The 239,435-nt window shown below is 33.0% G+C and overlaps 24 protein-coding genes and 1 long non-coding RNA gene across 40 annotated transcripts; 10 read left to right on the top strand and 15 right to left on the bottom strand.

The window, feature by feature from the left end:
* Nucleotides 1–5,344: 5,344 nt before the first annotated feature.
* LOC123674846 (sphingosine-1-phosphate lyase) lies at nt 5,345–11,492 on the bottom strand. The gene is made up of 8 exons (XM_045609954.1): nt 11,198–11,492; nt 10,820–11,035; nt 9,433–9,641; nt 8,202–8,438; nt 7,850–8,109; nt 7,061–7,396; nt 6,196–6,316; nt 5,345–5,730 (listed from the first exon to the last, which is right to left on the bottom strand). The coding sequence occupies exons 1-8, from the start codon at nt 11,343–11,345 to the stop codon at nt 5,614–5,616; spliced, it is 1,644 nt and encodes a 547-aa protein (XP_045465910.1). The 5' UTR covers nt 11,346–11,492; the 3' UTR covers nt 5,345–5,613.
* LOC123674858 lies at nt 9,648–10,735 on the top strand. Its single transcript, XR_006746712.1, has 4 exons — nt 9,648–9,978; nt 10,229–10,299; nt 10,367–10,479; nt 10,543–10,735. It is a non-coding gene; the product is annotated as an uncharacterized LOC123674858 (long non-coding RNA).
* A 583-nt stretch (nt 11,493–12,075) lies between the features above and the next one.
* On the bottom strand, nt 12,076–13,249 carry LOC123674854 (pyrroline-5-carboxylate reductase-like). Its single transcript, XM_045609967.1, has one exon. The coding sequence runs from the start codon at nt 13,076–13,078 to the stop codon at nt 12,143–12,145; it is 936 nt and encodes a 311-aa protein (XP_045465923.1). The 5' UTR covers nt 13,079–13,249; the 3' UTR covers nt 12,076–12,142.
* A 371-nt stretch (nt 13,250–13,620) lies between these two features.
* On the bottom strand, nt 13,621–45,399 carry LOC123674845 (moesin/ezrin/radixin homolog 1). 2 transcript variants are annotated; one of them, XM_045609952.1, is made up of 9 exons: nt 45,229–45,399; nt 44,303–44,338; nt 28,669–28,848; nt 17,376–17,650; nt 17,065–17,295; nt 16,341–16,742; nt 15,655–15,848; nt 15,357–15,601; nt 13,621–15,209 (listed from the first exon to the last, which is right to left on the bottom strand). In XM_045609952.1, the coding sequence occupies exons 2-9, from the start codon at nt 44,312–44,314 to the stop codon at nt 15,045–15,047; spliced, it is 1,704 nt and encodes a 567-aa protein (XP_045465908.1). In that variant the 5' UTR covers nt 44,315–44,338; nt 45,229–45,399; the 3' UTR covers nt 13,621–15,044. The 2 variants fall into 2 exon arrangements, with proteins under 2 accessions (XP_045465908.1, XP_045465907.1); XM_045609951.1 differs by lacking the exons at nt 44,303–44,338; nt 45,229–45,399 and adding an exon at nt 41,342–41,587.
* Nucleotides 45,400–45,824: 425 nt separating this feature from the next.
* On the top strand, nt 45,825–46,996 carry LOC123674855 (NF-kappa-B-repressing factor-like). The gene has a single exon (XM_045609968.1). It carries the CDS (start codon nt 45,971–45,973, stop codon nt 46,886–46,888), a length of 918 nt encoding a protein of 305 aa, XP_045465924.1. The 5' UTR covers nt 45,825–45,970; the 3' UTR covers nt 46,889–46,996.
* A 583-nt stretch (nt 46,997–47,579) lies between these two features.
* LOC123674849 (zinc finger protein 2-like) lies at nt 47,580–50,397 on the bottom strand. The gene is made up of 6 exons (XM_045609957.1): nt 50,105–50,397; nt 49,299–49,589; nt 48,953–49,202; nt 48,585–48,774; nt 48,015–48,300; nt 47,580–47,901 (listed from the first exon to the last, which is right to left on the bottom strand). Exons 1-6 carry the CDS (start codon nt 50,276–50,278, stop codon nt 47,677–47,679), a joined length of 1,416 nt encoding a protein of 471 aa, XP_045465913.1. The 5' UTR covers nt 50,279–50,397; the 3' UTR covers nt 47,580–47,676.
* A 1,877-nt stretch (nt 50,398–52,274) lies between these two features.
* LOC123675220 (circadian clock-controlled protein daywake-like) lies at nt 52,275–55,043 on the top strand. Its single transcript, XM_045610542.1, has 6 exons — nt 52,275–52,428; nt 53,848–53,943; nt 54,014–54,152; nt 54,241–54,374; nt 54,576–54,725; nt 54,851–55,043. The coding sequence occupies exons 1-6, from the start codon at nt 52,371–52,373 to the stop codon at nt 55,024–55,026; spliced, it is 753 nt and encodes a 250-aa protein (XP_045466498.1). The 5' UTR covers nt 52,275–52,370; the 3' UTR covers nt 55,027–55,043.
* A 307-nt stretch (nt 55,044–55,350) lies between these two features.
* LOC123676134 (leukocyte elastase inhibitor-like) lies at nt 55,351–85,895 on the bottom strand. Of its 5 annotated transcripts, none has more exons than XM_045611858.1 (7): nt 85,743–85,894; nt 84,891–85,006; nt 64,934–65,424; nt 59,424–59,718; nt 58,839–58,986; nt 55,903–56,064; nt 55,351–55,555 (listed from the first exon to the last, which is right to left on the bottom strand). In XM_045611858.1, the coding sequence occupies exons 2-6, from the start codon at nt 84,993–84,995 to the stop codon at nt 55,931–55,933; spliced, it is 1,173 nt and encodes a 390-aa protein (XP_045467814.1). In that variant the 5' UTR covers nt 84,996–85,006; nt 85,743–85,894; the 3' UTR covers nt 55,351–55,555; nt 55,903–55,930. The 5 variants fall into 5 exon arrangements, with proteins under 5 accessions (XP_045467814.1, XP_045467812.1, XP_045467813.1 ...); XM_045611856.1 differs by having other exon boundaries at nt 55,899–56,064; XM_045611857.1 differs by lacking the exon at nt 85,743–85,894 and adding an exon at nt 85,633–85,729 and having other exon boundaries at nt 55,899–56,064.
* LOC123676132 (protein yellow) lies at nt 73,661–79,548 on the top strand. 2 transcript variants are annotated; one of them, XM_045611852.1, is made up of 4 exons: nt 73,661–73,811; nt 74,801–75,047; nt 76,333–76,833; nt 78,872–79,548. In XM_045611852.1, the coding sequence occupies exons 1-4, from the start codon at nt 73,809–73,811 to the stop codon at nt 79,402–79,404; spliced, it is 1,284 nt and encodes a 427-aa protein (XP_045467808.1). In that variant the 5' UTR covers nt 73,661–73,808; the 3' UTR covers nt 79,405–79,548. The 2 variants fall into 2 exon arrangements, with proteins under 2 accessions (XP_045467808.1, XP_045467807.1); XM_045611851.1 differs by lacking the exon at nt 73,661–73,811 and adding an exon at nt 73,962–74,009.
* A 912-nt stretch (nt 85,896–86,807) lies between the features above and the next one.
* LOC123676128 lies at nt 86,808–103,683 on the bottom strand. Of its 5 annotated transcripts, XM_045611846.1 has the most exons (17): nt 103,526–103,683; nt 100,907–101,042; nt 100,609–100,674; nt 100,148–100,336; nt 99,384–99,609; nt 98,669–98,884; nt 98,499–98,617; nt 97,448–97,636; nt 96,078–97,367; nt 95,568–95,770; nt 93,229–93,433; nt 93,047–93,171; nt 92,135–92,333; nt 91,354–91,580; nt 90,681–90,730; nt 90,454–90,622; nt 86,808–90,397 (listed from the first exon to the last, which is right to left on the bottom strand). In XM_045611846.1, exons 2-17 carry the CDS (start codon nt 101,027–101,029, stop codon nt 87,286–87,288), a joined length of 6,708 nt encoding a protein of 2,235 aa, XP_045467802.1. In that variant the 5' UTR covers nt 101,030–101,042; nt 103,526–103,683; the 3' UTR covers nt 86,808–87,285. The 5 variants fall into 5 exon arrangements, with proteins under 5 accessions (XP_045467802.1, XP_045467803.1, XP_045467801.1 ...); XM_045611847.1 differs by having other exon boundaries at nt 95,568–95,662; nt 98,499–98,884; XM_045611845.1 differs by having other exon boundaries at nt 90,681–90,721; nt 98,499–98,884.
* Nucleotides 103,684–104,069: 386 nt separating this feature from the next.
* On the top strand, nt 104,070–105,016 carry LOC123676135 (60S ribosomal protein L7a-like). The gene has a single exon (XM_045611861.1). The coding sequence runs from the start codon at nt 104,147–104,149 to the stop codon at nt 104,960–104,962; it is 816 nt and encodes a 271-aa protein (XP_045467817.1). The 5' UTR covers nt 104,070–104,146; the 3' UTR covers nt 104,963–105,016.
* Nucleotides 105,017–105,173: 157 nt separating this feature from the next.
* Nucleotides 105,174–109,957, bottom strand: LOC123676133 (antichymotrypsin-2-like). 3 transcript variants are annotated; one of them, XM_045611855.1, is made up of 6 exons: nt 109,825–109,957; nt 107,985–108,104; nt 106,051–106,630; nt 105,765–105,970; nt 105,469–105,610; nt 105,174–105,380 (listed from the first exon to the last, which is right to left on the bottom strand). In XM_045611855.1, exons 2-6 carry the CDS (start codon nt 108,096–108,098, stop codon nt 105,250–105,252), a joined length of 1,173 nt encoding a protein of 390 aa, XP_045467811.1. In that variant the 5' UTR covers nt 108,099–108,104; nt 109,825–109,957; the 3' UTR covers nt 105,174–105,249. The 3 variants fall into 3 exon arrangements, with proteins under 3 accessions (XP_045467811.1, XP_045467809.1, XP_045467810.1); XM_045611853.1 differs by lacking the exon at nt 109,825–109,957 and adding an exon at nt 109,656–109,782; XM_045611854.1 differs by lacking the exon at nt 109,825–109,957 and adding an exon at nt 109,290–109,554.
* Nucleotides 109,958–111,839: 1,882 nt separating this feature from the next.
* Nucleotides 111,840–115,324, bottom strand: LOC123676130 (GPI mannosyltransferase 3). The gene is made up of 8 exons (XM_045611850.1): nt 115,037–115,324; nt 114,770–114,980; nt 114,514–114,664; nt 113,502–113,783; nt 113,350–113,451; nt 112,870–113,055; nt 112,525–112,728; nt 111,840–112,096 (listed from the first exon to the last, which is right to left on the bottom strand). Exons 1-8 carry the CDS (start codon nt 115,292–115,294, stop codon nt 112,006–112,008), a joined length of 1,485 nt encoding a protein of 494 aa, XP_045467806.1. The 5' UTR covers nt 115,295–115,324; the 3' UTR covers nt 111,840–112,005.
* Nucleotides 115,325–115,354: 30 nt separating this feature from the next.
* LOC123676129 (integrator complex subunit 10) lies at nt 115,355–121,388 on the bottom strand. Its single transcript, XM_045611849.1, has 13 exons — nt 120,940–121,388; nt 120,813–120,883; nt 120,620–120,753; nt 120,404–120,519; nt 118,331–118,549; nt 117,769–117,875; nt 117,373–117,566; nt 117,073–117,246; nt 116,739–116,920; nt 116,515–116,685; nt 116,306–116,455; nt 116,134–116,228; nt 115,355–115,690 (listed from the first exon to the last, which is right to left on the bottom strand). Exons 1-13 carry the CDS (start codon nt 121,075–121,077, stop codon nt 115,531–115,533), a joined length of 1,911 nt encoding a protein of 636 aa, XP_045467805.1. The 5' UTR covers nt 121,078–121,388; the 3' UTR covers nt 115,355–115,530.
* Nucleotides 121,389–123,272: 1,884 nt separating this feature from the next.
* LOC123675667 (O-acyltransferase like protein-like) lies at nt 123,273–130,187 on the top strand. 2 transcript variants are annotated; one of them, XM_045611116.1, is made up of 14 exons: nt 123,273–123,636; nt 124,770–124,952; nt 125,373–125,575; nt 125,698–125,891; nt 125,958–126,037; nt 126,932–127,125; nt 127,176–127,336; nt 127,650–127,818; nt 128,379–128,572; nt 128,684–128,810; nt 129,206–129,395; nt 129,513–129,655; nt 129,710–129,809; nt 129,934–130,187. In XM_045611116.1, the coding sequence occupies exons 1-14, from the start codon at nt 123,525–123,527 to the stop codon at nt 130,068–130,070; spliced, it is 2,187 nt and encodes a 728-aa protein (XP_045467072.1). In that variant the 5' UTR covers nt 123,273–123,524; the 3' UTR covers nt 130,071–130,187. The 2 variants fall into 2 exon arrangements, with proteins under 2 accessions (XP_045467072.1, XP_045467071.1); XM_045611115.1 differs by having other exon boundaries at nt 123,274–123,636; nt 124,767–124,952.
* Nucleotides 130,188–130,252: 65 nt separating this feature from the next.
* On the bottom strand, nt 130,253–133,363 carry LOC123675668 (RNA polymerase II-associated factor 1 homolog). Its single transcript, XM_045611117.1, has 8 exons — nt 133,123–133,363; nt 132,968–133,060; nt 132,783–132,913; nt 132,274–132,715; nt 131,820–131,995; nt 131,565–131,765; nt 131,398–131,502; nt 130,253–130,842 (listed from the first exon to the last, which is right to left on the bottom strand). Exons 1-8 carry the CDS (start codon nt 133,200–133,202, stop codon nt 130,391–130,393), a joined length of 1,680 nt encoding a protein of 559 aa, XP_045467073.1. The 5' UTR covers nt 133,203–133,363; the 3' UTR covers nt 130,253–130,390.
* Nucleotides 133,364–137,473: 4,110 nt separating this feature from the next.
* Nucleotides 137,474–148,189, bottom strand: LOC123677169 (A disintegrin and metalloproteinase with thrombospondin motifs 12-like). The gene is made up of 17 exons (XM_045613718.1): nt 148,108–148,189; nt 147,567–147,940; nt 146,820–147,009; nt 146,078–146,217; nt 145,544–145,758; nt 144,853–145,002; nt 144,541–144,687; nt 143,794–144,034; nt 142,130–142,339; nt 141,954–142,050; nt 141,775–141,899; nt 140,528–140,645; nt 140,317–140,443; nt 139,977–140,097; nt 139,438–139,697; nt 138,442–138,784; nt 137,474–138,325 (listed from the first exon to the last, which is right to left on the bottom strand). The coding sequence occupies exons 1-17, from the start codon at nt 148,187–148,189 to the stop codon at nt 137,612–137,614; spliced, it is 3,654 nt and encodes a 1,217-aa protein (XP_045469674.1). The 3' UTR covers nt 137,474–137,611.
* A 5,580-nt stretch (nt 148,190–153,769) lies between these two features.
* Nucleotides 153,770–162,900, top strand: LOC123676295 (A disintegrin and metalloproteinase with thrombospondin motifs 12). Of its 2 annotated transcripts, none has more exons than XM_045612110.1 (13): nt 153,770–154,180; nt 155,771–156,075; nt 156,402–156,601; nt 156,744–156,963; nt 157,038–157,402; nt 158,391–158,534; nt 158,952–159,192; nt 160,241–160,556; nt 160,631–160,758; nt 160,933–161,183; nt 161,241–161,355; nt 161,766–162,110; nt 162,528–162,900. In XM_045612110.1, exons 1-13 carry the CDS (start codon nt 154,096–154,098, stop codon nt 162,657–162,659), a joined length of 2,847 nt encoding a protein of 948 aa, XP_045468066.1. In that variant the 5' UTR covers nt 153,770–154,095; the 3' UTR covers nt 162,660–162,900. The 2 variants fall into 2 exon arrangements, with proteins under 2 accessions (XP_045468066.1, XP_045468067.1); XM_045612111.1 differs by having other exon boundaries at nt 158,955–159,192.
* On the bottom strand, nt 162,682–171,931 carry LOC123676294 (DENN domain-containing protein Crag). Its single transcript, XM_045612109.1, has 16 exons — nt 171,450–171,931; nt 171,003–171,330; nt 170,604–170,946; nt 170,114–170,480; nt 169,699–169,820; nt 169,302–169,475; nt 168,867–169,245; nt 168,650–168,812; nt 168,275–168,568; nt 168,007–168,167; nt 167,425–167,767; nt 166,749–167,039; nt 165,674–165,987; nt 165,116–165,616; nt 163,857–163,989; nt 162,682–163,717 (listed from the first exon to the last, which is right to left on the bottom strand). Exons 1-16 carry the CDS (start codon nt 171,745–171,747, stop codon nt 163,378–163,380), a joined length of 4,551 nt encoding a protein of 1,516 aa, XP_045468065.1. The 5' UTR covers nt 171,748–171,931; the 3' UTR covers nt 162,682–163,377.
* Nucleotides 171,932–172,357: 426 nt separating this feature from the next.
* Nucleotides 172,358–182,084, top strand: LOC123676298 (anoctamin-6-like). Its single transcript, XM_045612112.1, has 15 exons — nt 172,358–172,689; nt 172,852–173,033; nt 173,555–173,744; nt 174,206–174,411; nt 175,297–175,454; nt 175,999–176,089; nt 176,515–176,641; nt 176,716–176,868; nt 176,922–177,065; nt 177,636–177,800; nt 177,956–178,091; nt 179,178–179,383; nt 179,573–179,672; nt 181,580–181,749; nt 181,805–182,084. Exons 1-15 carry the CDS (start codon nt 172,459–172,461, stop codon nt 181,958–181,960), a joined length of 2,415 nt encoding a protein of 804 aa, XP_045468068.1. The 5' UTR covers nt 172,358–172,458; the 3' UTR covers nt 181,961–182,084.
* LOC123676301 (tRNA (adenine(58)-N(1))-methyltransferase catalytic subunit TRMT61A) lies at nt 179,826–180,913 on the bottom strand. Its single transcript, XM_045612116.1, has one exon. It carries the CDS (start codon nt 180,823–180,825, stop codon nt 179,857–179,859), a length of 969 nt encoding a protein of 322 aa, XP_045468072.1. The 5' UTR covers nt 180,826–180,913; the 3' UTR covers nt 179,826–179,856.
* Nucleotides 181,521–184,139, bottom strand: LOC123676300 (NADPH:adrenodoxin oxidoreductase, mitochondrial). The gene is made up of 4 exons (XM_045612114.1): nt 183,861–184,139; nt 183,633–183,789; nt 183,363–183,578; nt 181,521–182,996 (listed from the first exon to the last, which is right to left on the bottom strand). Exons 1-4 carry the CDS (start codon nt 183,995–183,997, stop codon nt 182,160–182,162), a joined length of 1,347 nt encoding a protein of 448 aa, XP_045468070.1. The 5' UTR covers nt 183,998–184,139; the 3' UTR covers nt 181,521–182,159.
* A 22-nt stretch (nt 184,140–184,161) lies between these two features.
* LOC123676299 lies at nt 184,162–186,221 on the top strand. The gene is made up of 4 exons (XM_045612113.1): nt 184,162–184,522; nt 184,579–185,503; nt 185,588–185,837; nt 185,888–186,221. The coding sequence occupies exons 1-4, from the start codon at nt 184,437–184,439 to the stop codon at nt 186,133–186,135; spliced, it is 1,509 nt and encodes a 502-aa protein (XP_045468069.1). The 5' UTR covers nt 184,162–184,436; the 3' UTR covers nt 186,136–186,221.
* Nucleotides 186,222–189,243: 3,022 nt separating this feature from the next.
* Nucleotides 189,244–194,465, top strand: LOC123677170 (ankyrin-2-like). The gene is made up of 4 exons (XM_045613720.1): nt 189,244–189,322; nt 191,150–191,263; nt 191,418–191,732; nt 193,264–194,465. The coding sequence occupies exons 1-4, from the start codon at nt 189,244–189,246 to the stop codon at nt 194,463–194,465; spliced, it is 1,710 nt and encodes a 569-aa protein (XP_045469676.1).
* Nucleotides 194,466–196,078: 1,613 nt separating this feature from the next.
* LOC123676302 (putative carbonic anhydrase 3) lies at nt 196,079–229,953 on the bottom strand. Of its 2 annotated transcripts, XM_045612118.1 has the most exons (8): nt 229,693–229,953; nt 229,389–229,440; nt 199,463–199,504; nt 198,601–198,750; nt 198,345–198,465; nt 197,745–197,850; nt 196,830–197,057; nt 196,079–196,452 (listed from the first exon to the last, which is right to left on the bottom strand). In XM_045612118.1, exons 1-8 carry the CDS (start codon nt 229,693–229,695, stop codon nt 196,249–196,251), a joined length of 906 nt encoding a protein of 301 aa, XP_045468074.1. In that variant the 5' UTR covers nt 229,696–229,953; the 3' UTR covers nt 196,079–196,248. The 2 variants fall into 2 exon arrangements, with proteins under 2 accessions (XP_045468074.1, XP_045468073.1); XM_045612117.1 differs by lacking the exon at nt 229,389–229,440 and having other exon boundaries at nt 229,641–229,952.
* Nucleotides 229,954–239,435: the final 9,482 nt, after the last annotated feature.

Here is a 239,435-nt window from a genome sequence, read left to right on the forward strand (position 1 = left end):
CTACTTTCTCCCATCTTTCGGGTAGCGTAAGTAGTAAGTACGAATACCGCGTTGAAAAAAACTGGTCATTTTTTGAAGCAATCCATGAATCGATCCAATTTTTCACTTCTTCATAAAAACGGAAGTGCTGGTCATCCAGACTGTGTGCCATTGATCAAAACAAGTGATAGTCCGAGGGAGCAACGTCTGGAGAATACGCTGGGTAGGGTAGGAAAAAGGAATTAAAATCTTGAATTCATCATGAACTGACCTAACGGTTCGATATGTCTTTTAACTCTAAATTCAGACGTTTGGGCTCTCTACCCCAATAAAAATACCAATACCACAACTTTGCTCCGCCGTTTTTCTCTGAAATTCGAGGCTTTATTGAAAAAACGGTTCATACATTTATGATTCAAAGTATTGTCCATCTCTGGCCACTACTTTTTCCCATCTTTCGAGAAGCGCACGAAACCTGCGTTGAAAAAACTGATCATCTTTTGAAGCGATCCTCGAATCGATCCAATTTTTCACTTCACCCAGAAGCATAGGTCACCCAGGCCGTGTGCCATTTATCGAAACAAGTGATAGTCCGAGGGATCAAAGTCTGTATAATACGGCGGGTGGGGTAGGAATTCCCATTTCAACGTTTCCAAGTATGTCTTGACCACTTTCGCAACATGGAGTCGAGCTTTGTCATGCTGTAAAATCACTCTATCATGTCTCTCGTTGTATTTGGCAGTTTGTCTTTCAATGCTCTGCTCAAACGCATTAATTGCGTTTGATAACGATCGCCTGTGATTGTTTCAGTCGGTTTTCACAACTCATAACACACTACGCCGAGATGGTCCCATCAAATACTGAGCATGACCTTGGAACCGCAAATATTCGGTTTGGCCATCGCAGGGGCGGATCCAGGCGATGTCTGAGGGGGGGGCCATAGAAAGTCACGGCTGATATCGATTAGCAAAATAGCGGAATTTTTTGTTGGTGCCTATCAAGACACGTGTTTTTTTAAAGAAAGATGTATTTTAGTAAATCATATCATATTCAGTTTCCAAAATATTTGTAGTACAAAAACAAGTTCGAACAATTTCATGAATATATGTAGATGTATTTCATGAGAAAACTCGGGCACAAGAAAGTATGAGGTATAGAAAAAAATCATTATTTTTGCATAAAAATCAAGATTTAATTACCACAGTTAGAATGATCCGTTTCCTTTCGAATATGCGCCGTTTTGTTCTATAACTTGTTGCTTTTTTGAAGGTTTGTGTATGCCTCCCTCATAGAAGCCCTAGTCGATATTGGCGAAAAATTGAGACAGTCGAATTTCACAAGCCTCTGTTAAAACGAATTTTTCACCAGCAAAATTGTTCGCCATGGACAGCAAGATATGATAATCCCTTGGTGCCAGGTCCGGATTATAAGGTGGATGCATAAGAACTTCTGGCGAGTCACTATTGATGTGTGCGGCCTTACGTTGTCCCTAAGGAACACAATTCCTCTCCTGGTGGTTGCTTCTGGGCAATTGGTTCCTTCAGAAGGTCTAAATGTTGACAGTACAGATCCGAGTCAATATTTGTGCCTTAGGGGAGCAGCTTATGTAGATAATTCCCTGCCAATCCCACCAAATACACAGCAAAACCTTCCTGACCGTTTCCGACAGCTCACCGCTTTTTTACTAGGACCGTTTTCACTTGACGTTGTCGTAAGTCATTCACATTTCATCACCAGCCACCAACCGTTTCCACAATGGGGTTATTTTATTGCGTTTCAGCAGCGATTCGCAAATGGAAATTCGGTCCAAGAGGTTTTTTGCAGTAACTCGTGTGGTACCCATACATCTAGCTTCTTCTTGAGACCAGCCTTTTGCAAATGGTTCAAAAAGGTTTTTTACGCAATCTTCAACTCTTGAGCAATGGAAACAGGACCCGAAAATGTCCTTGATTTTGTCGATATTTTAGACAATTGGTCTCCAGCATCAAGCATCTTTGACATAAAAATTACCCGAACGGAATCGACGAAAACAAAATTGCGCGTAATTGGCTATTACAGTATCAAGAACATAAACACTATTGAAATTTTCAGCCGCTTGGCTCGCATTTTCGCCTTTATCGAAGAAAAACTCAAATATAACGTTTTTTTCTTTGTTATTTTGTCCATCTTCAACGCGCGCTGAGTAAACTTATCACAAAACTGTCGCAAAAGATTATGTAGTACAAAATCTCATCTTTCTAACGCCATGTTGTGGAACCCGATCGGACTTATTAAAAGTGTAATACAGATAACTAAAGCTATCTATTGGAAAAAAAAAATTTAAAACTTAATGAGTGCATATTTTTCGGGAATTCAGGATACACTTTTATAGTTATAAGGTCCGCGAGGGGGGGGGCCATGGCCCCCATGGCCCCCCCCCTGGATCCGCCCCTGGGCCATCGACGTAAAAGCATGGACGGGATATCCCCAAGATTTTCCGCGCTTGTGATTATCGTATTGTACCCATTTTTCGTTTCCAGTCACAATGCGATACAGAAATCCCTTCCGTCTTCTCCTTGCAAGCAGCTGTTCACAAGCAAACAAAAGCCGTTCAATATATCTCGGCTTCAACTCGTACAGCACCCAATTTCCTTGTTTCTGAATCATCCCATGACTTTCAGGTGTTTTGAAATGGCTTGTTGCATCACTCTCAATGATCTTGCCAATTCTTGTTGCGTTCGACTCGAGTTTTGATCAAGTAATGCCTTCAATTCTGCATCTTCGAAAACCTTCTCTCTTCCACCGTCATGTTGGTCTTCGACGTCAAAATCATCGTTTTTGAATCGTTGAAACCACTCTGGGCACATTCTTTCACTAATAGCGGCCTCACCATAGGTATTCGAGAGCATTCGATGAGCCTCAGCCGCAGATTTCTTCATATTAAAGCAAAAAATCAAAACCTCCCGCAAATGACGAAAATTTGGCTAATAAGCTGAAATGTTCAATAGAGAATAACTTCATGATACAGACACAAATCAACTAAAATTTCGATGGCGTTATGTTTACAAATACCTAAGCTTATTGTATGACATCTACGATCTATTTATTTCGACTACCACTTACCGCTACAACTATCTATTGCAAAATGGCGGAAGCAAGTTGTAGGAACACCTAATAGCTAGATGTACAGAAAATCGAGGGATGCTCAATCTGACTGTAGATTATTTGATTATTACTGAAAAGATGATGATGATGATTACTGATCAAATCCATCTAATCATTAACAATCAGTTTTTCGATTGAATAAGCAATAATAGTGGTCGTTCGAAACGAAAATAAAGTGTTCGAAATTTTTCCTACGTGAAATTTATTTTCAGGTAACAAAACATTGAGCAATATACCTCTAGATGAATTTTATTGAAAAACTAACAAAACGTGGAAACCATTGCCTTATGTATGAGATCCTGAACAAAACCCGTATATATTCCAAAATAACGATGCGGTACAACAAGAACTAGCTTCTAGTTATACGACTTACAACTTTCCAATTCAGCTCATAAATTGATATACGGATAAGGTCTCGTTTCGCTTCATCGAAGGTGGAGCAAGGATACAGGATACGGCAAGGACAATTTGGCAATTCTAGACTTGTCCTCCAGATGATTTACAGAATGTGGGGGGAAACGTTTGACGCACTCTCGAAAACAGAGGCGTGGGATTTCAACCTTGTATTTGTATGGAATCTAGCCCACAGAAGATTTATAGGCAACGTTTACGTAAGTATATATTGAAAAACAGGGGGATATTTAAATTTTCCCTAAGTTGTTGAACTTGGTTTGAAATGAACATGTAACTGTATTTTAAGTAATTCATTTTAATTGCAACGAAAACTGAAGTCCATTCCTATAAATGAGAAAGAACTGACGTTCTTTAAATTTATTATGTAATTTTTTTTTTCACGAAATTTAACATTAATCTTTTAGCCGTTATGATGAAATGTAATCACTCAGTTAACCAGCAAATTGACATGCCAATTGAGGTAATAGAAAATTACGATAAACTTTCAACACAATGTCATTTACCTATCTCTTTTCTTTTCCACCGGAAACGTACGAGCATATAAAAATAAATGAACATGTAGCTCAAAAGTATTGTTTTTTTATTCTGCATTCAAAATTGGAGATTTATAAAGGGCTTTCCAATAAGTGGTGTTATTTTTAATATGCCGCCATCTAGGAAGTTGACATCTTTGATATTTGCTTAGTAAAACTACGCTATCACTAAAAATGGAACGATTCATGCTTCAACGAAGCATTGAAATTGTTCAAATTTACTAAAAAAAATTTTGCAGTAACAGTTCGCAAAACTGACTTTTAGGTCATCATGAAGCCTTCTCGGCAGGCAAATGTTGAAATTGTTTAATAACCAACCACTGAAAACCTTCATAGCACCGTTGCTTGTAGTTATGTGTTCCCATTTATATTTGTTCGTTGCCATTCAATTAAAAAAAAACAGAATTTTTTTATGAAGTAATTTAATATGTTCATATTAAACAATGCAGTATTCGTAAAAGAAAGGTGTTTATTTCCATACAAATTCATGAGAAACATAAGGAAAACATTTGAGATGTTTGACAACTAAGTGATGCGAAGAATCAAAACCGTGTGCGTCGCTCAAACAACCTAGAATATTGCCGCTGTAGCTCGTAGTGTTAACAAACACCCAGGTTTTTCAATCTTGAGAAATAGGCCTACACCGTATTTTGCATAAAAATTTAGGTCTTAAGTTTATTTTCAACAAGACGGCGCTACGTTCCACACAAGCAACGAAACAATCGCAGTTTTGAAAGAAAACTTCCCTGACCGTGTTATTTCTTGAAGAGGTGATCACTGTTAGACACCGTGATCATGTGATTTAACACGTTTAGACTTTTTCTTTGGGGCTACGTGAAAAATGAAGTCTATATATGCCAATGCTCCACAATCGATTCAAGACCTTAAAGATGGGATTCGAGAAGTTATCGAGGACATACAGCTGTAAATGTGCGAATTAGTCATGTAAAATTTCATGATCTGGATATTGTGCTGCAACCGTAGCCATGGCGGCCATTTGGCTGATATCGTTTTTTCATATCAAAATGAAACCTTCTCTTACAGAAATTTTCTTTATGAATGAAATCGATCTTTTTACTGAAATATACGAAATTTCAAAAAAAAATGTTGTAACTTTTTGCATCTCGGCTTTTTTAGACCTTCCCTGGAAGTAACCGAAAAAATTCAAAACCAAATAGAACATTCTCCGAATTATATTCAATGATTCAGAGGGTCATCTATCCGAGAATTTATTTTTTCTCACAAGGTTTTATTGAGAGTTAAAGAAAAAAGTCCTTAGTATAACCAATTTTATTCCAAAACATTCGTTCTATACATCATATAAAATTCAATTCACTCTGAAACCCTGAATAAGTACATATTGTAACATGGTACATTCTTAAAAATATTATTTCTTCAACAATCTATAAAAATCAACAATTGCTGTACACAATTCAAAATATAATTTATAATTAAAATTTGTATCTGTTAGAAGTTTAGTACAGAGAAAATCCTGTTTTCTCTTAGTGGAATGTCATTTTGATCAAAATCAATCACTTAATTATCATTTTTCCTCTTCATTTTCGCAAGGATGATAGTACATTGCATCTATATAATAATTAATGAAGTCTCCTACGAGAGACCTATCAGGAACCACCTGTGCAGCTCCATAGAGTGCCAACTGAAAAAAAAATCGTTAAAGAATAGTTATTTATAATACAAGTGCAGAAGGCATTGGTATTCTTCCACGAGTTCAAAATTCAAAAACGAGCCACGAAGTGGCGAGTTTTGGAATGAACGAGTGGTAGAATGAGCCTTCTGTACGAGTATTATACATTATTTTCTCTAATTCATTGTATTTTCATTGAAATTAATGAAATATTTCCATAAATATAATTTAGTGATTTTTGCATTGAAAAATGTTGGTTGGCACAACTGATTTCTTTAAGGCAAATTGATGAATTGACAGATAAAGCCGTGGCGGAAAGTTCGGAGTACCAACATAGAATAATAAAATATAACCATGAAAACTGTGCGTTTCTGATATATTCTCGCACGATTTTGTTCTACAAGATGTGGAAGAATGAACGGAATAAGCACAGAATTAGAGAAATATATTTTTGAAACTAAAACAGAATGTTTTTACCCCGCCTTCAACTGGTTTCTCAGGTCTCTTCATCAATTCTCGTACTATATTTTCAACATCATTAACGAATTTATCAGCAACTCCTGGTTGTGTGTGCAAATGGGTTACTGCAAGATGCACGCTAAGAAAACAATTAAAAATTAGAACGTCTTTGAGCCAAATGTCTGTAATTTCAGAATTTTTAGTCGAAATTGATCTTAAGTGGAAGATTAGAGGTCAAAATCAATATAAGATCCCTGCATATGTCGAGTTCATAGAGTAATAAACATAGAAAGAGAAAGTACACGCAACTTTTACATATCCCCAACATGGTTAGATTATGTTGTCGGATTGTGGTATATTTTCAAAACCACAATTTTACCATATCGTTATGAATGTATATTATATTGAAAGAAATATATTTGAGTGATTCCTGATTAAATATGCAAATTTGAATATTCGGAAACCAATATTTTTCCTAATTGTCGAATTTTTAATAAGTAATTATTATTTTCTGTATCTATCTGCTGAAATCCAAGGTTTGGCAACGTTTGATCTCCTTGTGTCATCGGCTGTTTCACGTCGTTTTGAACGTTTGAAGTTTGTTTTATAAATTTCTAATATATTTAGGTATTTATTTCAATATATTTTGAGTTAATATGAAACGTTGATTCACTATGGGACATAAGAAGTACGTTCTTTGTGGAGAAACTCGCAAATTGAGTGAAATATCGTATCACTGATATGTTTTCATTTCCGCGCGCTTCATGTCAAATTTGGTAATTCATATGAGGGACAAAATTTGCTTTCTGAAAATGACATATGCTCCCTCTATCTATGTTGATTACTCTGAGGTCGAGTTCAATATTCTTAAAGATCAACTCACCCAGAAGGAAATTGTAAGGCATTCAAATTCCAACCAAGTTTGCCCATATCTGTTGCCAGCCTATAAATTTCAAAGACTTTGGATCCAAAAGCGACAACACTAGTTACAGGTTCTCCAAAAATAAATAAGCCATCGATTTTCCTCAGTTTTTCTTCGATGTACTTGGCGGTTCTCAAAATGTCGCCTGTAGCCTTCAAGTATCCATCTGTACCGAAATGTAGAAGGGTAGCCCAGCAGGTTGTGATGTTAGCTCCTGCTCTTGAGCCATTAACTGCAGGTGATCCATATACACCACCTGGCCAATCAGTAGTTACGGTATATTGGAAGTGTCTGAAGCTGAAATTGAAACCCTTAAAAATGTCTGATGTAATTAATATTGAACATAATTATGTTCAAAGCTACCAAATTCTCAAACATCTGCAGACAAGGTTAGGTTAGGTTAGGTCTGCAGACAAGGTTATGGCATCCGTATTTTTGGGACGTGCATGATATATTGTTCATTGATAATCTTGGTCAAACCATCAATAGTGAAAGTAATTGGATTAATTGAGTGTAGGAATTAAGAAAAAACATCCACAAATGCAAAAGCAAAAAAAAAGTCTTTCACAAAAACACTGCTCTTTGCGCTTCCTACTGCTTGACCATATTCTCCAGATGTGACCCCGAATGATTTTTGGCTTTTTGCAGACTTCAAATGTGAAGATGACTATGTTGACGAATTTTTTTTTAGATAAAGAAATGTGTTTTTACTGGTTAAGCCCGGAACTTATTGACTGAAGTGTTACTCACTCTTTGTTTCTGTACAAGACCACAGAAGATCCTTTTGGAGTAAAGGCATATTTATGAGTATCAGCAGATATACTAGACACGCCAGGCAGCTTGAAATCATATAGGGGGATACTATATCCGGCCTTCTCCATAAACACAGTTAGAAATCCTCCCAGGCACGAATCAACATGCACAGGTATATTGTATTTCAAACCTAATTTTGAAATACCTTCGATGTCGTCCATAGTTCCATAAGGGAAGTTTGGTACAGAACCAGCTAGCTGAAAATAAATTTATTCCCATGAATAATTCCAGAAATGTTGAAAAGTGACAGTTATCTATATCAATTGAAATTGTGTACTATGCAACTTACCATAACAGTATTTTTCGTTATAGCTCTTTCCATCGCTTTCAGATCTACTTTGTAAGTCTTTGGATCAACAGGTACATATTTGATTCTTATACAGAAATATTGTGCAGCTTTATCGAAGGCAGAATGAATGGTTCTGGGTACTACCATTTCTGGCTTTTTGATACCTTTAGTTTTTCGCATGTAATCTCTCCATGTTTTACAAGCCATAAGTATAGATTCAGTACCGCCGGTAGTGACCTAAAGTAGTGTATTTACAATTGAGAATTTGATACTTCATGTTATGATGATAATTTGTCTAGTTTTCATATTGCCGAATCATTTGTGATGGATAAAACTTTTTAAATATCCTAGATTATTTACATTGGGACTGGTTATTGAAGGAGCTCATTGTACTTCTTAAATACGTTTTCAAGCTCTTGAGGGTAGAATAAGATTTTTCCGGCGTGGCCGTCGATACTTTGTAACGTTCAAAATATGTTGCGTAATATACATTGATATGATGATATGTTAGGAAATAACTGCACATTATATTTAGAGAATACCGATATTGCACTAGGTTTTGAATGGAAATTCTCGAAAATTTTTTCTTTCACATCTTGAATTCACATTCAAGGGTTATTTCGTGTCCTGTTTCTAAATCCAATTCATATAATTTTGTTGATTTTTTTTAAATGAGTCGAAGAATCATTATTTCAATCGATCAAACAAACACGTGAATGATGAAAACACAGATTGATATTTCGAGAAATATGTTATTTGGTTGAAATTTTGAAATCAGATGTTTCTATTGCTTCAAATCCTTTTTTATGATCGAGCAATGCCAGCATTGCTTCTAGGCAACTTTGTCGGCTTTAGGAAGTATTTTTGTAGGACGTGCTCAACCATAATACTTCATAGAAAGGAATAATAATATTTCTTTATATCATGAACTACTGAGTTACAACCTGGTTGCAATAAATTCTTCCTATATTGAAGTTGCCGATCGAAGCAATAAATGATGCTGGGTTATAAATAATAAACGAAAATCCATTATAGACATAATGTTCTTGCCATTAACAAACTTCCTTTGAATTATCGTTATTTTTTGAATGGGGAACCCCCTCCAGCTGTGCTGTTGGTACAAAGTATTTTAAAGCCCTTATGATAGTTAAATACGTCAACGGCAGAGGGCGTACTGCTTATCTACGTTCTTATAGTCTTGAAAAAAATTAAATCCTAAGGACGCACTTACCGTACCACAAGTTTCAGTATCTCCATGAAATAATTCAGCAGCCATCCTTATAACTTCAGTTTCTATTTTACAAATTCCAGGGAATACATCACAGTGCAATGGATTAGTGAAAAATGTTTTTTCATAAACTTTAGTTAGTAATTTTTGCCATTCGGGATCAAAATAATAGACAGATCCAGATACTAGCCCATCTTTCCAGTTATAATCACCTGAATTAAAAAGCCTCAAGTAAAATTTAAAAGAAAAATATATTCAGCAGATAGGAGTATTTGATTTACTTCTTTTGAGTGCCATAATATTATAGAAAACACAATAGGCGCTAAAGATAAAATCACGCATTCCTGCATCGAATTAATTTCCATTGTCTTAAAGCTTAATTTCAACATTCTTCAACATAAAGATTCTCAGAAATAAGACCTTGGCATCACACACAATATCGATCTAACTGGTTTAATTTAGATGGATTATCTGCAGTTGGCACCTTAGAACAATGAAAGTGCATTGATACATTTTTTTAATGTTTTCAGGTTGACACATAATGATTAGGTTAGTTCCTCCTTATAGTTAATTTAATATGTGAGGGACCTTGCATACATCATTTTGCACTTTATATTTTTTTTAGAGTTAGAGGTTTATATTTTCAGACTAAACTTTTTAGTGAGCGTACAAATTATTCTACAAAAAAAATTCAATAATAAGTCTTAGAGTTTATTTATAAAAATCGAGCAAGATATTTATCTACTAAGCAAACGTAAAATCTTCCTATATTGAAAATAATATATGATATTAATTGCAGGACATTATATTGCACAATTCCCAAGTCCTACTAGATAAGGATTCTATTCAATTAATACAATTCAATAAAAGGTAGGTAATTTACACACCGTGATAAGACTTCTGATAAGGAATTTTGTTATTGGCAATTTTTTTTCAGATTCTTCTTGACATTGCCTTTAATGCATATTATCAATTTCGAAGCAACAAAAATTGGCGATCTACAATGACATAATTTTCTTAAAAAAAATTCAAGGTTGTACAAGATATAAGGTATAAGATATCTCTAGGTATAAAGTTGCATTATATATTTTAATTCATCTATGCTCCTTCCAGACTTGAGTAGTACAAGTTAGAAGAATTATTTGAGATCAGTTAGTTATGTTAAATTAAATAGGTAAAACATAAAAATCCTAGAAGGCCAGTACAACATCATGAATGATTTTCAATAAGATGAATTCATGTTGGAACAGTTCATATTTATCTAATCCTGAACAGCAATGAATGAAATAAAGATATGCCAACTATGTTTGAATAATGTATCAATTAGTTACCTATACGTTAAAATTACTAATAACAAAACATGTAACGGTGTATCAAAAAAAGAACTCACCCATCTTCAAATTGCCTTCAAGTAAATCCATTATGTCCTCATTTTTTAATCCTTTGTCTGGTAGACTCCGTAAATAAGATAAATTTTTCGTTCTTTCACGATGTTCATTGCGGAAACCTTCCCAAACCTCTTTCTTCTTGCCATCTATTTCTTTTCGTACACTTGGAATTAGTTGAATAATATCAAAAAAGGTCCGTTTTCCTCTTTCCAGTAGGCCTAAAAAAATCAATAGACTATTTGAATTATTTTGTACCTATATATTTAAATAAAATAATAAAACAATAGTCATTTTCACATATCACTTTGTTTCATTATTTCATCTCTAATGGATTTCCATCAAGTAAGGTCCGTTAAATATGCAAAATATTTCTTACTCACTATCATCATCAAATATAAATCCGTATAGCCAGGAAAGTAATAACACCGAACTCGTTGTAATTGTTACAATTTGCCATGGTTCTTTTCCTACGAATATTTGATTAATTCCTAGTTTAGCTTGATTTAGAGGAACTTTAACAAAATCCATATTTGATCTTCGGGTTATGCTTCCATAAATTGTTATCACAGTTTTTTATTCCATTAGATAAAATTTTATCTTGGACTCACTTTATTTTGATTACAATCAGCTGATCATACCCGGCTCACGTCGTTATGCCAACTGGCGCACCAGTTGACAGTAGCTCAACCTTAATAATTTCACTTTTACGCTCAAGTTGTACGAACTATTTTTATATTGTTTTGGATAATTATAAAATACAAGTAATTGTAATCGTTTGGCACTATCAGAAATAATTAAAGGAGCCATAATTTAATTATTGCGACAGTTATTTCTATCCATTTGAAATTTCTGTCTATAAAAATTGAAGAGAATCAACACATTTTGAAACCTATTCAAAGTCTGCTTAAAATCTATCAGGATTATGAAAAGCTGATTCCTTTCAACAATGATCTATGGAATTCCACCAGCTACGTTGTGCGCATCCACCAAATTTGTGAAAATGAAATCAATTTTTGATATATCCTAGAAAAAGTATAAGGAATACTTTTTATTTATTAAACTTTTTCAATTACGGTTTTAGACAATATGAAATAATCATCTCTCTTCCTTCGTTTAATGTAAAGATCAATACGTTATTTAATACGTGTGAAATTCTCCAAATTATCAATTGAATTTATTTGGATGAATCATTTGACAATAATTGATGCTTAATTAGATCAGTTGCCGAATAAACACAAACAAATATATCTCTCAAGAATAATTGTATAGATTATGCTATTTTATTGTCCAAAATATCACATAAATGATTAAACAATAAATTTTCATTAAACACTATCCTTATCAATTTCTCTCAACTCTTTTGCTCTGTTTGTTGCTGCTTCAACAGCGTTCATTACGGAACCCCTAACTCCACCCCTTTCTAATGCATGTATGCCTGCAATTGTAGTACCTCCAGCTGAGCAAACTTCATCTTTGAGAGTTCCCATGTGTTTGTCTGTACTTAATACCATTTTACCGGCTCCCAAAACAGTTTGAGCAGCAATTTTTGTTGCCATTTCTCTGTGCAAACCCATTCTCACTCCTCCATCAGAAAGAGCTTCTATAAACAAATAAACATAGGCTGGTCCACTTGCACACACAGCTGCAATAGGATCAATGAAGCGTTCTTCTACTTCAAAACACATGCCTGTAGATTCTAGCATAACTCTTACAATATCAACATCATTTTTTGTCACATTATGTCCCATACAGTATGCTGTACAGCCTTCCCCAATTAAAACTGGCGTATTTGGCATCACTCTAATGATTCTACAGCTTTCAAAAGGTTTCAGAAATACTTCTAAATCATTCACAGTATAACCTGCAAGTATCGAAATGAATAATTTATTTTTTACATCGTCTGCTCTCTTATCAACTTTAGTTATATCATCCAAAGCAGGCTGTAAAAAATGTGGTTTAACACATAAGAAGATTACATCTGCTTCTGAGGCTACATCAGAATTACGAGTTGATATATTAGCACCTTTCTGTTTCCAAATATTCAAGTTTGCTTTATAAGGGCTTGAAACGTAAACTTGAGAGAAATCTACAATATTTTGTTTGACCATACTAAAGCATATAGCTTTGGCCATGTTTCCATCCCCAATAAAACCTATTTTTTCTTTCAGCTTTGGTGTTGTAACTTTGGTTGAGTAAAGAGAAGCATATTTCATAACAGATCTGAAATGATTGCTGAAATTTTTTAAATAAGATGGATTCATTTTTAGCAGGAACGTCTCTATCTGTGTTACAAATATTCACTCATTTTTTATAGTTATTTTTTTATTGATCTGGCCATTCTTCAATATCAACTATTCATTAATAGTTAAAAATTCAAATGAGAAAGAATGTTTAATTACATCATTATTGAAAAACATAGACAATAATATTCACAGTACAAAATGTCAATTTTCAAATCATTTCATAGATACCAACACAAATTATACGACGTTCTATTGGTTGGTAGTTTTGAAATATTGAAACTACCAACCAATAGAACGTCCTATAATTCTCTGTAATTGGAACTACTATCCAATTAGAACTTCATTATTAAAAAGAGAAAGAAAAGTCTTCGGTCACCTGATCGTGGAGTTGTTAAAGAATTTTGAATTTCAGCCAATGATAGAATATCATGGATTGGTTCAATACATAACTAATCAATACTAAGTTGTGATTCAAGTCAGTGAAAAAAAACTTTATATGTTTTATTATTTATAGTTATATTTAATTTGAATTCACTTAAAATTCATAATAAAAACGCACATTCTTCCAAATATATTTATTAATATTTATAATAATATAATAACTACTGGAGTATGAATATTTAATTTCAAGTACTTAACAAATTTTTCATAAATGCGATTATAAGAAAAAAAAAGATTCAATGGTAAATTCCATATTAACAAAACTGCGGGAACTCAAACCAAAAACTTTTGATAAAAACCTATTCCAAGAAGAAAAATACTGTTTAAAGAATAATTAAGTGAAAGTGTGAGATACAATAAATATCAAATATTATCGTAAGGTTTGAAACATTTGTAAGCCTAAACCAAGTTATTTTTATGATTATATCAAAGTAACAATACTACTGTGTAAATATCATCCAAACCTATCTAGAAAGGCATTATGGTAAATAGAATCATTTATACATATACAACTGGAGGATTTAAAAGTGTTGATCAATTATTACTTTCATAGAAGTAAAAAAATAAAGTTAAATGATTTTTCAAGAGACACAAGAAATGTTTTGTATAAAATCCTATTTACAAGTAGGAAGCACCAGGCTTGACAAGCAAGTTATTTTGTGAATCCTCTTCGGTCGAAAATAATTTCGAATCGTGACTGGAGTTGCATTTTCGTACTCAATTTGTTAATTCGTGTGACAATGTCCAAGTATTAGGCCATATTTAGTTATTCGTAATTTTATTATAAATTTTTTGTATAACTTCATGAAATAGGAAGAAAAATTGACTCTATTGTAGAGATATGGAGATTCTAGCTTTGGAAGAAATTCCAAAATGATTTTTGAATATTTCATGATGGTGTGAACAAAATGGCACTCGAATAAATTCATCATACCTTTTTTCCCTTAAATATGTCTAATGGAATGCAATACTCAACACAAAGATTTGGATTCTGTCTGCACTAAAATTATTCACATACTCAACTATGGTTCACTTTGATCCATTGAAAAAAAATTAGTTTCAGTTGTTGGAAATATCCAACAAAAAAAAAAAAAATTGAACTTGAAGAAATTAATTAATGTTTAATAAAGATAAAACTTGTTTTGGATCAATTTAAGGAAAATCATATCATAGAACAACTGAAAGGAAAAATGTATGGCTCAAAGTGAATCTATTTTATAATAATTCAAAACAATTCCTTCCAAATCAGCTTAATAATATTTTCAGTAAACTTTCAGTATATCACAATTACCAACGAAATTTAAAAATTTAAGTTTCAACTAAATGAAGAACATGAAGAAATTCTTCCAGTTATAAGGCCACTTGAATGAGCAAAATATCGTTTAGTCTCTGTAAAACACTAATTATGTAAAAAAGGATAAAATATACAAAAATGTTGTTACATCGAACTAGAGTTTTGATTTTTCCAAGAAGTAGGTCATAAGAAGATCTATTATTTTAAATTAAAACGGATATGAGTGTTTCTAAATGCAAATTATGCATTTTACATGTTTTCAAATTGATCAACACGGCGTTTAGTGTTTCCTTTACGGATTTCTCTAAGAGTCTTGTATTTATCTCTGCCTTGGCGCACATTCTCTCTGTGAATTTTATCCATTGCAGTTTCTTTAGTTTCGTCACGAGATTGTGCTAAATCTTTCTTCAGAGCCTGAAAAACAAATTGGATCATTATTTACTTCTTGATCCGTTCCATATAAAGATTAGGCAAGCATTTTGAGAGGACTATTTTTTTTTCAATATATCACACCTTGTAATCAATCTGAATCTCAACAAATTACATGTTTCTCCACTTTACCTGTAATTGATCTTGAAGACGTTCATTCCTTTCAGCTAAAGTACGTCTGTCCTCCACAGGATCTACAATGTTCTCATCAGTAGCCAAGTCTCTGCTAACATCTCCATTCACCAACTCATCATCTTCATCATGGTGGTTTTCTTCAAGATGTCCTTTGGTAGCATTGGCTAGCTGTTGTGCTTTTAGTTCTTCTTCTTTACGTCTTGCAGCTTCCACTTCCTCTTGAAGGCGCTTCGTCTCAGTGTCTAGGGTTGAATTAGTCAATTATACAGCCATATAAAAGTAAAATATAATTTACCTTTGAGTTCTACCTCTTCCTGGATACGCATAACTTCTTTCTGTTTAGCTTGTATCTCCTCTTCCAATTTTTGACGTTCAGCAGCTTCCATGTTTTTGCTTTCTTCAAGTCTCTCCATCATTGCTTGAAGCTCATTCTGCCTCTTCTCTAGTTCTTCCTTGGCAGCCTGCAGTTCTTTGAGCTGTTGTTCTAGCCTAAATAAAAGAATAATCTCAAATTATAGAAATATAAGTGCTCCAAGTTTCATTATGGAGATTATATCTAGTGGTTGGATTTTGTTTTGAAATGATCCAGAATTTTATAAGGAAATAGCAATAGTTCATAGGAAAAATAAACATTATCCACAATTTCCAATGAATCTCGACTAGTATAATCCTAAAATGTTGTGGAAAAGACAAATTTTCTAGTGGAAGAATTCCACAGAACCTTGATATTTATTATTGATATTTTTCGATCTAACACACGAGAACAAAGTTTTTCAAATTATGAAATCCATAAGCTTGAATACGATCAGACTTGATGGCTTAAAAATTGTGATTCTTATTCTCTATTCTAGATTGAAAATTCCCAAAGACATGGAATATATCAAAGAGTTTTCCTCTTCCTGAGAAACATAATTCCACAAATTTTTATTTCTTATTACTAATTGATGACATGTTTATGATCATAAACATGTTTCAACTTACTTTCTAATCATTTCTTGAGCCTCTAATAAGTTAGCTTGACTCCTTTCCATTTCTTCTTGCATGCTCCTAATTCTGTCTTCGTATTCTTGTTGTTTTTTCTCTGCCCTTTCTCTAGCAGCGATTTCCAACTGCAATTTTTCTCTTTGTTGTTGTTTAGCAAGCTTTTCTTCACGCGCCTGCGCTTTCATTTGTTGGACATCAATGGTGTCTGGTTTTCTTCTTCGCATGTAAAGTTCATGGTTGCCCATGCAAAGCGAAAGAATTCTTTTGTTGATCCTTACGCGGGGAGCGAAGAACACAAAGTCTGGAGCTTTTTTGTCAATTGGTTTAATGATGAACTTACGATCATTGAATGAAATATTTCTGATTTCAGACCATGGAAAACCTATTTTTGGAGTCAACCTATAAAATGAGATAAGAATTGATCAAATAGTTTGTTAGAGCATTATCCATTAATCTACTGAATAATTAATTTCATTATGTGAATTAAATTTATGACGTCACTCTTTAAGAAATAAAACTGGATCACAAAAATACTCCTTGGATTGTTATTATTTCATTAGAACAAATAATAGATAAAGTGGGATTTTGAGATTATTTCTGTTTAAAGTATTATTTTCTTTCAGGATTATGAATTCTGAAGATTACAAATTCACAAATTGCAATTTAGGAAATTAGTTATGATTTTCTACAAATGGTTGGATAATTGATCAATAATACTCACTGATCATCTTTTTCGTAGATGTTCAAGCCTAATGCATCTACACCAAGGTATAATTCAGTACCCTTCTTGTTTCTGATTTCGAAATAGTTAACTCCGTACATTTCCAAGTCCTGGGCGATTTTGAGGTATTCCATCATGGCGTCTTCTCTTAGCATACCTTGATGTTCTTTCCACCATGTCATTATGCTCTGTTCCCATTCATCTTTAGACATTTTATGTTGATCCATTACTCTGAGATAATACAAGTATAAATATTTCAGTTTAGGTTCTTCGTTGAAAGAAAAACTTTATAATTTCAAAATATGAGTTACCTTTGCGGTAAAAGTCTATCATTGGAGAGGAATCCTGCGTTATGTAAATTTTTGTTATAGTCTCCATGCCTAGCTTGGACAGCGTAAGAAGCAAGCAAAACTGACGTTTCTGGTGGACAGTAGATTTCATCGGACAGTATGGCGTTTTTAACTTGCAGATAAAATAGCCTCAAAGTGATATCCTGTATTAGTTCTTCGGCTACGTCCTCTGGATAGAATTTGGCTCTGAATTTGAACTGAAGAGGATTTTCCTTTTTGACATCTTGGCTCATAACCTTGAATGATAAAATTGAATTAAAATATGAATTTTTACAAAAACTCACAGTATCACATAGTTAAAATATATTATCATCATATGCCTAATTATTTCTGTATGAGTTTCACATAAGTATATTTTTTCTGGTTAATAGTGAATAAATGCCGATTTTCTTATGGTTTTATGCCATTCCCGGCTCAAAATTAGAAATTTACATGTCGTGATGAAATTGATGGAGCGATCTGTTCGGGGAACGACCGCTCGAAAGTTGAGAAACACTGTCCTTCTATTAGAATTTTGGAGTAAGAATTTGAGATGTATATCCAGGATTATTGAAATATTATCACACGGTGTGCTTATTTTAAATGTCTATCATTCCATTATGAAATAGAAAGCTGTATAATATTAAAAGAGAAAATTATTAGGATGAAAGAGTAGAGTTTTTGGAAATCAAAGATATTTCCCAAAAAAAAAATTTAATAAGACGAAATGTCTGCATTGAAGTGGAAGTAATAGATTCAATAACAACCATTTTTTGGAGATGAAAAAAAATCGTCATTGATGATGTTATTTCATCAAACTTGAAAGTACACTATCTAAATGACTCGAGGATCCTTTCTATAGAGAAAAAAAACCTTAATTGTTCAATTACATATTGTAATTTTGCATAATATTAATAAGTGCTTGTTAAATCCAAGGACACTTGTGTGAAAACCTTGCTAGTGAGTTCTGGTAGCATCGTTCGTTATAAATAAATTGATAGATAATTGTAAAACTATGAAAATTTACTCGGATTGAATTAGTAGTCCATTGAAAAAGTTTATATATAACTCCATTTACACGAGACTAAAGGAGGTCATGAGAAAATATATCACTACAATAAAATGTGAAATTGAATAATAATTAATATAAGACGTGAAATAACTCATTTTATAATATTTAAGTATTATAAATCAACAAGGGGGTCATGACAAAGAAATATACGAAGGTTTAAATCCTTATTTTCACAAATAAGCTCATTTAGGTCCCAGCCTTCGGGTAATTGTTTTTTACAGTTCCCTTTTACTTTCATGGAGGTAAATGCTTACATACTTTGCATCAAAATATAGTACATCATTTAATATCAACATATGGATTGCCCCTTTAATTTCGATATAAAAAAATCTAGAATATAATACGCTAAGAAGCTGTTCACATGGATTATATTATCAGATTGAAATATAGTAGTTTGAATCTTTCAATTTACAGAAAAAATAACCAACAAATGGTTTTACTGAATAAGAACAATGTTGACTAAGTGAAATCTTTACACGGATCTCGAGACTTATGATGAAATGTGTCCCCAAAGATTCTGCATAAGGCAGTGATGTGGAAAATTTCCAATCGTTCTTAATTGTAAGTGAATGTAACTTTCATTAGGAACATCAGTTATTGCAGAAGCGAAAAGGAACCCATTCAATTCACGCAGCATCCTCTGGTACTTTAACGACAAGAGATATCCTCTGAATATACTTTCCTTTGCAAGTCTGTATCACCGGATTTATAACAATCATACTAACAGTTTCCCGAATAGATAATTTTTAGTTGGATAGGTGATTATTTTGGATTATGAGTGTAGGTAGAACGAAAGTGTTGTTTCAATTACTTGCTTATCTTATCTGGTGAAAACTGAAACTGTTGGTGATGAAAATAGGAAAATATTTTCGTAGGCAACATGATTTATGACTACATTCTGACTATCATAAATCCTATTGCTAATGCTTCGGCTAAAGACATCAACACCAATCCTGACATATCAACCCTCAAAAAACTATGCCTTTTTCGTATTTTGATGTCTACGTCTTGGCTGAATTTCTCGCATATGTCTGCCATTATTACTATGCCTTTTTGGCTCTTGTTTCTGGACAAATTATAGAGCTACAAATCTTAATGTTATTTCTGATGTCATGTTTATGTTTAGTTTATAAATGTATGATAGATTAATATCACATTTTCTGTATTAATACATTATGCAAGCAACAAATCATGATATTCCCAAAAGCATTCATATTTGTTATAAAATCTATCCTTCTTAATTTGAGTGATGTCATGTCAAAAAGATTGAAATGGGGTTTAACATTTCAAGGGTGATTACATTTTCAATAGTGTAATATGGGGTTAATAGGGAGTTCGAGATATTGGATTGGTGATAGTTGAATAAACGAAGAAAATAAGATGGTGTTAAACATTAATGCATACCATTTCCTTCAATAGTTAATTAACATTTACTCAACATCTATATTAAATCGGTTATTGAATCAAGGCATTGAAATACATATTTGTATTAAGTAAAACCAGAACACTATTATGCCAAAAAGACATAGATACTTCAAATAAAAAACTTCGCTCTTGTACATAATAACAAATTGGCATTAGGTTAGGTTGATAAATAACAAAAACATTTGAAATGTTTACATCTTGAAAAATGAGGCCAATTTTTTCAGTCCGAGGTCATCTTAGCTTTGATATACATATTTCCAACAACTATTTTTTCAAGTCTAGTAAATATATTCAATTTTCTTCATTAAAGAGAAGTGACTCAGATTTAGATCAAGACCATTTCGATTAATTTTTCTCATTCAAACTTCAGGTTTTTAATTACTCAAAATCAAAACTTCATATTGAAGAAATACTCAAATAAACATAACTGTGAGGGAATAGTTATTTATAATACAAGTGCAGAAGGCATTGATATTCTTCCACGAGTTCAAAATTCAAAAACGAGCCACGAATTGGCGAGTTTTGGAATGAACGAGTGGTAGAATGAGCCTTCTGTACGAGTATTATACATTATTTTCTCTAATTCATTGCATTTCCATTGAAATTAATGAAATATTTCCATAAATATATTTTAGTGATTTTTGCATTGAAAAATGTTGGTTGGCAGAACTGATTTCTTTAAGGCAAATTGATGAATTGACAGATAAAGCCGTGGCGGAAAGTTCGGAGTACCAACATAGAATAATAAAATATAACCATGAAAACTGTGCGTTTCTGATATATTCTCGCACGATTTTGTTCTACAAGATGTGGAAAAATGAACGGAATAACCACAGAATTAGAGAAAATTATTTATATGTTGGTTCTCCGAACTTTCCGCTACGGCTTTATCTGTCAATTCATCAATTTGCCTTAAAAAAATAAGTTCTGCCAACCAACATTTTTCAATGCAAAAATCACTAAATGATATTTATGGAAATATTTCATTAATTTCAATGGAAATGCAATGAATTAGAGAAAAGTTGTGGAACAGTTGTCAATATGCTATGAATTTTCTGCTGAACGCATTCTTTCGGTTTCCGATGAAAATAATGTGTTCAGATGAAGCTTCTATCCTCGAGAAAACCAACAATTTCATTTCAAGAGAATCTCTTCATCTGTGTTATACAAAAAAATTAAATGAATCACTCATCTTGACTCTTGTGATTCGAGTGTAAATAACTCAATAAATCTCAAGAACTTACCACATCCTCGTCGCTACTATCGGATTCATCCAGTGAAGATGAATAGCGTTTCTTCACCTCCTTATAACATTTAATGGTTTTCCTCAAAAATGAATCTGGCTGCATGAATTTCAAAGTTTTTTTTTTATTGACACAAAAAACGAGTTATCCAACAGGATAAGCGTAATAATTAAAGCCAAGATAAAATACAGAAGCGGGAAGTGCAAAATTTTACTTGCAGATAACAACATAATGAGATGGGAAAAAGTGATTATTAGCAAGTAGACAAAAGTGATGCGAATATTTGTTTTCAATAATAATTACCATCTATTACCTCTCAGGCATGGACAATTCGTTATGTAAGGTGCTGTTACTTCGATCCACACGAGACAGCTTCTACGTCTTCCATGATTCGAAAAACTTTGAAAATTAAAGGAAAACCGTCAAAAGCTTATACTCCATGAACGAATAATTTGAGAATCAATTTTGTTGGAGTTGGAGACAATAGAATTCTTGTTCATCAGCCTTTTAAAGGTTAACTAGAGTGTTTTGGTTCTCTGCGAAAATCGTTTGATCGATCCTTTCAATTTTTGGAAGAAACCTTCACATGGGAGTTTAGAGTGAATTTAAAGTGATTTCTTTCATAGAAAAAATTATAGTTTTTGTCTTATATTACTTTGAGAATTGAACGGTTCTTCAGTTGTATTTCAATCATTTCAAAAATGAATCTAGATACACACAAAAACGAAAAAATCGCAATTTTGCAAGAAGTTTCCTGAACATGGTATTTTTCGAAGAATTGGTCTCAATTAGCCACCGAGATCTTGTGATTTAACACCTTTAGAATTTTTTGGAGCCATGTGAAAGATGAGGTCCATGAACCTTGGAGGTCGTGTTAGTATGGCTCATTTGCTGTTGTTTGAGCCATATTTATTGATAACCAAAACTCAACAGTTTACGAGACATTTGAGTTCTTGTGATTTTTAAAACATTTTCCACCTTACTTTGTTTTCCGAAAATTTGTTCTTCGTTGACCAAATTTGATTATAGATTTCGATTATTTTCGTGGCCAGCGAGAAATCCGGACCTAGCACCGTTGAAATAGACGAAGCAGCAAGAAAATTGAAAGTAAATTTCAGGAGGAAAGTAACAACTGAAGAAATAAGAAAGAAATGATGGAGGTCATTTCAAACATAATTTATGAATTCACTTTCTTCTTAAATTTTGAGTTTAATTGCAATAAAAAATATTCAATTGATTACTTTATGAAATGAGGAAGGAATTTCGCAAGTTTTTAAAATACTTTTGTAATACAAAAATAATTTTGAAATTAGTAAGTTGCAGGCAATTTTATATTAAAAATTTACTATTTTTTTTCTTCATATACCAACTTTCAAAGCAAACTAATTCTCCTTCAACATCTAATACACCATATTTTTGCTCTTCCCATACATATCACATACTTTTCTGATGAAAATATTCCAAAATTCGAATCAATTTTGTTCAACGTAGAAAAAATTGACAAAAATGAAGGTGAGAAATTTTGTCTAAAATTTGCAGTGTTTTTGGATATCTTATTATATCTATACACTTAAATATATCTGATTAAAATGTGGAGAATAGTTTCAGAGATATTGCACCTTTAGGAACTTCCGTCAAGAATACTTTTCCAGTCACTTATAAACACTTTGCCAGTCTGCTGCATCTATCTTGTTCATTTGTGAAGAAAGTAGTTCTGACGAATTAGCATAGTGACCTTGATATGATGCCATATTTTTCATTCAATTCTCAAACGTATGGTAGCGGATGGACCATCTGCTGTTCATTCTTGTTAAAAAAGCTTCTGATGTAATAATGAGGTCAGCATTATAGTGAATCACGAAGTCGAAATGCACGATGAGATAAAGTTTTTATTGTATTAAAAATAGATAAGTAAGATAGGATAATGTCAACAAGACTAATACTACCCACGCCAGTGATTATACTACTTTTGGAATAATCTTCATATCGAATAAAACGTGATATTTCACTTTTTCAAAAAAAGAAATAATTTTTGTTTCAATTCAAGGGTGATATCATATAAAAACTATCCATCTTCAGAGAAAAAAATTGCAATTTTCATAAAATAAATTCAGATTCGGTTATAAAAAAGGAATTCAACAACTTTTTTTGAAGAAAAGTATGTATCTTTTAATATCCTGAACTTCATGATGAAATACCGGCTTATTCTTGATAATGAATTCAACTTGAGAAAAACCGCAAATATAGAATATTTTTTTATTAATTAGTTAGTTAAGGTTTTTTTTAAATCAACAGAATATCATTCAATTGAATTTTGTGACTCAAATGAATCGATTTAAAAATACAGCACACTAGCTAAAATTCAAACAATGATTTCTGACAGATTAGTGTCGTCATTTTATAACCGTTCCAATATTTACTAAAAATTATTACTAAAACGCGATCCAGGTACCTATCTCACGAACGTATAATAATTTAACTCCGAAATGTAACACCTAAAGTTGAAGCCTTTATTGAAACAATAAATATTTGTCGATCGTCTACAGTAACTTGATAGAAAATGGGTAAGACGCCTATAAGACTAGAATGAAGTTGTCTGAACGTAATGATTTGAAGACTGTCTTCATGTAGATTCATGAATTTTGGCGAAAATATAGATTTTTTGCTGTATAAACCAAGATGCTTATATTTTAAAATTGAAGAATTTTGAAGACTAAAGAAGAGCAAACACTATCCACGAAAACAATAAGTTTTTGGTGAATATTTTTTATCGTTTAAGTATTCGGTGGAATGTCCTTTTTGAAATGTTCAATTAAATGCCATCTGAAAGCGTTATAATAAACAACGTCAATTTTTGTACTTTCATTTATAATTGGAAAATTTGAAAAAATAATTTTTGTAAATTTTCGTGAATAGTTCTCGATTATCTCCAAAATGGTACATTCCATGATAAAAATTCAAGGGACATTGTAGTGAAGCTCTGTTGATTTCAGAAACAAAATATTTTTTTCGAAAAAAAGACAGTGTTATAGATTTTCAATAGAAAAAGGACCATCGTACCTCTAGATAATTTTGGCAGGATGCTTTTACCTAATTCGAAACATTACATTATATAAGCTCCAATACCTAAAAAATCAAAACAAAGAATGTAATTATACAAGAGTTTTAAGTTAAGAATCTGATTTTTTTTCAAACTTTAACACCCTGTATCTCGAAAACAATGCATGTTAGGATAATTTTTTATATGAACTTTTTTTCATGAAAAGAGTTGTTCTATCTGTCGCTAAAATTATGAATTTTTGATCTTTTTCGATAACATCATCATAATTACGAAATCACCTTCGAAGGGCCATAGCCAGAGGTAAGCGCTCGAACCTTCAGAAAAATATTTCAAAAATGTTTTCAACAGTTGATTTTAATGATATTCTACGAGGAAATAATGAACCAAAGTGTAAAATTTGCAGTGTTTCCATTTTCGCACGATTCCAAAGGTTTATATAATCGGAAACATGAACCAAACTTATACGTTAACAATAGAACCCACAAAATGCTAGAAACAAATGAAAACGACGACCTGTGGTGGTGGCAGCATAGCATCTTCTCGTTTTATTTGCTAAGTCGGCCATGGACAGGTAGTACCCGTCGTGTCAAGGTCGGCTGGATTCGAACCCGCTTTGATTTCAGTTTCATACGGTTACTATGAGAAATTATGATTCATCCAATGGTTGGAAAGAAAAACGAAATTATGAATGGAACGGGATGTACAGATCTTCGAATGCACGTGATCTCTTGTCGACATCATGGATATTTTTGGAACATTCCTAATAGAACGAAGAAAAAGGGATGGTTGATAAAAAACACCGCGAATATTACTCTATGGTTTATTATATAGTCTTTCAACGCTAAATATTTCGACACGTGAAAAGAAAGAAATATTAAAAAAAAAATTCAAAAAAACGTACGACTTTGTCGTGAGAAATGTGATTATAAGAGAAAATATCACCACGTGACTGCTCAGTTCAAAATGATATTATAGACCACCGATTTTAATGGAGTTCTCACATAATTTCTTCAAACTATAATCTTCATTGTAAAATGACAATATTTTCTAATTTGCGAATGGAAAATATATTTGGTAACTTATCGTTTTTCGAAAAAGAATTGATGAAATGTTAAATGTAAAAAGCAATGATATATTTTTAGAATATTCGTGAACAAAAGACCTAAAATAAAAACATTACCAAAGAGATAAAACTATAATTCTATGAAAAAAATAATCGTACATTGCTGCCCTCAATTTATATGCTTCGTAATGAGAAAGAAGATACAGTACATGTACAATTTCATACGCTGTACAAAGTTTGGTCATCACAAGAGCGCCAGAGAAGAAATGATAGTTTGATATATACGCGGAAATCCGCGTGGTGGTAATCCCTCGTAAGAATCACAGTAGTTAGTTTTTTTTCATTGATTGTTCGAATTTTTTTCTTTAAAAATGTATGTATCGTTTTCAATAAACGATACGATTCTTAAAAAATCAGATCTCAAATTTTAAGTTTTCTAGGTATAAATGAATCATTCAATTCATGATGTATTGAACTTGATTGATTCATATGTATAAACACGAGAAAAGATTTTATTGTATATTTTACGAGGCTGTACATATTTCTAATTGTGCAACAAATTATTGAGACAATGCAGTTCGTAGTTAAATGGCATGATTTAATTTCTGAATATTTATTTTCCAGTTGCAAATTTACGATTTCTGACAAATCTTGCTCATGGTATGATAATTTCTGCTGTTTTTGGAATATTTTACGACTCGCAGTGAGTCATCGCAGCTTTTTCAGAGTTTATTAATAGATTACGTCATCTGAAATGTTGCTTATCAACGAGGTAACCACACAAAATTAAATCTTCGCAAATGCGTGTTCCTATTCATTCTCAAGGCTCATTTGCTTGTTAAATATGTATATCAACACATTTTTAAGATGTCACTATTGTCACAAGAATACCTGGAATAATTCGATAACTCTTGTAAATTTTGGGCTAAGAGAATTATTCCAATTTTGACGGAATCGACTGCACACAGCGCATAATCTTAGAGTATTTTTGACTCTACAGGCTGGTCCTAAAGTAGTGAAACACGATACCACCCTGTTTTTTCAAATGAGAATGCCCAATTTTTATATCATGCTCATATTTCCTATGAATTTCTGATTTCGTAATACCCACTTGTTATCATTTATCTGTGGTACTTTTTGAGGTAGGTCACTTTTTCGAAAAAGTTCAAATGTGAAAAAATAATACGCAGTGTTGCCAATATAGCCATTTTAAATAATATCATTCCTATTGGGAAACCGCTTTCAATTTCATTGTAGTATGACGTCTGATATTGGAGATATTGATACTTTGAATTTTGGTTCCTTAATTCCAAGGATTGGGTTCTCGAATTAGGATAATCAATGCGGTATAACAATGGATTTTTATACCAAATTAGTGCCAATAACTTTCATAATGTCTGAGCAGAGCTGTTTTCCCAACTAGAACAACGATAGAATATTTCCTTGTCTTGACTATAATGTGAATCATCCTTGACTTGAACAGAAAATGTTAGACAAATGATAAATAATGAGGAAATAATAATTAATAGTTAACGTCATCAAATGGATCTCTTCCGAAAAAATCATTGAATGAGTTTTATTTGAACTAATTCGCATTGTACGTCACCGAAAGTTCTGTTCAGTATTCTTCAAGACAATATTTTGCCGAGTGGGCGGGGTCTGCGGGACATGTCTGTTCGTTCATTCACGCTCAGTTGTTTTCCGTCACCAACTACACGGTCATACAACTTACATAGGAAATAGAAATAAATTTGGAAAAATTAATTTGGTAGTGAGAGAGGAAAAATTTCGAAGAAAATTAGTAAAAATTGAAACAAGATGCTAAAAACTTTTCTCCGATTTGTTTATGGTCCAAATATTCAATGGTAAAGAAGACTTTGATGGTTAAGAAGAATATAAATACCTCCAGTAATTAGTAAATCGGTAAAATATAGCAAGGATCGAAAGTTATTAGAGTTGAAGATAAAAAGTTAGTTCTTTTGGTTAATGTAGATAAAAAAAGATAAGAAGCGCGTTTTCATAATTGCGAAAGATGATAAGAGAATAGATGTCTTCACACCAACGGGATTGTCCACAATGAAAGTTTTTTCTGACCTATAGACGAGGTCACTGCAATATACAACCTATTGGAAAAAACACATTTGGCAAAATCCCGTGTATCAGCAACTCTTCTGGCAAAATCTGGAGATAGTATGACTGTGCTGAAACATCATGGTGCTGGTTTGAAGAGTATCCTACGTCTGTTGCTGAAGGATATATAGAGGACAGTATATTTTCAAAAAAAAAGGAGGTCTGGGTTTAAAAAAAAAATTGAAACCAGACAATGAAATATGAATACATGTTTGCTGCCGGAAATCTAACATTTCATCTAATATAATGCACTCAATAATGGCATTGATAATAATTAAACAATAAACTCAAAATAACAAACTGGTATTTTCAAAAATTCAAAAGTTGATCACGCAACATCGAGATCCCGGCCAGAACAGTATTTTCTTAATCAACCGATAACGCTGCTTTTTTTTTTAATTTTCTACCTTTCTACAGCTTGCTCTTAGACTATCACTGCCTGAATCCAACTGAAACACTTCTTGTATGAGCATATTAAAGGATTCTTTCTCCCCGTTTAGGGCCGTCGATCAGTTTGGTGACGAATACAATACGTGCATGATTATATAAATCATGCCTTAAAAGTAACGAAATGCAACGTAGTTAGATGCCTTTGTACACTTTGGTGTTCAAAGGCGTGACATTGGTCTTGTTATTAACAATTCAATGGTGGACACAAAGAAGAAAAGGATCTCGAGCAACTAGCTTTACGAGACAATTTTGTTATTACTCGTTTTCAAAAAGAAGTAAGAGTAGCCTCCTTGAAGCAATTCCAGATACAAGAGTTCATTAGAACTCTGGAACTGGAAGGCGAGCTGTAGATCACATCTTTATTGTTTAGATGACTTATTTCAGCAAAACCTATGGACCAAGAGCTGTGGCCACCCTGTTCAACGAATTTTAATCCCATAGAAAATGTGTTTTATATTATTAGAAAGATACTTTTTTACTAAAATCGGTTCGAAAGAGAAAAGTAGAAATCTCACTTTGTCGATGTCTATATATCTAATGGGAAAAACATATATCGTATTACAAAATTTCTTGAGAGCAGAAAATTATTCTTTCTGGGTGTGACACTGCTAATGTCACATAATTCATCTGCTTGAAAACTATTCCCTAGGAATATACCAAAGCTTAGATTAACTCAGACTGAGGTAGTTGGCCTCATCCCAAGTGAATATTTCATTGTGTGCAAAACGACCCATTAATGAAGGGAATGGTGTAGGAACTCTGGCCTATCCTAGCCTACGCCCGCAAAACGATTGTCTAGCGACTGCCTACTCGATTCTAGCACCTCTTACCTTCTTGTATAATTTGATCCACGTCAAGTCACCTTTCGAGTCGGTGTACTGCAGTCCGAAAAACCAAACCTCCCTAAGACCGATTGTCTTTACAACCTGGTCGAAGAGTTGCTTGCCAGACGTCGTCTGTTGAATCGCGAACTCCAGTTCAGCGTCCATCGTGGTGACACGAACGTTCATCTGTAAATTGAGAAAAATCATTTAGTGCATATTCCAATGGGCACGTGTACGTTAATATAATGTTGTGAAATGTTACCAACCGTTTATCATCAGTAAAAATGTCGCAACAATTGTTTTTATATTCAAGTATTTCACATAACAAAAAATAGACACGTAGTTATATTTCTGGTACAGTATAAATATTTCAAATATAATGTTTGGCGAGATGTTATCGACCCAAGTTAATTTTTAGAGGGGATTGCGTTGTTTCATCCTAATATCTCTGATAGAATCGTCAGTATTCTGGTATTTGGGTTGATATTGAATGGTTCATAGAAATTTCAGCCTTTTCGAATATGCGGTGCACGTTTTGCATGCATGAATTAGAACTTCTCGAGGAGTAATAGTGTTACAAGGCCGAAAATAACTCACTGAGGAAGGCTGATTTTTTTTAGAAAAGAAGGATGAGGAAGCATAGTTGGCAGATTATTCTACCGTGAAACCATTGTCTTGGAAATACTGCTGTGTGAAAAAAAATACCCTGGAGTTCATATTCCAGGAGATACTTACGACTTACGAGATTAATATGTAAATAAGCTTGGTAATAAAGCCTTCCAACCGAGTCAAAACCAAAAAGAACAAGCCAAATTAGATCAATAAATTTTGATGGAAAATGCATATTTTGTATTTAATTATCCCTAATGAAAATGTGAAGGTTTTCTGTTCTATATTTTGAACAACGATAAAAAATTGAACAGTAACTTCTTGTCAAAATGTAGGAGATAAAAATTGCTACTGGGGACAAATAACTGAAGCTATATTAGTATACCAGGAAGTCGACAGATGTTACCTCTACCTACTAAACCCGAATAGTGGACTACATTTCGAGTGCAATCAAGAGAACAGCCATTCTGTTGAAATATAGGCAAGAAAAAGCCTTTGTGTGAAATCGCCAACGTCTTTCAAATATATAACACGAGCACAATTCCGTGAAATCGCTTCAGAATTAACTTCCAATAGATTAACGTGAACCGTTAACAAGAATGGATCATTACCTCTATCTTATAGGTGCAGATAATAGGCGAATATCTTCGCACATCCTCCGCTTTCCTGATCGCCATATCCTTGACTGTTGCACCTTATGTAACACAGGTTGCGTGTAGCAATTTGAAATCTGAGGGACCCTACCTACATCGAATTTGATTTCCAAGTCACCCGTGCATCTATTTGAATTTTCTACCTATGCATTTTAATTGACTGCAAAACGCTTTCACACATAAAAACCACATTTACATGGGCGTACAACTTTGCTTCCGTCGTTTTTTTTTCCGAAATTCCAGGCTTTATTGTAAAAAACTGGTTATACATTTATGATTCAAAGTATTGTCCATCGCTGGCCACTACATTCTCCCATCTTTCGGGCAGTGTACGAATCCCGCGTTGAAAAAACTGGTCATCTTTTGAAGCGATCCACGAATCTATCCAATTTTTTACTTCTTCATAAGACCGGAATTGATGTTCAGCCAGGCCGTGTGCCATTGATCGAAACAAGTGATAGTCCGAGGAAGTAACGCCTGGAAAACACGGCGGGTGGGGTAGGATTTCCTATATCAACGATTCCAACATTTGCGCAACATGGGGTCGAGCATTGTCAAGATGTAAAATCACTTCATCATGCCTCTCGTTGTATTACGGCCGTTTGTCTTTCAATGCTCGGCCCAAACGCATTAATTGCGTTCGATAACGATCGCCTGTGATTGTTTCAGTCGGTTTTAAACATTCATAATAAACTACACTGAGCTGGTCCTACCAAATTCTGAGCATGACCTTGGAACCGTGAATATTCGGTTTGGCTATCGAAGTGGAAGCATGGCCGGGAGATCCTCATGATTTTCTGCGCTTAGGATTATCGTAATGAACCCCATTTTCCGTCTCCAGTCACAATGCGATGCAGAAATCCCTATCATTTTTGTCTTGCAAGCAGCTGTTCACAAGCAAACAAACGCTGTTCAACATCTCTCGGCTTCAACTCGTACGGCACCCAATTTCCTCGTTTCTGAATCATTCCTATGAATTTTAGGCGTTTTGAAATGACTTGTTGTGTCATTTCCAATGATCCTGCCAATTCTTGTTGCGTTTGATACGAGTCTTGATCAAGTAAAGCCTCCAAATCCCCGAAAACCTTCTCTGTCCCACCGCCATGCTGGTATTTGACGTCAAAATCGCCGTTCTTGAAGCGTTGAAACCACTCTCGGCATATTCTTTCACTAATAGCGGTCTCACCATATGTATTTGAGAGCATTCGATGAGCCTCAGTCTCAGATTTCTTCATATCGAAGCAGCAACCTCCCGCAAATGACGAGAATTTGGCTCTTTAGCCGACATGTTTAATCAAGAATAACTTTATGATGCAGACACAAATCGACTAATATTTCGATGGCGTTATGTTTACAAATACCTAAGCTTATTGTATGACATCTACGATCTATTTATTTCGACTACCACTTACAGGTACAGCCATCTATTGCAAAACGGCGAAAGCAAAGCTGTACACCTAATATCTGAATTTTCTACCGATGCATTTCAATTGACTGCAAAACGCTTTCGCACATAAAAACGACAAAATTATTCATTTACTTAGTTTGTGTCGCAAACGTAACAACGCGTGGATAATTATAATAAGATTGTTTTGTGGCGAATTTGCGTTTTGTTGTAATGGAAATTGTGCGGTAATAGATATCGCTCTGTATGCAGGTGCAATCCGATAGAGTTTCTATTGATTATAAACCAATTTCATTCTCAGTCATTTGTGGGTAATTTCCAACCGCTATCGTCAAGAAGTTTATAATGATTACGGACCTTGAATTTCAGATAATTTGAGAAAAATTGCGATATTAAAATCGAGGCAAATTTTATACAGTGCTTGATTATTTTTTCATATGCCACATACTACTTCAACGCATTAAAAATCTATTAATGAATATCATTACCGAAATGTTTCAATACATTCCTTATTTTATATACATATCACCAGAAATGAATCACTGAATCAAACGCCAGAAAAGCAGGTTTGTGGAAGTTCTTTTTGTCGCCAAGTTGGCACAGCTGCCCTTTAGACTCAGGTGTATATATTTACATGACTTCATATGTCAGGTGTGTTTTATGATAATGGATGCAAATGTTGAAGAATCTGCTTTAAATGATGGCGCTGGTGAATTGATTCGAAAACTTCCGCTCGAAAAATCCGTATCACTTCCTGAACAACTTTGATTTCATGTCTGTTGGTCTGTGTGTCCGCACAACCTTGTAACAGCCTGAACTTTTACAATTCTTATTCGATTTCAACGAAATTTGAATCTACCATTGGCAACATACGGCTGGACAGTTTTATGTGGACCACCCAGTATATCGGGTGTCCCAAGGTGAGTGGCCTATTAGATTATTATGGAAACTATTGATGGTAAAGATTTCAAATTTTGTGGTTAGATATTTGGCCATGTAAGGTACATTTTTAAAATAATTTCACATTTCCAGTGTTGCCGGATGTACGACAATTTGGCAACAACTTTGTTATTTTAAATGGGACATCAGGTATTTCTATTTTTTTTATGATACTCCATAAAATATTAAATCTATTCACTTTTACTTTTCCATCCCTATCTTTAACGGTTTTTGAGTTATTAATTATTTTTCGAAATTTTAGATCAAATTGGCGTATTACGAAAATGACTCTAGTTCGCTGAATATTTGAGATTTGAGTCAGAAATTTTGCAAGTCGTTAGATATTGATCTGATCTGTGTCACTGTTTTTGAATTATGGTTGTCAATAATACAGGACGGACCAAAAAAAATCATCATTTGCCAAGTTACAAAATTGTAAAAAAGTCTTTTTTTTCAAATTAGACACCTAGTATATTTTTCAATTTTTGGAATCAGTACAATACACTCTACAATTTTTCTATTCACGTCCCTATACCTATCTCAACTGGATTACGAGTTATATGCGTTATATGTGTATATCTTTCTTGAGCCATTATTTATAGAAAAACCTCGGAACAAAACACCTGTTAGGCAATAATTGTTTATTTTGACATTTATGGATTGAACTGATTCATTGATATATCGATCTATGAACGACATAGAGAAAATAACAAAACAAAAGAAATTAACGCTTATTGAATCAATGTGAAATCTAATAAACGCATATAACTCGGAATCCAGTTGAGATAGGTATAGGGACGTAAATAGAAAAATTGTAGAGTGTGTTGTACTGATTCCAAAAATTGAAAAATATACTAGGTGTCTAATTTGAAAAAATAGACTTTATTACAATTTTGTAACTTGGCAAATGATGATTTTTTTTGGTCCGTCCTGTATTATTGACAACCATAATTTGAAAGCAGTGACACAGATCAGATCAATATCTAACGACTTGTAAAATTTCTGACTCAAATCTCAAATATTGAGCGAACTAGAGTCATTTTCGTAATACGCCAATTTGATCTAAAATTTCGAAAAATAATTACTAACTCAAAAACCGTTGAAGATAGGGATGGAAAAGTAAAAGTGAATAAATTTAATATTTTATGGAGTATCATAAAAAAAATAGAAATACCGGATGTCCCTTTTAAAATAACAAAGTTGTTGCCAAATTGTCGTACATCCGGCAACACTGGAAATGTGAAATTATTTCAAAAATGTACCTTACTTGGCCAAATATCTATCCACAAAATTTGAAATCTTTACCATCAATAGTTTCCATAATAATCTAATAGGCCACTCACCTTGGGACACCCGATATACCCCCTTTCATTGAAACTTTTAACTATCATCCACAAAAACGCACTCAAAGTTTCGAAAATAGTAATTTTTTAAACGTCTGTGGACTAATTACAAGGAAATAACATCATCATGAGGACCTCAGACAACTTTTCAATTCCGGAAAAAGTACCTCCTCGAGCGGGACTCGAACCCACAACCTCCGAATCACTAGTCCAGTGCTCTCCCTCTCAGCTACCGAGGAAGTTGAAAATTCCAACCGCATACGAGGAAATCGTTCTGCATGCCATGATGTCATTCACTTCAAAGGTTCCAAATATCTACAATTATAATTCACAAAACAAACGGCCGAATATCAACCAGGAGGCCATTTGTTACCCGCTTAGTCTCCCTCCAGTAACTATGAAATTTAATTCAACAGAGATCGGTGCCAGAAATAAAAGTAACCTATAAATGCGAGATCGGTGCCGCCATTACCGTGAGTAATGAATCTCATTATAGGTACAGTTCGATCGAAAATCGTCGGGATAAATGAGACGTGGCGGCCTGGATGGAATGGAATATCGTTTCTAAGCGATCGTTGGTCATTGAGGTGCTTCCAAAGGTTTCAATCAGAACCGTTTGGTTCACGTCGATCACTGATGTGCTTTCAGGAATAATTTTTTTTCACAACCTCGCATTGGGTTACTAAGCTGGTCAGTGACTTTATTGCGATCTGCGGCTGATCAACAAACGTACTGCTATTTTTACGTACATAATGAATTTATATTCGATCCATCCATTAACTGTAATAAATCTGCTGTCAGGAAGGAACACTGTTTATTATTGTTCGACATTTCCCATGTCAGCTGTCTTCGGGAGGTTATGTCATTTAATAATGGAAAGATACAAGCTTCAAAAAAGTTAATTAATTGTTTTTATCGAACCAGTGCTCATCTGAAAATACTGGGAGAAAACATTTTTCAGTTAATCGCCTCACTATTCGCTGTATTGTATAAGCGAATTTGAAAGTGAATTGTCTTTTCAAAATTGTCTATAATACGACGAAAAGTGAGGCGATCAACTGAATAATATCGTCCATGAATTATTCTTAAATTTCTCTCAGTATTCACAAATGAGAACTGAACTTGATAAAACAACTCAACAATTAATAATTCTTATTTCCATGATTAAACGACATAACCTATTGACATAAGAAATGTCAATCAATAATACACAGTGTTGCCAAAATCATGATGGCATTTTAAATCGTATCATTAACATTGCAAACACAGAAAACTCATAGCCTCACACGAAAACACAAGCGTTTGTCAATGCACCAAAGTACCTATGCTGTTTTCGATAAAGTTGTAAATCTTAATAAACATTTTCTGAACCACTATGCACATTTCAATTTTCACTAAAAAAAAAATAGGATAGATTCATCGTTTCATAATTGTATTCATGTTAGAAATCAACAATCGCATCACACATGAAATAAGTGGCAAAATGAAGCACTGTAAACAAACTATTTTATGAATATTGTGGGCTTTTTTCATAATCAGGGAATACTCAAGAATATTGAAAGAAATACTTCAAAGAATACAATATATTCTATCAATTTAAAATTTTGCGTAGTTATAGATATGAATTAACACTATCAAGCTTCGTGGGTTGATTGCTTTATCAGAACCATAGCAAATTCAACTCAGAATATTGATCAGAAAAACCCATAGAGTAATAAACATCAATAGAGGGAGTATACGTTATTTTTACATGTCCCCAACATGGTTAGATTACATTGTCGGATAGTGATATATTTTCAAATCCACAATTTCACTATATCGTTATGAATGTATATTACATTGAACGAAATATATTTATTTGAGTGATTCCCGATTAAATATACAAATTTGAATATTTGGAATCCGATATTTTTCCTAATTGTCGAATTCATGATAAGCAGAATATTTATTATTTTCTGTATCTACCTGCTGAAATCCAAGGTTTGGCAATCATCGGTTGTTTCACGTCGTTTTGCGCGCTTGAAGTTTGTTTTCTGAATTTCTGATATATTTAGGTATTTAATTCAATATATTTTGAGTTAATATGAAACGTTGATTTACTATGGGACATAAAAAGTGCGTTCTAAGTGGAGAAACTCGCGAATTGAGTGAAATAGCGTATCACTGTTATGTTTTCATTTCCGCGAGCTTCATGTCAAATTTGATAGTTCATGTTGGGGACAAACTCTGATTACTGAAAATGACATATGCTCCCTGTATCTATGTTTATTACTCTGAGATTCAGATAAACTTGGAGCAATATTGAAACCTCGCGTATTTCATAGAGCACCATTATTTTCTCGCCAAACCCCGTATATACATCGACCAATCGAAGAAAACCATGCGTTAATGGAACCGAAACCGAGCCTAAATCATCAATCGAATTAACTTTCAATAGATCAACGAAATTCAATAACGGATGTCGGTAATAACCATCCGTGGCGTCTGCGAACAATTTAAAATGTGTTATTCAATTCGTCACGTCGAGCCTTGGAACAACAGCAGATTGTTCGTTATAAATTAAAACATGATCTAGTAAATTTCATTCAGACCAATCCGGATCATTGGACAACCTATGACAGATTGAGGCTAGATGAAATCCAATCCAGACAATATTTGAATTAAGATGTGTAAAAACATGGTGAATGCACTAGTCAATTTTTGAATGAAATTACATTTGACCAAATTGAAAATATTAGTTTTAGTTCGTGGCGGCGCCGCAATATCTTACTTGTCATTTCGATCTTTTTTCCTTTGATTTTGATAGCATTCATTAATTGAAACCCGATCCTGGCCAATAAGAAGCGATGTGTAACCGAGTATGATCGTTTAAAGTCGTGAAACAAAACACAAAACGTTCACTACATAGACAAACTAATCTTAGTTTATCTATGGTTCACTAGAATGAATTCAAATATTATGTATTTGAAATAGAGAATTCATTGGAGTTGAGGTGTTCTTACAATTTCAAGAATTGCTTACACAGGTCATAAATATAATGCAAGATACATGGGTGCAAAATTTCATAAAACTCATAAATAATAAATAACAAGAATCTCTCATAATTTGTGAATAGCGCTACCTACAGTTGACTTAACGAAACTTAACTTATATTTTCAAAATTGGCAAAACAAAATCTAATCAGTCCATACACCTGGTTTTTAGACATCTTAATTTAAATATTTTATTTCGCGCAAATCTAAAAGGGGTTTTCCATAGAGTAATAGACATAGATAGAGGGAGTATACGCAATTTCTACATGCCCCCAACATGGTTATATTACGTTGTCGGATTGTAATATATTTTCAAATCCACAATTTTACTATATCGTTATGAATGTATATTATAATGAATGAAATATATTTATTTGAGTGATTTCCGATTAAATATTCAAGTTTCAATATTTGGAATCCCCTATTTTCCTAATTGTCGAATTTATAATAAGCAGAATATTTATTATTTTCTGTATCTACCTGCTGAAATCCAAGGTTTGGCAACTTTTGCTCTCCTAGTGTCATCGGTTGTTTCACGTCGTTTGGCGAGCTTGAAGTTTGTTTTTTGAATTTCTGATATATTTAGGTATTTATTTCAGTATATTTTGAGTTAATATGAAACGTTGATTCACTATGGGACATAAGAAGTGCGTTTTTTGTGGAGAAACTCGCGAATTGAGTGAAATATCGTATTACTGATATATTTTCATTTCCCCGCACTTCACCTCAAATTTGATATGTTGGGGACAAAATTTGCTTACTGAAAATGGCATATACTCCCTCCTTCTATGTTTATTACTCTGAGGGGTTTTCCAATAGGAATTACACAATTTAAAATGCTTGTAATGGCAACACTGTGTAATATTTTTAGACATTTCTTATGTCATTTTATCATGAAAAGATGCACGCTTCAACAATGTTTGGAAATAGTTGAATTGTTTCATAAAATTCAGTGCCCATTTGTGATACACGAAATACTGGGCCGTACTTACTACCAATTTCAAATTTGTCTACAATATGACGAATATTGACTCGATTTACTGAATAACGTTCTTCCAAAATGCCTCTCAGTACCCATTCACAAATGAGCACTAATTTTGATGAAACAATTTAAAAAATTCTTAATAAACGTTGTTGAAGTTTGTATTTTTATATGATTAAATCACATAACCTAGTTAACACAAATGACATAAGAAATGTAAAAAAATAATACAGAGTTGCCAATATAATCATTTGGAATTGTAACTGATGTAAGTCTTTAGTACTTTGCGTTACGATATTCTGCTTGAATTTTATGGTTCTGACAATGCTTTTAACATGAGACTTGAAAATGTTATATTATACATATGAAAATTTCAACTCGGTCGGATCTGTCATAGAATTTTTTATCAATATACTGTGAGCTTTTACAAGAGTTTTGTTTTCGAATGTAGTTATTACAGAAAATCTCTCTTACATTTAATGATCTATTTTCTATAATAATTAATTCAATCAAACGAGAATACTTCATCACGGCAAATTTTGATTAGATTCTATAAAAAAACAGTCGAAACGAATACCGTTGGAATAGTATGATACTGGCGAACGTAATTATTATGTTTCAAATTGAACTGGAAATACGGAAACAGGTAACCATGTGAATCCTCCTATACATCAAAGGTCAATAAATTAATGAGTATGGCCACGATAATTACGAACTTCAGTTCACCTATACATGAAACATCTTTCAGGTTTTTTTCGCTGCATCAGTTATATTCATATTAAGGCATCCACTAAAAACGAGCAAAAAAGTTGGGATCAACGTTTTTTTGCTTGATGAAAAAACGAATCTTTAGCTCATCGTTTGACTCAACAACAGGCTCCAAATAATAGGTTGCAGTACGTCAAATGTATAAAAATGAAGGAAGCTCTGACGTTAAGTCAAGAGTTTTTAAGAGTTCGTTCATTCTTGCGCTAAGTGCATACTTGGATTAATATCCAAGTTGCAGTTATCTGATGATAACTGCAGTTGGCAGATGACACTGAAATTTTGCTGAAGACTTGACATTGTTTTTCTTTATATGTATGTAGACATGAGAAATATCAATTCGGTCGGATCTGTAGTCACAGAAATATTGCGTATTTCTCTTCACATTTTCTGATTGAATTTTCTATGGTTCTTATGACTACATCGAAACGAAATTTCCCGCCACATGGGATAAAAAAGTAATTATAATGATAATATTGGAATTATAATATAAATACGAAATTACAAATTCCTCTGCTTATTTTCTAAGAAAATCTATTGAATTCATAAGACATAAAACTTTTTTTATCTATTTTAATAGGTTATATAACTTAAAAACTGTTGAAATAACAGAAGTTTTCAGGTGAAAAGCCAATCATGTATTTAAGATTTTGATATTAACTTTTTTCTTGGACACTTCCAAGGTTGTCAAGAGAGAAAAAACAAATAATTACCTTCTTAAACGCAAATTACTAGCCAAGATAGGCGATAATTGTTCAAATATTTGATTGTTTTTGAATAACAATAAAAACGATGGCATAAACTTAAAGGTTTATTTATTATTTTTACGTCACTCCATAATAAATTAGCCTTTTTACTATTTTTGATTGTAGCTTAGTTGAAATTTACTTAACTAATATTTTTGAGAAATTTTAAAACATGACATTTAAAGTACAACTGCCTAAAACAAGGAACAAAAATCTTCACCATGATTAAAAATCGCTTTCATTCATTGCGTTACAACTTTCTAATTGATCTAAATACAAATTGAGCAAAAATACCTCATTCGCCATAATTGATCAAATTGAATCTATCCTATTTTTCAACCAACAATTTTTTCAAAATAAAATACTTTTCCGATGTGAAAGAAAAACAAATAACAAAAGATCTACGAATGACTTTTCGAATCAAGATTGAAATCAATTTCATTAGTAAATTAAATATAAATCACACAAAAATACCAACTGAGTTCGTTTTGATCTTGTAGTACGTCAAAGATATCGATGAAAATATCGAAAATTTAACACAATATTTTATTAACCTCACATTGATAAACCGATATTTCAAAACCTTGATACTCGTAAAACTGCTGGAAGCCAGAGCTTTGCAATTTATTTTTCAGTTAATTGACGTCAAATACATGGTTCATATTTACATATTACAAGTTGAATACACTGATACATTAATTTTTTCACTTACTTGTTAGATCATTTACATTCCGTGAAAATGAATTGATGACGAAGAAGTATAAGATGGAACGGTTTGTTAGATAATTTAACAACTATAAAGTTGAATAAAGTTCAAATTCGGAAATTCAATCATTTTCGATTGAGATATTCTGTGTTATGAAAATATATAAATTATAGTTGAAAAATGCGCGTTTCAGAACTTTTAGTATTCGAAAATATTGAATCGTACCATAAAATGAGTAAATACAATTTTTTTTGTGAAATATTATCACAAAATTCAAAACCATAATTTCGATTAGTCAAGAATACAACAGATCCCTCAAAACTGCCAATAATTTCCGCTCTGAAAACAAAAGAAGAACCACCAACTACTCCAAAAACATAATCTCTACCACTGTCGGAAACAACAGATTTAGGGACACCCTGTATAGGGTGGGCAAATTTCGAAGTTTTAGCACTACAACTTTTACTTCACTTTTTACGTAGAATCCAGTGGCTTGCTCGTTTTTTAGAAGAACTTTCGATTACGAAACTATGAACCAAAGTTACCTATGTTTTTTTTTTAATTGGGAACACTATATTTATGTGTCATTTTTTGAAAGAATAATTCTTAATGATTTGATACAACATCGTATGATTTGGGTTATCACTATTAGGTCTTAAATTTCTCTTTAGTTCCTTTCCAAATTGAATTGTTGAGTTTAATCATATATGCGTTAGTTCATATGCTATTTGAAATATGTAGTAGTACTTGTATGTATTCATTCTGGAGACCTATAAAATGATGTATCCATCTCATCAAACTGTATCGATTGAAACAGTCAGATCCATTTTGAGATACAAAAAGTTATAAAATATCAAGTTTCGAATTTTGTAGAAATTAGTAAAAAGCATAGAAATAATGAGATTGATGGAAAGAGACGGCTCTTTATATAGAAAACTCCATTTTTTTGTCTCATCAACAGTTAAAATCATAGAAATATTGGGACTCTCACATGAAAAGAGGTTTTTTGACCATTTTCTATTTTTTATATTGATGCAAATCATGCGGTGAATATTTTGAAATCAGTAAAAATTAAGCTTGCAAAAAATGGCACAGAAATCTAATTTTCCGATTTAAGAAACACAACTTTGGTTCAAACCGTCTTAATTATAAATTATTTCAAAAAAGACGAGCAAGCCACTGGATTCTAGGTGAAAAAGTGCCTGTAAAATGTCTTAATTTCAGAGCTCTATCAACAGTATTAGCGGAAATATAATTTTTTTTCGATATCGCCATTTTTCTAATTTTCGCTTAAAACTCGAAAACAGAAAAAGGTGGTCGAAAATGAATACTACTTTTATTAGTTTGTCAGAAAAATAGAACGAGGCCTGAAAACAAAGGAAGAACCACCAACTAATCCAAAAACCTAATCCCCACTCCCTATCGGAAACACCAGATTTTGGGACACCCCGTACAGATCTTATCGTTGAAATCTCGCAAAAATTTCGCGAATGACCTACCAGTTTTCCGGACACCATGATGGCCGATCTTCAGCAGTCCGCAACAGGCACAAAAGAACAGGGTGAAATCACCGACTACAATAAAATATACGGCACGAACAATTCGAATCACCGAGAGCCGCAGACTGAACCGCGAAGAAGCCGGCAAATGAACTGACTCGTCGTACAGAGGTGTATCTGGGAGCGACTCCTGCAGATGCCGCGCGCACCTGTTGCAGGCTAGCGAGCGGAGAACCGTTGGACTTCGACTGCGTACACTGCGCGACAAAAAAAAAACAATAAGGATGACGAGTTCCCTCGCAAAGGGGTTAAATTTAGATGCATTATTTTCAGTGATACCTCCAGTACCATACCACTTATTTTTCTCGTTGGTTCAAAGTTCAGAATAATAAACATAGATAGAGGGAGCATATGTCATTTTCAGTGAGCAAATTTTGCCCCCAACATGAACTATCAAATTTGACATTAAGCGCGCGGAAATAAAAATATATCAGTGATACGATATTTCACTCAATTCGCGAGTTTCTCTACAAAGAACGCACTTCTTATGTCCCATAGTGAATCAACGTTTCATATTAACTCAAAATATATTGTAATAAATACCTAAGAATATCAGAAATTCAGAAAACAAACTTCAAGCGCGCCAAACGACGTGAAACAGCCGATGACACTAGGAGAGCCAAAGTTGCCAAACCTTGGATTTCAGCAGGTAGATACAGAAAAAAAAAAATTCTACTTTTTATAAATTCGAAAATTAGGAAATATATCGGATTCCAAATATTAAAATTTGCATATTTAATCGGGAATCACTCAAATAAATATATTTTATTCAATATAATATACATTCATAACGATATAGTAAAATTGTGGATTTGAGAATATATCACAATCCAACTACGTAATCTAACCATGTTGGGGACATGTAAACATTGCGTATGCTCCCTCTATCTATGTTCATTACTCTATGGTACCAAGCTTCAAAAGATGACAATTTCAAGCTTCGTGCAAAGTTTAGGGTTTATAGTGTAGTCAAAACCCCAAAATATCCAGAAAAAAAAATCGAATATTTCGATGAAATTGCCATTTAGATTGATTTCATGCTTGATTCATATAATCATGTTGATCGCGCCACAAGCGCCATATACAGGTGTCCAAATCTGTGGTGCCAAATCGAATTCATTCTTGATTTAATAAATTTTTCAATTAAATTTGAAAGACTGTTTGTAATCAATAGGTGCTCAATTTCGAGAAAAAATCACATTTTCAGTTGCCGCCAGTGGCGTACAAAAAAGGCATCACAGTTTTTTTTCTCCTCTATTTTTTACGCCACTGGTAAAATCACAAAAATTATGCATTTTTTTCATTCCCCATTAAACTTTGAGTGGAAAATATATGAATGAAAAAACTAACCATTTTCAAGATGATTGCGCTTTTCTGAATACGAACATACTAGTAAGGAAAAAATTTTTTTTGGCAGAAATTATTTTACAATCTCAATTACTAGTCCAAATAACAAGCTGCTTTCTAGCAGAAAAACATATAGTATTGGAACCCTTCAATGGGTAATGAGTCTATTTTGAAAAAAAAAAAATCAGTTACATTTGAAAGTGTCATTTTTTTTTGTTGAATATTAAGTTGAACCAGTAATTGGGATTGTAAAATTAATTTCTGCCGAACAAATTTTTCATTACTAGTATATTTCTATTCATGAGAGCGCATTTACAGATCTTGAAAACAGTAAGTTTTTCCGGATTCAAACTAGTATACATTATTTACTCAAAATTGAATCCAGAAAATGCATAATTTTTATTATTTTACTAGTGGCGTAAAAAAGGGGGGGTGAGAAAAGGGACCACGATACCTTTCTTGTACGCCACTGATGGCAACTGAAAATATTTTTTTTTAAATGAAGCACCTATTTTCAGAAACAACCCCCGCCATCTAGAGATAAACTAACCGACAACGATGACATAATAAATAAAATTTCATAGGTATGCAGTTTTGTGGTCTCCACGGGCACAATAGGCCCATGAATAACGACGACTCAAAAACTGCCGCTGTCCTGATTTTCTCACGTCAGTACTTTTTTCTCGGATATGTATGTATACATTTAAGTAAAGGTAAACATTGTTGACAATATCATCCAATGTTAACTGGCTAATTTCAAAATTCAACAAGCTCCTGTTATCTCAAAAATAGCAACAAGCTCGGCCATTAAATAAACTTAATCGGGAGCATTATTTAACAAATCAATAATTTGTGTATTTGTAAAAATAGTAGTTTTCTTGGGTTTCTCGAATTGTGCACCTTTTAAAATTTCTTGCAATCGTATTTTGTAGTTTCTGAATAAAGTATAAGATAGCGTACTCTAGAATTTTCTACCCAAATTCCTTGTAATAATTCTATGAAATTTTGAATACACATATTACTATCTATATGTAGCATTCAAAAGTTCAAAACAAAAATAATAGTTATTTTGTCCACGAATAGATATAAATAAATAAAGAGACTTTGCGTGCTTCAAAACATCAGTATCACGTGAATTTTTAATCACGATATTATTCTTGAAGCTCTGTTAAACCTCATTGTTGAGAAATTAAATATAAAATGAAAAATTATTTCGATTTCCCGATCCTGAAATCGAAAAACTTTCTTGGATCGATGATGTATTGAATTTGAATAATTTTTTCGAATAGCTGACCATCAATCAAATCAATGATAAATCGTAATGCATGCTTAAATCGACTTGAAATGTGGAAAGCGAAAACGAATCATTTAAAAACTAATTATTCAAAATGTTTCAACTATACTTCATTGACCAGTTATTGAAAAATATTTATTCAAATATGTGTGGCATTCAATAATTAATAAGGTGACTTCTGTGAAAGTATTAGTAAATATACATTAAGCAGGTTTTGAATTGGATGATTTAGAAAGTTAACTTAGATTTTTTCCACTTACCGATTTCGGCATTTTGAACCAGTTTTGAGCTTATATCTGAAAAACAAATCTATGTAATAATGTCATATTCCTAAGAGTACCTAGATAAGTACTTAAGATAATTGGAAAAGTCAACATTCGACAATATACTTAATTTCTTTATTGGAAGAAATGTAAATATCTACATATTTAGAAATTTTTAATTCAAAGAATGCTCGATTGAATTGAAATTGAAAACTTTTTTGTTTCAATTCACTCAGAATTTGAAGCACCAAACTCAAATTACATTTAGGGAACAACTGTCAGAACGAATACATTGATTCATAAACTCTAGTTGGAATTACCAGAAAGTATAAACAATTTACTATGAACCTAAAGAAACTATCACCAGTCAATCTCAAGGATTCCATATTCTTGAGGTAAATCGTATTTGACTTACCAATGCCTATTTAATATAATTGAAACCAACCGCACAGCTACTTTATAAAATTTAAAAATAGTTATGTTCTAAGTGCCATCAAAACAATTTAAATTTCAGCGATTCCAACTTCTGTTAAAATAAAAGAAATTGGCGATAATGGAATAGTTAGCATAAATAAATCCGGTTATTTACTCAAGTTTCACGTATGCCCATTACTAGTTGGCAGTAGTCATCACATTAGAGGTTACAGGTGATATAGGTCGTCAAAAGCTAGACTACTTCTGCAATTTAAAAAATTAAAAAGATAACTTGCAAATCTCCTTTGCAATTTTCAATTTCATCCTCTCATTTGTTTTTCCAAGTGTTTCATGTATGAAGCTACAATTTTGCATATAAAGCCAGGTATCAAGTATGTACCTCTAGATGCATTTTCTAATTCGCTGTACCGGTATTGTAACAGTTGATAATGAATATGACGCTCACTGTCATAAACAGCCCACTGAGATTCTAAAGCTATCGTACTTACCTAGAAATAAGGCTGTTTTGACGGTAAATCTTTCAAAAACTGCATCAACAACGCCTAAACTTAAACACTCTTGGGCACACACCCTTTCTTATAACATGAACACGACAAATAAATATGACAAAACGTCAACTGAAGTAAGAAATGACTAAAGAAGTGGAGAAATTTCAATTTGTCATAAGACAGTGTCCTATTAAAGACTCCCATAAAAATTTTAGTTAATTGCTATGTTCACAGGTGGCGCTAGTCAAGATGGACAATGCATAGACATAGAATAATATTATTATAAAAATGGGATTAACAAATCGAATTTTTCTGATAAGAAGTGGGAAAATTCTGTTATTCTGATCATTTTAAGTTTGAAAAAGATCTTTCTTTCAATGGAAAGGGGCTAGCTACATTCACTTCAACAAAAATTTTTGATGGGTATGAATAAGAATTCGACTTTTTGATTCAACTTAGCCTCATATAGTTAAACTCTTTTCCAATTTATAAGTTTATAATATCAATTATAGTTGGTTATAATTAAGATGTCTAAAAATTTTTTTTTCTACAATTGTAGAATTCTATAGTTCAGCGCCTAGTGGTTTCTATTTTTCTATGTTTGTTGACATCTGAAATATGTAAACATTGACAAAATATATGAATACCTCATTTATTTTATATAATTGAGGATCTTTCAAAAGTGAGATATTACTGCAGATAATATCATACCCATAAAGAAATAAGATTATGAATTATAAACATGGCAGCTGGTTGTAGCTACACTGACTTTACGTCTGGAATAAAATTTGTGAAATCTGCTAATGATTCTTCAGCAACAAATATTGATTCTCATGCAGATACGGACCAATGTGATTCCTTAGTTGATGCTGTATTTGGCCAGCCTGGTATTCGAGGACAACTTGTTATTTATTATGGTGGGACTTCTGATAGTCCACTCAATATTCTTCAAAATTCTTTGTCAGTATTGCAAATGAGTATTAATGTTGATATAGATAAGAAAACTAATGATTACAACTTATTTATTGGGAATGAAATAATCTGCTCTGGTAGTTTCAAAAGATTTGAAAATAAACAAGATGCTAAACATGAGTTAGCAAAAGATGCACTGGATTTACTTAAGAAAGACTGCTTTGTCCTAGTGAGAAATAGAGATCATACAGACATTACGGAAGACGATTTGATGAAGAAATTTGAAAGTCCATTGTTATCCGATTCAGATTTCAACAAACCTGGTAGTACAGCACATAATATGATGCTCAAGATGGGTTGGCTTGGGGGTGGTTTGGGTTCTAAGCAACAGGGAAGAGTTGAAAACGTTCAACTTTATGAAAATGTTGATAGGCAAGGACTAGGAAATAAAAATATTTTAAAAGAAGTCACAAAAATATTGAAGGACTTTTCAAAATCTAATAAATTTACTATATTAGCTTTTGATTCATCATTCACAAAATCTGAAAGAGAAGCTATTCATAAGACAGCTAGAAGGTTTAATTTGAAATCCAAAAGTGAAGGCAAAGGAGATGACAGAAGAATAACAGTTAGTAGGAAAATAAACCGTTCGGATATAGTTCGGCAATTATTGAAGGCTGGAGGAGAAAGTAGTAGTTATATCCTTAAAATACCAGAAAATTTTAAACATTTTGAATTGAACAGATAGGTGTTTGAATGTTTATATGTTATTTCACCTTCACAATTGATATTACTAACCTTCATTTACCAGTGTGAATAGTGTAGGAAAGTTGAAAACTAATTTTAAATGCAACATATTATCAATGAAACTATTTATCCACAAGAAATTGGAAATTTTAATTTCAAAATTTGATTCATTTGGAAAATTGAAAAAAATTTCACAATTATTGGTATATTCTTGAAAATATATCTATTTTCTGAATTATGGACAATTGTAATAATAGATCTCCAAGTTTGCAATAAAATATTTTTATTTCAAAATTTTGTTTTTTTAACATGGTAATCACACTTCCACTTATATTCTTTGTTTTATATCCTTGAAAAGTTATAATTCATCAAGAAATCTATAAATTGCAAGATTTTTTGTTGATGACAAAATATGCATAACAAATCAAAATATATCGAGGTAGATCTACCTCAGATAGCGGATTATAAATAAAAAATGATTAGAACTTCAACTATAATTTTTTTAATGTATTACTAGGAAAACAAATTCAACAGTGGTCAATCAAATTTATTTATATTTACTATGGATTTCCATGAAGTAATTGAAAAATGAATTGAATTACTTATGTTATACCCTTAATCTTCCTTTCAAACCACATAATAACATTATCAGTCATAATATTCGTGTTTATGATGTCAAAAATGAAGCAAAAGAGAGACAAAATATTATATTTTGTAAATAAGTTTGCAGTTACATACATTTAAGATGCCAAATTTAATAAATAAAACTCTTGTATTCCATTTTGTTGTTCAACCCATGTGACCAGTTTGCCTATGGTGCCTCTTTAAAGAAGATTTGTCGGTAAAGGTCTTATCGCATTCTTGACACTTGAAAGTTTTACCAGTATGAGTAACGAGATGCCGGCTCAAACCAGACGCATGGCAGAAAATTTTAGGACATAGGGAACAATAATGCAGTTGGATATCACTCTCGTCTGTTACAACGTGGCTACGTAAATGTACTCGAAGTGGTTCCTGCAAAAAAAAAAAAGGAAGTTGAACTAGTTTTTGAACCTTGTGAAATTGTGTTTTGATAGCCCCCTGTTATGAAAATAATGAATATACACGAGAAAATATGTAACACTAACCTTCTGTGTGAAACCCTTGGGACAATGAGGACAGTTATAGGGTTTTTGCCCTGTGTGCGTCATAAGATGCCTGAATAAAATTTCCTTTTGTGCGAAACTCTTTTGACAAACTTCACACTGGAATGGTCTCTCCCCTGTATGAATCCTTTCGTGGCGTGTAAGTGCTGATTTTGTTGGGAACCACTTTTCACATATTCCGCAACTGAATCCCCGTTGTTGCATGTGCACAGATTCATGTCGTCTTAATTGGATTCTCCGGGAAAATGATTTTGGACAATTTGGACACCTTTGTAGGAAAAAACAATATTGTTAAGATTCCCAATTCTAGGAATTAAAACATCTTAATGTTTGATATCCAACTATGAAGAAAGTACTAATAATCAATTATTTACAAAGAATTGTTAAAGGAATTGCCAAAATTCTTTTTAATGCTAACTTGGCACAGTTGTCCTCAATTAGTTTGTAATTTTGGCACTTTATATCAAATGCATAATACATATTTTGTCATTGATTAATTTCTGGTACTTTTTAACTTAGTTCTGTTTAAATAGTAGATAAAGAAGTTCTTACTTAAAGATTTCCAATTCTCCATCATCATTCTTCTTTTCTTCAGGAATAGATGGAGGAATAATTTCAGGAGCATCTTCAGTCATCAATTCCATAATAATTACAGATCCATCTTCAGTGGTTATTTCAACTTGTGTGCTCTTTCCTTCTGAATTATTCACTTTCAGTTGAATTTGTCCGCTTAGTTTTAATTCTTAAATATAAGTGAAGAAACAATTATCAGTAAAGTGTATGTACAGACTAGGTTACAAAAACTTGAGTATAAACATATAATATTGGAAAGGTCATAAATATGAATTTAAGAATGAAAGATAAATAGAAGGATGATAACAAATGAGAAAATATAATAAGAGAATTATTTTTTCTGTTACCTGGTTGTGATGCTAAAGTGGCCTTAACAGCATCAGCAATTGCATCTAGATTATTATCGTCTAATCCTTGTTGATTCTCATTATCAATTATGAAAATATTAGAATTATTTTCTGTATTATCTTCTTCTACACCTTTCTTTTGTTCTGATCCTTCTAATGTACATGCATTCTTGTTGATGAATTCCACTTCTGAAGGCAGAGTTATGTTTTCAGGATCATCATTTTCATCAGGAGGTTGGATATAGGTCACCTAAATAAATAAAAATTATTAAGCTCATAATAATCTTAAAATGATTCAGTTCTTTGACTGTTATATTTTATAAGCTAGTTTTTATTAATAACGTACTTGACCTATTCCCATTAAATCATCTTCTCCTTTTGCATTAGAATTTTCAGAGGTAGATTGAGATTTAGATTGTGGTGTTTCTGGGTCATTTGGCTCTTGAACTGTTTCTTCCATTTCCTGATCTTCATCTTCATATTCAATTTCATTATCATCTTCTTTACTGAAATCTTTAACGAGATGTCTTAGTTTGGAATCTGTACTTTCACACTTTTTCCGAAAATTGAAAAATGTTGAGATCTGAAATTTGCATGGGTGGCATATTTTATTTGGAAGACCATCACCTTCCAAAATCTATAATATTGAAAAAAAAAAAGATGAGATCAATATTATAAACATAGTTTTTCAAATTTAAATGCAATCTTGTGAACCTCAATATTGTAGACATTTCACATTTTATCCAAAACTAAAATAAAACTCACAGCAAGACTTCAAAAGGCATAATATTCAAGGTGTACAGAGAAATGTTGTGTAGAGATTAACTTTTGTTAAATTTCATTTAATACTGAATTTTTATCAAGTAAAGGCCAAATTTATCAAATAAAAAATTATAGAATTGATACATTTCCATTAAAAAAATTACAATCCAAACAATCAAATTGTTTAAATAGTTTTTACATTAAATTCAGTCATTTTACAGCATTCTAAAAGTTAAATCTCAGAAAATTTTTTAGTAAATATCAAAATTTACTAAGAAATCTTTTTTCAAATTCATGAAATGCCTGGAATTGTCACATAAAGTTATAAAACAGGAACCATGAATTTCGCAGGTTCCTTGAATATTTATAGAATAAAAATTATGAACTCGCCTCCAAAGAAACACAAGACAAAATTCTCAGAGTTAGAGGGATTGGATCATCTTTAGCAAAAATTGACACCAATTCATTCTCTTTGTTCATACACAGTCTACATAATTCATTCAAATCTACAATAACTTCTTCCTCTTGGATATCGCTAGCTTTTTTCCTGCTGTATGTTTTCATTTTGAATTCTCAAAACAAGAGATTGAATTAAAGGTAAATCAGTTTCCTACAATTTGCACTATTCTTGATGACAAACGTATTTTGTCGTTCACTACTTTATCTGACGCTAACAGTAATGGCGGTTCATGACTGCCCATAGAATAAAATAGTTAGGTCGGTAAGTCTATGGGTCGATAATCGGTATCAAGGTTCTTTTAACAAAATTCCAATTACAACCTGTATTTGTTTAGTGATATTTATATGTAAAAATTCTAATAGACTATAATTATGCAGGAAATTTATAGTTTAGATTAAAACGATGATAGCGCCCCCAAAAAGAATACATAGAATTATTTAATAAGTCGGTAAAAGATAAAACAGAAAGCTTTTTGTCAGGATCATGGATATCCAATTTTAAACAAAGTCGTATTCTCTTAAATATTATATTTGAAGGACCAAATATGTAAAGGTACGGCTGTTTTCTAATAGAGGTTTCGTTGAATATCCGTTTATGTTTGAAAAACGTATATTATCATGGGTCTATTCTTTCATCTGTCTAACAGTTCTACCTCTTTCTGGAATCATACAAGATTAATAATTTTTTATGTTCATGTTTGGATTTAAAAGGAAAAAATACATAAAGACACATATCTATTTACTCATTTGAAAATCTAGCTTCTTTTGGTTTCACTCTGAGGATATTTGTACCATAATCGAATAAAATATTTAAAATTTCATTATGTATTCCAAATCAAATCAATCAAGAATAGGACTCCCGGAAAAAAATGTCAATCATTTTACTATTGAACGTTTTCAATTTAATTACTTCATGTACCCAGTAGGGTTCAAACAAACTGAATAATATTAGGTGTAGTAGGTAAATAAAAATCTATTACTTTCCCAATAGATGGCTTTAGTTATCTGTATCTCGCGTTGAATAAGTCCGATCGGGTTCCAGATGGCGTTAGACGGATAAGATTTCGTACTACAAAAACTTTTCTGGCAGTTCTGTGATTAGTTGATTCAGTGTAGTTGCCGAAAATGTCGATAAAATCATGGACATTGACCCATTTTTGAAGCGGTTGGCGACTGGTGATGGAAAGTGGATCATTTTCAACAACATTAAGCGAAAACGGTCAGGGAATTATCTACTATGAGCTGAACCTCTATAGCACAACTGTTAACTCGGAATTGTACTGTCAACAATTGGACTGTCTGAAGGAAACAATCGTTCAGAACAGGCCAGCTTTTGCCAATAGGAGAGGAATTGTGTTTCATCAGGACAACGCTAAGCCACACATATCGATAGTGACTCGCCAGAAGCCCAGGGAGCTTGGTTGGGAGGTTCTTATGCATCCAGCAGATGCAGTCCGGACCTGGCACCAAGTGATTACTACCTGTTCCTGTCCAAGGCAAACGATTTTATACTGGTGAGAAATTCGCTTCAACACAGGCTTGTGAAAATCGACGGTGTCAATTTTTTGACAATAGGGACGAGGGCTTATATGAGAACCGCTGCGTTGCAGCAGAGTCAACTTTTCACGATGGTGTGAGAAGGTGTGCAGCAAGAGCCTGCTGGATTGCCTAACTGAAGAGTCTACAAGCGATCTCGGGATGACACACGATTTCAAAAGGCAAAAAACATACAGGGTGATCCATTTGAAATAAAAAAGTTCATAATTATTCAGGAAAAAATCGGATAAAAATACCACCATAATATATTGCTCATATATTATATGACATAAAACCTTGCACATCAAAATTTATAAAAATCATACGTTCCGAGATAATTGAAGCGTTCCATAATTAAAACTCACTCTGTATATCTGTTGCGGTGGTATTACATTTTTTTCAGAAGAGCCAATAAAGTAGGAAATAAATGTTAAATTTGAAGTTTTTCATTCGCTTGATATATTTAGCAGAACCAATTATTTTAACCATTGACCATTGACATGGAATCTTTGCTCATCATATTATCTAATTAAATTATGGTAATTGCTGCAAGAAAAAGTGATTTTATGGTGGTAAAAAACTAGAAGAGTAAGAGATAAATAAATCCAATGATCTCAAACTCAATCCGCATTCATACGCACATAAACGTACTAGCATAACTATGAGGATTATTGTTATTTTGACTGTTAGTGTAGTGACCACTTTAGGAAAACAACTTCGTGAGTGTTTCTTTAAATTTCAATCTTTGTCTTCTTCGAATGTTAATTTTATGTAAATATATCTCTGTATTTTTCAAATTGTTTCTTTGAGAAATATTGAGATTACATATATTTATGAGTACTTAGGTATCTGAGATCAGAGCTGACGACAGATATTTTGGCCCCCCGGCAAAAAAAAAATTTCGCCGCCCTGCTTTGCCTAATTTATCTGAATTTCCTTTGAAGATGCCTCTGTTATTCCTTTCAGGCATATTTTCAGTTAAAGGCACATTTTGTATTTTTTACTAATTGAAAGCGCCTCTTCGATTTTAATAAAATTGGTGCCTAGCTTTTTTTTATTTTACTACATAGGCGTACAACCTCGTTTTTTTCGGAATTCGAGGCTGCATTATGAAAATCTGATTATACATATACGATTCAAAGTATTGTTAATCGCTGGCCACAACTTTCTCCCATTTTTCGGGCAAGCGTACGAATCCCGCGTTGAAAAAACTGGTCATCTTTTGAAGCGATCCACGAATCGATCCAATTTTTTACTTCTTCATAAGACCGTGCTGGTCAGCCAGGTCGTGTGCCATTGATCGAAGCAAGTGATAGTCCGACGAAAAACGTCTGGAAAATACGGCGGGTGGGGTAGGACTTACCATTTCAACGTGTCAAAGTTTGTCTTGACCACTTTCGCAACATGGGGTCGAGCATTATCATGCTGCAAAATCACTTAATCATGTCTCTCGTTGTAAAATCTGTGCTTCTTTCAATTAATTATCAAGAATTATATTGACGTGTAGTCATTGGAATCTACCGATGATTATTATAAACGCTACAGAAAAAAGAATTATGTTGTTTACTGTATGAACTAATTCAACTAATTGGCGAATACCCGTCAGCATCTCTCTTTTTTTACTATAAGAAATAGAATTATGAACTTGTCAGATTTCATATTCCAAACTAATCAAAATTTTTTGCTGTTGCACCTTGAATCGTTAGAATAAGATTCTTGGCTTTCGTAAATCTGACTTTTGCACTAGTTTGGATTATCAGCTGTAAAAACTAGGCCAACTGCTTTATTTACTAATTTAATTATTTCAATTGAATCATTAGTTTAGCATGTTTTACAAGTATTTCGAAATACTTAATATGAATATACTTTTATTAATCGATTTTGTGTGAACTTATCATTTGAAATCCATATTTAGGGCAATTTGAATACTGAATTTTTATTTTGATATTTTTAACAATGTTATTTGCATTTATATAATATTTTTGGTGTTCCTGGGGTGACTAGACGTACATTTCGAACGGCATTGTTCTTTTTTTGCTTACATCTCCCAATACTGAGCTCTGAGACGCAAAATTGTCTCAATTTTTGAATATAATGTTTTATCAGGATTTTATAATAATAGAACGATACATTTTCAGCGAAATTCATGCAAGACTTGAGATGTCCGTTAACGCACGATTTCAAACCATGTTTTATAGAAAAAGGAAATGCAGCTATACCTTTTTTAGCTAAGGGTGAGTTATTAGTAATCAAAAAAATTCAGATTTCCCAATCAACTGCATTATTCCTGGTTTAATCTTTCAGGTGTACCAGAGTATAATATTCCAAAAATGGATCCTGCAGAGATAAAACATGTCCAACTTGTTTCAACACCATTATTATCCTTGAATTTGACTGGTTTGAAAATTTTCGGTTTGGAAAAATTGAAAATTGTTGATATAGAGTACGTAAAAGTACCCATGGAGTATGAACAAACTTTTGTATCAGAAACTATAAGATGCGAGATTCAAAATTTTGTACCTTTCTTTCAGGGTGGATTTGAAGAGGAGAATGTTCAGAACTACTCTGAGTGGTGCAAATATAACTGTAGCTGGAAAATACAGTGTCAATGGACAAATACTCGTTCTTCCAATAAAATCAAAAGGACATTTCTCAGTTTATTTGAGTAAGTAGTATATTTGAAAATTTCTTCCTTAAACCAAAGTTTAGAAGTGTGATTTGTTGTATGAAATAAGAATCTGTAATCGTCAATGGTAATGACGTATTGGTAGGTATTTGATTTCTTTGGAATTTCATTGAATTGAATTCGATGCCAAAGCAAATAACTATTATTTGATTGACTTGCTAACTGGATGACTTTTTACAGAAAATGGCATTTATATAGCTACCAAAATTGATTATATTGTCGAGAGAAATGGAGAGAAGTATTACAATCCTGTATTTGATCCAATGGATTATCATTTAGAAAAAGTTGTATTCGATATAGAGAACTTATTCGGAGGAAATAAGGAACTAGGTAAATTCTCATGTGGAGTATCTAGATGTTATTGTCAATTTCCAAATTTCCATTTGAAATTTGAATTTGAAATTGTAATAAGTAAATTTTTATTCTGGATTCATATTATTCACTTGATATTTCAGGTGCATCAGTGAATGAATTTTTGAATAATAACTGGGATATTCTAATGATCGAGTTTGGACCGGAAATTGCTAAAATTATATCGAAAATCATAACTGATATATTCGATAATCTAGCTGCAGTTGTTCCTGTTAAATATGTATTTTTAGATGATCCTGTATTCAAATTTAGAAAATAAATTATTGAAGAAGTGTATTCATTTACTACATTCTTCATTCCTCAAAATTCTTATCATTTTTGAGTGCTCGTTTCCTGAACAGATCGCTTCGGAATTTCGTCAAGAAGTTTTTAATTTTCGAGTGTTTTATTTTTTTATTGTACTTACTTTCGCGCTACCTCTTAAACAGGTCTCGAGGCACCACTGATAATTGTTGGTAGAAATCAGTGGCGGATCCAGGATTTCTTCCGAATTCACATGAAACATATACAGAAAGAGTTTTTTTCTATTTATCAATATGAACAAAGGGGGAAGTGGTAGATTCTAAAAATTATTGAAAGAAGACATGCTTCGAAATTTTATTTAAAAATAAATGAGATCTGCTAATGATATAATTGGATTAAATTATATTATTTCATTCAAGACGAGAATCGCCCTACAAATAATATTTGTTTGGACCCAACATGTGTTATGTAGAAGAGAAAAGGTCTATCCACTTCCAGTAGTATTCCCTCGTCAATGACTGCAGATAGAGGAATTCCAACAATTGCTGAAAAAAATATGATTATGTTATATCACAATACATAACTTTATAGGTTTACAGTTTATGTGACAGTTTAAGAAAATTAAAACCTTCTTTTAATGGGTTGAAATCGAATAATTCAAAAGAAAAATTTTAAATCTGCTTATTAGTAAATGCAATTTAAACTTTATTGCATATTTTTACAAGTATTTTCTGTGGAAGTGATAATTCCGAGTTCCTTCAGTCCACTGAGAAATTCCAAATACATAATATCAATCCATAAAAAATTAAAGAATAGGAAAGGTTGGCTTATTCGAAACAAAAAGGAATTTTGAGACAATGAAATATTAAACATCAATTTTTTATTTACCTACTGCCGCGCTAATGCAACTCTAGAACACTTCATGAAGATGGAGAAGATATTCGACCAAGAAACAGAATGGCCTCTTCTTTTCTTATGAAATACAGGAATGGTTGTTCAACTTTGAAATCTATGGGTGTCATGGAATGCTCGAAAAGCACGCGGTTCAACGCGACTGAAACAAAAAAATAGTCATGTCTTGAACTAATATGTCCTAAACTAAAGTGTCCTGAACAGAAATGTCCAAAACTAAAATATTATGAAGTAAATTGTCTTGAAGTGAAAAGTCCTAAACTAAATTTATCCTGATAAAGTGTCCTGAACAAAAATGTCCTAAACTTAAATACTTTGAACTAAAGTGTCCTAAAATAGTCCAGAACTAAAGTGTCCTGATATGAATTGTTCTGAATATAGAGTTCTAGACTAAACTAAACTAAAGTATCATGGAGTAAATTGTCGTAAACTATAGTTTAGGAACATTTTATAAAATATTCCATCTTGAACTGTGCTATCTTATAATATCCCATTTTCATGGGCGCCCGCAAAAATTTTTCTCAGGGGGGGCAAAATGAAAATTATTGATAAACGATAAGGCGTCAATGATCATCATTGAAAACCGGAAAATTGTTGAGAATCCATTACTTTCTTTTTTTCCATGCCCTTTGGATTGAGAAAGTAATATTGAGGGCGTTGTGCTGAAAAATGAGACAATCAAAATCTCAGGGGGGGCCATGGCCCTCCCTGCCCCCCCCTGCGGGCGCCCATGCCCATTTTATTCTATAACTTTTCGAACCTAGTATCAAAATAATGAAGGCCAAGTTGAATCATACATGGAGCAGTTATAAAAAAATCGAGAATACCTAATTTGTTGTCTAGTGAGGAGATTTCAGAATCCCTTTCAACTAGAAAAAAAAATGAATGACATATTTCATATTGTTGATCCTCAGCAGTTTAATGATTATTTTCGTTCTGTTTTCAGCCCTCCTCATGTTTGCCCGCAGACAACTAGTCATTATTGTTCGAGTAAATTCGATCCGAATATGGAATTTTCTTTCAGACTTGCAACTATAGAGGAGGTAAGGTCTGTTATTTCAAATCTTAGTTCGAACGCATTGGGCATTGATGGTATATCTGCTAGAATGCTACAATTGTCGGTCGATGTTGTTTTGCCACACATTACGCATATAATTAATGTTTGCATTGAGTCTGGTTATTATCCGAGCGTCTGGAAGTGCTCTATTGTGAATCCTCTACCCAAGATTCCTGATCCTAAAGATTTGTCCGATTTTAGACCTATAAGTATATTACCAGCCATGTCGAAGATTTTCGAGAAAGTACTCTTCATTCAGATTTATGACTATGTTTCCGAGAGTGGAATTCTTACTGCTCACCAGTCGGGTTTCAGAAGGGGTTATAGCACTACCACTCTTCTTTTAAATGTGGCTGATGACATCCTGCGTTCTTTGGATAGTGGGCATGCTTCATTTCTTACCTTGTTAGATTTCGCAAAGGCGTTCGATACCCTAGACCATGAGTTGCTCTGTGCTAAATTGGGTTATTTCGGATTTGATGAATCTTCTTTGAGATTTTTTAAGTCTTATCTATTTGGTAGATATCAGTGCGTTAAATTGCGTGATGCATTTTCGGAGTACTGTCTGATAACTTCGGGTGTTCCTCAGGGTTCCATTCTTGGCCCTCTGTTATTCCTTATATATATAGCTGATATGTATAAAGTTGTTAAGTTTGTTGACATTTATTTTTATTGTGATGACACTCAGGTTCACCTTTCTTTCCTCCCCTCCTCTATTTCTATGGCTGTTGAACGGTTAAATGAAGATCTCTCCAGAATTGAGCAATATTGCAGGATGAACAATCTGAGAATTAACGTGAAAAAATGTTTCTATATACCCTTCTTTCCAAGAACGTTTCATGCTGAGGTTGACGTTAAGATAGGTGTGGAGAGGATTCCATCCTCCTCCTGCTGCAGGAACTTAGGAATTTTTTTCGATTGTCGACTGAGATTCAAGGAGCATGTCTCGATGTTGTTGAGAAATTCTTTTCTGGCACTACGTTATTTGTATCGCCAGAGACAGTTTTTAGATTTCCATTCACGTAAGTATCTCTGCGAAACACTCGTGCTGTCCAAGCTGAGCTATGGATTGCCAGTTTTTTATCCTTGTCTAGACTCTGTCGAGAGATATAGGTTACAAAAAGTGCAGAATTCGTGCTGCCGCTACGTTTTAGGTTTGAGAAAGTATGATAGGGGGATCAGTAATGGAATAAATGGGTTAACGTGGCTCAGGGTCGAAAATATTTTTCGGCTTCATATGAGTATTTTAGTACATCGAATTTTGAGAACGGGTATTCCTCCTTATTTGAAAGCCAGGTTGGTCTACAGACGAGATGTTCACCGTGTTGCTTTAAGACATGGGCAGAGGCTCATGCTGCCTCGATTTGGTTCAGCCATGTTTCAGCGCTCTTTCACCTTTAATGCGGTGAAGTTGCATAATGAAATGCTGATTTCATGTAGGGGTTCTTCTTTGAACTCTTTGAGAAGAGAATTGAAGAATACATTGTTTTTGAGCCAGTTATAGTTTTTGTAAATTATGTTCATTTTTGGAAATATTTCAGTTGAATATTGATAGGGTTCATTTATGTTTTTTTTCCTTTTATTGATTTTTTTGTTTTGTTTTTTCTTTATTTGTATTTTGTCGGGGGTTGAGTGGAGTAGCCTTGGCTAGACTTCGCCCCTGAAAATTGCCAAAAATAAAGACTCTATTATTATTATTATTATTATTATTATTTTCGGGCCCGATAGAATTGATTTGGTGAAAACCCCAACCTTATAAGTTTACTGTTCTCAAATATAAGAGAAAATTGGAAAATGACGTGAAATAAAATTTTCATAACGATTAGGAATATAAACCATCAATATTCATTGAAACTAACCTGCAGTAGCAGCTGCAGCCTCTGTCCCAGTTTCAGTAACATTGATGAAAGCTTTCTGCACCACATCACTTATTACCAAAGATTTTTTATCAGCAAGAAATCCAGTTAAATCTGCTTCATCTCCATCGAAAGCTTTTTGGATACCCAACTGAAAATATGGTATCTTCTTGAAACAATAGTAACAGGGCACAATTGAATGAGAAAAAAAATTCTAAAGTTCTCAACGAAATACGAAAAATTGGTATTTCAAACATGTGAAGCTAATGAAAGTAAAGGAAAAATCGGGGGAAAATGTAAGTCCTTTCCAGTATTTTGATAGTGGCTCATTTTTATCTCGAGGGAGATATCTTTGAAATAAAAAATTACAACTTATTAGGATGAGTAGGTACAGCTTCAAAAATGACCTCAAAATTTTTCCACTTTTATTTAAATTTTGAGTCTATTAACTAAAGAAAGTCTTCGAAAAAATGAAATTTCAGCTGTAGTTTTCCACAATAGATCCTACTACTCCTTATAAGTCATGAATTAGTATCGTTGGCATTATTATTCCTCCTATAAACATTACCTAGGTGTTTTCCTACTCACCTCTTTTAGAGCAGGGACAAGTTTGAATGTATTTTCAATTCTGAATTTTGGTAAATAAAGGTGAACTCTTTCATAAGAATAGTTCTGTGGAAGTAAAACTTCATTCAAGCGGCCTTCTACAGATTTCAAACCTTCCTTCTGATTGGGAAGGATGATGGTGAAAGTAACATCGTGTCCATCATATGGGAGTTCTAGGAACCTGACGTCCAAATCCTTATTTTCCGCATATTTGAATGTTTCTGTTACTTGCATTGTGGCAACTTCGATCTCTTCTTTTTCAGATTTGAAGAATTTTCTGAAAAAAAAAACGAAATAAATCGGATAATGAATTTGGAGGACTAAAACCTGAGCTTTTATGCTTTTCGAAGCAAACACAACAAATATTAGCTATACAACATTGCTTACGCCGTTTTGCAATAGATGGCTGTAGTGGCAAGTGGTAGTCGAAATGAGTAGATGTCATACAATAATCTTTGGTATTTGTATACATTGAAATATTAGACGATTTGTGTCTGCTTCATAAAGTTATTCTCGATTAAAGAGCCAAATTCTCGTCATTTGCCGAAGGCTTTAATTTTCTGTTTTAATATGAAGAAATCTGCGGCTGAGGCTCATCGAATGCTCTCAAATACCTATGGTGAGGCCGATATATTAGTGAAAGAATGTGCCGAGAGTGGCTTCAACGCTTCAAGAACTGTGATTTTGATGTCAAAGACCAGCATGGCGGTGGAAGAGAGAAGGTTTTCGAGAATACAGAATTGTAGGCATTACTTGATTAAGACTTGTGTCAAACTCAACAGGAATTGACAGGATCATTAGGAGTGGCACAACAAGCCATTTAAAAACGCCTAAAAGTCATGGGGATGATTCAGAAACAAGGAAACTGAGTGGCGTACGAGTTGAAGCCGAGAGATATTGAACGGCGTTTGTTTGCTTGTGAACAGCTGCTTCCAAGGCAAAAACGGAATGGATTTCTGCATCGCATTGTGACTTGAGGCGAAAAATGGGTTCATTATGATAATCTCAAGCGTAGAAAATCATGGGGATATCCCGGTCATGCTTCCACGTCGACGACTAAATCAAATGTTCACGATTCCAAGGTCATGCTCAGTATTTGGTGGGACCACCTCGGCGTAGTGTATTATAAGTTGTTAAAACCGACTGAAACAATCACGGGGATCGTTATCGACGCAATTAATGCGTTTTAACCGAGCATTGAAAGACAAACGGATAAAGTGATTTTACAGCTTGGCAATGCTCGACCCCATGTTGCGAAAGTGGTCAAGGCATACTTGGAAACGTTGAAATGGGAAATCCTGCTTCCAGCTGGCTGGCCAGCTCTTCCGGTCTTAGGAAGAAGTGAAAAATTGGATCGACTGGTGGATCGCTTCAAATATGACCAGTTTTTTCAACGCGGGATTCGAACGTTGCCCGAAAGATGGGAGGAAGTAGTGGCCAGCGATAGACAATACTTTAGATATTGAATGTATAAGCAGTTTTTTACAATAAAGCCTCGATTTTCGAAAAAAAAACGGCGAAAGCAAAGTTGAACGCCCATGTAAAAAAACAAATATCAATGGAGATAAAACAGTGTAAGGTTGAACTTCACACAACATATTATTTTGACATGTAGGAGAACCCTTTCTTCATATCTGTGTACATAGATATCCATTGAGACTTGAAGTGAAGATTAGTCTATGGTAAAGATCATAGACCAATTAGTAGGTAAATATGCAGAGAGTTTTATACATAAGGCTCCATCTAAATTGCTTTAATTAACCACAAAAATCGAATAATAGCTGAAAATGTCCAAAATAGATCCGAGTAAAGCACACTGACTAGTAAACATGATTCTATAACCAACCCCTAAGATGTCTAAAAACATGATGTATGCAGTCGTTAATTTTTGAATGGAATGATATTCGACTAAATTGAAAATATTAGTTTTATTTCGTGGCGGCACCGCAATGTCATACTTTTAACTTCAATCTTTTTTCTTTTGATTTTGACAGGATACATCAATTAAAACCCGATCCTAGCCAATCAGAAGCTTAAACTAATATTCTCAAAATTGGCAAAACAAAAGCTAATCAGTCGATACACCAGGTTTTTAGACATCTTACCAACCCCCACAAATATTTTACATCATCTAAATAAAGAAAATCAGCCAGTTACAAGATCATTATGTATTGGTCAATTCCAAGTATCGAATGGAATTTCGTTTTTTATCTTAAATTATAGTGATTGATGTGTCGATTAGCTGCATAATGAGGCTGTACGGTCCAGTTTGAACAAAGAGCGTCATCTAGAATGAGCTGGCGTATGCCATTTGAAAATTCTAATTACAAATGTGCTTTAAATTGCGCAAAAATGTGCGGAACGTCGAGAAACTTACGTAATTTTTGCAGAATGCGATATCTCTGAGCCAAGTTCGGAGCAGTGTAAGTCTCAATTATTTCCTTATTGATATACAAGTACATCGTCGAAGAAGTCAACTATTAGGTTACCCACTCGTAAAAATAGTTGTGATTGCCCGATGATTTCTATTTTCTATTAATTGAAACTATAAATAGATGATTCTTCCGGATGATCAATTTGAGCGATATATGAAACTGCACAGGGTGTCCCCAATTTGATGCTCTCTGAGAGCAACTCGAGAACTCAAAACTTGGAGAAAAAATCTCCAAAGACCCCGATCTCTTTTTTCTAAATGATAAGATATCAGGAATCATATAGTTTCTTGCTTCGTTCTCCAGTAACAGGGTGTTTCTGAAAAATTACTGTTTCAAATATTTCGTTATATCTTGCTTTCTGTTCAAGTTATTAGAAAAATTCTAAAACGCCTCTTTCAGAAAATGTTATGCTTTATATTAATTACTGGTTTAGAGATATAGGGGAGAGTTGGTGTTTTTTAAACGGGACGCCCTATATGTGACTTGATTACAACTATACAATAGACACAAAATGAATTAAATCTCGAAATAAATGAAAAATATTTATTAATATAGATTCGGTCTTTACTTGACTGAAATTCATTATAAATAAAATAAAAACAAAGTATATTTGTGGAAATCACTTTGGTGTTATTTTATTTGAAAGCTATTTACCTATATGCATATAGGGTGTCCCATCAAAAGAATGAAGTCGAAAATTCCAATATCTTTGAAACGGAAGAGATTCTTGAAAAACCGGTTATTTAGTTCTCGAGATGCTTTCAGTGAGCATTGAATTTAGGACACCCTGTACATTGAAAGAAGTAGAAGTTCAACAACCATTTCAAGCTCAAGAGTTGAAGTATTTCTAGTCGATAATAGTCGATCAAGAATTAATATAATCCATTTACACGTATGAATAAAACGTTAATGAGAGACACATCTATGTGGAAAATACTACTTTCTATTTATCTCAGATGAATTTTCGCAGTTGTTAATTTATTTTTTGTTTTTGTTATTCTCCATCAATTAGGGCGACCATATAAATATCAGTGATTTTCGTAATCGTGTGATGTAAGAAGAGAATCAGATCACAAAATGAACTTGATTTGGGATTTAAATTTTGCACATTCGAATTATGTAAATGGGGACATAACTAGAAGAAGACATCGATAAAAATTCGATAACATTCGGATATAATGAAGAATTCATATGATAAGAATCCATATAGCCAAAATAATCCGAAAAATGTATGTTGATGGTTTTCATAAATTCTTGATATCATTATGAAAAGCATTGAGTTACGGCCAAACTGATTCATATTTTATCCAATCATAATTATGCAATTTGTATAGCTTTTAATATAGGTAACGATGTGATCTGAACCTTATTGTTATTGTATCAATTACTCATTGTGACCCCCATACCTACCTACTAATCTGAATTTGTTTGTTGTAGATACTTTTTGATTTGTAGTTATCTTATGTTGTAATAATACCAGTAGTTACGATATCGTGCATAAATTATTCTGAAACAAGCCCTACCATATCTATATTCCAATAACTGATTTTTGTTGTCAGTGGCGTCACATGACATGGTTGAGAAACAGTGTAGCAGAACGAGAGTAATAACAATATAAATTATGATGCTTTGATGAAAACAAAATATTCAATCGAATTTGAACCACCCTGTACATAGTATAAGTTTTGTGGAATTGATGGAGTATAATTTGTGGATATATTTCTTTTCGATTATACAGGGTGTATCATAAAAAATTGGAAATATTTCAACTATAGAATCTTTAGCACAAAATATGAAGATTTTACCCAAATAATGTAGATGAAATGTGTCTCCTCTCCGATAGACAGGGTGTTTTCTTTCAACTCTACTACTATCAATGTAAACCAGGCTTTAGTCCCGAGCATCACCAGTAAAACAGATGTTTTCCTAAAAATTCGACTTTATTCGTTAAAATCGAGTTTCCAGTCTTGAGTAAAGGGTGTTTTTTTTAGAGCTATAGAACTTTAAATTGCAATAAAACAACCTTGGATTATTCGATTGACATGAATTTCATTTACCCGCAAGATAATATTGTGGCATTACATTTTAAATATGATTTCTGGCATATGACCGCCATGGCTGGCTCGGATGTAGTCTAATCAGGACGTCCAATTTTCGATGACTTCTTCCAACATTTGTGGTCGTATATCGGCAATAATACGGCGAATGTTGTCTTCCAAATGGTCAAGGGTTTGTGGCTTATCCGCATAGACCAATGACTTTACATAGCCCCACAGAAAGTAGTCTAGCGGTGTTAAATCACAAGATCTTGGAGGCCAATTTACAGGTTCAAAACGTGAAATTAGGCGGTCACCAAACGTGTCTTTCAATAAATCGATTGTGGCACGAGCTGTGTGACATGTTGCGCCGTCTTGTTGGAACCACAGCTCCTGGACATTATGTTTGTTCAATTCACGAATGAAAAAGTTAGTAATCATGGCTCTATACCGATCACCATTGACTGTAACGTTCTGGCCATCATCGTTTTTGAAGAAGTACGGACCAATGATTCCACCAGCCCATAAAGCGCACCAAACAGTCAGTTTTTCTGGATGTAACGTTGTTTCGACATACACTTGAGGATTAGCTTCACTCCAAATGCGGCAGTTTTGTTTGTTGACGTAGCCATTCAACCAGAAGTGCGCTTCATCGCTAAACAAAATAAAATGGACGTAGTGCGCGATACGTATTCCGCACAGAACCATTATTTTCGAAATTAAATTGCACTATTTGCAAGCGTTGTTCAGGCGTGAGTCTATTCATGATGAATTGCCAAACCAAACTGATACTTGACAGTTGTTAAATCGGTCGCCATCTTGAACAGTAATGCCAACTTAAAGTTATATACCTCGAAAAAAAACACCTGTTATTAGGGTAGAATTATTATTACTGTTATTACTGAATTCTTATACTACAGGGTGTCCAAATAAAAAATGATTGAGGTATTTCAATGACAAAGTTCAGATAGTAGTGACCCTTCTGATCAAAGTTCATAGAAGATAAATGAAAATTACTCACCTTTTTTCTGTGCCATAGGTGTCAAAGGGTGAAGACCAATTACCATTGAAATAAACTGCATTGACTAGTACAAGTCTCGTCATCGCGCTGAGCATATCAGGAGTGATAAGATTTTTGATTTTCTCGTTAGTTTTTCCTTCCACCCATTTGTTTATCGTGACCGAAGCTGCTGCGGTATCGACAAAATCGATGTTTTCCAGACCAGCTCCGAAAATTTCCTCGGCGAGTTTTTGAAATTCTGCGTTGATGGCATAATCTTCTTTGATGTACACCTTGTTTGCAGCTTCCAACTTGTAGAACTCGTTTCCTTTAAGCTTTGGAAGGAGGAGTTTGAAAGCTTCTTTTACCTTCTCAGGCGAATTAGGGAGGTAAAGTCCTTTGGTTAACTCTTGCGCTGTATCCCCTTTTGCGCCCAGTTGGGTCAACGCTAGGACAAGTTGGACAGATAGCGGACTGACAATTATGTTTCCAGGATTGGTTTTGATCAGTTGCTGGAATAAAAATACACAAATAAGATTTTTCAGTTGATTTTTTACAATAAGAATATAACACATCGTGCAAGCATTATTCGTTACTTTTTCATGAAAATCAAGTCAATAACGTGCTAGTAGAACATCAATTTGCAGCTTTTGATAGGATGATCTGCACCTCTCAAAAAAAAATTTTGGCCACCCTGTACACAATAATTGAAACAAAATTCTGTATACATTTCTAAATAAGCTACTTCAACATTCACAATTATCAATTCAAGTTACTTGTTAGATATGAATTCATAATTAATTGAATTGAGCACTTTAATTATAATTATTGTAGTGTTTTTATGTTAGTTCCATTACAATGTAAGCTCCAGCTTCTATACTCAATCCATTTTATCAATAACATACTAATAAATGCACATATTTACCTATATATGTTAAAAATTGCATAGCAAATGCAATTATTATATGGATTCTTCATAATTGGTGATTAAATATACAAATTCGATATATCATAATAATAAATTGACTTCTGCACTAGATTTACATCATAATTAATGGACAAATATTTGATTTGAAGTAAGTAAACGTATACCAAACGGTACTACGTGACTTGATTGAATCTCGGTTGTAATTACCAAGTATATTTCGAGGTAGGATTCTGATTTTTGAGCGCTCATCATCAAACAGATCGCTTTATCCATTCGAAGAGGTTCCTCAAAGATATACCGTAGTTCGACCTTTTACAGCTTGCCGTTTGAATGAGTTTATTGAGGCCATATCACAAAACAATCACGCAACATGGGGTCGAGCATTTTGTCATGATGTAAAATCACTTTTTCATGTCTCTCGTTGAATTGCGGTCATTTGTGATTGTTTCAGTCAGTTTTAACAACTCATAATACACTACTCCGAGCTGGTTCCACCAAATAATGAGCATGACCTTGGAACCGTGAATATTCGGTTTGGTCGTCGACCTGGAAGCATGGCCGGGATATTCCCATGATTTTTTGCGCTTGGGATTATTGAAATGAACTTTTTTCGTCTCCAATCACAATGCGATGCAGAAATACCTTTCGTATTTACCTTGTAAGCAGCTGTTCACAAGCAAACAAATGTCGGTCAACATATCTCGGCTTCAACTCGTACGGCACCCAATTATCTTGTTTCTGAATCATTTCCATGACTTTCAGGAGTTTTGAAATGGCTTGTTGTGTTACTCCCAATGATCCTGCCAATTCTTGTTGCGTTTGACACGAGTCTTGATCAAGAAATGCCTCCAATTCTTCATCTTGGGAAACCTTCTCCCTTCCACCTCCATGCTGGTCTTCGACTTTAAAACTAATAGCGGTCTCATCATAGGTATTTGAGAGCATTCGATGAGCCTCAGCCGCAGATTTCTTCATATTAAAACAGAAAATTAAAACCTCTCGCAAATGACAAAAAATTGGCTCATAAGCTGACATGTTCAATCGAGAACAACTTTATGATACACACACAATTCGACTAATATTTTGATGGCGTTATGTTTACAAATACCTAAGTTTATTGTATGACATCTACGAACTCTACGATCTAATTATTTCGACTACCACTTACCGCTACAGTCATCTATTGCAAAACGGCGGAAGCAAAGTTGTATAGGTACACCTTATATATCTCACTGCAGTACAAACTATTGACAAATACGTTTGAAGGATTAAAAATGTAAACGACGCTTTGGATAGCCAACTGGAATAGCTTTCAACTAAAGACTACGTTCAATAGTCAATTTCGTTAATTTCTTAGTGGAGCGAACCACATATATATGTTTATCTGCAATAGTTTCTTTAAAAGTAGCCAGACTTGCCAATTAGATAACATAAATAACACTTTCGTATCTATGTGTTAGTTGATAAGTTGATATGGCACACCTAAGTGGTATCAATGTAGTTACCTATATGCATATATGTAAATTTGCAATAATAAAACTACCCACGGATTAATTTTACTCAGAGCAATAAATTTAAAAAATTGACTATTGTATAAATAATTCATTCACTCATACAAGTTTTAAAAAAATAGTATGACAGATTTCGAGAAATATGAGGGTGCAAATGAATGTTTCGAAGATATGGAATTTTATGTAGGTATAAGGTAGTTTCACGTCCTTGAGTAAACACATTGGCTTAGTCCAAATTGATCCCAAGCATGTAATTTTAATTTAAACATGGTAGGTACTTTTTGTTCTTTTTTAGTGCTCCTTCCTTCATCAGATCAAATTTTGAGTCGGAAATGGTTGCGTAAGTATGATGAAGTTTGGTATTCGATTATTGTACAGAAAGCACAAGTTTTTGTAAGCTTAATGTTATTATGCTGATGCTGATGATCGGTGAATAATGAGGTAACCACTCTGCAAAATATACAATTTTGTTTTCATTGTGTCCCCAAAAACATTTTTGCGTAAGAGAAAAGTGACATCATGATTAGATTGAAACAGTTTTAGACAGAACTTGACGATTTCACTTTCAATTCAAATCTAGCAAGTTTCATATGCAAAGTTTGGAAACTCTTCTATTAAGTTATTCCTCAACCGGAGGAAGAAGGAATAATTCATGATTTCTTCAACTAGGAAATAAAGATTTGTGAATACAACTTTCATTCATGCCATAAAATATGAGCCGGGCCTCATACATTCCCGAATAGGCTATATTACTGGCTTCGAGGTCAAGCTCTTTGTAAAGTGATACCTTGTTGATTTCAGTTCAAAGAAGCGATCACATTTAATTTTCGAGATATTTCTTCAAGGTACGTCAATATCTGGGTTGAAAACGCCTTCAACGTCAGACTTGAATCAGTCAATATTATATAAATCGGTTTATTCAACCTCGCGTGAACTTGAAAAAAAATAGAATGTATATGCTGAATATCTGAGTGTGGGATTTTTTTAATCGATCACCTGGATTTCTAGTTGTCGTAATACGAGACGAGTTGGTGATGTTCAGCAGTTTCTTTTACATAACTGTTGAGATCATTCGAACTCTGTGTTCGATTAGGAATGACTCCCTCCCTTCTAGCAAGTCTCTCATATACCTGTTTGACATAGAGCCTCGAGCTCCCAAACTTGTCAGAAGAACACAAAGTTAGTATATTTTTTTGCTTATTGCGAATAATATGGGGTACTTTGCAGGATCATTTGGCTGTTTTTAATGTCGTGATGCTGGCCTTGAAAGAACAGGAAAATATATTATACAGGATGTTCCTAAATTGGAGGTACAAACGTAAATGACAGATTCCTCGGACCATTTCAAGGAATCCTATAAACATGGGTCCAAAAATGCTTTGTTTTCAAGATCCAATTTTTTTCTCACTCAAAATTTAACTTAAATTTAGCATAGATATTTCAATTTGAATTTTTCATAATGTGATATTAGGGATTCAAGGCTTGACTTGATTCAAGCTACTTGACTTAAGCTCATGCCTAGTAGCTTGAAATCAACTCAAGTTCCAGTCCAATTTCATAGTTGAGAAAATCAAGGAGATCAAAGATATAAGATATTAGAAAACTGTTTAATTCTTTATTTTTCCCATTTTTAATATTTTGAACTTTTAATATTATAACTGTAGATAGAATTGCAGGTGTATGTCGCTCTCCAATATTTAATTAATTAATTTTGGATATTAAATAAAAATTCAAACAATTTCCTACTGAAATATGATAATGATGTATCCCATGATCAGGTATGTATAATAGGCACTGAGTAAATCCGAAAGTTTGCATATTAATTAATCTCCACTGTGTCCTTCACTGGGTGTAGTGAATGCTATTGATAATGGTTTTCATAAGGAAATGACAATAGTCTTGATTAAAATACAAAGATCGATGTCCATAACGATCTACATTCTTGCATACCTACTTCTATTCCACTGATATTATTCTGAAGTATGACAAGCAAGTTATCAAAGCAGAAAAATTACTTTTGAAATCCTTTTACACTTGATAAGCTACAATGTATCTGAAAGAACCTTATTCCAAGTGTTTCTCATTTTTATGATAATTGATCATTTATTTACCATTTATATTGTTATAGGCTACTTAATGGAAGTGTTATGGATGCAAATGTCCAATTTGATTTCGATACTTTGTTTTTTGCATCTTTGTAATTTTGAATGTATAGGTATAAACATTCCACAAGATAGGTATTCCAATAACTTATGGCTTATAGCAACCCATTGCATATTTATTCCTCCATATATTTTTCTCTTAAAAGATTCCTTTGATATGCTTTACATTGTTTTGTTTTAATCATGTTTTGTCAACGAAATTTTTGATTTTTTTGGTGAAATTGTCTCCAAAAATCATAACGTCTATATAAAAATAGACAAAACATATATCATAATATAAAAAACAATGTTTTTTTCAATGTTTCGGTATGTTGGTCATTATTTTTGAACAAAATATAGGTTCTCTGTATGGATTGAGCAGATCTTTGTTATCCTAAATCGCACTTCATCACTGAATGAAAATGAAGTCATTCAATTCAAGTTCAAACCATTTGAAAGCGATAAGCGTGAAAAAATATTACGAAATTTGCCTTCGATATAATTACTAGGTATGTACGAATTTTGATCCATTAATATTATGATAAAACTCTGTTATAAACCAAGGTTGAAAAGGTTTCCTTCTTTTATGTTATTTATATTTAAACAAAAGCTATGAAAAAAATTGTTTCGATCTTTATCAATTTTCGAAAACCCAATTCTTATTACCGAACGTACTGTATAGAGCTTTGTGGTCTCTGAACTATTGTAGACAACTCACGTATAGTAGGATAGTTCCAGTCTATAACTGTCATTGGTATGAATGAACCTAATAAATCGTATACCGCTTGAAATCAAAGCAGTATTATTTATGAGTTGACTGTTGAAAAAATAATTAAATTGTATTATTCAATTTTTAATTGGTCCAATTGACTACAAATAGATTCGTTTGATTGGATTGATCCTTGAAGCTCTCGATACTATTCTGACTGATGAATTTGGAGAAAAAGTAACCGGAGGTTTTTTTTGGGAGGCACTGTTCAGGTGCGTAGGTTGGTTAATTTTCTAGAGGTATTGGATTACTATGTATATGTTGGGACTGTGGTTGGGCAGTTGAACTGTGAAAAACATGAAAGTGATTTCTAAGATATTATCACAAGATTGGAATACTTGAAATATATGCGAAAAAAACATACGAGTATTATAAAAAGAAAATTTTCGAAACAAAAACATGAAAAGAGGTATATTACCTTGCTTGAAAAAACTGTACATTCCACATAAAAGTTAATGACCTCCTCTATCTCTCATGGGGGTTTCAATTCTTGATGAATATTCAGCGATTTCAGAATAAAAAGGAACATAAATCATTAGGCCTAAGATTATGCTATATTTTTAGGAAGGTATAAATTCTTGAAAACTCCATTCAGAATTATGGAATCAGTGTAGAATCAGAACCATTCAACTTATACTGAACTAGTGTCGAGTGTGTAAAGATCCTAACTCCAAGTCATAAATTTTCTTGAATTTCCAATTGATCATCTTGATAACAAATGAACTCTCCATTGAATTAAGCATCAAATACATTCTAAATGTTGTTTTGGTTAAAAAATGGGAGTTATAGTAAGTAGATGCATCTCGAGAAGGTATACTCTCAAATGAAAAAGGTTCTGTTGAGTTGAAAGTTAATTTTTCTTTAGGGAAATTAACTAGGAGCTGATACCTACTTCTCGTATATCTCTCTTTTCGAATTGACTAATTGTTGTCTCTGTTGATTAACTTTCAATGCATCTCACTCAATTCGATGGTTCGCATTTATCAAATGTTTGCGACCACAGAAAATTAATTAGGTTTTACAATAATATTAGCATGAAATATTTCCAAAAAGTAAAATGAAAATTTCAGGGACTCAAATATTGTATTTTTGTTCAAAGGATTCTAAAGGTTTAGTTATTAATAATTGATAATAGTTAATGGTGGGTTTATCTTCTATTTTGATAATGGTCATAATTCAATCGCTTCTGTGTTCAATTCAAACATAGATTTCAAACTAAAAAAACATGTTGATCGATGTAGTTAGCATAGAAAATAAAAATAATAAGTATATTCACCAAAAACAGAAATTCGTCTACTGATTCCTCGTCATCAGACAATAATTCAAGAGGTTCAAATGCATGGACCAATATTGCACAATTCTTGCACTCATTTACGCAGGTAGGTACCTTAAAATTTAAAAATAAAGATTTCACATCGAAAACAATCCTTCACATGAATTCGAATTGGTCCAAATTATTTCCCTAAAGTGAAAGTGAATGAATTTCAATGAACCAGATGAATATAGTGTTTACAATTTTTTGGGAGAGAGTTCATTTTTTCTACTTTGGTCACAATTACCGAAAATGCAATAGCTTTTATTGGCTTAATGAATTCTCTAATTGAATTTACGACCCGTTAAGTTATTCGATAAGATTTCTTGAATTGGCATGAGAATGCGGGATTTCAGAATTAAAGAATCCATAAATTATCAACTTGATGTTTTGAGTGAGTAACGAAGTGTTGATATTTCAACACCTTCAACAATAACTTGTTTCAGTTTTAAATTTGTTTTAGAGAATTATAACGAGATAAAAACAATAGATCTACTCAATAGATAAGTTTGGAATGAAGACGAATTTGCGAAGAGGTTAATATAATTTGTATTAAACAAAATAATACCAAAGAGCGCAATATTTTGATACAGGTAGATGAATAGGTGACTTATAGGAGTTAGTAAACATGAAGTGTTACACTATAAACTACAAAAAAAAATAAAAAAAAAATGATAAACTACTACCACGAATAGGATATCAAAACAATAAAAAATATATGCCGATTTTGAGCGTAGAGTAGTTTTTAGAGATGAATCTTCATAACTTAATTGAAAGAGAGTCCAAGTTGGCTTTATTTCATAAAGAGAATAACTTCTTCTGCATATTTCTCAATCTTTTGTGTATTTGATTATAAATAAAAATTTAGAAATATTTTACATAATACTAATAATCTTATAAGTGGCCTGATTGGATCGAATTTGACAAATGATATTTTTGATTGAATTGGGATCAAGTATGTGCCAATTTAAAAAAGTACCATCCTAAATATCTGGATCCTCATTCAAAATCAGAAAAAATGCAAAAACAGGTAAACTTTGATTTGTAGGGGGATATTTTATACAGTTGGTTCCAATCAATTTGTATCAACCTTGTGAGCGTAATGATAGCAACCCCTAAAATCTGAAATTGGAAGAGGACACCTTATTTTGAAGGCCTTTCGTTTGCCTTTTCATAAATGCCATATACTTGACATCTTATTGCGAGAAAAATAAAAAAAAGAAGAATACTTAGTTACGATAGCAAGAGTTGCAATGAAACTTGAAAATAATAAAAAATGTTTTACTATAAAAGATTTTCAAAATATTGTCCATTATTTTATAGACAAAATATTAATAATTTTCAAATTCGGCCTTTACGATATGGAACATTTCAACTTGATCTTCTCGGCATGCTGTGCCTATTTTTACTTTCAATTATTCTACTTCTCGGGGCTGTGTTTTCTGCACAACCGACTTTGAATGTCACCAGAGGAAAAAATCTGAAGGTGTCAAGTCTGGCTAGCTTGCTGGCCATTCAATTGAAAAAATCTAGTAGGTGGGTGTCACGTTTTTTCATTGAGAACATGATCATAAAATTCCATTCCTTCGATTCTTCAGCAATTTCAAGAAAAAAAAATTGAAATTGTTTATGTTTTCAAGGAAAGGCGTAGAATCTTTTGTTTACATGAAAGACCCCCTTTAATTTTCGATAAGGATTGATCCTTTGAAAACTTACTCATTTGTAATACTGACCCTATATTGTCACATTATACGAACACATCAAAAAATTAATAATTCTAAACACCAATTTGCGGAATTGTTATTGATCCATTCCTTCCATAATTGGCAATAACTCTCGTCGCCAGAACCAGTTGAACCTGCGTTTACCACATTTTCGGAATATTCAGTAGTATATAAAAAACACCCATCTAACGAAATGCAAATATCTCTAAGAGTTGAAAAAACTCGGAAGACTCTCAAATCTACCAGAATTTCATCCAATTAATTTCACGAAAAAGTGATCGTCAACCGCCTTGGTCAGCAAGGTAAGATTGTAATCCCCCCTCCCCGTGTTTTTTATCCGATTCAATCGAGTGAGGGTATTTCACCATTCTTAAAACCTGATCTAACCCCACATTCTCCAATTCTTTCCGATTTGAAAATCTAGTATAAGCTCAGAATGATGATCGATATATAAAACGGGAAGTTTCACTTTCCATTGGTCACAGTTTGCTTAAGTGAGTGCCGGACCATCATGGTATGAGAAATTAATGGTTTTGTGCATTATTTACGTATCTGCTTCTTTGAGAGGTTCTCCGGTTATCGAGATAAAAAATTCATCTCGCGCCATATATTATAATATTATGTTCGTTAATAAAAAAACGGGTTTCTAATACCATAAAAATATTTGAGCCGGATAGAAATGATCTCTTGTGATTTCGATGTTTGGATTATGGTAAATTTTGAGGTTGTTGCACTAACCTTTTCTTGAGAGTGAGTTGTTTATTGAAAATTTCGAGTTAGGTTCAGTCCGAATCATATATTTCTCAAATACTTTCTTTCAATGTTAGTTTTTAATTTTTATCATTAGTATTCAACATATTTTGGGGTTTTCCAGAAAATTATACCTAAATTCATATAAAATTGTCAGAAAATCCTAAACACGAAAAGAAACACAATCAAAATTGTACGGTGAAAAATATTGTATTCAGAATCATTTCAATATGTTGTGATTTTTGTTGTTATAGTCCTTTTTTTGAAACTATTCTTTGTTTCTCAGCCTTTAAAATTCATGGATTGGATTTTCAAGATCGTTACAAAATGGCAAATGCGCCTTTCTAAAATTTCTTCGGGTAAATTTTCAAAAAGTTTTATTTAATTTCAAAATACTAATCCTTACATCGGGATTAATTTTTGCATTTGAATGAAAAATAACAATTTCAAACTTCATGCGAAATTTCATGTTGATCGCATCCAGACAATTTGCAAGAAGAATATCAGAAAAAGAAAAAAAATGCACCTAGTTGAAAATTCGACCATTATGCACAATTTCATGTTAAACGCATAACCAGAACCAGAACTGCAGGCAGAATAAAAAAAAACAATTTTTCCTCAAAAACATAGATTCATTTTGTGTTTTCATACCTCTTGTAATATCGGAAATACACCAATAACAAGTTTTTCATAACCCACTCTGTTTAACGAACATGAACGATAAATATCACAAGTATATAATTTTTTTTACAGATTTCTATATTACCGAAAGCATCGACCTTTCGGGCGTTATGGTTCCTTCTAGTCATCTACCAGGTCCAGGCCACCTACAGGCTACAAGAGAGGTACGCCTGGAACTACATCGACTATGCCTTCAACGACATCAATCATAAGGTTCAAGCTCAGATAACGCGAAACTACATTCCTGAAAACAATCTCCCTGTCGGAATTGAAGTATGGAATGACAAAATGTTCATTTCTGTACCAAGATGGAAGGAAGGTTAGTTGATTGACTTGTCTGTATCACAGATCTGGATCACGTTATGACGGTTATAAATGTAAACGCTCAATTTCATTGATGTCTATTAAAGGTAGTCGCTTGGCAGTAATAGAACCTGTCTGGGTTGAGATGTACTTTTAGACATCTTCGTTGAGACCATTTAGTATTTTATGTATAGCGGTAAGACGAATGATAACAGAGTCAATATGACACTTCAGCAATCAATTCTTCATTAGAGTCATTTCCCCTGTAGCAACATTCAACCGTTGTTGTCGAAGGAGTAAAATTTTAATGATACTTATCAAGCCATTATTTTGTTTTCACAATATATATTTTCCGAAGAAGAACAGTATGGTATCAATACACAGAACTCGTTTCAATACATTTTTCAAACAACAATAAATGTAGCATCACATAACCTTCAATATCTCTATGCAGACTTAACTCTATGTTTCAAAATGTTGACACGCAAAAATTATCAAGAGTACAGACTGGAAGGACTTCCCATTTAAACCTTTCCGAGTATGTCTTGACCACTTTCGCAACATGGGGTCGAGCATTGTCATGCTGTAAAATCACTTCATCATATATTTCATTGTATTGCGGCCGTTTGTCTCTCAATGTTCAGCTATAACGCATTAATTGCGTTCGATAACGATCGCCTGTGATAGTTTCAATCGGTTTTAACAACTCATAATACACTACGCCGAGCTGGTTCCACCCAATACTGAGAATGACCTTGGAATCGTCAATACTCGGTTTGGCCGTCGAAGTGGAAGCATGGCCGGAATATCCCCATGATGTTCTACGTTTGGGATTATCGTTATGAACCCATTTTTCGTCTCCAGTCACAATGCGATGCAGAAATCTCTTCCGTCTTTGCCTTGCAAGCAGCTGTTCATAAGCAAACAAACGCCAAACGTCTCTCGGCTTCATATCGTTCTGCACCCAATTTCCTTGTTTCTGAATCATTCCCATGACTTTCAGGCGTTTTGAAATGGCTTGTTGCGTCACTCCCAATGATCTTGCCAATTCTTGTTGCATTTGATACGAGTCTTGGTCAGGTAATACCTCCAATTCTGCATCTTCGAAAACCTTCACTCTTCAACCGCAATGCTGGTCTTCGACGTCAAAATCAACGTTCTTGAAGCTTCAAAACCACTCTTCGCACGTTCTTTCACTAATAACGGTCTCGCCATAGGTATTTCAGAGCATTCGATGAGCCTCAGCCGCTAATTTCTCCATATTAAAGCATAAAATTAAAACATCAATTCTTTTATTCTAGGTATACCAGCCACACTCAACTACATCTCCCTCACAGACAACAACTCAAAATCCCCTCCTCTAATCCCCTATCCGGACTGGAAATCCAACGAGCTAGGAAACTGCAATACCGGCATGAACACAGTCTACAGAATCAAGGCTGACGAATGCAACAGGCTCTGGGTTCTCGACACCGGAACCTACGGTATTGGAAACACCACTCAGCAGCTATGCCCTTACAGCATCAACGTCTTCAACCTCAGGACCAACCAGCGGATCAGACGTTTCGAGATCCCAGCTGAGTTGATCAAAGAAGGCACCTTCATCGCAAACACTGTTATTGATGTGGGAAAGAGTTGCGATGATACATTCGCATATTTCAGCGACGAATTGGCCTATGGTATGATTGTGTACTCTTGGGCTGAAAACAGGGCTTGGAGATTCAAGCATGGTTATTTCTTCCCCGATCCTCTTGCCGGTAACTTCACCATTGATGGGTTGACCTTCAACTGGGATGAGGAAGGTGAGTGTAACTTAGATATTGGGAGCTCCATCTGTAGGTTTCTCGTCAAAATATTTTTGACTTATCAATCAGATAAGTTCTGTATTAACTACAAAGATACTGGAAATTTCTGGATTGCTGATACTTTCTTTTTTCACAGCGTAAAACCTCTCTTTCTTTCCTTATAAGACGCTACTAAGATGTTTAAAACACTGATGTGCCCACTTACTCTTGAAAAATCTTAAGATTAAAATGGCGACTTTTGAAGGGACCAACCTTCTTGGATTGTAATGGTATTTTTTCCTTTTCATTTGATTTCCGCATAATTTCTTATTGCGGCGCTCACGTCGTCTTTCTGTCAATGTCGTTTTGAGGTTAAGTCAACAATATACAACTTTTGACAGAACAAAAAAATGTTGAAAAAATGCCTCTGATTGGTTAATTATTTGTATAGCACCACATCAAGGAAGAAAAAGTGACCTATGCCAAGCCGATTCGCCAAACAAAATCTAATCAATGAACACACCAGTATTTTAGACATCTTAGGCGCTACATAATGAAATCTTCAGATATTCAGGGAAACAATGAATTTGAAGTGTTATCGACTCAGAGTAATAAACATAGAGGGAGCATATGCCATTTCCAATAAGTAAATTTTGTCCCCAAACATGAACTACCAAGTTTGACATGAAGCGCACGGAAATGAAGACATATCAGTGATACGATATTTCACTCAATTCGCGAGTATCTCCACAAAGAACGCACTTCTTATGTCCCATAGTGAATCAACGTTTCATATCAACCCAAAATATATTGAGATGAATAACTAAATATATTAGAAATTCAGAAAACAAACTTCTAGCGCGCCAAACGACGTGAAACAACGGATGACACTAGGAGAACAATAGTTGCCAAACCTTGGATTTCAGCAGGTAGATACAGAAAATAATAAATAATCTGCATACTATAAATTCGACAATTAGGAAAAATATCAGATTCCAAATATTCAAATTTGCATATCCAATTGAGAATCACTCAAATATATTTCATTCAATATAATATACATCCATAATGATATAGTAAAATTGTGGATTTGATAATATATCACAATCCGACAACGTAATCTAACCATGTTGGGGACATGTAAAAATTGTGTATACTTCCTCTATCTATGTATATTACTCTATGGTTATCGAAAACGGAAATCAAGTGAATTTCCTTAAAATCTAGACAGGCTGGCTCAGTATCGATTCCAAAACGTCTAACAGTCAATTAGTTGAAAAATGAATAGAGTAGAGTCCTGTGGTTTTTATCATTGATGTCTAGAAAATATTGATTTAAATACATAATTATGTTTTTTTTTTATTTGAGCTTTACTCGCAGCGCACAACCGCCTCATAATAACTAATGAGGATCAATTAAGAGAAAGGTATAAACAACAACTATTGCTTATCAAAGTAAATAAAAATAAACAGAATGTTATAGGAAAACATCATTAATTTAAAACATTCAAACATTCACCTGTTATCTTCAAACCAAGGGGTGCTTATCTGTTTTACCTTACATAATTAATTATTTCTGAATTCAATTGAATATCTCCATAACTCGTTACAATTTCACTAGAGCGTTACTTAGGATTTTTCATTCAATATGAATGACCTACATAAGTGTCATAATGGTAGGTAAACACCTCTTTGCTTATTATTGGGTCCTTTTTCGTCTTCCAAATCTGAGATAGATCTATGGAATTAACTTTATGATCGAAAATTATCCTGTTTCTTGGTATCAACTCAATTGATCGTTTAATCTATCAGCTCTGATCTATCATTCGGTTTGTCGATTTATTATCTCAATTGATCTCCCAACTCTGTGAATCTATCAGCTAGGTAGATCAGCTGATGACTAACTAGTTGATATAAATAACAAAAACCAACGGTCCTAAATGTGACCCTTGTTGAATTCCATAGGGTTCTCTCTATTGAATAATATGTCAGAATCTACATTATTACAAACAAATTATAATCAAAGAATAAAAAATTAATGAACAAAATTCTTTCAGGTGTTTTCGGTATGTCCTTGTCACCCCGTTACGTAACCGGTGAAAAGTACCTCTACTTCAGTCCCTTGGCCAGTAACAGGGAATTTGCAGTATCCACCAACGTCCTCCGTAACAGTTCCAAAGTTGATGACAGCTACAATGACTTCATAGCCTTGGAAAACAGGGCACCAAACTCCCACACCACAGCCAGAGTTATGGACGATTATGGTGTCCAACTATTCAATCTGATCGACCAAAATGCCATAGGTTGTTGGAACTCCCTTCTTCCTTACCATCCCAAGTACCACTGCGTCGTTGACAGAGATGACGTCGGCCTTATATTCCCTTCAGACGTCAAAGTTGACGCACATAGGAACGTTTGGGTGATGTCGGATAGGATGTCGAACTTCCTTCAGGCTCCAGAAGGCCTTAACTATAACGAGGTCAATTTTAGGGTGTACATGGCACCTATGAAGGCTTTGATCCAGGGTACCATCTGTGATGTAGGTTTGGAAGGCAGTCGCAGTTACCACGTCAACGAATTGTTCGAATAAGCAATTCGAATGAAGTGACATTGTATTTATTTTAATCGTTAAGTTTTTTCTCTGAGAGAATTGTTTTGTTTTTGTTTTGAGTGAGATTAATTTCCATGTAAATTGACGCAATAACTTTTGGATCAATAAATTCTTAAATTGTTATTATGATGTGTTATTGTAACCCAAATTCCATCGACTTTGTAATTAAGTATTAGGTAAGTAAGATGTCAAGAAAAACTGGTGTGTCCACTGTTTCTTGAAAAAGATTGAGATTCAACTAGCGAATTTTGTCGTAATCAACTCCTGGAATTCAAAAAGGATTGGCCGAAATTTGATTTTCTATGACACTTTGAATGTCACTCTCTCTAAACTCCATAGTGCCACCTACGGAAAGAATGGGAAGTTTGGACAATCTCGAGTTCGCGTCTCCTGAAATGTCTTGGAACAAAATCTAGCCAATATTTTGAAACACAGTGCAAGACAACCTAACAATTATATAAAACATAAAAGTTATATAGATAATAGGATAATGTACGTAGTAGAAATACGATTTCAACGTTCACTAGCTCCATCTTTTAGTACGGATTTGAAATGTAAACCAGATAACTAACCATTTCGATAACTCAGAATTTATCCATTGAATTCCACGGAAATTTTGTGTGTATATGAAGGTAAAATAGTGGAAGAGTACAACTACTGAATATCTTTGAAATGTGTCGGATACGAATAATATTCCCAAGATAAATTCCATATTTTCGCTGTTATTTCATTATCGATAGACATTAGCGAAATTTTAGGGTCAGACAGTACAATCTTCAAAATTAGTTATTGAAAACACCCCTCATCCCTTTTTAAAATCAAGGGGTTGTGCTCACCCCGTAACGGGGTTGAAATTAAGGGGATGAAAAAAGCAGAAAAGTTGTTCCCCTTCGAATCAAAAATTGACGAGTTAGAGCGATTTTTCACATTTTCATTTTGAAGTCGGAAAATCGAGGTGTTAAGTTTTTGGTGGACCACCCTGTATTTAAATTGCAGTTTACTCATGGAGATTAATTTTATTCTCATTTTCAGAGAAATAAGAGACCTATTTATAACGGGTGTTTTTTTCGAGGTATATAACTTTAAGTTGGCATTACTGTTCAAGATAGCGACCGATTTAACAGCTGTCAAGTGATTTATTCTCAGTTTGGTTTGGCAATTCATAATGAATAGACTCACGCCTGAACAACGTTTGCAAATATTGCAATTTTAATTCGAAGATAATGGTTCTGTGCGGAATACGTATCACTTCTGGTTGAATGGCTTCGTCAACAAACAAAACTGCCGCATTTGGAGTGAAGCTAATCCTCAAGTGTATATCGAAACACCGTTACATCCAGAAAAACTGACTGTTTGGTGCGCTTTATGGGCTGGTGGAATCATTGGTCCGTACTTCTTCAAAAACGATGATGGCCAGAACGTTACAGTCAATGGTGATCGGTTTAGAGCCATGATTACTAACATCTTCATTCCTGAATTGAACAACCATGATGTCCAGGAGCTGTGGTTCCAACAATACGGCGCAACATGTCACACAGCTCGTGCCACAGTCGATTTATTGAAAGACACGTTTGGTGACCGCCTAATTTCACGTTTTGGATCTGTGAATTGGCCTCCAAGATCTTGTGATTTAACACCGCTAGACTACTTTCTGTGGGGCTATGTAAAGTCATTGGTCTATGCTGATAAGCCACAAACCCTTGACCATTTGGAAGACAACATTCGCCGTGTTATTGCCGATATACGGCCACAAATGTTGGAAAAAGTCATCGAAAATTGGACGTCCAGATTGGACTACATCCGAGCCAGCCGTGGCGATTCATGTCAATCGAATAATCCATCGATGTTTTATTGCAATTTAAAGTTCTATAGCTCTGAAAAAAATACCCTTTAGATGGTCTCTTATTAATAAAAAAACTTATTCTATCGATACATCTATTTGACAGTTTGCTAGTTTTTTTTTTGTAGCTTTATTTCGGGTTTATGTTCTATAATAATGAAAACATCAATACATAAAATAAATTGATCTTTATGGGGTCATTAGCAATCAAATTTGCGTACAATAAAGATAATTCTCTAATACGAGGTCAACGGAATTGACTATTAACAAATTGAATATTGATGAATTGATTGATTCACGAATTTTAAACAAATTGGTTCCTGATTTGTACCCTTTTGCAGTTTATGATTTTCAACAATAATAACAATATTTGCAATAAAACAACGATGGATTATTCGATTGACATGAATTTTATTTATCCGCAAGATAATCTTGTTGCATTACATTTTAAATATGATTTTTGGCATATGACCGTCACGGCTGGCTCGGATGTAGTCCAATCTGGACGTCCAATTTTCGATTACTTTTTCCAACATTTGTGGCCGTATATCGGCAATAACACGGCGAATGTTGTCTTCCAAATGGTCAAGGGTTTGTGGCTTATCCGCATAGACCAATGACTTTACATAGCCCCACAGAAAGTAGTCTAGCGGTGTTTAATCACAAGATCTTGGAGGCCAATTCACAGGTCCAAAACGTGAAATTAGGAGGTCACCAAACGTGTCTTTCAATGAATCGATTGTGTCACGAGCTGTGTGACATGTTGCGCCGTCTTGTTGAAACCACAGCTCCTGGACATCATGGTTGTTCAATTCAGGAATGAAAAAGTTAGTAATCATGGCTCTATACCGATCACCATTGACTGTAACGTTCTGGCCATCAGTCAGTTTTTCTGGATGTAACGGTGTTTCGACATACACTTGAGGATTAGCTTCACTCTATTCTATTCATGATGAATTGCCAAACCAAACTGAGAAATAATCACTTGACAGCTGTTGAATCGGTCGCCATCTTGAACAGTAATGCCAACTTAAAGTTATATACCTCGAAAAAAAACACCCTTTACTCTGATCACCCAGATATGTTTTTTTTTTCTAACATCCTTTATTTCATTGGAAAAGTAAAGTATCTTGAAATTGAAAAAAATGTTCGTCTAGTTTAAATAAACAAACTTGTAACAATCCTTAATCCTTGAAGCAGAGACATGCCCAATGATTCAATACCTATATATCCTTTTCAAAAGCAAAGTTAACTTGTTTCGACGTTCCTGTATAAATTATAATTTGTGTTCAGTGTTAACTGGTATCATATCGATCAATAGAATAGAAGGACAATATTTTCATACCGTCAAATAGCCTATTATGCATAGGATATAATGTGATGAAAGTTTCTCGGTCAAAAAGTGGAACGCACTGAATACATTAATTTGCACATTACTCGTATTATAATAATCCATTCAAAGCGAAGTGTGTAAACCAGTTGGAATTTTCAGTTGTAATCGATTCTATTTACTTGCATTGATGCAGTTATTGAACTTGACAATGTGTTAAGAATTATTAATGATCTCACAGTCAGATAATATCTATTGCAATTGACAGAAAATGAGAGTAGTTTCTGCTCTACTGAATCTTGTTTTCTTGTTATTGTCAAAACTGCATAGGTATTCGATCTATATGAAATTTTTCATTTATTTTGGAAGTACCTACCTAGCATGATAATTTCAAGCATAATTTAAATATCAGGTCATTACCCTTAGCACCCCCCATTTCTACGCCCTTGCATCCTGAGTAGAATTCAGTTAGTTTTTGAACGAAATTTAGATCTTATGGAGAAATATTGCTGTTCTTGTTTTCCATTTGAATTTATCTTCGAATAACCTTGTGGAAAAAAATATTCTTCCAAATGAAGCAAGATATATTGTTTTATCTGCTCTATTATTGATATAAAAATAACAACAAAAAAACATATGAAATCAAATTATCGAAATTTTCCAACACGGATATTGTCAAATGAAATCGAATCATTATACAATAAGAACTATTCCTATAATTGAGAAATGTTATTAAATTTAGATGTGGTGACTGATAAACGAATATAAGAAATATGCCAATAGAGATATTGGATTTTACGTAATATTGATATAATAGATGAAAGGCTGCTAATGACATAGGTCTATGATTTTTCTCATATAGTTGCCTTAGGTCACTTCTTCCTCATCAGAAATTAGTTATTATCGGATTAGGTACAGTTCATTAATTATACAAATGCAGTAATTCTTTCGATTCGAAACCGGTTTAGAACCGTATACTGTAAGCGACCATTCAAATCAGAAGCTTTTCTGAAAATTTCAATGTATCAAAATGAACAGTGGCGGCGCGGTAGCGAAGAGATAGAAATCTTACTTTTATGAAGCGATCTTATTGCTCGAGCACTAGATAATAAAAATATTTTTGATCACATAGCGTGTTCAGTTTCTCCTTGGCGGGTTTCAATTTTGTTTTTCAATGGGAAAACTATTTTTTCACGAAAAATTAAATATACTTTATGCCAATCCTTACTTCAAAAATATTGATAATTTAGAATGACAGGTTTTTTTTTCAATATTAGTCAACCATTACAAAGTAATGGTTGGTCCAATTGGAATGTATTTCTGGTCGAATATTATAAATAAATCACTCTCTCGAACGCTAGGTATATCTAAAAAGGAATAGTAATATGCAAAAAAACTTTTCAAATTTTGAGAAGGAAAATTTGCAGAATATTCCTCATTTCAAATTGAACATCCTGTATATCTAATCATAAGATGCACAAACGAAATCTCTAAAAAATGTATCAAAATCTACTCGTTTCCTTGAAACAGCTGCAGTTTCATCAAAAAATGCTTATTCGAGGAAAACTACACAACATAATTTATACCAACACTAGCAGAAGAAAATATCCTGTATTTCAATTTGAAATAAAGACAATTCTGGAATTTTACAAGCTATTTTTCATCGAAAACCATTATCATTTTTGAAGTGAGAGTTGCATGAAAACGAAAAAAATGAAACAAAACATGGGTAAACTCCTCCAGGAAAATCTGAACACCCTGTGTGACCGAAAATAATTTTATTTAGATAGTGTCATTGTATAAAGAATATTTTTTATTCTTTATACTCAAGGAATACGGTTACTTTATAAAAAGATTTCTATTTCTTCCCCACCTAAATATATGGAGTACCACGCCACTGTTGAAGGATCCAGTATAGCCTTGGAAGCGCCACATCAAAATAGAACAGAATAGTTGTCCATTCAGATACTGATCTCGAGCAATACTCTGATATGCTGAATTCTTTCAATTCACGTATTCGCAAGTTTTTCTAAAGAAATGCAAATCAATATTTAATCAATAGTAAAAAGTAGACGACTCGATTCTTCCCTCCGGATATAAAATTCGGTAGCGTATATGGTGGTTTCAGTAAAGACTAAATAAGGCAACAACTTTCGAACGGCACCTTAACCGAAACCGAGAAAAGCACATCAATTAAATCATCAATTAACAAGCGCAAGAAGAGTATACCCTCTGAGAGTATACCTATACAACAAAATAACGGAAATATTGATAATGGATTATTTTTAAACAAACCTGATATAATGCTGACGAAAACTGGATATTTCCTTGTTGGAGTTCTTTTAAAGCATCATCAGCACAAACTGTCACAGCAATCAATACAAGAAATAGAAACTTCATCTTGCTTAAGTCTGAAATTCAATATCCAAATCAGTTGGGTCATGAAAAAAAATTGCTTCTCATATAAAGTTGAAGAAAAATCTTATTTAGGATTGAATCATTCAAATCGAAGAAAAAAAAGTAATTAATCATTTGATTGATATAAAATAATATTTTAAGTTTAGGAATATTTCAAAAATCATATGGAGTTTAAGAATTTCATTTCTTTCTGTTATTATTTTCGTTTTCAATGCAATTTTTGACAAATTGATATTGCATTTTTTTGGAGTGTATAAAAATATATATGAGCTAAGTATATGCTACCAATTTCTAAAACATTGAAAATAATATCCGCTTAAGTCAAACTATAAAAAACGATTAACTCGAAGAAATGCAATCAGTAACAATTCCTCAGCCATTAATAAATTATCAGAACTTTTGTCTTATATTGAAATAATTCACTATGGAACATTTTTAATAAATTACGAATAAAATTATTAGTTATTTATCTTTTCTCTCGGCAATTTTAGTAACCCTCAAAAACAGTGTACTGTTTATCTTTGAGGTTTACTGAAAGTGGTAAAAAGGTACTTAATATTTAAATATTAATTAAAATTGTATTGAATATCATTTATATAAAAAATTCTTGAAGAGATACCAATTAAGCCAGTGATAAAATCTCCAATTATTTCTCTTGTATTTTAAAAAACAACACGACTCATCCACAACCATTTCAATTGAATTTCATTAGGAATGAAGAATACTGACCTTGTCCCTAGAACCTGTTAGCACCAACACCGGACTGACTAGTCGAATTGAAGAAGATCAAGTTCGAAATATTTGAGAAATAATCCCCCACTCAGAAAACAAGTTGTAAAATTTATTTATCATGATTTTTTTCAATAAGAAATGGAAACTTCATGGTAGGTATAACCAACAAATGGACCAATGCCGATGACCTATCACAATTATCTAACTCACTTTTCAATAAGTTCGATTTTATAAAATAAAATTTTAGAAATAATTAATTCAAATTGAAAATACTGCCTAAGGATATTGATATGATATGCACCTTTATATTACTTACTTTCATTGAAAGAGGGTTGAATTTTCCGTAATGGAATTCCGAAATCATACTGAAGCATTTAATATTATAGGTATGCGATTATCACTTCATGTAAATGTGTACATGGTTTTGCATTCAAAATACCGAAAATGTCCAAAGAGAAAATATGCTATATTTTGCTTAAGCCAACTTTCAATCAAGATTTCATTTTTGGGTCGGCAGTTTTGGGTGGTGAATGAGATAAGGTCTATTTTTCTAATGAAAACATATATCACTTTTTTTTTAAATGTTCTAAATATAGGAAAATACTCTTCCAATAAATATAATCCACTATGCTTCCACAGCTCGTCATGTACGGTCTTGATTCTTGAAGCAATTATTCAAGCGAACGAATTTGCGCATGACCAACTCCCACCACTTATTCAAAATATGTAGGGGCCAAACTCGTACTTGTAAAACGCGATCGACTCGGATATTCTCTACTAAAAACACATCAAAAAACATAAGGCAAACGTTTGCTATGTACTTTTTTTCGAATATGAATATTTAGAGATCTGTAGCACAGACTAACTAGTAATCTGTGCTCTGTAGTTTACAGTCGGGTTAGAAAAACGATTGTAATCGGACATGAGACACACTTTAGGCCTATAGACATAATAGTAACACTAACCGACCAAAATTGCTAATTCGGTTTTTCATTAATCTTGTTAGCACAATTTTTTATAGCTAAATAAGTAACTGAAGGTACAATAAATGAAGCAGACTAATTTACATGGAAAACTGAATTTATTCTACAAATGCTATAATTTTTGATGTAAATATCTACATAAAGTACATCATAGGAATAAATAAATTTACATATTCAACAAATTTATAAGAATAGGACTAGAAAATATGGCCAAACAATTTTCATAAATAAAAGTAACATATGTACAACTTAAAAAGTAAGTACCCAAAAGTTTATCAAATAGGTTAATATTGAAACACAAAGAACAAATAAAAAGTTATGATTAGAAATTAGACATGCAGAAAAGTTTTTATTTATAATCCTAGAAATTTAAAATGGAAATGTGGCAAATTGAGTTTAAGCATTTGAATTTTAAATTGATTATAGTAAATTGAATTTTAGATTAAAAAACTTCTAGGATTAAAATTATCAAAGAAAATAGACATGCAGAAACCGAGAAATACGAACGCATACAACTGTTCAAAAAGTAGTATATTTTTGAAAATTTAAATAACTTCCTATACTGTAAGATCATCGTTTTCATCCACATTAACGAATGAACCTAACCTAGATATACGTTTTGGCGCATTATCATCACTTTCATTTTTACTAGAAATGACATTTGAATTAGAAGCATCACTTAAGGGTTCTACTTCCGCTTCAATCCATTTTTTACTGTCTTTTTTACTCACAGTCTTTTTTTTGCTTTCCTCAATCTTCTTCCAAATACTTGCTATTTTACTAGTTACTTGTTTTTTAGTATTGTTTGACCCGTTTAAATTTGTATTGCTGTCTAATCTTTGGTACTGCATTGTCTTCTTTATTGCACCACTTGGTTGCACCTTTTCTGGTTCACTTTTCAAACTATGACTTGATAGAGAGCTTTGAATTTTTCTAGAAAATGAACTTTCACGACTGTCAGCACTGGTAGAACGATTATACATTTTTATATTTGTTGGTTTAGAGCTGCGATCTGAACTCGCTGATTTGAAAATACCGGCTCTAGGAATACTGCTCTGTTTTGATGACATTTTTGGAATAGAACTTTTAACAGATCCAGGAACTGGTATTTTAGTATCAGCACTTTTGCTCTTGGTCTGATTGACAGTTACAGCGTTATCGTCTTTGGTGAAAGTGCCTTGCCGTTCTAATGGTTTTGGGGGACATTTCTTGCTATCACTTGCAGGTCTAGGAATACTAGGCTTAGAATTTTTTTGTAATACTGATGAATTAGGATTGACTTGGGACATGCTACTTGCTGAAACTGGTCTAGCAGTTCCAGTTGCAATCTTTCCTTTAGTTGGAGGTCTAGAAGCAATTTTACTAGGCTTCGATATGATTGGTTTTGGTGTTGCTGATTTGAGAGTGGAAGTCACATTCTTAACTAAATTCGAAGTCACATTCTTTACCGGTCTTATAGACTTAGGAGTGACTTTATTCAAGTTACTTTTAGTATACAAATTTTTTCTTCTACCCCTTATACCTTTAGGCTGTGCAGCATCATCATTCTTGTATTCCTCAATTTTTTTCTGATCAGGTTTGATGATTTTAGGTTTTGGAGGAACTCTATTCACTTCTTCATCAGAAGGGATTGAGCAATTTTCCAAAGAATCACCTACATTTTTCTGAGTTTCATCAGAAGTTATGACAGGTATATTATTTCTGAGACCCCAGCTCTTGTGATAAGTTCTGTAGTTGACAGAGCTTCTAGAATTGGGTTCAGACTCATCATCATTGGATACAAGGCTAATTGTTTCACAGTCAAGTATTTCATCATGAGTAGTACTGGTATCCCTTAGTGTTTTTAACACTTTATTTGCTTCTTTCTCCACCATCAGATACATCTCTGCATCGCTTGGAATTGGGTTTTCACAAGCCGAAAAAATTGATGAAAGTTGAGAGTCATCAAGTGTCTGCGTTTTGAAACGTTCCTTATTTGTTAATCTCTTCTGTAAAATGTTCTTACGGATGGAAATCTTAGATCTCGTGGGACTTTGCTCTTTGAGACTGTCTGATTCACAATCTTTTTGCTGTTCCTTCAAATTCTGGTTGTGGAAATTAGGAATCTGACTCACTTCTAATACTTGAGTTTGAAACCTTGACCTTTCATTCAATCTTCTTTCTTTAGGTGATAATTTGGAAGCTTTTGTGTCAATGAGAAAAGTCTGACCACTATGTTCTGAATCATCGTTTTCCGAAGCTGAGTTCATCACACCATTTTTAGTTTCATTCTTCTCAATATGCCGACTATTTAAATCAATATTTTGTAATACTTCATTTGAATTTTCTTCTTGACTGATGATGCTATCTTTCATTACCATTTCTGCTGCAATGATATATGTTTTGTACCTTTCTTTAGCTAGGGCTCTCTTCTGTTTCGATGTTAGACTTTTACTCAGAGATTTCTGTCGTTTTGGAGTATTGTCACTACTACTTGTTGCACTTGATTGAATTGGAGTTATGCTATTCGCATCGGAAAATTCAGTAACATCGTTTTCAGTTTGTAAATAATTGTCGGTAACATGAGTGAAACAGTCTTCAAAAACCTCCGTCTCTGTACCTATTGAAGTAGATGCAACATCAGCTAAAGAACTACACAAATCAGTGACTTCATTCAAAATAGAAGGAGGGTTGATATTATCCAAATCAGTTACACTAAGCAATTGGCTAGAAATTTCTAAATTCGCAAAACTGGAAGGCATTTTGGAAACATTTCTGGAATAGTTCATATTGACTGGTCCGTTGATGATGAAAGATTTTTTCAATTCTGATATGTCATTAGGGAAGGTTGGGGTACTCCTACTTGTTCCTTCTTGATGGACAGAGTTCATCTGGTGGTCAAGATTCTCAACACTTGAATTATGTGACAGGGAATGATTCAAGGCCCTTTTCACCATAATGTTAGATGGTAAAGATTTTTTTCTGGTCATTTTAGGACTGTTCGGCTTACTGTCCAGAAATCCCACTATGCTATTCGACAAGGAATTCAAATGTGAAGGAGGTTGCACTTGATCAAGTTCTAAAGAGACCAAACTATTGACGCTTGTAGACAAATTGACCTCTTCTTTGAAAGCTTCTGCCATTTTAGTGGCTTCCATGGCGATCAATGTGGATTCGGTCATAGTGGTTGTATTCAGAGATGAATAATCATTCGAAACCATATCTAATTCATCTATTCCGCCTTTTAAATCATTTTTTTTGGAGGATGTATTATTTTCACTATCACTGTTGAATGACACGACATTTGGAGCACTCACAGAAATGCTGGGAAAGGTAGCCTCATTAGGCGAAGAATTTTCATCCCATGTGTTATCATTGTTGCTACTCTTATACAGTGAATCCTTATTTTGAAGATGGGAAGACGCTTGAGATACTAATTCTGCTGTGAAACGATCTAAAGATTCGATCATTGCCTCTGGATCAAGCATTCTGGTATCAACATTAGCCGAATCATTGCAACTCATTTCAAGTCTTTCTTCCTTTTTGCCACTGAATACCATACAGCTTTCCCTAGGAGAGTATAAGAATTCTGGACTAATATCCAAAATTTTACCTAACGACTTATTCGATTCGCTCTTCTTGATATCTGTAGATAAATTATCATCTATTGCTGAATTATTATCTGATTTCCTGAAATGAAAAAATAAATTTAGCATTTCGCTATCGAAAAGTGGCATTAGTTTAACCTCAAAAAGTTTTCTTCTTGATCGCCATCTTTGGCCGTCATAGTTGCTTCAGCCTCTGATGTCCCATTTGAGTTTTCGGGTAAATGTGATGAAGGAACATAATCTGGGTAGTCGGATGAGGAACTTACAGATGTTTCATCAATTTTATCTTCTTCAGAGAGAGAGATTACTGAAATAAAATGATTGCTTGATTCAAGCAGAAGCAAAATATAGTTTCAAATTCTTACCTTCAACTATGTGGTTTTCGAAATGGTCTTGATCCAATGATCTGCAAGAACTTTCAATTGTAAGGTTTCGAGAATATTAAAACAATAGAAAATACTGATATTCACACTACCATGTCAAAAAAGTACAAAGAATTAGTCAGTGAAACAAAATATGTATTATTCTTCCAAATTCATGCCTGGAAGTGAAAATTTGAGTTTTGAAAACAGAGAAACGTTGATCGGAAACATATCAGAGAAATTCCATGATCGTTCAATCATCTTTGTTAAGTTTTCACCAAAAATTCGTAAATGTTCTGCTTAATCCACGAGATTTTCACTTAAATTTGGACTCTGTATTAATAGGCAGGTCATTTGTGTCAACCAAGAGATGAATAAAAATAATTCCCGCTATTTCCTTCACAAGTTTTTTGTCTCTTTCTATATTTGATGAAAATTTAATTCCATTTGTGAAGAATAGAAACATCTCATGAAAGAATGAGGTATAGTTGAAATTGTTGAAATTTTTAGTTTTTCAATTTACGAAAGTTTTAAATTATGAGTATTTTTGGAATTGATCTGAAAATCGTAATTTTTTTGTAATATTTCTCAAATCAAATGGGCCCAACAATGATCATAAAAACAAACAACGTAAATAAAAAGATAGAATCACGTCTGTATTGATTTGTTTACTCACATTTCCTCCTTAGAGCTTGAAACGTCGGATTCAGGAACATTACTGAATATTCTACGTCTCTCAAATAGAATATCGTCATATTTTCCATTCAAATCCATATTAGGCGCTTGAATGGCTTCACTCGTTCTCATATTACTTTCTTGTTCGTAGCGTGCGGGTAAGTTTGCTTCTGTGGTTTCAGGAAACGTAGTGTTATTAATCTCCTTTGAAGATACAGGCTTATCCACCTGTGGATTGAAAATATTTAATCCGAATTATTAATTTGGAAAATTTTCTGATTCAATATATTTTCAGTGTAGTGTATCATGGAAAAGTTTTGAAAAAATTGCATCCAGAATTCTCTTTCGTTTGACAAAAAGGTACTCACCCCCCTAATAAATAACATTCTTGAAAATATTCCAATTATTCTAGTGATTATGTCAATTAATATCAATATTTTCTTATTTATTCTTTAATTTGATTTAATATGATAGAACGACTTTTCGCTTTCACAAATGTCACAAAACAAAACATACGTCAAGCATTATGAATATGAGAAATCAATTTTCCATGATTAGAAATTATAAATATTTAGAAAATTCTAGAAGTAAAATAAATAAATATTAATAAAATATAAAAATAAAGTAGAATAAATAAAAATTGATAAATCATTTTATTTTCAACAAATTTCTTTTTCAGTTCATCATATGCCATACAAATCATGCAATACATTAGTGAATTTCAAGATGATAATTAACTAAAATCAAGTACAAATTTGAAACAGTAGAAGGTTGTGGCTTACCTCATCAACATCTGTACATATTCTGTCATTAGTTGAATCTCCACTTGCACCAACATCAGAAGAATCGATTTTTGAGACCGATTTCACTGGAGCACTCCTAGAAGGTAACTTAGACATTGGAATTCCACTGTTTCTGGGGAGCTTTCTTTGTTGGTACTTAGAAGTGCAAGGTGTTGTTTTCGTGGATGTCACAACAGTCCTATTTTGAAAAACAAAATAAAATTATATTTGATATTGAGAAAAGCACTACATATTCATTTTTTTCACAAAATTCCGCATGAAGATCTTTGCTTCTAAATACGTATTTCATTTTAAATCACAAAAAAAAATTATTTCTCTAATTCTGTGGTTATTCCGTTCATTCTTCCACATCTTGTAGAACAAAATCGTGCGAGAATATATCAGAAACGCACAGTTTTCATGGTTATATTTTATTATTCTATGTTGGTACTCCGAACTTTCCGCCACGGCTTTATCTGTCAATTCATCAATTTGCCTTGAAGAAATCAGTTCTGCCAACCAACATTTTTCAATGCAAAAATCACTAAATTTATATTTATGGAAATATTTCATTAATTTCGATGAAAATGCAATGAATTAGAGAAAATAATGTATAATACTCGTACAGAAGGCTCATTCTACCACTCGTTCATTCCAAAACTCGCCACTTCGTGGCTCGTTTTTGAATTTTGAACTCGTGGAAGAATATCAATGCCTTCTGCACTTGTATTATAAATAACTATTCTAGTATTTAGAACTAGAAAAAAACTTAAGACTTCAGGTGATAATATCAAAGATTCGATAGTTCGGAAACAAACTGGCTGAAACTCATGAAGATGAAGTTTAGAAGGGATTGAGGTGAAAAATATTAACTCCTATTGTCAACTTCCTTTTGGATCAACCTGTGCTTACCTAGTTATTTCTTTTTCGTGAAAATCTACATTGGATTTCTTTTCCCTTCCAACATCTTGCTTCTCATTCAATTCTTCTCTGAATTCGATATTATCTTCGATAGATTCTTCTTGGTGTTGAATATTCTGAAAGGCAATAGTAGTTAATACTTTTTCTGTTCATTAAAACACTGTTCAACTTACAGGAAACTTAGGTTGAATGTCTGATGATGTATCAGGAGTTGTAATACCGAAACTGTCTCCATTTGATTCGTCAATATTTTGTTCATAAGTTTTCAAGGATCTAGGAACCGGTTGAGGCTTTTCCATCAACGAGATTTTTCTTGGTCTCGGTTTGGGATGGCTAGTATTTAATGGTAAAGAAGAATTGTTTTCTTTTATTGTTAAGCTGAAAACGTAAGAATAAGGAAATTTTAGTAACAATTCATTATGAGTTAATGTATAAAGCGATTCAGTTTAACAGAGTATAGTTATTTATAATACAAGTGCAGAAGGCATTGATATTCTCCCACGAGTTCAAAATTCAAGAACGAGCCACGAAGTGGCAAGTTTTGGAATGAACGAGTGGTAGAATGAGCCTTCTGTACGAGTATTATACATTATTTTCTCTAATTCATTGCATTTTCATTGAAATTAATGAAATATTTCCATAAATATATTTTAGTGATTTTTGCATTGAAAAATGTTGGTTGGCAGAACTGATTTCTTTAAGGCAATTTGATGAATTGACAGATAAAGCCGTGGCGGAAAGTTCGGAGTACCAACATAGAATAATAAAATATAACCATGAAAACTGTGCGTTTCTGATATATTCTCGCACGATTTTGTTCTACAAGATGTGGAAGAATGAACGGAATAACGACAGAATTAGAGAAAAAAAATTTCAGGCTATTGCTGTTAACCCAGCTCTATAAACTATCGGTGGCTCTTCTCAACTGTTGATGTTATTGGAATGCTTGTATATTTCGACAGCTTCCCTCTATACATCTTTGGGTAGCAATTTTTTATATTTGAGATAATTTCTGTCTTCCAATACGATGTGTCCATCGATCAAAACATGTTCTGAGAGTGTGGACTGATGTGCTTTCTGATCTTGGCGTTCATAGGATATCTTGCAACGATGAAAAAGTTTACGGTGAGACTACAAAAAGAAGCATTCCAATCCAAGTACAGGAACAAAAACATTGTAGCCTATTGAATCTAAAAGATAAGTCCGCACTCGCTGAACATGCTACTAGAGTTACTACCCAAGAATAAATAGTGAAGTTGTCGAATTATGTGATTCCAATAAGATTAACAGGAGAGAAGAGACACCATTCATTCATGGGTTATCAGCAATAGATCGTACCCGAATTAAATCAGAAGTGGAGGATGATGTACCATCCAATTTGAGAAAAAATACCGTAACTGGACGAGAGCAACCAGATTGGAAAAATCCAATGTTGAGCTGAAATTGCTGAAGATGATTACCATAGTTGTAGTCAAACCGATAAGTGAAAAACGGTTAGGCTACAACTAGAGACCCAGAATTTTCTAATTTGTTGGCTTTAGCTTCTATCTATATAAAGGGTGTTTTTTTTAGAGCTATAGAACTTTAAATTGCAATAAAACAACGATTGATTATTCGATTGACATGAATTTTATTTATCCGCAAGATAATCTTGTGGCATTACATTTTGAATATGATTTCTGGCATATGACCGCCACGGCTGGCTCGGATGTAGTCCAATCTGGACGTCCAATTTTCGATTACTTTTTCCAACATTTGTGGCCTATATCGGCAATAACACGGCGAATGTTGTCTTCTAAATGGTCAAGGGTTTGTCGCTTATCCGCATAGACCAATGACTTTACATAGCCCCACAGAAAGTAGTCTAGCGGTGTTAAATCACAAGATCTTGGAGGCCAATTCACAGGTCCAAAACGTGAAATTAGGCGGTCACCAAACGTGTCTTTCAATAAATCGATAGTAGCACGAGCTGTGTGACATGTTGCGCCGTCTTGTTGGAACCACAGCTCCAGGACATCAATGAATTGTTCAATTCAGGAATGAAAAAGTTAGTAATCATGGCTCTATACCGATCACCATTGACTGTAACGTTCTGGCCATCATCGTTTTTGAAGAAGTACGGACCAATGATTCCACCAGCCCATAAAGCGCTCCAAACAGTCAGTTTTTCTGGATGTAACGGTGTTTCGACATACACTTGAGGATTAGCTTCACTCCAAATGTGGCAGTTTTGTTTGTTGACGTAGCCATTCAACCAGAAGTGCGCTTCATCGCTAAACAAAATAAAATGGACGTAGTGCGCGATACGTATTCCGCACAGAACCATAATTTTCGAAACAAAATTGCACTATTTGAAAGCGTTGTTTAGGCGTGAGTCTATTCATGATGAATTGCCAAACCAAACTGAGAATAAATCACTTGACAGCTGTTAAATCGGTCGCCATCTTGAACAGTAATGCCAACTTAAAGTTATATACCTCGAAAAAAAAACACCCTATACAATTCAGTTTACCTAGAATTAGAGCTTGTGTCATCAATTGGAAAGGGCATGCTGATTGTGCCATTATCAATTTGATTGTCCTTCAATATAACATCTTCCTTGTATGTCTGTAAAGAATTAAATTCAACTTTAGATTTGCTTGTGCTAGGTTGTACCTCGGAGTCAGAAATATCTTCAGTCGAACAATGATCCTTCTCATCCATATTAGCCACAATCTAAAGAAAAAATAAAATAAAGATTCAGCAGCACTGGCCCAAATACTTTATTTTGAAATGAAATGCTCCAAGAAATAAACGTACCATAAAAGTGGTGGAAATACTCAATATTGATTCAACAAAAAGAAATATTATATTTTCTTAAGTTCTTCTCATTTTGCAAACAAAAATGTTAAAGGTACAACAGACGTAAGTAGTTGTTTTGAACTACTCCTTATATATGATCTTCAAAAATTAAATACTTCTTATTATTCAAGTGTTGCATTAATTTCTTGGAGCAATAAGTTAAAAATTGAAAGTTAAATACCTCCTTGTTTTTCTTCTTAAGTTTATGTTTGTCATTATCGATATCCTCCATTGATGAGTTGTCTCTTGTTGCGTAATACTGGAGATTATTGCTTGCCCTGCTGTTTGAAACATTTTCGCTCTCATTTTGATGAACTTCAACTTCCGTATATTTCAGACAAAAATCACTCGAGTCATTTTCAAACTTGTTCAAAGGAGTTCCTTTATCCCCTTTGGTGTGTCTTGACGTTTGTGAAGTATCAGTAGTTTTCTTCAATGTAAGAGATTGTTTTTTAGGTATTTTCCTCCCTGGTGCTTCTATCTGTATATCTCCATTAGTGTCATCGGAATATCTGGGTTTGTTTGGTGTAGAACTAAACGGATGCTTCAGTTCAGAATTCATATAAGGTAGACTAGACGATCCACTACTTTGGGGGATTCGAGATTTCCTTTCATAACTGACATTAACCGAAGATTCATTCATATTTAGACTAGCATAAGAATTACTCGAGGTCTCTTCCATAGGAGATGTAGAGTTCGTAGGTATATCTCTTTGGTTATGTTCATTTTTTATTTTCTTTTTATCCGAAGGTATATCTAAATTATCGAAAGTTTCAGATAAACTTTGGTCTAAGCCTTTGAGGAGAGCTTTTTGTTTTCTAACGCCTAATGTAGGCAATTCTGGAAGATCAAGGGAAAGAGCAGTAGAATCCATATGCTGCACTAAAGAATAACCTGGTTTGGCGGTGAGAAGATTCTTCAGTGCTGCGCTGGAGCCCATAGCGATCATTTTATGTTTGGAGTGATTTAAACTTTTCAGCATTGTTGGTGCTCCAAGTTGCCATAAAAGCTCTTGATCTGTAGCGTTTTTGGCCGACAAATTCCAAAGTGTTCCACAAGCATTGCTGACTATGGTTAAACTAGGCGACTTCAATTGATCCAAGAGTATCTGTAAGCAATTGTGCTCTCTTAAAATTTCCCTGTAGTCATCCCTTACTGCAATTTGGCTTGAAATGTTTCTTAGAATTCCACCAGCGTTCTCGATTATAGCCAAAGATTTTGGTGCCGATTTATACAAGAGCATTTGAATCAAAAACTCTAATGCTCCCTTTACTGCGCAAATTTCGGATTTATTTTCAGTGCAATGTGCAGATAGGTTCCATAATGCAGATAGTATGGATTTCAAGGTATTCTCTTTATTATCAAGCATTGCCGATTTCATCAAAGCTTTCACACTTCCAATTTCTCTCAGAATCTCCTTACTAGATGAATCTGCTCTCCATGACAGATTTCGCAAAACACTGGCAGTTACCTGGAGATAACGATTATCGTTAGTAGCCATTCCTTTTTTTTATATCTGCATACCACAAGTTTGAAGTTTATCTTTCTTACCTGTCTCAACTCATCACATGGGTTCTGTAACTGAACTACTAATGCTTTCATGAAATCTCTATAGGAACATAATAATGCCTTGTTGCCACTATCACCAAAAGTGAGGTTAGTCAGTGCCATACATGCATATCTTCTCATCATAATACAATGTGTATCGTCTGAAGTGCTTCCATGAGTGGAATGTTCAGCCTAAAACAGTGTGATTTCAATAAACTAACACCGTAAAAAATAGGCTATTTGACAGATTTTTCAAATTCCCTCAAATTATTCAGCGATTACTTTGATCAGTTACATTCTTATACCAGCAATTTATTTTAATTCAATGTTGTTTTAAATGCTTTAAAGGAGGCCCTACACTATCAAGCGGCTTGATCAAATGCTTGAGCAAATTGATTGTATCAAGCGTGATTGATAGTGTTGAAGCCCATTTGACGCTTGAAGCAAGCGTTGACGGCGATTGATAGAAAATTTGAATGACTCAAGCGGTTGATCAAGCGGCTTGATAGTGTAGGGCAATTTTCGTCAAGCATTGAGTCAGTAACTCTTTGGAAACCATGGCGTCAACATCCCAAACCGCGTCTCACTTCCAAACCGATCCAGAAAACTCGGAGCGGGAGTTTATTAGTTTGTTGATTGATTTATATCGTGATTGTCCGGAGTTATGGAAAGTAAAAAGTAAAGATTATTTCAATAGAAATAAAAAAAGTGCGGCATTTGAAAAAATCGTGGGACCATAGAGAAAGTTAAAACCGGATTTCAGCGTGAAACAATTGAAACAAAAAATTAACATTCTCAGAACTAACTTCAACCGGGAGTATAAAGCCATCGAGGCTAAAAAAAAGTGTCAGGGACATCTACAGATGACATCCCTGAACCTTCGCTTTGGTATTACAATGAAATGTATTTAGGAGATGTTCATGAGTGAAATCATTTTGTACCACTCCTTAGACCACCTTCTTTTCCTTCGTTTTCTGCTTCACGGCAACCAATGTTGTAATTAGGAATAACAACAGGTTTTTGAAAACTACAGCGTATAAAGACAGGTACTCACTTCAACCAATTTTGCAATTGTATGAATTCCTCCTAGTTGGCATATAGCTTGTCTATGGCCCTCATCAAATGATAGTTTCATCAAATGAGCTATTGTCTGTACAGGGTGTTTATCTCCATCTAAAACCATAGACATATAACAGAGGCTCGATCGAAAATTAATATTCTTACCGTCTGAAAGGTTTTCACATACAAATTCTACGTCATTTAACAAGGCCTCGTTGTAGGCACAAACAGTCTCTAATAATTTCAATATTCGAATCTCCCGTTTCCTCAATTTTTCATCTGGTTGTGATTGAACAAGGTTATGAAGGGCTTTTGTAGCCTTTTTTCTTGTTTCAGAGTCTCTATCAGACTGCACTAATTGGACTAGGAGGGGGATGCAGCCTGAAAAAATGTTTCAATAAAACATTTGATTATTTAAATCATATAGCAACCTTCTTAATTTTTTCAACATCATAACGCTTCTTAAATTCATGTGAAAAGAGTGTGAACAAATTTTCAATAATAAATGTTTTGTAATGAAAATATCAATTATCAGGGAAAAAGTCAATACACAAAAAAATTTTTTATCGAATTTATCTTAAATCAATTTTTCAATTTGAATCACGAAGGAGTTGCAATACATAATGTAGAAGGTGTTGATTTTTCCACCTGTTTAAGTTGTCAAAAAGCAGTTCTAAGTACCCAATTTAATTTTTCAAAAAGTAGATATTCAATAAAAAAAAAATTCCCTCAAGAGACTTAGAACAAAAAATTATATGAAAAAGCCCTCAACTGTCGTTGTAATATCATCACCTAAATTATTTTGCATCAAGAAACGCTCTGTATGGATTGGTTTTTATAAGAACAACAAACAAACACTTCAAATACTGAAAAATTGTACCTGATTCTCTCATTGCTAAACAACTCTCAGGATTTGTACTGAGAGCAAATAGAGTTTCTCCCATATCTGCATGTTCCTGACCCCCTAACATAGCCAGAAGACTGTAAACCATATCTACTTTGGCCTCGAGTTGCTGAGAAGACCGCATTGATTGTTCTGTTGTAATTATTGCTCTTTCTATTGGAGCACCCGAACTAGAAGCGAAACTCATAACACTTGGCATCTCCTAGAAAAAATTAAATATTGACAATGCATACTGAATAAGGAAAATATTATTAGACAAATAATTACCTCAAAAAAATCGAATAGAGTGGACATTTCTTGATTTGAGGAAAAATTTTGAGAATAAAAAAAATTTAATAGTAAATATCTCTCTCATTTGTTTTTTTAGACCCTTCCAAATTCTTATAAAAACGTTATTTCAATTATCAAGATAAGGAGAACAATAATTAAAAATCAATCAAAGGAATACTTGATAACAAGTCTAGTATAATGTAATCAAATCATATGTGAATATCTTATCAATATCATCTCAGTTATCTCTACTATTTTTTATTTATGGATTATTTTTATCTTAACTGTATTCTTGTGATATAAAATAGGAAGAATGAATAATAAAATTCGTCTCAAAATTTGAAAGTTACATACATTTAGTCAAAATGATAACCTGCTAACAAATTCAACAACTATCAGTCTGTGTTCATTACTCTGAGATATAATATATCTCTTGTTGCCCTAAATATTCCCTATATATTGTTACATACCAATTGACGGTGAAGAGGTGGTTGTTTGACTTCAAGTGTGGCTGGTTCTGAATTCCACATTGTTCTTTCCACTGGCCATGTGCCATGATACAATGAAGATGCACCTCTATTTGTGTGACAAACTGGTTCGCTACTCACCGAGTGATGGGCACTGTGTGCTGCAACACTCTCGTCATCGCTTGTTTCGAGCTATTAATATTTCAATTGTAAACTAATTAATTTTTTGATAACTCTCGGAATTAGAGGTATGGTCTGCTGAACTAACACAATATTGAATCAGAAATTGTTGTTTTTAAAATTTAAAAAATTAATTTTTTCAATAATTTTTTGAATGAGATGTTTCAATTTCTAATTGATTTTAAGGGACCCAAAATGTAATATTGTATCAAGATAACAAATGAATTTTATTCTTGCTTTTACTCCAGCTATATTTGAAACATGCTTAAATGATCAATACTCACGTTGATTGAGTTTACTTCGGGTGCGTCCATGGTACGATCCAATTGGTTTAATTTGACATTTTGTTCCTACAAAAAGAACTGTTTATCAATATTGTAAAAATTTATATGAAAGAAAGCTATCATCATTTCAAAAATCAAAATAATTGAAATGGAAACAATAATCTAATTTTACGATATAATGTACCGAGTTCAAGAAGTTAAATTAAATTTTGCTGAAAATTCAACAATTTCTCAATTAAAAAATCAAATAATCGAAATGTTGAATCCTGAAGGACGATATGATAAAAAATTAAGTCACCTGTGGCAAGAAAACATCTCCGAAAAGCAGGGGATCGACAAGTTGTTGTACGTGCTGGGCCTGGCGCCTCAAGCCCCGAACTTGAGCCAACAAGGCCTCATACTGAGATACTGGTAAAGACATCACCCTTCATTAACTGAAAAAAAGTAAAACACTTTAAAAGAATTTGATAAGTCATCTAATGTTCTTATTTTTGAAGAATCTATAATCTAACAAGGAAATTATGTATCAAATTTCACAACACATTTTATGTTTACAAACTGCTTCCTCTTTTTTACATAACTGTTTCTTTCATATGATATTTCACATTCAACTTATAATCAAATAAAATTCATTAATTGTAAAAGTGATTTCATAAAATTCGAGATGAACAAGGACTTGGTTCCAGGAGCTTTCGAACGCTCGTCATTCTTACGCCTATTGCACTCTTGGATGCTACAGAACTGTATGTAGGTATATCTGAGATGAGATTTATTGATCTGATTGTTGCCGGTTAGTTTATCTGGATGAAATTTGTCTTTATCTCTTGAAATTTGGCATGAATATCTGAGTGATCACATAAATAAGAACTTAATTTCAGCCTAGTGTTATTCAACAGAATTTTCGTTTGGATCTGGTGACGCTATCAATATGAAAATTTGCATTAAGCTTGAAATTGTTTGATTCATATCTACTCGAAAATTTTCATTTCGGTCACTAAAATATTGATGAACATTAAATTTCGCACGTAACTTTAAATTATTATTTTACATCAATAATGCAAAATTTTATCGAATCCGCAATTTTAAAACTCTCAAAAATCAAATTACGAATGGACATATTTACAGAACCCGTAATTGAAACAACGAGAGCTCAAAAAACGAAACAGGAATAACTTAAATTAAGACTTTCAACCCCTTCTGACACAAAGAATTTATTTTCATGGAATTTATCTTCACGAATTTGCTATTGAAAAGTTTCAAAATTGCCAAAACCCCAGTACCCAATGAAGATCAAGGTACCCAACACAGAATCATGTGGCGCGCCAAATTCTGAATCTAAATCAAACGAATCAAAACCCTCAAAGCTCAAGAACTATTTTAAATATTTTGGTATACACGATCTATGAATTTAAAAGGCAAAAATCAGGAAATCAAATTTAAAAAAATCCACTTCTTAGAACATTAGCTACATAAAATCAAGAAATATAAAACACTCATTTTTAGAATTGTACTAATTACAATGTATTTCACTACAACGTTTCAGCTTCAATAATTACGAAGTTACGAATTGTTGAATGAACAAGATTATAAATTGTTCATAAATGCAGCTACACGCTGCGTTGGCCGAGTCCGTTGAGGGTTCGAATCCCGAGAGCGAGAGCATTTTTTGAGAGCTCGTTCCCTGAATAAAGCAGTAAGAAATTTCGTCACGATGTCCGCATTTTCAAATTTTGTCCGTCAAATTTGCATTGTTTGTCTTCATTCAGTGAAGTTGAATAATTCTATGCAAGGGGGTAGTTAGCGCTTTTTCCTTGGGGGGGTAATTGAAAAAAATTTCATCAGATACACTTTAATTATTTCTTTATTTATCTGACGTCTTGGCAGTGGCCTAAATTCAATCACAATGAATATAATAATAAATAAATTAAATTCATAATCAGCACAACTGAAGAATAAACCTACGCGTCAAGATTGCAGTTTTTTTTTTAATTCTAGAAGGTAAACTGTGAACTTAGCTTTTTTTCAAGGAATAATTGTTAGCAATAATAACTCAAAACAAATTCTCATAAAGGATTATTAATTTCCCTTTGTTTTATTTCCTGTATCCCCCTAAAATCCCAATTAAATTGTAAAACAAAAAGGAAATACATATATTGTTATCTTGCATATAAAAATTATATAATGTGCTGTTTTTGGCTTCTTCTACAGTGAGGCACTTCATTCGAAGAGTAACACATTCCTTTAAAAAAAATTGACAGCGAAAGATACCCCCAGGCGAACTTTCAAAAAAATGATTTCGATAATAGAATGGTAAATGCATCATTCATTTGAAAGATAATTTTCAGCTCAAAATTCTAAACATACTAAGCCGTAACGTGAAATAAAAACTTGCAAGAAATACATGAGCAGTTATAAATATTAAGCTGAATCAAGGTTAACACATTTTCGATAAAAAAAAAACTGAAGTGTACATGAAAAAGTAAGGAAACCTCCGATTATTTATGTATGTATGTTCCGAGTTACTGCATTTGATTCATACCGCAATATAAATAAATGGAAATACCTACGCATATAGAGCAAAAACTGGGGAGAGAAAAATAAAACTTTGTCATTCCTTTGAAATGTATCTTCAGAGAAAATAGAATAAAAATTTCAGAGTAGCGTAATCAGACAGCTATCGATTTTGTAAATCCGTGGGGTGTGGGGGAAAATGTTCTAGTCATAAAAACATTTAAAGGTTAATAATTAAGGAATATTGTCCTTTCAGTAATCAATAAAACTAATAGAAGACCCTCGATGAAATATTGACCTTTCCAATTTTAATATAATTTTTTAAAGGATTACTTTGACAATTGGCGAACCGCAGTGAGACAATCGAAATTTCAGCCGATGCAGTTTTGGTAAAGCAAACACTCACCATCATTCTTCTCATCGGTCTACTTTTATAAATTCTTCCGACAATGGAAAAAACAATACAGTGTTTTGTTTTTTAGTTACTTAATGAATAACCAGCAAGCACGATAAACATGTCAAAACTCAAAACAAACTTCGACATTTGGAAAAAGACAACCACGCGTAGCCGAATTCGTCCGATTTTCACCGAAGGAAATGAGGAAAAATTACGCATAGATTAAAATTGTTAGAAAGCGGTATTTTCGATAAAAATTTATATTTAATTCGGAAGGACAACAAGCAAATAATAAATCTGAAGAATTTGCAATTGACTTTCACACCATACATCTCTATAAATATAAAACATTATATTCAAGTATAAAAATATAAAATTGAGTATTTTTCATAAATTGCCTTGAAAACGACGAAAAAAGTCAGAAAGTTCATGAAATTTATTTCTTTTTTTTTTCAAGAATTATATTTGAGGTAAATCAAAAACCAACTCAGTAGTGGTTTGATATTCTATGTTGCAATGTAGACAGCTGACAGAAATTTTATTTTTTATTCCTTAAATCCTTAACCTTAATCTTTTCAACTAAACTAGTAAAAAGTAAAAACCGTGTGCTAACACTAAATTGTTCTCAAAATGGTGCAAAAAAAAATTAAAAAGAAGGTTGGCAAGAAAGTAGCGGCAGCCCCCCTTGAGGTGAAGAAAATTGAAGCAAAAAAGGTGACGAATCCGTTATTTGAGAAGAGAACGAGAAATTTCGGCATTGGCCAAGATATCCAACCGAAGAGAGATCTTTCAAGATTTGTTAAATGGCCCAAGTATATCAGGATTCAAAGGCAGATGGCTGTATTGCAGAAAAGGTTGAAAGTCCCTCCTCCAATCAACCAATTTACTCAGACAGTTGACAAACAAACAGCAACTCAATTGTTCAAACTGTGTGAGAAATACAGGCCTGAGACAGAATTGCAAAAGAAAAACAGATTGAAAGCACGTGCAGAGGCTAAAATAGCTAAAGGTACTAAAAAAGAAACATCTATTCCTGCTAAACCAAACACTATCAAAAGTGGAGCAAACACAGTGACCAAGTTGGTTGAACAGAAAAAAGCTCAACTTGTTGTGATTGCTCATGATGTAGACCCTATTGAAGTAGTACTTCATCTTCCTGCTCTCTGCCGTAAGATGGGAGTACCTTATTGTATTGTAAAAGGAAAAGCTAGATTAGGTTTGTTAGTGAGAAGAAAAACTTGTACTTCCATTGCAATTACTCAAGTTGATTCTGGAGATAGAACTAATTTTGCCAAACTTTTGGAAACTATCAAAACCAACTTCAACGATCGTGGAGATGAAATTAGAAAGTTGTGGGGTGGTGGTCTTCTTGGATGTAAATCTGCAGCTCATGTTGCCAAAATTGAGAGGGCGAGAGCAAAGGAATTAGCCCAGAAACAAGGTTAATTTTATTATAAGATATTGACAGTGATTTTATGAAATATAAGTAAGTGTAAAGTTTGTTTTTGTTTTCCTTCTTATTATAGCGGTTACAGATAATAATCAAAAGTCTTTCCATCATATCTTTTATGAAATTGTTTAGCCCTAGGAAATATTTCACCCAAATTATACCTTCAGTTTTTGAATTGCAGAAAATGGGAAAAAATATAAACACTAATTAGATCAATAGTTTATTGATTATTTATTTTCATTTTACACTGATGTCACAGTTATATCATTACAAACTCTACCAATCACAAGGCACTTATTCTACCTCCAAACAGAACGACTTCATTCAGTTTCAAGAAAAACAGGAATGGACGATCAATTTTGATTATATGTCTCACTAATCTTCCATATCCTGCGCTCCTTGCCATTGAAATCACTGAAAAAAAAAATTGGTTTCAAAGGATAGTTTTCAAATGTCTAATGGATTATCTGAATAGATTACTTTGATATTCTTTCAAGCTTACCTGCAGTAGCTGCTGCAGCTTCAGTTCCTTTCTCATTTAAATCCATAAATACTTTCTGGACAACTTTAGAAACTAGTAATCCTTCTTGAAGTGAAATTCCACTCAAATCAGCATTGCTCTTGAATAATTTCTTGACGCCCAACTGAAATGGAAAATGAATAAGATAATTTCGGTCCTAATCGTCCTGCATTGTGAAGTTCTAAGATACTTTTTATTATATATGAATTTCGTTCACTTGATATAATTTGAACCAAGGTTATTATCTCTTGCAATGTAAAATGGCATTAAATACTTACATTTTGTAGGGTATCCACAAGGTTGAATGAAGATTCAACTTTGAACTTGGGTAGGAATACTTTGATGTTTTGTTTGGTGAAATTCTGGAATCTCAGTATGGTATGTAAGTTATTTTCTAAAGAACTAAGGCCACCAATTTCTTTTGGCATAACAATGGACAGAACAGCGGGTGTTCCTCTATATGGAAGCTCAACAAATGTTGCTCCTGTAATAACATTGATACAATTAGGATTATAAAAAGTTGTTCAGGCAATGATTATAAAAATAGTATACAAATAATTTTACCTAATTCTTCATTCTCGGCAAACCTCAAAAATCCTGTCGTCTGCATGGTGTCAACTTGGATGGTTTCATTTATCGATTTATGAAAATCAGCAGGTTTGGTCTCGTCTTCCTTGAATTGATACAGCCATTGTCCTTTGAAATAAAGAGCGTTCACCAGGACGATCCTCGTCAATTCGTCTAACATATCTGGGCTGATCAAATCCTTTATTTTATCGTTGGTTTGATTCTTCACCCATTCGTTTATTTTGGTAGCCGTCTCTGAAGTTTCTCCAAAATGGACATTTTCAACGCCAGAACCAAAATCATTGGTTGCGGTTTCTAGGAATGTTGGCTGTATTCCAAATCCATTCTCTACATATACCTTGTTCACCGAAGTGAGTGTTACAAATCTACCGTTTATCATGTACTTTTGCAACGCTCGGTGCTGGTCCTTGATTTGCTGAGGGTCCGAAGGCAGGTTTAAACCTTTCTGGAGTTCAGTAGCTGTTTCGCCTTTTGTTCCTAAGGAGGTCAGAGCCATGATCGTTTCGATGGACTGCGGACTTACTATGAAGTTCCCTGTGTTTGTCTTTATTAATTCCTGAAACACAAAATTGATTTGAAATTGCAATTATACAATGATGAAAAAAAAATGAGGATAGCATTCACGTGAAGTCAGAAGCGCTCGTCATTCATGCGCCAATTGCACCCTTGAATATAACAGAACAGTATAAAGGTATATGTGGTCTCCAAGGGCGCAATTGGCGTATGAATGAACGAGCTTTTGTTATCATGAAAATACAAGGCATTTTTTTAAATCATCATGAAGTTTCTATGGTTCTGGTTATCCAATTAACATAAAATTTTCCATGAAGCTTAAAATTGTTGTTTTACACAGGGTGGGTCATGGTAGATGGTACCCTAGAATTTTACGGAGAACGGAAGGTACGATTTTATTGAAAATTTGCTTTCTTGGGTAGGAACCACTGTTCTATCGATCTGAAATATTTTCAGTGTTGCGGCTCATATCAAAAAGTACTAACAACTTCGCTATTTCAAATTGAACATCCTATTTTATTACTTTTTTCGGTTTGCCGTAGCTTCTTGATTATTTATGAATTAACTTCCTTGTTCCTATCTCTAACGCTTTTCGAGTTAGATTTACTTTTTTTTGTGCAAAACATAGCATGCAACTAAGATTAAACATTCATCACCTCGGCAGTTGGAATCCTAGAAAGCTGAAATTTCGGGTATTGATATTGGTAATCCATAACCGAAATCGCTAAACAACACTAACTAATGATTTGTTATATAATAATGAATAAAAAGCCTTTGCTTTGGATATTTAGCTTCGATGATAAAACTTTTTCATAATGGAAGGTTACAATTTTGATAAATGATCCTGCTTAACTATCCTTATCCTCGAAGAAATGTAATTCCTATTAAGAAAGGTGTATTGATAACAAATTGAGTTATTCAATTGTTATTAGAATCGACGATAAACAAAAGTGTCGATATAAATCATATAATCATGTTTCTGAATATCGTCAATTGTTGCATCTTCTACCTACATATTTAACATTTTTCAATACTTCATTTACGTATAAAGCTAGATATGTATAGGTATTTATTTTAAGTAAATTTAAATTAATCCCATATTTCACATGAGAAAATATCCTTTCAATTCCACATAGATATCACTCATCATCTAAAGGTTGAAGCGAATTTTATTTCCATGTTTCAAGAGATAACATCATTTGAGCTTGGTCACGCAGAGGATAATGTTTTTTTTTATGTCATAATTAACATTTTATCATCACATACGGAGGCGATAATTTACGAGTTAATTATGCAACAGTAAAAATTACGTTTCATATTCATACCAACTAATTTTTCAATTATGATGTAAATTCATTTGTTTCTTCTAAATTATAGTTCAAGCATAAAAAATCTACCTGATGAAGTCTGGCAGTGAATTCATTATTTCCTTTAGCTATTTCCTTTAGAGCCAAATCTTCCTTTGCATTACTAGCAGCTATGAGAAGCATTATTAACCCAATTATCTTCATCTCGACCTGCAAAAATTAAAATAATGTTTTAAAGGATATGAAAGTCAAATATAATTGTTTAAGATCATTTTGGGAGTTGAGTCTCAGGTCTAACCAGTAAAAACACTTTTTTTTTATTCGACTTAATTTGTCACTCAATTTTTCAATATCTACGTTTTCTGTAAAATATTCGTCTTTGCTTTCGAAATAAACTTCAATCATTAGAGTCAATTGCTTTATTTGGAGATCAATTTTAGCTGTTTTTTGCTATGAAACTTACCAAGCCAATGCTTTGCTTGTACAGTATTTTTTCGGTAAAAAACAGTGTTTTTTCAAATACACGAAACTCGTTTTTATCCATTTTTCAAACAACAAATGTAACGTCACTCAACCTTCAATATCTCGATCTAGACTTGACTACATGTTCCTAAATTTTGCCATGCATCGTATGAAGCTTGATACCAAAGAGAAAAAAGTATGGTAGTTTCGGTGTCATTTGTACTCTAAGCCAGGAGCTTTTGATCGCTCGTTTATACATCCGTCTACTGCGCTCTTGCAAATCATATGATATTGATTTGTAATGACGTTATCGTTGATGGTTAGTTCGTCTAGATGAGGAATTCTGATGAAATATGATACGATCCACATTCTAGTAGATTATATGTTACATATACAAACTGAATTTTAAGCTAGTTCGATCTGAATTTACGGAAATAGTCGGCATTTTTTATCGATATTATTAGCTTGAAATTATTATTATACGAAAAATTTAAAAACAGTTGCCTCTGTTTTATCACTGAAAAATAAGTTTTTTTTTATTCTGCTTGAATTTTCTATTGACACGAACTTTCTAGGGCTTTAGATACGAGAGTTATTGTGTTTACGACCGGCGGACATGAATTCGTCAACAGATCGTTTCAGACAAATCTCAGATCAAAATATAAAAATAATACAGACACCCAGACAAAATATTGGCCGGCTCTGCTCATAAAAAGCTTGCTAAAAACCTAAAATTTTAGGTTGAAACCGAAGTGATAACTTTTTTGCTTTTCAAATATAGATACCGTGAAACTTTTACATAATATATTTTGATGTAAGCCGAATTTATTCTAGAAGAATGGATTTCATAGCGCAACAGGTTGAATAAAAATTACAAGTTTGTGCCTTTTAGATCTCTTTAAAATAATGATAATATAAGTACTGATGAGTTACCCTGTATAAATGCATCACAGCACAGTCTCAAATTATTTACACAAAGTTCTTTTTGTTGAATCTTGAATTTTATTCTACACCAAAGTTGATCATATCACCGATTACAATATAGTATGTCATTTCTTTCGTTTCTTCTCTACAAAAAGTTATGGGAAAATTTCCACCGCACTTTTTATACAAAGAAACAAAAAGAGCGACTCAGTATAAAACCGCAAACAAACAATCGAATCAGATTTTACCACCCTATTTTCATTGAATTCTAATGAATATATGTATGTTCACCAGATAAAGTCAATTTCTTTTATGACGAAAACACTGTGAATTACGATAATCTTATAATATAAAAACCTATCTGGTTTGACTGACCTTCGTCATCTGAAGTAAATAAAATGTAGCCTGCATGAAGCTATTTAAACCAAGTCGTAACAAGTTATGAGGCTGGCAATTACGATTGATTCGACATAATCGATAGCTCTAGAGACATTTGAGTTCGCGGAAATGACATAAAGGTAAAATAATCAGAATTGCGACTCACTTCGTTATGTTTTCTTATTTGTTGGTCACAGATGTCTTCACTTGGTCGAAGTCGGTTTAAAACAAGAACAAATCAGTACAATCGCAGATTAACACTGCGGTCTCCTAAACGCAAGCCTCATTTTATCTGCATGAGCTTATTTTTAATTGGTGAGAAGATAAAATATGTATCGGGATTTTTGATATAAACATACGATTGAACTTATCGGTCTTTGTAGGCAACACTGGGAATCTCCTTCTGTAGTGCTTCCAGGAAAGGTGCGCTATGAACTCGATGATGATTCAACACAGATTTCCCACCAATTTCCATCAATTATCTTGTCAGGTTTAAATTGACAATAATAATGATAATAATTTGCTCTTTTTTGAGATGTTAAGTAGAGAAATACTGTAAAAAATGGTTAGAGGTCAAATGGAGAAACACTCCATACCTATAGGGATTTTTGTGGGTTTTGCTTTATATTATTTTCGATAATAAATCTTATGAATCGTTCGAGGAAAAACATTTCTACCTTTTCTGAAATGTTCACAGTTTACGTTTTGTAGTGTGTAGAATAGAAAAATCAAATAAAAACCGTCCGTCTCTTGTCCAGAGCTTTTTTTTAGAATTATAGGAGAATTTTGGTACAAATATCAACTGCTATATCGCATTGATCCTACATATACTGGTTCAAGAATACTATACTTAAATTTTTAAAAATCTGGAAAACACATTTCAATTTTTCGAAAACTTTAGAATACACATCAACCGTGACATTGGAAACATGTATTGCTACGATTATACTGAATACAATATTTTTTACCACCAAGTCCTAGTAATGAATTATATATACGAATAGCGATAGCTCCGGGTTTAACCTAAGAAGTGTAAGAACCTTTGACACAACACAGGTCATCTACATGACCTGGGTTCAAGTCCACGATGATTCCATCTTTTTTTTTCATTTTGTTGAGTGTTTTTTTAATGATTTCAGATCTTTTACGAGGAAATAACCCTGCTATGAAATTTACAATGAGTTATTTATTACAATTAATAAATCAAAGGCGACTATCCCACTTTCTTTCCAATTACTATAGAAGTTAGAAAAAGCTGTGTGATCACTTTTGCGATTAACGGAATTTTTGGTCTCCGATTTGAAAATCTCCGCTCGAAAAATTCATTTCGGACGATTCAAATCTACTGAATTTGACTCATGTTTTTTAAATTGTTACTTAATTATGTGATATGATCTTATCATACGAGGTGGAAACTTTCTGAGATGAATGATATATGATATCATTATATTTCGTAAAAAAAAATATTTTAGCAATATTATAGCATAATGAATATCTAGCGTCGGAATCTTTGCTTCAATTTTTAATCAGGGAGAAGATCAAAATAATAAAATAGGTTACAAAATTAGTTATTTTACCAAATGCGATTTTCAACATTAATTTGTAGCAATTCCTCAGAAACACTGATATTTTCAAAATACCAGTTCATTACAATAGGAATTTTCATGTTTGTAAATATTCTAGGAATGTATCAATTATAAACGTTTTATTATGATTATTAATTAGTTCACAATTTTTTCAATAGGAGTCCATTCCTTATCAAATGAAATAGTGATAATTCACCGATGGATCATCCTTGATATGTTGAACTTATCAAAGCAAGAATGAATCAGTTATTCACTCTGTTTTGTTTAATTGACTGAATTGCTCTACACACATCTAAGTAAAAAGGAAGGAAAAAACTTATTTTGAATTAAAAGAAAGATATTAAATTTCAGAATGAAATGTATTTTTGAATAATTGCATGAACTAACTGAAATTCTGAAATCACTATTGCTACCATATATAAAGGATCTACCTCTAAGAAAAACCTGATCTTGCTCTTTCACAAATCTAATGAGATGAAATAGGAATTTCTTTGACTACCTTCAATAAGCATAATTCATATTTGATTTTTAAAATAGTTTTCGATAGTGAAAAACATATTTCATTATCAAAAAAATAGATCATAAAAAGTGAGACTTTAATTATTTTTGCATTTTATTCTACAAGCATTGTGTCTTATATAAATAATAATACAACATTAATTATCAGAAAAAGGGTGAACCATGAAAAGGTATCCTTCCATTACATTTCCAACTAATCTAGTTTTTGCTGGTGAAACTTTTATTTTCATCAATGATCACAATCAGAACTGTAGTTCGTGGACTAGAATACGTGTACCAAATTTACTAGAAAGGGGCACATCAGTGTGAAATATATCTACAACAGTTTTGTACCTGAAACATAATATTGCTTGAGTTGAATCCCAAATTATAAATCTAGGTTTTAATAAATAATGGTTGAATTTATAACAAATTGGTAGAGTATGGCTATAATCTTATAGTTGAAGATAAATATAGTTTTTGAAGTTGGACAAATCTTAAAGTTATTAATAAGTTATTGTATTTTTGTTTGATGAATCAGTCTATGAAATATATATATTTCTTGAATCGAGGCAGAATCGATTTTGACCTTCAGTGCCTCATACCTGATCCTTTGAGACCACTCTTAGCTCAAATTACAGACCTTTGGGCAAAATGATAGTTTGTTATTCTCCTCGAAGGAGCGAACAAAAAAAAAGTCACTTTACATATTAGTTGCATACACAACTATTTCAATACTAAGATATTATAGTCAGTATAACGCATTTATGTCAGTACAGTACCTGCTTAAAATATCAGTAATGCTTGGTACTAAACTATTGAATGTAATAATATGACTAGGAAGTGTTCCATTTGGGGGGTAATGTTTTCGGAGCCATTTGTTGGGAGACTTGTAGAACATTGTCACCTCATCTTCTTTAACTTTAACATTTTCAAAGTTTGGATTACATGTTAAAAATCTGGTAGTTACATTGACATGTAAATGGCTGAAAAAAATATAGATAATCAGAAAAATTGTTTTTCAAAAAACAAAAAATATAATTAACTCTGAATTACATAGATTCTTAAAAGTTCAATCAAACAATGGATGTAAGTATCTAAAAAAAAGAATAATTTGATTTGTGTACCTATACATTGGTGTGGAATGACATGGCATCAGGAATAAAAAACTAGTATTTTCAGGATTTTTTTGGGCAATTTCTCTTAAATGTGGCATTATGTCCAATGTTCCTCTTTGATGAATCATTCCCAAATAATATGCTGGGACTATATTACCAATGAATAATATAAGAGCAACAGCCAAAATATGCAAGCTAAAATTTAAAAATGACTTAATATTCTTATCAGCTAATTATACCTCAAAAGTAGATACAATTTTATATAACAGATCCAACTGGCATTATATTATTTTACAAATACTTCACTTTAATTTATACATTCACTCTATCAATTGAGTATTGTTGAAAATTTTTTTAATAATCAATCGTCTTGAGTAGTATTCTAATGTTGTTCTAGACTATTAGCAGAACCAGAATATTGTTTTTATTCATATTTTCAAGATTCAATTGAGAAGTATAGAATATAATATCTCCAGCTATAATTCTTACGTTTTAACTTTTCTACTCCAAACTGCTAGATACCTAGACGTGATAAACAACATGATTGGTAGCAATGGCATCAAAAATCTGAATTCTTTGTGAGGTAAATAACTGAAAGTATAAAATTAGCACTCCATATCATACTAATATTTCGATATTACCTGAAAACACCAATACTGAATACAACTGTCCCCAATAAAATCAATTCATTCTGATGGACTTTTCTGTTTTTCAATACCATTAAAGAAGCAATTATAAAAGGCATAAGATGAACTCCTAGAATAGCTGGTAATCCAAATGACATATACCAATACCAAGGTAGGGTACCATAGGATATTGCCACATTTTTAATTATATTAAATTTAAAAAATTCATAAAAGGTAATTATGAATGATCCATGAGCTAATGAATCTATCAAAGTTGATGCTATCAACAACAATATTCTGAAAAAATCGAATTATTCAGGCATTCAATACAATTTGTTGAATTTTTCACTTAGTATTAATACAGCAGTGTATGTATATTTCGCATCAAATTACTAAATTCAATTGGACTCAACATCTTATATTATCATCATGATCATATATTACAGTCGATTGTCTCTAAAACGGGATTTTTCATTCAATTTAATCAGTCCCAGAGAGCATAACATAATTTAGGCACCATTTATTCGAGATATAGTTCAAAACATGTTAGCATTCTTTTGTGAAAAGACTATCGACCGCAGTCTTTTATATTACATATTATTAGAAAATATATGAAAGGAAAACTGAGGGAGAAAAATCATATCAATTACACATTACGGAATTGATAGTTTCCCCCATATATTGTGGTGTGTTTATTCAATTTTAGATGTTTGACTTTTATGTTACATTTGATTATATATCCTGCTAATTAAATTAATAATTTCCCGAAATTTTTTGTTTACTATTCAAATTTGTATTATTTCAAATCAATCAAATTCAAATGTAATTTCAATAATTATAAAAATTAATTATAACTCAACTATAATAACAAAAATTATAATGTTGAACGATAGTTGTAAATTTAAATAAAATAAAAAAATCAGATGTTGAACTCAAGAGGAGCAATGGAAATGAAAATTACTGATTCATTTATGTACTTAATTTCAGTGTTTCTTAATATTGGAAAAAATAAACCGAATTTCCTTACCCAATTGGTAAATACTTAGTGAGTATCAGAAATGACCAACTATGCTTTGTAATAAGTAAATGATAAAGACATAATGGTAGCCACATAATTGCAGAAGTTGGTCTCACGATACAGATGAATCCTACCAACCAAAGAAAGTTTAATTTTTCTTCTGGAAAAAATTAACTTGTTTTAATCCTTGGCGTATCTTTTCCATAGTATCTGAATTATTATTTATTGCATATTTTTTAGAAAAATATATGTTATGACGACAAACCTTTAACCATTCCTGGCCATGGAAATAAAGACAATGCAATTGTAGAAATAGCTGTTTCAAAAGAGTTGATTAAAGTTCTTGAACCCATATAAAATGAAAACCACGAAGTAGCCAAACAGAAAATTGCCCATTTTCTCCTTCCTGTCCATTCGTAGAAACATATATCGGAATAAGCACTCAAAGAGGCTTGTAATACTCTAGGTAGCAGAACCTTGAAATCATTTATTAGTAGAATGTTATATACAATATAGAGTTAGTTTTGCTTACAAGTAAAGTAGGAATGTCTAACTTTATTATAGCAAGTATTTTGTATAGTATGGTGAAAAATATAGGATAGACATAGCTCCTTATGCCTTTTTCCCATTCCCACGTCAAGTAACCATAACCAAATGTGAATTTATGTGCAACTTCTAGGGACTGCCAATACTCATCTGCCTCGTAAAAGGTTTGGACTAGAAATACTGAAGCTATTCTTAATGCAAAGAATATCAAAGGTACCATAAACCAGTTAGTCTTAAATTCCATATTTATGTAAGAATTGTTATCTCCCCAAATGTTTTTATAACTATATATAAATTGTACAACCAGTTTGTAGACATTTATTTAAAAAATTCAATCCATTTTTATTGACATTTAACAGTAAAAAAATTGTAGGTTAAAAAATTAGGTTAAACGAAACATCTCCTAAATCACAGAAAAACATGCGGTATAAATCTAGATCAAGTTAAGTTTTGAAACAGGTAATATGATCAGTTCTCTCGTTATATCAGTGTTTGCAAAATTTGGGCCCTTTCATGAGTTAAAAATTTAAAGAGTAAATCATCTAGCTTCTCATTACTTCTGGCTATTTGTCTCCTGATGGCTTGTTTTATTTCTTCTTTTGCACCTTTATCAGCACCTCGAGTACCTATTCTTCTTTGTCTGAAAGAGAAATATTCCATTAATAACCAAATATAATTTTTTTTATTGAAAAAAAAAATAGGATAGCACAAAGGAAATTCTGACATAGAGTTGAATTAGCACTCTATGGTCAGATCAGCTGCTGGGGTAGATGTAAAAACAAATAATGGATATGCCATAGACTAAGGTGCTATAGATTTGAAGTAGTTTATTATTCTGAGGCCTATGGGACACAGTAACAAAGCCTTCACTGGTTCTCCTTACTCGTACAAGCTCTAAGCTGTAGGTCTGATAGGTCTCACAGAGATCTGGGAGAGTCAGGATAGAAAACATAAAGCAGTATTTTTAGACATCTTAGATATAGGTTAGCTGCCATTAAGATGTTTAAAAACCTGGTGAATGCACTGATTAGTTTTAGTTTTGCCAATTTTGAGAATATTCAAAATATTTTATCATAAACTCACCCCAAGTGGGGAATAATATCCAACGTAATTTGACCACCTTGAGGCGTCCATAAATATGTCAGTTCCTCCAATAATTCTATGTTTATGATATAATTCTGAAATAAAAAGAATATGAAATTTATTTATTTTCACTGACTTACGAAATTTGAATTGTGAAGAATGCCTAAAATACCTGAAATAAGGGGAAATGAAAGGAACCATGTAGTTTAATTTTTTCCATAATGGGGGGTACAAATTCGTCTTCTTGTGGCCAATCCAGCTGAGTAAGGACCAAAGCACTGCCGATTGCATATTCATTGTAGTTTGTACTTGATAAGTTTTCCTACGAAAATAAAAAATGGATTAAAATAATAATATGGAATCATTTCCTAGATAACTTACTGTTATACATCTGAGTAATAATTTAACACAGTACTGTAGTACTGCGAAGTGAGTTAATGGTAGAAAATGAAGATGTCTTCGCACCCCACCTATTACTAGTGATGTACTGAGATTTCCTTTATTCCTGATGGATAATAAGGGTAGTATGGAAAGAATTTGTTCAAAACAAGCCTGAAATTTAAATACATTAGAATTGATAAATACAATTCCTCTCAACAACTCACACTATAATTCTTTGTGATATACGAGACATGAGCTGTCCTAATATTTTTAGAAACAACTTGACAATTGGATTTTTCAAAAAAAGCTATAAGCTCATCAAATTTCCCTTTATAGACCATGTAGTCAATGATGAATCCGTTTAAGTATGCATCTATTTTTAAGCAATCACAGAATTTTTTGAATTCTGTAAATAAAAGACAGATTAAAATGAAAACTAACAAGGGGTCACATTCAATTCTGAAATTTTATATGGAAATGGTGCAATTCATTTATTTCAATCACAATTGACTTGAAACCTATTTGAATTTTTTTTGAGATAAAAAATGGGTTATTTACCCCTCTTTAGCCTTTCTGTACTGTAAATGAATTCAAAACAATTTACAACCATAAAAAAATTATTTATCATCTGTTTCATTTCAGGCTTTTCCACAGAAATATGAGGATGAGGAGCGGCATCATTTTTCCTCCTTTTGAATTTAGGTTCAACTGGCGGAACAGGTAAGGTAGGATCTGCAATTAAATGACAATAAATGGAATAAAATAATTAATTGAGTAAGTATTTTAACAAGCCAAAAAAAAAGATGTATTCATACCAAAATAAATAGATATTAGTTTAACTTTTTATCAAGTAATCACCTAGAAATGCCTCAACTAAAACGTGAGTTATAGGAAGTTGTCCAGGACTGCATTCAGGAGTAGTACTGAAATTATATTCATCCAAACAATAACAAAAGAATATAAAAATAGTAAAACAACTCTGTTTCTCATCAAAATTGGGTGGCACCTGACGATGATATGCAAGTAATTTCCGCCAAAATCCTTCTTTAGACCTGTAAAAAATTAATATTTCAGAAGACTCAATTCAGTTCAGAATATTCATTTATATTTGATTTTATAATTATTCGAAGATCATATAACGAAAGAATACAAGAAATAATAATGATAATAATCATTTATTTATTATTCCATTGACAGAAGTTGTTCAGAACAAGTGAAAAGTTCCAATCCCCACAAATTTACAGCGGAACCTACCAGTTTGTATTACTGAAGCCAATAGTGGGATCCCATCCTAACTGATTACCGATAAATTCAACAATAGTAAATAGTTTTTGCCATGCTCCCTCAATTTTTAGATCTTCCTAGAAAACAAATACATATTACCAAATTATCGAAAAAAGTGGTATTTATTGCTTCCGAGTCTACTGAAGGTAGTAATGTGATCTCTTGTAAGAATAAGAAACTCTTGGTCTCCAATTCCAGAATTTTCACTTGTAAAATGCCTTTCAGACTTCTGCAATTTTTATACAATTTTATATAAGTTAATGAATTTCTTTTTAATGTTTTGGGAATAAATTTATTTATTTATAAAAAGTGGGCATTGAACATGCGCCAACATGAAATTCTCTGTATTGCATTCTACATGTATTTTGTTGACAAAAATTGGTACCAATTTTGCATTGGGTACTTCTCGAAAAAGTCAGCTGCCATACAGTACCCGTTGACAAAAAAATTTTATGAATGATAAATCTCAGAAAGATGATTCCTGATTCAGCAAATAATCTACTATATTAATATCAAGTCAGAGGATACTTACCTGTTCTTCCAATTGCATAAATCCCATAGAATAAAGGTAAAACTGTATTGCTTTAACCAAAACATTATAATACTGTTTCTCTGTTATATCCAAGTTTAGATCTTGTTCATTGGCCAGTAATGGTAAGAGGTCACATACAAGTATTTTTCTACAAGGATTATTTATTGCAGTATTATAACAATGTCTTTCAGCACTGCAAAGTGTGTCCACTAAGTTTGACTAGAAAATAGGTTGTTAAAAACAGTTTTTTTTTTGAACATATGATACAAATAGTAATATCTTAGAGATTACAATTTTCTTCAAAATTTTTGTTATACACAAATACAAGAAAACTTTCAAAACTACCGAGGGTGTGATCGCTTTTTAAATGAAAAAAATTTGGTCGCCGATTTCAAAATTTCCACTAGCAAAATGCATTTCAGACAATTCTGAACAACTTTGGTTTTTTCCTGTTTGTTAGCTAATCCTTGTCTGCACAACCTTAACTTCTACAATTTCTATCCGTTGTGAAATTTGGTATCGGCATTCAGTTTGGGCCATTATTATTATTATTATTTGAACTGGTGTCGTTATGGTTCGGTAAGCCTTCCGGGAACTGCGACCATGCAGATCTTTTGTTCACTACCCTACTCATTCATAGAAACCCAGGGAGGTCGTCAACGACGTTAATAAAATTGACAACCTCCTTAGGGGCCTTGGCCGTTACCTCTCTAGTATCCAGGACCGGCTTACCCATGTGAATGGTTCTTAGGCCAGCCAGCTCCGGACACTTGCATAACAAGTGTTCGGCCGTTTCTACTTCCGATCCACAGAGCCTGCAAATCTCGTCTGCTGACTTTCCCATAGGGTACAAATGATGTTTGTACCGACAGTGCCCCGTCAGCAGTCCCACCATCACCCGAAGCTCTGCTCGCGACAGCTTCAGGAGCTTTTTGGCGTAGGTAGGTGAAATCTTCACGAATTTCTTTGCCTGAGCAAGTCTAGGAGTGTTAGTCCAGTGTATTGTCCTACTGTTCAACTCCCATAGCTGGTCCGCAGCTTTGTATTGGTCTTTTCCTATCCCACAGAAAGGCTCAGGTCCAGGAGGTCTTAACCTTGATGCACTTTTTGCAAGTTCATCCTCTCTTTCATTTCCTTCAACCCCACAGTGCCCTGGTACCCATAGTAGAGTCACCTTATTTCCTCTGGCCAGTTGCTTTATGGTGTTACGGCACTCCCAAGTCAGCAAAGACCCCTGACAACACGATTCCAGGGATCTCAACGTGGTTTGGCTGTCCGTGGTGATGTAGATATGCGCCCCCTTGAGGTTCATTTTGAGACACTCCTTGGCGCATACATAAACAGCCATTATCTCGGTCTGTAGAATCGCGGGGTCACTTCCCAGGGCTTTAGAGATCCTCAGTCTAGGTCCATATATCCCAATGCCGGTGCCCTTCTCTGTTTTTGATCCATCTGTGAACCATATGGATGACTTTTTTTCCAGACGATTTACGAGACTTATTGCAATAGGACGGTCATTTATAACCGTTTCAAAGGGCGTTTCAAAATCGTAGGTGGTTGGCATAATATCCTTTGGTTTTGCGAGGAGGTTTGAATCTAGTTGATTCAGTATCCTCATATGTCCAACCCAATTTTGCAGAAGGAGCTTTCCATTAGGGGAAATTCTTATTGCTTCGAGCAGGCTACATTTCCTCACATGTAGGTGTAAGGGAGGCAAATCTAGTATGACCTCCAGCGCTGCCGTGGGAGCTGTGCAGTTTGGGCCATAGATGGCCTATACAAAAGTTTCCTATACAGCGTTTTCAGATCATGGATAGGGGTTGAGCATGCACAGTGGAAAATAACTTTGAAGTGCTAGTGGAAGACAAGGAAGAATAGTATCACATTCATTGACAGAGAGAGACAACATTGTTATCAAACAAAAATAATGATTTATAGATAAGAGTATGGTTCAACCTTAAATTTAATACAGACTACTTTCATATCAACTGTTGTATTAAATTGAGTCAATGATAATATATAATGAAAATATATTGAGAAGAAAATTTTTTTGTAAATAATGAGTTGAATTACCGCATAACTAGAAATGGCCACAGGAAATCTTTGAAGTAGGAGAAGTAATAATCGGCAATGTTCCATGGTATCCTCACAATGATTAGCAGTTAATACCAATAAATGATGTTGAACATCTAGAATGAAATATATTAGTATTATGATAAATGACACAAATGATTATTGCTTCATTATTATTTTGAAGTATATACAAAGCCTTAAAATACATTTTTTTACCTGTAGACATATGCTTAAACATTTCACATAGAAACTCGGTCGACCTATTAGTATCATCATCTTCAGCTCTCAGTGCTTTAGTAATTGCTTCTATTTCTTTCCATAATTGTTCTTTTTCTTCAAATTTACCAATCCTGAAGTGTATACAATATAATAATATCGAAACTGTCACAAATAAATAAGTGTTTCTTACAAATCACTAAAACATTTAGCTGCCCCCTTTATGTTAGCTTGTAGTTCCTTTTGAATTCGATAAGCTTGGAACTGAAATAATTCAATTAGAGGCATATGTGTAAAATAAATCAAAATCACAGTGGTACCTGAACTCCAAAATTTGCTGGATACAATGATTTTGCTGTAAGCATCCATGCTCTAGATTCAAATGGGTCAGTCGGAAAGGACTGTTTCACCATAGCAATCACATAGTCTTCATCAGAGATATCTAAATCCATCTCCATTTTCTAATGAATCATATGATTAAAAATCAAAACAGGCTATTTCTGAATAAAACTATTTGATATTGGTAATTGTTGTCCTTAGATAGAATAGATAATAATAGAATTATTAAAGTTGTCTCTGATTGATAATGACATTAAAATGTAGGGTTAGGAGACTCGACCAAGATTCATAGATTCTAATCTTTGAAAACGGATTTATTTTTCATTTAAATGACTCAATCACAGGTTCAATAAATAAAAATACACCATTTTTTTCCAATCCCCACTTTAAAAGGTGAATATTACAATTTGATTTTTTGATAAATTATTTGCAAGCTTAGAATATAGATAGAAGTCTATCTATATTCTAAGATGTTATTATAGGTCTATGAGTTAAACAGAAGAAAAAATTTAGGACTCATACCGATTACGAATATGAATCGACCTTAATATCTACATATCATCAACATTGGACTAATTGAACGTGAAATATTGGGGTCTTGAGAATTTGAGTGATGGGTTGTCATTATAATAATACAAATTGTTTTGAAGGCAAATGTTGTATTTATTTGTAGACAAGGCGGGGTAGGGGTTTGTTATGGTGCGTATAGAATTGTGAAAGTGTTGTCAGCCTCAAGATATCTTTTACATCTCTTTTCTGAAGCCGAAATATATAATTGGTTTTTATTCACCTCAAAATGATGTAATGGATTGTGGAAACCGCAAAGTGTCAACTATTCAATATAGTAATTATAAAGGCTTTCCTTTTTCCTCCGACCGAGCGAACAATCATAGAGTATAATTTGACACTTCGAAGGATGTATTTTGGGTTGCCCGACAGAAAGTAGATGATTCAATTGAAACAGAGATGATTCTTTCTTATTTCATTATAAGAATTAATGATATAATGCAAAAGCATTAAGTAATTAACATGTAATTCTGGTAATTGCGAGAATAAATTATCGAACACATAGTAATATGTCCATATTTTTTCATTAGTTTCACCACTCGTGCGAAGCCGAGTTCAAAGTTGAATGAAAATATATAATCGAAATAGAATATATTTTTAAAAAACTATATAAGCAGTAGCCCCATAATGTTATACATTATGGATTATAGCATGGTTGAACATATTATGATTATCTACCTCGTATCTAATTGGAATAATTGGATGTATATATGTCAATGTTATTTTAATGAGAATAATAATGATGGATGTCGAAAGAATAAGCAGTAATTGATTCATGTGATTGGATTTACCATTCTAATTTATGGTACTTAATGATTTCTTTCTAATAAATGTTTCGGATATTTATCTAAATAAGAAGATATTTTAGTGTAGTTATTATGTCAAATGCTATCTCCATCGATTCAAGAATGATGCAGAAATCAAAGAAATATTGAAAAGTCAGAAATCGGTGAACACGATAACTGTTGAACGGAAAAAACTAGAAATTTTTACGATATAGATTCGGATCTCGAATCTGCGGTCAAGTTAATTATTATTAGTATATAAAAAAATAACAAGCTTCATATGCAATATTTCTTGTTTATAGCGTCATCAGAACCATAGAAAATTCAAGCCGAATATCGTAAAAAAACCAAAATTTCATATTGACTCAACAGATCAGACCAAGTTAACCAGTGGCAGGAACGTTCATTAAAATTTAATTCCTCATTGAAATTTTAATCCTCTATTGAACAGTGCAGGTAGCCAATAGGCTCCTCCTACTAGAGGATTAAAAATAATGGTGGCATTAAATTAATGAACTTTCCTGCAACTCAATGTAAATGGCATATCGCATAGCCTACTGAAATTTATTACGAATGATATAAGAAATTAAAAAAAAAACAATGATGCCATTCCTACCATTCTAAATATTATTATTCCTATTGGAAAACTATTTAATATTATTTAAAATAATCACCGAATGTTCATGTAGAATTTGAGGAGGATCGTTTCCAAGGTCTGTAATGGGGCAATAGGTTCGCACGAACGAGCGCTCAAAAGCTCCTGATGCCAATTTTAGATATCATTATTGAGACTAGAGAGAGATATGACCCATAACAGGGCAAAATAATTCTATTTGTATTAGGTAAATAAGTACTCGTACATTAATAACAATTACTTCATTAGTTTTGACAGAAAGGTACGGATACGAATTTGCCAACTCGATAAGGACAACACGAATAATTATTATTCTCTTGAGCAATACATTTTCAAGGTGAAACGAAAATGGAATTGCGATCACCAAGAAGGAATAAACGCATACAAGTATTGCGTTAGAACAATCGTATACCAAGACCTAAAATCCCGAAACCTAATAACCCTTGCCCATTAGTTCCCAATAAATAAATTAACAGTGTTTATAGCAGTCAATGTCGATTCAGAATAGAAGTCCTGTTGTGAAATAAAATTTGTTAAAATCCGCTTCACGCGGTTTCTCACCTTCAGTTTGATAATCGATATGGTTAGGAAAGTTCATGTTTGGTTTATTTTTTGTTTGTTTGGTTGGTGTTACGGTTTTAATGGTAATGCAAGCGATGAAAGATGCAGTATAGATTTTCGATGGAAGTCGGGTAAGCACGAACCGTTTCTTCTTTAAAACGATTTGGAGGAAAACTTTAAATAATATGTGAATTATGGTTTAACGTCTGTGAGTTAATAAATGAAATTAATTTCATGGCATTCAGACAATTTTTAAATTTCAGAAAAAGTAGTCGCAATGATCACTGACGGTATTTTGTTATTTCTTATTTCAACATTCCTCAACCCATGCGAATTATATAAATATAGTTCGTGAGGCATATTAACACTCGATTCTGGGATAACTTTCAGCTCCCTCGATGGCTTAGTGGTTTGAGCATCGAACTAGTTATTCGGAGGTTGCGAGTTCGAGTCCCGCTAGAGGAGGTACTTTTTTTCCGGAATTGAAAGATTTTCTGAATGCCGTGAAATTAATTTCACTTCGATAATAGTATGTAGAAATCAAAGAAAGATATGGAATAAAAGAAAGCGATTTTCGAATACTGGTATCATTTACTTTACAAGAGAGAACAGGGTGTTTAGTTTATTTTCGGTAATTTATATAATTTAGGAATTATCCAATTATTCTCAACTGTCCATGAAATATTAGTTGCAATAAATTACCGAAATATACAGGGTGGATCCTAGTCTATGGTACCCTGATCTTTTACGGAGAACAGTACGATTTCATTGAAAATTTGGTTTCTTGAGTAGGAACCACTGCTCTATCGATCTAAAATATTTTTAGCGCTGCGGTGTTGCCGCTCTTATCATAAAGTGCATAACTTCGATATTTAGAATAGAACACCCTGTATATCATTACTTTTTTCGGTTTGCCGTAGCCTTTTGATTATTGATGTATTTACAGATTGTATCTGAGAATACATAGAAATAAATATGTACTTCTTTTAAATGTCCATGAAATGTTTTTCAATTGTTGAAGGAAAAAAATTCCATTTTGAAATGAGCCGATTTCAAGAATTCCACACAAAAAATCCAACCATACGCAGTTTGAATTCTTATAAGAACTAGCGTTTATAGTTTCGAAGTTTTCAGACTTTTGATTGTCTCATTAATATTTCGAATTTTTTTTTCTGAGTTGAGATATTCCTTATTCAAGATAAGTCATAGTGATCGCAGAAATATTAGATATCAATATATTATTATCATTTTTTTTTTTCAGAAGTTGTGGATTCAACCGATGTTACCGAGATCGTTCCTGAAAAAAGTGATAATGCCTTATTTGAAATATGGAAAAAATTTTCTTTGTTTTCCTTAGAGAATGTTACAAACATTTCCGAAGAATGTTCATCTGGATTGGAAGAGTTTACTGAAGGAATTAAGAAAAATGAAATGGATTATATCAAGAGTAAGTGAACCTATATATCTATGTAATTTTTCATCGTAAAAATGACATATTTTTTTGAAATGGTGCTTTTCTGTAAAATTATTCATCTATAGATCCTTCAATAGACCTATTTAGTTTCTTCGCAATACGATAATGTAAGTAACCTTCTGATATTTAAAATAATAAGAATGGTACATCCTAGCTACAGGATGGGTAAAATTCATTTTCTAGTGAGGACTTTATAGGAGCTGGAAGAAAACAGATGGCAAATGTTTTCTCTTTCTTATTCAAAATCGTATGTTACTTTCTTTATCAGGATAAGTAATTCAATTCCGTCTTTTTGGAAATTTTTGTTGATTTTTTTTAAATTTAAGTTATTACTAGAAGAAATTTTTGGTAGAAAATTTTAGTTTTTCCCAATCTAATTATATTTTTTTGCAGTGTTCGATGCTACAGGAAAACTACCTTCGGGTATCTTACGTGGAAACGTGAATCAGTTTGGAGATTTCGACGAATGTTTGAGCGTTGATCATGCCAGATATTGTTTGGCAGAATTAGATTTTCAACCTAACTGGATATCGCCATACGAAAAATATAAGAATTTGGTTCACTCTCATTTCGCTATAAGAGAGACATTCGATGATGTAAGCAAATAACATTATTTTATCATTTTACCGTAATTTTTAAGTGCTTATTCTTCTTCATTTCGTGACATTTTATGGTTGTCATCAGTCTATGACGATAATGAAACATTTTATTATTGCAGGTGAAACATAGAGTTCCAGGATTTTCTATGGTAAGATGGGGTTTTTGTATACCTAAGAAATGTTCTGCTTCTGATTTGGAAATTGCATTGAGTGAGAAATATGGAATAATATCCAGGATAAAACCCGAAATGTGCCAGATTAAACAAGCTCCGGAACCTGAAGCAGTAATTAGTTTAGGAGATATTGCGACCAGGTAGGGTTTCGAATTTTTCCAAGGATAAAATTTTATTCTAATATTGGATATCTAAAATTTTTACAGGTGTTTATTTGGTTTTATTATATTTCTTACCGCACTGGCTACAATAAGAGGGTATTATGGACACAACTTGAAAGAAAAGGGTAAGTTGATTTAAAATATACGCAGTGGCGTAACTAGAGTTGGCTCATGGTAGGTTACCCACACTTTGAAAAAGCAAAATCTTCAAATTTTTTAATCTTTTTTTGAATTGTAACTTACAATTTTTTCAAATTTCTTCCAATCAATGGGGGGGGGCGTTATGTCTCCAATAACCCATTTTTGCATGAAAAAGGCTTTAAAATTACCATAGTTTGAATGATCAGATTTAAATAAAAAATGCGCCCTTTTGTTCGATAACTTGTTGCCATTTTGAAGGTAATATCATTATGCCTCTCTCATAGAATCAGGAATAGATGGTAATCACTTGGTGTCAGATACGGACTATGAGTTGGATGCATATAAGAACCTCCCAACCAAGCTCCCGGAGCTATCGATGTGTGTGGCCTGGCGTTGTCCCAAATTGTTAACAGTACAGTTCCGAGTTGACAGCTATACTGTAGGGAAACACTTCATCGTAGATAATTCCCTGCCAATCCCACCCAAACCTTCCTAGTCGTCAATCATAGCTTGGCCACTGTTTCCGCCGGCTCATCATGTTTCGATCCTGGCCGTTTTCGCTTGACGTTGTCACCAGTCACCAACCGCTTCAAAAAATGGGTCGAATTTGTTCACAGATATGATTTTGTTGCGATTTGCAGATGGAAATTCGGTTATGAGGTTTTGACGTGCGCATAAAATGAACTGAGTCAACTAATCACAGAACTATCAGAGAAGTTTTTGTAGTACGAAATGTCATCTTTCTAATGCCATCTAGTGAAACCCGATCGGATTTATACAACGCAAGATGCAGATAACTAAATAAAAATAAATAAAATAAAAATAACTAAGATAAAAATAATGGACTTCTTTTTAGTTCATATTTATTTGAATTCCAGATAAACTACTACAGTTGGTTGATTGCTTCAACCTAATAGACAACTTTAGCAATTTAACCACTGTGAAAGATTCTCAAGATGAAGTTAAATCCATCCATGGAGTCCGAGCCCTTGGTGCTCTTGCCTTGATTATAGCTCATAAAACGATGGCCCTTTTTTACAATCCTTATATAAATAGATCGACGATGTCAGAAGTAAGTGAATCTTTTTCGAATGGGTGTCTTTATTAAGGATAATTTCAAAGAATTTAGGTATGCGATGGTCTGTGATTGGAAGAACAGCTATACTTTATACAGATGGCTTCATGTTGATAAGCGGTTTCCTAAGTGCAAGTATTCTACTTAAAGAATTGGAAAAAGGAAGAACTTTAAAGTTCAAAGACAAATTAATAACGAGAATATTCAGGTAAGAGAAGTCCGAGTTCCAGGTTTTTTGAACGTTTGAACATCTAGATTCTAGCCAACGTTTTTGACCGAATTTAAGATATAATATCAATGGAAAATTATTTGTTCGATATTTTCATCAATTGTAAAAATCAACAAAGCATACTCGAGATGAAGCATTATGAAAACAAATAAATTGCAAACTATGCGTGTGCATAGGAAACAGTTGTGCTAAAATGTCGACGAAAGAATTTCCAAAGAAAAATATCGAACGATCCAACTTAGTTAATGCTGCCACAGAGGTGTATTTTTAATGATACTTCTCCATTTTTCAGAATCTCTCCAAATATGATTGCTATGATATTGTTTTGTACCTACATATTACCTCACTTGGGAATAGGTCCATTATGGCCTATAGTAGTAGGCCATCACTCTCACTTGTGCAAGAATCATATGTGGCGAAATATGCTTTATATCCACAACTTCTTTCCGTTTCAAGATATGGTAAGCAGTAGTTTTTCTAATAAATATAATGAAATATCTATCTATGAATTTTTTAAAATATTGTTTCAAGAGTCGAAATCGTAAACTTGCTTGATTTACTGAGAGAATCTTCAACTTAATTTTACCTTCACTTAATTGTTAGTGATACTTCCTTTTTTCTCTTGAATGACATGTTGACATGATAGCATTTTGGAGATGCGTTTCTCAGCTAATTTCGAAGGAGCTCTCTCAAAGGACTGCGTCAGAATCATCAGTGTTCCCTGCCTTTTACACCTTCCTTCTACATAGCGAAACATGGTGACTCAGCAGTTGAAAAGGCATTAGGCCATACTTCGACTATGAAAAAAAGTACTTACTATCAAATTTGCATTGTTTTGTGATCACTTAAGTTCATGTCTGTCGGTGTGTCCACGAATCCTTGTAACAGGAATTTTGTAAAAGGTTTTGCGCAAGCGTAAACTTGCAATTCCCGGGACTACAATATCTCGCGTCCTACTTGCTTTCAAGTTTGATATGGAATCCACTCTCGACTGTATATCTCATACTATTGATTTTTTCAGTGTCTTACGCATACACATCAGGTTGGAATAGACATGCAACTTTTCCTAATAACACCGTTGGTTATTAACGTCTTATGGTCTTCTAGAAAAATTGGATTGTATTTGATTGGGACATTAACAGTTGCTTCGACGTTATTGAGATTCATTGTCACATGGAATAATAATTTGAGTCATGTAGTGCATTTCGGGATAACGTGAGTATTCGAGAGAATCTTTTTTATGATGTACATAATTAAATACAAATGATTTTCCAATAAGAGTTTTCATACATATTTGTATGTAGCTTTTTCAACTTTAATTTTCAGAATAAGCAGAATGTTTGATACAGCAAACCTGTCTTACATTTTACCTACTCATCGAGCTACCATTTATTTTATGGGGGTGTTTTTGGCATACATAATGAGAAACAAATCAGAGATTCTTATATCAAAGGTAAAGAACATTAATTTAATATAATAATTATTTGTGAAACCAGTTGGGAAAACTATTTTCTAATTTGAATAAGATGGAACTTCTTGAATCTAACAGAATTCAAATTAAAAGTACTAAAATATTTTAAATCGTTTAGCCAATCAAGTTCTCAGCCTAAAAATTAGTTTTTAGTAAAGAAAACGCAGTACAAACTAATTTATGTCTGTCCAAATTGCATTTTCTATTAGTTCGATTTTGATGAAATTTGAACTATTTGAGATAGGACAAAAGAATTTCACCAACCATGTCTGAACGTTATTCAATATTTAGGTTAGCTGTTTGGAAGAATATTAATGAAATGTCTCTCAATGACTCATTGTCGTAAAGACAATGTTATTCGAAATAAATGTTTTCAGGAAAGAATGGGTTTATATTGGACTTTCTTCATGTTCCTGGGATTTGGGACATGGTTAGGACCAATACATATGTCTCATCCCGGATATGTGTACAGCAGATTTGATTCTTCTTTATATGGTGCTATTTCACCAATAACATTTGGTGCAGCCGTATCATGGGCAATATATGCCACTGAAAAAGGACACGGTGGTAAGTAATAACTATTGTATTTCATCCCTTCTAGAATACTTCATTGGAAAAATCATTAGTTTTACTGAAAATTCACTGATACTACTCGATCAATTCAGTATGATTTTTATTTTATAGGATTCCTTGGTGGAATTTTGGCCTGGGATAAATTCAAGTATTTCACTAAAATTTCTTATGCTGTGTACCTTGTACAGTTTCCTCTATTCTTTTACAACATAGGTAAAACTAAACACGCTGATGAATTTTCTATATCTGAAATGGTGAGTGGAAGATAAATGATTTGGGTGTTTTTGCATAAAAAAAACTTTTTTCAGTTTCAAGTGACAGAGACTATAGCAATTATTGTTATTTCAATTCTACTGACCGTTTTCATAGAATTACCATTCCAAAAGTTGAGATTTTGTATTTTTAAAGGTAAGATTGCAAAAAGTGAGCAACAAAATGTTATTTTGGCTTTTTTCAATAATATCAGCTTAGATCTCTCTTTTGAAATCGTTAGCATCCAAATCTTTACATTTTACCATCATAACTTTTTTAGGAAACGATAGAACAATTCATGCCAAAAACAAAGGGACAAATAACAACAATGAAAAAACAGTATCTGAAAAACCAAAGAAACCAACGGAGAAAGTCAGCATTTTTACATTATTGAGAGATTTTCCGAATGCTTTTTAAATCTGGAGAGAAAATTTGAAATTTTATTTTAAGAATGTTTTGTAAAAAGTATTTAATAAAAATATATTTATTGTTGCCTACTAGCCATATTTTTAATAAGTTGGTTTCATATTAAAACTGTTTTTATTAGTCAGAAAAAACCCTCCTTCACTTTTCTATTCATATTAAAAAAATTATGTGAATTCTTATTTCATGATTTATTGAAGACTGCAACATAGAATGGATTAACAAATAAAATAAGATGTTCATTCTAACATGAAATTATTCACAAATATTGAAACTAAAAGTAATGAATGAATTTATGGTGAGCCTCAATGTTTCTACTCACTATCAGATTTTCCACTCTTATCACTATCAGAATCTGAACCTCCTGCAGACCTTGACCTTGAACTTGATCGTGATCCAGATTTCGATCTGCTTCTTGACTTTGACCTGCTTCTTGATTTTGACCTACTTCTTGATTTCGATTTGCTTCTCGATTTTGATCTACTTCTTGATTTTGATTTGCTTCTCGATTTTGATCTGGAAACAGACCTTGATTTTGATGGTGACTTGGATTTAGATCTTGAATGTGATCTAGAAGATCTCGATTCTGATCCAGACTCGGAACCTGAAGCTGACTTTGACCTTGATCTTGAACGAGAAGGAGATTTTGATCGCGATTTTGAACGCGACTTTGCTGGAGAGCCAGAAGGAGATCGAGATTTGGAACGAGATCTCGATCTTCGAGACGACCTTGAGGATGCTCTTGAATTTTGCTCCTCTGCTTCTTCTGAAAAATTTAAAATGAATATTGTTCGGCGAGTATAGTTGAGAAAATTAGTTACTCTAATCGTCTAATCAACATGTATAATATTGTTTCATGAATAATTGTAAAGCTTTAGGCCAATGCGGGAAAATTTAGATTGCCGAAATCAATGAAAATTGAAGTAAGACTAAACTCTATGTTTCAAAATTTTGATATACATCTTTCGCAGCTTGGCACTAATAACATACAAAAATTGGTATGGCACTGGTGGTGCCATCTGTGTGCCAGGTCTTAGTTTTATTGAGTAACGTGGTTACTGGAAATGAATATTGGTCATTATCCAAGACTTTACTCCTTGAAATTTTCATGAAAATATTTGAGAATATTCAAGAGTCATACTGGTTGATAGTTTCTGATAAAACCCTCTGTATCTTATAAATGCATAGAATTAATAAAATTGTCCTGCATTCAAACTGAAATCGTGTACAGTTATTCATAAAACACCCTGTAGATAAAAACTATTGAAACAATTAATTATTTTGCCATCTGTAAGGTAGGTATATGAAATAGCAGACTCACTTCCATTATTTTCTACATTTTCAATAGTTTCATCATTATCTTCCTTAGGTTTATCTTTTTGTATGTTATTTTGAGTTTCTTCAACTTCTTCCTCTTCATCATCACCTTAAAAAAAAATAAGAAATTTGCTTTCTCAAGTTATCAATCAGTTACTAAAATATACATACCATGTGGTTCTAACTGCTTTTCTCTGTATCTCTGCATTCTGAATTCATTAGCATCCATAGGTCTATGTTTAACCACCAACCTTGTATTACTTTGGGGTTGACCAACTTTTTGTCTTCTCTTATTCAATCTTACTCTTGTTTCAAGTTCATTATAATATACACCCTCTTGTCTTATCACCAAAAAGTAATTTTCTTCGTAACCTAGAAACAAAAAATTTGAGGACGGAACTGAAAATGAATTTTTTGATCATTTACCTTTACTAGCTTTACTCTTAACATTCCAGTTGTATTCCCTTGCCATTTTATATTCATATTCCTCATCATCTTGATATTGTATTTGATTGGCAAAATCTTCCCTCCTTTTAGATAGAGTTTCATCTGTAGGCAAGAAATAAGCAACAAACTGCTCACCACTTTCATCCATCACACCTCTGAAATATCATAAATTATGTATATCAATAAAAAATAAACGTATTATTATTCCTGTGGGTCGACAATTCACAAAAAAAACTTGGTAATGAAAGAAATAAAACCTATCTTTGACCAGTGCTGGTAACATTGGGAATAATAAAGAATGAAAAACTTCAACCATTAATTTCTAAGCAATAATGTAGTTGAAAGAGAAATCAATTTATAAAACTAGCCTTCCTTCAACCAATTCAAGAGTAGAAATGGACCTGTATTAGACTGAAAATTGACTCAAATTTACCGTATCATAGCTTGCGACATTTCCTCTATCTGTGCAGGAACCTGTTTACCAATTGGTGCAGGATCTGAATCAAAGATAACTTGAGCACAAGGATACTTCCATAATACAAAATCTGGGAAAACCGGTAAAACTTCAACAGCAGTAACTCCTGGTTTACTATAGTGCTTTTCAACCTTCTCTTTAGAATCATCGAATGTTTTTTCAATAGCTTTAATTTGAGAGTCTCGGTCCATGTATAACGTTTCATTTTTCAGATTCTTCTTAATACTGTATCCTACTTTGGCTTCCACCTTATCCATAGTTTGAGGCTGAAATCTAGTTTGTTCGGTAGAAATATATTCTGTACGACGCAACCAAGACACTGAACGGGCATGATGACGTGATCTTTTAGAATCTTGGGGAGTGAGAATATCTTCCTCCAGTAATTTTTCATCAGCAGGATCTGAAATATTAATCATTTGTTGATAATTTGAAGAACTCCAACCAACCAATTATTCAATAAGACTCACCTAACACTGCTCCTGGTTCAATAGCATATATATCTTTGTTGATAAGATCGATTCCAACTCCCATATCATGTTCCGTTAATACCTCATATCGATAATTTCTTTCCAACGAAGTTGGGTTATACTGTATAAACCTGAGAAAATTATGGTTCAAAAATGAAAAAACCAAAGTATGGAAAATAATTCACCTTGTTGCATCGAAGGGATATGCAAGGAACTTCAAATCAAAAGGAATGTCCGGTAATGTATTACAATATTTCACTTTGCATAACAAATCTGACCTGAAAAATTACATTATTCCATTAAAACTACTCAGGAGGAAACTAAATAACAAAATAAATACCTTTTTTCCACGGGTTTTGTTGACACTGGTGGCGCAGTGGACGAGGGTGGAGTGGATCCTGTTTGGATCGTAGGAGGCATTTTTTGTCTACAGTTATTTTATAAAATGTTCACTTAAAGTATAACCAGTACTATATTCGTAACTTTGTTGATATTAATTTAATAACATTTTCATTTTCTTGCAATGTCAACAGTCAACTTGTAAAACTTGTTTAGTTACCGCAACTAACCTATAATATTTTTGACGAATAATCAGTCTATGATATGACAGATGCATAGACAAATTAATCTACTCCATAGAAATATAATATAATATTATATAATAATATTATTATATAATACTTCTATGATCTACTCTTAGAACATAGAATATTCTATACTCTAAGAATCTACTACTATGTATGTACTAGATCTACAGATGTTTCGCTTGTGAAACCACAGACTAGGTAGTTATCTGTGGTGAAACATCTTTGCCCTATGACATAGAACTAAAAGTATAGAACCACAGATTACAGTTAGTCTGTGATAGAACACTAGTACTAGTACTACGAGTAGACTCAGGGCCGTCGCTAGCCAAATTGCCGCCCTAGGCAAATTCCCAATTTGCCGCCCTAACAGTCAACTCTGCAAAATGCAAAAAAATTATTTTGGCTTATCGGGGTCTTCTACCGAAATATGGAAAAATTGAAGGTGACTGTTTGGGAAATTTTAATAATAATAACATAGAAAAAACAAAAACAAAACCAACAAGTTCAAACTTATACAAAAAATAAAATTCATTTTAGGATTGGTAAGTAACAATAATAATAGGAACACATGAATGACTAGAACAAAAAATGAAAGTATCTGTCCGGAAAAAATATTCAACGAATTATTTAGAAATTAACTTTTCGATCATTGGAAAAAATGATCGAAGTTATACATTATTTCCATTTTTTGAACCAAAGAGAAAAGAAAACGAATTAAATATAACGAATTCGGTAGGTTTTTCTGCCGACATCTCTAAGTTTTCTTCAAATTATGCCGTAAATTGTAAAGAATCAAAACGATGGAGTTCGCTACCAATACCTTTCGTCCTTTCATATTTCATAATAATATTCAATAAGGACCCGCTCTAGCGTTTCTGCCGCCCCGGCAAAAATACAAGTCGACGCCCTTGCAAATTCGTGATAAGATTTTTTTATAAAAAGTTAAAAAGGTTTTATGGACGTAATATGTATTGAGTGTAATTATTTCTTATGAATTCAAATTTAATCAGGAAAGATTATTGATAAACTACTAAAGAAATTAATGAAAATTGTTGGACGAAACAGATAAAAATTCCATTTCTTGAATATATTTGGTTTTTTCCATGAATTGTTCGTAAACCCGTATTAGGTCACAAAAATCTACCCTCGATTTCAGCAGCTGGTATAACGTAAACAAAACCGATCTTCGACAGAGGCAATAAAGTGATAAAACTGTGCAAGAAACCAATTGCTAGTTATGAAAGGAAGCAAGGACGATTTCTCATAAAGGCACGTCACGGTCCGTAATGTTTTTAAGATGTTAAAAATGTGCTAATGGAATCTATTACAAATGTTCGAATGATAACTATTTCAGTTCCGTTAATATCGCTCTTATGCCTACTACCGAAAACAAAATTGCAAGACCCTCCGAATTTCAGAATTCTACCTAGCATTTTAACACCTGACAAAGTACCTTATCAAGTATCTGAAAAAGAATCTTCAGATAGTTATTTGAATTCTTTTTTTTTAAGTATCTTAAGATACCTTTGCAAAAAAGTATCTTATTTTGTATCTAGATACTCTTATAAAGTAAATTTGACGGCTTTGTCAACTTTATTTTAAAATATAGGTAATTGATTTATAAAATTTGAAATAATATTCCAATTTCCAATCAGCACCTTTGATGGTTTAAATTGTTGATTAAATTGTCTGTATATTTTCGTGTTGTTTCTAACCGATTTAAATCTCATTTCTTACTTTGAATTTTTACACATATGATTTCTGTTGATCAAGATTGAAATGCCGCCCCAGAATTTTGCCGCCCTAGGCGGTCGCCTCCCCTGCCTACTAGAGCTGTGTCGATCACGGGTTTTTCGTGATCGGGTTCGATCGTGAGCTGTCGGCCAGATGATCGAGTCAAAAGATTCGATCATTTCGATCATTCGATCACAGATGACTGTTATGCTTTTTTGACTCATTTATCTTGCTTGTTGAATTAAGGTTAACAATAAGCGGTCAGGGATGGTGGTATGAATTGAAAAAATGTTTATCCTAAGTAATAGCATAATTTAATTCTTTATACAATAATAATAATAATAATAGTTTATTGCAATGGTAATAAATAAATAATAACTTCATTTCCAGAAGAATATAGAACATTATAGAAAAAGTCAAAATAATGAAATTATAATAGGGATTTTAAAAAATTAAAAAAATATATATACAAAATTTTCATATCCAGTTATGTTGCAAGAAGAGCACTTGTGTTGGGAGGCCTTTTCACTTTTGGTTGGTTTTTAATTTTGTAATTTTTAGAATTAGAATTGAATTCCAAGACAAAAATGAACCAAATACAGGGTGTTTCCTAAACATGCGGCGAAAATTCAGGGGGTTGTTCCTTGGACTATTCTAAGAATATTTTGTCCTTTGATGATTTTTGAAAAACCTATTCGTTTCGAAGATATAGGGGAAACAAAATTTCAGATAATAACATTTTATTATGAAAAATTACATGAAAATTCAACTCAACCTACAAAAACTGTTGAAAATGACCACCTCTAGCCAGCATACAAGCATCCAATCTTCTCCTCATTGACTGCCGAACCCTTTCAAAAACACCAGGATCATTTCTTATCAAGTTACACCCAGCAATGATCCGATTTCGCAAGTCTTCCACATTTTCTACTGGAGTGGTATAAACTAATGATTTTAGATGGCCCCATAGGAAATAATCTAAGGGGTTTAAATTTAAAAATAAATTGTACCTACTTAGTAAACACAGTGCGGTACGCATTTTTATTTAAACTATTATTAATTTTAAAAATATGAAAAATGTTGTTCGCCCTGTATCTTCGAAACAAAGAGGTTTTTCAAAAATCATCCAAGGACAAAACATGCTTAAAATAGTCCAAGGAACAACCCCCTGAATTTTTGCCGCATGTTTAGGAAACACCCTGTATATCATGAACATACATTATTATGAAGAGAATGGACAGAAACTTGCCAATTTTTTGATTGTAGTGAAGTAGGAATAAAAAATAAAACAGTCACTGGACTATCAAAATATGAAATTTCGAGGGATTTCTTGAAAAAAAGATATTTTTTTTATTAATTATATTAATTAATAATGTTCCGATAAAATCAAATATATCAAATTTCGAATACACGAAAAATATTGAACGCAGACGATCAGTTCGCAGGTAGTAGGTTACGGTCATACGGTGCAAATGATCCATATGAAATTCGATCTCAAAGCTCGCTCTCGAATCTCGATCTCCATCGACCAATCACGACCGACCCGATCATTTCATTCTATCTATTCAGCTCCATATGAAATTCGATCTCAAAGCTCGCTCTCGAATCTCGATCTCCATCGACCAATCACGACCGACCCGATCATTTCATTCTATCTATTCAGCATGAGCTATTCGGACTTTCGGAGAAGCACTGGGTCACTTTGACTGATATGAGTGCCATCTATCAGATAAATACCAAAACTTTCGGTGGGTTTCTGAAACTATAGAAATCTACCATAAATCTCGAAGCATATTCGAATATCATCGAGTCGGTCGGATGATCGAATCATTTTGAGATCCGTGACCCGATCGTTCTTGTATAGGTTACAATCGAATCAAAATGATTCGATCGATCGTGATCGACACAGCCCTACTGCCTACCCCCTAGCGACGGCCCTGAGTAGACTTAAGAACATGTAACTCTTATACTTACTCTATGCTAGAAAGAGAAATTTCGGGAGAGAAATCGGTAGATCCGGCATAGCCTTCTAAATCTAGATTTAGAACAAGACGTTCCGAAACGTTGGCAAAATAATAGTTGATTATTTATTATTTCTGTACAAATTCCTGTGAGAAATTGCTCAATAGTAGTTATAGTTTCAGAGATATGAATGTTTGAAATTATCATTTGGATTTCTGAACTAATAGTCTCGGGTTCGAATCCAGCCGATGGATATCCATTAAATTTTTTTTTTTACATGTTTAGTTTATATCATTCTTTTCTATGACGGGAAAAACGATTGATATTTTATACAGTATCTCTGTTGCGGAGCACAAAATATCACTTATCGAGATTTTTTGCGTTGAAAGAGGAAATAATAAACCATAGTTTAAAATTTGCAGTGTTTTTATTTGTTTTTAATATTGTATGTATTGTGTGTAAAGGAAAACTACAAGCTATATAAAGTGATTAATACGAATTTGACAAAAATAGTGTATCATGAAAACGTCTTAAAGTTATAAATGATCATGGTTGTTGGGGAATATGACCCACTTTCTGTCTTATTTTACTGGTTTCCGTTTTAGCATCTTTACCAGCAAATGTTTTCGTTTGATCAACCATGAGTTCGTCCCCAAATTCATCGCCTAACTGCTCGAAAGCCAAATCTGACGCATTTAGTGTTAACGATGTCTCTTTGAAAGGAACTTCGATTATTTTTGTGTCGACACTATTTCTTCTATCCACATACAAATCTCCAACGTTTACCTTCACCACTTTTCCTTTCGACGCTTCAGATTCATCTTGAAATTCAATTTCTTCACATATTGGTTTTTCAGTTGATAATTCTTTATTATGACTCCTTGGTGTGGTTTTCTCGGTTGGGAATTGTAAAAATTGTAAGGAGCACGTAGTCGTCTTCTCATCTTCTTCGCAAGTATTTGGTAACGAGATATTGTTCACTTCCATACAATATTCATTCTCTATATTTTCATTGTTACTTACACTTGGTTTTTTGATTAACAATGTTTTCAATGCTTCACCTAGTATTTTATCCTTATGATTTGTTTCACTCGCGCTAAAAGAATTATTGTTTGGTATGACTTTTGATAATATTGAAGGAATATCGGTACTGTCTATTATAGTTTCGACATCTTCAGGTATAACTTCACAATTGATAATTTTAACTTCTGTATCTTGTAAAGATTCAATTTCATTCTCATTACTGGCTTCTTTTTTGACCTGAAACGAGGAAGAGAAATTTAATCATCTGAACTGTCCCCTTTAGTGTATTTGTCTCCACTCTGTAATAATTTTCATTTATATATTATATTATTTCTTAAATTTCCTCAATATACGTTTTGCATAGTGGGACATAATTTGTTGTCTTCGATTGGAAAAACATGATTACTGTTCTTGATACTTATTATATTTTTTCCACTCACTTTTCTGAGTTGCTTCCACACATCTCTGAGTTGTCGGTTAGGAAGACCGAATGTTGTTTTTCTGCGACATCTGCAAACTTTAACAGCGTTGCATAGTTCCCTCGTTGCTGGCCTTGGACCGGTACATTCTTTATCATCTACCAAATTTTCTTCTCCTCCAGGATGTGTCGATTCTTTCACGCATTCTACGCGTCTTGTTCTTACCCCAGATTGAAAGGCGCAAGCGTGACATTTTCCCCATTTTCCGATACGCCATCTGAAAAAATAATTGTTGATACGTATACTTTTTACTCTGAAATGAACTATAGTGTATTTAATTTAGCAATGGTATGACGTCACCGATGACGAATCCGAGATGCCAATTGTATTCTTCTCGAAAACAAACACAAGACCAGTCAATTACTATAATTTTGTAATTTATTGTTATTGTGAATATTTATCTTCGTAATGAGAATTGGTTTAGTTTATTTTCAATTCAATTTTCATCTGTTACACTCATGCTTATCATCATTTATGTGAATATTGATTCCATAAGAATTTCAATTAGTCTTAATTTGGGTTATTATTGTAGATGCAAATTTAGCCTTAACTACCAGGTATGGGTTGCATTCATGGTTTTTCAAATAACCTGCAGAAACTATTGAAATTCAGTTTTCAAAATGGCAAATAGCTCCGTTACGGCTGCACAAAGTGACAAGAGCGCCTTATACTACCAATCCATACAAAATATCATATGAAAGAGATATAAAATATGTGCTATCCTACTTATACTTAATCACACGTATGTATAGAATAGAATCCCAAAATTTGTTAAGTAAGCAGTAAAAGGATTGCTCTGGAAGCCTGGCAACGATGTATTCCTTCGATCCTTCGATGGCTCATCGCTAAAAAAATAAACTATATATGTACCTTGTTTTGCAGGGATGCTCGTTGCATTTTCTAGCTTCCGTTTTGAGTTTTTTGATATGTTTGCAAAAACTTGGGCTGACTTTGCCTTGTTTCTCTTCCACGCAACCTATAATCGGCTCTTGAATACCACCCTCGCAATTGGCTGAACATTTTTCATACTCCAACACCTCCCAATGGTACATGCCGATCCTTCGAGTGTCTGTCAACATCCTGGCGTATCGGTATTTGTACCCAACAGTAAAAGGCTTGAAAAAACATACCTAGAATTGGAGATAATCGTCAAATTTGATTGAGAGGAGAGTGTGTTCAACTTTATGATGTGATCATACAGGGTTTCTCAATAAAAAAAAATCCACGAAGAAAATATGGTGTTACAACCGTATCCGTAGCTGATTGGCTGATATTATTTGCCATCTTTAATGGCATACCTTTCTCTTTACAATATTCATTGTGTTCTTTTATTATTCTCTTCTTGTTGGCTTTTTTTATATCAACATAAAACCTCTCATTGAAAAACCCGCCATTTTTGATATTCTTACATAGAGAATTTTGTCAGTAGCAAGTGGTCCTTTAATGATTAACAATTCCTTGTCCGGTTCTGGATGTCTATATAGAGCCTCTGTCTGATCTACGATAATGGTTATATCTGGAGATTCCTTGCTGAAAAAAAAATCGTTATTTTATAAATTTTTAAGGAGCAAACTTTTATTTGGGTCACATGAAACCTAGGGTGAATAAGAAACACTCAGAGACACTTAGAGATCCCTGCCATATACACCTTCATCTAGAAAGCGAAGCATGGTGACTTGAACATCTCTCGAACTAGTCACAAAGAGTCACTACAACGAATTTTATTTTAAGTATGTCTGTAAAACTTACTGATTCCCATTCAGAAGAAAACGATTAGTTTTCAGATCCTTCAGCGCTAACATGTTAGGAGACATGCCCAATTCTTCGAACATGATATTTCTGCTTTCTGCTGGAATGACGGCTACCTCTTGGTAATCTGGCACAAAATGATTTTTTTAATATTCTTATTGCAACAAATTGTAGAATGATCGAAAGAAATTCAATTCATCCTGTTGACTACCTTGGCCTGTGTGATTGTAGAAGTTCTCAACGATTTCGCATTCAGTTCCATCACCATTGCAGATGCCACAAATATCATCTACAGCATCTGAACCAATAACAAAATCGCACCCAACTTTCTACAAAAATCAAATTATGAATTTAAATAATGAACTTCTATCTGTTTGAAGCACAATTTGAAATTTAATATTACTGTAAGGAGTAGAATCTTGGACACTGACAGAAGTCACCACAAAAAACTGGAAGCTTTCGAAATGTGGCTATATAGAAGAATGCTCAGGATACCTTGGATAGCTCACACGACAAATGAAGAAGTGCTAGAGAGAAAGAAAAAGACCTGGAAATCGTTTTTACAGTTAAGAGAAGTAAGCTCGAATACCTGTGGCATATTATGAAAAATAAAGAGAGATAATCCCAACTGCAGAATATAATTCAAGGGAAAGTTATTATTATTATTATTTGAACTGGGGTCGTTTTGGTTCGGTAAGCCTTCCGGGAACTGCGACAGATCTTTTGTTCACTACCCTACTCATTCATAGAAACCCAGGGAGGTCGTCAACGACGTTAATTAAATTGACAACCTGTTTAGTGGCCTTGGCCGTTACCTCTCTGGTATCCAGAACCGGCTTACCCATGTGAATGGTTCTTAGTCCAGCCAACTCCGGACACTTGCATATCAAGTGTTCGGCTGTTTCTGCTTCCGATCCACAGAGCCTGCAAATATCGTCTGCTGACTTTCCCATACGGTACAAATGATGTTTGTACCGACAGTGCCCCGTCAGCAGTCCCACCATCACCCGAAGCTCGGCTCGCGACAGCTTCAGGAGCTTTTTGGAGGGAAAGTAGTAGGTAAGAGGGGACCCGGAAGAAGAAGAATATCATCATATCAATATCAAACGTGGTTTGGGCTCAGTAGAACTGTTTCGAGCAAAATTATGATTGCCAATATTCGAATCGGATAGGTGCTTGAAGAAGAAGATGCTCCTTGTCACAAATTAGTGGAAACCATGGTCAAATTGAACGGATTGCACTTCCAATTGCCTGACCATACAGCTTATTCTCCAGACCTCAAAAGAATGCTTCAGAGAAAGAAATTCGGCTCTAATGAAGAAGTAATTCTCTAGGATTAAGCTTATTTCGAAAGCAATTGAAAAGTTAGCAGATCGTTGAAGTGAAGTGTTATATTTGATATTTCGGTATTTTCAAGCGACTTTGTAAAGAATATGACCATGCTGAATGCGGACTCACAGTACATATTCCAGAAATACAGGTGTATCTCGTCCCTGGCTTGCAAGGTGTACCATCTTTGGCACGTGGAAAAATTTTGCGTACAATAGCTTCATCGTTTATGCAGAAAAGAACGCATGGCTCATCTAAAAACAACCGAAAATTTGGCAGTCAACAGTAGGGAAATCAAATGGTAATACCTGCGTTGAAAAAAGCTCTCCATGGCCCTTCCGTTGATTTGGTGTTGCCTTCGGCACATTGGACATCACGGAACGTTAGCTCATCGGATGGACATGGCTGGAAAAAAAATGAAAAAATATTCACTTAATATCCAGGATTATCCGATCCGAAAAACAAAAGTAGAAATTTTACCTACATCTGTGTTACAAATCCAAAACTTTTGCGACTCCCCAGTACAAAACCGTCCTCCATTCGCAGGTGGTGGATTGTTGCACTGCCTTTCGCTCATCGTAACACCTCCTCCGCAGGTTCTAGAGCAGGTTGTTGGTGTACTCCATTCACTCCAACCTCCGTTTACTGTTTTTGGTCTTTGGCCAGCCTCGATGCATTTGGTTTGAAAACACCACTTTAACGTGAAAAAAAAAACAAGTTGTTAAAAATTGGATTTTAGAGACTTACGCCGACTCTTATCAGAAAAAGCTGGAGAGGAAAATACACGAGAAAGCCAAATGAAAAAGAGAAGGAGTTCACCTATCAATTTACGTTTTCAAAGTGTCCTCAAACCAACGATACATAATCTCCTTTTATAATCAGAGTAGTTAAAACCATAAAATATATGTTGCACCGACTCCAATTATTCTATGTTAGCCTTCAGGTTAGGACACCAGGTAAGACCAGCAAACTCCAAGATGGGTCATGAATAGTTTTTATATATGCTGCAGCACACAGTACGAGAACAATCATAGAAATACTAAGGAATTATGAAAACTAGTCTTCTTGCCCTAGATGTTATCTTTCCTAGATGATGTGACAAGTCGACTGTGATGACCAACCCCAAGTTTTCATACAACTCAATCATAGCTAGCTGGTGTCCGCCCAGAAAATATTGCAGCCTAGGGACTGTCAAGAAGGACGTACTTACTACGATTGAGTTCAAGTAAGTCCAGCGATTGAAACAAGGTATAACTAGATATAAAATCATTATAGAGCAGGGCAGTGAAGATCAGGAATATGACAGAGCCCAAAATAGTCCTCTGGGACACACCACTGTTCACATTGTTCTGGATAAAGAGGAGCTTGACCCCTGACTGAAAACTGTTTGTTCATAAAAAAAGCTCTGATACATTGCAGCAAATCTCTTCAGATTCCAAAGTGCTCAAGCTTTGGAAGGAATCTCTAGGAGGGATAAATCAATATAGATTACATCGAAGGTCTTCGTGCTTTCATAGACTCCAGTGAGTTAGTGAGGACAGAAAGACCAGGCAGAAACTCGTGCAGAGTCTCCGGAAAAAGATCACTTTATGTGACGAAAGGAATGAAAAATCCTAGTTAACAGATTCCTTCAACACTACACAATTTTGATGTGACTATTTCGTCATAAGAACCCTACATGAAATCGAAAAAAAAAGTTCAATTGCATTAATCAAATAATGGAGTTCTAACGCATTCTTTTCCACACCACCTTCGAGGTAGAATGCATGGCGCGTTTTTTTTTACATGGTGTCCCCAGTAGGCCTAGTCCATGGGTGGTCTCAGATTTATCGTCGTCTACTAGGAATATCACTTGTTTTATGAAATTCCTGCGCCAATTTTATTCAGATGACTTCTGTTCAGGGCCTTCCAAATATCAAAGTGTGGAGTGCTAAAAGAATCGATTCAACAGGATTTTTTTATTGCGTGGTATGTCTAAAAATGGGTTTACTAGAGGAAGACTAATTTTGGAAGTAGATATAAACATGAATTGCTTTTTTTGATTATAAGAGTCTACCGTATCAAGTGATTAAGTTTCTGACCGAATCCTAAAACCAGGAATATGTGTATCGTCACAATTATGAAGTAGGTATTGAAGGATAGGCATACCTTATTTTCCCCGCACTTGGTACCATCAACAGCACTCTCGCCAGTACTAACACTCATAGAATTGTTGAGTCTGCAGAACAACTTCTCGCAAAAGGTTTCTTCATCTGAAATCTCCAAACGAGATCCAGGAAAACTCATTTCACATTGGGCTTGACCGTCATATATGACTCCTGGTAAAATATTTGTCTGCTTGTACAGAGAAATATCCGGTTTGTCGAACAAACATTCTGCCAGTTCATTTCTAAAAAGAAATGGACATTGATGAATTCTAGGTTAATTTAAGGACATGTATTGAATGAGATGAAATGGAAGATGGGCAGTAAGATCAAATTAAGTAATGAATTAGAGAACAGAAGTCAGTTTGTTGTGGTTCAAGTTTTCTGTTTTGCCGCATCGGGTGTGCCTCAGGAGTCTCATTTAGGTCCGTTGATTTTTTATTATTATCAATGGAATCAGGAGATGGTTCATTAAATGTAAAATGTTTATCAAATATTTCGAGGAACTTCAACTTTGTTTTCTTCTATACAAAATTTTGTTTTCAACAGCTGATGTTTTCTTTATCGAGGATGAAATTTTTTGAATTGAATTCTTTTTGAGATTGTTTCATTGTTGTCATTCACTGTATAGTTTTCAATATCACTGTTTTGTTATTGAAAAACAATTTTTGATCGTGTAGGTATACTATTTACTAAAGAAGAAGATGAAGAAATGAACATTTTTCATTGATATTAGAAGAAACTCACTAACTCAAATAGGTCCTCAACAAAGGCTCTACTGCAGGGTGACCAGCGTATCGTATGGATATGTACAACAGGCGACATGATGAAAAAGGAACCGTCTTTATCTTTAGCTTTGCATCCCGATTCATCTGGATCATCGTGAGCACATCCCATTCTGACTTGAAGAATAAGAGTTAATTCATTTTCACATTGAATGAGATAATTTTTCCATAAAAAATGAGAAAAGCATTCAGAAGCAATGTTCAAAAAAATATTTTCTTATTTTGAATAATAACAAAATGACGAGAAAAACAAAAAAAAAAGTTGAGATTATACTCACATATGACCTATTTCATGGGTCATGACGAATCCTAGAATAAGACCGTTGTCTTCATTGATAGCGCACGATTTCTCCTCCATACAGGGTGTTCCAATATATGACAATCCCATAACAGAACAATCAGTAGAATTCCCTCCACAAATATCATGCCTTCATGATGACCAAAAATTTAATAGGTAAATATAGATTACAATAAACACACTTTTGATAGAATTTTTCACTATTTCTAAGGATTGATAATGACGTCAGCTGCTTTTCAATCAAGATTTTATGTATTTCGTTGATTTTCATATGTGAATGAAAAATCATTACCGAAATTTACAAGGACCAGATACCAGCAGTCTAATAGAAAAATTGTCAGCGATTAATTTTTCTTAATTTTCCGTATTTTGTAGAATATGACCTCCTGAACAAGAAAGTATATGGGTCCAACTCAATCATATGACTAGTTTCGAGATACAGGATGTGAAAGTTGGAAAATGGCATTTCTATGAAGTAACATTTCTTGATGAATGAAACACTTTTGTGCGTCAGATATTGCTGAATCAAACCCAGTCAAAAAATGTAGCCTAATGAAGCAACAGTGTTGCAAACAATTAAATAGTTCAGTGGAAATTACTTTATTATATTTTTTTGTGATTAATATTAATATGACCCATAAAAATTACTGAAGAAAAGGATGTTGAATTACCTGGTGAGGAGAACAGCCACATCGTGATGATTCGGGTTTTTCAAATCTGGTGGATTTATTTTTCTCTGCCAATTACAAAAACTTTTGAGGGTAGTGTTAGCATCTTTCGTTATAGCCAAATCCACCTCTTCCTGCTCTTTTTCCAAATAAATGATTCTCACTACTTGCAAATCGATGTCGAAACCGATACTTGGATCTCGAAATAATTCAGATGCCTTTAACGATAAACTAAATTGAACATAGGAAGAAGACGCAAATACAAAGGAGCTTTTGCGCGCTTGTTCGTCGACTTGAAATCTATCATAAAGCCATGAATAAGCACCAATTCAAACGTGCTTGGCTTTCAGGAGTATTGGTCCTTGGAAAGTTATCAGATCATTCCTAGACGGACGGATAGAATTGATTTAGACCACAAAATTGTGTGAGGCCAATCATTTGAAATTATTTAATACTCAAAGTTTACAAATACACAGTAAGGGGAAATTATATTTCCTCAAAAACGCGCAAAAAGGGGTTTTAAACCTAGAAACTTACCATGTTTACAATGGTTAAAATATAAGTTTCAATCTCATGCAATCGTTTGTGGTAAGTGATGAATTTCTTGTCACAAACAATTAATAATTCAAGGTATCTGTCAACATCTTCCAGTGCTTTGGATTCTCTTTTGAGTTTTTCTTCAAAAAAGAAAAATATGAAAAAGTTATGTTTTTATTAATATTTTATTGGCAAAATCTTCTTAAAGTTACTTCAAACTCAGTTCAATTTTTGATCTGTGATAGCTCTTTGCTGCGCAATTCTCGACACTATTGGACATGAACCAAGTCACCGCGCTCCTCTACGGAGATCTAAGGTGTATATGGCAGGGACCACCGACTTGCCATACCGAAGATTCGATCAGTGGTTTCGAGATGAAACTTCGTAACCCACTATGAAACTTGGTTGACAACGTCGCGCCAAAGATTGATTGAGTTGTTATGGTGTTATAATCGAAATGAATCAAATTCTTTGAACAATGAAAATTTTAATGTAAATTATTCAATATTTTCGAAAGCAGATTCGACGGGATATTTTTTAACAAAGTGGTATTTCTTCCTTCCTTGCACTACCTATCTATTTCAACATCCGTAATCATACAGAAACAAGATATTTATTCGTCAACTCTGTAATTTTTGAATTAATCTACTCTTTGGGTATATCTATCGATTTATATGAATAAATTGAGTGCTCATATTATAGCTTGTTTGAGGTATAAAAGTTTATGGATATTGATACTTACTTGAACAATATCGTTTTTTGATATTATTTTTCCAAGAACTTTCCCAATCTCTAGATGTCGCACAATTTTTACCTCTGATTTTATCTTTCCCTTCATAAATTACGTGGAGATGATGACCATTTTCATTCGCCTGATGGTTTTTTAATGGTTCAAGAAAGTAGATTTTATCACCGACGTTCATAAAACCAGCCTGAAATCGATTACACTATTTATTTATTTGGGCCCGCGACTCCGTTCGTGTGAAAGACTATCTTAAAAAACCTGAACATAAATTCTTCTTAAATCTCTCTCAGTGTTCACAAATGAGCACTTATTTTGATAAAATAATTTCTTAACGTTGTTGAAGCATGTATCTTTCCATGATTAAATGGCTTAACCTATTGAACTCGAATGACATAAGAAATATCAAAAAAGAATACCATTATAAATGTTATAACATATATCATTTTAAATTGTATCATTTCAATTAACGAACAAATTATGTGGGTAAAGAACATTATGTTTGCGAATTCATCGCAGGGCAATTGACTTGAAACCTAACCTAACCTAACCTATTGAACTCGAATGACATAAGAAATATCAAAAAAGAATACCATTATAAATGTTATAACATATATCATTTTAAATTGTATCATTTCAATTAGCAAACAAATTATGTGGGTAAAGAACATTATGTTTGCGAATTCATCGCAGGGCAATTGACTTGAAACGTGTTGCAAAATTTGTAATTTACCAAGCGAAACATACCAAACCATTGCATGTCGAAAATGCTACTCTTGAATTTGGGATATTCCGAACTACCCCTGTAAAATGGCAAAGTTTTTCAGTATCAATCTTGTTTATATCTCTCTTTCGTATTTTCTGTCTAGGACTTCTTTTTTCTGTGACAGCATCAGGCGAAATAAAATCATGATTAGGCCACAATGTTACATGGTAGCTTTTATCCAAAAATCTTATTCCATAATTAACAGCATCTTCATCATCCAGTGATCTCTTTTTTCTTGAATGGAGAAAATTATGCTTGAAAAAATGTGGAACGTGAAATGATAAAAAATTTCCACTCTTTGTCAATTTGTGGGGTACTAAAAGATTGTAGTTCTTGAGTTTAGATGTGTAATATCCTGAAAAAATGAAGAATCACATTAAAAGAATGAAGATGAATGATAAGAATCAAGCTTTCAAAAGTGTAAGTAGTATAAACGAAGAAAGAAAGAACTGAAAACTTTTCCTTTAGACCAAATACTATAAACCACTATAAATTAATATTTTCTTCATAAGTATTACTTACCGTTCAAGGATACCTCATCGGAATAAAACAAAAAGATGATGAAAACTGCTATATGTATTAAATTTCTGGTATTGAATGACATAACTTATGACTGTTTCATTATTTGATTAGTTTGTGTCATAATATTTTTCTAGAAATCTTTTTCTCGATAATTTTCGTGAATACACAATACGAATTAATGAACTAATCTGAATTTGTTAATTTTGAATGAATTTTTTTTTATTTTGGCATCATGGAGATTCAACCAAATTATCTTATCGAACACCAGAGAATTAGATGAGGTCTTCTCAACTAGATTCGTTCCTTTTTGATATGAAACATCTATCGAGTCTTACTCTTTTTGTGATAGAACTGGTGAACGGTGTTCCTCAAGGTTTCGTTCTTGGACCCATATTTCTTCCGAGTTTACCGAAGGTAGAGGAACTTTTGTGGAAACTTTCTGGATGAATAGTTTTTGGTCTTCGATTTTAAAATTTCCACTCGCAAAATGCATTGAATGCTTCTTGAGCAACTTTGGTTTCGTCTATGTCTTTCTTTGTGTCCGCAAACCCGTGGAACAGCCTTATTTTCTACAATTTTTAACCGATTTCAATGGAATTTGTTGTGTATATCCTGTTTGGGTTTTTGTATGGTTTCATACGAATTTGAATATTTCTGGATATAATTCAGTATTTGAGTCTAACATCCACTTGATTTATTTTTCACACTATTTTAGAAAGATCCACCATATTTCTTCAATTGCTGTTAATTGCCTATACATATAGCACAGGCCAATGGACATTTTGGTGCCCTGTTCCTGTTTGATTTTTGGGCGCATAAGGCGAAATTGCCTTCAGATTTTGTCTATCAAATTTTTTTCAAGAGATATGCTACATTTGCCATTATTTTTTTTTTTTTGTGTATATATCTTCTTAGAACTATTTCTACTGCCAGATAAAAAAACATGGATTGAAGAACATTTATTTATTAACTGAAACACATGAATTTGAGTATTTATTACATTTACATATATTTAATCAACTTATTGACAGCTTTTATAATAACGGTCGCCCTTCTTGTGTATCTCAAAAACTGGTCATAGTAAAGCCATTACTGTTTGCCATCATAATAGTGTACTCCTTGTACTGCTTGGTCCTTTGTGTGAATTTTCTATACAATCATATTTAGGCGCCAGTTTCTAAGAACAAACGTATAAAAAACACAGATATGGCGTCATTCTTGTTTTCACGCCTAACAACAATAGACATTGATGGAAAAAAAATATTGCAATTAGCATTTTCCCCATTCGTCTTAAGTAACTGCAAATCAACCAATCGATAGTGATTGAAAAACAATTATCTCTTAAAGAAGCTATTAGTGTGAATAATAGTTAATAATTATACATCATTCACACTTTTCCTGACAGCATAAATTCATAGAGTCACGAACGCCATTAGGAATGAGCCTATAGGAGTTCCGCTTGACAGAATACAGGCGCCATGTATGGAAATCGAGTTGAATTTATGACTGATTCGTTTAGATTGATACGAAACATTTAGACAGTACACTGTTAATTATGAGGTAGTAATAGCTATTGGAAATATTGGCATTGTATTCACCGCCACAAATACATTGTTGTACTAGATCAGAAGGACATATACAGGGGATATTTCCGTCTATATAATATCAATGTGGTTGAGAATGGATAGTTTCAGCGAACCCAGATCCTCATAATTTATAAAGGACCGCTTTTTTATGTGTTTTGTCCTTTTTTTTTCAATTTCTTGCACAATTTCTGTCGGCGTGGTCTCAGCTGTTATTTCATTTTAGAGAAAGATGCTCTTTCATCCTGGACTTCCAATGGACTCGCCTGTTTTTCAGCGTTATTTTTTCTATGGTTTTTATCTTAAGGATACCATGGAGCTCATATGGCATGCCTAACCATTTTGATGGATATTTTGTAAGATATTCTTCCCTGAATTTTCAACATTATGCCATGTGTTTCCTACTGATGTAGTTAGACTTTGTTTTCCAACAATAATTTGATCTTCGGCTTCAATAACAGGTATATGGACCCGTGCAATAGAGGAGTTTCAGTTGACGTCACAGTACAACTGCTAGGGAGACATTTGACGTTTCACATGATTGGAATATGCTTCTGATTGGTCATGACTACTTACCATAGGTACTTGTCCAATGAGCTATGTGTATACTTTCCAGTAATTGAGCTATTTCTGATGTTTCTTCTGTTGTTTCTTCCGGAGTTATTTCAGTAGTGATACCAACCACTAATAGTAATAAAATTTTCGGTGTACACAAATCTGAAAACACGGAATTTGACAGACCAAAAAAGTCAAGTTTGGACATCGAATTGATATTCCTAAATTGATGAGAGCTGCTGATTGTTTCATTTATCAAGAGGGTGTAATAGTCAGGAAAATTCTCAAAATATGGCTAAGTTTTCACAACTGTCCTATATCCTATATTGGCAAGGAGTTTACGCTTAATTTGTTATTAAATTGGTTTTAAGTGATGCTCCATTTTGTCAATTCTTCCCAATCACAAGTGTGTATAGAATTATCAAACAGAACATATGTATTGAATTTGGTATTGCAAAACATACAGTACATTCAAAAGGAGTAAAATTTGGTGGTAGATCTGCCAGCATCGTTGTCTTCAACTGAACTTGACAATGTTTAAGTAAAAGAAATTGCTTAACTGAAGATATGCTAAAATGAGTCAATTTCAATCCCACATTCATAAAACACGTTGTAATTGGTAATGAGATGATGCTCAACTAGTTAGGCAAAAACTAATCTACAAAGTTTGGAATGGACCTTTCAAACAAAGCAGGAACTCAAAAAACATATCAAAATCGAGTTTTTTTCGATTAATGTGAATTCTTGCTACAAGGTGAGAAAGTAAATGAAGGATATTTTCTACGCAGAGCAAGTACTATACGGAAAAGATGAGTAAACAATTGTTCGATCCGATATACTTTATAGCCTTTATTTAGTTGAGTATACCATGAATATATAGGGTGTAACCGATAAGTGGGAAAGTTTTTCAACGGTGTTGGGGGTTTTTCATGTAGAAAAATCTTTTAGGAGGAAAAAAAAAACATTTGTCTTGAAATTGCTTGAGTTGAAGAAATAGCATTTTATGGGTATGGAAAAGGCTATCTATAAATTTTTGTTGCAACTCCTCTTGCATTTTTTACCAGAATTTCAATTTCAAAATACGTGTTGCAAATAACGATTCATTGCAGAAAATTTTTAACTCCTGTTTTATGTCCGTGATAGCAATAGTTTCTCAATAAAAAATGAAATATGTAAAAACATTGTGCACGAACAGATCTTCTGTGAATGGAAAGAAAAACATCTAGTAGGTGGCTATCACGTATTTGATTTGTTTTATTTTTGGTAGAACATGATCAAAAAATGAAATTCCTTAAACTAAGCAGCAAACTGAAAAAAAAAAAAATTCTCATTTTTGGAAGAGTATAACTCTTCAAGGAGGAGGCATAAGAGCTTTTGTTTACATGAAAGACCTCTTTAATTTTTGAAAAGGATTCAGCCTATTAAAAACTTTCGCACTTTTTTAGTAACACCCTATATGTATAGGAGATATATTAGATAGTTATGAAGATAAGGTTATTCTTCGTATTACTTCACACCTCTCTACATTTTTACTACTTCATGTTTCATTAAATCTTTGAATCTGGCACTCCCATTGATTTTATATTTTCTTCTGTTCTGTCGGTTGGAATATTCTTTTAATAAAAATGGAACAGAATTTTTCAACGGGGTTGCAGGGTCAGCCAACTTCATCCTGTTATTGCAAATCTCAACTCGCACGATAGCTGGATGATAAGAAAACCGGAAACCGCTTCAATACTGTTTTGATTCAATTGTCGACACAATTAATCACAATATTAGAATCGGATCTACTAAATTTAATTAATAGGTAGGAATGCGATGAATTATTCATATATCTTTGAATATATGTCATCAGTGGCGTAGATCCATTGAAAGTCTGGAATTTTTTCTAGAAAGAATTATTCGGTAAAATGAGTGCCCGAAAAATCTTGGAATAAGTTCCTAACTAGGTTGAATTTGGTATGATATAGGTGATTTGACGATGACTATTCTGTAGGAACATACTGACGTTAAGTGAAGACTTTTTGAGCGCTCATTCAAGGGCGCAATTGGCGCATAAATGAATGAGCGCTCAAAACTCCACATCCGTGCTGTCCTCATTTTTTTTACATTGGATACATAATTCAACATTATATTATGATACGAATGAGCAGATGGTAACTTATGAGATTTTTCAATTGTAATTCTACATTGAAATACTATTCAGTTTATTGTGTTTCAAGTGTGAAAATCGAAAATTTCTTACAAGTGAGTCGAACTGAATTATATGTGACAATGGATGAAACATGGCTCCATCATTTCACTCCGGAGTCCAATCGACAGTCAGCTGAGTGGACTGCACACGATGAACCGATTACAAAGCGAGGAAAAACACAACAGTCCGCTGACAAGGTTATGGCATCAGTATTCTGGGATGCGCAAGGTATAATATTCATTGATTACCTCCAAAAGGGCCAGACCATCAACAGCGATTATTATACAGCGATATTGGATCCTTTAAAGGATGAAATCTTTAAAAACCGTCCCCATTTGAAGAAAAAAGGTGCTGTTTCATCAAGACAATGCGCCGTGTCACAAATCAATGAAAACAATGGCAAAATTGCATGAATTGGGCTTCGAATTGCTTCTGCATCCATCGTTTCCGCCAGATCTGGACCCCAGCGACATTTTTCCTATTCTCAGACCTCAAAAGAATGCTCGCTGGAAAAAAATTCAGCGCCAATGAAGAAGTAATCGTCAAAACTGAGGCCTATTTTGAAATGAAAGACAAATCTTACTACAAAAATGTTATCGAAAAGTTGGATGATCGCTATAATCGCTGTATCGCCCTCGAAGGCAACTATGTTGAATAATAAAATCGAATTTTCCCAGAAAAATGTTTTTACTATGGTAGACCGGGGACTTTTCAATCGGCCTGTTATAATCCATATGCTTTTGGCTCATAACAAACATTCACAAACTTTTATTTCGAAACCAAGAAAACTTGAAGGCGATATTTAATAGAAGGCGTAGAAAAAACTTTTTATTTCTTTATCACATAAAAACTACTCGATTGTCACAGGCATTGTTGAGCTAGTTCCCTCTTATTTCAATATTATTATTAATCTAAAGTTTTTTCTGATTGGAGAACAAGAAATAAGAGTTGCCAATCCCTAAGTGAGTATCATCATACATCATAAGTTAATATTAAATAGGATAACGTAGGCTATTTACTGAAATATCTACATTTTCGGTAATATGGATCTCAAAAAACAACATAAACCAGTTCATCAAAAATGATCAATAACTGGATCATATAAACACAAGCCTATACGAGAGGTTTTTTCCACCCTGAAGTCAATTACACAGATGACACTTATGACATGCTCCTTCGAATGTTGAATTTTGGGGTCAATTTCGATGATTTTGCACCCGAAATGATCTCCGCCACTGTCTGTACAAATTTGTGGGATAAAACAACGGATGTCTGACGTATTATCGGCATAATTGTAATCTCCTGATCTCCATTTTAACAAATGTTCCAACCGAACGTATTTAATTTATTCATGTCGAGATGCAATTCGATAAAATCTCTAAATTTCTGCCATTTCTCGGAAATACAACATCGAACAATACACCTCAGATCGTGACTGGCCGTTCCTTATTTTTATTTTATTCGACGTTTGGCGTTCTCCAGTTCACCTCGCATTTTACAAACAATGTTCTTTCGGAGCGAAAAGCTCTCCTCCAGAAGTTCTTCATTATGCAACGGGTCGTAGATCCACGTTGAATGAGTTCAGTGATGGGTGAATCATAGAGGAAATACTTGTGTGATCTAGAGTTCTTCTTCCTGACACAAATTATCGGGAAGATGCAAAACGTGGTGATTTATTGGTTTTATCTTCTGGTGGTGACTTCTGGTAAGCTTTTGGTCGATGCTTCCTTCGAAACTTCAGGTGAGTTTTCCCCTATAGATTAATTTTTACATTTGATGAAAAAAAGGGAACAAGTAAACTAATTTGGAGGCTACATTTGAGTGATAAACACAACAAATATCGACCAATGTTGATGAATTTTATTTTACCATTAAGTTTTACCAGATTGAGAAGAAAACACTGCAGATTTTACACTACGGTTCATTATCACCTCGAAAGATTAACGCAACTCAAGAATCATATGAAATCAAATCAAAATTCTGGAAATTCATAACTTTGGAACTAACAAGAGCACAATTTTGCGAGATAACTAACCTATGCTATCATAGAAACATAGATTTTCAATGTTGAAGTCATATAATAGTCAAGTTATTGTATTTTTCCATTTTATCTCTTTTTTAGCTTTTGAAATTTATTGATCTGATTCTGGGGCTAGAAAACAATTTATGTTTTAAATTTTATGCAAATAGCAATTAATTGTACTTTTTTGTACTGTTCGAGGAAAAAATTCCAGAACACAATACATACCTTACTTCTCAATTTTGAATGAAAAATATCAAGGAATTAAATACAGAAAATGTTTTCCCAGATAATCTTAATTAAAAACATATATTTTGTATTACGATGACACTGAACACAATATTTTTTACCGCAAAATCCTAGGTCTTCCCAAATTCGGCCTACAAATTAAGATATTGTTTTGGATTATTATTTCCGAAGTTCCATCAACCTTAAATTACATTTACGAATCTGATGAAAGAATCTGACTGATGATAACTACCAATCCTTAAATATTGAATTTTCGGAAACAATATACAACAAGATATAATTATTGAACATTCCAATATTCGAATACTTTTCATAATTCTAATTACCTATATAAGTTGAGCTGTGGGTTTATATTCTTGTCGTTTTTCGATATTTTTAGTGAATTATCATTAAAAATTTAGAAACAATGAGCTCTCTTGTGAAATTTCGTATTGGATTCGAGTTCAGGAATAATTAAGTCATATTCGAATAAGAAATGAAACAATTTGCTGTAGATGCTATTGTTATAGTAAACACATTAGGTTTTTCAATAGGTACTTAATTTTATTTGAAATAAACTATTGATTTTTATCAAACAGGATTTTTAAATTCAATCTTGTCGTGTGATTTCTCCCTTTGTAATCGGTCGAAAAAAATTGTTTTGGTCCTCCTAAAATATTCATAGTTTAATTTTTACTTAGAATTAGAAGATCGCCGTTCACAAGTTCCCTTGGAAACTGAAAGAACTATTCCTATGATTCTTGTTCGTTCTTGCTCGAGAACTGCACGATCTATAATGTTTGAAATCAGAAAATCAAATATTGAAAAATTCATATTCTCACATAAATTGACTTCATAGAATCACGAAATTCAAAATGTGTTTTCTCGATTGTACCTACTCCATATAATATTTTTCGTCTTCTCAAAATCCTAACTCCATCAGTATCAGAATCATGAATGTTTTGATATTGATATTACAATAAAATTATAAGCCGCTCTTTTTGATCATTTGTGAGATTATGTGATATAATTGATATAAAAAGAAATAATAATAAACCGTAGTATAAAGTTTGCTTATTTCAGATGAAGAAATAAGCCATGACGTACCTGTAAAAGTGACTGAAGATGGATCTTTCCTCACAACCAATCTAACAAGTGAGAAACATGAGGAGTTGGTACATTACAGGGTCACCCTTGATGATCGCTATCACTTGTTAGAAATGAAAAGAAATTGGAATTTCATAAGTCCATCAATGATTGTAGAAAGAAGGAAATACGATAATTTTGAAAGGAAGGCATTGAACAAATTGCGACCAGAATGTTTTTTTCAGGGTAAAGTAAAAGGAAGACAAGATACATCTGTAGCTTTGGCAGCTTGTAATGGATTGGTAAGAGTAATATTAAACAAATCTTTATTTTTAGGAGAATGAGTTAAAATTACTTTTAGCATTAGTATATCTTCTCGAAATTATCTACAATTTATTGAACTAAATTCCAACATCATTGGTTATGTATTTTGCTCACAATAAACTTAACAACGGAAATTACTATTTATCAAAATTATAAACCTATTTTATATAGTGGAGCATTCGCCATTTTGTAACCACGAACCCAATAGATTTAGATCTCAGTTGTGGTTATTCTCCTACAAAATATTTATCTTTTGGATGTGAATAGTAATGCTATTTATATTAACATTATTATTTATTTCAAGGTAGGATTGATCAGAACCGTCCATGGTATATATTATATCGAACCACTTCATACTTTCGATGAAAATTCAATCGAAAAAGGACATAAACATAAGATCACCAAAAGATCTACCCAACCCAAATATCACAAAAATAAGAGACGAAAAAAAAGAAGAAGGTTACCCAAGAATTGCGGTACCCGAGAGAAAAAGAAAATAACAAGGTATATCCTTCAAGATATCAGGAATACATAGAGTTCATAATCATAATAAAACAAATTCAAAATTATTTTCTCTTTGAAATAGAAAAAAAAAAGAATTAAACATGTTAATTTTTCATCCGATATTGAAAGAACAGTTTTTTAGATTACACTGGGAAACAAATAATAGAACACTGACCAAAGGAAAAATGACAGTCAAGAGATACAAGGAACTTTTCAACAGGAGTAGAATGATTCATAAAAGGATACGAAAATCGATCAGTAAACCTCATTATGTAGAAGTACTCTTAGTAGCAGACACCAGTATGGTTCTTTTTCACGAGGAATGGGATCTAACAACTTACCTCTTAACCATCATGAATATGGTAAATGGTTCTATCCAAAACCACTTCATTACGAATACATTCAAACACTAATAAAACACCAATAACATTTTTAGGTTTCTTCCTTATATATGGACCCTACCATTGGCAACATGATTCACATAGTGGTGGTAAAAATCATCCTCATAGAAGATCCTTTAGCCGAGCCAGATCTAAAAATCGTGCCAAACAGTGATAAGACCCTGAAGAGCTTTTGCCAGTGGCAGAAAAAAATCAACCCTGAAAACGATTCTCACCCCCACCACCATGATGTTGCAGTTCTTGTGACCAGAAAGGACATGTGTTCTTCATCGAACAGTGGGTGCAATACTTTGGGTGTTGCTCAAGTTGGCAGTATATGCAGTAGAGAGGACAACTGCAATGTTAACGAGGATAATGGCATCATATTGGCACACACGATCGCACACGAGATCGGTCATAAGTGAGTTTTTAAATTTAAAAAAATTGTACTTTTAGGCATCTTCAACACCCTAGAATTTTGACATACTAAGGCTAAAATAATTGCAATATCAGCAAAAATGTAATTTGACTAACACTCAGTTGCAGGAACGTTTATTAAAATTTAATGCCGTCATTAAAATTTTAATCCCTCAGTAGGAGGGGCCTATTGGCTACCTGCACCCTCTGATCTGCGCTTGAAGATTGTTTTGTTTCCACATTTGGCGAACATATACAGGGTGGCCATTTGAAAACGAAACAGACGAGATTACAGACGAAATAAGGTTTTTCGATAGAAATGCTCGGACAGGTCGATTTCTGTTTCGAGGGGGACAACTTAAGATGTAGGTTACGGACGCATAGCGCTTCAACCCTTGCTACTACAACCCTCACCCCCAAATTTTGAATAGGGTTGATGGGGTGAGTGATACCTCATTTGAAAGGTATTTTTATACTGATTTCAGCACAGTAATTGTTTTTTCATTTTATGCATTAGTTCTCGAAATATTCTTAACTAAGTATTTGAAAATGAAGTAGTGTTTTCATGGCACTTGTAGTGTTTTGTGAAAAATCGACATTTTGAGCTTCAAAACAACCATGACTGTGGCTTCCTTCCTAACTAACTAACGCATGAATATTTCGAGAACTAATGCATAAAATGAAAAAACAATTACTCTGCTGAAATCAGTATAAAAATACCTTTAAATTGAGGTATCACTCACCCCATCTTCCCTATTCAAAAATTGGGGGTGGGGGTTGTAGCAGCAAGGGTTGAAGCGCTATGCGTCCGTTACCTACATCTTAAGTTGTCCCCCTCGAAACAGAAATCGACCTGTCCGAGCATTTCTATCGAAAAACTTTATTTCGTCTGTAATCTCGTCTGTTTCGTTTTCAAATGGCCACCCTGTATTACTTGTTCATCTAGGAAATGTCTAAACTTACATATTTTCTGTTTATATAATTCTTTTCAGTTTGGGTATGTATCATGATAGTGAAAGAATAGGATGCAGAGCTAGAGAAGATGTACAACACATCATGACACCAAGTTTTCAAGCAGAAATGGTTGGGACAGCTTGGTCATATTGCAGTCGGAGAGATTTGACGAACTTTCTTGAGTGAGTGTTTACTTTTCGATCCATTCTTTGACATTTTAACGAAAAGGAGTTTCCAGTACATTTCAGAAATATAGTAAAGTAGAATGTTTTACTCTTGATAATTCATTCATTTTAAATTATTTGTCAGATGTATTATTTGATACCAGAGCTCCAGATTTTTTTTTAATCCAACATTACACACATCTGTGGCTCTCTTCTTCTTTTCTCTTTTCATAGTAATGAAGATGAAAATATTTCCTATTCTAGTTTATTTATGAACATATTTACATTCGGATTTTATTTATATTGTGTTCTTTTTCATATTTTATTATCTTCCTCTACTCTAAATCTAATGATTTATCGAATATGATGAGCCCTTTCTTCAATTTGAGATTTATAATCGACTAATTGTTGAGTTAAACCACCGTATATTTTTAGTAGAGGTAGAGGTCACTGCCTTCACGACAAACCAGAAGAAGTTGTTGAACTTGGACATCCGGAGCTACCTCCTGGTGCTTTGTATGATGCAAATTACCAGTGTAGACTCCAATTCTCAGTAGAAGCAACTGCGTGTTCTCCAAAAGATGAGATATGTTCTCGTTTGTGGTGTCAGGTGAACAATACTTGTACCACAAAGCTTCTACCAGCTGCTCCAGGAACAAGTTGTGGTAAGCACAAGGTAAATCATATGTAGAATACGTGTTTACTTCAAAACCTTAGGTATACATTAGGTTATATAGAAAGTAGACTTGTTCCTTTTACAACTGTGCCTTGTCAGGAGTGCCACAATGACCCGAAGCTCAGCTTGGGACAAATGCAGAAGTTCATTGGTGTAGGAAGGCAAAAATTGGACAAATCCTCTTGCTTGGGGAAGTCTGGGTGTGCTTATATAGAGGAGTTATTGTCGCCTCTAGTCTTGATTTATATTATTATGGCATTCTTAGGACAGCAGGTAACTCTGGGTGTATGATTCCAAGGCTCTTAGCGTGAACTGGCTGTCTGTTTGTTGTGATAAAAGTTAAGAGGTGTAGTGTAGACCCTTTGAGTTACACTTAGGAAGCACCTCATGAGAATGAGGAAAACAACATCTAGGTTCTGTGGGGATGAGTAGAATATCCGAATCACCTGGTGACGGAATGCCTCGCCATCGCTGGTCAAAGCAAAAAATTCTTCGGACAAGAGACTTGTAGAAGTGAAGGAGTTACCCCTTTGAAGCCATCTCAGACACTGAAGCTCATTAGAACTCTGGAACTAGAGGGCGAGCTGTAGACTACTGCGACAAATGGTGAGAACAGATCTGATGGGGGCAAAATGCATCATTAAGTCGCGATGCAATAAAATCTATTCTTTATCACAAATTCAGACATCTAGAGTTTCCGCAGCTAAAACAGAGGATTCATGGAGTCCTATGCCGGTGCCCCTCTTTGTGTGCCATATGGAGGAGTTATTGTCCAATTGATTAACGAGGTCCACATCACGTTGAGAGCACGAATGTCCACCTCAAATGGTGTTGGACTCCTATGCCGGTGCCCCTCTTTGTGTGCCATATGGAGGAGTTATTGTCCAATTGATTAACGAGGTCCACAGCACTTTGAGGGCATGAATGGCCACCTTAAATGGTGTTTTAAAATAAAATGTAGTTGCCATTTACTTATGAAATGAAATATTTCATTCATTGTTATTGAGTTATCCGGTCGAAAAAAATGTTAAATCTGGACTTCTTCCAGTGGTGCCAAAACCAAAAATGCGTCGATATAATGGATCCTCCAGCACCTGTGGATGGAGGTTGGGGAGAATGGGGAGCTTGGAGCGAGTGTTCTAGAACTTGCGGAGCAGGTGTTTCGATATCCGAAAGAAAATGCGACCACCCTGTTCCTTCTGATGGTGGAGATTTCTGCTTGGGGTTGCGCAGAAGATACAAAATGTGCAATACCGAACCCTGTTCAAAACGTGCTCCCTCCTTCAGATCAACCCAGTGCTCGTTTTTCAATAACCACACATATGAGGGGAAGAAATATGATTGGCTTCCTTATTTTGAAATGAGTAAGTAGGTACACATGAGCTTCTCACACCAAGTGAATGCTTTTCTCCCATTTTTAACATTGTAATTTTTTCAGCTGAACCGTGCAAACTCAACTGCATAGATACGAATAATACAGTTATAATGCCTCTTGGAGATTATGCACAAGATGGTACTCCATGCAAAATAGGCACAAGGGACACTTGTATAAGTGGAGTTTGTCAGGTGAACTTATGACAATATTAATTTTGTTTTAAAAATTGCAATTGATTGAGATATTTTATCTTTGCGGTTCATGACAGAATCAGTTCTCGTAACTTGTATAAGCTCTAATATTCTGAGAGGTCTCATAAGATTAGTTTTAGCACAGATCTGGTTAAATTTCCATTGCTTTTTCAGAAGGTGGGATGTGATTGGGTTGTCGGATCCAATGCAACAGAAGACGAATGTGGAATCTGCGAAGGAGATAATTCTAAATGCAATATTTTCAAAGGAACGTACACTAAACAGCGAGCTTCTTCAGGATATAGAGAAGTAGTGGTTATTCCTGCTGGAGCAACAAACATAAAAATCATGGAGACGAATTATTCCGACAATTTTATAAGTGTGGGTAGTGCCCTACATAAGAGGTTTTACCTCAATGGGAAAAAGTAAGTAAAATGTGTTTCCACAAAAAATAAATAAATAATTTCGCTTTAAATTTCCAGTCACATATCTTTACCTGGAGAATATACAATTGCAGGAAGTGTATCATTATATGAAAAAACACCAGCAGAAAAGATAACTATACCTGGCCCTATTGAAGAAATGATAGTTGTTCTAGTATGTATGAAAAATAAATGTCATCAATCATTTCAAACCATTCGCAAATTTAATATAGCATCCTGATTACTTAAACAGTATTGGCAACGTTATTTCTTGATATTGGAGACAGCCAATGGGAGCAACAAAGATGAAATCACATTGGTTGAATAAAGATAGTGTCCCTTTCCAACATCGCTTTTAGGGAGGGGGTACCAGTAGGCGTGTTCGAAATGATTCGGTCTAGTTTATCTGAATTCTGATTTGTAGAGAGAGAGAGATGTACTCTCCTCTTCTCTCTAATAATTGGACTTTCAATGTTTATGGAAGGTGACGCTCTCGGTTCAACTTTCGGTATTTTTTATCGCATCCAAAGATACCAACTTGCAAGCACTGTACTGCTCTTTATTTTTATATGTTAATGATTACAGGCAGTCTTCGTAGGAAAAGCATACAACCCAGGCATCTACTACCAGTATTCACTTTTCAAACCAGAATTAATTAGGGATGTTCAATATAATTGGTCATACACAGAATGGTCTCAATGTTCTGTAACATGTGGAGGAGGTATTCAAGAAAAAGAACCTATGTGTAAGGAATACATCGCTTCCTCTGATCAATATGTATTAGACGGTATAGCCACACCAGTCGATGAATTCTACTGTGAACCAAATGAAAAGCCAAAAAAATTGACAAGAACATGTAATGATTGGCTGTGTCAGACACACTGGTGGGTTGGACCTTGGCAATCGTGTCCAGTTACTTGCATAGATAAAGTAGGTTATAGTTTTAAGTAAATAACTGATTAATTGTGAAAAACATGTTGAATATTTAATGCTAATCATCATACATAGGTTTCCTTTTGAGCTCTTATTCCATGTGAACAGCGTCCAGCCCGGTGTACACGATAACTCTTGAACAGAATGTATAGACTTAAAATTTTCAGGATAGGTTAAGGATCCGAATTTCTTGATTAAGCTTGCTAAGCAAAATCTGTTCGATCCAGAGTTAAACCAATATGAAATTTTGTGTTCACAATAATTGATTAAATATTCGGTCTAGATAATCTGAATTCTGTGTTGGTATTTTGTAGGAAACAAGAGTGTTAACCAACAAGCCAACTATTTAAAAAATTATATTTGCGTCGTTCTCTGTTCTGTTTGTGAGTAATGAGTCGAATATCAATTTTTCAGAAACAACCAACCCGTAAGAGGAGTGTAATGTGTGTGGATGGGCAAGATGTGGCACTTCCGGATAATTTTTGTGACAGGAAAATAAAACCTTTGGAATATGGACCTTGTGAAACCATTTCAGTTTGTGATTGAAATTGTTAAAATGATAAAATAGTAACTTTTTGATCATTTATTGTATGATTTGATACTTTTATTACAAATATTAATAATCTAAGTAAACTAAATTTGGTTCAATATATATGTTGAATGAAAAATGATTTAGTCAAATACAATATGCTACTCATAAATTATTAGTTTAAAAAACAAATTGCAATTTTGTGAAGCAAAAAAATCTTTGCTCTTTATAAAACTTCTGTCGAAAATCAACACATTTCCAAATCACAGACACCTGGAATAACTTAAAATTCCAATGAAATACAATTCTTCCATGTTTCTACTTTTGAATAAGCATTTATATAGAAATCTATTCCATTAAATGATAAATATTTCGAGTATTTCTTTACATTTTTGCATACAAGATAAAAACCATTCAGAACAAAAGTTCCTCCAATGTTTCAAAGCAGGATACCACAATTAACAAAGCTGCTAAAAAGCTGCTGTTATAACAGTGCAAAAATAACATGAAATACTGTATATGAAGAATTTAATAGTATGTACAGTATTGCTTATAATTTTTTGTGTGAATTATAGTTAGAGGTAGTTAAGTAGCACAGAACGGTTGATAAATATTTCATACACCATACTGTTCATGCAAAAATATTTCTATTTTGCATCTTATTATATTTCTCTCGAACTGGTGATTTAAAAAATTGTATTTCATTGTACACTACACTATTTAAATAACTACAATCTAAGGTAGAGTCAGTGGTTTGAAATACTGCCTACAATACAACGAATTCAAACAAATTGGTTTATCTTGTTTTCTCACACTTTTGCTGAAAGATTTGTTCTCAGGTCTTTCCGTAAGCCTTGTGTAGGAAGAAAAGTATTCTTTATCGAACATATTCAAATCAACTTGACCCCTACCCAGTGCTTTACACGCTAAGAATAATATATCTCTGTACAAGGGATAAGGGATTCTATTATTGCAAACTATTTCCTCCGTAATTTTCTCTCTTTCGGCGACCAGCAGTTTAATGGGTTCGGTTAAATCATTCAGCCTAATGTAACTGATTATGTTCTGCATAAATCTGTGAATTGAAAAATTAATTAAATTCTCATTGGCATAGGTTTATTGTAGTTGGATTTCAAAAGCCAAATCAAATCTTTTTTTTATGATATTAAGAAAAAATATAAATAAATATACTCATCAATATTAATGGAACTTACATTTTTGACATCATCTTAGGGGTTGAAGAAGAAAAATCTCTATGGTCCCAGAACACATACATCGGAGGTTTATCACCATGAATTCTTGGTTGATCCCATAAGCAAGTAACACTCACAGGAATAGATAACTGTTCTAAAAATTAATGAAAAACTTATTGTATATCTTTCTGGAAAACTGATTTTTTTTGTCAGAACAATATCACAGTTGATACGTGCTATGAACTAGATATAAATTTCAAATGGTATTAAGCTATTTGACAAATTTTTGCAATTCTCTAAAATTATCCATTGATTGGACACATGAATATTGGATATGTATTTTCAATTTACATGGATATTCCAAAACAAATTGAAATAAAAAAATTACAATTCAACGAGGCTGCCAAAATTTAATTTTACCCAACATGGCATCAGTTATTTGGATATAATTATGTAAAAAATTGAAAGTGTTTGTTCCTTATTGATTCAACATTTTGATGAAAGTGGTAAACTCAGTATTTAATAGTACTTCCTTACATTCTTACTATAGCAATGAGGTTAGAATTCAATGTTGTTTTGAATGCCCTAAGCTATCAAAGATTTTTCTATAAGGAAAATGAATCTGTTCCAACTCCCTAAGCTCTGGGAGGTCGCAAAGAGGCTTGGAGTGGTAATATAAAAACAAAAAACATATTTTAATGAAGAAAATGTTGATCTTCGGAGTAAAAGTCTATTATTTTTGGTATTGTCAAATAGCCTATTCTTCTAATATGTTTTCATCATCAACCTATGAAACAGGAATCTACTTACTCTGTTTCCTTTTGTTAGCTGCTTTTCAAAACAATAACAAAACATTGTCATTTCAGTTTTAAATCACAAAATTCTGAATAAAATTATTATTTAGATGAAAATATAAGAAATACTTCAAATGGTTTTCAATTAATCTAATTGGAAAATTAAATCACTTCCTATTTTAGATAGTCTAGAATGTCTAGATACTCTATTGAGTCTAGATATTTATAATTTTGTTTTTCGAAGAAAAAAGGTATATATCAATAATAATCTATGCAAGACATGAAAGAGGCCTGATGTAGTTGATAGTAAAGTTTTTTTTGTGGGTAATGGTATCATGAGTAATGGTATCATAAAAAGATACAATACATATAAATCAACATTAGATAGTTTTCCCGCAAAAATTCTTCAAACTTCAAATTTAGCTTTAAAAATCTATACCCATAGTTTTTTAAATTTCAATGAGAGAATTTGTAAAAATGACTTACCTTGAACCACCAGTTCTTGAGAAAGAGGATCGGTGCCAGCTTCAACAGGTTGCATATAACTACCATCTAAAGATTCCGGCTCTTCACAGTTTTCAGATTTCCGTTTTCCAATTTTGGTCTTCAAATATAGATTCGGAAGGAAAGTCTGCAAATTTATCCTTTCAAATGCCCACACCAAGTTCCAATAGATAATAGGGTGGTCAGTTATGAACTTAAATTCTGTCAAACACAGGTCACCTTCTTGAAATATTATATTTTCCAGTTCTTTACGTAAAACAAGAGGATTAAGATACGGCACACTGAATGGATCACAGACAGGTAAATTTGTTCCCATTATTGTTATTGTTAGGAGGGGAACTGTTGGTTTGTCACAATTTTGACAGATAGTGTTGAGGTTCGAGTCTTCGGCGAACCAATGAGCCATAATGTCTTCATCATAAAGTATATTCATGCAATGATGACATTGTGAACAGGACGTAAGGCATATATCTAATTCGCTACCTGAAAATTCATCATTTAATTTGATAGAACGTAGAATTTTGTGTGAAGGTAAATTACCTGGATGTTTTTCGTTAGGACAGGGATACAATGATGAGGGCAGTTTTTCTTCAATATCTTTCATTGGTGAACAATTAACCTTGGTGCTATCAAACTCTGTTGATATCTTTCTAACTCGTTCATTTGCTCCATCTTCATAGGAGAAATAACTACTATCTCCATTTCTATGTTTAACAGGCGTTGAAGTAGCTGACGTAGATATGGCTTCTTTAATTTCATCCAACTTTTTCACCATAGAATTAGCAGCCGATTTAATCGAGCTAAGTCCACCTTGAATCAGTTCGTTGGATTTCTTACTCGCCAGACTTGTGGTACTAGAATTAAATATCAAAAAATACAGTTGATTGTATTATTCCCAGGTTGAAGATCTTGATGAATTGATATAAAAAAACTCTTCATAAATGATATTTGACCATTTATACATCCTAATGACTGCTGGGTAAAATAAGGATTTAGAAGCCTTCTTGAATTTTACTTTTTTACTCCAATTTTTCCAAAAATATTTATATGAATTCAAAATATTCACTTTGGGTATGGTCGGTATATCACCTTGGTTACTACGGTTAGTAAGTTGGTGGTCCGTATATTTCAAACTCCTCAAAAACCGGTGACTATTTCCTCAAACTTCGTTGAGTTATCTTTTACCAGAGCAACCGTACTTTTATTCTGGTTAGGTTCGGTAACAACACCCACTCTGGTTGGCAGTTGTCATTTCAATTTTCAGATTATTGTATTCTCCATGACACTCAAAAACTTTATTATTTTAATTATGAAACAAATACCCTTCAGAGCCATTCAGAACTATTAGTTATTTACAAATTAAAAGAGATCAACCATTTATAACCTCCAAAATTCTGTCAATGAAAAGTTTAATTGACAAGTGTCAAGCGGTATGTAAATACAAAGCAGATTACCTGAAACATTGGAAACTACTAGTAACCGCTCTGAAATTCTCGGCGATATACGGACCATACCCTTCTTATGAACTTAATAAACATCACATAATAATTTGGAGGGATTTGAAAAATTTTTCAAATAACCTATTCATTTCCTGAAGAATTACATAGAAACATACCTGAAACCTATTTTGATGCTCGAACCTAGACTAGCCAGACTAGAAGCAACAGTCGAAGCAGGAACTGTCTCAGATCTTATAAGTTTGTTGTTAGTTGGGCTATTTTCGAAGGTGGCAGATTTCTTTATGGTGGTAGGTTCATATAAATCGCCGTTAGTATTAAACGGTTTAGAGGGTTCTTGAGTATTAGACGACACTGCCTGAGGAATGCAATCAACAGTAAATTGTTCATCTTCATCATCTAGAGCTCCTAAGGGATCGCTCAACTTCAAACAAGATGAAAGGCTGAAACTTTAATCACTTTTATGTAGATAAAAACAACAACAAATCAATAAGTTTTGTTTTTAATGCAGCTGGTAGAACTCATCCAAATAAAGCATTTCAACATAAATCATATTTATTAAATTTGTAAAATTATAAAATTGAAAAAAACTTAACTTGATGACGTAGAACTTTGATTGCACTCAACAATCAAACAATATCATGACGACAAGTTAAATATTTGAATGAATATACAAGATAAAATAATAAAAACTGACATACAATAGGCGATTTTTGGTGAAACTTTTATTTTGATAAGTTGTCCCCTCTGTCAAAAAAAAAACTCACTGAACACACAGTCTGAATTCATTTCATTGAGGATATTCATATTTCTAAAAAAAAAAAATTTTCTTACTTATTGGAGTGGACAATTCTCCTCTCGTTTTCAGTGCCAATTATATTACATTTAGATTCATCCAGATTATTACCCTTAACGCTCTTTATAACCTCATCATTTGTTCCATCTGGCAATAATTCAGGTTCGATGAAGCTTTCATTCGATGAACAACAGTTTGCAATTTCTTTATCTTCATTTGGTGCAGTATCAACATTATCGCTCACCGATTGAAAAGAACCATAAATATTACCCCTGAAAATATTCCTTCCTAGTTTCTCCAACAAGGATTCGGATTGCAAGTTTTCATGAGAGTCTAGGGAAGAATGCGATGGAGTTCTATCGTTAGGTTCTAAACTTGAGACTGAAAAAAAAATCGTGCAAATAGTTCACAAAAATTCAGAAATATACCCCATCTACATCATAATTAGAGAAGTAATAATCTATTTAAAGGTCTACCTAAGGATATTAATTACATAGTTCAAAAGAGTTCTAATTTGTCTAAATGTTCTCAAAAAAGTTTTTCCTGCTGGAACTACTACCAACTAGTGTGCTAGACAAAAACTAATAGAGTTACTTTCGAAATGGTGACAAAAAAGTTACCTCCATCGATTGAAGTTGTGGAATTTCTCAAATTTTTTCTTTTTGCGGCCCATTTAAAATGGGCTGCTCCGATCACCACATTACGTAACTTATTCCAAAGCAACTGACTAGAAGAGGAGTGTGCTGGCCATTCTGCTTCTAATACACATCTGTTGTATAGCCTACAAAAAGAAACTTATTCGAAAAAGAAAGTTTTTATGAATTCAAATAACTCAGATGTTTAAAAAATAAGAAATAGATGTAAACCAATGCATAATAAAACACTCACCCATAAGTTAAAGCATTTGGTTGTAAGCCAAATTTCTTCATCAGTACTAACAATTTAACAGCTAGAAGTGGTCTAGAATGTTCACCACAAAGTTGTATCATAAGTCTGTAGCAAATTTCATCGCATGCTAAACGTAGATGGGTAGCCCTCACTAAAAGCTCATAGGCTTGTTGGAGCACAATTTTTTCTTTAGTTGGATTCAATGCCAACACGCTTGGCAACATCATAAAGTACAGGGTATGACATGCTCCGCATAAACATTTGGCCCAAAGGTCTGGAGAACGGGAACATTTTCTAAGGGGAGAACACAAATATATGTTATAATTTTTTATCCCTCAAAAAATTGAAAAGATTTTTCTGGAAATTGAAACTCACTTTGCCAATTTCTGGGCAGTTTTAATTTCATGATTTGTTCTTCTGGCCATAGGAGATCCGGGTAAAAATGAGTTATTATTCAGAACGGAAGAAAGATGGCTTTTCTTCTTATTTTGCATCAGCGATTCATTCAAAGTAAAATTCTTGTAAACTATTGCTGTAGCTGGAAATGGAAACTATTAATATTTGTTCAAAGACTAACCATATAGTCACTTACTTAAAATTGGTTCTGGAGGTAATATGAAATTGGTTTTATCACTTTTCACTACACCATCATGCTCTATCAATTTTACATCCATTTCTTCGCTCATCAGTTCTATGCATTCATCGAAAAATGATAAACCTTGATCATCATCAACGAAACTTCTTTCTTCTATGAAACGACTGAACATTTGTGTTTTTACAAGTAAACTGAAAAATTTCTGGTTTGACTTATCTCTGCTTCTCAAAAAATCGGACAATTGAAATAGGGCCTTTGTATCAGTTGTACCAATGGTAGGAGCTTTGGTAATCGGAAGAAGATAAGATTTATACCCTTTCAGAATCAACACCATGAATTTTACAAAGGCTTCCATTATCTCGAACTCTATTGCTTGCTGTGAATATATTTTTTCAGAATACTCATTTGAAACTGCGGTCTACACTCACATACCTCTTTTTTCCGCTTTAAAAATTCTGTTTCGATATTTTCATCTGGCGAATGTTCATTACTTTCAGTTTGTAACCTCAAACGATGATATATTGCCTCCAGTGTTGCCTTCAAACACTTGGCAGCTCTTTTTGGTAACAACTTCACAGACAACAACTGTCTCTGATGTTCTGCTACCTATATAAAAAATGAGACTTACTAGTCATCAATTAACAAATTCTGTGAACATATAATTGGCTTTATTAAAAAGGATTTACAAAAAAGGAAGTTGAATATTTCTTTAAAGTTGTAGTATAGAAGATATGGGAGCTAAATATCTCACTATGCAAAATAAAAGGATTGAAAATAAATGTTGTGAATGAAAAATGTTTACAGAAATTCAAGTTTATATTTAACTCACCGTTATTATATTTGTGTCGAGATCTACACAGCTCACATCGGGTGGAGGATCGTGAAAATCGAAAAACCTAGAGTCAACACCAACCAAAAATGGTAAGGGAGCATGTAATACTTCCACCAATCCTAAAAATATTAATAGTTCAATAAAAGTGACTAAACCAAAAAAAAGGGGTACATAATTTTATTTTAATATTTATATTTTGATAACAAACCAATAGATAGCTACAAATAAAGTTAATTATAAATAATTGTCTAGTTATTTATCATGATTGAGATCATTTTAAGTAAAATCTATTTAGTTTAATCCTGAAGTTTCGGGAGTTTTCATAATAGTGGTTTTTTCTCAACTCCTCAATTGAAAGTCTCTCTATATTCAAGTTTTATGTTACACCTAATATTGTTTAGAAATTTCTCACCTAATGGACAGAGAGGTATGTAAGGGCACTGCCATTTGAAAGGAAATAGTAGAGAAGATACAGCCTCTGCTACTGAAGTCAAAGTATCTGGTCTAAGGGAGTGGATCAGTATTTTCTGCTCTGTCAATATCAATAATAACACCTGAAGACAGTTTTCAGGCCCTAAATTAGCCAGCAACTCCCTGAACTTCGCTGCACTTCTTGGCAATGGTAAATCCTCGGGTTGTGTAAAAATAGCTTTATCAAATGGATGCTGCATGGAGAGTTGAAGTAAAGTTCTTGGTTTAGGGAAAGGAACTTCATCGATGAGTTGGACGATGTAAGATTCAATAGGCACTAGTTGAGGTTTATTGCCACATACAACATCCTGAAAATAGTTGATCAATTGCACGAACAATAATTTTAAAAAGGGATCTTAAGAACTTATCTCTTGTCAGGAACTACAAATAAATAATTTTTGATTGAATTCTAAAAAGGATAAAATACTCACATATAAAAAATACAACCAGCTCATAAATGTATCAGAAAACGGCCAGTGAGAGAGCACACAAATGCTTTTATTCACATTAAGTACTTTGTCAGAATCATCTTCGTATTCAAGGATCTCTTTTTGTTCTTTCGTCAACTGATTCTTTGGAAACTCTTCATAAAAAGTTATAGCAGATCCATAGATTTTAAGTTTGGCATCAGAAACCGTCAATACAAAACTACTGTAAACAGGCTTTGGACGGGATGCTTCCTTGGGCCATACCTCCAATGTGGCACCCATTGGCAAACAGAACAAAGGCACAGAATTTGGAAAGAGAAAATCACTTGAATCTTTCATTGGATACCTGAAACAAATCAATTGTACAGAAGATATTCTTATTGCGTATAAGGAAATACTAACCTGGACAGAATTTCTGGTTTATAAGTAATGGACTTTGCTTTGTTCATAGACTTCTTATAGCATAAAAAAACGTCACTACCTACAATACCCTTATTTAAATTCTTATTTATGCAGCAGAAGGCATGTGGTGGAGATTCTCCTTTACTGGCTATGACAACACATATGTCCGTAACAACAAGAGCATTACAGGGCATTGTCAGAAGGCCTCTTCTATATGTTATAAATATTCGAGAAGTTGAATTATTCACATTAGCGACATTACCACCTACACTTTCTTTAACTATTTCGGCATCAGACATAAGATATTCTTTTCCTTCATACATTATCCCTAAAATATGGATATATTAGATTGTTATTCAATTATTAAAATGTTACATATATCACTCTTTGAATATGAGCATCAATATAATGATCAAGTATGAATTTTTGACTGAAATGAATTCCTACCAATATCAACTAAAGGTGGTTTTTCAGTACCACGTTTATAACAAATATAAGATTCATTTGTTCTTAAACTTCCATGATTCAAATCAGCATTTAACCCTGAAGGTGTATGATTGATAATTTCCCAACCCTCAGGTAATTTTTCATTCAAACTAGGGAAAATCACCCCAATTTCAACAATAGGGGTTTGATTATGTCTTGTTTTTGGTTGTCCTTCTGATATAAAATTACTATCCAATAATTCTGGTTCATTAGGTAATCCAGCAACAACAAAATAATCTGCCACCTTTTTTTCCTCCATTTCGGACGGAAAATTGTCGATGCTAGTGCACTAAATGTAAAAATGAGTAATTTATAGGTATTAAAACATTCTTTTGGTGATTTGTTTTTCGTGTTTTTTATTTTCTTTTACACAACCTATCCATTAATTTTTTTTTGTTTGGATGACATATTGACATGTGACGTTTGTTTTCAATACTATTTCCTTTTCTGTTTTGTGTGGTCTTCAACTGCAGATTATAATTATTACATCATTTCCATTGCAATGATTCAATCAAAATTATAAATAGTAACCAATTAATATTGATAAAGTTCATGATCACACAACAAAGTGATATAAATACCAAACAGAATTCTATTTGAAAAAATGTAGACAGGACCGGATTACAAAATTTTATAGGTATCTAAACATTCTTATAATTTTGTCAAGTAGTTACCTTGAAATTTTGAAAATTACATAATAAATAACTTATAACTCAAGATAACTTTATTTGATAATTTGAAAGCCTATTGTTTTGAATCTATACCTACTTTTTAATTTGAAACATTAGTTTATCCAATTTTGAAATAACCAATTTTCAAAATTATGTTTCTCTAAGCAAAAAATTTGAAATTTTACCCTTTCACTTTCTCAATTTTTAGTTTTGGTACTATTGTGGCGTTTATATTTCTATGGAAACCTACTTTCAAAATTTGATCATTCAAAAGTCGAAAAAAGGCAGTCATAAGAAATATGCCCCCAAAAACATTAGAGGAAAAATTGTTCGATTTACGCAAATTCAGAAAAAATGATGACATTGAACCTGTGCCTTACCATTTTCGTGATGCAAAAAAAAGAATACATTACGTTCTAGTAATTCACGATTCAGCTATATACAAAAAAGAGTCTCTAGTAAAAGTTTTGGAATTTCTGAGTTATTTAGAAATGCAAGGGATTGAAATTGAATTTGAAATTGGTTTGATGGTGAGTGTTCTACAATAAAACTATATTCGTATTTTATCTTTTTAGTTTCACGTATTGATTCAAAAAAATTCTTCTGAAAACCAATTGGTTGATATATACATATAGTATTGAAAATTCCTCATCATTTCGTTCATTTTGGTTGATCTAATTGTTGTATTCTAGGACTCGAGCTTAGTATATTTGAAACTACATGCCACTGATGATGTTATCAAACATTTAGCAAATTTATATGATGTTGATATAGAAAATCCAGGACATAACTTTATCCCGGATGATTCTTTCAGATGTCGATTCGGAGTAACTGAGTTAACTAAGGATGATGGAGACGTTTTCAAGAGAGATGGGTAACAATTTTCAGTTTGATCAATTTTCATTCTTTCTATTTTTTTTCTCATCTCGTTTAGACTCTTTCTTCGCTGTAGGAATGTGGTATGAAATGAATTATATGAGTATCGGTACCTAAAAATTGTATTTTTGTATACCTAGAGCAAACCATGAAAGCAGTAGTAAGACACTGTACTAAATGGCTGCAAAGTAATCAAGACGCAGCTATAGTTTTAATGCAGATAGGCAGAAATACATTTTAGGGTACCAAATAGCTATCTGCGTCGCATGTGCCCATTACTCCTAATGCATTTCTGCCTATCTAGATTGAAAGCTATATGGAACTTGACGCTTGACACTGGCTTCTACATTTCTATAATTTTTCTCGGGTCTCGAACATCCCACCTTCATATTAGTATTAGAGTGTACTAAAAATGACTATGCATCTGTGGTTTTCACTTCCTCTAGAGTCTAGGTGTATTCCAGGAGCACACCTAACCTAACCTCCATTTCTATTAAGTCGATTTTTTCTAATTTTAAGGAAACCCACAAGTTGTGAGAAGATTATTTTAGTCAATAAACTTCTTTCGGATCCTCTGCCAATAGATGATATAGAGGTGTATAGCTTGGATAAGATGACTAAACTCGGCTATATAAAAGATGCATTTCCTCTGCATGACGGTCCGTGGCAATGGACGGACGAAAAACAAGAGAACCTGAATGATCGTCAGGTAAACACGTCTTGCTCAATAAAAGAAAATAGAAAGACATTTAATTGCGCCAGGCAACTCAACTACACACGAAAAAGATGGGTGGTCAAGCAGTTGAAAACGCAACTCGTGGTTTTAATCGATTTGTGACAAGAAGAATCGTCAATACACGAATCTTGTTTATATCCATTTTACAAACAACAACAAATGTCACTTAACCTTCAATATCTGGATACAGGCTTAACTCGATATGTTCCGAAATTTTAACACGCTTCTTTTGAATCTTGGTTCAAAGGAGAAAAAAATGTAATGGCAGTGGTGGTACCATCTGTGCACCAAGCCCGTTATTTATTGAAGGACGTGTTATGCACTGTACAAGAGGCCGTACTAACACAAATATCTTATAAAATATAGCTGCCAAATTCATATGATTACCTTGATTTGATAATTTGTCGATTACTTTTTACCTGATTATTTTTCAGCTGTTAACAAAATACTGGGCGAATTACAGCATGCTGTGCAACGAGCAACCCATAAATCTGGTAGAGAAGTACTTTGGGACAGATCGCGCATTCTATTTCGCTTGGTTTGAACACTATAACATTATGTTGATATTTGTTGCTATTGTGGGAATCCTTGTTTTGTGCATTAATGGAATTATTTTATTGGTTAAACCGCCAATAATTATGTGAGTACTTCATAAGTCAGTTGATAACACAGACCGACAGGCATTTGGTATTTTGAATATGCGAAATAGAACGCCGTAACTGAATCTAGGCGTCATCAATTTCCCTCCGCACAGCTCTTGGAGGCCACTCCGGAAACGTACCTGAAAGAAACACTGGTTGTTAAATCTGCGTCAAACTCGCTCCGTCATCAGATTGACCTTTTAAACTCCATCGAACGGTGTTTCTTCATATTCTTCTAATATTTATACTTTTAATATTAACGAGACAAAAGTGAAGGCACTCTTAGTCCTGACCCTGATGACAACACATGTTTTATATACAAAATATGGGGCCCGAAATCTGTGCACCTTTCCACACCATCGTGAAGAGGTGACTCTGCTGCAACGTGGCGACCCCCATAAACCCACCAGGGCCGTAGTAGAGCGTGGCGCAACTCCTATAACGTCACCTCTCGAACAGACAGAATTACTTATACTATAAAACAACAATTTCACTTGCAAAAACTCGATAATATAAACTTAATCGAATCGAATACGAACAAGAAACGATGTTCGTGCCTTTAAAATTAGCCTGGATGTAGCAAGTATGATAAAGTATAATTTTGAGCATTAAATAGAACAGGGCCGGTTAATATTATCTCAAAAATCAGAGCTGTTAGAAAAATCTGGTGGCGTTTTTGGAATCAGCACATTAAAACATTTTTAATCAGTTGTTGAATTTTCCGGCATTTTATTTTATTGTCCTGCTGATAACTTTTTTTTTAATTTTTTTATTTTCAATTGTGGTTCTAGTTCTAAAATATAAATAACAACATATATTCTGAGCAAAATTCAATCAATGATCGAATATCCAAGACATCTTCAGCATATTTTCGTTTATTTCAGTCGAGACCTGTGCAGGTCCCAAGAGTATCTGTGTCCTATGTGTCAACACAAAATGTGCCAATTTATACGCTTATCCACGTATTGCAAGACATCCAAGGCAGAATACATTCTTGGAAACTACAATAATTTGATTTATGCCATTATCATCTCGATTTGGGGTAATTAATTTTACTTTTCATTCTTATTTGAAGCAAATATCGATATACATTCGATTTTTTTTAATAATTGGTCAAAAATTGACTCCATACTATTCAATTTTGAAAACCAGTCGAATTTGCAAATTTTTCTTAACACTTTATACAGGGTGTCCCGAAACTGTGGTGCCGAAAAGTGCCTTGAAAAATAAATAAGACTTTCCTGATATTTATTTTCTCAAATGTCGTTCGTTGCAGAGATGTCAATTCTGATTGACAAATTTTGGAAATTGTGGAAGTTAAGAAATTAAATTTACTTTCAATTTTTCATATTCAACACCCTGTATCTCTGCAACGAACGACATTTGAGAAAATATATATTAGGAAAGTCCTCATTTATTTTTCAATGCGAATCTTCTGTTTCATTTTGGCACTATAGTGTCGGGACACCCTGTATACTTCCATATAGATGTATAGATTTAGGAGGAACATGAGGAACGACAACTATAAAAAATATTGTTCAATTTAGAACTTTCACAAAATAATAACGGAAGAATTGATATTGCAGTTACTGTATTTTTGGAGAGCTGGAGAAGAAAAGAATGCACCTTGAGTGTTAGATGGAATGTTTACCATGCGGACGTTGAATATAAAATAAGGTACATATTGCAAATTTTTCATATATTTTCCTCGGAAATCATAAAATTAGGCAATTTATTACCGAAGCAGTTGGAAGTAGATTTTTAATAAGGTTGGTTCATTATTGAACCCCTCTAAGTATGGTGCTGATAATTTCAACATTGCATTACAATCATATCATGTTCCATCACTCTCTAGAAGACTATAGTGGCTTATTAGGCACTATGGTAGTAAACCCAAATCTGTATTTTTCGAATTGGTACATTTTCCCTAAAGCTTTCTTTGTAACTCCGTGACCGGATTTTATTTATTAATGAAATTGAATTGCTCAATTTAAATTCCAAGTTTCAAGGTATTTTTCTTCCAAAAATCCTCTGAAATCATTATCTAGCATTTGACAAACGTCCAAAAATATTCATGTCATATCTAATTCTTGAATTTTCAGATATGACTATAGAGATAAGAGCACTTATAAGAAAAAATCTAAAATTACAGACTTAGTTGAACCCTATGTCCCACGTGGAGTAAAAATATTACGATACACTTTCACTTACTTCATTGTCTTTTTGATGGTAAGAAACATTTTAGAATGAGTGTGCCAAAAGAGCGAACACCAGGCATAGGTTGAACTTAATTCCTTTTGTAGGTTTTACTGGTGTCTTCCTATGTTTTTCTCCTCATCATTCTGAAGAATTGGCTTATGTCCCTTATGGATACAAAACACGAACCCACGCCTACATTTTGTGCAGCCATAATTTGTTCGATTTTTCAAGTGATCTTCATCAAAATCTTCTCTCTGGTGAGAGATAAAAATTGTTACATTATCATCAATTCATGGTTTTATATTTTCAGTTCTATACAAGGCTGTCTGTGTGGTTGACGAATATTGAAGTTCCTAAAACTCAAAAGCAATTCAACGATAGTGTTATTTATAAAATATATCTTTTCGGATTTATAAATAATTACATTCCGATACTGTACACTGCGTTTTTAAGGGTGAGTGATTCGTTAATAAATAAACATTAATTGGTTCAGATGAAGTGCGTCAGGACAAGATGTATCCATACATTGGAAAGTATATGGTACTCAGAAAAAAATATTTCTTCAATTATAGATATTCCCGCAGTAAAACATCCTATGGATAACGTTGACACAACAAATTAAATTTCCTTTCTCTTTCAGATTCAGACAACGAGCTCTACGTGTCAATTTCGATTTTACGCGTCAAATCGCTGTCAGGGTGTGAATATAACTTGCTGCCAAAAGCGTTCTGTAGTTTTGGTTTACTATTTTCAATACTTGCAGAAAAAATCTTCCACCGAAAATTTTTACAATTTTTTTTTTCGTTGCTATACCGCGCAATTCCCATTAATATGAAATATAAATATTCGTTAGACACAAATATCTTTCATTATTATATTTGGAGACTGAATAACACATATCAAGTCAATATACTTTCGGAGTAGCTATAACAGATATCCTTGATCTGTGGTAGCTATCTTTGAGGGAAACAGAGCAAATATCTTCACACACCTATGTATAAGCACCCGAATTCTATCATTCTAGGGACAACTCAACCCGACACCAGAATACAATAAACTAGAATTAGAAATATTCGATCAAGACTATTGTTTTCCAACTGGTTGCACTCTATTATTGGCTATCCAACTTTGTGTTGTAATGGCTTTGAAGAGTATAGGAGGAAACATATTTGGAGCGATATTTCGAAGTGTAAGAAAATAATGTAACAACTACTTACCGACTTATTGTAAGAAGCTCTAAATGAAAATTCTTTCAAATTTCGAATAGTATAAAACTTCTTGCATCGAGAAAACATAAAAAAGAAACATTAGTTTATAAAATTAAGTTAATTATGTTGATTTTAGATAAAACAATTGCTATTTTTTGCTTCCCAAACGAAAACTGTATCAGAAACGAAGATGTATGTACCGACATGGGAAAAAGAATATTACTTGGAAAAAAATGACGAACTATCATGGGCATGCGAGTTCTCTGAAATGAGTAAGTAAAGGGAATAACACATAAGAACATTAGATACTTAGTTATTAAGCGCTCGATCCATGAAGAGATCGCTCTATCATTTCGTCATAATGTCTGTAATTTTCTTATTTCCAGCCGAAAATGGTCTCAAATGATATGTTTTCTTTCACCGGGTGTCAGAACATAGTTATTATTCTACTTTTGGACCATAAATTAAAGTCCTATGTTTGTATTTATCTATGGTCAGGACCATAGATTAAGGTTCTATGTTTGTTTTAATCTATGGTCAGAACCATAGAATAAGGTTTTACGTTTGTATTTATCTATGGTCAAGACTATACATTAAGGTTCTTTGTTTGTTTTAATCTATGGTCAGGGCCATAGAATGAGGTACCAGTAGAATACGCTATAAGGATAGCCAACGTTTTCATGAACGTTGTCACTTGTCAGATGATCCCCTTGGTAATTGCGAAAAGGAGATCCAACTGGTCTCAGTTGTGACAGTTTGAAAGACACCTACATATAGAGATAACAACGAGATGATCAACTGCGAACTAAATTTTTGTCAGAACTTCTCTCTTCAGTCAAGGATCCCGTTAGTTATAGATGGCGATAAGGGCAAGAAATGAATAGCGGGAAATTCGAATTTTTGTTGAATAGCGGGAAATTCAAATTTTTGTTATTTATAGTAATTTATATATTTTCCAATATTCTGTACTATTCTCAATAAGGTGAAAAAACTATTTTTTGATATTTAAGTTTTTTTAATAAAAACCTGAATAATAACTTATTTCTGCCTACATACCTACTCTAAATTTTTCTCTATATCAAAAAGGGGCGAAAATTGTCTGTGTGATAATTAATTCTTGAAAATATCCGCGTTGACTGCAGTCAAAATATTTAGGACTCTCAACTTTCTTTCGTCAAATCGAAATGTAATATTAACCTGAAGAATTAAGTCAGTGTTGGCGAAATAATTGTTGTTAAGTTAAAAAAAGTAAAGAAAATTAATTAGTTTTTTCATTTGATAATGAATTTCCAGTTAGCACAAGTAGACCGAATCTATTAAATATTTCTTTCACCAATCCATTGAGTGATTTTTCTTAGTTTTGCAGTTCGGATACGTATCTTTTTTCATTGCTGCTTTTCCCCTTGTCGGCGTCATAGCTGTTTTGAACAACTTCATGGAAATCAGATCAGATGCCAAAAAATTAGTGAGAGGTTACCGAAGACCAGCACCTGATATGATTAAAGGAATTGGAGCCTGGAACGATATAGTAAAATTTGCGTCATATTTCAGCATCGTCTGTAATGTAAGTTCTCACTTTAGAATAGAAATCATTTATATAGTTGAAAAAAGGAGTAATAAAAAAATTCATGAGGTTTTGTTTCTACACTCAATGACCTGTCAATTTTCATATGCCTGAACCAGTAGATTCGAATCACTTCAGCCCTTATAACTTCAATAAAATATGACACCTAATTGTTTCATATAATTTCAGGCTTTCCTTGTCGCTTTCAATACGAGTTTCATACAAGGAGTGGTTTATAATTCACTTTACCATAGAGGAACAGAAGGATTTTTAAATTTTACCTTTTCCAGTAAGTTAAATAAAAAATTACAAAAATGATATCTAAGTATTCATGGATCTTATAATGGACACAGACAAAAAGTACTTTTCCACGAAAGTCAAAAATAGGAGTGATTATTTTTAGTACAGAACTTCTTACAAATATAATCACAGTTGTCCATCAGGATATGAATAGTTGGGTAAAAATACTAGTATTAGTTTAATTCACTTTTAATAATAACATTATTACAATAGATAGAATGAGTTGGTGGGAATGTAGCAAAGGTCAAATAGCCAGTATGTCCCGGTAATGAGTTTGGCGATATGGATGTGATAAAATTTGCATATTCTTTCTCTGTTTTCTCATTTTCTTTTTCATTAGAGTTAGGAGTTTTCAGCATATTTAAATTCAGCACATGCATCTTCCTCTTCTGGACTGCAAAGTAAGATTGAAGAACTTCCATTGTTTGAATTTCTTGATATCCTAAGTTCGATAAAACACCACACATTTTTTGTACCTGTTCGATGCAGGGAGAAAATGAACATAATCGTCCCCCTCTTCCCTTAAACATTTTAGGGGTGAAGTTTGCTGCTGACCATGGTTGCGGTAGATCTAAAAATATTGCATCGACTTTTCCATGTAATTCTTCACCAAAGCCAGTTGTACAGACATCTCTAGTTTGAACTGTAACAAAATCACTGAGCCCATGGTCTGCAAATTCTTTTCTCACAATTTCAACTCTAGTTTCATGGAAATCAAAGGTATATAAATGCCCACTTGGTTTTATCTTCCTTATAATAGCATGTGAAAGTGAACCACTTCCAGTACCACTTTCTATCACAATACTAGAGGGTTTTAAGTCTAAAAACAGAAGAATCATACTTATATCGGGAGTGTAAATAATTTGGGTTCGGTGGGGTAGAATTTCTGTCCAAAACTCAGGAGTTGGCTGGAGAACATAAGCCCAACCCTTTTTAAGTTGGATTTTAGTTCCGTATTTTTTTCCAATTAAATCGCCACATGCCAAAGATCCGTATGGAGTCTGAATAACATTTTGAATTGGTGCCCCTTTCTTACTCAAAGTAGTATTTTTAGCCTCTATGCTGTAATATTGATTTATGGTCAAATACAAAATAACAGTGTCGCCTTCTCGTATTTCACTCTGGTAGCCACAAAAACTCATTTTGTAAAATAATTGATAGATTTCTAACACTTCGAAAATATAAACAGATTAGTTTGCTTCTATTCAATTTGTAAGGTTAGAATGATTAGATGTATAGGTTATATTTAAAATCATAGAACAATATAAACTGTGCTTCTTCTTTTTTTGCCAAACTATTTGTTTGTTAAGAAAAATCGTTGTTCGCTTCATAAGAGTGGACAAATGATTCAAATTCTATAAAATACTATTTCAATAAAATTAGGGATATCAATAATTCGTCATTAACATAATAACCTTAAATTTTAAGCCATTTTATTGTGGAAACCCATAGTTTCGCCAGAAAGGCATTGTATTTATATCACCAGCAATAAAGTTTCATCTTTTTTTTTCAAATTTGTTTTATATATAGTAAAAATATTTATTGTTGAAAATTCTTTCCTGGAGGGATTGGATTTGGTAATTCCTTCCATTATTTTCTCCCAAAGCCGTTGCCGGGGGGTACAGACCCCTCCGAATTTTTTTAGAAATACAGGATTCTAATTTCACCGAAAATAGTCTCAACTTTTTCTATTTTATTATTGAAATTTTCTTATCGTAAACTCCGCATTATTTTTCTAGAGTTCAGGTCAAAATTATCGCAATTTGAATGCAAAACTTAATTACACTGAATTTTAGCTGTAAAGGAAAAATCGAAATCTTCGTAAAAAAATGAATAGTAATAATAATAAATTTATTTGATTTATAATGAATAAATATAATTTCCATTTTTCTATAGGATTTGCAGTTTCGGATTTACCCAAAGCTCAACAGAACTCCATCAAAAATATTACAGAATGTGTTTATTATGGTTATAGATACCCTCCTGATCATCCAAAGAAATACAGAAAAACTGACTCTTATTTCTTGGTGCATACATGGAAATTCACATTCGTCATAATTTTTGAGGTATTTGTATTTGATAGAATCTTATCTTTCCCCATTGCTCAAATTTTCATTTCAGAACGTGATTCTCATGATCATAGGTGGAATTTACTATTTTGTAGATGAAATGCCTCGGAGGGTCAAAGAACAATTACATCGAGAAAGACTTTTCACAAAAGAAGTTAAAATGAAATTGCTTGAAGGGAAAACACAAAGTAGAATTCTACAAAAATAATACCCATTATGATGTAAAAAATTTATAGATATAATAATTTTCAATCTGTAGGTTGATGAATCAATTGAAATTCGAAGAGATGTGCTAAAAAAATTTTTTTTCTTGTACCAAAGCTTTGAGAGCACCACCTGCTTTGTTGTTGAGTTCTTTACAATTATAGAGATTAATTCTTGAAGAGAGAGAAAAAGTTTGATAAATTTCAGGATGCTATCTCTAACATTTTTTTGATATCTACAAGTTTCTCTCTTGGTTTTCCAATTTTTTTTCCAGTAGCAATCTCGAATTGATTGATCTTCAACCAATCGTTCCAGGACACCACCTGAATTAGTTGTTTATTCAATATAGAGTTTATATAGTTAAATCCTGGTTTACTTTCTTGAATCAATGTTGAATCATTTTCAATATCTTTCAAAATCGTTTCAGCAACACCAAAACTATTGTTCATTGTATTCAATATAACCCCACTAGGACCTGTTGCTACCCAACCAGTTGCATAAAGACCGTTTCCAATTTTACCAAAATTATTTTTAAGAATACCTAACCTGTTATCAAATTCTAAACTTTCATCAATAGATGTAGATTTATATCCAATACTTATTATTCCCAAACCACAATCAATAGTCTCATGTAAGTCTGTTAGGATAGCTTTTTGATTATTTATATTTTCACCTTCTAAAATATTGGTACCTAGTCTTACTTTACTAACTTTTAGATTATTTCCTATAAATTCTAAAGGCGTTTTGAAAAATATAGGCTTAAATTTTTTTTCACAAATTTCGTTACTACCGTCTGTCAGTGATTTTAGCATCAATTCACTTATTCTTTTCTTAGGTCTTGAAAGACTGTTAATTACTTCTGCAACCCCTTTAAAATCATCGAGTTTCCATTCTGTTCTGCAATTCTCCAATCTAATCATTTCTCGTAACTCTTTGATTGTGAAAGCAGCTTGTAGAGGTCCTCTTCTTCCAATCAGATGGACAGTTTTAATTTTAGACTCAGATAAAGCCTCCAATGAATGTTGTGTGATATCTGTTTTCTGAAAGAAAATCAATATTCACCTCATGATGTGTGAAAATATGCCTCACTGCCCTCAGGAGTAACATAAACCAAGTCAATTTTTCACGTAAAGTAGAAGATTTCTCAAAAAGACACATATTTTATATGAACTTATCCCTTGCCTTTCATAGATGAAGAATGCCTTTTTTTCTTATATGTTGATATGTGTATAATCAATTGATTATTTTGAGTTATCTATGAGTAGAATATAAACTTGTACTAATTTACTACTACCATTCATTATTACATGCAACCAAAGATAACTAGATTTAATGTGCTTAATCTCAAAAAGAGATTCTAACTTGTTAGTACAAATTTATATGATCTCAAGAAATAATCTGAATACCTTAAGTTCATCTACTGGTGTTAGTAATATTCTGGCAACATCAATAGCTACATTTCCTTGACCAAAAATAACTGCCTCACTGGTATTAAGATCAATAGGAATATTTTTATCCCAAGGAACACCATTATACCAGCCTACAATTCTTCGTGCGGATAAAATATTATGGAAGTTTTCTCCGGGTATTCCGAGATTTCGGCTCTTCTCTGCACCATAGGCCTGAAAGTAAAATGATCAATATTATTGCTAACCTGCAATCACCGATTCTCGCACCAAGATGACAATATGGTAGGCCTTTTTCAGGTCTCCGATGCTAATATTTTGACCAAGGGAAACATTTCCCAAAAACCGTACACTAGGATGTTCAGCAATTTTTGTGAATGTATTCTCAACGTTTTTCACTTCAGGGTGATCTGGGGCAACGCCAAATCTACATAAATTATCAGTATTAACAAGAAAACCAAATCCATAATGTGGCTATGGTATTTACATTTCATTCACCTTACTAGACCAAATGGAACAGGTAATCTCTCGTAAATATCAATTTCACATTTCTTGAGTTTCTTTAACAGTAATTGTGCAGCATAAAATCCAGCAGGGCCAGATCCGACTACTGATATTTTGGGAAAAGGATTCATTTGTCTTGTTGGAAAAACAAAAAACAGTTACATTCAAACTGACACATATATGTTAGGTTGGAATAGTTAACTTATTTGTCAAAGTGAATTCTAAAAACTGTACTTATGAATTATGAACTACCTCCTCTAGAGAAAATTCCATATTTCCTACTACGATAAGTTCTTATTGTGAAAAATATTTCATACTTATCAATAACAAAATAACTGATAATTTTCATATTATATGGATCGAATAGCAGTACTAGAATAATTTCCCCTTTTTTAACACATATTAGGTCAAAAAGATCTTGCTGTTGGTATCAATCAGAGGAAGTTACAGGATGAATCGTCTGTGAAAAAATTAAAATGGTTAACAGAACTCAATCATAAATTTTCCCATGAATGCTTAAATTAAACTATGTAGGCATATCAAATAGATTCATAATAATTAGATTTTGAAATGGCACAACCTGAGGAAAATATTGAAACACAAGACGAAGCTAACAATCTTCTACAAAATGGTATTTTAGTGGAAACAGACTCTGGGTAAGTCCTTATCCATCATTTGATATCGAGATAATATTAAGTTTTTTTTGTTTCAGATTATTATGTGTTCCATTGAATGAAGCTTTACTGACAGATTTGAATTTATCAGTTGAAGAACTACATGATGTTGCTTCTCAGTTAATTTTACAAGAAGATAATAAGTTAACTGGAACTAACTATCGAGAAAGAATACACTTAAGGACTTTCAATTTTAATTTCGACAGTGATGGCTTTTCAAGTGAATGTAGTGATATCAGCAGTTGTTCCACTCCTAATACACAGCCAATTTTTACCCTCACTTCAGTAGCAAATGATACAAAATTAGCTTTGAAGCAGAATATTCATAGAACTGAAGAGGACACTGATAATAATTATAAATCAGTAACCGTGATTCCCAGTATTCTATCTCATAAATCAGTTACCAAGGATACCAAAATTTCAAAACTTGAAGCAAATATAGTTCCAGCACACTCTTCATCTGATATAAGTGCAAACTCTAATGTATCTGATTCTGACACAAGTGTAGCTAATTTCCCTAGTCCATCATTGATTGTCCCTTTCAATAAGAACAAAAATATTTCTCTTACCAATAATGAAATTAAAGCTGGATCCCCTCCTAAGAGGAGGGGAGGTTGGCCAAAAGGGAGGAAGAGGAAACCAGAGCTTTTGAATCTACCTCCTAAAGCACCAGCAACTGGATATAATTTATATCTTAATGAACAAAGGAAATTATACAAAGATAGTACACTGGCCTTTCACGAAATAACCAAAATAATTGGTAACAAATGGTCAAGTTTAACTCTTGAAGAAAAAAAACCATATCTTGCAAAAGCTGAAGAAGATAAGAAAAGATATCGTGAAGAGCTTCATAAATATAGGCAGTCAGATGCTTACAGAGCTTATTTGAATAAAAAAAGGAAGAATAGATTACAAAATAACATACTTTCAGAAAGTGATATGGATGCAACTGATGAAGTAGATGTAAGTTATTCTTAAGTTTGAAGCATTATGCAAATTATTTTTGTTAGTAAATTAAATTTTTATCGAAAATAAATACTCTTTTAGGAGGAAGATAATGAGGAACTATATTGCCGTACCTGTGATCAATGGTTTCATAACCTGCATAATAAAAGAGAACATTTGCAAGGAAGACAGCATACTCAATCAGTTGCTGGGGATATGAAAAAGGAACTGGGTACTGCAATTAGTTGTACTTCTCAAAGTGGTGAACAGAGTACTGGACAGAGTAAAAAGATTGAGCAGGAAAGTGGTTCTGTCAATGATTCTATAAGTCAGCTTCTAACTATAGTGTCAAGTAAGTTTTTTAATCTTTTGGAGTTAAAAATCTCAGTTTTTTGTTTTTAGAAAGGGAAATAGAGATCAAATCTCTTAAGTGCCGTCTTGAAGAGTCAAGGCTATCACAAGAAGCAATATGGCAACAGTTGTGTTCCCTCACAGAGCGTGAATCAAAACTCAGAAAAGATCTCCAGGTTTTGGAGAATAAGGAAAAAGATATTAAAAATCAAATTGTGGAATTGTGGAAAGTGCCAAGTTTATTTCTTGTCAATGACGTAACTGCAGCTGTGACTGAAGAATACAGTGAAGAGAATTGAATATTTTTTTATTGTTTAATTTTTTCAACAAAATTGATACAGTATTTATGAATTGTTGGTTTTGTGTAATAAAATATTTATATTGAGACATTCATTTACTGATCAATAAAATTTTTGTTTATTATTTACCTAAATCGGACATTCAATTTGAATAGTTCATAAATTTTCCAATTTGAGTTTAAGAGTTCAAAGAAATATTAAAATAAAAGTATAAAACTATTTTTAAATCTATAAGATCAGTATAAAACTATATATCTATAGATGTGTGTTTTCATCCTTATTGTTCTCAAAAAAATACTGATCAATAAAATTTCTGTTTATTATTTACCTAAATGGGACATTCAATTTGAATAGTTCATAAATTTTCCAATTTGAGTATAAGAGTTCGAAAAAATCTTAAAATAAAAGTATGAAACTATTTTTAAATCTATAAAATCAGTGTAAAACTATTTTTTAAATCTATGGATGTGTGTTTTCATCCTTATTGTTCTCAAAAAAATATTGCCTTTTCTAAGAGGGTAGATGAGTCAGAGAGCTATCATATGAATTATATATTCTCATAAACAGAATGTTTATTAAAACCATTTTTTTTATTACGTATGTTCAAAACTCCTAACTAAATTTTTTTATTGACCAGTTCTCTTGAATTTCAAATTCACAGTGATTAGTCAATCAGTAGATTTCTTCATCTTGTTTACAGACGTTCGACCGGTAATACAGAATACTGCCATCGTGGCGAAATGTAGTAATTGGAAATGGAAATTCAAAAAGATGCCGAATAACTATAAAAAAGGGTAATAAAATCATCTAATGCACCAACGGTATAATGGCAATCATAAATACTCTAAATTTAGATGAAAAATATATGTCTGTTCTTAGTTGTTAGAGATAAACATAAAAACCAAACAATATTTAACTATTAAATTTTCATCTTCAAAGAAATGTTAATTATCGAGGTTGGTAACCTTCCATATGGCAAATTCTTTTTATAATGACATTGTTGTTTCTTGTAACGTAATGAGATTGCTTAGATATTAGGGAGTGTTATGAATTTCAAAGAAAAATGAAAAATATATAATCCCATCATGAGTTCTATTTTTTACCTGATGGGCTACGAAACAAGCAAATTAGATGTTTCTATGCAGTTTCTGGAATAAATCACCTAAGGAAAATATATTCGAAGTAAGTTATTATATGCATCTATTTTAATTATTCATTTCATTTCAAATTAAAAAAAAAATTTGAATTGAAAAAGTTAGGTCAAAATAGTAATTTACGTAACAAGTCCGGAAAAAAGGGTTTTTTTGGACGAATAGGCAAAATTCCAGGACGAGCGTAAGCGAGTCCTGGAAGTCTGTGAGTCCAAAAAAACCATTTTCGGGCGTGTTGCGTACAATATTTTTTCGGCAACCATGTAAAATAACACTATCGCTGCTGCTGTCCATATTTTATTGCGATTGCGATCAAAAAACATGCAAATTTTTGACAACTAATTTCATATGAACTGTCAGCCGTTATCTCGGTTACTATGGATTCTATGATTCTTTTCCGGCCTAGTCCGGGAAGTACGTACTTTCCGGACTAGGCCGGGAAATGCTACTTTCTCAGAGAAAAAGCGTCCGGGAAGTGAGCAAAAAAAAGCAAAATTTTTCAATTTAAAATTTTGTTGTTGTTGCTTACACCTTTTTTATTTCTTCTAATCAACATGGGGGAAAAGTCCCCAATAAGCCCTTCCTCTCGTTACGCCTATGCTCGTGTAGTTGTAAAATCATGACACCATCAGTAGCAGATCCAGGATTTCTTCAAGGGCGGGGGTGTTGATGCGCACAGTACCGAATTCACATGAATGTGTGTTATGAGCAAAATATAAAATTACTGAAAAAACGTATCAGAATTTTTCGAATATTTCAATCAGAAACCAAGCTATAGCGAAATATTCAAAACAGTCATTTTTCAGAAACGCCTTATAATCCGAGAACGAATCAAGATATCTATGATCTGCTTTCTGATATATTATTATTTCGAAAATCTAGATCGGTGCTTGTTGAAGCTACTTTCTCTAAGTCTTATGTACCTAGTTCTCGAGATGCTTTCATAAATGAGTATCGAGTTTGGGATACCCTGTACTCAATTAGTGTATTAAATTGAATTGTCTTTTCTAAAATACCTAAACATAATTTTAAATCGTTAACGATGACGCAAACTGCAATTCGATCATTTATAGGTATACGTAGTTTTGGATAAATTCCATAAATGCTTGGAATCTTTTCCCTATTCAAAATGAATAGGGCGTATTGACCTTTGTACGGCCATTATACGACATATTTACATAAAAATGAAATTTTTCAAGAATTGTCAAGATAATCGTAAACTTAAATCTACGGAATAGAGGTGACATTTTTCAGCGTATGCTCTTATTGCTACTAGTTACTATAAATATTTTGATATGATAGAAATTACCTCAACAACCTGCCAAAGAATATTAGAATAATTCAAATGTTGAAACAAGTCGTATTGTCGCTTATCGATCAAAAGCAAACATGTTTTCTCTATCTGATGATGATTATGACTTATAGTTATTACCAATATTTAATTTTTAATTATCTGTTTCGATTACCATAATTGTTTTGGTGTCTAAATTGTAAGTAAACATAATTCATCTGAAGATGTCAACCAAGTACCTAGTAGATGAAACAATAACTGTGTCGAATGAATTTTGCGAAAATTAAGTTGCTTTTTGAATCGATATAACATAAGTGTCGTATTTTTTATAAATTTATCGATTTGTTAAGTGAATATATCAATCAGAAAATATATAAAAATAGGAGCCCAAAAATTTCCTGAAATTCCTGAAATAGTTCATCGAAAGATAAAGTAGAAGGTGTGGCCTTTGGTCTGCATTTCAACAATGGATCCCCACCCAAAAAAAGTTCGACTGCGCCCATGGAAATAACTTCACCACGTGGTGATTTTGCAAACCACCCCTATACCTGAAGTCACTGGTCAGATTCTTTCTTTTGAACGAAACCATCATACTGGTAACAGTGCTGTGCTGTATTTTACAAGAATTATTTTAAGTTGAATTTTTTCTGTTACACCTACCTAAAAATGAGTTTTGAAATGTGCAGCCTCCTGAGCTATCCCTGTTTGAAAGTGCGAGACTGGTTTTTGATAATATGCAGGATTTGTAAGAAAAAAATTTATTTATTTTTTTTAAATTCGTACATAATTTATTTATTTTTAAATTAATCAAGTGGTGCAAAAATGATCAATAAGAAGTAGTGTGAGACCCGATTTATCAGTAAAAGAGTCTAAACCGAATTTTGAATTATCATTAAGAGGTTGCCATTTTTGAATTTTGAGTTTAAAAGACGCTTTGTTGTACTTTTATTTTAATTGTTCTAATATTTACATTGTTTAGACTGAAATTTTACAATTTTTTCGAGAAAGTTATTTCAGAATTGGTTTTGGCAACTGAAACAAACTCCAATGCTGAAATTTCTTTGTTATTTTGTTTCGATTTCTGATTTTTAATTATAGAGTTGAGTCAAGTTATGCTGTTTCAATAGTTGAGTAAATAAGGGATATTATATATTGGCTGGATCTACAACAATCGTTAACTTTTTAGCTGCCTTCTAGCCAAGGTGAACAAAAAACGGAAAAATCCATTTTCCTCAACAATTAGTACTTCTCATACATGGCAATACGTACAGCTGTTAAAGATAATTATCTATAGTTACAACATAAGTTCTATTCTGGAAGGATATTTGAAGTAATTTTGGGGATCTTTCTACCTACTCTCTTAAAAAGACCTGAAATTTTATACTCATCTTAAGTTTTAATTACTTAAACTAGATTTCAATAGCTTAAGAAATCCTTAGTTTCAAGAACGCATGCGCCTGGATTGTTCCTGCTCATAAAGTAACTTGAAATATCTAGAAATTGTTAGATCACGTGACCAAAATGGCGAATATTGGCACACATTGATTATTATAGTCCTTATATATTGCAAATGTTTCTGATTTGGATTATTCAATTAAACGATCATTTTTTCAGATGAACACATGGATTTTGATTAACATTCGGTTTTTACTAGCTAAGATAGCTCTATTTGATTCATGAGCAATCAAATTGTTGAAAGAAACACATTACAAATTTTGCACATTGATTTATCATTTCGTCATATTCTTGTGAATATCTTCAGTCTTATCAATAAAGCGAATTTAAAAAACACTGCGAATTTAATACTATGATTATTTTACCAACACAAAATTCTTGAAATTTATAAAAGTAAAAAAAATCATTCATATTCAGCGTTGGGACTCGTACCTGGGTTCATTAATCTTGATATCCCAATTAAAATTTCAAAAATTGATATCTCCTAAATTATAAGTTTCATTACATTGCTGTAAAAAATATTATATTGAGTATTCTCATTTCTCGTAGCAATAATTATGTGCTTTTAACTTTATGATTACTAGGTATTATTAAAATTCCGAATAATAAATTTTTAAAATTTTATTCCTTAGATTTTCGGTTTTCAAAATTCAATTTTCAAATTCAACATAGTTTATTGGCATTATAAATATATATAATACAATTATACAAAGTACATTGTTTTTGATTTTACAGTTATTTGATAGCTCCTACATTAATTGCTTATCTATTAGTCAGTTTTTTTTTAGCTTAGTGGCCTTTCGGTAATTTAAATCGATATAATATTCATTATAATGATTTACCTACATGGTATTAGAGAGTATATACAGAAAAACTGAAAATTTATCACTCTCTCTGCGACCTTTGAAACAAAGGTTTGGGAGAAAGACCTCTTGAAATTGTGCGTTGCGTATCAAGTGACTTTAGAAGTGCCCCAAATTTTAATAATTTTTTATACCTAAATGAGAAATAGCTATATTATATTTGAGTCCGTGTAGCTGATTTATTATGATCTATACTTTATTTTTTATTTTATAATTATTTTTATAATTTTAATTTTAATAACCATTTTTTTCAGTCCTGAATGTTCTTACATTGAGGGTTTGTTGCAATGAACCACCCCTTGATGAGGACAACCACTTCGATCTCGAGGAAGTGGTTGTTAAAACAGGATCAGTGGATGAAGATGAAGGTATGTTATGCATTTTCGTAGAGTCCATTCAGGAATTATCGACATCGAAGTAAGCGTTGAAATCTGTATATAGACTACAAATATTTCAGTAATTTTGAAAATCAATTTTTTTTAGATTATTTGTATGTATTCTAATTTTATACTTTTCCTGAAGTTCCAGCATACATGCGATACAGGTCCCTGCTGATACCGCATCCGTTGTGGAGTGTGAGAGTTCTACTGTTCCAATTGTGCAGTGCGGGAAGTAGAAAAAGTTTCGATCGACAATTGTTAGTCAGTCTCATCAAAGAAGCTGGTGCCAATTGTCTGAATGAATTGGGCGAAACTCCTCTGGCTGTTGCGGTAAAAAAACTTCCTTCAGAAATAAATCACACCGTTTTTGAAGCTCTCATCGAGAATGGTGCTGATCCAATGATGCCTCTTGGAACTGAAGGAAGTATAATTGCCAATGTGATACTTCATTTTGGAGGTGAGCATAACACAACTTGCACTAAATTTAACTTGAGAACAACAGTGATTTTACCATATTTCGAGATTCGGCATAGGTAAACAATTGAAGGTTTTTGAAGGTTTCACTAAGGGCTAAATGCACTCGTGTGGTTCGATGCTTACAATATAGATTTCGTTTCTACATCGAGATAACACAATATATGCGAACATAAGTTTTTATACATTACTGTTCATTTCCAATATTCTCTCTCTACTGAGAATCAGTGGTAGATCCATGATTTCACATGTTATACAGAAGGAAGTCTTTTTTCCATTCTTTAACATGCCTTATCGCTCGATAAAAATATTTGTGAATATTTTTTGTATTTAAATGTCTGATAAATGTTCTTTCTGAGATGTTCAATTAAATTTCATTTGAAAACGTCTTACCCTGTAAAGTAAACTGAACAACATTTTGTGAGTTGGTTTACCACATACAGCTCTTCAAAATGTTTCATGTAATTTTAATATTTCCAGGGATAACTGAGATTATTGGGTTTTTCCTTTACATTTTGAAATCTATAATGAAGTTATTTCTACGAAAAAGAACATAATTCAGTCTAATGTATTCAAGTTTTATTTTGAATGGCACACTTTTTTCAAAAGAGTGGCAAACGAAAAAATTTATGTTTTATGTAACTTTTTTAACATACGGTCTTGTTGTTATTTCTTTCAAGATATTTTATCTTATCAGCTGAGATTTTGAATGTTTGATCTTTCTGTTCAACTTTTCTTCATTCTTAAGCCATATTGTAACACGATTCTCGGTGCACACGGACTAAAATCAATCCCAAAATAATATTTAATCTGGTAATACTTAAACCGGCAGTGGCCTACCCAGACATAAAAAAATTATTGGTAATTCGTTTCCGATGTCCTTTGAATTTACAAACACTTTTTGAGATTGAATTTTACCTGTCCAAGGGTCAGCTGTTGTATTCAAATGCAAAAAACTTGTTTTTAGCGGTTTTTCCTCATTAAAAGTTCTTCCTCGATAACTCTTGAAGTATTCATTTTAGGTATAGGGTTTGCTTAAGTAACCCCCACTATTTTTTTGGAAAAAGCTTTTTCTGCCGATATATTAAAAAAAATGTGAGTCCTCATCGCCACCTTTTTTTTCATAAGGATCCCAATAACTCATGAACCGTTGAATTTACACCCAAGGTATGGCATATTGCCGAAATTAACATCAAAAAAGCTATCTAACGATGCAATAATATACTGGGTGCCATTTGAAATAAGGAAGTAGTAGTCTGTTTCCGGTATAACCGGAAGTTGTAGAGATCTGAAAATATTGTAGGGAGAAAGATCATTGTTTCAAACTCCAATATGCAAAATTTTCAGCTCAAAATTATGATTAGTTTTCCATAAAAACGTCTAATAGGCCATCCCGGTGAATCACCCTGTATAGTTTATTAGGAACTGTGTATTTTTTCGTCGAAAACAGATTGATTTTTTTATAGATTTTTAGAGATATTCATTGTAGTTAATCTATTTTTCCTTATTTCCAGATGCAAAGACAATCAGAAAATATTTACCTTACCATAAAAATCTAGAAGTATCAATGAACAATCGTGGGGACCGGGCATTACACATTATGGTTTCTCGCAAGGACGAGAACTTAGCGAGTTATTTGCTGGAACACGGAGCTAATCCAGATTCCACCAATTTGTTCGGTATCACCCCCTTGCACTTGGCTGCCAAGAATGGGGCACATAGAATTCTCAGGGATCTACTATGTTTCGGCGCAGATATAAACAAACAATGTTTTATCTACGGATTTACGGCTTTACACTATGCATGCAATCATTTGGATACTGGTGTTATTGCCGTATTGATGAGATATAAACATTTGGAGCTGAACTTAGTAGATGCGCTTGGACGATCTCCTCTCTACCATTTGATAACCAATCCATGCAACAAACCAGAAATCCTGAAGAAGTTACTCGATGCTGGCGCTGTAGTCAAGTCGGTTAATGAGACATTTCGTCCTTTGCATGTCCTTGCGTACAAGGACAAAAATGCCAATTATGCCTTAGACTACGCGAAGATTCTGATTCAAAGGAAAATGGCGGACGTGAACGCCAAAAATTCTTGGAGTTTTACACCTCTGCAAGCGGCAGCGTATTATGGAAGTGTGAAATTCATCAAGTGTCTTTTGCAAAGCGGCGCTGACAGTAACGACGTCAATCAATATGGTGAAGCTGCAATGGATATAGCGCTCAGAAGGCAGAGAATGCCTCAGCTCGCAGAAATAATGAAGCATATCGTTTTGGAAAATGTTAAAGGCAAATCCATACCTGTCAATATACGGAATAAGATCGAAAACGATATGTATCTAAAGGAGTTAGATACGAAACTGCGAGCTGAGTTGAGACGGTTATCTATGAAGAAGGATGAGCTGAGTTATTTTGATATTCTATGTGCCGATAATCGACTGTTGAAGCAATTGACATTGGAAGAGAAGGCTATTCATTATGTAATGAAGCTCAGCCTAGAGACTTTCCGATATTATGGCATAGATGTAAAACTGAAATTTGGATTAGCTCTGCAAAGGAAACAGGCAGTGGACGCTGCTACCAATTTGATAATGGAGAATTTTGGAGAGAGATTACCTTATTATATTGCGGTTCATATTGCAGAATATTTAACGACAAAAGAAATAATGGATTGGAAGCATTGGTTCGATGGCAACATCATTGAATTCATTTGAGGAGTTATCGCAAGTACAAGTCTTTCATGTTGTTTACATTTTTGCAACCATGTAGATATAAGAAGTTATATTCGAGGCAAACTCTCAATTCGGAATTTTTTTCTGGGTCATAAAGAGGATCAGACGTTCTGCCATTTTTAGCAAATTCTATAGGGGTATTGACATCACCCGCGTTTGGTACCTTTTTTTTTCGCAAAATCTAATATTGTCATAGATATAGGCGAGTTTTGTCTCTCTTTGCGGTTGAGGTATAATGATTTGTTTTTTAATGTAATTACTTTGTAGTTAAAAGCTATAATACAAACTTGTGTAAAACTACAACGAATGATATGATAATCGATGAACTTCAGATAATACAAATGGTGGCCACCAAGGTCTCCGGATTTAGCTTGGATTATCTAGATGGAAGCAAAAATGTATACGATAATTATTTGAAATGTGGAAAATTATTATTTCATCTGGCGTAGCAAGGTTTTTTCTTTTTAAAACAATAATTTAATCGAAATATTCTGTTGAAAGAGTTTTATATCTATACCAAATAACGAAATTTAAGTATCTGAATATTCAGGCTGATCATTTTTTCAATTAACCATAATTCCATCAATGCCTTTTTTCACGAATATTAATAGAGGTTTCAAATGAACTTATGATCTTGAATTATGACTGTAAATAATGTAATATATTTGTGTAAATATATATCTAATATGTATAGGTAGGAAATGAGAAAATTTATAAGTGCCTCAACCTTTAGAGAATTCTTTTGGCTGATTAAAAAGTAAAATAACTTATTTCCGCTTTATATATAAAGCGGAAATAAGTTATTTTACTTTTTAATCATCAAGATGAATTTCCGACAAGTAAAGACTGAGACAATCAAACACTCAATTATTGTGGCTGTGAAAAATGTTCCTAAATCTTTTTTAATTACATTTTGAATTCTAAGGCTGAAAAACTAAACTTGGGAAGTATTTTTATTTATATTTTTCCTAATATTTTTCTGTGAAAATTTAATTTTTTAAATTTCATTTTGAAATCTTTGGCTGAAAAACTAAACTTGGGAATCATATCATTTTTATTTATATTTTTTCTAATATTTTTCTGTGAAAATTTACTTTTTTAAATTTCATTTTGAAATCTAAGGCTGAAAAACTAAACTTGGGAATCATATATTTTTGATTCATATTTTCCCCAATATATTGTGAAAATTTAATTTTTTTAATTACATTTTTTCATTCTTAGGCTGAAAAACTAAATTTGGGAATCATATCATGTTATTTATATTTTTCCCAATATTTTTCTGTGAAAATTTAAAATTTCCAATTTTTAATATAATTAGTTCTTATGTTGATGTGTTACTATTCAATTCGAAATTGATCATCTATGTAGCAATTGTAATATTACATGATATTTAATATATGTGAATTATATATCAATCAAAAGCATTTTTGAAAACAATGGCTGTGATAGGATTTAATTGTACATAATTTATATGACAACTTTTTTATAAAATTATTACTTCTTTTTTAATAAAAATTTTTATACTTTACTCTTTTGATTAATTTCTTTCTTCCTAGATTCAAAGAGTGATGGGCGGTTTCAACTAAAAGTTCCCATTATCTTACAAAATAATTTATTATTTTACACAAAGAATGAGCTATTGAAACTATATTATTACAAATATTTACAAATTGGTATATCACGCATTCAGGTAACTTAACTGTGTATGTATATCATGGCATGACATCGTTTTATTTCGTTGATATGACTAGTTAAAAAAAAACACTTAATATAGTAAACTAACAGTCAATATAGAAATTAATAAGAACATATCACGGTTTATTGCATTCAAGAGAGAACTAGCTCTTGATGATTTATGTATTGGACTGACTTTCAGGTACACTTTTCTTCCATTCAATTTTTGTAAAGGTCTGTAGTTTTTCGTTAGTTCCTTGTGTTCTTCAGTTTTTAATGAATGAAAAATTTTCACCTGAAATTAAAAAAATCAGTGCTTTAATTCAATATGAAATATTATATAATATAATCAAATAAAAGTATATTCTGTTGATATAACGAAATATAAAAATTTCGTTGATTTTTGGGTAACTCCCAATGATGCCATATGGCATCATGAGTCCTGCAAGGATCAGAACACTTTTTAACATGAATTTCTCATATAATTGTGTTTTTGGAGTGCATCTGAACTTCTTTTGGTGATGCAACATTTTTTTTCGAAAATTGATTGTAGTAAATTAAAACTCATAAATTCATATTATCGTTCATTTATGTCACAGGAGAAAATGAATTCTTTGGCCATCTTGTCGATTGAAAATTACGAGGCATAAAAAATTGGAAAATCATGCTCACTTGTGATTCAGAGATGGGGATGGTATTTGTGAAAATGGTCCATACGATCCCTTCAGTGCAATTTGGTGTCGTTAAAGATCCCAAGTATCTATAGAAACCTGCGGTGTCCCTAGGAAGATAATCGTGTATATGGAAATCCTCCAAACGTTCTCCTTTGTCTAGAGTTTCTTTCAGTTTATCTATCAAGGCAATAAACCCTGTGAACTCAACATCATCATCTGGTGAAAGCTGAAATGGAAAAAGTCTAGTGTTTGTTCAAAAAATGTTTGCACTAGATGCCCAATATACAATTTTGCACGACCTGAATAATAAGCTATTCTACTTCTTGGACATCACCTATAGAGTCAGCCTTGTTAGTTCATATTAAGGCCTCAGCAATGCAATGCAATGGTTGCATTTCTGCTACTTGAAGTTGAATAAATTTATTTTTCAATTAAAATCATATTTTCTCGAAAAATCTTTGACACTATCATCTAAAGCTTCTGATGGAAATTGTTTAATTGGCTGTCTAATAAGGATGTTCGATTTTTTTGGATGGCATCCAACATTTCACTTTTTTAAAAATAGTTAATAATTCAACAACAGGTATTTCTGACCCAAAAATATGCTTCTTCATTAGTTTCAATATTTTTGCAATATTTTTATTCAAAAGAACTTAGGAAATGCGAGCATATTTTTAGTTTTCCACGGCTACCCTTATTAGCTACCTTTATTTATCAGTAATAAAATTTAGTTTTAAATGCTATCCATATTTTGTAAATTTGAACTATCGTATTGGCAATTGATTTACTTTCTTGGTAAGTGCATAGTTGGGGTCATGTAAAAAATAGTATGTGTATCTATACATCTCGGAAATCCCCAGTGTTTTGGTAAAAAAACCTCGGAAAAAATCATGGTGTTTAATCAACTACTCACGTCGAAAAGAACGGAAAAAACTGCCACTCCTTTCTCATTTCCCACAGCATTGCTGAGATTTCCGTAAGATTTTCCGTAATGCACCAAATGTAGTTCTAGAGGATACCTGGAAAAATTCATTAAACTGAATCAGTTGTTGCTTGCTATGGTAAAAGTGATTGTGGCAATGAAATTTTAATGATTTAATATCAATTCGTGTTATAAATTGTTGTGATATAAATAAAGTTGAAAACTTTTGGAAGAACGCTGATCTGAAATCAGAAACTTGGAGCATTTCTACATCAGGCAATTCACACTTGAAATCGAAAAGTAAAACCAGAAAAGTTTCTAGATATTTCTTGAGAGAAAACAGAAAGTCCCACCCACCGATGTATAGAGGTGTATGCAGCTATATACAAGGACTGTTTTTTTTTTTGTAGCGGAATGTTTTATAATATCTTGCAAGGGTTATCTTTCAATTCTTGCTGCATGACTTTTGCTTTGACGAAAATGGTTTCAGTATACCGATTCTATGCAGTGATCTCGTTAATTTTAACCTCTTAGACTTTTTATACTCCTCAGTTAATAATAACATTAAATCAAAAAAGTATAAGAGCCTACCTGTAGCCATCTATAACATGTTCTGATTGCCAATGGAAGTGTAAGTGGTCCAGGATATAAACTTCTTGTAATCCACCACCCTCAACAGTTAGAACTTCATCAGTCTTCAATCTCACTTCAGCTGAAAAAATTAATGAAAAATTCAATTACTTGGGGAAATAATTAATGTGCATGTAGATACATGAAGAAAGGTAAGTTAGCAGTTGATCTGGATGGTATCCGATTTAAAGAAAGAAAAAGTATTTTTCCAATTCACCTGAATGACCATTGTTTTTCAACATTGTAGAATAAATTTTATTGTAATTCTTGAATATGAAGGGTGAAAAATTCTTCCTAGCGGACTTCCTTCTGTCAATTGAAATAGGTGACTGTCTTTTGCCTTCCTTACACATCTTCGGCCAAGTATCTGGAAAAAATGAATACATTTTTGTAGAAATAAAACCAATACAAACAGGTTCTGACAACAAATAGGCGAATGCGCCGGAAATGAATTTTTGCTTAAAATTCCTTATCAATTTTCTCTTTTCATGGATAATCTCTAATTATACAGGGTGATCCACCACGATATCCCATTAAACGTTATGGGAAACTAATAATAATTTTGTGCTAAAAATTTGTATTTTGGGGTCTGAGCAATGATTTTTCTCCCCAAAATATTTTCAGATCTCCACAACTTCCGGTTATATCGGAAACAGACTATTACTTTCTCATTTAAAATAGCACACCTAGTATATTATTGCATGATTAGATAGATTATTTGATGGCAATTCCAGCAATATACCATAACTTGGGTAGAAACTCAACGGTTTAATGGTTATAAGAATTCTTTTGAAAAACAAATGGGGTTTTTCATAAAAATCTAATAGGCCTTCGCGATGAATCACCCTGTATATAAAAACACCAATCAGCCCATGACCCAAAATTTCTATACCTTCATAGTATTCGCAAAATCTCTTATGCGATATATTTTGTTATCACAAAATAAGTTTCTGGTGAACCTCAATCTTACTTCATCAAAACAATTTCTTATACAGCAGACAAATTTTTATTTTTAAACTTATTAGTTCACTCAATTGCTAACGTTATCGTTATTCCATTCGAATTATTTTTCAACTCACCTTCATGTCCATAGTGCCAAGTTTCACCAGATGCAACAAAACCTGAAAAAAAGAAGAAATGAAAGAATCTTAATAAAGAAAAATGAAGAGTCATTAATACTAAAATTTATTTATCTAAAAACAATTTATCAAATGTGACTTCATTATTTTTTGTCAGTGGTTTTTCTCTTCTGTCAACAAACCCATACAAGTGCTAAAATTTGTTAATGGATATATTTTATGTGGTGTCAAAAACGTCTAATCAAATAACTGTTGTTTCAATGTGAGTTCAATACACCTTCTCATTCATCATAGTATCATATGAGTTCATATCGTAATTCTTATTTCGGTTGATTTGTATTTATGGAAGGATGTGTTGTTAGACGAGTTGAAAATGTTACTATCAGAATATTCATTAAAGCAAGCAATTTACTTTCTGCCTACGAAAGCTGGCTTTATTCTTTTATTTGGAAAATTAAGATGAAGACAATGTTTATAATGCAATAGAAGATCAATTATTAATTCATCATTTGTATTTATTGGCACTACAATTATCAATTATTTTTGTGTTTTGGTCAATTTTCGTCAATTCATCTTTGCAAACTAGGAATTTGTGGAATAGGCACGGAATAAGTAGGTAATTATAATTTAGCAAGAAATGTTTCACTAATTGAGTGTCATTAGTTTTATTGGCGTGTACATTACACTTAATATATTTTTTCTTCTGATCATGTGTTTGGTCATTGTCTCTTCGAATGATTATGTATAATTTTCTATAGATCCTTCGGATACAAACCTAGATATATGGTGTCTTTGTTGCAGGTAATCATGACCCGAAGGTATATGCATTAACCTCGAAATGATATCCAATTTTGATCTCTTTGTTATTCAGTTTATGCTCAAAATCAAGAATGTTCCTGTGTCCAGTCGTAACAAGAAAATTCCCGAGCAAAAAGGCCTAGGCCAAATCATTAATAAAAATCATGAAGGGAAGTAGTCCAAGGTTACTACCGTGTGGAACCCCGGAATATGTATATAACACATTATGAGTCTATATGGTGATAGAGTCAACACAGAAAATATGTGTATCATTTTACAATTTTGAACTGATCAATTTAAACTTGGACTAGAAATTTCAATAGAAAATATTTTTTTTTCATCCAACTAGTCTACTCACGGGTACACTAAAATATAAATGCATCAAACGGAGTTCAAGGAACATTAGGTTGCACAGTTGAAAAGGTTTTAATATATTGATTTAATTGACTCATAATTTGATCCTAACCTACACTAAGGACATGCTCATTATCTATGGATCTCATATCCGGAATCAGACCGCAGCCCAGAATGTAATTTTTCTCCCAATTAAAATGTTGTATAACATTTAATTATCATAGAAATTTATGGAAAAAAATTCAGTTGTTCATTCAACCGAAATTTATGATTGCACTCTAAAATTGCACCAATTGAACATTGGAAACTTTTGACCTGAGTCGGATATCTTCCTTTAATTCGATTTAGAAAATTTAGATTAATAAATAAGTGTAATTATATTTGGTTATTATAAATGTATCAAATACAGAATCACTTGAAAATTCGATAAATTTTTTTAAATCGACTTTTAAGTATCAGAAGCACAATTTTAGATCAAAAAATTCGAAAATATCATTTTTTGAACTCATACTGAAGTTGTAGTAACTACAGTCGAATTCACAGAATCTTTACAAGTTTAACGAGCGTTTCGACAACGATGCTGTAATATTAAGAAACTAAAAATTACTTACAGTAAATTTTAGTAGAATTATATGTGAGCTTGAAAAATTTCAAGTTAAATCTGAAGTTGCTTCTGAAACCTGGTATTTCTTATGGAATTTCATGTGACTGCAAGAAAATGCTGTTGGGCAGATGCCTTTGTTTCATTCTTCAATAAACTACATGATTTATAAAAAAAAATGAGGAGGACACTTGCGTGAAACCAGGAGTTTTTGAGAAGTCGATAACTCATTGACCAATGGCGCGTTTGAAGATCTCTAACTATATATAGTTTTGTGGTCTCCAAGGGCAACTGGCACAACAAAATTCACGCAAAATTTCATCCCGATCGTATAAGTTGTCAAGGAAATATTGGGTATTTCTTTTCCAATATTCTTATTGAATTTTCTTTGGTTCCGATGATGTGATCAGCTAGAAATTAATTGAGAAGTTTAGTATTGTCTTCAATTGTTTGATTCTGGAAAAAGTACCTCCCCGAGCGGGACTCGAACCCGCAACCTTCGAATCATTTGTCCAGCGCTCCACCAACCGAGCTACCTCATATCGAGGAACCTCTTCTCCCAGAAGGAGGTTCGGATGTTGCGGGTTCGAATTCCTCTCGGGGAGGTAATTTTTCCGGAATAAAACAATTGTCTGTTAGCCATCAAAATATTATGCTCTTACAATTAATTTCAGACATTAACCAACTCTTCTAATTATTCCTGAAGTTTCTATGGTTCCGATTACGCGATCAAAATGAAATTACGTACGAAGCTTGAAATTGTAATTTTATATCGATATGTTGTTTTTGAATTATCAGGAAAACAACATTTCAAATAGTCAAAATTACGGAATTTCACTATGAAAAATTTGAAGTTTTTGAAACTTTCTTTTTGAGAGTTATCGTCTTCACGGACGTCCAGACAATCAAATTTGAAAACGGATTCCTCATCAGTGAGTTGAACCTTATCGTTTGAGACCATCTGCAGCTCCGAATTCGAAAATTACAGACATTGTGAAGCTCGCACGCACAAAAATGATAGACATATCAGAATGTTTCCCTTTTTATTCACTCGGTATAACTAGAAATGGGAAACTCGATCTTCCTGATGGATATAAAATATAATAAAGAGTAGAAAATTAATTAGTGACATTGAAAAGTGGATCATGGGGCTTCGATTCACTCTTCGTAATCAATTTACAATATTTCCAGTTAAAATCACGTGTCTACGAGAACCTGTGGACAATAGCCTGAGTCCAATTATCGAAATCATGTGGGTAGTTGAAAAAAGAACGTGACTGACCTGATTATCAGATGGAAGAATGAACCTCTCTTTTGTTGCTTATGCGACAATGAAATGAATGATAAATGCTTCATTCATGCAATGATCATTATTGAGACTTTTGTCATTATTTTCTCTCAATCTTGTGCTAATTTCGAATTTCTTGATATTCTTCGCTAAATAAAGATTTAAGGTCTGCTGTTTGAGGTAATTTTATTGGAAGGGATATTTTCTTACCGAATAAACCTTCGGAATCAACTAAATACTTGATTTGATCTGTCGGATGTAATTTCTTGCTCATAATTGGTTATACTATTAGGTGTAGTAAGAAGAAATCAATTATTTTTCAAAATGATCGCTGAAGGATCAGATTCCGTACTACAAAATCTTTTCTGACAGTTTTGTGATTAGTTGACTCAGTTTAGTTTGAGTGCGCGTCAAGGATGGACACTAGCACAGAGAAAATATGCTATATTTTACAGTTGTACAGTTGTTCTTCGATAAAGGCGAAAATGCTAGCTAGGCGACAGAAAATGTAAATATGTAGTGTTTATGGTCCTGTTACCGTAACAGCCAATCACGCGCAATTTTGGTTTCGTCGATTCCGTTCCGGTAATTTCGATGACAAAGATATGGAAAGCCAATTGTCCAAAATGTCGATAAAATCATATACATTGTTGAGTTCGACCGTCATGTAAGCACTTGCCAAAGTACTAAAGATTGCACAAAAACCGTTTAAAATTATTGGCAGAAGGCTGGTCTCAAGAAGAAGCTCGATGTACGGGTACCACTCAAGTTAACACTAAAAAACCTCATGGACTGAATTTCCATCTAGGAATCGCTGCTGAAGCACAACAAAATTTACCCATTTTTGAAGCGGTTGGTAACTGGTGATGAAAAGTGGATCACTTACGACAACGTCAAGCGAAAACGGTCGTGGTCGAAACCTTGGCCAAGCTAGGATTGACGGCCAGGAAGGTTTTGCTGTGTGTTTCGCAGGGAATGATCTACTATGAGCTGCTACCCTTCGGCACAACTGTTAACTCAGAACTGTACTGTCAACAATTGCACTATCTGAAGGAAGTAATCGCCTAGAAGCGGCCAGCATATTGTTTTGGTAGCAGAAAATGTAAGAGAAAATCTATTGTTTTCGAAATAATACATAAATATAGTGTACTTATATACGTACTTAAAATATATTCGAAATAACAACTATTATTACCTAGCATATTACTCCCTAGCGACATGAAAATCTAAGTTTGTAATTGTTAGAATATTACTTCATCCGAACAGATTACGAGAGAGACAACCAACCCTACACTTGATAGTGTTATTGCATGTCGTGCGGTGGCGCTACGAGTCTGCGCGTGGCGAGGCCATCGAGGGCCATCGAGAGAGAAAACAAGAATGAACCTTCGATGGTCGAGAGCGAACGTCAGGCATAAGACTTTAGAGTGACAGTCTCTTCTAACCTGGCTTCGGTCAGGTCCTCCCGTTGTGCCTTGTGAATTGTACTTGCTTTTGAGATAGAGTAAGACTTGAGTTAGTTGTCTTGAGAATAAACGATTAATATCAACATCTGTGTATTAGTGAATACTCTGTATTTTATATAACCCAAATATATATAATCCAATAGGTTATAGGCTCAGTGCACGCTTTAAACTGCGCAACAAGGTAAAATTCCGAAAATACGTTGTGTAAACAACGAGAAAAACATTGAGGTAAGTTGAATTTCAACTTAATTATGAGGCTAGAGATATTTTAGTTAGTTCGGTGAATGGAAATGATTTATTTCATATTCATTCCTGAAATAGAGAATTCCTGTTATACAGTATATACTATATTTGGTTAAATGTGTTTACTTATCTATTAGACAAGGAATCAACTTTGATTCTTAACGGTTATTGACAGTTGATGTTTAGAGAAACGAGATATTTTGCAATACACATGTTTTATAGATTTAAATGATAGATTCAGATTAGAGAAACGAGATATTTTGCAATACACATGTTTTATAGATTTAAATGATAGATTCAGATTAGAGAAATGAGATATTTTGCTATACACATCTTTTATAGATTCAGATGATAGAGATTCAGATTAGAGAAATGAGATATTTTGCTATACACATGTTTTATAGATTCAGATGATAGAGATTCAGATTAGAGAAATGAGATATTTTAATATACACATGTTTTATAGATTTAGATTATGCAGATGTAGATTTTGCATACTCATTGTATCAAATTGATTTAGATGTTTGTAAATTTAGAGATTTCACATTCATCATTTGAGAAAGTAATATTATGTGAATTTAGAGTATTTTTCAGAGTCATAATTTGAGAGAGGTACATACATCATTCGAGAGGTTTACATGAGGAAATTTTAGAGTGTTTATTTAAACCTTTCAGAGCCTGAGATTATGTAAACTTTAGGAATTGTGCTAACATACTTTCTGTTTTAGATTAGATAAATTTTATAGAATTTACATACCACACCTAGAGAATTGGATCATGTAGATTTGAAGATTCTACATACATTGCTTGGAGCATGTAAAATTGGATGTTTCACATTCCATAAACATAATCCAGAGATGGAGATATTTTGAGACTATATATATTGATGAAAAATTTGGGGAATTATTTATTTCACTAAACTACAAAAACTGCAGTATGGTAAGATTAGTGATAACTATTATTTCAGGGCTTCTTTCATACAATGCTTGCTGTGCTGTGTTGTTTGTTTGTAAGCTAGGGATATTATAGGATTCAAGTATTCATCCCGTATTTGTAAAATGGCCATACCTAACTCAACAGGTTTTCATTGCAGTGCGTGATACCGCTTTTGTAGTAAGGTTTACAAATATGAGGTGGTGATATTTGAAAACTTGATAATTCCGTTTCGGATTGTATCAGATTGCTGTGCGTCTGAGGCAATTCAGAAGCACGAAACAAAATTTTATATCTTATACCTGGTAGTAGATGTACTAAAAGAGCATATAATGCACAAAAATCTTAAGATACATAATATAAATATTTTGTTTCATAAATCCTGAAATAGATGGCAGCCAAAGGAAATCAAGGAAAACCATTGGTGGATTATCATAGCGATTCCACCATTTCCGTAAGTGCAGAAGATATAGGTTTCATGCATTACGAGGAAAGAGAGAATGGTCAGAACCAATGTAAGTTTTTCATGCAATTAATAATTGCCCATTTCCTTGATTTTAGCTGACTAGAGCAGTATCAACGAGTGATACGTAAGAGATGGATGAGAAATGCTAGAGAAATTTTAGTCATTACACAAAACCCCCTTTTGAGATATTAGAGATTTAGAGATTTGAGAGAGTAGAAATTGTCGACAATAGAGTAGAGTAGAGTAGAGAATATTAGAGATTAGAGTGCGAGAAAACCCAGGTATACAAAAATTTATTCATGTTACAGAAGGTAATTAGAGTTATAAGAAAATTTTTGGTGGAATTTTAGAGGTCAGAGTACGAGAAAACCCAGCTATATTTAAAATTTATTCATGTAACAGAGGTAATTAGTTATGAGAATATTTTTGAGATTAAATTTTAGAGATTTAAGAGTTTGAGAAAACCCAGCTGTATTTAACAAAAATTAATTCATTTTACAGAGGTGATTAGAATTGAGAGAATAATTTTTGGGGTTAAATTCTAGAATATTAGAAAACCCAGGTATTTAAAATTAATCCATGTTACAGAACAGAATTCAAATTTTAAAATCTGGATGGACAGTCTATGATCAGAGCTTTTTGACAGATGATTTGTTGGACGTCATAGAGCAGAGAACGAGTAACCAAACTTTTTCAGAGGCTAACAAATCCAAGAGAAGTAATTGAGTATGAGATATTATCATAAACATAATTGAGGAGAATTACTTAAAAGAAAACTTTCAATATCCTAAGACCCTGTTGAAGTAAGTAGAGGTTTGAGGTTCTCCAGGAAGTGCAAGTCAAATGCGACACTCTCACTTCAGGTAAGAGCTTACTTGTACTCCATTAAAATGGAGAAATACGAATCGGTCGATGATTTCTGTGAAAGATTCGACTCGATAGTATGAGAGTATGAAGCTTTCGAGGTGTGATTAAGCTAACTGCTCAAAAAGATGAGATCTGCACTTTATCAGGCTGTATTACCAGTCATATCCGAGTTACGAGATGCAGATCTGACCAGGAGACAGACCCCAAACCAAGAAGGTAATTTAGACGGGATCAGAGAGATTAGAGGTTGAGAAGAGGTCTGAAATTGAAGAGGAGACTCCAAAATTTCAACGGGTACATAAATTAAAATGCTTCCGGTGTAACAAAGAGAGACACTGGTCAACCGATTCAAATTTGTGCAACAGAGTAAGTAAGTGACTCTGTTTCGGTTGTGGGACAATCAAGTAAGAGGATTGAATTAACAATGGTGGCATGAACGAAACGTTCAATTTAGAGGATCGAGTAGAGGTAGGATGAACAAGCCACGTCTCAACACTAAGAACGAAGCCACGTAGACCAGAGAAGAATGAGAGAGAGTAAGAGATTCAACAAAGAGGGTCGCTCCAAGGCAAGAAGGGTTGGAAGTATAAAGCATAGAGAAACTTAAACAGGTAAACTTGATCCAATCATTAACTTCTTTGCAGATTCTGTAGCAACAGACCATATCGTAAATGATTGTCTGATTTTGAGAAACTTTGAGAGATGTCAAAATATGAGTATAGAGAGCGAATAAAACGAGAAAGCAGTCATTGTAATCGATGGTAAGGGTGAGTTAATCTTATATTTAGATTCTATAGATGAGAATACTAAGAAGTGGCAAAACGTATTTGCAGAGAAAGAGATTTCTGAGAATTTACTTCCCTTACATAAACTCGCAGACTCTGGGTTCAATATTTACTTAGATGTCCAAGTCCTAAAAGTTTACAATAAGATTAATAATGAATTTGTTTTAGAGAACAGGTCCTAAGAGTTTATAATGAGGTTAATAATGAAATTGTTTTAGAGGACAATTCCAAATCCTAAGTGTTTACAATAAGATTAATCATGAGATTGTTTTAAAAAGTCAAGCAACGATAAGCAAAGAAGATGAGATGAGCTTACAATCGCAGACACATTCCAATAACGAGTTATTAGGTTCGGAGGGAGAACCAGAATCTGCGATTGGGAGGGAGAAGTAATATAATCTCATCTTTTCACCTAAAGAGAAAGTTCACAAGTTTCAACTGACAAAACACATGAAACACAATCTGAGCAACAAGAAAAATTGGGATTGCAGTCATATCAGTAGAGAGGTAATTTAGATCGATAACTTGGAATCTATCCAAAACTTAGAACGTGAAGTATGTATCATATCGACAATGGAGAAATTACACTTTAAAGAGACAGAATGAGAGCTGAGAAACAACCAGTTGACACACACTGACACGATGGGACTTATTAAATCACCATCTCATTCAGGTCAGTAAAGATTCATTAATGTCTACATAGAAGACTATTGGAGACTTGCTAAAGCATATCCATTAAAACAGAAGATGAGTTGGCTGAAGCATTAAAGAAATTCTTAATATCAACAAAAAAAAAAACTTGTTGGAGAAAAATGAGAAGGTATATTATATCAGGTCAGATTAAGGTACAGATTTACCGAAAGGAAATTCCCAGAAGTACTGAGTAGAGAAAATATAGAGAACGAGAGAGCAGAGAGGTTTAACTCGACGATCCAAAAGAAGGTTCGTACATACATTTTTGATTCCAGACTACCTAAGAGTATGTGGGAGATTGGTATTGATGCATCTATAGATGTGTACAACAGAACACACAAGTCTATCAGATATCAAACACCGTTGACAAAGTTTGCACCAAATGCAAAATGCCACTTTGATCAAATTGAGAGATTTTGGATGTATTGGAAGTATTTGTAAGTATTATTATGTATTGCGATGTTCGCATACATTAAGATTCCAAAACCCAGCTTGAAATTTGGATAATGTGCCCTGAAAGCTGTCCTAGTGGGCTATACCGCTACAGGATACTTGACGTGGCATTCAAGCTCGAGCTACATGTGAGATTTAACAAGAAACTTGCCTACAAAGATGTTTATAGAAATAAACCACTTGATGACACTAAAGAAAAATTACAGACCCAGGAAAATATAATCGACTGGGATTGGATGAAAAACTCGAAAGAGCCAAAATAAGGGAACTGCCGATCAAAAGGCCAATACCCTGCTACACTTGAAGAAAATCGTAAAGGACGTAAGCTATGCAAGGTTTCTTAATTACTCAGAGAATAATATTTTAGAAATTGGGCTGAACGACCTCGGTCGATTGCCTTTGGATAACTAGTTATCAATAAAGATCAAACTATTAATATTATTATTTTAGGTAAATATGAGAAACCTGATAGAGAAGAAGATATGAGGCTTTGTCTTATTTCTTCATTAAATAGAGAACCAATAAAATTCAAGGAAGCTATAAATTCTAGAGAAGGCCACTTATGGAAGAAAGCTATAAAAAGAAGAAATTGATTCCATGATACAAAATAAGGTTTGGATTTTGGTAGATAAAAGGAATCTTCAAATATCTGGAAAACGGGCAAACATTATAGACTCGAAATGGTATTCGAGAGAAAATTAGAGGCAAATGGTCTTATATGATACAAAGTAAGATTAGTCATACGAGGCTTTAAGGTCAAAAATATCTATGACATTAGACTTCCAGTAATTAGAGCTACATTTGCAATAATTAATAAGTATGATTTACATGCTTGTCAATCAGAAGTAAAAACCTGCCTTTTTAAATGGCACTATAGAGGAGATCTATATGGTGATTCTTGATGAAATAGACATTGACAATGAGATCAAACGATCTTATGTATATAAACTCCGGAAAGCCCTATATGGACTGAAGATAAGTCCAAAGAGATGTAATAAGAGATTCACTGAAGAGATCTAGAAACTTGGTTCAGAGAATGATATACATGGACTTGTTTATATACATGGAGGAGAAATGATATAAATATAAAGAGAAACCGAGAAGAGAGGTATATAAATCAATCAATCAAATTATACCATGAATATATTAGATAGATTATATATGAATGACTGCAATGCTCAAAATACTCCTATGGTAACCAGACAGATTGAAAATAGGATTAAGAGAAATCAATCGGAGAATCTACAAGATGACTCAGATAAACTAAAGATGAAAAGAGTTCCTTATAGAGATGAAAAGAGTTCCTCATAGAGATGAAAAGAGTTCCTTATAGAGATGAAAAGAGTTCCTTATAGAGATGAAAAGAGTTCCTTATAGAGAAGCTATTGGTAGCTTAATGTATCCATCAAATGGTAGACACTACGTTTGCTGTTAACTATTTAACGAGAAAACAAATGAAGCCGACCGAAGCTGATTGGAAAGGTGTAAAGAGAATCGTCAGGTATATGAAAGGTACTGTGAATTTAAGTCTTAAATTCACCGCTCAAACTGAATACTAAGAGGCATTTACCGATGCAACATTTAGAGACCATACCGACTTGTCATCAACTGAAAGGTATGTTATTAGATTGTTTGAAGATGTAATAGCTTGGAGAAGCCATAATCAAACCTATGTCACATTGTCCACTTGTAGAGCCGAATACCTAGCCATGAATAATGCCTATCAAGAATTAATAATTCTTGACAAGGTACTTAGATTTGTGATAGGAAAACTGATGTTTCCTACAACAGTCTGGTGTGACAACAAATCCGCTGGAGACTGCACCAAGAAAGATGGTAGTCACAAACTAAAAGTATTTGATGATCATTTAGAGGTAATAAATGACGACCTACTACATAGAGAGAAATCTGGACTTAGAAGACATATGGCTGAAACACATGGTGATTTCATAAAACAATGTGTTGAAGTAAAGAGAATCACAGTGAGATGGATTCCAACCAAGGAGAATGTGGATGACATAATGATAAAACCTTTACCATCAGACGGTCATAAGAGATTAACTCAAAAACTAATGATTTAATACTAACTCATTGAATTTTTGTTTTCAGAGTATTTCTAGAGACTAGAGTATAAACTAATTGAGTTCTGTTTATAGATTAGACTTGGAGTGGAGAATGCTGGATGTAGTTCGATGAAGGGAGGGAGTGTTAGAATATTACTTCATCCGAACAGATTACGAGAGAGACAACCAACCCTACACTTGATAGTGTTATTGCATGTCGTGCGGTGGCGCTACGAGTCTGCGCGTGGCGAGGCCATCGAGGGCCATCGAGAGAGAAAACAAGAATGAACCTTCGATGGTCGAGAGCGAACGTCAGGCATAAGACTTTAGAGTGACAGTCTCTTCTAACCTGGCTTCGGTCAGGTCCTCCCGTTGTGCCTTGTGAATTGTACTTGCTTTTGAGATAGAGTAAGACTTGAGTTAGTTGTCTTGAGAATAAACGATTAATATCAACATCTGTGTATTAGTGAATACTCTGTATTTTATATAACCCAAATATATATAATCCAATAGTAATAAGCCTAGGGAATAATTGGTATCATTATCGACTCATGGAATAATCAACTATAAATATATATATATTTATTCGCTATTTTAATTTATTCAAACTTGTCTTATATTAAATAGGAGAGTACCAAACGGACTGTGTATCAATACTTTGACTTAGTGTTTAAGTCTTTCAGCCCTATATATTTTTTTCATTGGAAAATGCTATGCTACAACTGTTAGGAATGAATATCCCCACAACCAATCTAATATCAACATTTATTCAACGTCATTATTATTTGTATCATACTCGCAAATCGCAATAATTGAGGAAGTCACAAATTTCATCTGTTAGATTGTAACATTTTTATTAGCAGTGATTTTGATCTCGTGATTCTAAGTGGCCTTTTTCCTTGCAATCTTACATATTCTCAATGCAAATTTGTCGAGATGGACCTTCAGGAATACTGATTTTTTTCTACCGATTAAAACATTGAAACTGCAATATTAGGCTTTTTTCGATAGTATGCTTTGATCAAATAATAATGATATTTTGCCACGCTTTCTATGTTTCCATAGCATGCCATAGAACAGGAAATCTGAATCAAATTTATGTTCAGGAGACAGAAGACGCAAAATTTTGTGAAAAATTACAAATTGAAACAAGTGCAAAAAAGATCTTGTCTTCACGCCATTGCTTTCCTTTTTTTTAGGATTTTATTCTTTTGAATTTTAAAATTATTTTTCCCCGGAATGTCAATATCTAAAAAACAACTCGGAAACAGGATCTGAAATTTCATTTGAATTTTGATTCAATGGAAAAATTTTCAAAAGTGGACTCATAATGAACAAGGTCGGGGAATTATGCTTTTGAATATAAATCTAAGTTACCTACTTATTTCGAATGAATTCACTTATACGGATATCAGCGAATCCTTATTAATTTAGTAATTAAAGTAAATTTTCCTACTAAAGGTAATGTTCAGTAATTATGTTAATCGTCATATTCATAACAGTCAAACACTCTAAATTGGCAGGTTTGGGCTAAAGACTAAACACTAGGATATGTTTTAACCTATTCTAGACATTAACATCAACAAAATTGCAATTATAGCTTTGATACTAGCTATCAACTAGATTCAGAGCAATTATGTGAGTAGTTAATTTCGGATTGAAAATAGAAATTCAAAACAAACATTCATTTTGTTGGCTACATTTCAACATTCTGTGCGAAGAACCTAATTCTCATTGGAAATGCATGGTTTTTTTTAATTATGTATTAGAATTCTAGATTATCACTGTTTTGCATGAACAATTGTTAGTTTCTTAATAATTTTGAATAATTAGTACTTAGATGCCATTATAAACTCTGATAATTCAACTATCGTAATGATATTTGAATACTTTGGTTATCAGAAAATGTTTAGTTTTCGTTTCAATTGCTCAAACGTATGATTAGAGATTGAGGTATATATGATGGAATATATGCAATTAACTGAGGTGGAACTAAAAATGTTTGATCAATTTCAGCCTGTAGAGTGTCATATACAGGGTATTATCAACTTAGTGGTAAAGTTTGTAGAAGGTGCCTACTATGCGGACACGTTTATATTGACAAAAGACTGAGAGCAAAATATAATTTTTATTTGGTAACACCTTGTATGCTGATCTTATGTTATATAATTTTCAATATTCTGTTTCCGTGTTTAGAGGATGCTTCTCATGCTTTCGTTTTTTAAAATTCCAAATTATTATTATTAAGTTCGTTAATGGGAAAAATCCAACAGGTTTCGTAAATATGGCTGTTCAAAATTTTTTTCCTGTTTATTTCGGATAGTATAGCAAGGAGTAAATTATTGAATTTGGAGAAAAATCGGTTTTTTCATGTGAAAACTTAAATAAATGTAGTCCTTTTTTTGCAAGTTTTTTAAATTTTACAACAAACCAGCTGTTCGGGGAGACCCAAAGTCGATGTTTAGTTGTTGTTGAAATGCCTACAATACGTGTAACGCGGAATTTATCACCAGTTAAGTGAATTTGAAAGAAGTCGAATTATTGGTCTACGGGAGGCGGGGTTGTCATTTCGAGAGATCGCTAACCGTATGAATAGAAATCCAACTACTGCTATGAGATGTTGTCAAGCGTGGTTCGATAATGCCCAAAATCAAAGAAGAGTAGGCACCGGACTTCGAAGGGGCTCAAATGATGTTCAAGGTCGACGTCTAAGACTTATGGCCATTAGAGACCGATTTGCGACAACTCGATCTTTGGCTGATGAGTGGTTAGGAGAACAAGGCCATCCTGTAACTGTCCGAACGGTTTAGGGTTTTTTGGATAGCAGCATTATCGACCCCATCTTGTGTACCTCTGATGGTTGAGCATCGCCGGCAACGATTACAGTGGTGCAGAGAACGTCAACATTGGAATGCGAAATGGCATCAGGTTGTCTTTTCTGATGGATCTCGATATTTCTTGGGTGCACATGATAGTCGAAGAAGGGTTAGACGACGTAGGGGAGAAAGACGTGAACCTCAGTTTGATGTTGAGCGTCATGTACACCGGGCAGTAGGCGTTATGGTATAGGGTGCTATTGCACATGCAAGTAGGTCACCTTTAGTCCATGTTCGAGGTAACATGATAGCGCTGCGTTACTTTCAAGAAATCGTGGAGCCATATTTTCTCCCTTACCTTAACCGGCCCGAGAATACAATATTGTAACACCTCATGTTGCCAGAGTTAGTTTAATCTTTTTCGAAGCGCCCATATCTCCCGATCTTTCGCCCAAAGAGCATTTTTGGGAAATCATGAGTAGAAAGCTTGGAAATTTACCCCAGCCCCCACGGACTTTGGTGATATTGAGACATGAAGTAGCTTGGGATAGTATCCCTTAAGAAGAAATATACCATCTTATTGCAACAATGCCGAGACGTGTTGGGAGGCGTATAGATAATCGCGGTGGACAACAACATTATTAACAACTTTATTAAAAAAAATTGCAAACCCTTCGTTTTTTCTCCAAATTTCAATAATTTCTCTATATTCTCTATGTTCTACCAAAAAAAAATTAATATTCAAACAGCACCTTCTGGGTCGTATGGTTTCTTTGTCAATTATGCCCTAAGTATTTGATTCTGCTTGAAAGTTTAAAGGAACAATAAGTCGAATTAAAAAACCTAAACTATAAGACACTAAAACATAAAAGTGAAATCTTATTTTGAAGAGTTGAGCAAGTCTGTTGCTGTATTCGGATTCAATTTCAATAACGAAAGTAATAATGAAGATTACATTACTTCATTTATCATTGGAATTAATGATACAACTGAAGTGGATAACTCAGTTGTCCTTCGGTAAACTAGTCAAAAGTGATCAATGTTTTTATGTCACCTCTTATAGTCGTATATCGTAGGAATTTCGTGTTGAAAAATTAAATTTTCATGCGGGATCGATAGAAATAATAGAAGATACCTTCGGTAAAAGATCGCGACCACGTCAACACTCAATCATCGCAACCATCAAGAATTCAACAACGTTTTTCTCCAGTGGTGACACTAATTCATCAACTAAATTATAGATGCTGGCATTGATGTTGATTTCGATCGCACTACAACAGCTAGAAATCGAGAAATCCATTTCTGGAGGGAAATTTAATGATTGTCTGGGTTGATTTATTTTAATAACAATTCTGTCTCGATGGATTTATTGATTCTAATAACATTGGAGATCTATAATATAGTCTGAGAGACTGTGGACGCTAGACTTCCATCATGGAGTAAAAGCTGAAAGTTTCTGTACCCAATACGGTCAAGTAAGAAAGACCACTAAAAAAATTAGAACATCGTGACTTTGGCAGGTAGTGTAGAAGTGCAAAAAATTGGAATTCAATTGTGATATAAGTTTGAATATACAGTATGGTGCAAATGTATGGAATAAATTCATTTTTTCTCAAAAAACAAATCTTCTTAAAAATATTGCATCATGTCAATTTGTATTTCAGATTTCCCAATTTTCGACATTCATGTGACATATATTATGGTCAGTAATGACATCATCAATTTTCTGCAATGGGAAAAAATGAGAAAATATAGAAGTAAGTCATGTGACACCTCAATTTGGAGGTCTCTCAATGACCTATTCAATGATATATATTTTTGTAGGATTCATCTCTTTCATTACAGTATTATTATGCATCATGGTTATTAAAATTTCAATATCTAGAAATACTGATTATCCAGAAAAGTTAAATGTTTGGGTTGCAATTAAAAACAATCGAATCATAGGACCCTATTTCATTGAAGGAACCCTGGTACTGATTTGTGATTTATGGTTTGAACAAGATGGGACGCCCCCAAATTTTACTAATGATGAGCCTATTTAAATGTTTTCCCAAAAAGGTTGAAAAGAAGGAGAGGATTGATTAAATGGCCCTCAAGGTCCCCAGATTTGACTCCTTCGGACTTTTTCTTTATTTATTTCTATTTGAAAAAAAAAGTACCAAAATTCACCGGATAATTTAGATCAAATAAAAGAGCTCCAAAACTATAGAGCTTACAGAAAAAAATCTGATGGTGTTTTTGGAATAAGCACATTTAAAACATCTAATTTACTTGTTTGTTTTCCGGTACAATTTTTTTTCATTTTGTTGGCTTATGTAAGTGTTCTTCAAGCTATAACAATATAATAATATTTAAACACAATAAGTATTTATTTCTACTGTGAAGGATGATATTCAAGATTTTCATTCAGAAAATTGAAAATGAGATAAAAAAATCAATAAAACCCAGTCGAAAAGTGCAATATTCATCGATCTCCTTTAAAATTCTAGATTTTATTTCAAAGATACACTAATAAACCAAAAAAAAAGACGATTTACCCCGTTTATAATGAATAATTCAAATATATTGATCCTTTCATATTTGCCTTCAAGTTCTAACAAACAAAATTACGATTACGTCGATTATATTTGAACAGTTGCATCTTATCATACGAACGTCCTCGTATGTGCAGTTTATCGATAATTTAAATATAGTGGTATAAATCATACTGAAAACTTCTGTGGACATTTTTGCATATTTGAGTCCATAATCAGTAGGTTGATAAATTCAATATTTAGCAGATACGAGCATTCTCGTTGGGAAGTAAAATATTGACAAATGAAGATTTGAATCCGGTATTTGATAGAGTATCATCATAAAATATGAATTAAAAAAATGCATATTACAAAGAAAAATCTACTAATGAATATTATTCTCCAAGCTTTAAACTTGATATTGCTTCTTTCCTTGTTCAAATCTGATTTTTTGATTCCAATTTCAAGAATATCAATGCAGTATAGCCACTGATTTTATGATAATAATTCTTATATAGTTTTCAAAGGACGCTGAAGAATTCCATCAAAAATTTAAAATTAATATCTGTCCAGCCTACATCCATTGAATTAAGTTGACATAGAATGAGAAAATTTAAATGAATTGGTTCTCTCATTGATTGACCATGGATTTATAATTTTTAGTTCCTCTTTTGAAATTCAAATATCCTAAAAATTTGTGATGAAGCAATTGATTTTGAACTCAAATAACAATGCCGAAGAAGTTTTAAATGAAGAACTAATCGATGTAATTTGACAATTTTCCACAAAATTGTCCTTCTATTGAAACTAACCGTAACTACTGAAATTACTTGTGCATCTTACATATTATTCTGTCAGTTTGTATCTATGAACCTCATATCTACCCAGAAAGATAAATTGATAATAATAGTAATTTCAATCCGGAATTTCAAGTTTCTATGAGGGATTGTTGGTCTGATGATAGAGGTGGAATAAGGGAAACAATATTATACCTTTTCAATGACGATAATATTTCGATGTTTCTGAAAAACTATTGTCTAGTAATTTCTAGTTATCAAAATATTAGGTTTACGAATATCGAACCGAATATTCGATGTTGTTACGAAACTATCTCACAATTCCTACCAATTTTCATAGAATTCGGACTAAAGCACTTTTGATCCAATTTAAACAAATCTACATCACAAATTTCATCAAAATTGGACATATGAGCTATAAAATGGAAAAGCTGAAATTGGTATGGAACCATCTACTGGCCAAACTGAGTGCTATTACCAAATTTCATCAAAATCAGATAAGAATTATAGAAACTAAGTCTGGTACAAGCATGTGAGTATACACAGACAGAGCAAGATAGGAGGAAGAACAATATTTTAATATTCTTTTACAGTTTTCTCTTACGAGTATTAGGGAAATTAAGTTTATTATTCGATCAATAAGTATGTTAAGTTTTCGTTTTGCTTATCGATATAATAAAAAATTCTAATTGTTAGGATATAATAACATCAATACGTAAATATATTTGTCTTAAACGTTGTCATAAGAAAAATTGTTCGATAGGTATAACCTGATCGATATCATATGTGAATATAAACTGAATTAATGATGAAATAAATAAAACAAGAGGTTCACCTAAATTGGAAAATAATCGATCAAAAATTATCCACGAGTTGTCTAATAATCATTTTCAAATCATGTGATATCAGTCAGTGTTGATTATTATCATGGAAATAATGATTAATTAGAAATAGTTAAGAGTTGCTAAAAATTTTTTTCCTTTCTTTATTCCTTTTTTTTATAGAAATATTCCATTGAATATTTGAAGGAAGCTGATCGCGGAATATATCGAAGCAAAAAATACTAAAGCTTTGAAATTTTCTTCAGGCAAAATATATCAACGCGCGAAATAATAATAGAAAAATAGTCAATTCAATAAAATCAAGGATTTAACGGTAAGAATATTGTATTCAGTATCATCGTGGCCATATGTGTTTTTACATTTCATTATGTATTGGTAAGCTTCCGGGAAATTAATTTTCAATTTTTTTTCTTTGATTTCTGCCTTAAAAATTCATGGATTGAGTTTCATGCAAATAGCTCTAACATAAGACTGTAAACGCCGAACGGACGTATTTATATCCATTGATGAAATCGATGTAATTTTGGGATGGATCAAAAAGAAACTCACTTTTGGATCAATTCCGTGGAAAGCTGAAATTGAACGTTGTATTTCTTGGCCATCCATCAACTCAGATAGTTGCGAAAGAAAACAAAATTTCACATGTTATTCTGAAAGTAATCAACATTAATCTACATTTCAATAATTAACAAAATTTTTCTCTCGACAGAGGACAGGTATAAATCCATAAATCAGTTAAGTTCTGCTGCATTATTATATTGACAATCTGTATCATTAGAAGAATCAGGAACAATAAAAATCACCTTTTTTATTCACAATTCACATGAGTCTAGAAATATAAACAAATCAAATCACGTGTAGTACGATAACTAATTGTACTCAAAGGTATATAAATCACGCATAAATCGAACTGATATCTGATACTCCAACTAGAAACATCATCAATTGGAGTTCGCGGTAAAAAAAATTTATTTTATGTGATTATGCCCATAACTTTTTCAATTGCATTGCTCTCAAGCCTGAATCATTAATGCTTTACTCTGATTGTGGTTCATTATTTACAAATATAAACCTCTGCAATCATTCGAGGAAGTACCCCTCCTATGGAAGCAGTACATTTTACTTTTTGGAATGTGTGGAATCCAAATTTCGAATAAAAAAAATTTGTTAGTTTTCCATTCTGAGCTCTTTTCGTAAACTACTAGAGCTATTTGGATGAAATTTCTTACTAGACATACTGGTGCCCCCAATAAAGATTAACGGAGTTTAAAATCTGGATGGAGACTTGTGGGAAAGACCAAGCCTCTTTGATTTGGAGGAGATTGGCCAAATTTGTTTTCCACATCGTTTTCTATATCATTAAATGTTTCTGTCTCTATAAACAGCTAGGAAACGGAAAGAAAGGAAAGTGCCCAATGAGCCAGGGAAAGCTAAAAAATTATCACAAAACTTCAGGCCAATATCTAAGTCTACTATCAGCCAAAGAAAAAATAGTTGAGAGGATTATTGCACAAAGACCAAACGAAACAAAAGCACCAGAGTAATTCGGGTCCGGAATTAGGAACGATATCAAAAAACTTCTCTTAGATTTATTGGATTAGGTTTAGACTCAATTGTAAATGGGTATTCAAAAAAAAAAAAGATCTAATTGCAAATTACGTTTTTTTTTCGTGTTTGTTCATCGATCGGATTGCTCTATCATTTAATTACATTTCGTTTCAAATTTTCAGCTGATATGTGCCATAAGAATAGTTGAATAGTGCAGAAGGCATTGATATTCTTTCACGAGTTCAAAATTCAAAAACGCGTCACTTCGTGCCACGTTTTTCATAAAAATCGTATGATGGGTTGGCAGAACAGTTTTTTGCATCTCAATTATAACAGATAATAGATAAATCTAAGATGTCTAAAAACATGGTGAATGTACTCGTCAATTCTTGAATGGAATGACATTCGACCAAATTGAAAATATTAGTTTTATTTCGTGGCGGCGCCGCAATGTCATACCTTTCATTTCGATCTTTTTTCCTTTGATTTTGACAGTATACATCAATTAAAACTAATATTATCAAAATTTGCAATTTGCAACGAAAGTTAATCTGTCCATACACCAGGTTTTTAGACATCTTAGATAAATCCTTAGCAGGAGAGTTCCGAATACCAACATTTAATAATAAAATATAACCATGAAATCTGTGTGAATTATAGATATTCACGCATGATTCTGTTCTACAAGGTATGACAGAATGAACGGATTTATCACAGAAATAGAGAAAAGAAATACTCGATATTTCCGTGACAACAGATTCGATCTGGATGAGATTTTGCGTATATATTTAGAATAATAATTTCTAGCTTCGAGCATAATTTGCGTGTATAACAATTTCAAAGCCTCTTGTATAATTTCCTGCTAATAGCGTTAGCAGAAACATAAAAATTCAAGAAGAATATCGTTTATTTTTTCGCCAATTAGACCCTTGGAGACCACATAAAAAGAACTTATAACGGGTGTTTTCTTCGAGGTATATAACTTTAAGTTGGCATTACTGTTCAAGATGGCGACCCATTTAACAGCTGTCAAGTGATTTTTTCTCAGTTTGGTTTGGCAATTGATCATGAATAGACTCACGCCTGAAAAACGCTTGCAAATAGTGCAATTTCATTTCGAAAATAATGGTTCTGTGCGGAATACGTATCGCGCACTACTTCCATTAGCGATGAAGCGCACTTCTGGTTGAATGGCTACGTCAACAAACAAAATTGCCGCATTTGGAGTGAAGCTAATCCTCAAGTGTATGTCGAAACACCGTTACATCCAGAAAAACTGACTGTTTGGTGCGCTTTATGGGCTAGTGGAATCATTGGTCCGTGATCGGTATAGAGCCATGATTACTAACTTTTTCATTCATTCATTCATTGAACAACCATGATGTCCAGGAGATGTGGTTCCAACAAGACGGCGCAACATGTCACACAGCTCGTGCCACAATCGATTTATGGAAAGAAACGTTTGGTGACCGCCTTATTTCACGTTTGGACCTGTGAATTGGCCTCCAAAATCTTGTGATTCAACACCGCTAGACTACTTTCTGTGGGGCTATGTAAAGTCATTGGTCTATGCGGATAAGCCACAAACCCTTGAACATTTGGAAGATAACATTTGCCGTGTTATTGCCGATATACGGCCACAAATGTTGGAAAAAGTCATCAAAAATTGGACGTCCAGATTGGACTATATCCGAGCCAGCCGTGGCGGCGGTCATTTGCCAGAAATCATATTTAAAATGTAATGCCACAAGATTATCTTGCGGATAAATAAAATTCATGTCAATCAAATAATTCATCGTTGTTTTATTGCAATTTAAAGTTCTATAGCTCTAAAAAAAACATCCTTTACAAAGTTATGTGTTCTCCAAAGGCGCAATTGGCGAAACAATGAGCAAACGTTCAAAAGCTTTCGATTTCTCGTGAGTGTTCTCGTCATTTTTCTAGTCAACATTTTAATCTAAAGGAACAATGTATATCCATGATAAGACTAGGGCTCATTTCAGTAATTCGAAGGAACTTTAGTGAAAATCGCCAATTGTTACAATTCTGTGCATTCTATATAGATTGCACAGAATTGTAATAATCCCACGTTTTGCCCCCCGAGTCGACCGAAGCCAGTTTTTTATGATAACACTCGTCTTATGTATGATCTGGCCACTATGCAGAAGATAAAATGTTATTTTTGTCTCGGCTATTTCTGTGGACTGTGACCGTAGATTTTTGCACAGTCGTCAGTTCTGCTAACGAACTTCTAAGTTAATACATGTATCAGGTGTCCAAATTTGTAGCCTTGAGAGGGGATCTCAAACTCCCTTTGAGCTAGAAAAAAATGAATGCCACATTTTTGGCTCCGATTTTTTTGGGAATTAATTTCGTGAAAACCGCAACCGATAACTTCAACCGTTTTCAAGTTATAAGAGAGAATTGGAAATTGGCGTAAAATAAAAAGTTCTCATAACTTCTTCATTATTGGTGCTAGAAACATTAAATTAAAACACTCTACAGGCACTTTTTTCAGTAAAATCTAATAGTGTTATCATTCGTTTTTTATTGCAATCAGTTTTTAAGTTATAATAAAAACTTTTGTGTTTTTTCAAATGTAAACCATAAAAATTTCTATAAGAAATCAAATCAATTTTTTCCCTTCGAAAATATAATGATGGCATCTTCGGAACTACAGTAGTTTTAGAAGAACCGATGACATATTTTTTATATTTTTCTCCGGAAAATGAAACCAGAAACTGTCGATATTCCTTTTCATTTTCGAAATATACAAAAATTGGAATTTTCCATTTTCCTCAAACTATCATAATTTTCACATTCATGTGCTTAATGAAGAAGTGATTTTTCTACCGAAAAGGTATTGAAAAATTAGAGGATCTTAAAAATACATGTATCACTCCACTCTTGAAGGTAATTATATTATTGAGTGAAGTTTTCGAAATTTTTTATTTCCAATCGTGATATGTATTGGAGAATAAACATCTGAATCCATTTCTCATTGCTGTCAGTTTGTCATATGGTTCAAATTATGATTTTTTTCGTCCTTAACCGAAATAATATATGGATAACATTTCTGACTAGGTGAAGAAATTGGTGAATGAGTTTCACAAACTCCTCCAGATCTATAACCAACAATAAACAACACGTTATATCATTGAAATATTCCTCCACTTGCTCTAAATATTCAAATTATATATACAGGAAAAGTAATTCTCCTCAAATCCCACACGTTTGTTTTCTTCCTGAAGATACCGATAAAGGTATTACGTATAATAACTGCTAAACTCTGATCTATTCCCTTCGGGAACAATGGACCATGATAATTTATACGATGCAAGTAAAAGTTGTATAAGAAGAAATGAAGCAATGTAGATCATGAAGAGAGTAAAATTTAATTACTGTTTCGAACGTTGAGAGTGAAAACTGAACAGTTTCTACTATTATGTTATGTAAATCAAACTACCGTTAATGCTCTGCTATGAAACTCTTGAATGACCAGAAAAATTTTCACATTTTTTGTAAATTTTAACGCTTTACGGATGGTTTTATAATTAAGGTACAGTGTGGTTCTAATTCGATGATTAATGATTGCATATCCCAAAGTAAAACAGTCAGTTGAAAATGAATAGCATGAAAGAATTTGTAAACCCCATATCGATATTTATTTTCTCTAATTCTGTGGTTATTCCGTTCATTCTTCCACATCTTGTAGAACAAAATCGTGCGAGAATATATCAGAAACGCACAGTTTTCATGGTTATATTTTATTATTCTATGTTGGCACTCCGAACTTTCCGCCACGGCTTTATCTGTCAATTCATCAATTTGCCTTAAAGAAATCAGTTCTGCCAACCAACATTTTTCAATGCAAAAATCACTAAATTATATTTATGGAAATATTTCATTAATTTCAATGAAAATGCAATGAATTAGAGAAAATAATGTATAATACTCGTACAGAAGGCTCATTCTACCACTCGTTCATTCAAAAACTTGCCACTTCGTGGCTCGTTCTTGAATTTTGAACTCGTGGAAGAATATCAATGCCTTCTGCACTTTATTATAAATAACTATTCGCTTGTGGGACACCTGTACAATTTCTTTCATTGTTCAATGACAAAATAACAATTGGTAAGCGCCAACGCAACGTGCCTCTTACCGTCACTGTGTATAAAATTTTCATTGTATACAACTTTTTGAAAACTTTTGTAATAATCTATTCTTTCATAGCATCTCAAAACTGGTCATAACAAAGCCAATACTGTTTGACAATATAATAGTGCCCTCGAACTAACAATAATGAAAAAAATTGGAAAATTCCACGGACGACTTTTTTGATTATAGGGTGAATTATAAATGAAACGAATTTCGTTTTCAACAATGTTTGACTCAACCAGTATCTAATAATAAGTTTTATTGAAAACTAGTCTGAAATTATTACCCTATGGGTAAGCAATATTTGTCGTGGAAAAGTGTTCATTCAAGATGTTTTCCTACGAAAAATGTTGCTTTATTTAAAGAAATGTCATTTTCCAACTTCGACCCTGTGTATTTCGAAAACTCTCGAAGACTTTCTTGTTCAGGAGGTCATATTCTACAACGGTTACAATTTTTCCATTAGGCTGCTGCCTGGTCCTTTCTTTATCTGGAGCCCCTTTTAACAATTGTTGTCGTTGGAGCAGAGTCTGAATAACACTTATCAACCCATTGCTTGTGTTTATCAATAAATGAAACTCGTTTTTATACAACAACAAATGTAGCGTCACTAAACATTCAATATCTCGTTCCAGTCTCAACTCTATGTTCCGAAATTTCAACTGTACCGTGAAAATTTAGGATTTTGTAAACATATCCAATGCAGTTTTTTATGAAAAGGATTCTATTTTACGAAGATAATCAATTTTTTACAGTGCAAACATTCTGGATGTCTTTCTCTCAATTAAATCCGTTTATAATTTCAACCTCGTTTTATTTAACTGACTGAGACTTAACTTAATGAGACTTGAAAAGCCTAATTTAATACTGCAGCAATAAAATTAATGTTACTTTGGATTGAATATTATAAGGACAGTTTGTCGTTGGATACGGCTCTGTTATATAATTACTATTAGTATATTTGAAAGTCGCTAAGGACTGAAAGCTCCATATGAATAACAAAATTTTGAGTTTGTACAGATCAATGGATTTTGAAGGCAAAAATTGCAGAAATAGAAATTTCCCAGAAACTTGACAATACATTATCATGAATTTAAAAACATTCATTGCTAATGATGTTATTCATACAAACACAGTCCTAGATCATGTAGTTTCGAAGTTGGGAATTTTTGAAAGTTTTATTATTTCGAAGCGAATGACCCACTATATTTTATTAATAGTATTTTGAATTGATATCTATTAGAACTTTTTCTTATGGGGATATGTTATGGGTAAAAGTAGAAGTAAAAAACTATAGAATAAAATTTACAGTGATTGCTACAGTATAGGTACATTCAATTTCATTTTCCTTTAACAATGCCACATTTTTAGAACTTCGAAAATTTAGTGGATAATATAAAACAATTTTTTGTTCAATATTTTCATTCATTGTGATGAGACGAACTCAGGAAATGGATCAATGTAAACTAACTGAATGACATATGATCTAATTATGCGAGAGCAAAGAGAACAGTTGTGCCAAAGTAACGAAAAAAAATATTTTGAAAATCTCTCAAGTGGGGCCTCAAACGGCCATTTTGAATGATTAATTTTTGAGATTAAAATATAAAGATTGTATTCTTATGATTTGTTTTCTTTGATTCTAATCATTTTATATAATCAGTAGAATTGAAATAAATTCATCGAATTTTAATTTTTTTTCAAAATCCCTTTTTAAATTTTGCTCAGCAAAATTATTTCACAAATATTTGCATTTCAGGTAATAAACTAATAAGTACTATAATACTACTAGACCATTTTTATCATGTTATTCAAAGAAGAAATATTTCTCAATTTGAGTCATATTTTAAAAAACGAAAACAAAATATAAAACAAACTTTGACTGGCAAAAGAGTATTCTGAAGTATTGAAAAAACTTCGAATTACAACATGAAGAAAGTAAAAACTTTGACCCTTTCATATCAATGGAATGAGCCAATATTTGTAATAGCTTTCTACTCAACGAGTTGTATGTAATATTGGTCTATGCATTTCAAGAATCATGTGTATCTCCACAATTAACACCGAGATTAACACTTATTTTTTTCTTCCAATAATTATGGTCCAGATAACATACAGTCATTCTTCAGGTATTAATTTAGTCGTGACAAATTAGAGCTATATCAAACCCAATTTTGAATCAGTTAATAACCATAATGAGTACAAGAACTTCAATTAACACTTGAATTTTGATGATTTTATATAACTAGATAGATATACATTCGAATTTCCTTTCACACTGTCTACACTATCAGGTCACGATTTAAACTCATCTTATTCAAGAAATATTTTCACGAAAAGTGCGTTTGAGATCTTTGTATCTTGTTGGTCCAAAGGTAGGTAATCAATATCAAGTACATAAGTTCTATAAGTGTATGAAGTGATATGAAGAACATGATAAGATTCTTTTAGCATGACTATTGAAGCCAAACAATTGTTTGTTCTTCAACAAAATTTTCACGTTGAGGTGACTAATGGGAATAGAGATCTTTTGCTCTCGTGGTAAGTGGATGGTGTTCTGAATGAAGTAGTTTAGAACGAACATACCACGTTGAATTTGTTATTACTCGAAGAATTTGCTCTTATGGTAATGAGAATGGTCTTAACAATTGAAGGTCGGATAAAATGAAGGCTGTTTGATACAGAGGATTTGGCCGTTACATCATAGATATCATTAAAGGAAAGGGAGAATTATTATGTCTTTTTAATTGAATTGATTGAGTAGGTATCTTATATTATGAATGGTATAAAATTTTACATTGCTATGGATATACCAACACTTCTCATAATAAAATAATAATATTCTCATAAAAATAATAATATTTTTCGTCTAAAAATATCTGGTAACTCGGGTTTTGGTTGAATTTGTATAATTGTAGAATTAGATTTTCGAAAATATTTCAACAGTACATAGGTCAAAATACTCAATTTTGTTTATCGTTCCTGAACAATATATTGGCAGTTTCTCCATTTTACATAATAGCATACATTATTTACATGCAAATGATTTTTTTAATTCAATAGGTACTTAGTCATCTATTGTATTCAATAAACTTCGTTACATTGTTAATCTGATTTTCAATTTTTCGAGGCATGAATTTTTTTCAATTTTAATTCTTTGGAAATTATTGTTTGCATTTTTTAGTCAATATAATAACCCAAATCTTTGACAAAATTCATGGAAATAAATTTATAATTTTTTCCTAGTAAATTAATTAATGAAAGTTAGTCGAATTAGAATTATTATTTAAAATTTAGAATGTGTGAAATTAAAATAGGAAAATCTGTTCATCTGTTCGCCACATATCAGTTTTTTTTTCGAAAATATGGGAACTACTTATTTTCATGATCTTTGCTACAGAAATCGGTTATTTTAACGCACTTTCCTGCAGGCTAGAAAAGTTATCCATCAATTTTAAAGGCTAAAAATTAAGGAGTAAATATAAACAATCACATTTGGACCAATTGTTTGTAATTTTAGAATTTTGAGCAGTTATTAGTATCAAACGATTGGGTTCAACTCACTGATGAACAATTTTAGGTTTGAATAAATTCTGCCAAGATATAAGAAAAACACGAATGAAGGAATTTTCGTAGACGTAGTACATATTCTTTCAAAAAAGGCAATCAAAATATCATAAATTTGAATGCAGAATATTGTTCTTCCATGATTCAGAGTCGATTTATAGATAAGGATTTTCTGTTGTGGTTCCTGTTGTAGAAATAAATAAATAAATATATTCCTCCTTCATATTAATAAATGCCTAATGTTTTTTTGTAGTTTTGTTGTTTTTTGTTGTTGATGTAACTACCTAATTCATTCGATTTGAATTTTTTTCCATGAATGCAGGAATTTTGTTATATAAATGGAAATAAGAAACCGTAGTTGAGAATATGTACTCATTTAGAATTCTGGAATATTGAGAATAAGAATTTCATTTGGGATTGGAAAAACTTTCCATCGGACGATTGCCAGAGGCTTTCTTAAAAAAATAAAAGCTATTTGCGAAATTTAGTACGTAGGTTTCCGTTACAATGCAACGATCCTTTCAATATATACATCCGGTTCAAGTATAATGAAGAATAACATCGAATTTATGCATCTCAAACATTTATTTTCTCGTAAATATCATAATAGAAATGAAATCTGTAAGAAGTGATGGTATGATTATACCGAATACAAGCTTCGCATCGTAAAGTCCTGCTACATCTAATAGTTTATCGAATCTTCATGAATCATTGCTACAGATCGGGTGAATAAGCACCAAAACTAATAATTATTTATTCATTATAGCTTATTAAGTGGATATTCAAGATAATTTACATTTTCCTGAGTATCTAGACAGAAAGAATTGTTTCAAATTTTCCCGAAATCGGTAGCAGATACAACAAACCTACAAGAAACCAAAAAGTTTAGTGCTAGCATAGTATAAGAAATGTTTCCCGCACGCATATGCAGTTGATTTTACCGCACGCGAATATTGAAGAATAAATTAAATTCTCTATGTTCGGTGTATAGAGACAGGTCAGAATTTAATTCATTCTTTAATATTTGCGGGAAAATCGACTGAAATTTCTTTACCGCAGGCATATGCGTGCGAAAAAGCAATAGCAGGAGTTTTTCCAGCACTGTTTGGGAAAGTGACTCTTTGATTACATCATATTATCACAAAAGGATTAAAAACAGGACCGTATTTCAAAAAAGTTACATAACACATGAATTGTATTCCTTTGAAAAAAGTTGCCATTCAAAGTAAAAATTGAATTCATTAGACTGAACTATGTATTTTTTCATGCCAATAACAATATTTCTCTAAAACGTGTAAAAACATAGGTTTCGAAGTCTAAAGGAAAAAAACTCAATAATCAATTACATTAATCGCTTTGAAGGGCATATGAAGTAAATAAACCTACAAAATTTGAACAAAATCAAACTGCTGATTCCCAAGTTATGGAGATCAGAAATTTAGGCCAATTTGCATAAATCACTCTGTATCTCCGAAACTGACAGTGTTAGGATACAAAACAAGTCACTTTTCTGAAAGGCCTGAATGACCTGCATCCGCCACTAGGCAGAATATCAAAATTCATTAAAAAAATTGTGGAAAGCTTCGGTTATTATTCATTATTTTCTCATCTCACGGAATATCTCAGTTCGTTTAGAAAAAATTCAGTGTAATAAACATAGATAGAGGGAGTATAAGCAATTTTTACATGTCCCCATCATGGTTAGATTACGTTGTCGGATTGTGATATATTTTCAAATCCACAATTTATGTATATCATTATGAATGTATATTATATTGAATGAAATATATTTATTTGATTGATTCCCGATTAAATATGCAAATTTGAATAGTTGGAATCCGATATTTTTGCTAATTGTCGAATTCATAATAAGCAGAATATTTATTATTTTCTGTATCTACCTACTGAAATCTAAGGTTTGGCAACTTTTGCTCTCCTAGTAGTCCTAGTGTCAACGGTACTTTCACGTCGTTTGGCGCGCTCGATAATAACCAGCGTCAAAAATTTTAAAAAATAAAAAATCCTAAAAATTGTCGCCAAACGACAATTGGGGAAAATATCAGATTCCAAATATTCAAATTAGCATATTTAATCGGAATCACTGGAATAAATATTTTTCAATCAATATAATATACATTCATAACGATATAGTAAAATTGTGGATTTGAAAATATATTACAATCCGACAACTTGATCTAACCATGTTGGGGACATGTGAAAAGTATACCTACTCCCCCTATCTATGTTCATTAGTCTACGCTGCTTCACAATTTTTTTTCAAAGGAGCGGAGATCTATCGAGAGATGAGAAAATAAATAACAATAACAGAAAATAAATTACAATAAAAAAAGTAAATAACAATAACAGGAGCTTTCCATAATTTTCCTATGAAAGAGTGTTGACATTCCGTGAGAAAAAATAAATAATAACCGGCGTCTTAAATGAAAAAAAAAAAGCTTTTTCCAATTTAAATAACAATAACAGGAGCTTTCCACAATTTGAATAACAATAACAGGAGCTTTTCACAATTTAAATAATAATAACAGCAGCTCTCCACAATTTTTCTTTGAAAGAGTGTTACCATTCCGTTAGAAATACTAAGTAATAACCGGCGTCTTAAATTGAAAAAAAAAACATCTAAATTCCTAAAAATTAATCAAAGATCTATTCACCAAAGAACAAGAATGCTAGAAGGAGCCTGTAGCAGGGTGTCTGTTTGGAAAACTTGGTGAATCACGAAGTCAAGATCAGTGCTCTGCATTTTTTTTCTGAAGATATTCTGTGAGATGAGAAAATAATGAATAACAACCGGAGCTTTCTACAATAGTTTTTTGAATGAGTATTGACATTCCGTGAGAATTACTAAATAATAACCGGCGTCTTCAAAAAAAAAATCAAAATTCCCAAAAATTAATTCCACTCACCAAAGAACAAGAATGCGAGAAGAACTCTGTAGCAGGGTGTCTGTTTGGAAAACATGGTGAATCACGAAGTCAAGAGGTAACAGGAGAGCGGCCGTTCGGAGGAGAGAGTACCCGAAACTACCGACCCAACATTATAGACAGACGGACGGCCTGTGTTTTGTATGTAGCGAAATGTTCTCGCGGATATTTAGTGAACACCCACAATGTGACAATACAATGTGTCACTATTCACTATTGCAGGTTCGCGCGGTGGCCAGCGCAAGGCAGAATGTCGGTCTGATATAAGCTCCCGACCTGATCTCGAAATAGAATGAAGACCCTTCCGTTGACCGGCCGTGCCAAAGCGGATGACGTCTCTTTAAATATCGACGGATCAATTTGTTCTGTGTTTGGAGTTATCATTTATGTTATGATGGATTTTATCCCCTAGCCTAGACACTAGGCACCACTGACTTTGTGTTGTCGGTGATGCGATTTGTAACGTGCATCGTTTTGATTTGTTATTTAGGTGGATGATTATTGCATTTGATCGATGTTGAGGTTATGTTCTTTTTGAGGAATTACCGGGAATTGGTCTCATTTAGATTTTCTAGGAAATTAAGAAGGTAGTTTCCTAAACTTATGGAGGAACATTTACTATTTATCAATGTGCTTTATTATTTACCTTCTTAACGTAAAATATCTCGATACGTTTTAAAAAAAATTAGGAAAAGATTGACGTGAAGTCGAAGCTTTTTGGCGCCTATTCATTTAATTCGCCAATTGGAAACCACCCAGCTACAGGGTGTAAATTAATAGCTGCGAAAAAATTTAGAGGGCGATTCCTTGTCAACAAATAGGGTGGGTCTTTTATATTAACTTTTATTCTTTGAGCCCCCCCTTGCTTAATTACAATCGCCTAAAGATGGTGCCCGAAAAGTAGTTTTTAATTTGTGAAAAGTTCATAATTGTTTTTTTTGTTACATTTTTTTTATTTGTACCAGTTCTCAATAAAATAGTATATTCTAAAACAAATTGCAGAATGGGCTCCTATTGAATGCGAAATTCGAACGCATGAGTTTTGGAATTGCTTTCTGCAACGAGTATAAGACGATATTTTCTCTATTTCAGTCTAGTTTTGTGGAATATTCAATGAAAAATTCAGATTATATATCCTAGTGACTTTTGTATTTTATCTTGGCAGTTGGTGTGATTGACAGATTACGGAATTCGAATGTGAATCGTACGTTTCGAATTTCGAAATATTCGCAATTACGCATTAAATTCGTGAATTATGTTTGACGAAATCGATTCAACACCAACAGAATTAAGAGAAATTGCGAATTATGTTGAAAGTCATTTCATTAAATCCAAATTATATTATATTGACAATTTTTGACGTTTGTTGAAATTTGATAGGATTGGAGGTCAGTATAGACAACTACAAAACGAAAAATATAACTGAAAACGATGCTGTAATCAGTTCATTACAGCACTGTTTTCAGAACTGTAATGAAGTCATTACGAGACTGAAATAGAGAAATATCTTTTTGATATCCGCCTATTAGATGAATTGAAAATCGAAAATAATTCCAGCCTTCGCAACTCAGGCGTTTTATCTGTTGATAATTTTTTATTCTCAAAAACCGTGAATTTTAGCAAAAAATTACATGAGACCTTATTTGTCAAGAATGGATCAGTCTATCCCAAATTAAATTTTCTTATTGTAAAATATGAATAAAGAAAAATATATCAAGAAATAAGATTGGGAGGTGGCTTTTTCTACCCCTTGGAATCATAGTCGATCAACACCAACAATTTTTTTAATGCCTTCTTGCCCGCATAAAATGTCAGCTTGAATTCATTTTCGTGAATTTCTTGGGTTTTAAGTAACAAATTAGAAAATACTTTTCGGGTGCACTCTTTAGGGGACTGTAACTAAGCAGGGGGGCTCAAAAAAATTTTTTAATGAAAGACCCACCCAATTTTTGGACAAGAAATCACCACCTAAATTTTGGGGCGCCATCTTTAGGGGGCTGTAACTAAGCAAAGGGGGGCTCAAAAAAAAGTGTTTTTATGGAAGACCCACCCACCCCATTTTTTGACAACGAATCACCACCTAAATTTTTCTCCTAATTATTCATATATGTACACCCTGTATACTATATGTATGTATATGCCTAAGGAAACCAACAGAAAAATAGATGAGGAAGTTTCTTGAAGTGATTTCGTTTTATACTTTCACGGAATTTTCAGCACACCGGAAGATGTTTGCAATATTTATATTTATAGTTATGTTCCTTGTGAACTTGGATGAGTAATAAATTACTCAACTATGGCTATGTTTTCTTCAAGGACGCAATTGGCGCATAAATTAGTAAGAGCTCAAAGCTCCCGAATTCTAATCTGTGCTTCCCTCATTGTTTTTTTTTTTTGATCGGTTGTTTTGTCACTGAAATATAAGGTTCCTTTTTGATATTCTGCTTGACTTTCTATGACTCTGATGCTGTCATGCACGAAGCGCGAAATTTTACAAGTTTAGAATTGTACGCATTCGAAAATTCTGTGGATATTGAATATTTTTCTCTGTAACGGTTTCAGAGTATCAATATTGGAAATTTTGACCCAGAATTTCAGAAGGTCTTGTGTTCACCACATGAAACCCATAAAAGGACAAAAATGTTAAGGTATATTAGTGCTGTTGTTAAAATTTCACTGGGTACCTCTACTCTACAGTATATGATTCTGTAAAGAACAAAAATATTCACAGATGTTGGATTTGGAAATATTGAGGATCCTAAATAACTATATTCTATGTTTCATTGTTCGATATGAGCATGTGTCAACCCTTGTCTGATTTATGCCTCTAGCCTTATATTCTATGCAAAAATGTCCAACGAATATTTATTATGCTTTCCATTTCATACCCAACATAGACAGAAAAACATCTGTTGCTTTTACAGTTTCATCTGTCAGGCCTCACAGGTTGATTATTTCAAGAACACAACTTTGAAGTATACCATAGGGTTGTAATAATTAATTTTCAGGAATATGACCTCAAAATCGATTCTGTCCGTCCCTGTTCACGATAAATTTCGAACGGCCTAGAATCATCATATAATTTGCAGGGTAGGATTGGATCTTGAATGCCACGGTTAAGTTCGTTATTTGGCAAAATCTGTACGAAATTGCAATTAGCCCATGACTCCTGACCTCATTTTCTATAATTTGGTTCCTATAATGCTCAATCATAAAATATTTTCTTAAGAAAATCTATCAATAATGTTTTAAGAATATAATTCAGGCCACGAAGATATTTCACAATTGGTAAGATGTAGAATTCGTTGAAATCTATGCATTGTTGAGAGATACGAAAATACAATGCGAAGATATGACAAAGATTATTAGAAAATAGCATAAGACTTGATGTACTCATGTTGTTCAAGATTCTAGAGAACATATTAGTCCAGATGGTCTCATCGAAGTAGTTATCTAAATTTAAATTAAAATCCAAGCTTCTTTTGCGCATTAATAGTATTAATAATAGTAGTTATTAATAGTTATTAATTAATAGTAGTTTTACTCCCTCCTCACTGAATGTCTAGTTGATGTCTGGGAGTCCTTACAATCTTATCAGGTTTTGAATTGGATAAATCTTTGCTTGTTAATTAACAGATATCAAGTTCCAAGAGTTGATCGGGATTCGACCCAATCAAAGAAAAAATTCCTTGTCTCTAATCACTAGATATAGTTTGGATTTGATAAACATATAATAATAGATGTGTATATGGATGAAGAAGTTTTTCAAGAAAATTGTGTATGATAAAAACTTCAATCGTGGTAATAAGAATTGATAAGCTGATGTTAATTATGATTCTGTCGGTATCTAATAGTTTTTTACAATTCAAATATGAATATTTAAATCTTATCTTGTCTACAATTAGTTTTATATTTATGAGAGTCTATTTCACTCCTTACATTTTTAGTGAGAAAGTTCCCATAGTGATGCTCACAGCGATAAAACATACAAGCTGGCAAAATCAACATGTTGGTTTCAGCGATAAAATTTTGGCATTTCTCAAATTCAAGATAACTTAGGAAATAAATATTTATCCAACTGTAGATCGCATCATGAACGTATTTGTCGATTTTTCATTCATTCGAAAAATGTGCCACCAAGAAGAATATACTTTCGGAAATACTTCCTCGAATGAAACTGACAAAACTTTTACCTACGTCTGTGTGTAACTCCAAAAAACTTGCAGAATATAAGAAGATTACTCTTTTGATGTGAGGAAAAAAACAGAGAATATTATAAAGACTTCAGTATGAGACCTTTATAGAACACCACTAGACAGATGATTCAAGATTCAATTTAATATTTCCAAAAAGTGTATAATCTTCTGGAGAACTTTCATATTTCCGTTATTTGAATATAGATTCTACTGAATTATCAGATGTGACATTTGAAATTATTTCAATTTTTCTGTAGAGATTCCATATTGAATCTAATCTATAATGAAATATTACCTATATTGAAGATTCTGTCAGGATAGAATTTCGAAGTATTGTTTTATAAACAAAAATAATTTATCAATCGAAACAAGCGATATCAAAAATGGAAATTTGAGTATACCAACCAACCTTCTAGCTTTGAGAACATATCTTGTAGTTGTGAACATACAAAATTCCAAATTGTGTAACAATTAGGAGCATCTGTTACAAAGTCACCTTCCAATAATATATTGCCAAAATAATCGATGTATACCATTGAGAATTATATTATTTTGTTATGGGTTTCGAAGAATCTAACCACTGTTTTCCATAATTTAGGAATAAAGTGGGAGGTTGATATTGTTCGAATCTATAACAATATGTAGATAAATTTTGTTTAATCGATATTTTTGACAGCGTGGTTCTACAATGTCATTGAAGAATATTATCTACCTGTTTCATGTGGTTCTATCTCAAGATAACTAACAACACTATGGTTTTATCGTTTCCAATTTTAAGGTAAAATATCTGACATGTCATAAATATCAATGTGAAAAATTTTGGATGAATATCCAGCAGCGGGATTCGAACACTGGCACATTCATTCGGAAATAATCCGGCTAGAATATAGATAAATTATTTTTTCTTGAATTTGTTTCCAAGATAGGATGATCAATATAATATTGCAACCATTTCTGAGTAAGATGATAAGCTCCTCCCTGAAATTTTGCAGTCTACATTCTGGGATAATTTTTTTGGGGTAATTTACTCTCGATATTCTATTATAACTTTTTATAGTTATGACTATGCGATCAATATAAAATTTTACTGGAGGCCTTGAATTGTTATTTTACATCTAATTGCCAATATTCATTTCCATTGATCCCTCAGTTTCGAAATTAATAGGAATACAAAATTGAATTTTTTCTATCCAGAAGATTTCAAGTTCCTAGCTCTTTCCGTTCGGTAGTTATCGTGTTTACGGCCGGACAGAACTGCATTCAAAGACTGATTCATCAGTGAGTAGAACCTTATAGTTTCAGACCCTTCCCGGCTGAAAATTATAGAAATTGTGATAATTGATAGGTAAGATATTTATTCATTTTTTGAAATCAGGTTTGAATGAAACGAGAGATCTTATTTTTGCTTTTGAAAGTAAAGCTGTTCAACTGAATTTTCATATGAATAACTAAGTTTTTCAAAGATCTATATTAATATTCAGCGGAAAGGAGATGAGTTCTTGAACATTAAAGCACGTATTTTTGTTTTAAACTGACCAAAATGATGTTGCTAACGAATCTTTCAACATGAGATTATTACGAAAGCTGAGGAATATATGTTTAACAGCTTTTAAAGATTTAGTTATGTGGCTGAAGAAAGAATGTTTTCAGCACGATTCAGACAAGATAAATCTTGGAAAAGATCTTCCCTGATATTTCAAGTGCATTATCAGTTTACCCAGGATTCTATCTTACTTCATCTAATAGTATCTTATCGGAAGAAAGGTGTATTAGAATGATTGGCAGAGAATGTAGGTGCAGAGAGAGAAATTGTAACTATTCCTCATTATAATTGAATTCCACCTATCTGAGTGAAACTAAGACACCTTCACTTCTTAGAAATTTCGGTCGTATAATTCAATAATTTTCTAATCGAAACAACTTATTTTTTTTGAAAAACCGCAAACGCTCCGTGTAATTCAATTTGGAAAATATACGGGGTGAGTCTTTGAGGCGAATTAGGTTCTAATGTTCCAAATTACATAGGTATACAGGAGGTTCAGAACATTCCACACAATTGATTAAAAAAGTTGACTGGAATTTGGAAAAAAATTTTATTGAATCTTATAAAATTATAATTATTCTATGGTGTATTTTTCTCCATGTAAATTTTAACAAATTCAATTACTGCAACTCTAGAGGTAGTCCGGTCATATTTTCTATGCTTATAATTTTATTAAATCAGACATTTGGGTCGATGCTTCCACGAGCCTTGAAAAGAATCATACACGATTCGAAACGTTGGCAATATATGACTTAATAAAAAATTGACAACTTTTTAATCAGTTTATAGACATGGACGCTACTAATCAACAATTCTATACAAGGTTTATGTGGGTTGTTTTAAAATATCTGTACGATCGATCTAGGCATTTTAGTAGGTGCATTTTGAATTACGAACTTTTTTGAATTGTGTCGTGACTGGATATATTTATCAAATTCATCATTGTAGCGAAAAAAATTCTTGTGCATTATTATTTGAATTTAATCTGAAATTGAAATTGTTAGGGTATCTATGGTTTTTATTTCCTCATATCTAATACAATTTATCATAATATAAATGGATATTGAAAAAAAAACCATTATTTCAACCTTTGTCAGCTCTGCAATCAAATCATTTTACCTATTCGGCTATTGCATGAAATGTAATTATGATGTACATATACAGAAGGATTCATAAAAAAAATGTATGAGTTTGAAGGCTGAATTTTTGCATTGAAAAATATTGTACTATTCTGATTGATAATTTTGTGTAGTCGATTCTTGGAGAAATAATTCAATTTCTTCATTAATTTATTGCCCTTTGATTGATTTTATTGATGGGTAAAAAGAAAACTGTGAAATATTCAAGGTGTTATACAATTTTTTTCTTGGCCAATTTCCAAGGTTCTTTTGGAAATGATAAATCTATGGAATTCCAGAGATATGCTTGATTTAGAAATAATAAACCCTTAAAACGAATAAAAGAAAAAAATTCGACTTAACGAAGCAAATACATTAAAAAAGATAAATGGTTTTCCAATTAGGAGACTCATTAAAAAAAAAAACTTAAGCACTTTTGAGTCTTTTTCTATTCTCAATGGTATATGGAATGAAATAAACATCCATTGATTTCTCTGAATGTTCATTTCATTCCATATGCCATTGAGAATAGAAAAAAAAACCAAAAGTGCTTTAGGTTTGCGAACTGTGACTGAAAAATTTTGACCATTTTTGTAGTGAATTTAATCAATTTTCATTTTGAGTAATGGCGTAGTTATTATTTGTCAAATGACAACAGATAACAGCTTCAAAAGAAACAGCTGTTCACATAGAGAGTTATTCAAAAAGAAACCTATTACTGGAAAACCCTGTATTTATTCGGACGTTACATTGCACACCCTGTATAGTGCATTCATTTACTAATTCACTGAATTTCTTGGAAAAACTCTTCCAATAGTTGAAAGTCGATAAAATTCGATGTTCATTGACTTTTAGTGGTCTCATCAAGGTATATTTTTACGAGTAAATTTCCATTATTCATGACTCGATGTGAATTACTTTATATTATCCATAAATAAATGGATGGGCACATTTTTGAAGACTCAGGAACACTCAATAAGATTGGAAATACTTTGGATGAATTTTTTATATCAAAATTTCATTTTATTTTTGATCTTTTTTATGAATTATCGATCGAAAAACTCCCTCATTATATTTTTAAATGTTAAGGTTATCATTTTATGACTATTTATGTTGGTACGTGAATGAAGTAGGTATTGTAATTCTTCTAGGATTTTAGATAATGATCATATTAAGAATAAACCATCAAGTTGGTTCATTGAAATTTCGAATGTTCCTAACATATCGACTTTGAAGATTGATCAATGATTTGCTTTCGTACGACCTTGATCTCTGGTTCTCTGCTTGATTCTTCCTGCACGAAAGGAAGAATTTGCTTTGAGTTATTGTATCATAACTCATCATTATCTGAAGAATTTATGCCATGATTTTTATAGTATTTTTTGCCGTTGGTCGGACCTGTTTTATGAGAATTTTTTCACGAATAGGTACTTTATGAGGACTAGTTGGCATGTAGTTTTCTTATGCAGAAAAAAAGGAGATCTAGTTTTTCGAGTAGAAAAAATTTTATCTGAAATATTAATTTTATTTCAGTGATGAAAAATTGCCCTGTCAATAAACGACAAGTATTGTAAATAGGTTTTGGGAAATCATTAATTAATTTTATTTAGAACATCTAACCTAGAAAAAAATAAGGATATTTTTCATAGTACACGATGAAATAATAAATTTGAAATCAGTCTGTAGTTCTTCAAGTATCTCATACCTATATGGTCAAATGAAGTGATAACATTATTCAGGAATTGAACGAAATTACCATTTTGTTATTATTCTGCCCTCATTCCTTGGAGTCATAAGATACTCTATTCACTAAACGCTTCTGTTATTATATTTATTGCATTGTCCCTCAAATTCACGAGTCGTTAAATCCAATGAGAATTTTTATTTTGAAACTAGCGTAATATTCACCTTGTCCTGAAATAAGGGGCATCTAAAGGATGAATTGAATGATGTAGTGTAAATGTTATTTATATTGTAGTCTTCGGGAACATCAATGTCATCTTGAAGTTGTAGAACTGAGCCTTGTATAGCACTTACACTTGGAATGGTAATTTTCAGAACTTTTTGTGAATATTCCGCCCACAAATTTGCATAAGATTATGTTTGATAGTTAATGAATTTTGCGAATTTTATTTCAAGATTTTTAGCCTTCAAGATCCTTAAATTTTTTGCAACTATTGCACTTTCATCATTCTTAGTACCACCCAAGAATATTGGAAATCAAATGGAGCATTTTTCCAATTTTATAGAATATCTCAAGCTATTGAAAATATTGGCTGTTAACCTAAACAATTTATTGAATGGTGAAAATTAAAATTATTCTGTATATCATTCTTCAGAAATAAGGCTGCTAATATTGCATCTTTATTTTTTATTAATTTATTGGATATCCAATAAGAATCATTCTGCATTTATGAGAATTTAAATGATAATTTACATTCAGGTAGGTACACAATTATAATGATCTAGATAAATTATTGAAGATATTCGAATGATAAATTTTATGTTTTATAGGATTCAATTCTTTAAATCACATGTTATGATTCATTTATGTTTAATTTTGAAGAAAGTTTCCATTGAGTATTGATGTACTACATACTACAATATTATCTATTAGGGTTGAAGGCAATATATTTTCTTCTCTGTAATTAATTACTACATTATCAAGTAAACTACTCAATCAATATTGATTAATATGCTTTGTTTGTCTAATTTTCAACATTTACGATTACTCCTTTTTTTTTCTATTTATAATTATTCTTATCTCTGTGTATTATATGTATTTGTAGTTTCTTACTTGAAATATTCAATTCTTTCGCATACTGTCGATAACATTTCAATCAAGACTCAGGCTCAACCATTAAAAAAAATTTTTAATCTTGAAAATTCGACTTTATTAGTCCATATAGTCACCTTCAAG

This window comes from Harmonia axyridis, chromosome 3 (assembly GCF_914767665.1).
Source record: "Harmonia axyridis chromosome 3, icHarAxyr1.1, whole genome shotgun sequence".
Classification (NCBI taxonomy): domain Eukaryota; kingdom Metazoa; phylum Arthropoda; class Insecta; order Coleoptera; family Coccinellidae; genus Harmonia; species Harmonia axyridis.

Bases quoted from the DNA above. Each gene is read 5' to 3' on its own strand.
- LOC123674846 (XM_045609954.1), bottom strand. From the start codon at position 11,345: ATGGATTTTGTTAAAGTTCCTCTAAATCAAGCTAAACTAGGAATTAAT. The intron at 11,036-11,197 runs GTGAGTAAGAAA...TGATTTTTTTAG, and splicing joins ATTTATATTTGATGATGATA to GCCTACTGGAAAGAGGAAAA. The intron at 8,110-8,201 runs GTAAGTTGCATA...ATTTATTTTCAG, and splicing joins TAACGAAAAATACTGTTATG to CTAGCTGGTTCTGTACCAAA.
- LOC123674854 (XM_045609967.1), bottom strand. From the start codon at position 13,078: ATGAATCCATCTTATTTAAAAAATTTCAGCAATCATTTCAGATCTGTT.
- LOC123674845 (XM_045609951.1), bottom strand. The intron at 15,849-16,340 runs GTAAGTTGAAAC...TCTTTTATTTAG, and splicing joins GCTCAAGAAATGATTAGAAA to GCTAGAACAACAGCTCAAAG. The intron at 15,210-15,356 runs GTAAAGTGGAGA...TTTGTTTTTCAG, and splicing joins GTCTTCAAGATCAATTACAG to GCTCTGAAGAAAGATTTAGC.
- LOC123674855 (XM_045609968.1), top strand. From the start codon at position 45,971: ATGGCAGCTGGTTGTAGCTACACTGACTTTACGTCTGGAATAAAATTT.
- LOC123674849 (XM_045609957.1), bottom strand. From the start codon at position 50,278: ATGAAAACATACAGCAGGAAAAAAGCTAGCGATATCCAAGAGGAAGAA. The intron at 49,203-49,298 runs GTACGTTATTAA...TTATTTATTTAG, and splicing joins ATTTAATGGGAATAGGTCAA to GTGACCTATATCCAACCTCC. The intron at 48,301-48,584 runs GTAAGAACTTCT...TTTCCTACAAAG, and splicing joins GGAGAATTGGAAATCTTTAA to GTGTCCAAATTGTCCAAAAT.
- LOC123675220 (XM_045610542.1), top strand. From the start codon at position 52,371: ATGAGGATTATTGTTATTTTGACTGTTAGTGTAGTGACCACTTTAGGA. The intron at 52,429-53,847 runs GTGAGTGTTTCT...ATACATTTTCAG, and splicing joins CACTTTAGGAAAACAACTTC to CGAAATTCATGCAAGACTTG. The intron at 54,153-54,240 runs GTACGTAAAAGT...CCTTTCTTTCAG, and splicing joins TTGAAAATTGTTGATATAGA to GGTGGATTTGAAGAGGAGAA.
- LOC123676132 (XM_045611851.1), top strand. From the start codon at position 73,977: ATGATCTCTTGTGATTTCGATGTTTGGATTATG. The intron at 75,048-76,332 runs GTTAGTTGATTG...CTTTTATTCTAG, and splicing joins TGTACCAAGATGGAAGGAAG to GTATACCAGCCACACTCAAC. The intron at 76,834-78,871 runs GTGAGTGTAACT...AAATTCTTTCAG, and splicing joins CTTCAACTGGGATGAGGAAG to GTGTTTTCGGTATGTCCTTG.
- LOC123676134 (XM_045611858.1), bottom strand. From the start codon at position 84,995: ATGAAGTTTCTATTTCTTGTATTGATTGCTGTGACAGTTTGTGCTGAT. The intron at 65,425-84,890 runs GTTTGTTTAAAA...TTTTTATTCCAG, and splicing joins TTTCGTCAGCATTATATCAG to CAACTGATCAAAACCAATCC. The intron at 56,065-58,838 runs GTTAGTTTCAAT...TTTTTGTTTCAG, and splicing joins GGCTGCAGCTGCTACTGCAG to TCGCGTTGAACCGCGTGCTT.
- LOC123676128 (XM_045611844.1), bottom strand. From the start codon at position 101,029: ATGTCTTTACCAGTATCTCAGTATGAGGCCTTGTTGGCTCAAGTTCGG. The intron at 99,610-100,147 runs GTATGTAACAAT...AATTTTTTCTAG, and splicing joins CACCTCTTCACCGTCAATTG to GAGATGCCAAGTGTTATGAG. The intron at 90,623-90,680 runs GTAAGAATTTGA...ATTTTATTTCAG, and splicing joins CGAAAACCACATAGTTGAAG to TAATCTCTCTCTCTGAAGAA.
- LOC123676135 (XM_045611861.1), top strand. From the start codon at position 104,147: ATGGTGCAAAAAAAAATTAAAAAGAAGGTTGGCAAGAAAGTAGCGGCA.
- LOC123676133 (XM_045611853.1), bottom strand. From the start codon at position 109,691: ATGCAGGCTACATTTTATTTACTTCAGATGACGAAG. The intron at 105,611-105,764 runs GTAAGTATTTAA...TTTCCATTTCAG, and splicing joins TTGTGGATACCCTACAAAAT to TTGGGCGTCAAGAAATTATT. The intron at 105,381-105,468 runs GTAAGCTTGAAA...TTTTTTTTTCAG, and splicing joins AGCTGCAGCAGCTACTGCAG to TGATTTCAATGGCAAGGAGC.
- LOC123676130 (XM_045611850.1), bottom strand. From the start codon at position 115,294: ATGGAATTTAAGACTAACTGGTTTATGGTACCTTTGATATTCTTTGCA. The intron at 112,729-112,869 runs GTACACAAATCA...TATTTTTTTCAG, and splicing joins CATTCCACACCAATGTATAG to CCATTTACATGTCAATGTAA. The intron at 112,097-112,524 runs GTACTGTACTGA...ATTATGTTTCAG, and splicing joins ATTACTGATATTTTAAGCAG to GTACAAAACTGTTGTAGATA.
- LOC123676129 (XM_045611849.1), bottom strand. From the start codon at position 121,077: ATGGAGATGGATTTAGATATCTCTGATGAAGACTATGTGATTGCTATG. The intron at 120,754-120,812 runs GTAAGAAACACT...TATACACTTCAG, and splicing joins GCTAAATGTTTTAGTGATTT to GATTGGTAAATTTGAAGAAA. The intron at 117,247-117,372 runs GTGATTACTTGA...ATTTAATTGCAG, and splicing joins TTTAGTTGAGGCATTTCTAG to ATCCTACCTTACCTGTTCCG.
- LOC123675667 (XM_045611115.1), top strand. From the start codon at position 123,525: ATGGTTAGGAAAGTTCATGTTTGGTTTATTTTTTGTTTGTTTGGTTGG. The intron at 128,573-128,683 runs GTGAGTATTCGA...TTTAATTTTCAG, and splicing joins GTAGTGCATTTCGGGATAAC to AATAAGCAGAATGTTTGATA. The intron at 129,656-129,709 runs GTGAGTGGAAGA...AACTTTTTTCAG, and splicing joins AATTTTCTATATCTGAAATG to TTTCAAGTGACAGAGACTAT.
- LOC123675668 (XM_045611117.1), bottom strand. From the start codon at position 133,202: ATGCCTCCTACGATCCAAACAGGATCCACTCCACCCTCGTCCACTGCG. The intron at 132,716-132,782 runs GTGAGTCTTATT...TTAATATTTCAG, and splicing joins TGAACCAGGAGCAGTGTTAG to ATCCTGCTGATGAAAAATTA. The intron at 130,843-131,397 runs GTGAGTCTGCTA...TAAATTTTTCAG, and splicing joins AAATGTAGAAAATAATGGAA to AAGAAGCAGAGGAGCAAAAT.
- LOC123677169 (XM_045613718.1), bottom strand. From the start codon at position 148,189: ATGTCATTCAATACCAGAAATTTAATACATATAGCAGTTTTCATCATC. The intron at 147,010-147,566 runs GTATGTTTCGCT...AATCGATTTCAG, and splicing joins TTTCGACATGCAATGGTTTG to GCTGGTTTTATGAACGTCGG. The intron at 144,035-144,540 runs GTTAGTGAGTTT...ATTTCTTTTTAG, and splicing joins TTTGTTGAGGACCTATTTGA to AAATGAACTGGCAGAATGTT.
- LOC123676295 (XM_045612110.1), top strand. From the start codon at position 154,096: ATGCAAAACGTGGTGATTTATTGGTTTTATCTTCTGGTGGTGACTTCT. The intron at 156,076-156,401 runs GTAAGAGTAATA...ATTTATTTCAAG, and splicing joins TGGCAGCTTGTAATGGATTG to GTAGGATTGATCAGAACCGT. The intron at 160,759-160,932 runs GTGAACTTATGA...TTGCTTTTTCAG, and splicing joins GTATAAGTGGAGTTTGTCAG to AAGGTGGGATGTGATTGGGT.
- LOC123676294 (XM_045612109.1), bottom strand. From the start codon at position 171,747: ATGGAGGAAAAAAAGGTGGCAGATTATTTTGTTGTTGCTGGATTACCT. The intron at 171,331-171,449 runs GTAGGAATTCAT...TCCATATTTTAG, and splicing joins ACCACCTTTAGTTGATATTG to GGATAATGTATGAAGGAAAA. The intron at 170,481-170,603 runs GTGAGTATTTTA...AACTATTTTCAG, and splicing joins GCTGGTTGTATTTTTTATAT to GATGTTGTATGTGGCAATAA.
- LOC123676298 (XM_045612112.1), top strand. From the start codon at position 172,459: ATGCCCCCAAAAACATTAGAGGAAAAATTGTTCGATTTACGCAAATTC. The intron at 175,455-175,998 runs GTAATTAATTTT...TTGATATTGCAG, and splicing joins CATTATCATCTCGATTTGGG to TTACTGTATTTTTGGAGAGC. The intron at 177,801-177,955 runs GTAAGAAAATAA...TGTTGATTTTAG, and splicing joins TTGGAGCGATATTTCGAAGT to ATAAAACAATTGCTATTTTT.
- LOC123676301 (XM_045612116.1), bottom strand. From the start codon at position 180,825: ATGAGTTTTTGTGGCTACCAGAGTGAAATACGAGAAGGCGACACTGTT.
- LOC123676300 (XM_045612114.1), bottom strand. From the start codon at position 183,997: ATGAATCCTTTTCCCAAAATATCAGTAGTCGGATCTGGCCCTGCTGGA. The intron at 183,790-183,860 runs GTGAATGAAATG...TAATTTATGTAG, and splicing joins GTTCCATTTGGTCTAGTAAG to ATTTGGCGTTGCCCCAGATC. The intron at 182,997-183,362 runs GTATTCAGATTA...ATTTTCTTTCAG, and splicing joins CACCAGTAGATGAACTTAAG to AAAACAGATATCACACAACA.
- LOC123676299 (XM_045612113.1), top strand. From the start codon at position 184,437: ATGGCACAACCTGAGGAAAATATTGAAACACAAGACGAAGCTAACAAT. The intron at 184,523-184,578 runs GTAAGTCCTTAT...TTTTTGTTTCAG, and splicing joins TTAGTGGAAACAGACTCTGG to ATTATTATGTGTTCCATTGA. The intron at 185,504-185,587 runs GTAAGTTATTCT...ATACTCTTTTAG, and splicing joins ATGCAACTGATGAAGTAGAT to GAGGAAGATAATGAGGAACT.
- LOC123677170 (XM_045613720.1), top strand. From the start codon at position 189,244: ATGAGTTTTGAAATGTGCAGCCTCCTGAGCTATCCCTGTTTGAAAGTG. The intron at 191,264-191,417 runs GTATGTTATGCA...CTTTTCCTGAAG, and splicing joins ATCAGTGGATGAAGATGAAG to TTCCAGCATACATGCGATAC. The intron at 191,733-193,263 runs GTGAGCATAACA...CCTTATTTCCAG, and splicing joins TGTGATACTTCATTTTGGAG to ATGCAAAGACAATCAGAAAA.
- LOC123676302 (XM_045612118.1), bottom strand. The intron at 198,466-198,600 runs GTGAATTGGAAA...TAATTTTTTCAG, and splicing joins GAAAAACAATGGTCATTCAG to CTGAAGTGAGATTGAAGACT. The intron at 197,058-197,744 runs GTGAGTAGTTGA...TTTCCATTTCAG, and splicing joins TTTTTTCCGTTCTTTTCGAC to CTTTCACCAGATGATGATGT.